We start from the raw sequence: 288,358 nt of genomic DNA, 5'->3' as shown, positions 1-288,358 counted from the left end.
CACCCCTTACCCGCGTGCTGGCTCCACCGCCCCGGCCTCCAGGTTCCCGGCGGCCGCCTCGCGGGGCGCCACCTCCTCGGCCTCGGCGGAAGCCCCGGCCTCGGCCCCGCCGGCCGCCTCCGTCCCCGCAGCCTCCTCTCGCCAGCGCCGTCGCGGCCCCGGCCGGCCCTCGGTCCCCTCCGGGCCGCTCCCGGCCTCCCCGCCGCCCGCGGCCGCCTCGAGCCCCTCTCTCAGCCTGCATGAGGCCGCCGGCGAGCAGAGCACGCGAGCCGCGGCGGAGAGCGCAGGCCCCACCGGAAGCGGCCGAGCGCCAGCCGCGGTGATCAGGGCGCGGGGCCCGGCCGGGGCGGGGACCACATAAGTGATCTGTAATAAAAGGATACCTTAAAATCACTTTGTGTGATAGTTCTTAATTCATACGAGTGTTTAAATGACGCAAAACCCAAGATGTCCAATGAGTTTAGTTAACATCTTAACTTGAAAAAGATAAGCCATTTTAAAGTCAGGATTTAGGAAGGAGGTGTGGGTTGAAGATGAGTCCCACATCACAGTTGTGGACAGTGGCTCAAGTGGATGGAGGGTCCAGTAGGAAAGGGAAAAGATGCTTGAAAATCTTGAAGAGAACTTGTAAATGTAGTTGCTGTAACGTACATTTACTGAGCCCTTGGTTCTCATAGGTACTCTTGTTACCCTTATTTTGCTAGAGAGCTTAACTTTGGCTAGACGGTGTCCAAAGACAAGGGTAGCAGGAAAGATGTTGGTCAAGTCCAGGAAGAGCTGGTCACTGCTGTCCAGGGGACATCTAAGGGTAGGAGTGTGTAGGTCCAGTCTGGGAGGTGTAGAGCACCGATGGGTAACTGCTTTGTAGCTTTCCCGGATGCAGATTCTGAGAGGACACCTGGATGTTATGGGCAAAAGATAAAGTTAAGGAGTTTGGGAGAAAAACTTTTTCTTAGGTGTACATTTGAGACTCTTAGGCCCAAGGTCTTGGGAGTCAAAGGAAGGGTCCCAGGAGCAAGGATAGGGAAATGGATCTCCGCCCCCTCAGGAAAAGGCAGGGAGGGAGGAAAACACGCTGTTTATTGACAATTCTTGTCTTGAGTCTATTTGACTGGGGGAGGCAGATTCAAGTGGATTCCCTGAAGCTCGCACAAAAGAAAACACAAATATTAAATAACTTTTATGGCTTTATAGCTAGTCATTAACAGAATGATTCAAACCTAGGGTCGCCCGGCTTCAAAGTCTCCATGGCTCTTGAGAAAATCTGTAAAAGAGATTTAAGTTTTAGTCAGAGACATAAAAGTTCAGGCCATAGTTGTCAAAGTGTAAAACAGAAATGAGAGCCAAGAAGGCAGCTAGGAAATGGGAAATTTAGGATTTTACATTCAAATGTAAATGAGGAAGTTAGGCTCTGAAGGCAGTGGAGATGTCCGTATGTATTGCTTGAGTGGGCAGATCACGAATGTCATCAATAAGGAGAGAGTTAAGGGTTCAGGAGAACGCATCAGGACAGGTGGCCTGAATCACAATATTTGGACACACACATATATATAAAGCTTTAATCCTAGTCACCCTCACTCCCCTGTCCTGTCTCGTAGCAATAAGTAACATTTTTTTTAATTTATTTATTTATTATGTATGAGAGCATTGTAGCTTGTCTTCAGACACACCAGAAGAGGGCATCAGATCTCATTACAGATGATTGTGAGCCACCATGTAGTTGCTGGGAATTGAACTCAGAACCTCTGGAAGAGCAATCAGTGCTCTTAACCTCTGAGCCACCTCTCCAGCCCAATAAGTAACATTTTAACACTGCTATCTTGCAATTTTGCTATCTCGCTCCCAAAGGGTTAACTTTGTCAGTACACACCATTGTTTATTTTCTTTTTTAAAAAATCATTTCTACATTTTTCTTTTCTTGATGCACGCTATATTTTTATTCTTTCTATTGGTGAGATAGACAGATGGTAGAGTGAGAATCTTTGTATTTACCTGTGAAATTCAGAATGCCAGTGGTACTTAAGATTAATATGTTCTTCCTTATTTTCAGCTCTCAAAATCAGTAGTCCCATCTCATCGTAAGCACCAAGCACAGACCACAAGACCATAAAAATAGTAAAGAGAATCATATTGTTTTGTTTATGCACAAAAAAGGAGCCCCAAGGACTTAGACAGGTAGAATGGGCATTTTTAAGAACACAGTGACAGTCTACCCCCATTCTCTGGGTGACTAGGCTCAAAGTGGCTTGGTACATCATCTTCTTCAAAACTCTGTGTTCAGTGACAAAGTTGGTAGCTTAAAATTTGGCACTGTGGGGATTTTCACAGGATTGAAATTGGCAAATTTCTGCAAAGCAAGACTATACCTAGGGGAGTGAGCAATTTGAGCTTTTAGCCCAGTATAACAAAATGCCATGAAACAGGTAGCTCACAGCGCATCTGTTTTCACAGTTCTGAAGCTGTCAAGTCCCAGAGCAGGGTGTGGGCAAATTACCTGTCTAGTGAGGCTCCTTGTGTTTGTTCCCCAAACTTTTTGTTGTATTCTCACATGGTGGAGGACCGTGACTTGATTATAGTTGGTCTTCCTCCCTCTCTCTAAAACTCTGGGGGTTTGGAGTTTTTTTTAAAGACTAATTTATTATCATATTTATATGAGTACAATGTATCTGTCTTCAGACACAGCAGAAGAAGACATCAGATCCCATTACAGATGGTTGTGAGCCACCATGTGGTTGCTGGGAATTGAACTCAGGACCTCTGGAAGAGCAGTCAGTGCTCTTAACCGCTGAGCCACCTCTCCAGTCCTAAAATTCTGGTTTTACACTTTGGGTTGTTGTTGTTGTTGTTGTTGTTGTTGTTGTTGTTGTTGTTGTTATAGTTTACATTTTTCACTAATAAGAGCTGATGTCAGTAAGTTACAAACAAGCAAATATTTTTGTTTCCTACCGCCAGTTAACAAAAACACATAATGTAGCATCTTCTTTAAGTAAGACTTGATTTTTGCATTTCAACAGGCATGCCATATAACACAAGCAAAATGGCCTTTTGCTACTTTATTCTCTCTTTCACCCTACTGCACAAACACAGTATGTGTTTTTGTTAACTGGAGGTAGGAAACAAAAATATCTGCTTATTTCAACCCCTTAACACCATGTAGAAGAGAAGAAGAAAAAAAAGAGAGAAGAAAGGAAAGAGATCTCTGAATAAAGTCATTGGTGGGAAATGGGACAGCGTTATCATTAGACTACTTCCTATTGACTAGGAGTATCAAGTTCCTTGGGGCAAGTTTGAGCTTCACGGTCAGGATTTTTTTTAAAGACAGACAGAAAGATATTTTCTTAGACAGAATGGGCATTTTAAGAACACACTGACAGTCTGTTGGCCTTCGTACTGGAGGCTTTCCATGAAGATCTCTGGCCTGGCCAGGTACGAGGGTTCAGGCGAAAAGGAAGAGAACTCGAGCAGGGAGGGGCGAGCTGCCTCTGCTGCCTCCGCCCTCTGCTGCCTCCGCTGCCTTTAATCCTTCTGGAGAGGATCCTTATATACAGTTTTGGGGTGGGTCAGGGTCTGACCGGAGGTGCTGCCTATTAGCTTGGCCAGAGAGCTTGGGAATACCTTATCTACACGTGGGAGGCGTGGTCAAGCCTTTAGGTGACTGATGGCCACAGCCTCTCTACAGGGGGATGGGGGGGCTGTAGCTACTTGAGACGGGCCTGGTCTCCTAGGAGTTAAGGTAAAAGCCTACCTCCCTCCTGAAGGTCACCAGAATTTCAAACTCATCTCAACCAGGAACCAGGATACCTTTCACAGTCTGCGGCCCCACAACAGTCTATCCCTGTTCTCTGGGTGACCAACATCAAAATGGTTGGTACAGTACCTTTTACAAAATTCTGTGTTCGGTGACAAAGATGATAGCTTAAAATTTGGCACTGTGGGGGTTTTTTCCAGGATTGAAATGCAAAGTTTTACATGATTGAAACAATCAACAATCAACCCACCCCTCCAGCCCTAGTGTTTATATCCCCAGAATTCAAAAGGTCGTGCCTTGTCACAGCTTGAGGCAAACCGTAGTCAGCTGTCGTGAACAGTCAGAAACAGCCAATAGTCCACATCTGGGATTAAATGAAAACATATTCTTATAACATTTCTGGTTTTCTTTTTCTTTAAAGAAACCAAAATTCCAAAATTGTCACTACAGAGTCCTAACAAAAACCATTATTAGAGGAATATAATAATCACATTTTACATAAACAAATGCTTCAGTAAGAAATGGAAAATTCATTGCCTTTACTTCTTTTTAAGTTTATATAAAATGCCTTTATAATGTTCACAGCTTTTAATCATAGCTTTTAATCAAGTGGAATTTCCTCAAGGAAATTAACAAAAATGTATATAAAGGTTTATCTCAAAGTAGTCATTGTGACCTTACATTGTAAAATTCAATACAATCTAACTATGCTTCCCCTTTTATTGAAAATAGGTTTTTATTATATAATATATCCTGATTATAGATTCACACTCCCCCTCCCCAATCCAGATACATCCCTTTTCTTTCTCTCATTAAAAAACAGATATCTAAGGAAGAATAACAAAATAAAATAGAACAAAGACTAACACATTGGAATAGGACAAAACAAACAAGCAGAAGAAAAAGAATTCAAGAAAAGGCACAAGAGACAGATGCAGAGACCCACTCATTTGCATACTCAGGAATACCCACTGGAATCTGTAATATACATATAATATGTATGTATGATTTGTACATATTACACACACACACACACACAGAGAGAGAGAGAGAGAGAGAGAGGGAGAGAGAGAGAGAGAGAGAGAGAGAGAGAGAGAGAGAGAACCTGTAGGGTACGAAAAGAGAAAAATTAAAAATAAATAAAAATTTTGAGAGATAAATTTAAAAAATAAAAGTCCTGACATGACACTATGAACCTCCACAGGTGCCACTGAATTCACTTCCTGTTGGCCATCTACGGAAGGGGAGGATTGGAGAGTGCAGGGGAAGGGCATGTAGTCTATACTGAAGAGTAGTTTGTTTCCTCAGTGAGACTTCCTTGGAGAAACTAAATTTTCATTTGCAGGTGGCTATCAACGGAGACGGCTTCTGGGTTAGAAACGGGGACATGTGTCCACCTGTTTCAGCTCTAGGACTCCATCCGCTGCAGACCCAGAAGGCCCTGTGCATGATGCCTCAGTCTCTTGAGAGTTCGCATGTCCTCAGTCCTGATGACTTAGAAATCTTTGTTCACTTGGTGTCTGCAACCCACTTGGTTCTTACACTCATTTCACACTTTCTCTGTAAAATTCCCTGAGCCTTGAGGTAAGAGATTTGGGGGAAAACAACCCATTTAGGGCTGAGTATTTTGATGTCTCTGAATACTGTCTGGCTGTTGGTCTCAAATGGAGTATAGATTTATGCAGAGAATTCTCAAAAGAGAAAATCCAAATAGCTGAGAAACAGTTAAAGAAATGTTCAACATCCTTAGCCATCAGAAGAATGCAAATCGAAAATGACATTTCAACTGTCACCTGTCAGAATGACTAAGGTCAATAAAACAAATGACAGCTCATGTTGCAATGATGTGGAGTAAGGGGAATATACATCTATTGCTGGTAGGAGTGCAAACTTGTAAAGCCACTATGGAAATCAGTGTAGGGGTTCATCAGGAAGATAGGAATCAATCTACCCAAAGATCCAGCACCACTCTTGGGCATATACCAAAGTGATGCTTCGTGCTACCACAGAGACACTTGCTCAAGTTCATTGCTGCCCTATTCATAATAGCCAGAAACTGGAAACAAACTCAAATGAGTGTATAAAGCAAATGTGTTTACATTTATGCAATTGAATATTATTTAGCTATTAAAAATGAAAATTTGAAATTTACAGGGAAATTAATGGAACTGAAAAAAGTTATTCTGAGTGAGTAATGCAGACCCAAAAAGACATTACATATAGAGTAAGGGACTGGAGGGACAGATAGAGCTCCTTAGGAAAAGGAAATAAAATAGGTAGCTATGAGGTGTGGTGGGGTGCTGGAAAAGGAGGATCAAGTGGGGAGGGAGGGTGAGAGGAGGACTAAGAAGGGAATGTGGAGACAGTTAAATTAAAGGGCATTGAAATGGTAGTGGGGAAACCTAATACAATAGAAACTTCCTTAAATTTATAATACATGAAGCCGATCTAAATGAAATTGCCAAATAATGAGAGACAGGACCCAAACTGGATATTTCTTTTCATCAAATGAAACTTCCAGTACCTGGGATGGGTTACATCTCATTGAACTGTTGGACAAAGTGGTCCAATGGGAACCCCTAAACAACCCAGGCCATTGCCAAGTCTATTGTCTGCTTTCCACAAATCGGTGTCAAAGCCCCACAACCCAGGGAACACGAGGAAGCCAGTGCCTACACGGAGCCTTCACCCCTACGTGCTAGTGTATCTGGTATAGGAAGGTACTCTGCACACAGCCAGAGGAGAAATGCAAACACCAACTAAGCAACAACCTTTGATCAAAACCCAGTGCACTAGCAGACCCATAACCAAAACTGCTTGGATGACCAAGAACCTGAGATCAGATAGCCCAGGGACCTAGGATAAAACCAAACACTACGTCCATGAAAAAAAAAAAAAAGCTATCGTAAGCATATGAGAACATCAAAAACATACTCATAAGAGACAGAGAGTAGTGAGACATTCCCTTTTAAAAATATTTAGGAAAGATGTCAACTCGTAACGGTAGTTCAACCTGGCTGAAGAATGAACACTGAGAATGATCACATTGGACATGGAGACTTTAAGTTCATCTTGTGGTATGTGCAACTGAACTTATCTTTAGATTGAATGTTGGTAGTCACCATCAATTAGATGATGGAATCAAGTGTTGAGAAATGAAGGACGTCAATTGTAATGATGTGCATTGAACCAAACAAAAAAAAGAGTGGAAATCAGTGAAGAAACAAAAAGCTATTGTTCTACTAAAAGAACACAGCAATAAAATGACTCCTGCTGACGTACTGCTGTGCCATAGATCAATGCTTTGCTCAGCATCATCAGAGATGCTTTCTCCTCACATCCTTTACTTGAAAGAAAGCTGTGTAAATAGTTACCTTCACGTTCATATGCACAGCTCAGCAGCGCTTCTTTATTGGAAAGACCAGCATTCCCACATCACAGAGGCTTGCCACACGTTCCAAAGCAACCTAGTCTTCATAATGAGTTTCACAACAGCCCGAACCAAATGAAAAGAAGCAATCTGAGGAGGAGTACTCATGCTCTCTGCTTCCTGATTGTGGTGACAACGGGACCAGACACCTCCTGCTTCTTTGTGCCCGACACGATAGGTTGTGCTCCCTGAAACACTAACTCAGAATAAACCATCCCTTCCTTTTATCAGGTATTTCACTGCAGCAATGAGACAAGTGACTAAGACAGTGTCTCGGTAATTTGTCCAATCTGGCCTCGAACTTACAATTCTCCAACAGCAGACTCCCAAAGTAGCTGGAATTAATCCTAACCACCAGACTGAGCCCTCATAGGGTTCGGGTGCACAGAGAAAGTGTCATCAATGAAGAAAAGACCACACCAGAATTTTCTGCAATGCAAGAAACTACAAAGGTGGATTTTTTATTATTGTTTGTACTTTTTTAAAAAAAAGTGTATATGAATACACTGTAGCTGTCTTCAGACACACCTGAAGAGGGCATCGGATCCCATTACAGATGGTTGTGAGCCACCATTGTTAGGATTTCCAATTTTGGCCGGTGCCCAGACAGAACACACCCAGACAACAAGGTTCCACGTGGAGAGGTTTAATGAGAGAGGAAGAGGAGAGGAGAGGAAAGGCAGCCGGCCATGGGCACATGGGAAGGGGGAAGGGGGCAAGAACAGAGAAGAACAAAGAGTAAGAGGGGGTAAGAGGGGAGTAAGAGAGGGTAAGAGGAAGAGGAGGGGCAAGCAGCCCCTTATATAGTCAGGCACAGCTGGCTGTTGCTAGGCAACTGTGGGGCAGAGCATACCTGGCTGTTGCCAGGTAGTTGTGAGGGTAGAGCTTAGACGGAATACCAACAACCGTGTGGTTCCTGGAAATTGAACTCAGGACCTCTGAAAGGGTAGTCAGTGCTCTCCACTGCTATCTCTCCAGGCCCAGTAATCCTATCTTTCATATATGCCATTGTGTTAGTTTAAAAGTCAATTTTTCCTTAGCAAACTGATCAGATACCAAAAGAAAGCGTCAATCACACAGGAAGACCCTCAAGAAAATGAGCTGAACTTGTTGTATATTTTAATACGTTCGGCCTATGTTATTTATTTTTCATTTTTTATTTTTGTTTCATATATTTTTGAGAATTTCACACATACATACAATTTACCTCCTCCAAACTTATGACCTCTTTTCATCCTTTTCTTAAGAGCCCAGGGGCTGCAATTCCTGCCGCCCACATATTCATGGAGCCATCCACTGGAGCAGAGTTGACCAACCAGTAGCCATACCCTTAAAGAAACCTGACTCCCCTGGAAGCCGTCAACTGTTGACAGCTCCTCAGTCAGGAGTAGGAGCTCGTGAGCCCCCTCCCATGTCCAGGCTGGACAGCTGACTGGCCTGAAGTTGCACAGGTCCTCTGCAGGCAGCCACACCTCTGTGAGCTCATGAGCACACAGTCTTGCACGTTCAGGAGACACTGCTTTGCTCACCCTTCAGCCTCCACCACACCCCACCCTGGCTCCTTCCACCCTCCCAGTTTAACTTCTATAATCCATTCATTATGTAGTCATTTTCAAAATGTGGGCTAGCAACATAGTGTCACTTGTTGAAATGCAAATGCCTAAGCCTGTTGTAGCCAGAATTCTTAGGATGAGGCCCAATGATCTATTTGAGTACATTTGCTGGTGACTTCGATGAATATTCAAGTTGGACAATCACTATGATAAGGAAACATTTGGGCTTTCACATAAATTTCACAAGAGAACCTTATAATTCCTAGTCCACGACAGCTTCTCACTACTTGGAAAACAAAATATTGTGATGATATTTCTTCATATCTATCTATCTATCTATCTATCTATCTATCTATCTATCTATCTATCATCTATCTATCTTTGTTAATTAAAATGGGTCTCAGTATGTAGAGTTGGCCAGCCAAGAGCCTCACTAATATAGACCAGGCTGGCTCTGAACTCACAGATATCCACCTGCCTCTGCATCCCAAGTGCTGGGATTGAAGTTGGGCACTACCGCATCCTGACTGCGATAGTTCTAAAACAAATCATTGACCCCCTGCAAATATAAATCTCATAAAACAAATACATCTGCCTGATTTTTCTGTAAACAGGCAGACTTTTAAAATGGTTTAGCTGCCTTTTTATACTTGATGTGTAAAACGGAGAGTGGAAAACATTGGTAGGATTTCTCAGAATGAAATCTGATCCTTTTCCTTCTTCTTTTGAACCAGCATCTCAGTAATTTGCCTTTTACTGCTCTGGAGTCCAGGCAGGTCTTGAATTGTCCATCCTTCTATCTCAGCCTCCAGAATCCCTGGGCTCTTAGGCCTGCATCACCAGGTCTGGCTTTCCACTTGTGTATTTTAAACATCTGCATCTACTACTGAGAGGTACACACCAGACACAGAGCGAGGGATTCTGGCAGGATCTATTCTGTAAGCCCCAAGTTCCTGCCCATTTTATGCTAGAGGTAAATGAACAAGCAACGCCTATGAGGCACTGATGGAATGTCAAAGAGCTTCAAGGGCTGGGGGTTAGAGAACTCAAAACTGATGAACCATTTCTAAAGTATACACTGCAAATTTCTACTGCCCTCCCCACTCTAAGATGCTGACCTGGTTTTCTGTAACAGACATTATCAGAAGACAATTTCCATCGCGGCCATTACTAAACACGGCAGCTGGGATCCGTACCCCTACACTCCACTTTCCCTTGGGATACTATTGTTGGACCTCTGATCCAGTCCAAGCAGTTACTTCTATTGCCACATTAGGCCCCATGCCAGCTCACTTATCTGGAGACCAGAAACTCTATCACACTCTCCCGTATATCAGCTTTACCTTCTAATTTACCATTCACATTAGCATGAAAATGTGGTTTATTTCCACTTTTCTTTAAAAATAAGAAAAGGCCACGATAGACAGATGGCTCAGCACTTAAAAAGCACTGAATGCTCTTCATGAAGGCCAGGATTCGGTTCCTAGAGTTCACACGGTGGCTCACAACTGTCTGTAACTCCATTCCGAGGAGATTTGACTCCCTCTTCTAGCCTCCAAAGAGCATTTCATGCTTGCATAACCATGGTCCACAGACATCCGTGCAGAAACGACCACGCTTCTCTTCATCCCTCCTTCCCATGCGCCACACAGCTTTCCAACCACCATAGCCCCAAACAATTTACCCAGATGCATTCTGATCTCCCTGGAACTAAACCCAGGTTCAAGCATCAGTCCTAATCTTCCTACATTAATCAGCCTTGCTTGAAGTAGTATGTTGCTTTGCTGTCTCCTCGAGACATTCTCCTCCTGAGGCTTACAGAAAAATATGTCTTCATTAGGAGTGCAAATATGAATATAGAATCTTTGCTTTTACTGCTTTTGGAAAGTTTGCTAACTTTCGACTTTTCCCATAAATCTGCTTGCAGCAGTCTTTCCAAGGCTTTTTATGATGTGGCACATAGAAAAATGATAATTTTCCAAAAGTCTAAGAATACTACGTAAGACAGAAGGAAAAGGAGCCCCAACCTCACACCAGAACTGGGAGACAAGCCACACACACACACACACACACACACACACACACACACACACACACAGTGGCTCCCTGTTTAGTCTTCAAATGTAAACTGTCTCATCGGCTCTCCTGTCCTCAGTGACAGTGCAGCTATTTAATATCTTGGGAATAGCTCTTTCTGTCCCTGAAGGCTCCACTTTATTCCTGGGTACTCTATAAAGTAATATTAAGCCTCTCGATTCATGTGTTGGCACATCTCTTTTATGCTCCACTTAGCACACTGGTAAACACCATTTTTAAAGCCAGTCAGTTAAATTCCTGCTCCTGGCATCAATGCTTCAGAGGCAATGAGAAGTCATCTCTTAGACGAAATGAACTTTGGACAGCATTTCTTCTCTATCAGTCAAAAGGAGTTAAATATGTGCTACTTAAAAAGAGCCACCTAAGGGCTCTAAGAATCAAGCAAGCAGGGGCTGGAGAGATGGCTCAGTGGTTAAGAGCACTGACAGCTCTTCCCGAGGTCCTGAGTTCAAATCCCAGCAACCACATGGTGGCTCACAACCATCTGAAATGAGATCTGATGCCCTCTTCTGGTGTGTCTGAAGACACACTACAGTGTACTCATAATATATTAATAAATAAATAAAATATTTAGGGATTGGGGATTTAGCTCAGCGGTAGAGCGCTTGCCTAGCAAGCGCAAGGCCCTGGGTTTGGTCCTCAGCTCCGAAAAAAAAAAAAAAAAAAAGAGCCACCTAAAACTTTGTTTCTTTGCACATTCCTTCAAGGGGAGTTCTGGAGTTCTGCTTGACATTTAACCCACTGTGAGCCTTCCTGTTTTAAGCCCACTGCTTCTGGTTGCTATCTCTCATGTTCATGCCCCGTTGTCCCACATTTGAGTCTGCCACACCCACACTCACCTCTACCCCTCCCCCAACCCCACTTTTACCCCACCCCCTCATTTTCCTATCCGGCACTCTCATCCTTTTAAGCAATTCTATTTTTTCCTTTCATTCTCCTTTACCTTCTCGACCCCTTTTTAAAACAGTGCCACAAGAGGGCAGCAGTTTCACACATATGAAAGAGACATGCATTAGTTGTTAAAAAGCAAAAGGATTATACACTAAAAAAAAGTAAAAGGAGACACAATGCTGGGTCGGTAGGAAGGAGGTGGGACTAGGAGGGGTTGAGGGAGGTGAATATGATCAGACCCATCATATGAAATTCTCAAAGAACTAATACAGTTTTAAAAGAGTAGCCCTGATTTTTTTTTTTAAGTTACTGCTGATGGTCTAATGATTTCTATGGAAGAAGGATGGTTTCAATGGGAAAAGTGAGGAATGAGAGCAAGGGGGTAGGAAGATAAACAAAATTCATGTGTTACATGTGTGAAAATGTCAGAATTTTTTATTGAAAAAACATGCAATTGAATTTTTTTTTCTTTTTTTCGGAGCTGGGGACCGAACCCAGGGCCTTGCGCTTGCTAGGCAAGCACTCTACTGTTGAACTAAATCCCCAACCCCACAATTGAATTTTTATACTCAAGTACCAATACTTGTTCATTAGGCAGAAGAATTTTGCAATGATAAAATTATATACATGTATTGCTATACTGTTATCCAATGCATTGATGTGTGCATATATATTTTTAGAGTGCTATCCAAATTTATTCTGCCTTCTACCTTATACTTAACTATTTCAACACTATCAATAGTTTTGATAATAAATTAAGTAATTTTCTAAGTGGGAGAAAAAGACTTAACAAGTCGGCATTTTGCTCTGCATACATTTCATAATTCTGTTAGCAATGATGAGCCCTGAATGGAAAAGAAAACCATGCAGAAGTGTGTGGGATGAGTGGAACTGACCCATTTATGTTTCTTCCAGATATTGGCCAAGAAGAGGGGAGGCCAAACATAGAGCAGCTCCAAACCTTGGTCTAAATCTGAATGTAATTTCCTGAGCCAGGATGGAAGGGGAGTCTTACAATGAAAGCACTGTCAACGGCACCCCGGTAAATCACCAGGCTTTGGAACGCCATGGACTGTGGGAAGTCATTACTATTGCAGTTGTGACTGCGGTGGTCAGCCTGATGACCATTGTCGGCAATGTCTTGGTCATGATCTCCTTCAAAGTCAACAGTCAGCTCAAGACAGTTAACAACTACTACCTGCTCAGCTTGGCCTGTGCAGACCTCATCATTGGCATCTTCTCCATGAACCTCTACACGACCTACATCCTCATGGGACGCTGGGTTCTCGGGAGTCTGGCTTGTGACCTTTGGCTGGCACTCGACTATGTAGCCAGCAATGCTTCTGTCATGAACCTTCTGGTGATTAGTTTTGATCGTTACTTTTCCATCACAAGACCACTGACGTACCGGGCCAAGCGTACCCCAAAGAGGGCTGGCATCATGATTGGCTTAGCATGGCTGGTCTCCTTCATCCTCTGGGCGCCAGCCATCCTCTGCTGGCAGTACTTGGTCGGGAAGCGGACAGTACCACCTGATGAGTGCCAGATCCAGTTCCTCTCTGAACCCACCATCACTTTTGGGACTGCCATTGCTGCCTTCTACATCCCTGTCTCCGTCATGACCATACTCTACTGCCGGATCTACCGGGAGACAGAGAAGCGAACCAAGGACCTGGCTGACCTCCAAGGTTCTGATTCTGTGGCAGAAGCCAAGAAGAGAGAGCCAGCTCAAAGGACCCTGCTCAGATCTTTCTTTAGCTGCCCTAGACCCAGCCTGGCCCAGAGAGAAAGGAATCAGGCCTCCTGGTCATCCTCCCGTAGAAGCACCTCAACAACAGGAAAGACAACCCAGGCCACTGACCTAAGTGCTGACTGGGAAAAGGCTGAGCAGGTTACTACCTGTAGCAGCTACCCCTCTTCAGAGGATGAAGCCAAGCCCACCACTGACCCTGTCTTTCAAATGGTCTACAAGAGTGAGGCCAAGGAAAGCCCGGGGAAGGAATCCAATACCCAAGAGACCAAGGAAACAGTTGTGAACACCCGGACTGAAAACAGTGACTATGACACTCCCAAATACTTTCTGTCTCCAGCTGCTGCTCACAGACTCAAGAGTCAGAAGTGTGTTGCCTATAAGTTCCGATTGGTGGTAAAAGCCGATGGGACCCAGGAGACTAACAATGGCTGTCGAAAGGTGAAAATCATGCCCTGTTCCTTCCCAGTGTCCAAAGACCCTTCAACAAAAGGTCCGGATCCCAACCTCAGTCATCAAATGACCAAACGAAAGAGAATGGTTCTGGTCAAAGAGAGGAAAGCGGCTCAGACCTTGAGTGCCATTCTCCTGGCCTTCATCATCACATGGACCCCTTATAACATCATGGTCCTGGTTTCCACCTTCTGTGACAAGTGTGTCCCCGTCACCCTGTGGCACTTGGGTTACTGGCTGTGCTATGTCAACAGCACCATCAACCCCATCTGCTATGCTCTCTGCAACAGAACTTTCAGGAAAACCTTTAAGCTGCTTCTTCTCTGCCGGTGGAAAAAGAAAAAAGTAGAAGAGAAATTGTATTGGCAAGGAAACAGCAAGCTACCCTGAAACCTTAGCACCTCCCCTGGAAAGAATAATGATCACCGTCTGGTTTGCTTGTTTAAAGAACGTCATCTGCTGTTCTGAGTCCTTGAAGGCTTGTCAAGGTGCAAAATCTTCTGTCAAATGAAGAGTCGTCACACATGCACCTGCCATGTGCGGTGAGTCTTGACCGTTCCCAAGGCCACCTAAGGCCACTAGAGTTTGCCAGTGGATCAGAGAGATGGACTCAGGGCCCTTCTCTGGAAGGACACTTGAGTCACCATGAACAGTGACATCAGGAACTGATCTGTGAAGAACAGTGGAGCCCAGATGGAAATTTTCCCCTGCGGCATTCTGTCACAGGGTGTTGTGCAATGTGTATGTGTCTATATGGAATTGTCTTATATCAGTGAGAATCAGGAGAGTGTAAGCCAGTCTCACCTCCGGATACAAGTGTTGATCAGCTGGCTTCTAAGAATATCACTGTTTGTAACTTAATCAGCATTTATTATGCAGCTATCATGTGTGCTCTGTACTGTGGCGCGTTTTCCTGTTCATACACAGAATGATGCTCTTTCTCTTCCTTTCATTACTATGACAACTCCTGTACCCACTGAAACCATGGTGATTCCCCAAACAATCAGTACCTTGAGTCAGGAAGGATGCTGACATTGGCTCACTTGTACACTTGGTCTCCCAGAGGAGCCTTTATTCTGCTACTAATGATGATGGAGTTTCAATTCACAGTTATTTTCATGCTTACCAATGGGGTAAATATTTCACTAGACAAATATTGTATATCTTTTTGGTGTCCATTTGGAGTCACTTATTAAGTATATAGTATTCTCGGGAGAAACTGGTTATATTATAGCAGTTCTGCCCAGTTAAGAATCCTTTCCAGGACAGTGAATGCTGGTTCATTTATGCTGTTCTCGGGAGGGGGGGGGTTGCTTCCTAATCTCTTTCCAAGACAAGCCAAACATAAAATATGGAAAACAAATAGAATTTTTTCCATGCTTTTAAATTTCTTTAAGAGTCTTTGAAGTCTCCAACCCCCTCATCCAGACTCCTAACTCACACTCAGCCATGCACAGATCACTATTCTGTGTGGGAAGAGTGTGCTACTTTGGCAAACAGGAGGGGGGTGCTTCCTCCTCCTCCTCCTCCTCCTCCTCCTCTTCCTCCTCTTCCTCCTCCATAGATCTTTCATGTTTGAAAAAATAACTTCTTTGCTCAGACCTATCCAAATTTACCCAAAAGTGAGAAGCTCAGGAAAGTACACTCGAAGGTTCAGCGCAGCTGGTTATAGCCTTTAAACACGAAAGCTTCGACCGGAGGTGGGGGCAGTGGTACAATTCTTGTCTCGCATGCATAAAGCACTGGATTTGACCCCCAGCACCAAAGCAAACATGTCCCAAATGCAAGTTTCAGCTTTAAAAACAAAGTGTAAGTTATAGTGATATAAAAACAAAATTACCAACATACATTTGTACACTGGAATTATTTAAAAACCCAGTTTAACTGAACTACGTATTTTTTTATACAAACCAACTGGAAGTGAAGTGGTGCTCAGTGGAGAGTGCTTGCCTAGCATGCTCAAAGCCCCGCACATTTGAGTTCCAGAGACAGAGAGAGGGAGGGAGTGAATTAAGATGCTTCTCTGATGATTCTGAAAATAAATACATGCACAGGGCTATGAAATGATAAGTAAAACTAATGAAAGATCCAGAGTTAAGGCAGGGCAAGGGTATGTGAACAACTGGCAGGTGGAAACTCCTGACAGAGACTTTGTAGTTAAATCTGATGGTACTGATTTGCTACTATGTTAAAAGATTCCCTACACCTCAGCTGGGCGTGTACACAGCTGTCATCCGAGAACTTGCATAGTAGAGACAGCTTTGTCTAGAACAAGTTCCTATTTCAAAGAGAAAAAAAATCTGGATTTCATTTCACTCAGTGGAAGCCAGCTCTCTTTCAACCTCGTTTTCTAAGATGATGAAAAAATTAGCCTGGTTTCCTGGGAATCAGATGTGTACCTGAGTTCTTCCTTCAACTACAGAAGAACAAGGAGGCTTCAGGATAGGGGACTCTTGGGCAGGACAAGGCTAGTCCAGATGGTCCTCTATCCTATCCCTGCAGAGGCCTGATGTTGAGAAGAAACATGTCTGATGCACCTCGCTGTGGAGCCTTTGTGAAGAGCAGGTTGACACCTGCCAAGAACTTAGTAGAAATACTAATTGGCTCAAATCTCCGAGACAGAGGTTCCCAAGCCTACATGATACCAGAAGGGTGTGGCTTCACTCAAAAACCTGCTCTACCAGCTCTAGACATACTTGATTCTTTTCCTTCAAGGCCTTGGCTGCTGGCAGAATTAGAAATCTCTCCACGAAAATGGCGTGCTAACGCTGTACTGGGCATTCAGCATTCACAATAGAGAGGTAAGCCAGTTAATGCAAACGGACCCGGAACTGGAATAGGTAGAGTCTTGTTCCTAGAGACACATGGAACACTCTACTGTCACACAGAACCAACCTTTTCGGTTTAACTTTTGAGAAATTGATCTTTATCATGGACTTTGGAAAGTATCCCGATTTACAGGGCTGCTCATGCCCATTAGCATGGACAAATCGCACCCCCAAACTACTGGAAGAAACAAACGTTTCCTAGAATCAGGGTGTTGAGTGGGTCCTTCCGAATGCATAGATTCACTTGTAAACTATGGGGACTGGGTACATGGGTGGGGCACAAGCTGACTAGATTCTAGGCCTTCTGGGCCCCAACGTCCTGAACCGTCTGTGATAAGCCACTTCTAGCTTTACCTCATTATTTTTCAGATGCTACATGTTGCTAATAATGTAATTTGTTTCTCCTTGGCTGTGCATTTGGTGACAGGTCCCAGAATCTTGGTTTTTGCCATTCATGTTTTGGTAACAAAGCACTTTGTCCATGTTCCTCTGCTTCCGCCCTCTGGTGACGGTCCTCTGAGGAGGATGCTGTCAGTTCTTCATAATTCTGAAATCTGTTCCTAAACCCCTGGGCTAGGGTATACAGCTGTTTACTGTAAATATCCAAATCACAGGAAAGCATACTGTGCTTGTGTTGTTCTGGATTCTAAGGAAATGTACCACACAGCGGTTCCATGAAAAGTGTTAAAACTGGAGAATGTTCTCTGGTTAGCATGACGGACCCATCTGTACCAGGGTTCTCCCCAGCTCTGCATGGCCTCCCTCTTTAAGATAGGGTAAAACTATGGAATACACATCGTGCTACTTTCTGTGATTTGCCATTTCAGTTACCAATGACCAAATTAAAAATAAATAATGATGATAAAAAGTCTATGGCTAAAATTCTTCCTTTCTCCTGTAGCACAAGGATTAGGGACAGACCTAGAAGCACAACTCTTCTCAGAGACTGAGTCAAAGGCAACAGCCCCACTTTGTCATGACTGTAAGTGACTTTAATCTCCATTTCCCTCATGTCAGCTCATCAGTGAGGTTCAGTGTTATGCAAGCTCTCTGCTGATTTAAGGAAATCTAGACGGGTGGGTGACTGTGTTAGGAATGGAGCCAGAGCACATTTTTAAAAGAATGAACTCCTTTGAAGTTAATTCTGAACTTATATAAGCTGAATAAACGCTACAAACAACTCTTTACCCTTCATCTATTTCACCAACTCATTAAAATTTGTCCCATTGACGTGCACTCTCTCAATTTCTTTTTGATATACACGCATTTTCTTTCCCTCGGCTTTCTGAGAATAGGCTGTCTTCATGGGCCTGTTTACCTCAGAGTGTCTCACTGCATTTCTTAAGAACAGGGTTACTTTATGTAACCACTGCACACATATAAAAAGAACTGCCTTGGCTACAGTGTTGCTCTGTAGTCTATAGATTGCACTCAAATTTCAACACTCTGTACAAACTATAAGAATTTCTTTTCCAGTTCAGGATCTAATCTAGAACCAATGGAGCACTCTGACATGCATGGCATGGTTAGAACCCTGTAACCTGGGGGAAGGTCTGAGGTCTCTTGGCCTTTCATTTCCCGGCCCTCTGCATACTAAGCAAGCACTCACTTACCCATCAATGTAAAGATTCAGTCCCACAGTGGTCTTGCACTTTCCCTCCCCTTCGTTTGAGGGGAAGTTCCAATTCTCCAGCCCTAGCTTTCTGAGCACTGGGATAACCATCATTAGCCACCCCGCAGCACGATTTAATTTTTTAAATAAGTAAAATATTAATGTTTGTAAAAACCAAAGCTATAAACAGATTTACTCAGAGAAGTGTCCCTCTACCCAACATTTTTTAAAAATCCCATTCCAGGGCTGGAAAGATGGCTCGGTGGTTAAGAGCACTGACTGCTCTTCCAAAGGATCTGAGTTCAATTCCCAGCAACCACATGGTGACTCACAACCATCTGTAATAGGATCCAGTGCCCTCTTCTAGTGTGTCTGAAGACAGTGACAGTGTACACATATAAATGAAATAAATAAATTAAAAAATCCAATTCCATCATTGCCTAGGTAATAGTCTATGTTTCTTCCCTTTGTTCTTTAACAAAACAAATAAACAATACCCAGATGGCTCAGTGGATAAAGTTGCTTGCCTCCAAACCTGGGACCTGTGTGGTGGAAAGAGAGAGCCAGTTCCTGCAATCTGTCCTCTGATGGCACACAGACAAAATAAAAAGATGTAAAAAGCCATTTTTACATTTAGCCATTTTCTTTCAGTGTTTGCACCAATTTTTAAAAATCATGCATCTAGGGGTTGGGGATTTAGCTCAGTGGTAGAGCGCTTGCCTAGGAAGCACAAGGCCCTGGGTTCGGTCCCCAGCTCCGGAAAAAAAAAAAAAAAAAAAAGAACCAAAAAAAAAAAAATCATGCATCTACTTGTATTTTGATGTCAACAAAATATTCACCACTTTTCTCTAAAGCGCTGACTCTTCAATAGTGATTGCTTCCTAAATACCCACCCATCCCTTGGGCCCTCAATGTACAAAAAGGGCTGTGTGGACTTGGATGTCTCTATGAAGCAATTCTCTATTGGGTACTAGGTTCAAGAGCTCTCCATGAAGCTAAACGCATGGGTCCTAGAGAAACAGACATGGGCTGCGCCCTCCTCAGCAGCTACTGTTACTGAAAGCTATAAAGACACACAGTAGAACAAGTTACTATGGAGACAGTAAATGATAACCAACAAAAGACCAATTCACATGTTCGTGTTAAAGTCAGAGAAGGCACAGTCATTACAATCCTCCAAGGGACTGTGTGCATCTATCTCCCTTAGTGATTCCTGAGCTAATGTGTGGGGGTAGGGAGCACAGCCTTAAATTCATCTGTGATCAGTAATTAGGCAAAGGAAGTCAAAGCAAAAGGAATCTGGTTTTTGCTCATTGTGTCTAACAATCCTCCATTCTTACTTAACATCAGCATGCTTCATGGCAATCTATCTACCAAAAATCCTAATGTCGTTTTTTAAACATGAATCTTAAACAAGTGTCAAACCACTAGATGTCCCCAAGGATGTTCTTACAGAGCACCAATCCCAAGAGTGTCATTTTTCCAGTCCTTGGCAGTGCTTTCAGGATTGTGATTGTCTTGTATAAATGCATGACGTCCTAGGAGAAAGAAGAGGCACCTTTACCTTTAACAGAGAATAATGCAAATGCATTCGCTTATTCCTAATACCACAAGATGGGAACTGGTGCTTATTGTTAGTGGTCCTCAAGTGCCTAAAGATCCCCAGCATCCACTTAAAAGTCAGTCCGCACCCATAATCCTGAACTGAGGAGATGAACACAAAAGTATTTCTAGGCCTTGCTGGCAAGCCAGTCTACCCAAACTGGCAAGCTCTAAATTCAGTGAGAAACCCTGTCTCAAAAAAACAATGATTGAAAAAGAAACTCCATGTCAGTTTCTGACCCAAACATGCACATACATGCACGTACATAGACACACACACGTAAAATTATATTCAGTTTTATTTTATATTCACAGTATTTTATAAGACAATGATTGATATGGCAATACATACTTTCTTAGGAAACAAGTGGAAGATTACCAATAATTCTGCCGGGTGGAGGTGACTGCCAAGTAGCTTAGCATCTACCCTGAAATCATATTGTGTACAAACATATACCTTAAAATTCTTATCATACATTAATTGTATAAAACAATATACTTTGTGATATTTTCATACATAATATATTTTAATTGTATCTACTCCAATAGTCTCTTGTCCCCTTTCTTCTCACCTGTCAATTAGTCCCACTTCTGCCCTTAGTATTTTTTTTAATTTATTTATTTTACTTATATGAGTACACTATAGCTATCTTCAGACACACCAGAAGAGGGGATTGAACCCCATTACATGGTTGTGAGCCACCATGTGGTTGCTGGGAATTGAACTCAGGACCTCTGGAGAGCAGTCAGTGCTCTTAACCACTGAGCCATCTCTCCAGCTCCATATCTTTTTATTTTAATATAGATGCTGTATATAGGAGAAGAGATGAGCATTTTGTCTTTCTGACTCTGGCTTATTTTGCTTAACATGACAATCCCTAGTTTGATCTTCCTGCCTACACATGATTGTGTTCATGTTTGTAGTTGATCCAATGCCATAGTGAATGCATAGTGCATTTTCTTTACCCGTTCATCCATTGATAGACTCCTCCACTGATTCTAAAACAGGGCTGATGTGAATAGTAAATATGGGAGTGCGAGTATCTCTGTTGTGTGCTCTCTTCGATTCCCTCAGGCTTATGCACAGAAGTAGTCGAATCTTATGTTAGTTTTATTCTTAGCCTTTTGAGGAAACTCCACACTGACATGAGGCCTGGATTAATTTCCATCCCCACTAGCAGGGTATAAAGTTTGATTTCCCCTGCACCCACAGCACCATCTAAAAACACGTTTCATTTGAACTCATAGAGCTATTAAGTAGCATTTGGCAGTCCTTGAACAGAAAGTATCTGGCCACTTAGACTCTGCAGAGAAGAAATCATAAGGCCTCAAGTGACATGGAAAGCTCCTACTCCCAACTAAATATAGATCAGAAAGCGACTGCATCTGTCACTTTCTATCTCGGTTAGATGCAACTGGAACAGCTTAGGGGATAAGAGGATTACTGTCCTTGAGAATTCATCTTCCTTTCACTGTGTTCTCAGACTCGAGTCTCCATCCAGGCAGCCTGGTGACTGGTTGCTTATTTGTTCAGTGAATAATTACTGATTTATGCAATGCGCTTGTGGGTGTAGAAGGAAATAGATACTGCCCCCCAACCTTCGGGGATATAGGCAAACAGAATAACAGAACACGAACAGTCCAAAGAAAATCACCCCAGTGGTGACTGAGGACTCAGCTTCTTCCCATATACAAATATTTCCCTTCTCGAAATCTCTTTCCTGCTGTTCCTTGGCACAGAAAGAAAACTATCGAGAGTCTGGGCCTGGATGCCAAGGGTACAAGAAAGGATGCATGGAGAGTGATGGGGTGCATGTGGACTGCCACACTCGCCAAGCTCCCATCAACAGCCTGACAGAAAAAAGCAAGGCAGAATATCTAGCTCAGATTAGCCAGGAGCTCTCTAGGTAGCTGAGGATGACTTTGAACATCTGATCCTCTTGCCCCTGCCCCCACCTGGTAGAGTTACTTGTGCATATCACCACACTGACTTTATGTGATACTGAGGAATGAACACAGGGTTTCCCGCATGCTACATAAACACTCTCCAACTGAGCTACTTCTCCAGCTTGAGAGTAGATGTTTCTTTCCCCACACTTGGTTCCTACCCACATGCCACATGTCAAGACATCACGTTGAAATACTTCTCTATTTAGGACACACCTAACGTTTCTATTTAATAACCCAATTCTTTTGGGAACACCAAAGTCTTCGTGCTCACTAGGGAAGCCAGGAATGTTAAATATGCAGGGTTGTCCTTTCAAGAGAAAAGATGTATAATTTGCTTTCTGACAAGAGGGCTGGGAATGGAGGTGGCTACTAGCCTAGGTAACCCCTGCGCTATCTGTAGGACCGGGCCATATCTAGCTCTCCCGAGCTCCCTCAGGGAGGATCTGAGGTAGCTAAAGTCAGGATGACCTTTGCATTGTTTGTGTGGCCAGGGTTTCCCCAAGCTTCCAACAACCAGGACCAGAAGTAGCTGATAGTTAAGAGAGGACTTTCGTGCTATGTGTATGACTGTAGGGAAGAGCAGCATGTATTCTGAGAAGAGTTTCAGTGTAATCGTGCCTCATTGTGCACACAGGACTGTGTTGTACTAGGAAACTTTCTTTCCAAATTGTACTATACTTAAATATACTTACTATACTTAAATATGCTTAAAATATACTGCCAGGTGTCAGACTCTACGAGTTCGAACCAACACCAGCTACTGAGTCATGTTGAACCAGATTTCTTTCTTGCCTCACAGGACTTGATGACACTTTGCAGAAACCCCGCTCCCTGCAGCTCCTCACAAAGTCAGGTAGCATTACAGAGATGGAGAGTTCCCTGTAGTTGCAGCAAGAATAACTTCGAAAGTAAATGCACACAGTCACACGTGCCTTTTTAGGCAAACAACTTGAAGCAATGAGAACAGAAAAGCCTATCAAGCCAGGAGCTATCTGTCAGGGTAGGCAGGAGGGCTAGCTATCTACCAGGAATGTTCTTCCCAACTTATTCTAAAGAGGATATAAAGAAAAGCTGTCTCTATACTGCTGGCCCCGGCTAAGCCTTGTCAAAGATTGAAAGCTGGGCCTATAGCCATACCACCCTGAATGCCCCCAATCTCATCTGATCTTGGAAGCTGGATAGTACCTGGATGGGAGATTTGAATCTGAGCCAGAAGTAGGCAAGGAATAAGACAGGCTGGAATGGGAAGCCTACGTTTCTAATTAACATTATCTCCAAGTTTTTCTTTTTTTGTATTGTTTATTGTCATTTGGTCACTGGAGCCCCAGACTGTGGCCCAGCATGTTATAGATGTGCTCTACCACACATTGCCTCAGCCCCATCTTGCCTGGTTACTCAGTATGATTAGTTCAAGATTCAAGCACAAGTTGGCCTGAGTGCAGTCTATGTTTAATTCTACTTCTCTGCCTCAAGCATCCTGGTGTTTGATATACATGCCTGACTGGCTCACTCTCTCCATCTAGTCTTAGGGATTGAATCCAGGACCTCTCACACTAGGCCAGCATTCCACCAACTTTTTAGAATGTTTTGAGACAGGGTCTCATTGAGATTTCCAACCTCACCTTGTCTTTACTGTGATCTTTAGCATAGCCTAGGAAGGCCTTGAAGTTGCTGTGATCCTCCTGCCTCAGCCTCTTAGCAGCTAGGATTACTGGCCCACACTACCAGGTCCAACAGGGTGTTCCTTTATGATTTTGCTAAAAAGATAATTTGTCCTCCAGGAGACAAAGTAATTTCAGACTTGCAGTACATTCAGGAGGCATCTGCTAACCTCTAGTCACTGGTCCCTGCTCAGGGAGTGCTTTCTGTTAGCTAGACTTGTTTACTTCTTCTTTAGTGGCTATCCCACTCTATCCCCCGACCCCAACAGGCATACCTTGACTCAGTAGTCATCCATCTTGCCCCTTCTCAGCCTCTCGATCTTACTGTATGTTACTTTTTCCATGCAGGCCCGTTTAAGAACTTTACTAGCACTTGTCTACTTCCTTAAGCATTTATTGAAGGTCATGGTGGCACACATTTGGAATCCTAGCATTTGGAAGCTTGAGCCAGGGTTATCACATATTTGAAGCCAACCTGGGCTATGTAGTAAGGCTAGACTGGGGTTCAAAATAGGACATTGTCTCAAAAATAAGCAAAAAAAGAAAGTAGAGTTTGGAAAGTAATGTTTTCAAATTTCATGTTAAGAAAGCAATACAGGGTTCTTTAGCAAAGGAGGGAATGGAAGTACTCTATTTGTCCAATCCTGTGGTTTAGGAGCGTCTCTGTAATTAAAATAACCTGTAAGAAAAAACTATACAATCTTTTGTGATGTACTGAAGTAAATTTAGCTCTCCAAACTGAAATGTTGTGATATTCTCATGCCGTAACACTGCAAAGAGAACTCTAAGGCTGTAAGGAAGAGAGCTTTGAAAACCTTTTGAGCCATGTCCCTCTAACACTAAGGCTGGTTTCCCATCCTAAGGCCAGAGGCTTTGTTTCTGGCTGGGTCGCTTTGCCACCCCCGTCCTACACAGCCTCACTGAGACAGATGCTGAGTTATTATCCACCTTTGTACTTTATCACACCTCACTGCACACAGCTAACAGACAATGACCGTGAGTGAATCCCAAGGACAGAGACTAGAACTCTGATAGGGTCTATGCTGACTTGCATGTCCACACTCTAAGAACAAGTGTAACAGTCAAATGATAATGGCACCGGGAACACACTATGCCACACAAGAGAAGGTTCACCGTGAGTGCAGGTCTTGGGGTTTTAGTTTTGAAAGTCTTACTCTATATCCCGGGCTGGCCTCAATTTCAAGGCAATCCTCCTGAATCAGTCATTTCAGTGCTAGGACTCCAATTGTGAGCCACCACAGCTGTATTAGGGTGGAAATTTTGAAATGTATGACCACATACTTAAACACCAGTGTACATACTTTTACCAAGCAAATATTTTCAAAAGAGAAGCTCGGATAAAGAACAACAGAAGATAAAATTATCTCTGGATTAAGACCTCTTTAATATACATAATGTATAGTACTTCATATAATTTATTAATGTCATTTTCTATAGGACACTGTAATTAATTCAGTGACATTAATATTGACCTCATACAAAGGATGAAAGCTGGGTTTTCTTGTGTACCAAGTACAAAACATGTGTTAAGAAGTTACATAGACAACAGTTGCACGAGATCAACTTCAGGATGACTCGGTTTACAGTAGTCACTTCACATGGTTTCCATCAAGACTTGGATGCCACCTGGTGTAGCCAAGTTTGTGGGACGACAGCTGTGGGCCTGACTACCTCCTTTTGCCAGCTCCACTTTTGCCTGTTTTACTGCTGCCACTACTTGATTTGCCAGAGGATTTTGAAGAGAAGAGTCTTGTCATAAACTCAGAGACATCAGGCAATTCATGGTTGGAATTCAACATGTTCATTGACTGCTCCATCTCCTGCAGGGAGAAAGCATCATATATGAGCAGTGCTCACCCTGTACAGAATCATCTGCATGTATGAACATAGAAATTAAGTAAGTTCTCTCTCTCTTTTTAATTATGCACATTTTTTTAGATTTTCCAATTTGGAAAAGAACATATAATTTTTTTTAAGATGAATTAATTTATGTATGTGAGTACACTGTCACTGTCTTCAGACACACCAGAAGAGGGCATCAGTTCCCATTACAGATGGTAGTGAGCCACCATGTGGTTGCTAAAAATTGAACTCAGGACCTCTGGAAGAGCAGTCAGTGCTCTTAACAACTGAGCCATTTCTCCAGCCCTGAGTAAGTACTGTCAAGAGAATGTTACTAAGTGAAAATAAAGGATTAAAATATCTGGATTAGGCATATTAAGCATATTAAGGTTATGCATTTCAACTGTGTAACAAGTAAGGCACACAAAGAGGATAATTACAATGTTTTAACTATATAAAAAGACGTTAGCATTTACCAAGATGACCAACTGAACTCATCTTATCCGATGGAAACAGCTAATTGAACACAAGGAAATGTAATAGTGCATTTACACAAACTCTTAGAAGAGTTTGTCATGGGCCTAGGATAAAGTTGAAAACCTCAGCCTCAGCCTCAGCCTCAGCCTCAGCCTCAGCTCCAGAGCTGCAGCTAAATGAACAAGCACCAGAACATGGCCAAATGATAGGATGGGAAGCTGAGGCAGAAAGACTGACAGTTCAAGGCCAGCATGGATAACTTACTGAGATTCTATCTTGAAGCAGATTTAAAAACTGGTTTAAAAACTAGCACTATTCCAATGGCAGAATGCACAAGGCCATGGTTTACTCTCCAGTGTCCATAAGCACGTATAACACACACACACACACACACACACACACACACACACACACACACACACACACCATACACATACGCACATACACACCAGTCTGGAATGCCACTTTAAAAAAGAAAGAGCAAGACTCAAAAGCCCATAGCTGGGCAGTCAGCTTACCCGTCTCATGTCAGGGTCACTTGTGTTGACCACTTTGGGCAGAAGCACAAATATCAATAATGGGAGAACCATCATCATAACCTGCAAGAGAAAAGAATTAGAAACCTTTTCTTTCACTTTAGCTTGTGAAACAAAGCCCGTTTTAATAACCAATCTCAAGATTCAAGTGTGTAGACAGAATAAAATGTAGTTGCCAACACAGTACTGGCAGCTTGGTGCTGTACGACTGCTGTGGAGCGTCTGAGACAGCCATGGCCTTGCTGTGTGTGCCTGGGCTTTCCTGACACCACACTTCCCTGTGCCTTCCATCTTTGTAAAGAGTAGAGTTTTAACACAAGTCACTTCCAAATGAAACTTCCTGCAAGCTGACACTGGGACTGGTGACTCCAGTGGCCAGAGGGGCCACTGTAGAGCCATCTGGGCTGCTTCCAGAGGACCGCACTACTGCTCTTAATTACTTCCTCCAGAGCCTGCAGCACAGTGCAAGGCACATTCTCCCTGAAGATGACCTAGAATCCTTTAGCACTTGACACACTTCTGTGCAATTTCAGAAATGAGAACACTGAGGATGAAAATGGCAGTCTCATTGCTGACGCTTCTCTGCTCAGCTGCCCTCCTGTATTAGCTCTGGTAATAAACTCCAGATGAATAGACTCCAAACTGTACTATTTATGATTTCAGTAATTATCAATACGGAACCTAATCCAAATTTAGAGAATCCTAAGATAATTCAATTTTTAAAAACAGATTTTTAAAAGGCAAATTTGTTCCTAGAGTAAGTATTTATTAGTATTTTATAAGTAGGATCACATAGCAGTTTCAAGATTAATACTAACTAATTAAAGTTCACCAAGGTAACTTCTCTGTTCACTACATGTTTTAAAGCGAAGAAAGAAAGCCCTACTCCGGGGCTGGGGATGTATCTTGTGTTATAGAGTACTTGCCTGAGTTTGAACCTCAGTACCTCTCAAACATATAAGCGTGATAGTGTACCCCTGTAATCCTAGCACTTGGGAAGTAGAGGCAGGAGACTCTGAAGTTCACTGTCATCCTCAGCTACATAGCAAGCTCAAGGCCAGCCTGGGATCCATGGGAACCTTTCTCAAACAACAACAATAAAACATTACATGTCCCACTAACATGAGCTGGTTAATAAATGACAGCACATTTATCAGTGGGCTAATATACGAGTAGAATGGGGAGGTTAACTCCATATACAACTCAATACATACTCTCATTCTATCTAGTATCCCATAAAATCTGATATCTTTCCCAATATTGATGTCAGTTGTGCATTTATTATAAAATACACAGTGGAATTCCCATCCCTTTCATTATCTGTTCCCTTCCCTTTCACAGGAGCTTAAAGTTTCTGAGTGCTAGAAGCGAACCAGCCATTAGTAAAATGTTATATACATACCATTGGGTTCATCAGGAAGTCTGTCCAGCCCCATGATTCCCTCTTAATAAAGTAAGAAGGTGGACCTGAAGATTTCATTTGCAGAGGATACGGTAATCTGACCACTTCTGACGTTTTGATGTAATTCACATATCTTGCTCTGATAAGGAAACAAGAGAAAGTGAATTCTACGGAAAAACGAGATTAGGGGTCGGGCAATAGTTCAAAAGTAGGACCCATGTCCCACATGTGCAAGGTCCTGGGTTGAATCCCAGGCTATTATAAAAGAAAGCATACACACAAACAAAGCAAAGAACTGCTTAGGTCAGCAATGCCTTAGACTTATTTCAGCTTTCAGGCTTAAAATATAAATCTTCTAAAAATTATTTACTTTTATCTTATGGGTGTTCTGCCAGAGATACAGTTAAAAAAAATTCTCAGCTAGAATTGGTAACAAATGCCTTAAATCCCAGCACTCTTGACTACAGTAGAGGCAGAAGCAGCTGGATCTATATGAGTTTGAGGACAGTTGGTCTATACAAAATGGCCAGCAAAATACAAATGAACTACAATAGAACTATCTTTTTAACAATAAGAATATAGGGGTTGGGGATTTGGCTCAGTGGTAGAGCGCTCGCCTAGGAAGCGCAAGGCCCTGGGTTCGGTCCCCGGCTCCGAAAAAAAGAAATTAAAAAAAAAACAAAAAAAAAACAAAAAACAAAAAAAAAAAAACCAATAAGAATATAGTGAGGAAACATGATAAAATTGTTGTTCCATGCCAGTCAGAGCTACATAATAAAACATTGCCTCAAAAAATAAGGAAAATAAAAATCCTTACTTATAAGTCATTCATGCATAGTCAACTTTACCTTTGAAATTGTCTATTTCTCACTCTTCACTTTTTACATTACAAATTCTTTCTGCCTGCCTGCCTGCCTGCCTGTCTGTCTGTCCGTCTGTCTGTCTGTCTCAGTGGTAGTATTGGTACTAGGCTCAAACCACTGAGCTATATCCCCAACATTTATGTATTTCTGCATTGTCCATTTGTTTATCTGTGTTGTAGTTGGGGTAATTTCTTTTACTATGTCTTCCAACTCAATAGACTTCTCTTTAGTTGTTATATATCTGTTAATCTTTCCGACTAACTTTTTTTTTAAAGATTTATTTATTATATATACTGCATTCTGTCTAAAATGTATGCTTGCAGGCCAGAAGAGGGCACCAGATCTCACTATAAATGGTTGTCAGCCACCATGTGGTTGCTGAGAATTGAACTCAGGACCTGTGTGGAAGAACAACCAGCGCTTTTAATCTCTGAGCCATCTCTTCAATCCCCCAAAGACTAACATTTTAATTAAGACAAAGCTACAAATTTTTTTTAAAGATTTATTTATTATATATAAGTACCCTGTAGCTGTCTTCAGACACACCAGAAGAGGGCATCAGATCTCATTACAGATGGCTGTGAGCCACCATGTGGTTGCTGGGATTTGAACTCAGAACCTCTGGAAGAGCAGTCAGTGCTCTTAACCACTAAGCCATCTCTCCAGCCCAAAGCTACAAATTTATATGTAGTAACCTTTACAATAAGAACAAGAGACAGCAAGTCTTCCTTTCTTTTTTTTTTTTTTTCTTTTCTTCTTTTTTTCAGAGCTGGGGACCGAACCCAGGGCCTTGCGCTTGCTAGACAAGTGCTCTACCACTGAGCTAAATCCCCAACCCCAAGTCTTCCTTTCTTTAATCACGTAAAACACACCTTTAAACTATTCTGGCCCATATCTAGTGCCCGTATGTTTAGTACCCACAGGTTTGTCTCAGGATGGCTCAATACTTGCTGTTTTTATTTACTTAGAACTTTTAAAGTAGTTTCAGCAAATAGAAATGCTTTTCTGAATTTAAACAGGTAATAGGGCATCACCTTCTGGGGAAGTTAAACATTTCTATGTGCTACTATTTTCCAGTTATACCAACCAAGGATCATCTCCGATCTTCAGTTGGGCACTCCTAGACTTTGTGAGAAGTTTTAAATTTATACCCCAGGTTACACATTTTTACCTATTTAGCCTATGTTTGTGGACACATAAGTGCCACAGTACACTTGTGGAGGTCAGAGGACAACTCAAGGAATTGGTTCTTCCTTCCATCATGTGGGTCTCAGAGATCAAACCCTGATCAATAGGCTCCATGGCGTGTATGTTTACCCCCTGAGTCATTTCATGGCCCCTCTTTCCATTTTATCAAGATCCTTACTTTGACATAAACTCCACAATTGCATCTGATAATACCTTTACTAAAATTTGTAGTGTATAAAGGAGAAGCTACAGAAACTTCTAGATCAACTTTGTAGCTAATAAGAAGAGGGATTATCAAAAGATCTCAATGTAAAGTTCTAAGCAGGACTGGAGAGATGGCTCAGTGGTTAAGAGCACTGACTGTGCTTCCAGAGGTCCTGAGTTCAATTCTCAGCAACTACATGGTGGCTCACAACCATCTGTAATGGGATCTGATGCTCTCTTCTGGTGTGTCTGAAAACAGCTACGGTGTACTCATATAAATGCAATAAATCTTAAAAAAAAAAAAAAAAAGGAAAAAAGGTCCTGAGTAGTATTTCTAATTCAAAAAGTTAAACAGTTTTCCACATTAAAAGCCATATTTAGATTATAACCTTCATAGTACTTTCCCCCTGCAGTAAGCAATCTTACCTTTACTGTAAACAACTATGGTAGGTGTTATGAACATTCATCTAGAGCGGGATCATTCAACTTCATAGTCTCAGTGCTCGGATTACAAACAAGAGTAGAGTAAATGTTTTAAGAAACAACTGTGGTTTCAGTAAGAGACTCTCAACCTTCACTGTAAATTTCAAAAGTGATACGTAACAACACACTAAGTAAACTAGACTTTGGCAAAAATAAACTGAGTATCCTCACCGCATTTTTCCTTTTGAAGTGATATCGACTCGGACAGGGTCAAACTTGTAAGCTGGAGAAATAACTTCCACTACGTAAGAGCCAGAGGGAATATCATGAACCACAAAGCTCCCATCTGTCCTGGAAAAAGGAAAATCAGGCTTAGTTACTTCTCATCAGCACCTTATTCCCTGTTGGACAGCATTTGCGTATTTCCCCTTAGTTCTCAAACAACATCAGAAGTGGGCAAGATGTGGTGGCTCCCAAATATAGTGCTAGCACTGAGGGGCAGCGGGGGCTTAAGCAGGAGTATCACCATGGGTTGAAGGCCAGCCTGGGCTACAGAGTAAGTTTCAACATAACCTGAACTACTACAGTGGTTACGGCTGTCACAAACAAAACAAACAAACAAACAAACAAACAAACAAACAAAGTGGAAGCAGCGAACCAAACAGAAAGCACAGGTATGGGAACTTGTCCAGTAATCATAAAATTCAGGAGAGTATGGCAAGAGGATCACTGCCAATGAAGGTAGCCTGAACTATGTAGTGAATTCATGGCCAGCTTGGGCTATATGATTTCTGCCCCTCTTCCCAAATAAAGAAAAACGGCAAAAGTAGATCCTACATTTTATGCTCCCAAATTCTAACAGTTTCTAAAATTAGATGAGCCTATGTCAGAGTAATAGATTCCTTCTGCAGGTACAAATGACGGTAACTAAAGAGCAGTTTCTACTCTGAAGCTCTATCTATCTTTACTGAAGAACAATTACCAATGTATATCATTACAAAGTAGGGTACCAATTTTATCATGTTCCCTCAATTTATTCTTATTGTTAAAAAGATAATTCTATTGTAGTTCATTTGTATTTTGTTGGCTTTCTTTTTCACACAAACATGTTTCAATAGTTTAGTCCATTTACTGTAGTTACTTTTTGACTGGTTATATAGAAACGTACAACTTAGTAGTTAAAGCCATCTATCTTTTCTTTATCTCCTCTAATCCTACTAAGTTCTTTTGTTTAAGTCACTGGACCAAAAGCTGGTAATTTCTTCTTGCAAGTCAAAAATAACTTGTCTAGAAAATGAAAAACTGCTACTTGCTACTTCAAAGAAAAAAGAAATTTAAAAATTAAGGTGAAAAGTGCTCCATGTCATTGCAAGTATAGACTAAGGTAAAGCACAATTGAACTATAAACATTAAAATACCTTAGTCCTCAGTTGCACATGCTTACTCTCCAGACCTACTTTCTTTCTTTCTTTTTTTTTTTTTCAGAGCTGGGGACCAAACCCAGGGCCTTGCGCTTGCTAGGCAAGCGCTCTTCCACTGAGCTAAATCCCCAACCAAGACCCACTTTCAAATGTGCCTCTGAGGGTTTTGTTTTGTTTTGTTTTGTTTTGTTTTTTTTGAGGTCCTAGAAGCTTCAGGAGGGTTGCATGTGGTCTGGTGAGAGTTAGAAGACATCTGTCTAGCCAAATCAACCCTGACAATCAATGAGATGACAGATGTCACAGCCATATCACCCTCACATCCTCCAGACCTACTCTACCTTTCTCTGTCTACGGAATCAGAAGAAAATGCCCTTAGAACATTTCCTCCACAGCTTTATCACTGCCTGGCCCAGGCTCAGGGCCTTGGCTACATACAAGCCCCACCCCACTCCACCCTAGCACTTCCAAGTTTCCAGTAGCCTATTCCCCTCCTTGTCCCTCTGGCAGAGGTGGCAGTAGTTTCTTGGTTGGTTTTGCTTTCATGTATTATTGGATAAATACTGTTGAGGCTGTAAGCTCCAGGGTACTGCACAATCTGTTTCTTCATACTAGGAAGAATACGCTGTTTTAACCTTTGATTAAACTCTATGTTTACTATTCTAATGTTAGTGCATATTCTGCTCTTTTGTTTTTGGAGACAAAAATTTTGCTATATAACTCAGGATGGCCTCAGACTCATGATGCTATCACCTCACCCTCGAAAGAGCTGGGACATAAATGTGGACATTACATCCAGTCATCTTCTGCTTCTTGATAGACCCTGACAGAAACAACTTCAAACGTTTTTTTCGAGCAGAGGGGGAAAAAAAGAAAGAAAGAAACTGATGACTATTCAACAAATAGAATCAGAATTACTGAAAGAAAAAGCAAAGTTGGGCATGATAGGAGACATCTGTGAACACAGTGAGGAAGTGAACACAGGAGGACAAGAGTTTGAGGATGATAAGAATCACACAGTAAAACTATACATAAAAAAAAAGTCAAGGACTAAAGAGATGGCTCCACAGTTAACAGCACTGATTGCTCAACAGGTCCTGATTTCAATTCCTAGCAACCACATGGTGGCTCACAACCATCTGTAATGGTATCTGATGCCCTCTTCTGGTGTGTCTGAAGACAGCTACAGTACACTCATATACATAAAATAAATAATTCTAAAAAAAACTTCACAAGTAGTACATAAACTTATAATATAAAAACAAACCAAAACCAAAGCCAAGCCAAAACAACAACAATAAAACCTGGCAACTACCTAACTGTCAGAAGACTGGAAAAGTAAATTGTGGTTTATCGTCATGTTATGATATAAAAAATGGCTTGACCATTTTAACCCATCTCCTCTCATCTCCATTTTTAAAGTCCAAGCTACTTCCCCAGAAACCAAAAGTACAGTCAAACTTGTGTGCTGTTATTCAAAACAGCTATAAGACTTATCCTACTTCCAACAAGACTATCACCATAAAAGTCATATCAATTCTCAACCAGCCCTTCTATATGAATAAGAGAATGTGAAGTAATAAAAATTGTTCATAAATATTAAATGAAAATTATGGTCTTATATGCTTTATTCTTAAAGACAAGTAATATGATTCTAAAAAGAGAAAAAAATTACTATAATACAATGGTTATTTTCTTTCTGTTGCATCTTTTTAAAAGAAAATATCTTGTTTATGTTTTCTTCAGTAAATATTTATTTATTTGTACTTGGGAGTCACTTCAGGACCTCTTGCATACAAGTGCCACCACAAAACTGTATCGCCAGCATTTGCTTCTTTGAGACAGGGTCTCAACTAAGTTGTTCAGAGTGTCCTTTAGCTTACAGTCTTCTGCTTCTGACTCCTCAGTAGCCAAGTTGTTAGGCCTGTGTCACTGTGCAAGGCTAAGCATAGCTAGCAATATAGAATATATTAAATTGTAAAATATCTTCAAAACAAAAATAGGTGTTTTTCAAACTGCTATATACTGCAGAAGTTGAATTTCAATGAAGCCTTATCTTCCCAATCTCAGTGGGAATTTATTATTAATGAAGCATTAGTTAGGATAAAATTTAAACAATACCCTAGTGTTAGAAAACATTAAACTACTGATTGTCAATTTGTCATTTTAATCTGAGGTTGAATATACCACAAGGGAACTTCAACAACCTGCAGAAATATGCAATTTAAACTTAAATGTCCACATTTAAGGTATGTGGTTTTCAGATATCATAAGTTGGTCTATAAAGCCTGCAAAGAAATATTTTCTTTCAGTTCATAGTTTCAACTCCAAATACTGGTGGCAAAATTTAAAACATCATATTCATGCCTAGAAGAGAGAAAACGGACTGCTGACATAGCGTCAAGAAATTCATCCCACCTTCCAATATAAAACACAAACTTAAAAACAAGAAAAGTACAATTATGTGTAAGGAATCTTAAGCAATCCTGGTCTGACTTAAATGACGAGTGAAATATCGCAAATCCCTCGACGAATTCAATCGTAAAAAGAACAATAATCACAATCTCGGGCCCAAAAAAAGCGCTCTTTGATTAGGGACTTCAGGGCCCATTAATTTTAGAAGCAGGACCATTAGCCTTACAGTCTATGTCGTCACTGGGAGCCCTTTGGGCTTTGACAATTCCCACTTGTTTAGCATCTTTCTACACAACACCAAGCTACCAGAAGAGTGACAGGTAGAAAGCAACCAGGTTCCAGAGACATTAGACAAAGTGCAAGGGGGCGGGGGTGGGGGCACTCAGCAGATAAATGGGCCCAAGTATGATCCGCCTCACACTGGGGCTAAAATGGGGCTACAAATAAATGACCCCATATGTTTCGGGCGCCTGGGACCACTGTCCGCCATCCTCGCTGCTGAAGTACCTGACTCCCTCTCAAGGTCTCCCAGCATAGACCGTTAGTGGCCCCGGTGCCTTCAGTTTTTGACAGCTACATTGCGGGTCCTGACAGCTGTCCCAGCTGGATACCCTTCCAGCGTCCGCCCAAATAGCTTTCCTGTTGCCCTCAGGATGCTCACTTAAGGAAGCCGACATGCTCTTCTCCGTCTACCAGCACTCGGGCCGCGGAGATCCAGTCCTGAGGCTTCACCCCTGGAACAACTGCACGTCCCTCGATCTTAAAACGATCTCCCAGGGCGACCCCACTACCTCCCGGGACCTCGGCAGCAGCCCCAGGCACCTCCGAGCTGTGGGCATCTCCTGATAATAATAGAAGCAGGATGAAAAAGAAACCCCACAGAGCACCCGCCATGACAGCAGCTCTGAAGAGTCAGGCCTACGGCCCCGGAAGCCCTACCCTGCCGCAAGGCCGCTCCAGCGGCCACCGCCGTCGCCCGCCGATGTCGTCATCACCACAAGCCGGATCTAGCATCGAGCTTGTCCACGCCCCCGGAGAGAAGTTAGGACAGTTGACTAATCAGGAGATGAGCTGCAGAACCGACGCTCTGAACCACCAGGGCTTAAAAGGTGGCAAGGCTTTTAAGCGAAATGCCAGAACGTCTAAGGTGAAGTAAAGGTGGAAGAGAGTGTATTGCTGTGGCGTCCACAGATGCAGGACTTATCGTGGGCGTAAAGGATAGAGACCGAGAGGGACCAGGATCTGAAGTGTTGAGTGCTGGGTCTGTAGCTAACACCCAGACATCTACTCTATCATTTTCTCAAGGTTCTTGCTAGCTATAACTATTCTCCTTTCTACTACAATCTCTGTAAAAAAAAAAAAAAAAAAAAGGAATGAACGAAGCTCTTGATGTAGAGTGGAAATGCAGAAATGTGGGCTGAAAAGGAGAGTGTGTGTGTGTGTGTGTGTGTGTGTGTGAGAGAGAGAGAGAGAGAGAGAGATCTATGTTTAAGAAGTACGTGAAGAATGTTTATTTTCATTCCTTTTTAATGCTTTGTTTATTTAACATACACAGATTGAAGACTGAGAAAGTAAAGCGCTCACTATAAATGGTCTCTGATGTACCTAATACACAGACAGGGCAAATGACAAGACCAACGGAAAACAGCATCTAGCAACCTTTCAGTTCTTTATTTACCAAGAGTGCCTCAACCCTGCTTTGTTTCTCACTGTTTTCTAGCTGATGGCTAACATTCTTTTCAGAGTTGATGCTTACCTCCCTTAAACACCTCAGTCATTGAGCAGAGGCCTACATACTGTAAAAATTCATCCATCTCTTCTACTAATTCTCTTCTATTTAGTTTCTCTGGTATAGAGTTTTTCTTGCAGCAGGAATTAATACACCTAGCTTTACACATGATTCTAGTGGTCTCTCTCTCTCCATTCCTTGACTCTATGCTCAGAGATAATCTATAAGCAAAAACATAAAATTAAAATATACACATATGGGGCTAGGGAGATGGGTCAGCAGTTAGGAGTACTTGCTACTCTTGGAGGAGTCCTGGGTTCTGTTCCCAGCACCCACACTATGGCTCTGTGACTTCAATTCCAGGTGATCTCATACCTCCACAGGTACTAGGTACATGTGGTTCACATACATACATGTAAGCAACATTCATATAGTTGATACTAAATAAATCTAATATGCAACATAATGTATATTTAGTTGACATTTAATACACAGTATATAAGTAATGCTTATTATGTAAATAAAAGCAGTATGTTATGTTGTGAACTTTTTTAAGACAGGATTTCACACTATAGTCCAGACTGGTCTTGAACTTTATCAGTTCTTCAGCCACTGAAGTGCTGAAAAGATTGACATGAATTGTGAGCCATCACAGTCAACTCAATGTGTAATTTAATTAAAAATGAATGTATTATAATACATATGAATATATAAATATATGCAGTTATAATGCAGCTGTATGTTACGTGTATATACTTGCACACCACCTATCTGATAGAAAATTGCAAATGCAGCTCTTCATCTTGCCCTTTTTACCTAATCTAACTTGAAAGAAAATCTCATTTCTTGGTCTTTGTTTTATAGCCAGGGTCTTATACCATTGCTCTGTCTGGCCTGGAATTCACTATGCAACCCAAGCTAACCTCAAACTGTGGTAGTTTTCCTGTCTCAGCCTCCCTAGTGCTAGAACTACTGCTCTTGACTATAAAATATCCCAATAGTCTACCCTCACACCAATCAGAATGACTAAGATCAAAAACTCAGGTGACAGCAGATGCTGGCAAGGATGCGGAGAAAGAAATACCCTCCTCCGTTGTTGGAGGAATTGCAAGCTGGTACAACCACTCTGGAAATCAGTCTGGAGGTTCCTCAGAAAATTGGAAATAGACCTACCTAAAAACCCAGCTATACCTCTCCTGGGAATATACCCAAAAGATGCTTCAACATTTAACAAGGACACATGCTCCATTATGTTCATAGCAGCCTTATTTATAATAGCCAGAAGCTGGAAAGAACCCAGATGTCCTTCAACAGAGGAATGGATACAGAAAACTTGGTACATCTACACAGTGGAGTACTTCTCAGCCATTAAAAATGATGACTTCATGAAATTCTTAGGTAAATGGATGGAACTTGAAAATAACATCCTGAGTGAGGTAACCCAATCACAAAAATCACACATGATATGCACTCACTGATAAATGGATATTAGCCCCAAAACTTGAAATAACCCAAGATACAATTCATAAACCACATGAAGCTCAAGAAGAAAGAAGACCAAACTAAGGATGCTTCAGACTTTCATAGAAGGGGGGACAAAAATACAGGTGGAAATATGGAGACAAAGTGTGGAGCAGACTGAAGGAAAGGCCATCCATAGACTGCCCCACATAGGGATGCACCCCATATACAGCCACCAAACCCAGACAATATTGCAGATGCCAAGAAGTACATGCTGATAGGAGGCTGATATAGCTGTCTCTTGAGAGGCTCTGCCAGATCCTTACAAATACAGAAGTGGATGCTCACAGCCAACCATTGAACTGAGAATAGGGTCCCCAATGGAGGAGTTAGAGAAAGGACTGAAGTAGCTGAAGAAGTTTGCAACCTCATAAGAACATAATATCAACTAATCAGAGCTCCCAGGGACTAAACCACCATCCCAAGAGAACACAGGAATGAACCTATGGCTCCATCTGCATATGTAGCAGAGGGTGGCCTTGTTGGGCATCAATGGGAGGAAAGGCCCTTGGTTCTGTCAAGGCTCGATACCCTGATGTTGGGGAATGTTAGGGCAGGGAGGTGGAAGGGAGTGGGTGAGTGAGTGAGTGAGTGAGTGGATGGGTGGGTGAGGGAGCACCCTCATAGAAGCAGGGAGTGGTGGGTGGCATAATGGGTTTCTGAAGGGGAAACCAGGAAAGGAGATAACATTTAAAATGTAAATTTAAAAGTGCAATTTAAAAAAAGTCTAAGGACTAGAGAGATGGCTCAGCAGTTAAGAGCACTAATTGCTCTTCCAGAGGCCCTGAGTTCAGATCCCAACAACTACATGGTGGCTCACAACCATCTGTAATGGGATCTGATGCCCTTTTTCAGTGTTTCTGAAGTCAGCTATAGTTACTCATATAAATAAAATAAATCTTTAAAAATTTTAAATCCCAATGGTATATAAATGAGTTTCCTTATTTTAAAAATAAGCCCACCAAGTACCCCAGTATATGGATCTACTGATTCCCTACTGAGACGTTAAAATTGTTCCTAATCTTATTGATTTTGCTGAAGTGAATTTCCTTCATCATGTGATTTCCATGTCCATATCCAGAATTCCCTTTTTTATTCATGATAATGTATTCCAGTATTCCTAATAGGTGCCTAAACCCCAGATAGCCCTATATGGACTCTCCTATATATACTACCTACAAAAAGTTTATAATTTATAAATTAAGCACAGTAAGAGATTAATGATGATTAATAAAATACTGTAATTACAGTAATATACTGCAGTAAAAGTTATTGTAGCAATAGCATATGATTAAAATCCAACAAGTTGGGGAAAGAAGGGGCTATCTTTATGGGTAGTGGAAAGTAGTAATTGACATTTTATCCTCTCTCTCTCTCTCTCTCTCTCTCTCTCTCTCTCTCTCTCTCTCACTTTGTAGACCAGACTGGCCTCAAATTCATAAAGATCCACCTGCTGGGATTAAAGGCATGTGCCAACGTGCTCAGCTTCAGTTTTTTCTTTTTACTGTACCCCTTAAGATATAACTATTATGGACTGAGTAGTGTGTGTCCCTGCAAAGTGAAGCTCTAACTGCCTGTAAAAATGTATCTGGATATAGGACTTCTAATGAAAATAACTAAAGTTAAATACATAAGGTCAAGCCTGATTCCTAATAAGGAGAGAGCAAACCATGGAGACATGCATAATCAGACAAAAAACACCACGCGGAGAAGCGATCTCAGGAGAAACCAACTGTCAGCATCTCCCTCTGGGATTCCCACCTGCTGAAACTGTGAGGCAATCTCTGTTGCTAAACAGGCCAAACTAGGTTGCTGTGAAAGGCCTAGCAGATTAATACACCATCCCTTTGCTGTTCAAGTTGCCTTTAGCAGAGTGGTAATAGCTTAGAGCAAAAAACACCTCAGGCAGTGGTAAGAACAGACTCTGGGAAGACAGCTCTCAATGGGGGGGGGGGGGGGGGGGACAAGGCTACTTAAACCTTAGGGCGTGGGTAGGAGCTTTTAGAGTGAGTGTACATCATTATCCAGTGCCAGAGCACTGGGGATGCCTCATTTACATAAGGAGGAATTCCATATGGAAGTTTGGCTACTGGGCTACAGCTACCCCTGGGGTGTGGGGACAAAGGCTGAACACAGGCCTGGGACAGTTGTTGGGGGAAGGGGGTAGCTGTTCTATTCCTGTCAATTTTAGGATTAGATTTCCAGGGTTTGGACAAACCTCAACCCAACTCTTGCTCTCAGCCAGCTCCCCTGCCCCCAGCCCCAGTCCCACAGCTCCCTGGCCTCACAATCTTTGACCTTTTCTCCCCATCCTTCTCCTAAATGCAACAACCAAGGTCTCTGTTCTCTGCCACACCATAAATGGGCTCTGCATTGTGTTGCAAATTTAGGGGAAAATCCGTGTGTTTGCCAAGAAGACATTGCATCAAAGACAAAAGCTACAAAATGCCAGTTTTAAGCTGCAAAGCACTGCTCACCTTGTTCACTTTTCTGTATAGGAGGAGCTGAGCCCTCAGACAATTTCAGTGTTATTTCAGATCCAACCGGGGCAAACATAAACCTTGAACCACCGTAAAACATGAGACTAGCAGTGCCCGACCCTTAACCACTCCAAAACACAAACTATCACCTCTCTAAAATGGTGAAAATGTAACAAATATAATACAAAAATGTTACAAATAAAAATAACTTCAAAGCAAGTTTTGTTTTTCAAGGTTTTTTTTTGCTTCTTTGCTGATGATACCTTAGAAACCTGTACTGGTTCTGAAAATGAAGAGAGGAACTCGGGAGTTGCTTTTTCTGTAGGAACAAGAGTGGAAGAGACCAGCTGTAAACACCTACTGGGATCTGTTTCCACTTCTACCTTAGTCCTGTGTCTACTGTTACTTACCAAAGCATCTAGTGTTTGGAAGCCTTCAACTATTTAGTGCAGGACTCCACGTTGACTGGAGGAGACAAATCTGAGTACTCATGTCAGGCATGGTAGAAGTCTGTTATCTCTGCTGTTTTCTAAGGAGGATATGGTTTGTATAGATACCCAACTCCAAATTATTCGAGAGGCACTCTGTTGTAACATCCCACTTGGACTTGTTTCTATTATAGAAACCAAGCACAGGAAACTATTTTTAAAAGACCTTATGTTAGACGTTCTTTGCTTGCCCAGACAGACTAACCTTGCTGCTTTACAAGGTTAACCCTTCAAAGATTGCAAAAAACTTTTCTTCTGTCTTCCAGAAAACTGTTTTTAGCCAATGAGCTGCATCAGGACAACCTTTTCTGTTTCCTTTAACAATGCCCCAAAAAATTTAGGGATGGGGAAAATTTACAGTCACTCCTTCCCAAGTTTCCATGTTTTTCCTGTTTAGATCCCAAACCCCAGAGACTTCAAGCAGGCTTACTTTTTTTTTTTTTTTTTTTTTATTAACTTGAGTATTTCTTATTTACATTTCGAATGTTATTCCCTTTCCCGGTTTCCGGGCCAACATCCCCCTAACACCTCCCCCTCCCCTTCTATATGGGTGTTCCCCTCCCCATCCTCCCCCCATTACCGCCCTCCCCACAACAATCACGTTCACTGGGGGTTCAGTCTTGGCAGGACCAAGGGCTTCCCCTTCCACTGGTGCTCTTACTATGCTATTCATTGCTACCTATGAGGTTGGAGGCCAGGGTCAGCCTTTGGGTGGTGGCTTAGTCCCTGGAAGCTCTGGTTGCTTGGCATTGTTGTTCATATAGGGTCTTGAGCCCCTTCAAGCTCTTCCAGTCCTTTCTCTGATTCCTTCAACGGGGGTCCCGTTCTCAGTTCAGTGGTTTGCTGCTGGCATTCGCCTATGTATTTGCTGTATTCTGGCTGTGTCTCTCAGGAGAGATCTACATCCGGTTCCTGTCGGCCTGCACTTCTTTGCTTCATCCATCTTGTCTAATTGAATGGCTGTATATGTATGGGCCACATGTGGGGCAGGCTCTGAATGGATGTTCCTTCTGCCTCTGTTTTAATCTTTGCCTCCCTATTCCCTGCCAAGGGTATTCTTGTTCCCCTTTTAAAGAAGGAGTGAAGCATTTGCATTTTGATCATCCGTTTTGAGTTTCATGTGTTCTGTGCATCTGTGCATGTGTTCTGTTCAAGCATTTGGGCTAATAGTCACTTATCAATGAGTGCATACCATGTGTGTTTTTCTGTGATTGGGTTACCTCACTCAGGATGGTATTTTCCAGTTCTCTCCATTTGCCTATGAATTTCATCAAGTCATTGTTTTTGATAGCTGAGTAATATTCCATTGTGTAGATGTACCACATTTTCTGTATCCATTCCTCTGTTGAAGGACATCTGGGTTCTTTCCAGCTTCTGACTATTATAAATAAGGCTGCTATGAACATAGTGGAGCACGTGTCTTTTTTATATGTTGGGGCATCTTTTGGGTATATGCCCAAGAGAGGTATAGCTGGATCCTCAGGCAGTTCAATGTCCAATTTTCTGAGGAACCTCCAGACTGATTTCCAGAATGGTTGTACCAGTCTGCAATCCCACCAACAATGGAGGAGTGTTCCTCTTTCTCCACATCCTTGCCAGCATTTGCTGTCACCTGAGTTTTTGATCTTAGCCATTCTCACTGGTGTGAGGTGAAATCTCAGGGTTGTTTTGATTTGCATTTCCCTTATGACTAAAGATGTTGAACATTTCTTTAGGTGTTTCTCAGCCATTCGGCATTCCTCAGCTGTGAATTCTTTGTTTAGCTCTGAACCCCATTTTTTAATAGGGTTATTTGTTTCCCTGCAGTCTAACTTCTTGAGTTCTTTGTATATTTTGGATATAAGGCCTCTATCTGTTGTAGGATTGGTAAAGATCTTTTCCCAATCTGTTGGTTGCCATTTTGTCCTAACCACAGTGTCCTTTGCCTTACAGAAGCTTTGCAGTTTTATGAGATCCCATTTGTCGATTCTTGATCTTAGAGCATAAGCCATTGGTGTTTTGTTCAGGAAATTTTCTCCAGTGCCCATGTGTTCAAGGCTCTTCCCCACTTTTTCTTCTATTAGTTTGAGTGTGTCTGGTTTGATGTGGAGGTTCTTGATCCACTTGGACTTAAGCTTTGTACAGGGTGATAAGCATGGATCGATCTGCATTCTTCTACATGTTGACCTCCAGTTGAACCAGCACCATTTGCTGAAAATGCTATCTTTTTTCCATTTGATGGTTTTGGCTCCTTTGTCAAAAATCAAGTGCCCATAGGTGTGTGGGTTCATTTCTGGGTCTTCAATTCTGTTCCATTGGTCTATCTGTCTGTCTCTGTACCAATACCATGCAGTTTTTATCACTATTGCTCTGTAATACTGCTTGAGTTCAGGGATAGTGATTCCCCCTGAAGTCCTTTTATTGTTGAGGATGGTTTTAGCTATCCTGGGTTTTTTGTTATTCCAGATGAATTTGCAAATTGTTCTGTCTAACTCTTTGAAGAATTGGATTGGTATTTTGATGGGGATTACATTGAATCTGTAGATCGCTTTTGGTAAAATGGCCATTTTTTACTATATTAATCCTGCCAATCCATGAGCATGGGAGATCTTTCCATCTTCTGAGGTCTTCTTCAATTTCTTTCTTCAGAGGCTTAAAGTTCTTATTGTACAGATCTTTTACTTGTCAAGCAGGCTTACTTACCTTGGCTATTACTTGGTTATTACTTATACTTGGTTATTACTGATAATGTGAAATTTTGAGGTGATTTGTTCGTCAGCCAGACCTCCTCTTTCCCACCCTCTCTTCTCTCTGGGCCCTCAGCCTCTTCTTGTCATAGCCACACAGGGGAGAAGGGTGGGAGGTGAAATAGAAAAAGAAATGACATCTAGGATTTAGGAATTATTTTGAGTGTTGGATTATGCATTCAGATGTTATTTCTTCCTTTTTGTAAAAGCATTTTTGTATTTCTGATACTTTTGCAACCATTTGTAGTCAATTTTTAAAAAGAAGCTGAATATATATATATATGTATATATGTATATATATCAGAATCTGTTTGTAACTCTTGAAGTTTGAATCAGCCCTTCTCCAAAACCAATTACCCTCCATTGGTGGAGTTATTTGGGGATGGGTTTGGCCATTTCCTTCTGTCTCAGTATTCTGCCTGTTGGTATTTGTGTGGTGTCAGGGTGTATCTCAAGCCACTTTCATGTACTGGCTTTCTAAATAGAAGAAATGTTGGGTTAAAAGGGAAGTCAATGCTTTCTCTTTTAATAGAGTAGCCACTGTAATTCCTAGGAAACTTCAACTAATCCCCACACACTCTGGTATTTATTTGGGGATGACTTTTGCCCTCTTGAGTTTTCAAATCGTATTTACTTCAAGTAGTTAAAGCTAATCTCGTTTAGTCAAATAGACTGTAGCCAATAGCCACTTCTTTTTGTATATTTTTAACGCTTGCTGCCCATCTAGGACTCTAAGTTTAACCTCAAAAGCTATCTCTAGGGGCTGGGGATTTAGCTCAGTGGTAGAGCGCTTACCTAGGAAGCGCGAGGCCCTGGGTTCGGTCCCCAGCTCCGAAAGAAAGAACAAAAAAAAAAAAAAAAAAAAAAAGCTATCTCTAAAGTTCTCTGCAATGAAACGAATTACCTGCCTTTCACATGGGGAAGTCAATATACCTCTATGTCTTGCAGAAATAAATAGTAATGGAAATGTTCCATTTTATTCATTTGACTTGAAGTTCTTATCCTTTCCATCAAATTCTGGGAAAAATAAAAGAAAAACAAATTGAGGAAGTAGGAAATATGGTAAATAACTTACAAACATCTTTTTTTTTTAAAGATTTGATTCATTTATTATATATAAGTACACTGTAGCTGTCTTCAGACACACCAGAAGAGGACATCGGATCTCTTTACAGATGGTTGTGAGCCACCATGTGGTTGCTGGGAATTGAACTCATGACCTCTGGAAGAGTAGTCGGGTGCTCTTAACCGCTGAGCCATCTCTCCAGCCCCAAACATCTTTGATGGTAGGAAATGATAATATCCTATGTCTCCTGGCATATTCCAGATCAAGTGCTTTGTAGATTTTAGAATGTAAATACTAATGTGTTTGAGTACTAGTGGCTGAGAAGAAACATCTAAGATGGAGGAGGTTATGGTACACTAATTATTCTTGTGCTTTAAGCCTGTACTGTTCTAGCAGGCACAGCTTTCCACTGGCTTGGGCTGCACTGTTGGAATGTTCTTGACACCGTGGGGCCCTACTTTAAAGGATTAGCTCAAACAGCAGCCACAGAACATGCCTCGTACAGCACTGTGTTTGAACTGGAGCTTCACACAGGGAGCTTGAGCCTCTGTTTACAAATATGGAAGCCCAATCGTCGTTGTTCCAGCATGTATTAATTTGAGCCTAAACTTTATAAAAACTGTTGTGAAGTACACACTCAATTTACTGTCACGACCATTTGAAGTTCACATTTAGTTGTCTTAAGTGTATTCTTAGTGTTGAGCAAGACTCCTTCCAGACATTTTCATTTTTGGAAACTGAAACTATATCCATTCAAAACAAAACTAAATGAAACACCCTCATTGTCCTCACTTGCCAACCCTCAGATGACCACTTCCTTTCTGTTATCTTTCTGAATTATCATGGCCTCATGTAAGTAGACTTACAGAAGGTGTCTTTTCATGAGTAGTTTACCTCACTTAATACAACAATATCTTAAGGTTCATACATGTTGGAATATGGCTCAGCAGTTAAGAGCACTGATTGCTCTTCCAGAGATCCTGAGTTCAATTCCCAGCAACCACATGGTGGTTCACAACCATCTGTAATGGGATCTGATGCCCTCTTCTGATGTGTCTGAAGACAGCTACAGTGTACTCACATACATTAAATAAATAAATAAATAAATCTTTAAAAAAACCAACAAAAAAGCAAACAAACAAAACTCTGGGTAATGTTCAACTGAATGTATGTGATATGCTTTGTCCATTCTTTCAGGTTGCCTCCATGTTTGCTACTGTGGGTAATGCTGTTATGAAAAGGGGCCCACACACAACCTCGAATTCCTGCAGCACCATTTAGTTTTGCTACCAGTAAGGTAGTGTTGCAGATTGAATACACCATGTTAGGTCTTGTTATTTATGTTTCTTTTCATTTCTCTGGGGTTCCTTGTGTTGATTTGAATAGCAACCATGGAGTTGGGTGTGGGTGACCTTGATCTGCATTTTCTTTTCATCCATTCCCAGATTTTTTTTTTCAGGCTCTTTGTTTTATTTCTTTTGAGCTCGTTGGCCTTTCTGTGAGGAAATGTCTCTTTAACCTCCTTCCTACATTTTTTCACGTACATCTTTCTTCTCTTTCAAAAATCTTAACTGAGAAATATATAAAGTTTGTACATATTAGTAAGGGACCATGAAATGTTTATGCATGTATATATTATATAGTGTTTAAATAAGATTTAAACATATTTATCTCCTCAAAATATTTGTGATTTCTTTGTAGTGAAAAATTTCCGAAGGCTTTTTCTAGGTATTTCTGAGTCTCTTGTTCCTCTCTAGGCATAAATTAATACTCACTGATAATCTTTCCTCTTCCTCCCTTCTCCTCCTCCTCTTTTTGTGTGAGTGACAGACAGACAGACAGAGACAGAATCTCATATTGTAGTGTAGCCCAGGATAGCCCTCAGGCTGACAATGAACTTTGAGCAATCCTATTTCAGCCTCTTGAGTACCAGGACGATATGTGGCACCACTGTAACCGGCTCTTCTCTTTATCCCCACCAGCCTCTTGTAGCCACCACCGCTCTACTCTCAGCTTCTGTGACTCGACCGTCTCAGATTTCACATGAGGAAATCCATGTGATTTCATCTGACTTATTTCACTTAACATAATGAGTTCCATTTCTGTTCATGGAATTGCAAATGCCATAGTGTCATTTCTTTATGGTTGTAAAGTGTTCCATTGTGTATGTATGCCACACTTTATCCATTCATCATTTGATGAATACTTCAACTGTTTCTATTTCTTGGTTATTGTGAATAATGTCCCTCTGACATACTGATTTAATTTCCTTTGGACACATACTCAGTAGCGGCATGGTGCAATAATATCACAGTTCTATTTTTAATTTTCTTAACCCCCCATACTCTTTTCTCCAACAATAAACAGTGGTTCCCTTTCTGCTGTTTTTGACTGACAGCATTGTAAATCTCCTGCCTCAGCCTCCCGAGTTGGAAACATTATAGGCATCCACAATTACTCCCAGGCCTTCTTTGATCTTTTTATTGGAAAAAATGCATATTTATGCATTTGTGCTGTGTGTGTGTGTGTATGTGTGTGTGTGTGTGTGTGTGTGTGTGTGTGTGTGTGTGTGTGTAGATCAGAATACAACTTATAAGAGTTGGTCCCCTCCTTCCAGCATGTAGGGCCCAGGGATTGAACTCAGGTCATCAGGTTTAGCTGTAAGCTCGTTTATGACTAAGCCATTTTGCCAGGCCCTCTTTGATCTTCTTATAATACTGAGTAGGGTGAGGTGACACCTCAGAATATTTTGATTTGTATTTCTCTGATAATTAGTGATGCTCCATATTTTTCATACATTGTAGCAGGGCTTAGCTACTCTTTGGGTTATTTTTCCCCACCTGTTATTACAATTTCACCCTCTATTGCTAGATAAGAAAGAAAGAAGGATAGAGGGGAGAGAGAGCCCTGAATCTAATTTCTTCTTGTCTCTTTTTTGAGCACAACTACTAACAAACTCCAACCACCACCACCACCACCACCACCACCACCACCCACTCCCCAAGCAACCACCAACTCCAACCCCACCTCTTGGTCCCTAGCATTTATACACCCTCTGAAAATTTCCCAGAATCCCAAGTGTCACACAATCGCAGAAAACTATCTGCAGCTGGCAAAACCATGCCTCGGCTAGAGGACAAGGCAAATCATAGCTGCTGTGGACAGTCCGAGGGAGCCCCCCATCCCTACCCCTGGGATTAAAGTAAAAACATATTCTCCAATTATTTCTGTGGTGTTTTTTTTTTAAATCCAGAAATGTCACTTGTCACTACAATAGTTTGGCTGTTTGTATGTCTTTTGGAAAAAAAATGCCCATTTTTTAAAATGTTAGTATTTTATTTTTTAAAATACATTTTAAACTTAAATATATCACTTTCTTCCTTAGAGTCTCTCCTATTTCCCTCCCTTCAACCTCTACCATGTCTCTGCCCTCACACTCAAATTGGTAGCTTCTTTTTCTTTGATTGTTATTGTTACGTGTACATCCTATACGCACACAGAATACACATGTACCTCTCACACACAAATGTATGAATACAGCCTGTTGAACCTGTTGTGTTTGTATGTATATGACTTCAAGGCTGACTAGCATGGCAGGAACATGGAAGCAAGTAGGCAGGTACACTTCCTCCAACAAGGCCATATGCTAACCCTTCTCCAAACAGTGCCACCACGTAGGGACTAAGCATCCAAGTGTAAGAGCCTATAGAGACCGTTCTTATTCAAACCACCACAAAGGCCATTGACGTGTCATTCATGAGTTCTACTAGCTACAGTTTGTCACGGGCCACCCTATGATTTGGAGGGTCCTCTTCCTTAACCAGAAAACCCCATATAAAAAAACCATATTTTATGGCAATATTAGTACAAAGATACATACACTAAAGGCAGACCCATTACTTTATATTCATTTATTTCATTTCTTTCTTACTCAATAAAATGAATGCATTTTCGTGGTCTTCTAAGTGTGTCATGGGCCCTAGGCATGTATTCTACTTAACAATAAGTTAGCTGTGGTTTATTGAGGACTGATTCAGAATTCCACAGGACTGGCAAGTGCACAATGCTTGGCAGGTTGTCGAGCTCCCACAATTAACAAGCAGAAGCAGATAGTTAGAATTCCTCCAGTGTTCAGACAGGGTGCTCTCGAAACACAGTACCAGTGGTGTGCTGTGAATTGCTCATCGTTTTTAATAGCTGTTTTCCTGTTTTTGAATTATAAAATACCGTTGGCATATTTCATCTGCCATTACCATGGGATTTAGCCCAGAAAGTTTAATGATACAATTAAATATATATATTTCCCCATATTACATTTACCATATTTTAAGGCAGATACTACTGAAATTCAGATGTCAACCATTCGTCCCCTTATTAACAAAGCATATACGTGTGTATGGATATATACATACATGTTCCTCCATGGGCTTAATTTTTGGTTGTCAGAGTATGGATATAATAGTTGACAGTCTGAAGAATTCATTTGATTGTTGAAGTTCATTACAGCTGGCAGGAGACTAATTAAATCAGGGATGAAGGAGGCAATAGCAAAGTGCAAAATGCCTTGTCAACTGTTTATGAGGGAGGGAGGGAGGGGGAGAGAGAGAGAGAATGTATGCTGTGCCTTTGGGAAAAACCCTCAGAAAATATATAGTTGAATGCTGACCTCTCATTTTATCCCAGCAACAAGTACATATCAGAAGGGACTTTCTCCTAGGTTTAAGAGATATATAACAAAATTGTATTTCTTTTTCTGCCATTTTTGTCCCCACTATTTGCCCACTATTTGTAAATTCTCCATAATAAATCTGTGTGCCTTGGAATAAGCACAGATGTTATCAGATAATGAGGCATCCTTTCAGCTTGTGGAAACAGCAACAGAAGAAGCCCAGAAGTCATTCAAGGGCTGGAGAGATGGCTCAGTGGTTAAGAGCACTGACTGCTCTTCCAGAGGTCCTGAGTTCAATCCCCAGCAACCACATGGTGGCTCACAACCATCTGTCATGAGATCTGGTGTCCTCTTCCGGTGTTTCTGAAGACAGCTACAGTGTACTCACATAAAGTTAATTAATTAATTAAAAAGAAGAGTCATTGGTTGATTTGAGTGAAAAGTTCAGATGAGGTTGAAGAGGACTCCTATGTGGAGGCACCAGAGAAATTCATTTCACCTTTGTACAAGGGTGACCTTTCTGTTAAAAAGAGTTACAAGTATTTATTGTGTGTGTATTTGTGACCATACATGCATCCATGTACATGCATGCTTACACCATGCTTTATGTGGTGCAGCTTGCAGGAGTTGCTTCTCTACTTCTGTCATGGGTTCTGGGATCCAGACTGGGGTTGTCATGTTCAGTGACAGTTACTTCTCTCCACTGAGCCATCTTGTCGGCCCAAAGAGGACGTTTGTAAGTTAGATAGAAGAACCTGTACCCAAGGAATGACCCTGCTATTTACGAGAAAGAGAATATTTAGGACTTGAGAGGCTATAAAAGAGAATTCAAGTAGTGTATGGCTGAACATTCTGACGTTAATCTTAGGACTTCGTGGTTCTATTTTTTGGAGTGTTAACAGCTGTTGCTTCACCTGCTGCAGATTTATTAATAGTGGTTACAGAAAAAACAACCATCATATTTTCACATGCCAAATGAAAAGGACTAAAAACAAGTGTGAGCTATTATAGACACAATCTTCCAACGTAAAAAGGGACATTAGATGGCAGTCCGGACCGTTACAGTAAGTCATGCCACAGAGTGCTGAACTGACAGCTGTGGCGCTGACAGAAAGATGATTCAGAATTATGAGTTACAATGAACTATTCCCAAACTTCCTGTGAAGCCCCAAGTAAATATGCAGCCCTGAGAATTACCAGTCCTAAAGGAAAACTTCCCATGCACACATAGAAGTGGCTTTCAGACTTAACATGAGGGCCAGAGCCACCCTAGGAGGTTATGCAGCATCAGCTGCCTCCTACACATCCAAAGAGACTGACTCAGTTTGGCTGGGACCTGTCCTCTGCACTTCCCAATCTGTAAGATCCTCCCACCAGTGAGTCTAATGTGCTTCAAGTTTGAGAGCTGGTATCTAGTTCTGGAGAATAATGTTTGCATAATAAGTAATCTAGTAAAAATTGAAACATTCTAGTAAACATTGAACACTATGTAGATGTTGAGCCCTATTTTATATCACTTTTGGGCATTTGTTTTATGTGTATAGGTGCTTTGGCTGCTCACATGTCTGTGCACCACCTTTGTGCTGAGTGCACGGAGAGAACAGAAAACGGTGTTGGATCTTCTGGAAATGTAGTTACAGATGGTTGTGAGCCTCCACATGGGTTCTGGGAATGAATGCAGAGCCTTGGGAAGAGCAGCCAGGGCTTTTAATCACTGAGACATACTCTAAGCCCCAAGCTTTATTTTTAAACACAATGTTTCCAGTGTGGTTGTCAGCCAATAGCAAAGTTCTAGAAGTAGCAATGGTGTTAATTCTGGAGGTAATAACAAATTTATGTCCAGCTAGGACAGCTTAAAACAATGCACTAGGTTAGAGCACACACAGGCTTTGGGGTCAAAAGAGATTTGAAACTGTAGCTGTGCCAATTACTAACAATAGAATGTAGGTTAAGGGGCTTTGCTCTGCTCACCCTCAGTTTCCTCATTTGGGAAAGGGATTAGCCTGCCTATTTATGCCATGGGGGTCATTGTGAACATTAAATGAGATAATGTAAATGAGGCAGCAGGCAGAAAATTATCAATAGGTGGAAATACTATTGCTATTCTGGTGACTTGTCATTATGATTGTTTCAGTGTGACACAAGATTACAAATAGGATTGATTTAATGAGCTTTGATGTGACCATATATTTATTCCAGAGAAGGATAGAACATTTAAATTTTCCATTATGCACACCACCTTCAAATCCTTCATCTATTTTAAAGTAAGTAACCTGTCTGTTAATGTCATTCAGAAATTAACTCCCCTATAATCACACAGGTATTTCATTTCACAGAAAAACAATAATTTCAAGGTCATTCTCTATTAAATAGTGAGGTCAAGCATAGTTGGGCAAATGAGACCCTGTCTCAAGTTTTTAAAAATTCCTTCAGTGGCTTGATATCTATGCCATAATTTAGGAAACATAGTAGCTATAGGGGAACTCAAGGTTTAGTAGACCGATTTTATGTAATTAGCCAAATTCCCCCCTCAAAAACAGAATGTTGGGGCTGTAGACATTGCCCAGTTAGCTGCCACACAGGACCTAAGCTTGACTCCTAGATTCCATGTTATAAGCTGGGTGTGGTCTCATGAGGGCCTTTAACCCAGAACCTAGGCTTAGTCCTGGAAGCTTCTGTACAATCTTATCTAGGCCTGGAATGTTTTCAGCCTGAGATTCACTGCTGAATAAGCTCACCCGTTCTACTTCTTCTGAACTCTGGCTGGCTGGTTCAGTTAAGCTATTCTGGCTCAAAACTCCTCCTCTCCAGGCCCATTGATTCAAACTGGCTTTTCTCAGCTTCTGGCTGAATTGCTCTGCTTGGAAAAACTGCCTGAATTCTGTAAACTGAACTGCACTGACTATATGACCTGAATGGAACTGAACAAACTCAACTGAACTGCACTGAACTGACTCTCCCTCACTACCTTTTTTTTTTTTTTTTTTTTTTGGATTTTTTTTATTTACATTCCAAATGTTATCCTCTTTCCCAGTTTCCCATCCATAAATCCCCTATCCCATCCCCTCTCCCCCTTCTTCTATGAGGGTGTTCTCCCTCCCCAACCACCCACCCCTTCCTACCTCCCCACCCTGACATTCCCATACACTGGGGGTCCAGCCTTGGCAGGACCAATGGCTTCTTCTCCCACTGGTGCCCAACTAGACCATCCTCTGCTACATATGCAGCTGGAGCCAAGGGTCCCTCCATGTGTACTCTTTGGATGGTGGTTTAAACCCTGGAAGCTCTGGTTGGTTGGTATTGTTTTTCTTAAGGAGTTCCAAGCCCCTTCGGCTCCTTCAATCCTTTCTTTACCTCCTCTAATGGGGGCCCAGTTCTCAGTTCAGTGGTTGGCTGTGAGTGTCTGCCTCTGTATTTGTCATGCTCTAGCAGAGCCTCTCAGGAGACAGCTATATCAGGCTCCTGTCAGCATGCACTTCTTGGCATCAGCAATATTGTCTGGGTTTGGTGGCTGTATGTGTATAAGCTAGATCCCCAAGCTCTGAATGACCGACCATTCCTTCAGTTCCCTCACTACTCTTATGTAGACTCTCTTTCTTGACTGTTGTGAGAGTTGTATCCTATTTCTGAGTCATTCTGTAAAATCTTTCTCTGATTCATCACTTTGCCTCTCAACTACACATCATTGTTTGGGATTACAGGTGTGTGCTAAAGGTGTATCTGTAATCCAGCCGGAGAGATTAAGGGCATGTGCTAAGGGCTGAGCCACATGCCACAACTAGAAACAGGTTTTTCCCAGTAAATAACAGTGTGATCAAATATCCTGTAACATCTATGTTCACGGAGATACTCTACCTTAAAGGTCTCTTGTATGTGCACACAGGAGACCCCCTACACACACACACACACACACACACACACACACACACACACACACACACACACACCACATACTAAATGAATAAACAATTTCATGGTAATGACAACATCATGACATCTGACTTAATATGAGACAGAAAAAGCAATACCACTAGTCAGTAATCAGCTTCAGTTAGTTTTTTTTTTACAGCTAGAACCCAACACATTAAGTAAAAATATTTTTTCAGGAAAAGAATTTTTAGGAACTGTTTCCAACAGAGAAACTCAATATTTCTATCCCATGTTCAGACTCTACTTCTCAATGGTCTCAGGGAACAACCTTCTATTTCACATTTCACGGTTTCTTGTGGATAAGAGAAGTGAGTTGAGGACAGAAAATGTCCTTAAGAGTGAAGTCTCTGAACAGAGGTGGACAGTGAGGGTTGCCAAGATCCTGTCCCTTGTCCTGTCCCTCTCTCAATGCTGCTAGTCCATTGGTGAGGATCCTAATGGGCTCCTGTAGGTACCCCAGGTGCTACTGTAATTATCAACACACATTTATGAAATGAAAGGCTAAAGGTATGGTGCTGGGTATCAAAAGTAAACAATTACCTAACATTAATTCTGTAACAAAATATGAAGTCTTACAATTAACCATCCAGGTGTATGGAAGTGAATCTTAGTAGCAATAAAGGACTCGCAAATTCCTCACTGACAGTGTGGCAGAGTCTTATTAAAGGAGATAGTCTCTTAATAGAAAACTGGGTGCTAGTTGGTGACAGAACTAAGAAGTATGGATGGCTGGTAAGAACTGGCAACTGGTTATTACCTGAATGTTTTGGTTTAGTAAAATTACCTAATAGCTTGTTGTCCTGTGGTCCATTTATTCAACAATTTTTATTACTTTTTTTAGTTCTAATGACTGAATACAAGCCTTATACAATCAAGTGTTCCCCCTCTATGTTACACATTGACTCTTTTTTTACTAGTCTCATTAGTATTTCAAGATAGGGTTTCATTGTGTAGGCGAGGTTGTCCTTGAACTTGTGATCAAACTGCCTTAGTAGCTCAGATCACAGGTGTGGAAAAAATGTCCAACTTGAACATTTTGACTTCAGGTTGCATAGACCTAAGAGCTGGGAATAGCCATGTGGCTACTTGTTTCTATTGCTGTGAAGCCATCATAGCCAGGGAAACTTATAGAAGAGTCTGTTTGGGGCTTACAGTTTCAAATGATGAATCCATGACAATCATGAGCAGGGAGCATGTCATGTGCAGGCCGGCATGGGGCTGAAACTGTTGAGAATTTACATCTAGATTTACAAGCAGAAGGCAGAGAAAGCTAACCGGGAATGGTGCAGGCTTCTGAAGCATCAAAGTCCACCCCTGCTGACACATCTCCTAATCTTTTCCAAACAGTTCCACCAACTGGGGGCCTGCATATTCAGGTGTATGAGCCGATGCTGGCTAGTCTTACCCAAACCATGCCACTGCTTACAATTTAATTTAAATATAGCTGCTTACAATGCACCATGGTCAAGGGAGTACACAGAAGAAGCATTCTGCACAAAAATCACAAGAGAAGAATAAATTTATTAAGCTCAAAGACAGAGTATCTGGGGAAGAAGTGGGAGGATGGTTGAAAGAAAAACAGGAGAGGAAGAAGCGTTCTCAACACAGTGAGTTTGAAAGCTGAGAATGAAGTTGCATAGTGGGTCAGGTGGGTTGCCCAAAGAGTTCTTTGATACCCCGTGTGTGTGTTCACACATATGATCTTGAGGGCAGTCCTGAGTCACCCACTTTGCAAGGAACCTTTCAGCTGATCTCAAAGGATGAGTGAGAATATAGTAATTCTTTTAAACTCCTGCCTCAAAGACTGCTTGTGAAATAGGTTCATAAGATTTCATCATCAAAATAGTTATTTTCTCAATTTACTGAAGCCTTATTAAAGCACCAAGAAATTCCAGTTAAGTCACTAGCAGCAGTGAGCAGAGGTCATTAACACTGAACAGATCCTGGGCCAACATTAAGTGAGTTAGCCTCTGATTTCTACCATAGGTGAGAATGTTGTCATTCCTTTTTATCTAAGGTCTAACTCCACAATATAGGAGTTTTATTGACATCAACAATAAAACAACTCCAAAGAGGCAACAGTGATGAAAGAATTAGTAAGCTTATAAAGTATTTGTCTGAATTAATTTTGTGTTTAATGTGTGCTATTTGAAACTGAAAGTCACTAACCCTTATTCTGAAGCAATCAACCCTAACTTCCTTAGAAATCACAGATACACAGCCACATCTCCCAATCACCTTCTTTTTAAGGCACTGATTTTCATTTCTCCTTAAAATGAGTGCACCTATTCATAGAGTTTATAACATGCACACAGCATGGACATCTGACAGGATTTTTTCTTAATTGTATTTTATATTTTTCATAATTTAAAAAATATTTAAGGGGGGACAGAGAATATGTATACATGTATTTGTGAAAGCTAGAAAAGGGCTTTGGGTGTCCTTTAGAACTGTCCACTCAGTCCTTTGAGGTAGGGTCTCTTCCTGACATGGGGGCTTATGTTTTCTTGACTAGACAAGAGCCAGAAATCTCCCAGAATCCTCCTGTCTCTGCCTTCTGGGAGCTGGGGTTACAGGTCTGCACAGAATAGCCAGCTTATGTGGGTTCTGAGATCACAGAATTGTTAACAATAAGACAGTTTATGAAATATGTTCATATATTTTTATTAATTTAGAATTAAAACTTTCTTACACTTCAACTTCTGTGCTGAAATGGAGAAAAAGTGAAACAGTAATAAATTCCAATCAATAGAAAGGTTCTTATCAAGTTGGTGTCACTGCAGGGATGTAAAGTTCGTTCAGCATATGCAAATCTCTAAGTGTAATTTGGCACAGAAGCAGACTTAAGGATAGAAGACACATGATCATCTAAATTTATATAAGTTCAATCTCACTACATAACAAAACCCCAAGTGGGGAAAAATAGAAGTAGAAGGAACACACCCACATGATAAAGGCTATATATGCAAACCTGTAGCAGCACAATTCTAAGTAGGGAAGACAGGAGCGCATTTCTTCTAAAATATGCCATGAGATAAGGATGCCCACTTTTTTTGGTGTTCAGTTTAGTGCTCCAAGTCTTAGCTAGAACAAGAGAAGTTAAAAGGTTATAAATAGGAAAGGACACCAACTTATCCCTACTTTTAGAAAAAATAACCTTGTAGTTAAAACAGTTCCAGGACTCCACTAGACAACCTAGAATAAACACTTTCAGTAAAGTAAGCAGGATACAAAACAGACATAAAGTCAACAGCTTTGTTGTATTCCAATAACAAACTGGCTGAGAAATAAATCCCATTCATGACTACTCCGAAAAACATCCAAATGCTGGTCTAGGGAGATGACTCAGGAGGTAATGCACCTGATGCCCAGGCATGATGAACCGAGTTTAGATGCCACAAACCCACATTAAAGCTGCATGTGGTGGCACAAGCCTGTAATCCCAGTGCTGAAGGCAGAGATAAGTGGGTCCCTAAAGCTCACAGTCCAGCTTTTCCAGCTCAGTCAGCAAGCTCTAGGTTAGGAAAATATGTCCCAAAAACTAAGGTACAAAGTAACAGAGGAAGGCACCCAACATGGCTCTCTGTCTTCTACCCACCGTGGACTTGGGAAACGAACGAGAACAATGCTCAGAGACAAATGTTTAGCTACGCCACGATGAAGCCTATTATTTTGTATTCTGACATTAAAAAGAATTAAAAGATGAGTCCCGAAATATCCACAGATGGTAAGACCATTAGGCTTGAAATGGAGTTGATTTACCTTCAGAGACTAGGCTCCTAAATGACTTTTGGAGGATGACTAAGAAAAGGAAGACTTATTTACTCTTCCTGTATGTCCCACAGAGGAAGCAGCCACCTAGGCAACACCAACTCTCTAGAAACATGTGCCCAACAGCAGACTTCCCAGGGAAATTAGCTTCATGTTAAACATATTATTCAAAAGGGGGAATGTAAGTAATTTGTTAGGGAGAAGGCTAAAATTGTCTCAACTTTATATTCAAATTAGGAGTCTCATTTTCATTGTGTGATTCTTACTATGAAATGCCACGCTTACAAATAAAGGAGGGCTTTCTGTATTACTTTTCTTAGTGAGTTTTCTGTTTAAGCCAGGCAGCAGTGGCGCGTGCCTTTGAGTGGTTCAAGCCTTTGATCTCAGCACTTGGGGAGGCAGAGGCAGGCGAATCTCTCTGAATTTGAGGAAGCCTGGTCTATAGAGAAAATTTCAGGACAGCCAAGGGTACACAGAAAAACCCTGTCTCAAAAACAAAACAAAACAAAACAACAACAAAACCCAATAAAAAATTTAAAACCGTAAGTTTTCTGCTTTAGAGTTAAATTAAAAAGTACCCTCTACGTTATCAAAGGATTTATAAAACATATTATATAAAATGTAATATCTAAATCAAACTTTAACAATATTAATTTAAATAATATATAATTATATATTAATATACTCATAAATTACATATTTTATATGTCCCCAAATCCCATGGGAGAGCAGAAGGTGCTCTTTAACATCTGAGCCATCACTCCAGTCCCATGGGTGTTCTCTGAGACAATGTCTTGCTATCTAGTTGAGTTTGCCTTGAACTTACTGTGTGGACACCACTGGCCCTGACTGCACAGCTTTCCCATACCTCCGCTCTCAAGTAAGTTAAGTGTGTGCCATCATGCCTGGTGAAACTTTAAATAGAAAAAGAACATTTCTGCTATTAAGAAGACTATGAGGTGGAGACAACGTTTGGAGCAGAGACTGAAGGAAACGCCATTCAGAGCCTGCCCCACCTGGGGATCCAGCCCATATACATACAGCCACCAAACCCAGACAATATTGATGAAGCCAAGAAGTGCATGCTGACAGGAGCCTGATATAGCTGTCTCCTGAGAGGCTCTCCAGAGCATGACAAATACAGAGGTGAATCCTAGCAGCCAACCATTGAACTGAGAACAAGGTCCCCATTGGAGGAGTTAGAGAAAGGATTGAAGGAGCTGAAGGGGTTTGCAACCCATAAGAACAACAATACCAACCAACCAGAGCTTCCAGGGACTAAACCACAACACAGAGTACACATGGACTGACCCATGTGGCTCCAGCTGCATGTGTAGCAGAGGATGGCCTTGTTGGGCACCAATAGGAGGAGAAGCCCTTGGTCCTGCCAAGGCTGGATGTCCCAGTGTAGGGGAATGTCAGGGTGGGGAGGTAGGAAGGGGTGGGTGGTTCAGTGGGGGGAAGGGGGTAACATTTGAAATGTAAATAAAAAAATATCTAATTAAAAAAAAAAGAAAACTATGAGGGAAAACCTTCAGTGTCTCGGCTAAATTTGTCCAAATAATATTTAAATAGTATTTTTAATTTTCCTCCCTTATCTGCAATAGTAAAGAACTGTGGCGCTATTGAAGCAGATAAATGGCTGAAGACGTACGTAGCAAGCATGAACATGTAAGATATTTTTAGATTGCCATCAGAACACCTGGGACTTCACAAAAGCTGATCAAAACATTCATGTAAGGTGTAATGTTCTATACAAAAGAAACACACATTGGACATACCCTGAGCAGAAAATTCTTTGACAAATCACAGAATTGACACCCATAAGGGGTCACAGGAATGCCTATTTTATGAACCGTATATCCAAAGGTTATTTTCTTTGTGCATCTGCTGTTGTGGTTTTGGATAAGAATTACATCATAATGGTGAAGCTCAAGGAAGTGGTGTCAGACTGGCTGCCTGCCTTTCTTCTTCCTAGTTGTGGAGCTGTGGGCAAACCAGTTGCTTTTACATCCTTCCATTTCTTCCCACAAACAACTGTAGGACCTACCCACACTCCCCATCCCCGTTCCTGGTGAGGGGGAAGCATTAAGTTTTTGCAATTTTCAACCCATTTTTATCTAAGGTCTTCCTCCTTTAAAGTGAGGTGTGTGTGCTCTTCAGCAGTGTCTTTGATATGCAGTAATACATGTGTACCTTATCGAAAAGCCAAAGAATTAGAAAAATATTAACATACACTACATAACATATAATCGTAACAACTGTTGGGAAATAAAGGGAGAAGAGGTATAGTAAAATTGTGACTTAGGCAAGCTGCTGAAATGATGAAAGGGCTCCTGTGCAAACACAGCTCTGCTGTGCTCCACATAAATAGCTCTCAAAGTGCTGACTGGATCACACTGCAAGTGACTCAGCAAAAATCTGTTAGGAGGGAGAAGGCCAGGTCAAACAAAGGGGTGCCATGTTCCTCTGAATGCAGTGTCAAAGCGAATAATCTACTAGTATTGTCTAAGTCTGGCAATCTTCAAGATCTTGAGTATTCAAAAAGGTTAGGTCAGGCCAAGGTGAAGGCACTAAAGCCTATAGCAGATAAAGGATTTACTTCAGCTCCTGGTCTTCAGGAATACAGAACTTTGAGTGTGACAAAATGTTCTGTCAAGACATATTAAGCAGTTTTATCAAGATCACCATTCTATTGTGGTATTTTATGCAGAGGATGTTGGGTATTCTGAGGACTTGTTATCATAGATTAGAGCTGGTAATTATTTTTTGGACAGTAGAATGAAGCTTGATTCATATCTCAAAATCTATGTAAATAAAACCTACTTCACAGGAAAAATCTTTCTGTGTCTCAATTTGAAGCGTTTAAATCCCAGAACTAAGCCTAGCATCTCCTCCAGTCATTCTTTGTGACTCTGCTTGATGAAGGAACATTTCCTCTAAGTCATTAAAGGGGAAACTCTAGCTGTTGATGCAGCTCAATGTTAAAAGTGTGATCAGTGTGTGAAACCCTGTATTAAACCACCAGCACCCCGAATCAACCAACCCACCCACCCCTCAATTACCTAACTACATAACCAACTCTGATTTGAAAAGTTCCTTAATTTCCTCTGAGATAGTTCAGGGAATTTATTTCTTCTCAGTTAGCCACGCCCCTATAAAGGGAGTGTTTTGGCATATGACTTGTGTTAGAAATGTAATCCGTAGTCATTGTATAACCACCGTAAAGTGCCAATTTTGTTAAGTAAAAATATACTCAGTTTAAAGCATTATAAAGGAGAAGATGGGACATGCTCATTAAAGACTGGCTCAAACAAGATGACGGTCTGGAAATGATGTAATAAAAATGTGGTTGAAGTTCACATCAAGAACCCTTCCTAAGAACTGCTGTTCTACAAATATGCAGGGTAGAAGTAAGGAGCATAAAATAAAAATTGCACAGAAACCACTGGAAACTGCTATCCACAGAGGATAACATAGTGGGTAATGTAGTAATATGTAAATATGGATATATCTAGTTCATATATATTTTTTCTGTGGTTCTGGGACTTGGAGCTTTGCACATTTCGCTAAGTGTTTTACCACTGAGCTACAACCCAATCCTTTTATATAACATTATAAAAATGAACAGGATGAGCATGATGTATCAAACTCACTATTACAATAAATTTTCATAAGGGTTCTGATCATAAAAGGCTCAGGGGATAGGGAGGCTGGAGAGATGGCTCAGCAGTTAAGAGCACTGACTGTACTTCCAGAGGTCCTGAGTTCAATTCCCAGCAACCACATGGAGGCTCATAACCATCTGTAATGGGATCTGATGCCCTCTTCTGGTGTGTCTGAGGACAGCGACAGTGAACTCACATATATAAAATTGATCAATTAATTAATTAGCCAGGTGGTTGTGGCACATACATACTGACTTATACAAGGGCAAACAACTTCCCTCTTCTAGTTTGAAGAAAAAGGTACACTGGGTATGGTGTCAATGACTATAACCTTAGCAGCTGGGAAGCTGGGAAGAAGGGTGGAAACTTTGAGCCTTGGCTGTACAGTGGGATGCTGTCTACAAAACTCTAAACAAAACATCAAACAAAAACAAGAAGAAAAAGCCAACGCTTGTTTTAACGTGGTGCACTACTTTTACATTTGAGTATGAAAACTGCTTAGTTTTGGGTCCTCCGAAGAGTGGGGTTAAAATGTAAAGACTTCCAAAGTACGGTTTTAGAACTATAGTACATTTACAACTTTATTAAGTGGAGAATAACATACAGCAAGGAATTGGTGGTGTATGGATAGCCTCATTGTCAGTTGGTACCTGATAACCTCAGCCACAGGTAAAGGCACGCAGCAGAGAATGTTAATATCCTCTTGTACCAGTCAGCTCAAATTGGGGTGCAAAACTGTCTAAATAGTCCAATAAAAATCTGAGGAAACCTGAAGTATGCCTTTAGAGAATGGAATCAGAATGACTGAAAAATGTTTGTATTCATTCAACTGTAAGAAAGAAAAAAAATCCACTCTTTTTGGATTTTGAGACTGTTCTTGTACTGAACTCAGTTACTGAGTGATGAACCAAACATTTCATTGAAATCACTAGCACCTCTTATACAAGTTGCCTTTAGATGTTCATAAGCTTAGTATTCTAGCCCTCAGACTCGTTAGTCAACATCACACTGTCATGGTCTGAGCAGTCTGCTGTGGCCTTTCTTCTCAGAAGATGGGGCAGCAGATAGTTTAAGAGATAATATCTAACTAGAAACTCAAGCTGCATGTGATACGACAAATGGGGATGCCAGCTGCCGCAGAAGCTCGCAGGAACTATATATTTTATAAATACCCTTTAATTAAAGTATTTGATTTCAAAGATACAGTGCAATTTGTCATATCACACTAGACAACAGCTGCATTAGCACTTAAGAGAAAACACCACATTTCCTGTCAATCAAACACGCAATTTGTAAACTCCCGTATCAGCCTATATTTTCAAAAAATCATTGAGTTCTGGCTCTACCTCCCTATTGCTGAGATTACAAGTGGCATCACCACAGGCAGCTTTCTGGGTGTTTGTGAGCAGAACTTAGGTCCTCATGTTGCATAGCAAGCACTTTATCGAGCTATTAAATATATCAAAAGCCTGACCAACTAGTATGTTTCAATTGCTATACTTGCATGCAGTTGGTCACTCTTAACAAGTGAATTTTATCTTTAAAAAGATTTTCGTAAATGATAAAACAAAAGACATAGAATATTTTTAAAGTATTAAGGTACTAATAAATTTGATATTTTGCTATTTGTTGGCTTTTTAAGTGTTCAGACAGAAGCCCTGAATGTAGAGAGGCCAGAGAGTTGGCTCAGTGGGTAAAGGCACTTGATGTCTGATACTGTCAAGTTTGCGAACCTGAGTTTGATCTTGAGAGCCCATATGAAATGGAAAGGAGAAAGCCAACCAGTTGTTCTCTGACTGTCACATATGCACAATGCATTTGTGCCCATGCACATCATACATATAAAAATAATTTAAAAAACTAAGTCTTTACTAAGAAGTGAAATAAAAAATCATAAATCATCTAGAGCTTTCTTCCTGTTGGTGTTCACTTAAGTACAGTCTCTGAAGTCCAGGCTGGCCTAGAGCACTCAAAGACTAGGATTAGAGACACATGTACCAACGTATGCTAAAAGCCTTGGTGTCATGGTTTGACTGTGCTTGTCCAAGAGAGTGGCACTATTTAGAGGTATAGCCTTGTTGGAGTAGGTGTGTCACTGTAGGTGTGGGCTTAAAGACACTCATCCTAGCTGCCTGGAAGTCTATATTCTGCTGGCAGCCTTCAGATGAAGATGCAGAACTCTCAGCTCTGCCTGCACCATGCCTGCCTGGATGCTGCCATGTTTCTACCTTGATGATGATGGACTGAACCTCTGAACCCGTAAACCAGCCCCAATTAAATGTTGTCTTATAAGACTTGTCTTGGTCAGGTATCATTCACAGCAGTAAAACCCTACCTAAGACACTTGGTCAAGATAACCAGTGACTTTATGAATAATATGCAGAATTGTATTGCTAATTCCTGTAAAATACTTAAATGCATGATTTTAAAAGCAAGCAATATAAAAGATGGTTTCAGAGCTGACAAAGGCTAAGAAATTCTACCTATGCAATAGTGTAAAAAACCTTAATGTTTTGTAAATCAATAGTACAAATCCTATGCCTCTCTTTATTCCCCCATGAAGATACAACAACCTCCTTGGCTGATTGTAGCAAGTATGTAAGCATTGGGTGATATTGAGATGTCTGTTGTTGCTGGTATTATCATCAGGGTCTCAGTATTCATCCTTTGTGGCCTGGAATTTGTTGTGCTACAAGGAGGGGCTCAAAATTCTCAAACTCCTGCCCAAGTTTCCTGAATGTGGGAATTTCAGGCATAAGCTATCATAGCTGTCTATACACACACACACACACACACACACACACACACACACGCACACACACACGCACGCACATACAAACACACACACACACACGCACACACACACGCACGCACATACAAACACACACACACACGCACACACACACGCACACACACACACGCACGCACATACAAGTATACATACATATGCTACCTTTACTGACTTTAGTTCTTGTTAATATCTATTTCTAGCCCAAGGCAATTTTCTTCCATTACAGAATACAATGATTACTTTTAAACTAAGAAGCCAGAAATACATTGGTAGAGTATTTGCCTAGTGTGCAAGAGACCTTGGGTTTAATTCCTAATACCACCAAAAGAACAATATTTAGGCAGGAAAAAAAACCCTTTTCTGTTAAACTCTTTGTAGAAAATACTTTCAGAGTAATGATATCAAGAATTGAGTTTATGTGTCTTAAAAGTCAACTCTTAATTCTACGCTGACGGCAGAGCATAGCAGTACTTCATATTTAAAGAGAATGGGCTGCTACAGAGGCTGTTTCTGAGCTTGAGGAAACACACCAGGGTGAAAACTGAAACTCTGCACCACTTAAACAAGACTTACCTGGGTAGATAGCAAACCTCTGTAATTGCAGCACTCAGCAGGCTGAGGCAGGAGGATCTATAGAGTTCAAGATGAGTCTTGACTACATAACAAGACATTATCTAAAAAGTAAACATTTCTTTTTACATAGAAAGCACATTGTTCCCACGTATTTTCTTTGCGTGTGCACATATGCCAAGGTGCACGTATGTAGTTCAGAGAACTTGTGAGGGTTGGTGCTTTGCTTCCACTGTGGAGATTCCAGGATGGAGCTCTGGTCGTCAGGTGTGGCAGCTGAGCATGCCTTTAGCCACTGAGCCATCCTGTTAGCCCTGCACCATTTCTCTTCATATGACAACTTTCTGACATTATAAAAAAAAATGATGACTAGCAATGGTCAAAAACCAGAATCATGCTATGACTGCTTTCAAAGTAATTCTCTAGCTGGGCATAGCGACACAGACTATAATACCTGGATTTAGGAGGTTAAGGTAAATCCTGTTTTGAGCTACATACATAACAAAATAAAACAAAATAACAAAACCTCAAAGAAACCTCCAATATTTTCTGCCTCTTCGAAAGAAGTTAACAGTAACTTCTCAGAGCACAAATGTTCTAATAACAACATTAATCGCACAGCAGCAAGACCTGCCTATAATGTGAGGTCTTGGGAGACAGGCAGATTTTCTGCTTACACACCACACAGAATTACAGGCTTGCATAACATACCAGAACGTTTTCACCCCTAAACCCTGCAGTTAAAGAAAAAAGCTTTTCAATTACCTTCAAACCATTTTAGTAAGGAAAGTAGGAAACCATAGAAAATATGTAGAGTATAAATTGATTTAGACTAAAAATATGTATTTAGCTAGATGTGGTGGCATATGCTTTAATCCTAGCATTTGGAAGGCTGTCTCAAAATCCTGTCTCAAACAAACAAAATCAGTGCCAACCAAAACCATATATATCTCTAACATCAAATTAAATGGAAACTCAAAGCAATTTCACTAAAATTAGGAACAAGACAAGTCTCTTCACTCTATCTATTCAGGACTTGAAGTTCTATCTAGAGCAGCAAGACAAGCAAAGGAGATCAAGAGGATGCAAACTGAAAAGGAAGAAGTCCAAGTACCACTATTTGCAGATGACACAGCATAAATGATCCCAAACATTTTATCAGGGAACTCCTAGAGCTGATATACATCTTCAACGAAATAGCTTGACATAAGATTAACTGAAAATAAAAACCAGTATCCCTCTTATATACAAATGACAGAACTTGAGAAAAAAACTAGAGAAACAATGCCATTCACGATAGGCACAAACAATATGAAATATCTTGGGGGTAACTCTAACCAACTGTGAAAGACCTTCAAGAACTTCAAGTCTTTGAAGAAAGAAAATAAAGAAGATCTCAGAAGATGGAAAGACCTCTCATGCTCATAGATTGGAAGGATTAACATGGTAAAAATGTCCATCTTACCAAAAGCAATCTATAGATTCAATGCAATCTCTAGCAAAATTCCAACAGTTTTTTACAAATCTTCAAAGAATAATGCTCAATTTCATATGGAAAAATAAAAGGCCCAGAATAGCTAAAACAATCCTGTATAATAAAAGAACTTCTGGAGATATCACCACCCCTGATCGGAAGCTGTACTACAGAGCTGTAGTAATGAAAAACTGCAATGCTATTGGCATAAAACAGACAGGGTGGTCAATGGAACTGAATCAAAGACTCCAAAGAAACCCACACTCCTAATAGACACCTGGTCTTCATAAAGAAATCAGAAATAGGGATAAATGGGGGAATTTATCTTCAATAAATGGTGCTGGCCTAACTGGCTATCACCATATAGAGAAATTTAAATAGATCCATATTTATCACTATGCACAAAACTGAAGTCCAAATGGGTCAAAGACCTCAACATAAAACCAGAAACACCCATCTGATAAAAGAGAAAGTAGGGAATAGTCTTGAATGAACTGGCACAGAAGTCAACTTCCTGAACACAACACTAATAGGTCAGACACTAAGATCAACAATTAAAAAATGGAACTTTGCCAACACCAAACCTAGTCACTATTGCTGATGCCAAAAGTGCTTGCTGACAGGAGCCTGATATGGATGTCTCCCGAGAGGCTCAGCCAGTCTTACTGATACAGATGATGCTTGCAGCTAATCATCTGACTGAGCATAGGGACCCCAATGGAGGAGTTACAGAAAGGACTGAAGAGCTGAAGGGGTTTGCAACCCCATAGGAAGAACAATAATATCAACCTACCAGCCCCCTGCCCCAGAGCTCCCAGGGATTAAACCACCAACCAATGAGTACACATGGAGGGACCTATAGCTCCTGCCACACACGTAGCAGAGAATGGCAACGTCTGGCATCAATAGAAGGAGCCCTTGGTCCTGTGTAGGTATGTTTACCAAGTGTAGGGGAATGCCAAGGTGTTGAGGTGGGAGTGAGTGGGTGGGGAATACATGAAAGACATCATCCACAAAGCTCATGTAGACTTCATCTCAGGAATTCGAGGATGGTTCTATACAAAAATCCATCAATGTAATAAACCATATAAATAAACTAAAGGACAAAAAACCACATGACTATCTAAATAGACACCAAAAAATCTTTTGATAAAATCCAACACCCCTTCATGTTAAAGGTATTAGAGAAACCAGAAATACAGGGCACATACCTAAACATATAGTCTAAGCAAGGTTCAGCAGGCTAATAGTCAACATCAAATTAAATGGAGAGAAACTTAAAGCATTTTCATTAAAATCAGGGAGAAGACAAGGTTGTTCACTCTCCCTATCTACTAAATACAGCACTTGATATTCCAGGCAGAGCAGTAAGACAACTAAAGGAGATCAAGTGGATATGAATTAGAAAGAAAGAAGTCAAAGTATGACTATTTGCAAGCAGGGGGAGGGGTATGGGAGAGGGAGGGACTGGCAAAGGGGATAACATCTGAAATGTAAATGTATAAAATATCCAATAAAAAAACCAGAACTTCATGAAACTGAAAAGCTCCTGTAAAGCAAAGGGAATCAATAGGACAAAAATGGCTGGCTACACAAGGGACAATTCTCACCAACTCCACATCTGACAGAGGGCTAATAGCCAAAATAGATAAAGAACTCAAGGAAGTAGACATCAGCAAACCAAACAGTCCAATTAAAAAATGGGATACAGGGGTTGGGGATTTAGCTCAGTGGTAGAGCGCTTGCCTAGCAAGCACAAGGCCCTGGGTTCGGTCCCCAGCTCCGGAAAAAAAAAAAAAAAAAGGGGGATACAGAGGAGTCTCAAATGGACATGAAACACTTAAAATGTTCAACATCCTCAGCCATTATGGAAATGCAAAATGAAATCACTGATATTCCATCTTACCCTTGTTAGAATAGCTAAGATTAAAAGCAAAAATGACAGTTCAAGGTGGTGAGAATGTAGAAGGGGAACGTTCCTTCATTGCTGGTGGGAGTGTAATTTTACATAGCTGCTTTGGGGACCAATATGGCAGTTTCTCAGAAGACTGGGACTTGACCTACCATTTGACTCAGCTATACTCAAAGGGCACTCTATCCGATCACAAGGACACTTGTTCAACTATGCTCACAGCAACTATATTTGTAAAATCCAGAAACTGGAAACAACCTAGATGTCCCTCAACTGAAGAATAGATAAAGAATATGTCGATGTGTTTACACAGTGGAATATTATTCAGCTGTTAAAAACAAAGACATCATGAAATTTGCAGGAAATAGATGGAACTAGATACCCCGAGGTAACCCAGAACCAGAAAAACATAGTATGTACTCACTTGTAAGTGGATATTAGCTACAGTCAACAGACTCAGATAGGTAATAAGGAGGGTTCAACAGGGGATGCATGACCTCCTTGTGAAGGTGATATATTTTGCAGGTGGAATGGAGGCAGATGGGGACATGAACATGAGGTATTAAGTGAGGGGGTGGAGGGAAGAGAAGACAATTGTGGGGAGCATTTTAGGGGTTAGGTAGAAACCTAGTGCAATGGAAACTTCCAGGAATCAATAATGGTGACCCCAGAGAAGATTCCTAGTATGGCTTCTAGTGGACAGACTGGGACACCAACCCAGCCACAAAACCTTCAATCCACAATTTGTCCTGCCTGCAAGATGTGCTGGGATAAAAATGGTGCAGAAATGGTGGGAGTGGCTGGCCAATGACTAGTCCAACTTGAGACCCATGCTACAAAAGGGAGCCCATACCTGACACTGCCTGGAGGGTTCAAAGGGGTTCAGAGACTGACCTGATAATCAGAGAGCCTGATTAGGTCCTCTGTATATATGTTATGGTTGTACAGCTTGGTGTTTTTGTCAGACTCCTAATAGTGGCAGTGAAGTGTCTCTCTTTTGTTTGTGCTTGGGGCCCCTTTCCTCCTACTGGATTGCCTTGTCCAGCCTTGATATGAGGGACTATGCCTAATCTTATTGTAACCATGTTTGGGTTGATATCTCTGGGAGGTCTGCCCTATCTGAAGGGAAATGGAGAAGGACTGGATCTGGAGAAGAGGGACTAGAGAGAATAGGGAGGGGAACTTAGATATGAGAGGATAAATTTAAAAAATTTGAGGGGATTGTTTTTAGAAATCAGCATTTCTTTACTGATTTTAAAGATGAATATATTTAAAATCATTATGATTCTCAATTACTTTCAGATAAAAATGGAAAACACCCAAGAGATTCTTCAAATTCTGAGAATTTACACATTATTATATGAAAATACCCACTGAATCTTATAAGTAGTCCTCACTTGTATAGATTTTATGTGGAATGCAGAGACCATAAAGCAAAGAAAACAAATGCAACTTTATAAGTCATATGTTTTATTTGCGTAGTTTTATTTTGTTGCAGCACATTCATAACCAAGTCTCCTAAAACAAAGGGGAGAAAATGGGATTATTTTTATTCTGGAACTATTCATTTTCTGCCAATCTGTGAGGAAAAAAACTCTCCAGCATTAGATTACTTTGTATAATTTAGGTCTAAAGAGCCCACAGTTTTGCTAACTGTATAAGAAATAAAAAATGCCAATTACTTGCCAGGCACTAACCACAGAAGCTACACAGACTCTCCTAGGAAAGTGATTAACTGAATGAGTCGGCCAGAGGTGAGGAGAACAAAGCATTTTCAGAAGAAGCACAATATACCCCAAAGTTGAATCTAGTGCTTTCTGAGCTGTAGGGAGATGCTGCGATACGCTAAGTTTGGTAGCATTTGTTTAGATAGGTACCTCAAAAGTTCATATGCTTCAAATTTTGCTCATAGTTAACAGTATTTGGAGATGGGAAATTTGGGGTAGAATAATAAGGATTCAGTGAAGTCATGAGGATTGGCCTCCCCATTATAGCTTCAGTGACCTTCTGAGAACAGGAAGAGAGACCTGGACTATCACAATGTGATGCAGCATGAAACCCCCAAGTAAGCAGATGCTGGCACACTGTGCTTAACCTCTCCAGCCCCCTGAACTGTAAAAAAAGTAACTGTGGAGCTGACAATGTAACTTGGGTATGGAGTACTTGCCTAACAATGCACTGGCCCCGGCTTCGCTCTCCAGCACTGCAAAAAACCATGTGTGCTGAACTTGTCTATAATCCTACCACTTGGGAGGTTGAGGTAGAAAGAGAGAAGTTCTAGGCCAGCGCTGGCCAGATGTCTTAATAGGGAATAACACTGAACTAAATTCAATCCCCAGGACCCACGTGCCCGAAGAGAGCCTATTCCTGAAAGCTTTTCTCTGACTTCCACATTCCCCACTCCCCCAGAATGTAAAACAACAACAACAACAACAACAACAACAACAACAACAACAACAATTTAAGTTCATCCATAGTGACTTGGCAAGTTCATAGACAGTGTGGGAATATACACAAACATTGTCTCGAAAACAAATTACAAGTTATTTAGTCTTAGGTATTTTAAGAGGTACAAGGCACCATACTTTAGTGTCATTATCAGGAATGTCTACCTAAACAATTAATGCAGATGCCAAATGAGATGACAGGAACAGGTGTTTTTGTTATTGTTGTGTTTTTGTTTTGTTTTTTTCAGACAGGGAGCCCAAGCAGGCTAGGCTGCTAAACAGCCACTGAGCCCCAGGGCACTGTCTCCCCTGTCCTTACCACCATGCTCTACTCTTTAACAAGGGTTCTGGGAATTGAACTTAGGTCGCTATGTTTGTAGAGCAAACACTCTACTTACTGAACTATTTCTGTAGACTCTCTGAAGAGACCTTAAACGTGGCATAGTCTGCCTTACAAATTATCCTGGTGCAGCACATATACAGAATGGGTTGTAGAGATGCAGGATCAGTAAAAAGGCTGGAATAAAGTAGCAATCCCTCTGGTTTAATGGAAGGAGAAACTAAGAAATGTAATAAGCAGAGGGAAATTTAGAGGCTGCAACAACAGTACTTGATCAATGATTTAGAAAGAGTTCAAGAGGAAGAAATTTGCATCTTAGCAATAACTGATATTAGGGATATTCAGTAAGACTGCAAATCCAGGACTCATAAGACTTTGAATCTGTATGGGCAGTAGGTAAAGGGAAACAAAATATAAAATAAGGCCAACCCTGGACAGCTAAATCCAGGATGTCTTAAGATATTCCAATGAATGCTTTCAATGGGCAACAGAATATATAGCTTTAAATCCCAAAGCCACATTTAAGAAAACATGCATAATAGTAAACAATATTTTCTTTAAAAAAAAAAGCACGTCTATTTGATCAACCAAAATATAGTTTCTCTTCTACACCCCAAATGAGAACAATAAATGCAGATGACAAAGGAAATGACAGGAACAAATGGTGTTTTTAAGATGTTTTTTCAAGGTGTTTTCAAATGGTTACAATAGGGATCTTAAGAGCATAAGCCAAGAACTTGAACACCAATATCTACAGTAGTTGTCTGAAACCACAAACCTCTGGTAGTTCAACATATTCTGGGACTCAGTTACTTTCTTACCTTGAAAAAAAGAAAACCTCGGGGCTGGGGATTTAGCTCAGTGGTAGAGCGCTTACCTAGGAAGCGCAAGGCCCTGGGTTCGGTCCCCAGCTCTGAAAAAAAAAAAAAAAAAGAACCAAAAAAAAAAAAAAAAAAAAAAAAAAAAAAGAAAACCTCACCTCTTCCTAGAGCTTTGGTGTAAATAAAAATTTATACAATTTGAATGAAAAGACAAGAATCTGAACCAGGTGGCGGCACGAACCTTTACAGTCTCAGCACTCAGTAGACAGACCTGAGTTTGAGGTCAGCCTGTCTATAGGGTGAGCTCCAGGACAGCCAAGCTCCACAGAAAAGTCTGGTCTCAATGAATGAATGAAGGGGGGAGGGAGGAAGAGGGGGAGAGGGAGGGAGGGGTAGGAGAGAGGGAGGGGGAAAAGAAAAAAGGGAAAGGGAAGGAAAAGAATCAGTACTTCAGCAGGTATATTTGGGGGCTGAATCTTTATCTAGACTTTGGAAACTCTTATATAAAAATGGTTCAAAGAATAAAAACTGCAATATCAAAGCAATATTTTTATGACAAATTTTGAAATAAAAGACCACTTTATTGTCGCTTTTACTGCAAACACTACTAAACTGCAGTGATATCTTTTTGCTTTGTGACTAATTTAGTCTTGAAAGGACAATGTAGTGCTTTAATGTTCTAAATGTAGTTGTACTTACTTTTTATTAAAGTTTGGATCTTAAAAGATACTGTTAGCTCAATGGCTTTACCCAGAAAATTATAAATACAGCATTTTAATATACTGACTAAAAAAATATGTTAAATGTAGTATTGGAAAATGTACCCAATGTGCTAGCTGCAATGCAGTATTCATTTCTATTGCTATAGTGTTATTAGTGATTCAGTATGCATATATTACAAATTATAAGCATGTAATGTTTTTAAGGATGAAACTTTTCTATTATTTTCTTTTTGAGTCAGGGTCTTACTTTGTAATCCTGGCTGGTCTGAACTTGCTACATAGATCAGGCTGTCCTAGAACCTACAGAAATCATCTGCCTGGCACCGAAGTGATGGGATTATAGGCATGTACCACCACCATACCAGGCTTAGGAATACTTATTACTGTATACTGTCACAAAATAAAAAGGGGGAAGAGTAGAATATTGTGAAGAATTCTTTTTACAATCTTATGGCTAGAAAAATTAAACACCTGTCAACACACAACACTATTGCCATCTGAAAGAATCCAGAAAATAAGTGTGTACTAGAAGTCATGTAGTAAGTTGTACATGAGTCAGATTTATGGTTCTTCCCCCAACAGACAAAGGCAACTCATTTCATTAAGTAGGAAGAAGACTAGGATGCCTGATGAAATATTAACTTAAAGGCTGATTTTCAGACTCCTTCAGTAATGTAAAAACCAGATACTTAAATATGACTTCTATTATTAGTATCTAATAGCTAAGAATCCATCCAATTGGTATGGCTGATGTTTATATCAACAACTTATAAAATAAGGAAATAATAAATCTGAGAAAACTAGGTATTTAGTGGCTAGAAATGCAGTAATGGAGCCATATAACCATGTCTGAGATTCTTATAAGGTATGTATCAAGCATCAAGAACCATTAGCATTTAATGCAATAGTAGACCTTAGAGTTTAGTTCTAGTATTACAACTCCCCAGATACTTACATCAAATTCCCACATTTCGGGATTTATACATAAACTGAACCAATTACTTTTTAAATTGCTGCCAAAAAGTATTTTAAAAAACTGTCTGCTAGGGCTGGAGAGATGGCTCAGCGGTTAGGAGCACCAACTGCTCTTCCAGAGGTCCTGAGTTCAATTCCCAGCAACCACATGGTGGCTCACAACCATCTGTAATGGGGTCTGGTGTCCGAAGACAATGACAGTGTGCTCATATACATAAAATAAATGAATAAGTCTTAAAAAAAAAAAAAAAGAGGACCAGAGTTTGAAAAAAAAAAAAAAACTGTCTGCTAATACTTGCTTCCTAATGTTAAGGCTTATTCTGACCATGACCACACATTACAAAAATCCCTTTATCTGTAGTGGGTGCAAAGTATTCACTAATGATTTTCTATCACCTAGCTGCCCCTAAATCCGCCAAATTACCAGAGTACAGAAAACTGAAAAGGCACAGAGACCTTGGGCAACTCCAGTATGGTATTCTATTTAGCAGCGCAGTAACAAGCAAACAACTGATACGGTAAATGTCCTACCTGAAGTAGGACAACACAGTGAGTGGCCCTAATATGTTCTTCAGCTTTTTGATAGAGATGACTGTATCCTAAGAAAAGACTTTAATAGTAACAGAAATGTTCAAAAATCCTTAAGGAGCTTAAGGTCACCACCACTCAGTAGCTGAGGTGCACAGGCCCAGAACAGAACTCAAATGTGTGCTGTGAGGTAAGGCTGCTTCCTTCATTGCCCTGAGTGTAAAAATGGAACACGCCATATTACAATGTCAACAGACATATTTAGGCCTAAGAATTATGTTAAAACAATAGTATTGCTTCTTACTATACTTAATTTCTATTGAGACTTCATTTACTTGAACTTTGATTTTTTTTTTTTTAAAGATACTGGTTAGTCAATAATCTGATCCATATTATTTGATATTGTGCAACTAAAAAACTATAAGGTATGTTAGGTCTTATTTTGAATACTTTCTTTTCAAACCTGGAAATCTATACTATCATACAAATCAATCATTTTATTTCTTTTTGAAAAGTAAACTATGCACACCACATTCTTTGTGATCACAAATTGAATTTATTGAGTGGATATTGAAGAAAATATGCAACCAGAAACCATGGAATTTCTTTGTGTATGTGAGAAGTTAATGAATTTAGAAGGATCAGATTCAAATCCTTAGTCTCATTAGCATCACACTCCAACCAAACCGCATTAACCTGCCCAAACGGTTCAATATGACAGTGAAAACTAAAGGACTAAGAAGAAAGAAAGGCTGTAGTTCTCATCTTAAGGTTTCAGGATGATGGAGATTTATGAAATTCCTGCATCCTGAAAACTGACTTCTTACATACCTCACCTCACAATCATAAAACCGCAGTCATCTGGAGTGACTCTTATCTGATGATATAATAATTAATTACTACAACGGATGTTCATCTGTGGTATACATAGATATCTGGAGTAATAGCTATACAAAACAGAATTCAGTGAAAAGTAACACTTTCAACATCTCTACAGCAAGAAAAGATGCTGGGGAGGCTTCTCAGTAGTCACTGTTTGAGTTCTAAAATGTACATTGGATATGAAGAGGAAGTCTTATCTTTTCTGGAAGTTTGCAAGCCTTATTAAAGACGATGAATGGCCAACAGGAGTAGTAGTTAACTGCAATTCCGTCTAAGACAGGTACGATTGTTAAGACATTCCAGAAGTGAGTACACTGATGTTTCAAATAGTCATAGTAAAAAACAAAACACAAAAAAGCTTGCATATAGTTTGCTGGGATTTCATACTAACCATTAGAGGAGGTAGTGACGCGCTGTGTTGGAACATAAAATACAATGTCAGCATTAACTGTAAACAATTCAGAAACATTGTATGGAACTTCTCAGAACACATTTAGATCTCATATAAAATTAGAATTAAAAAAGCAAAAAATAGAAATATTTAGTAAATTTACTCAAAGGAAGTTTAAATGTTACAGAAATGAAAAATATTAGAACTCTATTTACAATAAAAAGTGAATATAAATTAGCCAACTCCCTGGACATTTCCAGTTAAACATTCATACAAATACATATTCACCTTTTTTCTTTATATAAGAATGACACATACATACAAACATAACATGAAGATTCTGGCAAAAAAAAAATCAGAGAGGCTAAAAATTTCACAAGTTTAAAAAAAATGGTGTCGAATATATTTCAATAACATTCTACATGAATGTAAACCCCTGATTTAATTCCATGATTTTATTATGCCAGAGGCATGGTTGCTTTTGATTTTTTTAAAAAAGAGATATTGGTATCATAACACATTGGCTTATCAATAATTAAGGCATTTGTACACAGTATCAGTGTGGACAAAAAGTTTTAATATTACTTACTATGATGTTTTAAATTTTCGAAGTCTTTTCAACAGAAGAAAATAGCTGCACACATTTAAGTGTTTCTTCATAAAACACAATAAAAATCTTAGTGATTGGTCTTTATAGTTCCTGGTAATAAGTCCTGTCTTATTTTTGCATACTATAAATCATATTCTTATGCAGGACTGAGTTAAGACCCAGTAGTTCTAAAACAACGCTACCAAATGGCCACGTAAAATCTGCACACAGCAAAGGCAAACAGTCTTCATAGTGCACTTTCACCTCATTGAAGCTGAAGCTGCTCCTTCTGGATATTTCCACTTCAATGTGAAGTAGATTGTTAGGATTTCATTAGTGGTTTTATTATCTGGCTTTTTAAAAGAAAAAAATGGTTTTACTTCTTCCACAGTTCTCGGTTCTCCAGAGAGACCTACTTTTGGAAATCATGTAATCCAGCGCTGTCTGAATAACCAAACACTCTTGGGAAGATGAAATCTCTCAATGCAGCTGTAATAAATAAGCATCTACGTCCTTAAAGGATGAAAGAAACGTCCCATTAGTTAATAAAGCAAACACACACACACACACACACACACACACACACACACACACACACACAAAACCTGCCTTCTTTTCTGCTTGTTTCTTAATTTGCCCCAGTTTCCTTTGAAAGCTTTAAAAAGAAGAGGTTTTATTCAAAATTTCTCTATGCATTTGTTTATCACAGGTCCTCAAACACAGTGCATGTTCAATAACATTGAGCAAATACTAAGTGAGTGTTCTGGTTTCTGTGCTTAACAACTCTGCCTTGTAGTTAACATGTGCAGAAATTCTATAAGTGCTATATAAACCAAAGCCCAAGGCACAGTTTGAGAATTTCACCTTATTTTTAAAAATAATTATTTTTATTTTATGTGTATGAGTGTTCGTCTGCTCGTATGTGTGTGCACCACAAGTATGCATACTACCAAAGAAGCCAGAGGAGGACACTGACTCTCTTGGAACTGAAGTGATAGAAAGCTTTGAAATGTAATGTGTGTACTAAAGAGAGGCCAGGTCCCCTGTAAGAAGGAGACCTTGAGATGTCCTCTCCAGATCCACTCCCCACTCTAAAATCATCTGCTCTGATTTTTAACCTGGAGAAAAACAAATGGTGTAGTGGAGTAGTCAGGGACTGACTGCTGTGGGAGAGGAAGCCATTGTTTTTAGTGCCACAGCCGCTTACTTATGCCCCAGTGGATAGCTCATAAAACAAAAACAAAAACAAGGCAAGAAGATATAAAAGTAAGCTGGGCAATGGTGACACCTGCCTTTAATCCCAGCACTTGGAAGGCTGAGACAGGCAGATCTTTGTGAGTTCAAGGAACTACAGAGCGAGTTCCTGCACAGCCAAGACTATATAAGAGAAACCTATCTCAAGAAACAAGAATCAAAAAGATACAAAAGTGGAATGGGAACTTGGGAGAGGAAGGGTGACTGAAGGTAGTGGGAGGATAAGATCAGTATGACCAGAGTGCACTATGCACATGAATGTGTCAAAGAAAACATTTATTTTTAATTGTTTATGATGTATAGCTTTCGATGTTTTTTTTTCTTATTCACTTTACATTTTGCTCATTGCTCCCTGAAAACATTTACTTTTAAAGCAACATATTTGAGGGCTGATATAGTAAAAATGTTACTATAGACTTCACATTGAAACTTTAGTTACTTGACAATTTTAATTATCACTATAGTATCTTAAGGCTATGTTTATAAGAAAGCTTTTCCTTTTTTTTTTTCCAAACATTGAATACTTTAATAAGTTTTATTTAACCTATTGTAGTAGCTATTCCTGGTTGTCAACTTGACTATCCTTGATCCTCTAGGAAAATTTTTGCTTCTTGTCCCCACAACTCTAGGTTCTGCTGGCCTAGAAGTTTTGGTTCTAGAGCGGGGAGTGCTCCTACCAGGAGCCACAACAAACATTCCATTGAACTGGAAGCTCAGACTCCCCCCTGGTCATTTCTTAGCCTACAGGCTAAGAAAGGAATAGCAGTGTTAGGAGGGGTGATAAATCTGGATTACCATGGGGAAATTGGATTGCCTCTCCACAATGGAGGTGAGAAGGATTATTTCTGGAGTGAAGGAGATCCCTTAGGCCATCTCTTGGTACTACCATGTCCTATGATTAAAGTCAATGGGAAACTGCAACAGGCTAATCCAAGCAGGATGGCCAAGGATGCAGACCCATTAGGAATGAAGGTATGGGCCACTCCTCCAGGAAAAGAGCCAAGTCCTGCTGAGGTGCTTACAGAGAGTGGAGGAGATACAGAATGTGTAGTAGAGGAAGGGAGTTATAAATACCAGCTAAGGCCACATAACCGGTTGCAGAAATGAGGATTATAAAGTAATATGAATGCTTCTTCTGTTTTATTTTGTTAAGAACACATTTGTCTTTCCCCCGATTTCTTTAACATCAAGTTTTGATACTAAAAGAATGTTCTCAAGGGACATTGAGCCATTGTAAATTTACAAATGCATTTGCGATTGTATGAGGAATAGTTAAAAGACAATTTAAGTTAACCAGTCAGGCAGCACACTCCTCTGATCTCGGCACTTGGGAGTTGAGGCAAGAGAATGGTGATCTTAGCACCAGTATGGGCTTCACAGTAACGTACGGATAGCCCTAACTATACAGACCTGTCTCAGTAACATTAAAAAAAAAAAAAAATGTTAGGCAAACAATGCTTTGAGCTCTACTAAAGTCTTCACAGTAATGTGTTATATATACTTTAAAACTGTAAGCACAAAACAACTTCAGAAAAACAGAACTGTTTATAAGGCTTTAATCCCAGAACTTGGGAGGCAAAGGCAGGCAGATTTCTGTGACTTTGAGGTCAGCCTAGCCTACATAGCAAATTCCAGGCCAGTCAGGGCTCCAGAGTAAAACTGTCTCAGCAAAAACAAAGACAAAGAGGTCAGGTAGGGAGGGGGAAATGGGATGGGGTAGAGGTCAGGGAAATGTGTGTACAATCACATAGTGATGTAGTTAATGCTCAATCTCATGTGTTTCTTTTTACATAGATGTCCAAGAAAACCTCATGAGCCAGTGACGTTAACATTTCCTTAAACCATACAATGTCTTTATTTCCCAGCAAATAACTACTCAGACAGCAAACGCCCAGCAGTAAGGTGGAAATACTTCTTACCACCAATTCTTTCTGCAATCATCAACTATCAATGACCTCTAAAAGTTTAAATATTAAAATCCCAACTAGCAATGTGCCTTTTTCCTGTAAGAGATAAGCGTATCAATATAGATCAATATTAAATTCATGTATCACTCTTAAATTACAAATATAGATTACCTTAGCTATATTACCAGTATATCCTGGAACCAAAGTAAGATGGTTTTCCTGTTCCCATAATCCATTCAACTGTTGCTTTAAAATCTTAATATTTCTGAAGGAAAAAAGAAGAAAGAAAGAAAAACAAGAAAGCCAACAGTAAGATAAAGACTTGGTTTTAATTTATTTGTATCAGTAGAAAACCATATACTAAAATCAAGCAACTTCTTAAAATGGTATATGCCATTCCAGACAGAAATTCATAGATATTTGGTTGTCAAAGTAGATGAGACAGCAAGCAGGCATTTGTACCAAGTGGACAACTTTCTTGGGTATGAAGTGGAAAATTTTGTTGAGTCTACAAAGGTTATGGAATTTAAGAGGGAATTAGGGGAGAGACTGTATTGTTTTCAACACCATCTGGCTTTTTGTTTCTTTGTTCCTTTAAAAAAAAAAATACAGAGTCTTGCTCTGCAGCCTATGCTAGCCTCAAACTTGTATTCTTCCTGACTTGGCCTTCCCAGTGCTGGGATTATAGGCGTGTTCCACCATGCCTGGCTTGAGTTCAGTTCATTTGGGAGACTCCTCACACATTTTCAAGTTTAGGCAATAGTCAAATCATGCCGATTATAACCATGTTCAGAGACCTGTCAGAATACTTCCATTCCTTACTACACCAAGGGCTTTCTTCTACCTTCCTGGTACAGTGCTTGGAGAGGTTACGCCACTGCTGTGCTGTTACCCCTCCTGAGGGAAGGGTCCAGATAGGTATGCTGTCTCACATCAGCACCGAGGATGTTGGGGCTGAAGACACACAGTGAGAGTGTCACAAAACAAAACATAAAATAAAAGGTAAGGTTCTGGCAGCAGAGATAAAAGGAGTTATAAGACTCTGCATGGTTTTTCAAAAACATAAAGTACCTATTTAATATTTCTCTAAAAATGAAGGAAATAAAATTATACAATGATGATCACAGAATAAACTCATTACTTTGTTTAATTAAGATACTTTTCCATAGAAAGTCCAGCACAAATTATCTTTAAAGTTATACTTACCCATCACTTATAATTTCTGATTTAGATGAGAGTTCTGACCACCACCTTTTTATTACTGCTTGAAGCCAGTTTAAGCCAACAATTACATATCTGAAATAAAATATTGTGACAAAATGTAAATGTTTTATAAGCCTATAACAATGACTATATTCCCAAAGTTCCCGCAGATATACGCCAATCACTCCCCTTAAAAAAATATATTTTACTGCTTTCATGATCTATTCAAAAGCCATAGAAACTACATAGCTGTTCTTAGATCCTTTCGGAAACGCCTTGGAAACAGAAATAGGGCTGGAGAAAAGGGCTCAGTGGGTAAATGAATCTGAGCCTAAAGCTGACAAACAGTAAATCTGAATTCACAAGGTGGATGGAGAACCAACTTCTAGAAGGTGCTCTCTTACCCCACTGTCACAATAAATAAAGTGTAGTGAAGGTGTTTTAATTAAAATTACCAAAACAGGTATCATGTATTTCCCAAACGTACAGGAGCTCAGTCTCCTACCATGTACTCACAAAACAGAAAAATCAAGAATGTTGAAAGAGAAAAAGGAAGCTGAGATTTAAATTAGCACTTACTCTTCAAATCTGCTTTGAAGTAAAGACTTTACTAGAGGAAATAAGTCTACACAGCAGCCAAGAGAGATACATTGCTTTTCTTCCTGTAAACTAAAAGTTATAAAATACGAACTGATTAAAATTTGTTTTTCTTTAAAGCTTTTTTTTTTTTCTGGAAAAAAAATTACTGCATTTACCTATTGGTTAGAACAGGAAGGCAATCTACCACAACTCCAAGGTCTTCTATCCTGTGAGTACAAGACAGATACCATTGCTTAGTGTCCTTAGTCATTCACATTATAATCTCCATCCTCCTCTCGAGGCATTTGATATTCAACAAATAACTTCAGCATTTATCATGAGGCAAGTACTGAGGACACAAAGGGGAAACAGAGACAGGGCTTGCTTTCCAGTGCCTGAGTGGGTGTAGGAGGCATAGAAAACGACATGGGGGATGAAGCACATCTTTTTCAAGAAGGTACTCAGTGAGGCATGGAGTAGGCATCACTCAGTAAGGTAGTACTTCAGAGGCTTAAATACGATGAGGAGGGTGATGCTTAAGATTCCCAGAGAGGATTTTTTTCAAATGGCAGGTTTCCCATTTTTAGTTTTACAGATAAGAATAGAATTGTAACCAGAAAAAGCAACAGCTTGTTTAATCTGCAAGTTTTCTGTACCCTCATTACACTTAAACTGGTGATGGATGTGATTTAAACTATAGAGTCTCTATGGACACTAAATACAATGTTTACATCTTAACCAATAAAAACTTCCTCAAAAGACACTTTTCATATCTCATTAAAAAATTACCCATGTTAAACAGAAACAAAAACATCATACTCACCTCACTAAATAAGCTACAAGTTCACTAACACTTCTCTTTCTCCAGAAAGTCAAAGCTACATTCAATCTCAAATTCCTGCTGAATAGAACTTGGGCCATTGTCTCATGGTCCTGAGAAACCTGAAAGGCAATCATCTAATCTGTTAAAAAAAAACCATGAAACATGACACAGACTTTTTTTTTAAAATAAAAATGGTCTGGTAGACACAGCCTTAAACTATGCACAGGTAACTTCTTATACTGTAATTTACAGTTGAATACAGTGAATGATGTGAGCAAATTCTACTTTTTCTCTCCTCCCTCCTTGCTAGTGTTTTTTCAAAATCCCAGTAGTTTATCCAGTAAGTTATTTCTAGGTGAACTTTATGGATATGGAGACAGAGAAAAGGGAAGCACATAGGCTAGTAATTATCAAATGAGCAGCACGAGAGAGAAAGCACAGACTGGGCTGTGGTCCTGTCACAAACATGACAAATGTGCCATCTATAATGCAATCCTGTTATGAAAACTTTAGTTCAAAACTACCTAAGGCAAAAAGTGAATACCCTACTGGCAAAATTATCTGACCTTATTCTCCACAAGCAATTACAGCTACTAAACTGGAATGTGTCTTCCCAAATCATGCTTTAGACAATGACAAATAGGTACATATATAGTAACACACCAAAAGGTCTAAAATTTTATTTTAAAAAAGCTTTCCTTTTTGCCTATACATGAATATATGAATCCATGGGCATTTTCAATGCGACAATACATATGGACTTCACTTAACAAAAAATAGTAACATATTTTTAGTCTTTATATATCACCATTTACTCAGATTATTTCTGATTTTTCTATTAAAACTGTTTGTAAATGCTGTGATGTATGTAAACTCATACATTTGTATAGTTACTTTCCTTAGGGCTAATTTTACAGTTAAAAGACTTAGAAGCAGGTTTGCTGAATCAAGTCCCCACTGGGCAGGTCTAAGAACCCAGTGAAACTGGGTAACAGGTTTCAGTGATCTACTTTTTAAGGTAAAATGTCTCTTTCCCCTCCATTCTATTTCAGATGCTGTCAGAGACGAGGTTCATCTGTACAACTGTCAGTTAGGCAGTCAACACAATTCAAATACACATGCATTCAATGAGTGGTTATCCGCTAATAGAATAACACAAGGGGGAAAAACAAGAAATCAAAACCTAAACAAAGCAACCTAGTAGTACAATAGGAATAAAGTTGAGCTAAAACGGACTTACCTCAGAAAAGAAACCACTATATTTTGATGATGGGTTTTCTGTCTGTGAAGACCCAGAATCACTGGTGTTAATGACAAATGTCCGACTGTCATGGTGTAAATTTTCAGGTAGATGGCCTGCACAAGCCAGTTCATTTTCTTTATTTGCCATGTCACAGCCCCCACTTCTAGGGGACTGCTTAGTTTTGTAACAAGGATTTGGGAATGAATGACGAACTAACTTTCTGTGGTAGAGTACCTTGCGCAGCTTATCTGGGCTTTTCACTGCTTGTCCAACTGTTCTGTAAAAAGAATTTAAGTAAAAAAAAAAAGAAAAGAAAAAGCAAAGAGAATTTTTAAGTGAAAATTTTAATCGGTTACATTTTGCAATTGTAATCCACTAAAATTAGAAGAAAATAATTCAAAAAATTAACTTAATTTGAAGAGGAAAATAAAAGTAATAAACTATCTGGAAGGCAATAAAAATGTGGCAAGTTATACAAAATGAAAACAAAAGGACATAATAGTTTCTATAATTTAAAATAAAACATTAAAGGCTGTGGAAACATAAAAATAGGAAAACTTTTCAGATATCTAAGCTTTTTTCTAAAAAGCTAACACATTTTCTAGTACATGAAAAATTATTCACATTTAGATATTTTACATACATTTTAAGCTGGAACATTTAATTTTGTATGAAAGACTACAACAAACAAACCTTAGAGAACAAGTTTTCAGACGCTTTGGGGATTATTAGTATTTTTACTTTTTGCTTCTTATCACCACAGAGAAGCAGTTCTCTCTCACCACAATGGACTGCCTCATCACAGACCCAAAGGCAACAAGTCAGAGACTAAAGTTCTGAAACCATGAGCCAAAAGAAATGTTTTTCCTCAAACAGGGCCTCTCACCCTGTGGCTAAGGTCAAGCTTTCATTCACAATTCTGCTGTCTCAGCTTCCCAAGTGCTAGGAATCTAGGCACAATGGCCCCCAAAACATTTCCTGCTTATAGAAAGTCACGGTACTAGGAAGCTAAGAAACACACTATCATAGAATATTTTACCAAAAGAAGCATATTTTTCTGAACAAACAGACTACAGAAATAGCTGTTTCCCATTTTTATCAATCTCTAATTCTCACTTTAACAGAAGACACTGTACTCTCACTTCTGTCTCTGTCTGCTGTTATTTAATATTACACTGTTTCTGAACAGCTCATACTGTACACTTGGAAAGGCAGAAATGGACAAGGTGAACAAGGATTTCACACAGTCCCTGCTGGGTTCCAAGGACCAGGTCACAACTTGGATACAAGTGGTTTAGAAAGTTGCATTCAGCGCTCAGTAACTCTAGGAGTGCATGCCATTTTTATGACTTTTTGGCTATGACCCTGAGAAAATCACGTATGTCCTCTGACTGTGAGTGCTCTTGTCACTGTTTAGGATGGCATTTACGTGGGGAACAGAAATGCTGACACATTAGTGCAGAGCCCAGCACAGAGGAACTGTTTGATACATGTTAACTATAATTACAATAAAAAGAGTATTTCCTTGTCTTATGTCTCCATAACTACCTTCAGTATTATGTCTTCTCTAACTATCTTCATTATTTCCCACAGACTTTAAAGATGCTCTTACCTACTTATGTACGCAGCCAACTGTTTTGGAGATATCTTAACCTGAAAACCAAAGCAAACAGTGGTGTCACACTCAGTTTTTAGTAGAGTTATGTAAACTTTATGACTGATGTTAATAATGCATGTAAAACTCAATACGTATTTTTTGGGCCAATGTTTCTTTGTCCTAACCTCATGTTTTCAAACATTAGGTACACTATTGTATTTTGGTATGCTTGGCAAAGCAACATATTTTCTTTCTTTTTTTAAACAATACCAGTCATATACTGAACTTAAAGGGTGCTTATAATTTGTCAGTTCGAGTCTAATGTGGTTTAAAAAACTATTTCATTGTTAATCAATCTTTCAATGAACAAAATGCATCTCTAAGTTCCTTTCAACTAAAACATTTATTTCACAGTTTATATAAACAGTATATTTGCCAAAGCTTTCTTATAGCTTCAGAAATATAATAAGTATAATTATATTAATTCTAGTTCATTAATTCCACTTACTCTAAGACATTAAACAGATCTGATAGTTTAAACTATCAAACTTACCTCCTTCATGTTCTTACTGGTAAAATTAGAGATCCTCTTTCTAGGAAGATCAATACTATTAGAGAAGTTCCGTTTTTTAACATGGTGAGTATCAAATGCCATAATCTCTTAAGTGCCTAAACAAAATAAAAATAATAGAAAATTTAACAAACCAAAGAGTCCAATCTTTCATAGCATGTATATGTACTATATTAACAGCTCTGTGCTGTACAAAGGAGGCTTAACGGTAAAAAAAAAAAATACTTTTTTTTTTGTGTGTGTGTGTGTGTGTGTGTGTGTGTGTGTGTGTACACAAATCTGTAATATACAGATCACTGTTTTCCTGAGACAGTAATTAGTACAGGTTGACTTGAAACGCAATGTTCCAACTTTGCCATTGCCTCCTAAACTCTAGAAATACAAATATAAGTCTTGTTTTAAATACTTCTAAAACCAAAACACAGAAAAAGCACAACATATAGTATCCCAGGAAATACTCTTCAACTTCTCATGAGCTAAAGCTTAGTCTAGAGGCTATTCTGCTGTAGAGTGAGAAACAAGGCAAGACAAAACCACAGACGCTAGATCAAAGGGTCTCTATAATATTAGCCTTATTTTAAAGAAAGGAAGGAAGGGAGGAAGGGAGGAAGGGAGGGAGGAAGGATGGATATCTTCAGTTAAAGACATCAGTCTAGCCAGGCAGTGGTGGTGCATGCTTTTAATCCTAGCACTCAGGAGGCAGGGGCAGGTTCTGAGTTCTGAGTTCTGAGTTCAAGGCCAGCCTGGTCTATAGATCAAGTTCTAGGACAGCCAGTATTATGAACTAAGTACGTACAATTACTTCTGTCATTCTAAAACATCATTAAAATGAGAAAAGAGGTTTTTAAAAACATAATATTACCATTTTGGAGAAAAAGAAGAGATAAGAGCAACAATTTAGAAACTGCAAAGCCAAGTGGTAACTAACTTGGTAGGTCTTTTCAACATAACACACATGAAATTCTGTATTTCAATTTAAACATACATAATAAAATTCTAAATCATCAAATTAACATGAAAAGCAGAATGCCCAAAAGTTTAGAAACTGGCACTGTCAAAGACATCAAGAAGTCAGGAGAAAGGTAACACCCCTCCCCCCCAAAAGAGTCAAATACACTGACTGAATATATACATTTAAAGCAGTTAGGTTGATAAAAATCTCTTCCCCATCCCAGTTAAAGGCCAAAGTCTTTTTTACTGTTTGCTTGCTTTATATGTTTTATTTTGTAGCCTAGACTGGCTTCATATTCCCCAGGCCTCCTGACTATCAGGGTTACAAACACATGCCAGGACTACAATTTTATTCTATGAAAAATGTAAACCCAAGTTTTTACATACTAAATTTCAAATCCCTTTATTAATCCAAGAGGAGCACAAAAGATGTTTCTTTAGGAACTCTGACCAGTCCCACAGTAAATCATACATACATACAAACCTGTGGGCACACACACAAATCCCATTAAAATACTGATACAATGACAGTCAAAGTGGCCACAGAAGTTCCTGAATGTTGTTTACAGTGGTGCTTATCTGTCGAAGCTAACAAAACCATACAGACACACAGACACAGACACAGACACACACACACACACACACACACACACACACACACACACACACACACACACACAAACTGAGTGAGTCACAATGAGTGGTAGCTTATGCCTATAATCCCATATTTGAGAGCAGGAACAGACAAGATCTCTTTAGGTTTAATGCCAATCAGGGGGTATAAAGTGAAACCTTGTCTCAAAAAACAAAACAAAACAAAACAAAACAACAACAACAACAAAAAACCCCAAAAGCAGTAAAACTGTTGTTAGAAATCATAAACAAGCTATATTAAGACCAAAAACCAAACCAAACCAAACCAAAACAACAAAACCCTCAAATAGATGGGAATATAGAAATGGCTCAGAACTTCAGAGCACTGGCAGCTCATCCAATGACCTGGGTTTAATTTCTAGCATCCACATGGTCGCTCACATGGTTTGCAATTCCAGTTACAAGGAATCTGACACCCTCTTCTGGCCTTGGTGGACACTGTATGCCTGTGGTGCACAGACATACATGCAGGCAAAACACCCAAACACAATAAAAACTTAAAAAACAAAATAAAACAAAAAACCAAACAAAACTAAACCTCAACGTAAATTGAAAGACAAATCTGAGGGTATCTTCCAGAACATTCAAGCAAATGATAAAAAGAATCAGAATGTAGGCTTAGAGGAACCAACATTGAAACAAAAGGGAAGTACACAGAAGAATAGAGAGACTAATTAGAAACCAATGAGAAGATTTAAGAAAACTATACAGAATTGGAGAACATAAATTTCTAGATAAAAGGGCTTCACCTGGGTCACCATAATGAATGAAAGCAGACATAGAAGGTACATCACCTTCAAATTCAGAGAATTATGAAAAACTAGAGAAGGTACCATGACTAGGTGTGGTGGCATACATACACTTTTAATCCCAGCACACTGAAAAGCAAAGGCAGGAATCTCTGAGTTGGAGGCCAACTTGGTTTACATAGTTAGTTTCAGGACACAAAGAGACCCTCTCTCAAAACAAACAAAACAAAACCACTCTCCTTCCCCTCAAATTCAGGCAATTTACAACATCCTAGTTAGTCAAATGTGACCATGATAATCATTCACAGTTCAAAACAAATTCCTTTCCAATAGCAAAAATGAAAAACAATAACACAAGATAAATAAGATTCTAACAGGAGAGATGGGAAGGGATTTTCCAATCTGTACTAGAACAGGTTAGAAAGCTTAGAAGAAAAGTATTCACAAAAACAAAATGGCTTTAAAATAAAAACTGGGTTGATGTGGTGGCACATATCTTTAATCACTGCACTCAAGATGCAGAGGTAGACAGATCTCTGAGTTTGAGGCCAGCCTGGTCTACAAAGCAAGTTCTAGGGTTAATAGAGAAATTCTGTCTCAAAAAAACAATAAATACTGGGTACCCATTAAATGAGAGAAAGAGTAAGAGAGAGAGAGAGAGAGAGAGAGACAGAGAGAGAGAGACAGAGAGAGAGACAGAGACAGAGAGACAGAGACAGAGACAGAAAGACAGAGAGACAGAACTGGCAGAAAGAATCAGAAAGAAATGGCATACCTTAAAGCATCAAAACAGAGGATGAAATCTTATGACATCTGTATAGAAATAGGGTTTTGTAAGTGAAATAAACCAGGGACAAAAGGGCAAATAACTTATAATTTCCTATGTGGAATCTACTAAAGTTGACCTTACAGAAGTTGAGAGCAGAAAGATGACCTGGGCAGACCAATAGGCTCTAAGTTGTAGGTAGGTATGAGATACAAAGTTCTGGGATGTACAGCAGAGTGAATGTAGGTAACAATTATGTACTGTGTATCTCAAAAGTCAAGCAGAAGAAATTCTGAACATTTTTACCTTAAGGAAATGGGTAAGTGTTCGAGGAGCTACATACATCCCAATCACACATGTAACACTTTTTAAACTGAAAGACACTAATAATTAGAAAAAAAAACTACACGAAATACTATTTTACACTCACTAGATAGCTATAAAATGAGGACAAAAATAAGTGCTGAGAAAGATATGAAGAACCTAGGGCTTTCAGACATTATATAAGGTAACATGACATGGTCTCCCTCCCTTTGTCAGTATTGGGGATGAACATCCAGGGTGACATGCATGCAAGGCAAGGGCTCTCTCAGTGTGAGCTCAAGCAGTTTCTTAAAATTAAATACAAATCCACTCCTATATATATACTGAAAGGGAAGGAAATGTATTTATACAAAATTTTGTGTGCAAATACTGAGCACAGCTAAGAGATACAAACACTGGAATGTTTAGCACCTGGTCAACAAATACAATGTGGCATATCTATATAGAACACTAGTAAGCAGCAAAAGGAATTAAGTACTCACAACTCAGCATACATAGGAACAGTACAGTAAGTACGAGAGACTGTGACACATCTTGTGAGAGAATTCCATTTATATGAAATAAAATACATAGACAGAAAACCAATTGTTTGTTACTTCTCAAGCTGGAGTAGGAATGAAAGAAACTACACAGGGCACAAAGTTTTTCAGTGACAGAAATGCTCTAAAGATCTATTGCGACCAGAGAATGTTCTATTCTGTCCTTACAATCAGTGAATTGCACATTTAAATGTTTCATGGTGTATACTTTATATCACAATAAGGCTTTATAAAGGGAATTATTAAAATTATAAGACAAAGACTTGTTATAAAGGCTTTGCAAGCTACACATTCTGTTTTACCTATTTCTCATGCATTTAATAATTGCACCTTTCTAGAGCCATAATATAGAGTTGTCCTTCTCCCCGAAAGGCACTTAGGAATGCTACTGAAACTAGTTTCAAGTTCTCTATGGGTTTTTGAAGTTCTATTTGATAAGACACAAAAAGAGAAGAATCTGAAATGACTGAAGACTCATTAAAAAAAAAAAACTCTTAATAAGCAAAGAACAAAATAAGCATAGTCCCAAAAGAATAAAAGCAAAGAAGGGACAGCTATTCTAACATTATGTACAACTTCTAAATATCAGATACAGCAAACATTTTCTTACAATAATACAATGCCTTCGGTCAGTAGCTTGCTTGAGAAAAACAATAGCATAAAAATGAAGCTCTTGGAATGATTTCTCTTTACATAGTAGCTGTCTTCTACCTCAAAGAAAAAAGGGCTCCATTCATATACTCTTATAATGGCTGCCAAACCAAGAGATTAAACAGCTCAAAGTGTTCAGATATTCCCTGCCTTCTTACAACAACAAAAGAGACTCATTATACAGGAATGAAACATGCTGGGACAGTTCAAGATCATGTTAGCTTTCTCTTTACATTCATATACTATATTGACTATTCACATTGACTTTAACTTGGTAATTCAACTAGGCAATTTCTCTACCAAAACAGAACAAGCTGTTGAGAAAGACATGCTTCTCCTTATACAAGAATTCCTTCCACATGTAGTTATCTCCAAGTCATGAGGATAAAAATGGGTTTTAGCCACCACCTTTTTCCTTCTTCCTTCCCTCCTCCCTCTTAACTAATTTTAATTGGATTTTAAAAAAAAATCACTGCCCTATAATAATAAAATACATAAGCAAGAAATAAGTTCAGTAATGCAATGCCTTATCCATTTGATCACCTTGTCGTATAATCCCAGAAGGCAGAAGAGTCCATTTGTACACAGACTCAAAAAACAAAACAAAAACAAAAACAAATCACTTCCAGAGAATGTCCTAAAAAGCACAATTTCTAAAAATTGGTTTTTTAAAGCAGAGAGCATTAGAGGGTGCACTTCGTGGTTCTGTGCTTGCCAAGCGTACACAGGCCCTGAGTCTGAATCTCTACAGCCATAAAACTTAATAATTTTAAAAATAACAACAAAAGCCTATTAAAACAGTATAGAAAACAACGTACTATACTATCCTGGTGTGATGGTTAATCTTGGTTATCAAGTTGACTAGATCTGTAATCAATTAAAACCCAAGCAATTGGACATGCTTTCTCAGAGATTTTCTTGATTGGATCAATGAGTGAAGACTCACCCTAAATGTGGGACATACTTTCAGGTGGCATAAAATGACACAGAAGAAAACTTGCTTTTGCCTGTGTACCTTGACTCTCACTGGCAAGTTCCTCTATCCTGTTTTTGAGACATTCCTTTGCTGGTATTAGAACTTACTTCCTAGGATTCCAAGAGATTGGAGATGGCAGCCTCCGAGACTAGAGCGCCAGATTGGCACTCTTAAGAAATTCAGTCCCGTGGACCACACAATGGCCGGATCTTTTGCCTTTCTTTCTAAAGACATTTGTAGTAGGATTACTTACACCATAGCCTGGAAGGCACTCGAATAAGTCCCGTATATATTCATTCTATCAATGCTGTTCCCTTAGAGAACCCTAGCTAATATTTATTTATTTTATTTTTAAAAGTTCTATTAATCCTCACCCCTAAATGAAACAAGAACAGAAAAAGACAAGTAAGATTACACCAAATCAAAAAGTTTTTGCACAAAAGAAGCATTCATCAGAGAGACAACCTAAAGAATAGGAGAAAATATTTGCAAATTATATAATCTGACGAGGAGCTAATATTCAGAATAATAAGGAACTCCAAAATTGCAATAGCAAAAAGAAAAAGAAAACCAAGCAGCTCAATTAAAAATGGGTCCTGAATCTTTTTGCAGTTTGGACCTAGAATGTCCCCGAAAGTCTTCTGTGTGGAAGGAGATAGGGCCTACTGTGGAGTCAAGAGGAAGTAGGTCACTGGCAGCATACTTATCTCTTAGCCCCTGGTCACTCCCGTCTTCTTTCTTCTTGGTCACAGTGAAATAGACAGCTTTGCTCTCCAAGGCTCTGAAGACCAAAATGTCCTGTCTTGCAACAGGACCACAGCAATGGAGTCAAGTAATCATGACCTACAACCTCTGAAACTGAGCCAAAATAAATTTTTGCCTTTTCAGGAAGGTTTCTCAGGTATTCTGTCACATCAGTGGCAAGCTAACATAACTTAAATAATTCAGTTTGCCATAGATAACTGTACTTCTCTGTGTACTGTAGCACTATTCAAAATAGCCAGGAAATAGAAATAACCTGTTTATTAGTGAATGAATAGATAAAGAAAATGTGGTAAATACAAGCAACAGAATACTACAGAGGATGGAATCTTACAACGTCTGACACCTGTACAGAAACAGAGATTTTTGTAAGTGAAATAAACCAGGGATAAAAGGACAAGTAATTTATAATCTCCTATGTGGAATCTACTGAAGCTGACCTTAGAGAAGTTGAGAGCACAAGGATGACCTGGACAGATCAATAGGCATGAGATACGAAAAAAGCAAATTGCTCTGGGATGTCAGAGTACAGCACAGTGGATGTAGGGAACAATTATGTACTGTGTATCTCTAAAGTCAAGCACAAGAAATTCTGAATATTTTTACCCTAAGGAAACGGATAAGTGTTGGAGGAGATAGATATGTGTAACCTGATCAACAACACAAAATGTATAACTAGGGTAAAATACTCCATGTACTCTATGGATTTTTATGTTAAAAATCTGTTTAAAAGTACACTTAATTAGTTAAAAACCTAAAAAGAATACCAAACTTGATTGGGGATGGAGACATCGCTCTATGGTAGAGTGCTTGCCTAGCATGCTTGAGGCTCCGAGTTCAATCCCAAGCATTGTAAAACAACAAACTAAAGATTTCATTAAAGTTATTGCTGGAGGGACTATGGGCCATCTTCTCAATAACTTACAGGCTTTTCTATTTTCTAAAAGAATGATTTTTTTAAAATGAAAACAGTCCTTTTAACTTTTCCAAAATTAGGACAACATAATCTAATTTTCTTACTTCTGTCCACTTGCTTCATTTTTTTTCTCCTTGATTTCTCCCTTTGAACTGATTCCTCTGTGCCTGCTTTCAAGCATGCTCCAGTTTCTCTATCAGCTCCTATACTCTTTCTGTTCTCCTTTCCTGCCAAGTTTCTACAATGAGTGCTTTTTAGCTTTCAACTGGTCTTTAACCCTTTACAGTTTTGCCTTATTTTGTTCTCTCATGTGAAATCTATCAACGTGACTGTCTGTTGCTTAAAACTATATGGGAGTGAAGAATAGTGACATGACAGTCTGTAATCATAGCAGTCTGGAGTGTGAGCTCAAGGCCAGCCTGGACTACATAGTAAGACTGTCTCAAAAGGCAAAACAAGACAAAACCAAACCAAATAATAACAAAGAATAAAAGAAAGAAACAAAAAAGAAAAAAGAAAAACAAATTACTTTCCCCACTGCAATAAATAAAACAAAAACCCCTACCAGAAGCCTTTTAGCAGTCGTTGTTCATGGAGAGCACTAAGGCCAATGTTAAGGCTACTCTTTCATCACTAGTCAGCAATTTCACCATTTCATGATCCTCCACACACCTCCAACACAACTCTGCTGACCCTTCTCTGAGTCACTTTTCCTTCAACAATGCTTTCCTCTCTACATGAACATTAAGGGTACAGGTTCAGTTACTTTTCTTGATCTAGGCTCTCCTGTAACTTTTTCTATACCCAATTGGCTTCCACATTCACCACTATTTTTTAATCAATACGTCTAAAACAAATCTCTTCAACTGTCAGTTCAATAATAGCATGTCCTATCATACTTGAATTACTAACAACCAATTACTAATAACCCCGACTGGAAATCTGGGGTTATTTTTACTCTTATTTCTTTCCTTTCACCAAGCCACTAAGGCTTCTTGAATCTTCCATCAAAATATGTTCTGATTTCCCTTTTCTACTGTCAGAAAGAATCCCATCACTTCAAGTCTAAAATACTGTAGAAATGGGCTGAAGAGATGATCAGCAGTTAAGAGCACTGACTACTCTTCCAGAGGTCTTGAGTTCAATCCCAGCAACCACATGATGGCTCACAAACCATCTGTAATGAGATCTGATGCCCTCTTCTGATTTGTCTGAAGACAGTTACAGTGAACTCTCATACACGAAATAAATAAATGAGCATTTTTTAAAAAGTACTGTAAGAATAATTAGTTCTTTTTTCCACTACAGATTTTCTCCTAGTCCCTATAAATCATCCTACATACTAACAACTATAGTGTTCATGGAGAAACTACTAATACAGAATTTCTCAGGTTATGTTTTGTACTGGCTAGATTTGTATATCAACTTGACACACAAAGTCCTCACAGAGAAAGGAGCCTCAGTTGAGAAAATGCCTCCATGAGATCCAGCTGTAGGGCATTTTCTCAATTAGTGATCAATGGGGATACTGTGGGTGGAGCCACACCTGGGCTGATAATCCTGGGCTCTATAAAAAGGCAGGCTGAACGAGCCATAAGCAGCACTCCTTCCATGGCCTCTGTATCAGGTTTCTGCTCTGTTTGAGTTCTTGTCCGGATTTCCTTTGGCGATGAACAGCAATGTGGAAGTGTAAGCCAAAGAAACCCTTTCCTCCCTAACTTGCTTATTGATCATGGTGTTTCATCGCAGCAATAAAACCCTGACAAAGACATGTTTAAATTACATACATTTTAAGGATGCCTTACTCTGTTCAAGTTAACCTGGCTATATTGCATGTTAAAGTATTTATTGGAAATCTAGTATACCTAAAAGGTTCTGAGACATTCAATTATGTTATTTAGTTCTGTGATAACCAGTCTTGGGTACCATAGTTTTGGGGCTGATTCATATATGTATACTAAACTATCTAAGCAGAGAACTCCCTCATTATCAGGTATCATACTATCGGGGGTACCTTTCATTTCTTATTATTTTGAAGGGTGAGAAGCCAGGAACAGGGTTGGGAATTTAGCTCAGTGGTAGAGCGCTTGCCTAGCAAGCGCAAGGCCCTTGGTTCAGTCCCCAGCTCCAAAAAAAAGAAAAAAAAAAAAAAAAAAAAAAAAAAAAAAAAAGAGAGAAGCCAGGAACAGTGGATCATAACTATAGTTCCAGGATTTAAGAGGCAGCAGCAGGAAGATCAGGAGTTCAAAGTCATCTTCTACTATATAGAACAAGTGTAAGACCAGCTTGGGCTACAAGCAATAACCCCTCAAAAAAGAGGAAATACAAATGAGGAGCCCCTGCTTTTTTTAAAGGGAGAGGAGGAGAGCTGGGAAGGAAGTGTACCACTTCATCGACGTTAAATAATCTTTTAAGAAACCTGCTGGATGCCAAGCATTGACCTCTCTATGCATACACTTACACATAAATACATACCTTTGTACTTTTTTTTTGTATAGATGAGCGGTGAATTTGCCCTTAAATCAACAGCAAAAATACAAAGAGTTGGGGCTGGATTCTAGGGATTCTCTTTCTACTGTTTATAAACTTAACTAATAAACTATACTGCCTCCTGTAACAGGTGTGAATACATATATAGATTTGGAATAAAGAGATCTTCTAGTTCATAAGTTTGGAGGATCTTCTATTCTGAATCTATTTTCTCAAATGTAAAATATAAATGTTATTATGAAGATCAAAGTGAGATTATATACATTATTGCTATTAACACTCAGCATTTACACAAAACATAAATATGTATGATTTAGTGCTTTAGAAAACAAATTGACCACCACCAGAAAGCTTATGAAGTATGACCATATCTTGTCCTGCCACCTTTGGATTAACTAAATAATTTACTATCCAAACCAAGACACTGATAGAAATGTAAGGAGGTATTATGAAAAAGCATGTCTGGACAACAGGCGCCAACTACGTCTGTCTCATGCAATCTGGATGTATAGGTGTTTGACCTTAGTCAGTTCTAATGTTTACTGTTCTACATCTATTTTTTTTGATAATTTCCTTCTATAAAAATTATCAACTAATCAACTATAAAAGTATAGACACATAGTGAATAACTATAGATATGTACAACATGAATAAACTTCAACTGTTTTATGCTAAGTGAAAGAAACTAAAATGTAAAAGGCTATTTTCATGACATTATAAATAGAAAAAAATATAAATAAATGTAGAAGGAAAAGTATCACTAATACCCCGACACTGCAGGCAGGAAAAAGTTTACTCCAAAGAAATAAGGAAATTTGGGGGCTAGAGAGATGTTACATACTTTAATATAGTAATGATTATGCCACTATATGGATGTGACAAGTCACAGAAATAGTATCTCAGTCACTGCCTTTAAGGAAACTGGGGAATAACACTGTTGTATAGTTTAGCAGTAGAAATTTTGCAAAGATTTTGACTCAATCCCCTGCACAAGGGGAATAGAGGAGACAATCTGTGGCTTTTCACTAGCATGCTTAAGACATTGGCACTGGCTTGATAGAAGTGAGGAAATGGGCTCAGACCCCTTCTCTTGCCTTTAGGAAACCAGTCTACTCGTGAGTCCTGAAAGTTTCTGAAACATTCCTTAAAAAACCTAGAATACACATACATTCTGAATGGAAATTACCAAAGCCAGACCAATTGGTTCTAGGACTCAACTGTGTGGGTTGGCTCTGACTCTGCAGAGCAAGCTGAAGATGCCCTCAGTGCCCTTTGTATGCAATGGCACGTGGGAGTTTAAAAAGCTCCATCAGCAGAGACCTCTGAACTTCCACGCTCTCTCAATTCTCTGGGAACCTTGTTGCTCACTGTGTAGTAGTATGTACACATACTCACTGAGTAAATACTAAAGACTCTCTGAAAACTTAAATCCAGAGCAGCTTAAAGATCAGGTTCAAACGAACCTGGGAATTTCCCAGCTCCCACCTTTAACTATTCATGTAACTTGGGAACCAGCTGTCTTAGTTTTCTCATGAATAAAAGTAAAAATGTTCATGTAATTTGCCTTGACTTACTTCAAAAGAATGAAAAATCTTGTAAATAACAAAACGGGATCTTTGTTTTAATAGAGGAGAAAACTGAAACAAAGAGAAATGGAATCATAGGGGGAAAATTTTTCTTTTTGAGGCAGCATCTCATTATATAGCTCAGGCAGACCTGGAATTTGTTATATAGCTAAGGCTGGCATATAGGTCCTGAGGACTGAATTCAGGTCATCAGGCTTGGAAGCAAGTACTTTTACCCACTGAGGCATCTATCTCTTCAGTTCAAATTTACTTTAAAATTTATTACTGGTGGTGGTATTAAGTGCTTGCATGTGCGTGCTCGCTCTCTCGCTCGCTCTCTCTCTCTCTCTCTCTCTCTCTCTCTCTCACACACACACACACACACACACACACACACACACACGCACACACACACACACACACTCACACACTCATGTGGAAGTCAGAGGACAATTTTGTGAAGACAAGTGCTTGTACCCACTGTGCAATCTCAAAGCAGCACCTCCCCCTCCTCAAATTCTTTTTTTTTTAAAGATTTATTTATTATATACGAATATACTGTAGCTGTCTTCAGACACAGCAGAACATCAGATCTCATTACAGATGGTTGTGAGCCACCACGTGGTTGCTGGAATTTGAACTCAGGACCTCTGGAAGAACAGTCAGCATTCTTAACCACTTGAGCCATCTCTCTAGCCCCCCCTCCTCAAATTCTTGATCTTCCTGCTCCAAGCTCCCAGTTTCTGGAACTACAGGCATATACTATCATGCCTAGCTTAAGGAGAAAATATTTTGAGGGTCAAAGCTGATTTCAAACGTAGCAGGCAATTTGGCAGAAGACTGATATTGAACACTACACAAAGAAACAAAAGGAAAAGATGGGGGCTGGGGAGACAACAATGTCATGAGATCAGGGGAGACTGTCGGGTAGGAGACACAGGACATGGACAAACCGTGAGGACACTAAAGCTGTTTTACAAAAGAAAAGGATAAGGACCTCTAATTACTGTATGCATCCTTCAATACAGGAAGCATACATTAAATATCATTTTCCAAGCTTTTGTAATGGACACATTCTGTTTCTGTCCACGTTTGCCTTTTGTTTAAACAAAATGTTCCTTTTCCAGGACATACTTCCTTTCTTCCTTTCTGCCTTATCACAGCCTCTCTTACTATGAAGACTGAATCTTTCTTCCAAAGCATTTCTTGATTCTGGTCTTGGTGCAAGGTTTCCTATACCATCTCTCAGAACACTGGTTTTATATTGCAGTTTATGCCTTTGGCAAATAACAAATACACGAGGGCTTAGATGTAAGAGATGGCTGAGCACTAGCCGGCTTTAGTCTGTCTCCTCCCACCAAATTAACTTCAAAGCTTTTTAAAACATTTAAAATTTTTCCTAAATTACGTGTCTATGTGCACACAAACGCTACTAGGTATGTAGAGGTCAAAAGGGCAACTTGTGAAAAATTGCCTTCTCTTTTACTATGTAAGAAACATGGGTTGAAGAACAGGGAGAGGGAGAGACAGGAGAGAGGAGAGGTGAGAAGCCATGGCAGGTGATGTTAAGATTCTGCTCTGTGTATTTACAGGTTGTTGTCAATGTTCCTAAGGGATGGATGGTACCGGGCTTTGTATGTTTAAGTGCGCAATTATATCTTATCAATTGGATCTAAGATTATTGTGTTGTGTGTTCTTTTATGTGAGGGTTTGAGTGTAGGAAAGTGTGCGGCTGGGATGTGTTTCTGCCAAGATATCTAGCAGATATCTTGGGGCACCGAGGTGCGGACCTAGCGGGGTAAAAGACAAAAATACTTCTTTTATTTTTATATTTTTACAACAACAAATGGCAAACCAATGTGATGGACAAGAATCCACTAGTAAACCTAAGGGTTGAGAGAAAGTTTTTATTTTCTAAGAGGAGGCCAGCGCCATGTTAAGTCATGTGATATCTTAAGGGCGGGAATTCAAACAAAGAAATGGGGAAGCCACCTGGGCTGGCAGGCTGTAGGTCCCCTGCTGTGTGATAAGTAATGGCAGCTCAGAGAGTTAGAGATTAAAAGCAGCTTTTAAAAGAAAGTTGTTTAGAAAGTCTTTCAGGATACCCACATTCTTTTTAATGTGGGCTCTGCGGGAATTTTGGGTTGAAATCCTAGTTAGACAAGCTGCTTCTTAATTACAAGTATTATTAAAAGGTGATTAAGTTTGTTTTTAGAAAGAAGAGAGTAAAGAGATTACCTGAATCAGTGGGGATTTTCATCCACGGTTCAGAACTTAGATAGGGAACAATTAGTCACTACCTCCAAATAGAGAGTTGTGATGAATATCTGTAACACCAGGGAGAGTGAATGCAGGCATATATTGTAGACGTTATTAAGGTTAAATAAAAATCTGTGGCTCCGGGTAGAGAACTTAACAGATGGATATATTTTGGGCTAAAGTCCTGGTTTGATATGTTGCTTATTGATACTGGAATTGATAGAAGGTATTTGGTTTGTTTTATGAATTACCCCGCTAAAGGCCATATGGCTCGTTGATGCCGGCTAGCGAGGGTTTGTGGTTACTTTTGATATTTACCACAATAGGACGCTCAAATTCTCTTAATGTGGGCTCCACGGGAATTTTGGGTTTATTTCAGCTATCATAGAGTACAAAAGCCTATCAGCTTGCTTCCTTTTTTAAAAAATTGTTTAATTTTCATAATGGGTGTGACTTTGAGTTTTATGGTTATATTATTACTCTGGGAGAGAGTGCAAGATACAAGCTTTTCTGGTTTCAGACTAAGGAACACAGTATTTTGAGAGAAAGATTTTGTCTTTGTGTTTTTAAAAAGTGTTGATTAGGGGGTTGGGGATTTAGCTCAGTGGTAGAGCGCTTGCCTAGGAAGCGCAAGGCCCTGGGTTCGGTCCCCAGCTCCAAAAGAAGAACAAAAAAAAAAAAAAAAAAAAGTGTGATTAGGCTCTGGAAACCTCACAGAGTCATACTGATCAGATTTGATAGAGGTAGACAGCCTGAAAAATTTATTCAGGAGAATCAAACAAAAAGATATCTCGATTCTAAACTTTTGTCTTGAGAATTGTATTTTACAGAGTGTGCCTACTTGGATTCCTGGTCTCAAGGACTTTCAGCTGGGTCCAGTCAGGACACATCGGCTACAGAATTTGCTTCATTCTTCCTACCCCCACCCCCAAAGATATCTCAACACCCATGTACAGCTTAAAGAAGTTATAGAGGAGTCGTCGTCCCAATTCCCTGGACTTTGTGGGGCTAAAAGTAGTTATTCTAAAGTTGTTTTTATGAGGAATTTAGAAAGGGTTGTAATTTAACAGGTAGGAATTAGGTAGATTGAGTTTATAGTCGCAATCTCATTTTTTAACTAAGCTAAAATCATATCTTTGCTTTGATATAAAATTTATTTGTTAAAAGAGTTTAAAAGTACAAGGTTTAGAGCCAGTCCTTCTATTTATATCATTACAAACTTCTGAGTTGATTACAGATGTGAGTTAAGGGCCAAATAGCAAACATATTACTGACTTTGTGAAAGAAATTTCAAGATATTATTAAGATATAAAGACAACAGTCCAGATTGTCTTATATAGATAGATGGTTTTCAAAAACATCAGAAATCCACAAAATTTGAGATTTAAAGTTATTTATCTTTTGTTGAGACATATCTGCTCCTAACAGTTCCCCTTTGGTGGATTTAACGAAGAATGTGAACATCTCTACATCCAGGTGAGGCAATACTTTGTGTCTAGGCAGTCACTGGACAAAACTGCCTGTTTCATCTGCAGACTAATACTGTCCAGAAAAGGACAAATTATGCAAAATAGTTGATTGATAAACTCTGCCAAGACAGGGTGCTCAGCCCTTCAAAATCTGCATTTCAAGAATTTGTCAGTTGTTTTTGGGCCAGAAGGCTGAAGACTTGCGCTCACATGTTGCTAACAGGGGACTGTGCTAGTGGAGATTTGTCTCTACAACCTCTCAGTTCTAGAAGCCGTGTTAGGCTTCCTATGTGTATAGATATTTGGTCATTCTCAGATTTCTGACGGGGTTGAAGACTGATTACAGTCTCATAGCCTATCAGGCTGTTTAACTCTGAAAATACATATTTTATTAGATAGTTATCAGATAGTATACAAGCTAACCAAGATATAATATAGATTTTAAGCCTTTCTTAAGCTGGAATGGATAACTAAATGTTCTGTTTAACTGATATAGTGTTGGACTGGGTGTTAGATATATTTTATGCTCTTAATTACAAAATGATAATAGTTGTGCTCAGCTTATATTTGAGAGAAAAGTTTTTTTTTAATTAGACAAAAAGGGTGAAATGTAGGTTGATGTCACAGGTGAGGGAGGCACAAGATAGAAGGAGGCCTGTCATTGGACGAGAAGGAAGGATGGGCGGGAGAAAAGTTTGAAGGAAGAGGAGGAGACTGGAACAGGGAGAGGGAGAGACAGGAGAGAGGAGAGAGTGAGAAGCCATGGCAGGTGATATTAAGATTCTGCTCTGTGGGGGCTGGGGATTTAGCTCAGTGGTAGAGCGCTTACCTAGGAAGCGCAAGGCCCTGGGTTCGGTCCCCAGCTCCGAAAAAAAGAACCAAAAAAAAAAAAAAAAAAAAAAAAAAAAAAAAAGATTCTGCTCTGTGTATTTACAGGTTGTTATCAATGTTCCTAAGGGATGGATGGTACCGGGCTTTGTATGTTTAAGTGGGCAACTATATCTTATCAATTGGATCTAAAAAAAAAAGAAACAGGGGTTGAATTCAAGCTGTTAGACTTGGCATCCTTACCTACTGAGCCATCACTACACTATAAAGCTTCTGACAGACAGGGATTACATTCATTAACATATACTACCATACTAACTAAAATACAATGTCTTAACTACTACTTAATGTATAAAAATACTATACACAGGCACATGCACATATACACCCATTCAGTAAACAAACATGTAGAATCACAAAACACTGGGATCTTGAGGTTTAATTTTAAATGATAAAAACAGCCACCTTGGCACCTGTAGAGGCCTGCTGGGAACAAAACTTCTAAAAGGCAAATATATCTAGAAGGCGGTGGTGCAAAGCCATTTCTGCTGGCTTTAAGTGAAGTCTCTGGCACCAAAGAGAACACAGAGCTCTTCTTAAAGGGTTAAAGTGCTTATGCCCAAGATGAAGCTGAGCTGTTCTCAGGTAGGAAATGTGTTATAAAGCAAAAACAGTGCCTCCTGGAGGCACTCTTAACCAAACCAAACCAGACTGATTTGGACAGAGGGAGGCTCAAGCCAAATTCCAAAGCAACCTTCAACCTTCCTGCAAAGGCCACTGCACACAAAATCTATGGGATGCTGTAGCCTTCCAGATCTCAACTAATGAAAAGTAAACAAAAGTGGAAAAGATAATATAACTTATATATACTCCACACTTAATTCACTCCCCACTATGTGTCAAAATATGATCAGGTAACATATGTCTTATTTCTGAGAAGAATGACAAGTCAATAGAAATTAATTATACTATACTAACAAGAAAGCCATGGTTTGGGGTTGGGGATTTAGCTCAGTGGTAGAGCGCTTGCCTAGCAAGCACAAGGCCCTGGGTTCGGTCCCCAGCAGAAAGCCATGGTTGGTACCAGTTACGAGAAGGCAGAAGCAGTATATCCTATGGAGCACTGAAGCATTTGGAATCTATCTATCCCAACTAGACCTAATGACAAATGAGACATTTAAAAGTATACTATCGCTCTTTCCTTTCACTGCTGCGTCTGCAGCCCTGAGTGTGCTCAAGCTACAGAAGAGGCTGGCCTCTAGTGTCCTCCGCTGTGATAAAAAGAAATTGCCAGTGCCAACTCCCATCAGCAGATCAGGAAGCAGATCAAAGATGGCCTGATCATCCGGAAGCCTGTGACTGTCCATTCCCGGGCTCGATGCTGGAAGAACACCTTGGCCCGATGGAAGGGCAGGCATATGGGCATAGGGAAGAGGAGGGGTACTGCCAACGTTCGGATGACCGAGAAGGTGACCTGGATGAGGAGGATGAGGATCCTGCACCGGTTTCTCAGGAGATACAGGGAATCTAAGAAGATTGATTGACTGCCATATGTATCACAGCCTGTACCTGAAGGTCAAAGGGAATGTGTTCAAAAACAAGTGGATTCTCATGGAGCACATCCACAAACTGAAGGCAGACAAGGCCCCCAAGAAACTACTGGCTGACCAGGCTGAGCCTCATAGGTCTAAGACCAAGGAAGCACGAAAGCGCAGGGAAGAACGCCTCCAAGCCAAGAAAGAGGAGATCATCAAGACTCTGTCCAAGGAGAAAGAGACCAAGAAAAGAAACGAAGCTTCCCTCATGTTTGCACATAGTGGCCAGGCTGTGGCCTCACGTGGATCAATCGTTAAAATAAAACAAGCCTTTGTCCTTGTCAAAAAAAAAAAAAAAAAAGTATACTATCTTTCCAGAGGGCCGAGCTCAATTTCCAGAACCTACAGCAGGTGGCTCACCACCACCTGTAACTCCAACTCCAGAGATATTGGACACTCCTGCCTTCTGCAATCATGTGCGCATAACCATATAGACATTCATATAATTTAAAATAGTACGGATAAAAATTTTAAATGATATATCAGTAGTTACTTTTCTCAGTACCCTCGGTGGGTGAGGGTGCTGTGACAGTATCTGAGAAAAAGCAAAGTTAATTAAGGTTTACTTTGGCTCACAGCTCAGAAGTATAGTTCATTAGGTTGTGGAAATCATGGTGGCTTGAGAGAGCTGGTCACACTGCAGTGAAAGGTACAAAGAAGGAAGGGAGGAATTGTTGTTCAGCTCCTCTTCTTTTTTGATTCAGTATCAGATCTCATCTCAAAGAATAGTGCCACCCGGGCTGGGGATTTAGCTCAGTGGTAGAGCGCTTGCCTAGCAAACGCAAGGCCCTGGGTTCGGTCCCCAGCTCCGAAAAAAAAAAAAAGAAAAAAAAGAGAACCCAAAAGAATAGTGCCACCCACACTTAGGATGAGTCTTCCTACCTCAGTTAACACAATCAGATACATGCCCAAAGACCTGTCTCCTAAGTGATCCTAGATCAAATTGGTAATCAATATTAACCATTATAAGAAGTAACCACAAAAACCTGAAAATGAAAATATCTGGGGACAGGACTTAGTTCTTACTGCTTTAATTTTCTAATCAGTACCAGTATAATAATAAAGTGTTTAAGCCATTTACCTTCGAATAGACTATACAACACAGTTATTCTGGTTAAGCTTTCTGTTGCAGTTACAAACACCATGAGTGAAAGCAACTGGGAAAAAGAATTTATTTCATCTTCCACTTTACAGTCCATTAAGGGAAGCCAAGACAGGAGCTTGCAGCAGAAACGGCAGAAGACTATTGCTTCCTCCTGGGCCCACACTCAGCTGCCTTTCTTCAACAGCCCTGGCACAGCTGCCTAAGACTGCATTGCCTACAGGCCAATCTGATGGAGACAACTTTTCAACCAAGGAGTTCCCTCTCCCCAGATAACTAGGTTTGTGCTAACTAAAATTAGCCAAAGCAATATTCCAATAATTCTTATAGAACAATACTCATTTGTTCAGTTTGGGAACTGAACCCAGGGCCTTGCATACTACTGACCAATGGTCCCAGGCCCTTTAAAATATTATTATTTAATCTGTCTTTCCTTCCTTCTTTTCTTCCTTCTTTTAACTTCCTTTTGAGGAATGTACCCAATATGCATTCCTCTCACCACAGCCTCCAGAGGACCTGGGATTACAGACCTTTTGGGCTGTGTTCTGTTTTATTAACAGCAACTCCTTTTTAAAACTGTCACATTTACTAAATTCATAACAAAATAAACTTGGCAAATATGCAAGAACTGACAGCTGCCCTACAAAGACTTTTCTACACCAGGCAGGCTCTTCTTAGTAAAGGTAGAAATTACTATCTCCATCTCAAATATGATGCGTGCTAAATAGCATATGCTAGGCAAGTGCCCTTCCACTGACCTATATCCCCTTAAAACATGATTCTGTACTATCACTCTTTTAATCTTCAAAAACTGACATAAATATAAAATTTTAGTTTAATCCAAGGTTGGGTGAGGGGGCTGGCTAAAAGTGCTTGCTGCCAAACCTGACTACAGAAGTGGAAAGAGAACCAACTCCTGCAAGTTTTCCTTTGACCTCCACAGGTATATCATGGTGTGCTCACACGTGGGCACACATGCTAAATGCAAAGAAATTTAGTGTGAAGTTATAATTTTCTTATATTACTAAGCTAAAAAGAAAAGGCAATATAGTTCAGCAGGAAATACAAATACAGACAGATCAGGCAAGTGTAAGCTCAGTAAAGGGAGGTGCAGGTAGCAGGAAATTCCCAAAGTCAGAGTTACTGAATTTAAATTCTATTACAGTCATTTATTAGGTGTATGATCTTACTTAGTTTGCTATTTTCACAGTAGTACTGTAAGGACTAAGTAAAATAAACTACTTTTTCATGAAGGTTCTTATAATAAAAAATGTGAAAGAATATAAAATAACTATAAAAAGCTTGATGAAATGGAGTACAACTTTGATCCAGCACTCAGGAGGCAGAGGCAGGTACATCTCTGTGAGTTTGAGACCAGCCTGTTCTACAGAGTGAGTTCCAGGACAGCCAGAAACCCTGTCTCAAAAACAAACAAACAAACAAAAACCCAAACAAATATAAAACAAAAAAAAATATAAAAAGAAAACTCTGAAGCCATTCTGAGAACTTTTGGTGTTATATAGTGTGTCCCCAACCCCAACTCCCGCCCCTTCTCAGCATCTAGAACTTTCTTACCTCATTGCTGGTTGTAGCTTTAAACTTCCCAACCTTTCTGGTTATGGAATCCCATCATTCAAGTATAGCATCAAGAATAACAGACAAGGGCTGGAGCGATGGCTCAGCGGTTAAGAGCACCCGACTGCTCTTCCAGAGGTCATGAGTTCAATTCCCAGCAACCACATGGTGGCTCACAACCATCTGTAAAGAGATCTGATGCCCTCTTCTGGTGTATCTGAAGACAGCTACAGTGTACTTATATATAATAAATAAATAAATCTTAAAAAAAAAAAAAAAGAATAACAGACAAGCAAGCACTTATAATGCAATATGCGTGATGATATTATGACAATCTATCCAAGAGCTTGGCAAGGAAACTGCCTTTTGGCTTTTTTGTTTGTTTGTTTGTTTTGTGGGGTTTTTTTTGTTGTTGTTGTTGTTCTGTTTTGTTTTGTTTTTCTTTGAGACAAGGCATCTATCTCTATGTAGTCCTGGTAGTTCTAAACTTTCTAGGTAGACTAGGCAGGCTTGGAACTCACAGAGCCCTCCTGCTTCTGCCTCCTGATGATGGGATGAAAGATGTGGATCACCACGCTTACCATGAAAACTGTTAAGTTAAACTATGCAAAACAAAATGGAGCTGGAGACATGGCTTGGTGGTTAAGAGCACTGGCTGTGTTTCTAGAGGACTTGGGTTCAATTCCCAGCTTCCACACGGTAGCTCACAACCATCTGTAACTAGAGTTACAAAGCACAAGAGTCCTACGAGATCCAAAGCCCTCTTCAAAGGCCTCTGTGGCCACCAGCATGCAGGTTGGTGCAGACATATATGCAGACAAAATACCCATACACACAAAATAAATGTTTTTAAATTAGTTTTTTTAAAGAAAAAGAAATAGAAAACAGGCTTAAAGCAACTTCTTAAAAGGTCATCTTTTTAAAACATTTGAATTAAAATGTAATTATACTCTTCCTTTCCTTCACGCTTTCATGAAATACCCTCTTCAAATCCCGGCCTCTTTTGTTGTTGTCACTGTTACATACACACATCTAAATATATTAACACTATGTGCTCTAGTCTGGGAAGTGTTACCTGGATGTATGATTTTAAGGCTAATTACTTAGTACCAAATAACCAATTACAGGGCTCATGGTGGGGCAGGGTGGGGGGCACACAAACTATCTATACTCCCTAACTCTCAGTATTCCTTAGTTGCTTATAAGATCATCTTACAGCTTCTACTGAACAGGGTTTGCCCTGTGGTTCTCAATGAGTATTTCACTAAATTTTTATCAATGTGTAAAGTTTACTTTGTAATTATGAAAGTATTAAAACAGAGCAGATGTGTGCGTCCCAGTTCAGAGAAGCAAAATTTATTCTTAAGAACAAAATGCAGACGGGGTTGGGGATTTAGCTCAGTGGTAGAGCGCTTGCCTAGGAAGCGCAAGGCCCTGGGTTCGGTCCCCAGCTCCGAAAAAAAAAAAAAAAGAAAAAAAAGAACAAAATGCAGACAAATATGCAGCATGAATCAAGGAGAAACAAAGCCTTGTTTAAGCCCAAGACTTAGGAACTGTTTGCTACTGCAAACATAAATTGATGTTCTTAAGAACAGAAGAAAAAAAAAACAACCTCTCCAGAGTTTTATACTAAACCAGACTTTAAAAGACTGCACCATTTCTTAAATTTGACAAATCTTCCTTGGGTATTTTTAGTCACAAGTCAGTGGGAAGTGGGCTGCTCACAGGACAGTACACTCAAAAATGACAAACAGTGGGGTTGGGGATTAGCTCAGTGGTAGAGCACTTGCCTAGCAAGCACAAGGCCCTGGGTTCAGTCCTCAGCTCCAAAAAAAAACAGTGATCAGTCAAGAAAGAGCACTAGGAAAATCCACAGACATTTGGAGATGTTAAATTTTAAGTCCAGAAATATAGTCAACACTAAGCTGTGCCAGGCAATGTTGCTAGTTTTTTGGTCTATCATCCTTTTGGGAGACAAGGTCTCAGGTAGCCCAGACTAGCCCCCAAGTGGCTATGTAGCCAAAGAGGACCTTGAACTAATTTTCCTGCCTCCACCTCTCAAGTGCTAGAGTTTTAGGTGTTACCAAGCCTGGGCTCTTACTAACCCTGAAGTCAGATATAGTCAAGTGGCTCTGATAAATGAGATATTTTTAAAAGGCTTTTTTAAAAAAAGGATTTATTTATTTTATGTATATGAGTGCTCTATCTGCAAATATACCTGTGTGCCAGAAGAGGACATTAGATCCCATTATGGATGGTTGTGAGCCATTATGTGGTGGCTGGGAATTGAACTCAGGATCTCTGGAAGAGCAGCTAGTTCTCTTAACCACTGAGCCATCTCTCCAACACCTCCTCCCCACCAGGCCTCATACCATACCCCAATCTAGCCCGTAACTCACTATTGAGACTAGGCTAGCTTTGGACTTACTCCATCCTGCTTCAGCCTACAGCTAAAGCATATCTCTCTGAGTGTGAAGTCAACCTGGGCTACATAGTAGGTTCCAGGACAGCTAGGGCTTTTATGTGACCTGTAGATTTCAGAAGTCAACTCACCTCAGCACACTTTAAGTTTAAAAAGTTACTTTCTGTGATTTACCATCATTGTTGTACCTCTATTATGATAGCCAGCCAAAGGTCAGAAAATTGGAACTCTACAGACGCACATTCCTGAGCAAGGTCAACACACAGAACAAAGCCCCCAGACAAATATGCAGCATGAGTCAAGGAGAAACAAAGCCTTGTTTAAGCCCAAGACTTAGGAACTGTTTGCTACTGCAAAATAATTTAGTTGCCATACTGATAAGCCATACAGGTAATGTGGGTACAGAATGATTTGGTCAGTTCCTTAAATGAGCCATAAATGGAAGCTCCCAAATAGACATAATTTCTAAGTTTCGAATATGACTGTTAAAAAAATTAAAAATTATTTATATGTAGTTTCAGTAAACAGATAATTCCCTCAATAAATGTCATCCCATAAAGGCTGAGAATTAGTCTGCCAATGTCTCTTCATTTCAAAGCATACTTTCTTGTAGGATGATGTCACAGGTGAGGCAGGTACAGGATAGAAGGAGGCCTGTCATTGGAGGAGAAGGAAGGATGGGCGGGAGAGAAGTTTGAAGGAAGAGGAGACTAGGGGAGAGAGGGGAGACAGGGCAGAGGAGAGGGGGTGAGAAGCCATGGCAGGTGATATTAAGATTCTGCTCTGTGGGGGTTGGGGATTTAGCTCAGTGGTACAGCGCTTGCCTAGCAAGTGCAAGGCCCTGGGTTCGGTCCCCAGCTCTGGGGGAAAAAAAAGATTCTGCTCTGTGTATTTACAGGTTGTTATTAATGTTCTCAAGGGATGGACAGTACTGAGCATTGTATGTTTAAGTGCGCAATTATATCTTACCAATTGGATCTAAGATTATTGTGTTGTGTGTTCTTTTATGTGAGGGTTTGAGTGTAGGAAAGTGTGCGGCTGGAATGTGTTTCTGCCAAGATATCTAGCAGATATCTTGGGGCACCGTGGCACAGAGCTAGCGGGGTAAAAGACAACTACTTTTTTATTTTTATATTTTTACAACAACACTTTCTAGGTGAGAATCATTTCTTTTTCCATATCAGCCATTAGGTAATCATTAGGCCTAGTCTAGGGATCACATAAAAGATATTCTTTTTTAAAAGACAGGGTCTTACTATGTAGCCCTAGCTGTCCTGGGACCTACTCTGTAGCCCAGGTTGACTTCAAATGCAGAGAAATATGCCTACTTCTGCATCCTGAGTACTGGGGTTAAATAACTATTCTTTTTTTAAAAAAAGAATTATTTATTTTATGTGCATGAATACATTGTTGCTGTCTTCAGACACACCAGAAGAGGGCACTGGATCCCATGACAGATGGTGGTGAGCCACCATGTGGTTGTTGGGAATTGAACTCAGGACTTTTGGAAGAGCAGTGCTCTTCTCTTAACCACTGAGACATCCCTCTCAGCTCAAGAAGAACTATTCTTAAATACTATTTATTACTTGAGAATTAGGATGTCTAAAACAAAGGGGCCAGGAATATTAGTTTTCAGTCACTATACTATGAATCCTCCATGGATAAAGTGCCAAATTTTAGTCACTATGTAAGATTTATTTTTACTACAATAGTATATTCAGTTGATGATGATCGTTAAATGGTATAGGGAACAGACAGTGTTCAGATTTTTTTGTGGTGATGAATATTTTTTGTGTGATGGGGATTCAGAGGAGCAGACAGGGAAATGCTTTTACAATAGTTCAGAAAGGTAGCCACAGGAAGAGCAGGGTGCTTTACTACCACTGCATAGCATTTGTATACTGCAGGGCTGTATTCTGGTAGGTCTGTATTCTGATTTCTTTCCAGGCAATTGGAGCACGTATGCACTATTCTTGCAAACCTGTTTTTCTTCACCCATTCCTTCATTTCTTCATTCACTGAATACAACTATCACATGCACATGCTGAGTTAATTACGGCTGTAGGCCTAGGGAAATGTCTGAAGGGAACAAACACAAAGATCCTTGCTCTTATGTTTAGCTACATTTGAAATCCCATCCTAGGGCTGGAGAGGTGGCTCAGCCGTTAAGAGAATTGGCTATTCTTCCAGAGGTCCCAGCAACCACAGGACAGCTCACAATCATTTGTAATGGGATTTGATGCCCTCTTCTGGTATGTCTGAAGACATTGACAGTGTACTCATACACATAAAATAAATGTCTTTAAAAAAGAAATAGGAAAGGACAGTTGGTATTTAAAAATAAAATAAAATTCCATCCTATGATTCACTCCCTAATCCAACTATAAGGTTAGATTTTTTACAAAGGACTTCAGAAGAAATCCTTCTAATCAATTCATACTAACACATGAAAAACTTTCTTTCTTTCCCCTCCAAAAGTCTCTCCTTGAAAACTTCAGTAAAATTCACTGTTTCTCGTAATTGGAAAAACCTTGGAAACTGTATTAGTCAGGGTTCTCTAGAGTTACAGAATGTATGGAATATCTCAATATATTAAGGAGATTTATTGTGATGTCTTACAGTCTATAGTCTAACTAGCCCAACAATGGGCAGTTATGGATGGGAAGTCCAAGAATCTGGTAGTTGCTCAGTCCCACGAAGCTAGTTTATTTTAGCTGGTCTTCTGTAGAAGTAGGTTCCAACAGATGTACTGGCAAGTAAGAGCAAGCAAAGAAGAGTGAATCTTCCTTCTTCCAATGTCCCTAGGTGGGCCTCCAGGAGAAGGTATGGCCCATATTAAAGGTATGTACCATCACACTTGGATCTGGGACTTGAAAGGTGCTGACCTTGAACTCAGAGATCTCCTTGCCTCAGTCTCCAAGGATTAAAGGCATGGATTACCTTGCCTGGGCCTAAGCTTTTCATGGCCACTATGACTCAAGATCTCCATGTCAAGGTCCAGGTCAGAAACTTGTCTTCCAGCCTCAAGATCTGGATCACACATGTGCCCTCCATTTCTGGATTGTAGATCATTCCAGATATAATCAAGTTGACAACTAGGAATAGTCACCATAGAGCAATTTCAGTTTATAGATGAGATCAAGTGATTTGCCGAAGAACACTTCCTTACTAACAGGCTTGGAGCCATGACAAGTAAAAATGCCTACCAACGGGTCCATGAATGGAGTCTTAAGACTAGTGAGAGAGAATCATGCAGGTCACAGCATCTGAGAAACTAGCTCAAGGCAAAGGAATTTCAGGTACCGAATAACACCTAAAGAAAAAAGGAGTCACAGGGGAAAGGTGTCAAACAGGACCTTTCAGAGCAGCCCTTATCCCATCTCCACACTCAAACTGACTTAAAACAAAAATAATAAATTTAACAAAAATATTTCCAAAGAAGATAATTAGAGAGAGAGAGAGAGAGAGAGAAAGCAAGAAACAGCAAGTGCAGTATAACTGAACCTGCTAACAAAAAGTCAAATTAGATGCTATCCAATAACCAACCAGTGTTCTCCTAGCTTAAGGCATGGCTTTAAAAGTCTGCCTTTCTGAAGAAGACATGGCAATAGTTCTGTTAGTAAAAATGCTGCCATACAAGCATGAAGACCTGGGTTTGGTATCCAACACCAACCAAAAGATGCTTTTCTGGAAAGCCCCAGGTCTCAGTTCTATCTCAAAAAAACAAGGGTGGACAGTGTCTCAGGAACATCCAAGGCTGACCTCTGCCCTTCACATACACATCTGGGATGCTTAGGCACAAAGACTGTCATTGGTCTAAGCCAGTCTATCCCACAAAAATGAAGCCTTGTTATAAAACAAACAGAAACAACACAAAACAGAAACGACATGGAAAACAAATAATTTTAAATGGTTTTGTAGATTGGGGAAGTCAAGATTCAAAGGCCATCTCTAGTGAGTGCTTTCTTCCTACAATTATGGGGAAAGGGGACTCTGAATGAGAAAGTGGTAAAGGGGTGAGCAAAAGAGGGTAGAACACAGTTGGAATTCATCAGAATCACCCGTGAAGCAATGACATTAAATGCCTCAGATGCATAGATCGCATGACTTAAATTCCTATTAGGCTACAACCCTTATACTGTCAATGCTACGGTTTGTACGGGAACTGTTCCCTACAGAGTTCTGTATTGAAGCCTTGAGCCCAGCTGGCTGTGCTAATTTGGAAGGTGCTGAAAAGTTCAGGAGGTGGGTTGAAGCTAGAAGCAGCATCACTCCTAGGGTGCCTATCATCTGATACTCCATCTTGTCCTTAGCCCCTTCCTTTGTCGTCCGTTTCTGTCTTCCCCAACTCATTGTCACAATATTTGTCTTACCTCAGACCCAAGCTATGAATTCAGTCAACCTTTAGTTAAAACCTCAAATCCACACACACACACACACACACACACACACACACACACACACACACACACACTTTCTCTTCTTGTTTCTCAGGTATTTGTCACAGATACCAAAAAAACTAACAATTACAATCACAGACTAGTTTTGAAGTGGTCACTTATACAACAGCAATCAAGCAAAATAAATGATAAGAAACCAGCAATACTGACTGGTATGCTTTATGACATTCTGAACGAACCATTTATTTTGAAAGATAATTTCCCATTCCCCTGGGAAAAATGAGGGTGGGAGCTAGAGTCAGTTTGTAAAACTGTGTAATCTGTTCATTAAAAAACAAAAACTCAAGATTAGTCCTTTAAACTCTTTGATTCATGACCAACAGAAAAAAAAAAAAACAAAAAAAAAAACAGGGTGAAACAGAAATCTTGCCATCTGAAATATGAACTTAGTACTGAAAAAAAAAAAGTAAAAACAGGGACACAGGACACATGACTGACTTTAGGAATCTGGGGAAAGATTAAGTTGATAGATAGTAAGCGTCTTCATTAAATCCCAGTAGGAGTGAGGTGTGGTGCATACATTTGACCCCATCACTTGGGAGTCAGAATCAGGTGGATCACTGCATTCTAGCCTAAGCTCATTTACATAGTGAGTTACAGACCAAACATTCTCATTATGTTGTGTACGTGAATACAATTTGCATTCCAGAATGAAAATTATAAGCATACAACTTACTTGACTGTTCCACTGCACTTTTATTGGCTTCTCAAACATCAAACCTTGGAACTGCTGAAGATTTTAATCCTGACTTATTTATTTAGACATGCCCTCACTATGTAGTCCTATGTAGTCCCCAGTCATCAAACAACCTTTTTTCTCTTTTCTTTTTTGTTGGCAATGCTGAGTACTACCTAGTCTAGGTCACTGTGCATGGTAGATAAGCATTCTGCCACATCTCCAGCTATTTCACACACACACACACACACACACACACACACACACACACACACACACACACACGTTCAATTGCTGTGTTCCAGTATGTGTTCGTTCCTTGGAATGTCTTTTCTGATGTAAAGCAAAATTTCCAATTTCAAAGCAACACATATGTACATGCAGTCATATATACAAATACTATGACTGTAAGAGTATTTTTTAACTTTTAATTTCTTTTAAGTTTATTTTATATGTATGAGTAATTTGCCTGTATGTATGTATATGCACTATATGTATGCCTGACACCCACAGAGGTCAGAGGATAGCATTTGATTGCCTAAAACTGGAATTATGGATGGCTGTGAGCCACCACACTGGTACTGGGAACTGAACCCAGGTCCTCTGCAAGAACAAGCAAGCACTCTTCACTGATCAATTATCTCTCCAGTCCCCTAAAGAGTATTTGTTTAAACAATGCAAAAGTGTGTATTTATTTTTAATGTACTTATTTTATTAATTTATGTGTGTGGGCTTTCCTAAATGTGTATCACATACATATATGTGTAGAGACCAGAATAGGGGCTCTGGAAATGGAATTACAGTATATTTAAGTACATTAAGTACAGTTAAGCCATCTGATGTGTATGCTGGAAACTAAACCTGGTTTCTCTGCAAGAACAGCAACTGCTCTTAACTGCTGAGCTGTCTCTCTAGCCCATAATCCCAGTTTTATAAAAAGAAAAGTAATTATCAGCCTTTAAAAAGCTTCAAAAGAAGCCATATGTCAAAACATTAACAGTTGTTCTATTGGGGTAAGTATTTACAAGTGATTTATTTAAACTTTAAAAAATTAATTTTATATTATTTATTAAATATTGTGTGTGCATGCACATGCCAGAGTGCAAATAGAGGTCAAAGGACAGCTTTAGGGTATTGCTTTTTTCCTTCTACCTTGCTGAAAAAGGGCCCCTCTTGTTTTTATCATGCTGCAATAATACAGCAGGTGAGGTGGCCCTCAAGCTTCTGGGGAATTCTGTCTCCCATCTCTCCTAAGCCTCCCATCAGAGTGTTTGACTGAGATTATAGATTTGTGACACTTCATCTACCTCTTGGGGTCTTCTTTGTTCTTTTACTGTGGGTTCCAGAATCAAATTCAGGTCATCAAGCACGTCTGGTCACTGAACCATCCTGTCTGTTGGGCCTTATGACTTTTGCTTATGTTCTGTTTTCTTTTATGTTCACTTTCTATTTCAAATGAACATTTGTTATGTTTACATTTAGATAAAATAATATTGAAGTGATTCTACCTTAATTTTAGCATTCTCAATGTTACTGTCTATCTCCAACCCATCTCTCCTTCGGGACTGGAACAGCCTTCAGGAGGGCTCTAAACCAGCTCCTAATGTCATTATAAAGTTTAGTTGTATTTCTAAAATTTTTCACATTTACCTATAGGATATGTGAGCAGAAGCCAGCCACACAACCAACCAACTCAAAATAGGGTTTCGCAACCACAGCAACACTGACGCTCGGGGTAATTGTTTCTTATGGGGGTCTATCTGATGTAGGATGTTTATTAGTACTTCAGCCTATGGTCAGTAGATTTGGCAGTATCACCCTCTCCTTAAGTTTGACAATATCCTATGGGGGGAGAAAACTTCATCCAGCTGAGAGCCACTGAAACAAATCTGAATCTTTGTGTGCTCAAGAACTCTGTGTGTAACAGATTCCATGACATGTCTCATTTACAACATCCCCCAGTTTTGTTTCATATGATGTTAACCCACACGAACTTTTTAAACAGACCAGGCTTACTGTTCCTAATAGAAGTCATTTTTATTCTGAATTCCTAGTCGTTGAACAGTTTCCTCAGGAACAAGCCCTGCCTCCCCTTCTGTTGGATGTCTTCCATCTGTTAACGCCATAGCAGCTTTACTCAGTTCAGATCACCATAAATCCCTGCACCAGTGAGGAACAGTATATTTTTTTGTAACTAATCTCACACCAAACTAACTTCCCTAAGATTTGTTGCCTGGCACATTTCTTGCATATAGCTGACTGGATCCAGTCCTGTGCCGAAGACTGAGGCAATCAAGACCTCAGTAATCGCTGAATGAAGTTTAAAGGCTTCCCTATAAATAAGTGCTGACTACTTGAGGTGCATTTCTCTGCAAGGTATTAAGTACATGCATTCCAAATACAAAATAGTACCCCGTTTTAAAGAAACATTTCTAGCTGTTCTCTCCAGTCTCTGAAAAATGAACCCATAAACCTTATTTCTATTTATCTTAGAAACAATTTTTGGGTTTTTTTTGGGTTTGTTTTTTTTTGTTTTTTTTTTTTTGTTTGTTTTGTTTTTTTTGTCTCAGACACAAAACCTAAGTGTGGTCAACATGAGCAGTGAACGTGGTTGTGTGTGGATTCATTCATGTGTACACAAAGGTGTACTCACATAAATATCTCTGAAGCTCGAGTAAATGAAACAATACTTTGGACATTAGTTAAGAGGAAGGCAGAGAAGGCAGCAGTGTAGCCTTCGTGAGGCAAATAGCTAAGTAACCTTGCCCAAAGTACTTGACTTCCCTGTGCCTTTCCCGGTCAAAATGATAGTAATACTATCTATTCCAAAGCAGTGCTTTTAAAACAACCCTTAGCACACAGAAAGCAAAATATCACTCGATATGGTTTATTACAAGTCCAGCTACTAGCAAAGTAAAAACCTCCATGCATAAACTTCTGACTCGAAGAAGCTGATTTAAAAGAAAGAAGAAAAATCCTGAATGATTTTGAATAAGTTTCAGATATTAGGTGGACTGGTGTCTCAGAACGCTCATTAAGTACGAAAGTGACAATAATTATAGAATATTCTCCCAGTTACTTTTTTTCCTCCAGATCTGCAAAGAAACTGATATAGATGTTTTCAAGGAACTTTATAAACCAGTACAAAATCAAGTCTTTGTTATCTCCGTACGTAAGCCCAGTTAAGCACCTAGGTACAATTACAGAATAACTTTTCAGAAAGCACAACGAGGTTTTAAAAGTTGCAGTCAAGCGATTCTTACGCGGCTATGTCAGGTTTCTGTCCTGAGAAACAAAAGCCGATCTGTCTGGGAATCAAAAATTCCTCAGAAAATAAGGAAATGCCTCAGCTCGGCCTAGGCAACTCTGGGGAAAGTCTGTCCTCGCACAGCAACCTTCTCACGAATCCCGTCTTTCCCCCGTGGGGTGTAGATGTCGACTCCACCCGAAGATAAATAAATGACAGCAGGTTTGACCCAACGTCTCTCCGGCCAGGACCCCCGAAGCCTGCAGCTCCAACCTCCCAGCTACCGCTCGCCCGGGGGCTCCGCGGGAGACCGGCGGCCCCACCCGCCTGCGCCCCGCCCCGACCCCGCCACCCAGCCGGGGAAAGGCCGATGCCGCGGGGCCTGCAGGTGGGCCCGGCCAGCTGCTTGAGAAGTCTGCTGCATAAGCAGCAGCGAAGGTTCCAACAGGGTCCGGCCGTCACTTACCGGCGCCTCATGGTACCGCAGCGCCTGAGCCCGGCCACTGTGCTGATGAACCGCGCCTGGCAGCTAGGAGCTTCTTTCGGATCCCCAGCCGGGCCCCACTCACAGCCATTCAAACACCGCCGCGCGCGGCCCGCCGGGATAGCTACCCTGTGGGCGGCCCGCCGGGCCCCGCCCAGCTCAGGCTCCGCCCCCTTGGATGGCTGCTGGAGGGGGACCAGGGTGCGTGGTAGTGGCGCCCCCTCGTGACCATAGGTGCGCCCAACGCTTTGCTACAGGAACAGTGGAGTGGCCTGTGGGTTAGAGACAATCTGGTAAAGGGACTTATCTGTAAAAAAGGAAATGAGAAAAATGTATCTGCTTCATAGTGTTACTGGGGATGGCAAATGGGTTAATACATACAAAGTGATTCGGAGAGTATGTGACTCCCAGTAAACACTACATATATTGTCTTGTTTTCTGTTATGCACCACACTTCCAGAATCTCTTTTAACAATTTTTATAAACTTTATTATTTTTTTTAAAAAGCTTGCAACTCCCAGTCCCCCAAAACTCATAGACTGCGGCAAGAATCTTAAGACAAATGTGTATAATATAGGTCCTCTCCTCAGAAAGCAAGTTCAGTTTCCTCGGGGTGGCAACAGGACTGAGATTAGGATTGGTTCTGTCCCTGACATAGTTTTAGTTACTGAGGGCAATTCCCTTGACCAGAGCCTGCTCAGGGTAAGCCACTGGTCAAGGTTAACAAAGATGAGACTAAGTTTGCTTTCTGTAGTTGTTGTCCCCAGTGCAGAAACCAAGCAAGTAGGTCATCTGATAGAACTCTTCCTCATACATCCCGTGGTTCACGTTTTTGGATGCTCCTGTAAGAATTCTTAGACCTTAAGGAAACAACGGCTGCTTAAATTAGGTCCAACAGCATGTTTAAGTACTTCCTATACGCCTAACAGACTTGTCACCAGGTGTTGAAGACAACAGGAAGTGGCTCGGAAAGTCAGAAAGAGTAATAGTCCGAATACACCGGACTGAGTGAAGTCATGAAAGGTATATTCTAAATGCTGTGGACATTTAGAGCTAAGAGACCATTAGTTAAGTATAACGTAATATATCTGTCCTCTGCAATAACAGGGTCCTTGCTTAATTAAAAAAAAGTAATAGTAAAAAAATCGAAGCAGCCAGTTATGGGAATGAGGAATATTTTTGGAATACGTTGTGTGAGCCATGTCTTTCAGAGTTTCTCAGATGATACTGAGCACAAGCAGGCACATGCCTCTGTGTGTAGCCACACCTGTTAGCTCTAGCTGGGTGAGTGAAAGGAAACAGGCAAGAAAGAATACTTCCTGAGCATGACTTCTACCAAGTAGGTGGAGGTGTTTTAAAATAAAAACGTAACACACATGAAGTCACTTTCTCTCAAGGTATTTCTTCATCATCATAAACATGAATTTCTTGACGGCCCACTATGCAATAAAGATCATTGCTGGGCCCTCTGCAGAGGAGAATAAAGAGAGTTAAGACATGTTCCTTACCTCAAGAGAAGCTGGGTGGTGTAGTAGCAAATGACAGAGACCTGAGACTCGAAATCTGATTTATTAACAGAAAAGCTTATCGAAAATAAAGCATCCAGGTGCCTAGACCAGAAAAGATCTTCAGGGTTCTTATTTGTGGAACTTGTTAAAATATAAACTCTCCAATAGGTTCTTTTTCCAGACCCAGATTTTAAGGTTTATACCAGTGATGAGCTGCCAAGGTTTGCCAGTGTTGGGGAATGTTTGTACGCTGTGAATTTCAACACTAATTTCGGTACCTGGAAGTCTGGGGTGCAGTCCAGATTTTGATATTGTCATTATGATGAAGCATTTCCTGAATCCTTATTTTGTAAAACTTTGTTCTCCATCATCTTCTGATTGGTAATGAAGATCGGATCAGCCTATAGTTGGGGAGGAGAGTTAAGGTGAGACTTCCAATCCCAGTGAGAGGGTCCCAGGTGGAGAAGAGAGAGGACTCTCCATTGAGAATAAGGAGACAGGGAGACCAAGATGGCAGGCAACACCACGTGGCTGGGAAGTAGGCCAGGCTGGTGTAGTCAGGCTAGTAATGCCCAGCTTAGTGCTGAAGCTTTTAATACATACACCAGGTCGGGGTTGGGGATTTAGCTCAGTGGTAGAGCGCTTGCCTAGCGAGCGCAAGGCCCTGGGTTCGATCCCCAGCTCCAAAAAAAAAACAAAAACAAAAACAAAAACAAAAACAAAAACAAATAAATACACCAGGTCTTTCTGTCGTTATGTCAGAACAAAGGAGGGCACAATCAAGCCCTGTACTTTTACATCTTGGTTCTTGTATTTTAACATAAAGATTAAAGAAAGATGTTTTGTGGGGCTGGGGATTTAGCTCAGTGGTAGAGCGCTTACCTAGGAAGCGCAAGGCCCTGGGTTCGGTCCCCAGCTCAAAAAAAAAAAAAAAGAAAGATGTTTTGTTATTGCAACTTTTGAAATACATGCAATCTGTACCATTTTGATATTGAGAGCACCAATACTTTTCCTATCAACAAATTGAATATTTCCTTGATACTCAATAAATGGTTACATTGGTATATAGTACTTGTCTTGCACCACAGGGACCTGAGTACAATTCTCAGAATCCATATTTTAAAAGCTAGCTGTGATGCCACATTCTTTTAATCCCCGAAATGAGGAGGTGGAGAAGTTGGATGAATACCACGCCTTCCTGGCCAGCTGGCAAATTACTCAAAACAGAGGGGAGGGAGGGGTCTCTGGTGCTTCGTGACTCTGGCCCTTAAACCCAGCACTATGGGTGGGAAGGGAACTAGAGAGAGGCAGGTAGATCTCTGAGTTCCAGGCTAGCCTGGTCTACAGAGTGAATTCCAGGACTGCCAGAGCTACACAGAAAGACCCTGTCTCAAAAGAGTGAAAACTTAAGTACACACCACCATGTTGTAAGCACCTGGGTTTATCAAGAGGTGGTGGTTGGAGGCATTTGAGGATTCAGCAGAGGCCAAGACTCCCAAGCAAGGCAGTGACAATTTCTTCCTACTGCCAACTGATCTGTCACCAGGGTACAGGATGGCCAAGGGAAGGGCAAGGAGGGCTGTAGGCAAGAACCTTAGTTGTGAAGAGATGGATTGGAGGTTTAGTGAGCAACAGCATCAACTGCCTTGCACGTTAGGTTCATCCACTCGTACTGACCCTAAGAGGACACTGTTTGAAGAGACCTGCCCACAGCAACACGTCGACTATTCCATAAGCAACATTCACTGCTTTGCTTCAAGCACCTCTGGAAAATTTCAGCCAGTTGGCTTTGGCGAGGTCAATCCCCATCTTCCTGTGCAGGCTATGGAAGGAAGTAGCGGCAGCATGAGATAAGGCAGCTCCTGTTTTACTGGACTCATGATTGTTTCAAACACAATACCGATACCTGACTTTGTGCTAGTTATAGCAGGTTTGTTTGTTTCTAGTGGATAGAAGAGGAAAGTGATAGAGAGTCTGGGGAGTCTGTTGGAGGACTTGTTTCTGCTGCATATGCAGCTCTCTTACGTCTTTACAGTTGGGAAGCAGTACATTTTAGAGGTGATATTTGAATCTATCAATAGTTCAAATCCTAAGTGCAAAATCTAATAATCTAAATGTCCATCATTTGGAGATTGGCTAAGTTAGCATACAGCCATGTTTCATAGACTGTGTATCCTTAGAAAACAATGAGCCAGACACAACAGATGGGGAAGACATCCAAAACAGATTAAATAAAAGAGTAAGTAATAGAGTTTAGTATATTTGTATTGACATGATGTGTAAATCAAAGACTCCATTCATAAATTTATTTGTATATATAGGTCGGTTCTCTTTTTACACCATGTGGATCCCAGAGAGTTTTCCTGTTGTCAGGCTTGGTGGCAAGTGACTTTATCCACTGAGCCATCTCTCCATGTGTGTGTTTTAAGGGATGGCTTTATCTTTTTGAAGTACTCGGTGAACTCTGCTTCCTCTTGTATTCATTGTTTGGGCTGACGAAGTAAAATATGAGTGGATTAGATGTACATCCTCATTGTTCTGGAAACTGGGAAGTTCAAGGTCAGTGTGTAAGCTAGTTCTGTCCAGGGGTTATGTTTCTCTTCACGGTTTGCAGAAGGTTGCTTTCTCACCAAATTCTCAAATGGTGGGTAGTGGGAAGAGAGCTATTTTCTGTCTCTTCTCTCTTCTTACAGGGTTACTAATGCTATCATGAGGGCTCCACCTTTATGACTTCATCCAAACTAAATGCCTCCCAAAACCCTATCTCCAAAATACATCACACTAGGGATTAGGATTTCAACATAAGACTTCTGTGAGAGATATAGATATTCAGTGCATTGTAGTTCTTTAAAAATCTAAGGTTGAACTGATTGCTGTTTTAAAAATTAAGACAAAGGAATTTTTTTTCTAAAGGACTTGAATTGGTCATTCAGATTTAGAGACAGTTTAGCCCACTTTCAAGAGGCTTAAGTTGCTCTCTGGAATGAATGGATAGATCCAGAGTAGCCTAACATGGAGAGACCTGTTAGGCCCTCAGTGTTCTATCATTATGACTCATGCTACGGTTGTCATTCTTATCCTTTAATGGGTTCTGTGGGAATGGCAACCCTCCCAGCTTCCTAAGCAAGTACTGGAGGGAAGCGTACTATAATGGGGACTTGTTACAAGTGAATTGCACAACACTCTTTAAATGAAGAAAAGGTAACTGCCAAGAAATGTGGTATGACTAAATCAACATCATTTTAGAACACCACACCACTAACTAATTCATGTTACCCTGGCTGGAGCATCTTATGACACTGAAACAGAAAAGAAAAAAAATAAAATTAGAGTTCATCAAGATATTATGTGAACACCCAACAGTAATTAGCAAGGTATGGTCTTTCCTACCATCTATCTCACCACTAATGTGATTTGAAAACACAGACAAAATAGAGGGTAAACATTTCCTTTTAAGAGCCCCTGTTACTGACACAGTGATGGGGGTATGCATCATAAGAGATGGTCTTTGAGAGATTGTCAAAACAACAAGAAATTTGCAAATTTTATTGACACAACAAAGAGGTTCAGGGACTATTAGAGCACACTGGGCTAACTGGTTGTACAAGAAAGAGTAGCCAAATAGCGAAGTATTATAAAGATGCTGTCAGATGCCAAGACAAAAACAACAACAAAAAAAATGACAAAAAAAAACCTTCGCAACATATTTATAAAACATTTCTCTAGAGTTATCCATTTTTTCTATTGTTGCTACTCTGACTGAATAAAAACTTTCCTTGTTCAGGTCTTAATCCAAATGTGGCTGTTTGGAGAAGAATGGTGTGATGTAGCTTTTCTGTCTCCTAGTAGGAGACAAACAGATACAGAAACAAATACAAAAAAGGCATAGGGGTTGTAGGTCAGGGACAAGGGTAGCCATCTAGGATGTACATATGAATGCGGCTCTCCCTGGGTCTGATCCTCAACCCTGCAAGATGAAGCACACACAAATGTGCAGGTGTCCCATATAAAAGTCAAAGTCTACCAGTTGTGTCTTTTTATCTTTTCTAGGAGTGTATGTGGTTGTAGGCAGAATGGTTTTTTGAAAGTGTCCTTCAATGTACTACAAGCTGGCTTGGAACTCAGCATCCTCTGGCTTCTACTTCCAGAGTACTGGGCTTGCAGGCAGCTTCACCACAATCAGAAGGAAATAGTATTTGTTGATAGCAAGATTACTTGTTGACAGCGAGTGTAATACATTCTAGAACTAGAGGGTACCCTTAGGAATCATCTCTCCTAAGTCTATTTTACAAATGAAATTAAGATCAAGAGGGTCCCCCCTGAGCACTCCGGTAGTTCATGCCCATTCAGGTTTAGAATCCTGATTTCCTAAGCTTATGAAAGACCATGGCTCTGAGGTTGATGATCCTGGACTAGTCTCATAGATAGATGTGTGTTCAGTTCCCAGCACCCTTGTCTGTTAGCTACCAACCAATTGTAACACAAGATCTGACACCTGGCCTCCTCAGACACCTGCACTTACATGCACATATACCATATAGACACACAAGAACATGTACATACATTATTTTAAAATTCTTTAAAAAATATTAGAAAAAAATCCCACACACCAGCTTCCTTTTCCTTACAAAGCACACTCAAAACCCCATTTCTTAAGCCCCTCTCTCTCTCTCTCTCTCTCTCTCTCTCTCTCTCTCTCTCTCTCTGTGATATTCTGATAATCTTTTTCAAAAGAAATAACCAGATCTAGTTACAGTAGTGCAGGGCTATAATTCCAACCCTTGGAAGGCAGAGGCAGGAAGATCAAGAGTTCAAGGCTATCAGTTGGCTAACACATGGTGACTTTGAGGCTGGACTGAGCTATGTGAGACCCTGATTAGAAAACAAAATAAAATACAAACAAAAACAGTGACAAGAAAAATAAGCAAGTGAAGTTTGTGGAGTTGTCCTTCATTTTTCTCCTGAAGCATTCTCATATGCATAGAGCAGTCCCCTACTATATTCTATTGGATGCTAAAGGAGTTGTAAGAGAAACAAAACACAAAACAAACCAGAAAAAAGGCGCTGCATCATGCCACATGTCTTTAATCCTAGGAGATAGAGTCAGGCTAATCTCTGAATTTAAGGGCAGTCAGGGGTACCTAGTGGAACCCTGAATAAATAAGTAGATTAAAAAATAAACAAAAGAGGGTTGGGGATTTAGCTCAGTGGTAGAGCGCTTGCTTAGCAAGCGCAAGGCCCTGGGTTCGGTCCCCAGCTCTGAAAAAAAAGAAAAAGAAAAAAAAATAAACGAAAGATAAAACTAAAAGCAATTCTCTAGTAACTATTTTGACAGTTAAATCTTTCTAACAGGAAATGGATCTCTAGGGGATGGGTGTGGGGCCTGTGATTGCATGGCTTGTTCATTGGCACTGTGTCCAGAATCCTGTGGCTTCATCACTTCTGAAAGCTCTGGAGGCTGGAGAAGGGCTCAATGTCCAGCTCTGGGAAGGCCAGGCTACTGGAGCTGGGGCCAATGGCAGTGCTGTCTGGCCCTGAGTTGTTCCCCCACTGAGAAGCTGATCATCCTTTAAAAATATATATATATTTTAAATTATTCACTTTACATCCCACTTACTGTCACCCCCAGCCCTTTCCCCATTTCCCTTCTCTGATTGGGTAGGCCCCCCTGGGTATCCCCCTCACCCCCCACCTAGCACTTCAAGTCTCTGTGAGGCTAGTCACATCCTCTCCCCGAGGCCAGATAAGGCAGCCCAGCTAGTAGAGCATATCCCATGTATAGGTAACAGCTTTTGGGGAACTGGTCGTTTCAGTGCTCAACCCCTTGGAGTCTGCCAATAACTGTGGTCTTGTGTCCCCTAGTCAGGAAAAGCAGTATGTATACTGGCAGCCACTTTGTAGTTCGATGTGCCAATGTGGCCCATGTCATTTTTTAAATGCTTTAGTGCATTATATTAACAGTACTGAAAACGTCTTAGTGTGAGCATAATATAATACACGGTTATTTCCCAAGTTTGATCTTGGAACCCTCCCTAATCTTTCCTAAGACACAATTTAGCAAGTTACACAGTGAAGATTCTTGGGGTAAAGGAATAAATTTCCTGGCTTACTCCCTGAGGACAAAGTAACTGTGATTTATAGTTTAAGCTATCATATAAGGAGAAAATACTTTAAGTAGAATTATGTGATTCTAATGTTTTTAAAACATGTTCGTTCAAAATTTATTAGCACATGAGTACCCTAAGAATTAGACATTACCTAAAAACTATTACTTAATACAATATTAACATTTATTTTTTGTTTAACATATGTATAATTGTAACCTATTTCTACTGTGGCATATTTAATTACAACTTTTTAAACCAACAGTTTTGCTTTCCATGGCTTAGGTTATTTGCATGTAGTGATCCTAGTTTCAACTGTGTTTCACAAACTTTAAATGGAAAATTCTATATTAATGTTTTAAGTTGCACTGTTCTGAATGGCATGGTAAAATCTCATGCTCTCCACCACTCCGCTACTCTGGATGTAACTCATAACTTTCTCTTCTCTGCACACAGAACTGCAAACTGGAAAACGATGTGGAGGTGGCCATCTTCAATGTGTTTAGATCACCGTTATCTCTAAGAGTCAAAACTCTCAGTTGCCCAAGGAGGCATTTTCAGCCAGATCCTCAACCACTCTTTCACCATAGCCCTTTCCTCTAAACTCCAGCCATAATAAACAACTTGGGAATAATATTAATAAAGGTAAATAAAAGAAATAAAGAAAACTACTGTTTTTGAACTGATAATTTAAAAAGTAGGCATTTAAAATAATAATTCTTTAAAAATGTACATACTCTTTGGTGTAGCAATTCCACTCCTAATTCAATAGGTGCCTTAAATGATTTTCATACTAACACTGAATTACAAAAGGGGTGAGACGGTGGAAACAATTTCCCAATAATAGGCTAAATTACAATATAGACAAGTCATTGGATAGAAGTTTCATTTTCCAGGAATGATAATGAATGACGAATGATAAAAAGAATTAGGTCTAGGTTCCAGGTCCTATTTAATCTCACAACAAAATTAGGCGACTATCGATCTTTTTGCATGAGGCAGGTGGAGCAATGAATTTAACCTAGTTGAGGTGGCACGGTAAGTAGTGAAAGTCCTTAACAGACCAGTTAAATCCTGAACCCACTTGTCTTTCCATTCCTGGCGCCTACCTCGTTGGGTTAGTTTGCGAACAAAATGAAAAAAAAAACATTTAAACAAGAACAACAACAAAACAAATATATAGCTGTGCAACACGTCGACACATAGTACTCAGAGGCTGAATAACTCGCTCAAGGTCACCCAATTCCGGATGACCCCAGAATTAAAACAGGATTTCAATTTCGTGCTCTTCTTGGCTTCCATTCTTGTCATTTCGGACTTTTCCAGCTCCGTGATGCATACCTAAGAGACAAGAGCACAAATGAGAGGTGTATTCGCAGAGAGGTTCCAGAAAGCTAGTCTTCTGGGTCGTTTTGAGGATTTTCTAAATCCAGATACTCTTCCTTCTGACAGAAAGTTTCCGAGGGACGCGTGACGTTAACATTATGCGCCGGAAGTGCACTGCGGCGAAAGCAAGGAAGTCGGACCGCTTGCGATCTCCGCTAGTTCTTAGGAGCCGAACTCAGCGGCAGGAGGGTGACCGCACTTTTAACCAGCGGCTGCTGTCATGACGACCCAGGGGGGCCTGGTGGCCAACCGAGGCCGGCGGTTCAAATGGGCCATTGAGCTGAGTGGACCGGGAGGAGGGAGCAGGTGAGTTTCTTAAGCTCGATGTCTTACCCTTACCCTAGAACGACCCGAGATCCAGGGAACTAGGGCCTCAGGTATAAGTCTCCGACACGAGTGGGTGGCACACACATGTTACCCGAGGAACTCTTGTGCTGTGGAAGTTATTTTTCCCCAAGGATCTTTTAGTTTTTACCAATGAGCTGAAAACTGAAGAATGCACGAGAGGATCTAATTTACATCTGAAGTTCTTTCTGTGGTCGATAGGGCTGAAAACCCGTGCTTGGGAAGTCGTAGTTTTAGTCTCTTGATTTGGTTTGGTTCTTTAGGGGCCGAAGTGACCGGGGCAGTGGACAGGGAGACTCACTCTATCCAGTCGGTTACTTGGACAAGCAAGTGCCTGATACCAGCGTGCAAGAGACCGACCGGATCCTGGTGGAGAAGGTACAGAGGTATTAGATGTAACTGTAGCATTTGGACCAGTCCTGTCTCACCTTACTCTCTGGAGTAGAGGTAAAGCAGCTGGTCACTACCTGAGTGTTTGAGAGCCACAATGCTTAAGATTTATATTACAGTATCTTACATATATGTTCCCTGACATAATTTCAGTGTGTCGGGATATTGTGTTACTTTTACCTTCAAAACATCCCAATCCTGCTATCATTTCTTACTGCCTTCAACTGTTACATCACCAGCAGTAGACTAATAATCGATCAACTGTCCCTCCATCCCTCTATTTAAAATAAAGCATGGTTTCTCAACCTCAGTACTGTTTTCTATTTGGGGGCAAGTACTTCTTTTGCGGGGGAGAATTATGTTGGGTACTTACTGTAAGATGTTTTAGTACTCCTGATCTCTACACATTAGGTACCATTATGTTATTCCATTATTGTGTGAACTAAAGATGTTTCCAGCATTACCAGATGTTTTTCAGGCGGTCTAAAGAGGTACACTTTGATGAGCTTTAGCAGTGTATACCTGTGATGAAACTGCTCGCTTTGAAAGAGACCTATATTCAAGTGTCCCCCTTCTCAATTTCTCAGTATCCCTTCCTGTATAGAGTTCTAATGTGTCTTGTTATGTTCTACCTTGTCCTCCCTGTAGTCTCCAAGCACAGCCATCAAAAATGATCCCTTTAAAAGATGCCAGGTCATCCCTACTCAAAATCAGTCTAAAATTCCATGCTCATTCAGCATTAACACCAAGTCTTTTTAGTATTAGACATAACTCTGCATGTACCAGGGAGTCTGTTCCCTGTAGCATCTGTGGCCTGTCTACCATTTTTACATTTGTTTACTCTAGTCATAATGATTTCCTTGTTGCTATGTAAGGATACCAGATAAATTCCCCTTGCCTGCCTTTTGTGTGTGTTCTCTATTCGTAGAATGCTTTTCCTCTGGATTCCTTCCTAACTGGCTTAGTTCTTCTTTGGGGTCTCTCTAATATTATAGTCAAGACTTTTCCTGTGCTGCTGTTTCATTTGTATGTTATGGACATATCACATGGCTTATGCTAGTTACCATCTTAGTACTCTTGTAGACTAGATTAGCAGGAATTTTACAGCAGAAGTGTGTCCCAAGGGTTTAGAGGGGTCCTTGATATTTTCCTTCCTTTTTATACTTCCCTCCCAGCCTTAATATTGCTGAATAAACAATTTTTATTCCATGGAATGCATAATTTATATACATGGCTATTTTTACATAGATTTATACTTTGTTAGGATTAAGTTTTTCTTTTAGATTTATTTTATACATTGCTGTGTGTTAGATTTATTTTATACACATCAGTGTTTTGTCTGTACATATGTGTATTGTGTATGCCTAGAGCTTTCAGAGGTTAGAAGGAGGTATTGGATCCCCCAGCACTAGAGCTGTGGATCATTGTGAGCCACCATGTAGGTGCTGGGAACCAAGCATTGGTCCCTTGAATAAGCAACAAATACTGTTAAACACAGAGTCCTCTCTCCAGGGCCTTTGCTAGGAGTTTACATTAGATTCATAGGTAACATTCATTTTGTATATATAAATATACATGCAAACACACATTTCTCATGACAGTCTTTTTTTTTTTTTGGTTCTTTTTTTCGGAGCTGGGGACCGAACCCAGGGCCTTGCGCTTCCTAGGTAAGCGCTCTACCACTGAGCTAAATCCCCAGCCCCTCATGACAGTCTTTTAAGGCTTGAGTATTTCTGGAATTTGAATTTTTAGTTTTGTTTCCTTCCAAAGGAGTTTGTGTGAGACTTGTATTTTTAGCTTTAAATGATTAGAATTTGCCAAGGGAAGTGATGATTTGGGCTTAATAATAGATAGAGTCAGCCTTGCTAACTGCCATGGGATTCTTTTTCCTTTTTCTTACGCAATTTAAGTCATGTTTCTAGGAATGTATCCATTTCCTAAATTTTCAAATAGTCAAAGAGTTTAGAATATGGCGAGTGTGATGTCTGCAGGATCTATAAAGCTGCCTCCTTTCCTCTGGACATGGAAGAGTTTTCATGTCTAACTTGTCAGGTTTACCAGAATTGAATTTACAGTCCTGCAAAAAGACAACCTTATCTTTGTAATCGCTTATTTTTTTTTTTTTTCAAAATCCTTTAGTTTGTTCTTTGTCTGACTTTCATGAAATAGACGCTGAGTGTTCTCACACATTCTTAAGATCATGGATTTCTAGCTAGGAATGGTATGGTGGTGCCTATCTACAATCCTATTAGCTTTGGAGGATGTTATAAAAAAGATCTCAAGTTGGAGTTCAACCTGGACATACCAAGATCTTGTCTCAAGTAACAAAAAGATTATAAATTTCTCAAAACTTGCTGGGCAGTGGTGGCACACACCTTTAATCTCGGCACTTAGGAGGTAGAAGCAGGCAGATTTCCGAGTTTGAGCCCAACTTGGTTTACAGAGGGAGTTCTAGGACAGCCAGGGCTACACAGAGGAACCGTTTTGAAAAACAAAAGATCCCCAGAAAGTTTGTGTAGGGAAAGCACAATAGTAGAGGAAGTTGTAGCAGCATGAGGAGGGGGTGGAGGTGGAAAGTCAGTTCAGTCTAGTAGAGATCTGAAGCATCTGTTCACTGGATTTAAGCATCAGTCAGACAATAAATGTGAGACTGAAGGGTGGTGGTCAGAGGTTTAAACTGTGTTTCTTTTAGCGCTGCTGGGACATCGCCCTGGGTCCCCTCAAACAGATTCCCATGAATCTCTTCATCATGTACATGGCAGGCAATACCATCTCCATCTTCCCTACCATGATGGTGTGTATGATGGCCTGGCGACCCATCCAAGCACTTATGGCCATTTCAGCCAGTAAGTATCCATAAAATAATAATCCTTCCATGGGTACAAATTCTTTGGCATATTTTTGGCTAGAGGGTATTTTGGTGGGGTGGTAGTAGTGGTACCATTTATAATCTTATTTTGAGTCTGTATGTATAAATTCAGTGTTTCATATTGGGAAAAAAAACGGTGTTGACAATGTCTGTTAATCCTAACAGCTTTCAAGATGCTGGAGAGTTCAAGTCAGAAGTTTCTTCAAGGTTTGGTCTATCTCATTGGGAACCTGATGGGTTTGGCATTGGCTGTTTACAAGTGCCAGTCCATGGGTCTGTTGCCTACACATGCATCAGATTGGCTGGCCTTTATTGAACCCCCTGAGGTATGATTAAAGTTAAATTTCAGGCAAATAGAATATACAGTGAATAGCTAGTTAGTTCATATGATGGTAGAAAATTAGAGTGGATATCAAGGGCTTATTTTTAAAGTCTTTACATTTTTTATTGCCTCCCCCACCCCCTTTGTGTGTGTGTGTTTTGGAGGTCAGAGAAGTTGTTCCTGCAAGTTAGCTGGCAGAAAAGAAACTATAGCAGAACTTCTGACTGAAAGTCAGAAAGCTTGGCAGCAAGTGCCCTTACTCTGAGCCCTCTCACTGACCCCAGTTTTCATTTCTTAAGTAACAAAGGGTTGCAAGTTACAAGGTCATGTGTGGCAGCATTTGTGATTGAGCAACTGACTGACTGAGAATTTGTCTGCCACTCACCTCTTTCCTGTCTTGTTTTAGAGAATGGAATTCAGTGGAGGAGGACTACTTCTGTGAACCTGAGAAAGAAAGCACCATGCTTATGGACCTCATCTGCATTTTAAGCTGTTGACTCCTGAACATCTTCACTTAAATAATCATGCATGTTGAGAGGAGCCAAAAAGCTTGCATTTTTTCCCATGGTGAAAAGAGAGATTTTACAAGGACAGTATGCAGCATGTTACAGCAGAAAAGAAACTATAGCACAACTTATGACTGAAAATAATGTAGAAAACTTTATTTATGTTCCCAGCACAGAGCAAAACAAACAAAACCAGACTCTATGTAAACAAAAGACTAGCAGCCGCTGAGTAGCAGCATCTCCTTTCAATAAATTAAATGGTTGAGAACAATGCTTTAATGTTTCACAAGTTCCCCTTAAATCTATTTTAATATTTCACTTCTATATCACATAAGCAGACTTTTTTTGGAAGATGTGAGAAGGTACCGCTGAATTCAAATTATACATGATGACAAGAAAAACCAGGGGAAAAGAGCATGTAAATAAGCTTACAGTGTAACTTAATATCCACAGTAAGGAGTGAGGATTGGTGGGAGCCTGGGGCCACAAGAAAAGGAGGAAACAAAAGGTGAAAAGCAGCGACTTTTTCTCTGCCATGAAGAAGCTGGCACCTGTCAAGCAGGCCCTGCAATTCAAACTCCAGCTTTTAAGGTAGCTATGAAAGGCTGAGGGCCAGTTGGGAGAGAATGAATGTTACAGCCTGCCCTGCTAAACTCATAAAAGCTGGGTCTTTAAAGAAGGCAGGAGAAGGTCTTCCTCGTCCCTCTAGAAACATTTGGCCCCTTCCCCTAAGGTGCATTTTCTCTCTCAAGTTTTCAGTATTGCTTTATTTGCAGTGATTAAAAGATAAGACACTTTGCAGACAGACAACATAAGCAACACATAGACATGAAATGTTCTAGACAGAGATGAGTATAAATCTGGCCTAATAACCATTTTTCCATGTAACAGTGATTTTGTCTTGGGGACTGAAGTAATAGCTATATTAATAGCCACTATTCTCTTACCCTTTAAAAGATTCTTACAGAGCTCTAACCACAAACAGCCTTTCTAAAAGTAATCTTATTATTCTCTTCCCATGTTTGTTTGATATGGAAAAAGTATCACTTTGGTCAGGGGTAGATGTGTTAGGCAGTTCCTGGGCAGGCTGGCTTTTATAGAATGGGCAATTAATGCCTTGGAGCCTAGGCGATTACACTCAAGTATGCAATGGAGTGTTGGAAAGAGAACTGTGTACAGTTTCTACCCTCTGCAGGAGGCAAAGGAAAACATTCTAAATCCTGTGCTACCTCGAGGGGGCCTGGGAGGAGGATGAACCAACCATATGATTCAGCTCCCCAAGCCATATTTGAGGGTTTTCTTCTGTCTTGGGCTGAATTCTGGGTTCCTTGTCCTACAGGGTCTGGAGAGTGGCACAATTTACCATCAATGAAAGGAAATTTAAAAGCAGCCATGAATGTAAGTAAGCAAGAAGACAGTCTTTTAAGTAACTATCATGTAAAGGATATGGGGGTTTCACATACTTGAAAATACTGCTCAGCCACAAAGGCTGCCTATGCTGGTAAGCCAAGTGTTTGTGATCAGTAAATTAGGAAAGAAAAAAAAGAAAAGAATCCGAGCTTACAAAAGTATTTCCTTGGCACACTTAGAACTTTTGGAAAACAAAACCAAGACAGCAGATCACTGGCTCAGCAAACCACTTGTTTCAGAGCCAAGTTTCTGGAGTCAAGAGTGAATAATATTGAAATGGGAAAAGCTCAGCTCTGGGCATGGAGGTCAAGTGCCTCAAATCTGTACTATGGCTTTGGTGAAGAGGCCACAGATTGATTTCTTGTGAAAGAAAAGGTGCTTGCGTCAGGCTGATGCAAACCTATCTGCCCATGTGGGCAGATGATTTTGGCACAGTGGAAAGGGTATGGCTTTCACACCCCCAGTTCCACTGCTGGACCCCGCTGAATCCTGGGGCCGTGGAGGTGGTGTCACAGTTGAGTGTCTCTTCCCTACAGGTTTTGTTTGTTAGACCAATGCCTGCTAAGAGTAGAAGAGACCCTTCTGGTTAACTACATAACCACCCATACTTCTTGGATAATAGCTTGTGTGCTTTGTGTTGCATAGCTAACCACTGTGTTTCTATACATTTTACAGGCACTCTTTGGAATCCCCTTAGCTCAGAAAACCTGAAAAAACATTTTTACCTTTCAAAAAACCATTTCTAAAGTAAGACTCGTGTCTGCATTATAACCACAGAATGGGTTTAAAACAAAGACAGCTAAAGTATACAGTGGTGCAGTACAGACAATCAAACACGGGGGGGGGGGGGGCGGGATCTATGTTTTGAGGAGGAAGTAGAGGCTGCAGCTTTGTTTCAGGTTTTGTGTATCAGTATCCTTTGTCTCTATCCTGGCTTGCTGCAGGCTATCTCTGTAATGGTAACTCACTTTTTACTAAGGTGAGACTTAAATGCCTGTTAACTTTCTGGTGCTCACTGACCTGTGTCTTCTGAGACTCGTCCTGAATGTTAGATATGAACTTGTTTTCTGTTGTTAGTTAAGTTTCTAGCATATGTTTTTCTAACTCATTACCTTCTGTGTGCCAAAAGGTTCCCTTTGGCTTAGCTTGCTAATTTTGACTTGCCTTCTCCTGCCATAGAAATAGCTTTTAGGACTTGACCATTCTCTGTTGAGGGAATATTTGCTTCTGCTGGGATGGCAGATCATGTTGCAGCCAAGAGCATAGTTGGGGCTCAGCTCTGCAAGAACAAAGTGGGAGTGGTAGGAAAGAGCTGTCATCTCCATGGGACCATGAGTCTTGGGAAAGGTCGGATCACGCAGAGTCTCCCACAGATGACTATGAGTATATGGTGATGACTTCACTGCCACCACCCCGGACGAGGAGGACTCGCTCTAATCCCTCAGTGAGCACTTCTAGAAATTCCATGTCTTCAGAAGTTGTCAAGGAAATAGGAAGATCAATAGTGCACTTTATGTCCTGGCATCAGTAATCTAAGTTTATTTGATTATAGACCTGCAAACTCAGCATGCTTTTTTAAATTACATACTCCAAATAGGAAAAGACTGAACTTGACTCAACATCCATCTATGTATCCATTCACTCATTCATTCTGCAATGCTACTATGCATTAAATCTAGGGCCTTGTGCTTGCTAGGCAAACACCTTACTATGTGCAACTGCTTCACCCACTCTAATTTTTTAAAATTCTAAGACAGGATCTCACTAAATTGCCCAGGTTGATTTGACTAGCTATGGCACCCAGATAGGCATTTGTGAATTTTCCTGAGATTATAAGCTTGCACCACCAAGCCTGAAATTGGATTCAGTTTTAAACTTATGAAATAATCCTGGAATCTAAGACTCTTTGTATATTTAATACAAAACATTCTTCTTTGTTCCCTTTCTCCAAGTACTTGGATCTGAACCAAGCGTCTCACGTTAGGCAAACATTCTAGCACTGAGCGACAGCCCCAGCCTGCATTTGCTATTTTCTTTTTCTTTTTTTTTTCACAAGCTTCATTCTGTTTTGCTTTTTTTTTAAAAGATTTATTTATTTTATTTATATATTAGTACACTGTAGTCCTCTTCAGACACTTCAGAAGAGAGCATCCCATTACAGAGGGTTGTGAACCACCATGTGGTTTCTGTGGAATGGAACTCAGGACCTCTGGAAGAGCAGAGCGGTGAGTGCTCTTAACCTCGGAGCCATCTCTCCAGCCCTTCACGAGCTTTATTTAACTAAACATTAAACATGAATCAGAAACGCCAAACCCTGTACATATGGTCCAGATTCACCCTTATTTAGAAATCCCGGAGCTGGCAGGGCAAGGCTGGGAATTGAGAGTGAGCAAACGGGAGTCTTCCTCTTTCCCTGAGGGTGTGCTATCAACTCCATTACCTTTCCAAACAGCTGGGTGTGAGTCTAACTAAGGTTTCCTTCAGTCAGACATTTGCCAGGAGCCGGAGCCCTGCCAGGACAGTGAGAGCGATGGTCAGACATTCACACTGAAATCATCACTCACTGATTTCAGGCAGAAAACTTTAGAAAACTCTAAAGAGGCACCGCTCGGCTCAGCACTGAAGCGTGCTAGGGCCCATTTGCTATTTTCTAAATGTGATCTAAAACTGAGTCAACAGTGAGACGGCTCCACTGCTGAAAGCATTTGTACAGCTTGAATTCAGTTCCCTGGAGTACTGAGAGAGTGTGTATGTACACACACACACACACACACACACAAACACACACACACACACACACACACACACACACACACACACACACACACACACTTTTGAGACAGCTTATTGTGTAACACTAGCCAGCCCAAAACTCATTGTGTAGACTAAACTGGCCCTAAAGTCAGTGATCTGCCTGCCTCTGCCTCCCTAATGCTGGGATTAAGGGTATGAGTCACCATGCCTGGTATAAATAAAAAGTTTTAAGTGCCTAGAGAGATGTCTCAATAGTTAAGAGCACTTGATGCTCTTGCAGAGGACCCAGGTATGAGTGCCCAGCATGCATATGGTGGCTCATCGCCATCCGTAACTTAGTTCTAGAAAAATCAAACAAACTCTTCAGACCTCCATGGGCACTACTCACACATCACACATGCAAGCAACACATGAGGAAAAAAAAAAGGCTTGGGGGGATAGGGTGGGGCAGGTAAAGATACTTGAGTTTGACCGACTCGAAGGTTTCCCTCTGACCTCCACATACAGGCTATGGGATGAAGAAAGAACCTGTCTTTTCCTCCCTCCATTAACAAGTCGCAAGTGCTTCTTACCTAACTCCATCTAAAGAAAGCGGCTTTGCAGAGTGAGGATCTTAAAAAGGAGAATGGGTGTGGAGATTCTGTCTCTAGGTTTATCACTGAAAATTACAAGTCATATTGCAAATTTATCAACTTGGTATACTTGGGTTTCAGAGAGAACATAATAACCTGATGCCCCAGCTTCCTGATCGATTAATCTCACAACTTTGGAAGCATCCCTACCTATGACCTTAACATTAAGCTCCTCCTTAGAGAAGGAAATGAGGAACGGACTGACTTTAATTAACTACTACCTAGTTGTCTTGAGAAGGATTTTTTCCCAATTGGCAGCTTCCCTCTTGGAAAGGATACAGTTCTCATCACCTTCAGGGTTTCGGGGTGGTCCTGGCATATTCAACAAAACCAGCTTTGCTTCGTGGGACTTGTTAACTATAACTTCATTGAGCTTCACTGCTGTATGCATCCGTCTCACGTTGGACTGGTCCCTGCGTGTGAAGAAATCATACAGTTAAGGCAAAAAGAAACTAGTTTTAAATACTCTCTATTTTGAGGCCCAGAGCCTTTTCACTTTACTGTGGCTAATGTGATAATTTGTTATATTAACACCTCTAGTTTTCTTATTCTTTAAAGGTGTGTGTATAGGAAGGCAGCTTTTTGGGAGTAGGTTCCCCTTCCACCAGTTTATAAGAGGCAAGTCCTGATGATCAAATTTAGGTACTGAGGCTTGCCAACAAGCACCTTTACCTAACAAGCTATTATCTCACTGGCCTAGTTTTCTCATTCTGTTTGCCTATTTTATAATAATAGACAAATAATATAGAAATGAACTATGTGAGGAGAAAAAGATGGTTAGCTTATATCCAGTGTTTAAAATTGGGAACTAATCTTCAGAAGCAAACAACAATAGCTGATTTAGGTAAGATGAAAACACCCATGCTTTGTGACAGTGTTCAGGTAGTCAAGCGTGAGTGGAAACACTTACGGACGCATATTAAGTAGGTCTTGGAATCCTTCCATTGATTTGACCTTTTGCCCCCGGGATGCCATGTATTTATCCTTGGTCCAAGTCATGTGCACCTTCTCTTGGTAAGTTTCTGTTTCTTCATCCTCGTCAGAGCCAATGCTAGTTAAGCGAAGCATTGAGTTTCGATCTTTCACCAGTTGTGCCTGGAGGAGGGCAAACAGTTATTTTCGCTATTCTTTTTCTCATGCTTAAATGCTTTGAAGACAGCAGGTTGTACTGGAGTAACTGAGAAGGCCTCACAAATAAGGCCAATTCAGCAAGGCCTTACCTCTCTATCTCGTTCTGTTTTGGACAGCCGCATGTGCCGAAGCATCTGGGACCTCTGCTCCATCATCAGGGTGCGCTCATAAGTATAGGCAGATATGTCACTGTCATGCTGCCACACACAGCACACAAAGTAGGCACAAAGAAAAGTTAACCACACATTTTGTTTTTATTTTCTAAAAATTTATTTTTATTTTGTGTGCATTGGTGTTTTGCCTGTATGTATGTCTGTGTGAGGATGTCAGATCCCCTCAAACTCGAGTTACAAACAATTGTGAGCTGTCATGTGGGTGCTGGGAATTGAACCTGGGTTCTCTCGAAGAGTAGCTAATGCTCTTCCCACTGAGCCATCTCTCTAGTCCTCCTCCCCCATATTTATTTTTACACATGACCTAATTCAGAACTGCCACCACAGCAACCTTTCCCTCCTACTTTGTTCAGTCTTCAGTTATAAGGACACATGGTTTGGGGGATTTATACAGAGGCTTTGATTTTTTTTCTATGATCTAATCAATATTAAATGATTAAAACGAAACATACAAAACTAGTGTGACTTTTTTAGCATGAATTAAATATTAATAAACTAAGTAGCTAAAAATTTGGGACCTATGTAGAAGCTGTGTAGTAAATAAAGCAAACAAAAAGCAATCCCAGGAGTAGGAAGATGACCCTATATGTAAAGGCATTTGCTGCCACAATGCCCCAAATTTAGGTCCAAGAGAGTCACATGATAGAAGGAAAAACTGACTCCTGTATATCATCCATCCTCTGACCCATACACATACACACTTAGTCTGTAATAAAAATGTAAAGTTCTAAAAAGAACACAAATAGAAACAATTGCAAACATTCACACGTTCTACTTACTTAGGTCCATTATTTCACCTAGGTCGTTAGGCCTAGGTGATTAAAGCACACATTTATAGCTGAGTAATATCCCAAACTAGATTCTAGGAGGAAAGCTAGGGTTCAAGGAGTGTTAGTCTTGTCTGTTTCAAACTCCACTCCTCACCATCTCCACCACTTCCACTTCGGCCTCGATGCGCAGATGGTACAGGAAGGTGGCCAGGTCCTTCTTCATCTGGATACTGTTGTCTTCTAGTTGGGCTACTGTGAAGATCCGTATGCTGCATTTTCGCCAAACCTGGCACAGCCCAGTGTACATGGGAAAATTAGATGCAACAAGGGAAAAAGTGTTTTCTTAAAAGGAGACATTAATGTCTAGAATGACCTTGCTGTCCTATCAAGTATTTGTTCCTTTCTTCCTGATAAGGCTAACTAAGCAACACGTTAAATATGTTCTGGTTACACTGTATCCTGGCTCGGCCTTCTGGGTGGTGGATTACTGGCACATTTCCCTGTTCCTGGTTTTAAATTCTTAATTTCATTACTGAGGAAAAACTTGCTCATGTAATACTGTGAGATTGGTTTCCGTCCCTGGCTTCTGGCACGTGACTTGCAAAAGGACGACGGAGGGGTCGAGGTGGAGCTGACCACCAATGGTGGGTGATTTTTCAGTTGGGCCTATGTATGAAAGCCTTCACTGAAAACCCTACTAGACTGAACTTCCGGGAAATTTGAGATAACTGGACTCCTAGAGAGCAGGACACGCCAGCAAGGGTGCACAAACTCCTTGCCTCTATGCCCTGCACATCTCCTTATCTGTATCTTTTGTAATGTTTTAAAAATTATAAACAGTAAATGTAACAAACTGTTTCCTCTGGATTTAGTAAGCATGTCCAGTAAATTAACTATCTAGGAAGGGAGGAATGTAAACCCCTAAGTCAGAAGCATGGGTAGAATACTCAGGGCTTGCAGTCAGCATCCCTAAAATGCAGGAAGACAGTGTAAGACTGACCATCAATCTACAATGGATAAAATGCTACTTACAGATAATATGCCAGGATTGACTGAGAGGACAGCAAACTGCTGCCCCCTGCAGAACATCTGCTGGCTTCATATGCGGAGGGGAAGCCTACACATCCTCACTCGGGGTACACTGAGAAGGCTTATTCAAATAGCACGGCAATGATACCATACTAACTGAATAGAGAGCTGGGAATGGTGGCACTCATCCTTAATCCCAGCACTCAGGAAGCAAAGGCAGGTGGATCTCTGTGATCTGTGAGTTCAAAGGCAGCCTGGTCTACAGACACCAGAACTGTACCTGAAACTGATGCATTATTGTATTTTGTTTTTCTGGTTTTTGTTCTTTCCAAACACTGTTATACAGGAATTTTAGTAAGCTTATAGGAATTCACTTAAGATGCATTGGTATAAAATATAACAACAAAATACAATTAAAAAATAAAACCTAAACCCACTCTACTTCTCATAAGGCTGGAGCTGGGATCATGGGACACCAAGAATAAGCCCTGCCTGTTCAGATTTTAAGTCTCACCACTACAGCAGGAGGGAAAGAGCAGTCCAAAATACCTTGTGCTGTTTCAGTAGGAATGGTAATAGCATGAGCATGCCCCCATCATGCACAATCCACCACACATCAATGTTGCCCTCAGAAAATTGTTCCACATTGCTGGGAAAGAAGGAGACATTTTTAGCCACTAACAGGGCTAGATGGGCAGCAGTTGTCACTCGAACTGTGCCTGTGGAGAGAAGAGCAAATTGGGATATGCAGACAATCTCTGGGCTTTGCTTCCCACCATTTTCAGGAAAGAAAGGTAACCCTTATTGACATTTCTTTGAATAATGTGTCCTATTGACATATACATTATAATACTTTACTGAGAAGCAGAAGTCACTGACTGAAGTCTGGGGAGCTACTAATTGAATGGGGAACCATGGTTTAAGTAACTAGAGATGCTTTATACTACATATTTAATGCATGAATTTGTCAGAGTCTGATGAGAAATAATCTTTCTAGTTCCTGTGGAGTCATCAGAATGAAAAATGACAACTGAAAATGACAGTTTGAGACTTGACATAGATAAATACTTTGTGGACATAAATGTACAGATGAGGACAGCAGGTTACCATCATGTTAGTAGTTTCTAGGTGGCTGTCTTAACAGTATGTTTCATGCATGGTCTCTACTTTAGGACAGGGTTAGGGTGACAGATTTAATTTAGTCCCCCTTATGGGCCCTCAGGTTAATACAGGACACTGTACCAATGAAAGTCTTCCAAGCACGAGCATCTTCACTCTGACGCCAGCCATTGGGCCAGCCCATCACCACTGTGTTGTGCTTCATGCCTCCAAGGCCACAGGACTGGATGAGGTGTGAAATGCCCTCTTTCAGCTTGGCAGCCACTACCAGCTGGCAGAACCCTTTTACCTTTTCTGCCTCCATGAGGTGCTTAATGGTCTGAAAAAGATACAAAACTTCAACTGCTTTACCCTGGACCTTTGACTCGTCATTTTGTCTCACTTTCTGTCCTTCCATCTCTCCCCAAATTCTACATAAGACTCTATCTCTACAGAGAACTTCAAGGAGTTAAGTGTGCTCAGTGAAGTGTCATTTTTGTTTTGTTCTGACTTTTCTGTCATCTGTATTTAGATCTGTAGCTGGGCTGGCTGCCCTCATGTAGCTCCTCTCCCTTTTTCCTCTCTGCTGCGTGCTTCCCTTTCAGGTAAAGCGCTGAGCACTAGGATGTCCAAAAAGCGGATACCAGACACGGTAAGTTCACTAGTGTAAATTCCTGTCACCCCAGGCATGTCCTGACTTATCCTTTCAGGAAACCTAATCTGATGATCCTGAAGTTTCACTTTAGAATTTTCTCAGATAAGGTTTCCTTTTCCCCCCTTCTTCTCTCTTCTTATATTTATTGTGACATTTGAATGGTAAGGACACCTGCATTTAAGTTATTAGTGTTGCATTTAGTCAGGATAACTTAGAAATAACATCGTATGCCCATTTCTTCTTACCTTACTCCTTTGTTGGAAAGGTAACTTATGATGTACAAAATAGCTATGATTTTTCCCAAAGACATAGATTAAGTCTGTGGTTATCTAAGGTGATGCTCTTCATTTGTAACCATATGCTTCTTAAAAATTTAATTTTTTGTCACCTGGGTTAATGTTTCTGAAATTTCTAGTTTTTTAAAAAAATGGATTAATTTTAAAAATGAATTGTGTGTGTGTGTGTGTGTGTGTGTGTGTGTGTGTGTGTGTGTGTGTGTGTAGGAGTTGGACTCCCTGGAGCTAGAGTTATAGGTGATTATGAGCTGCCCAATATGGGTGCTTGGAACCTAAGTCAGGTTTTCTCTGTAAGAGCAGTCTGTACTATGAAATAAAATCCACTAATAATTTAGTGACAGCTGACAGTTTCCCCAAACAACAGGATTAGTTCCATCATTGACAACGTTAGAACAAACATCTTTATACAGAACAGCCTGCTCTGCATAGGTAATCAGAAATAGCAAGCTAAGTTCTCTTGATTCCATACAAACGGTAGTCAAAAGAAAGGTCACCTTGGCACTGCTGGTGTAAGATTTAGGAATCTTCTCCACAGTCAAATAAATATCAACATGATTTCTCTTACTTTCGGGTCAACACACTTGGAGTCTAACTAGGAACTGTGTTTATTATATGCACAGGTAATGCTTTAAGTGGGAAGAATAGATATCTATTCTGGCTCCTGTTTGAGGGAGTATGATTGTTCAAAAGTCAGCACTAAGTTGGAGGCCTAGGTCACACAGGAAAAGGTGTAACTTAGAAATGCTGGTCAGCCTGGAGAGCACAAATGCTGGAGGAACACAGACCCAGAGTCAGTGCTCCTCACCTGCTCTGCTGCTAGAGCGTCACCATAGTTCTCCAGGAAGTTCCCCACGATGACAGAGCCCACAATGGTGAGTCCCTTTCCTGCCTTGAGCTGTGAGGCAAAGGTGAGGAGGCGAGGGTGCTTGACGTGTAAGTCTTCATCCAGCTTTAGCAGTACAAGCAGCTGAGGCCTGTGAAGAGGTGAGGGAGAAGGCATGTGGGTGTGGGAACAGATGGCAACTTCATCCTTCCCCTCAGGAGGTCCTTACAAAGCACTGGACTTTGACAGAAGGATGGAATCAGTGCAATGGTAAGGTGAGGGTTCTCGGTTATTTCCAATGTTCTCAGTGTTATCTGAAACTGACCAATATTAATAGAACAACAACAATAAATACTAAGTAAGGCAACAAGGTTAGGGGATAGTTCAAAACTTGCCAGCAGTTCCCCCAGCCACATGCTTTCTTTATCTGGTGATCAAGACAGTGCAGCTGTGTGGTTAACTATGGGCAAACACTACTAATCTCTGCTTTGTGGCTGCTTTACCTCCAGTTTTTAGTGTGAGGAGGGCCTTCCTCTAGGCGGAGCAAAGCGAAGCGGGCTGCACTGAGTGACAGCCCACGGATACCATCGCCCCATTCTTTTTCAGCCCTTGGGAGGAGAAGAAAAAAGAGGGATAGTCAGTTTATAGTGAGTAGAAGTTTGAAAACATAAAACCTAGGTAACAGTAAAATATGTACAAGGTAGAAGACTGAAACTCATGGCTGTGGTTTAACTGTTGTCCCTTACTAGCATGAGGAACCCACTGTGACACTGACCTTCCTACAGCTGCTCCACAATACAGGTTACCAGGGTCACTCACTTTACCTCGTGAGGATCTCCTCAAAAGCAACCATGTGGAACAGCAATTCAGATTAGGAAATTACTTGTAATTGTGATTTTGAAAATAATGGAAAAATAAAGTCAAAGTAATCTGAGTCAGAACATAGTTTATCCCCATTTTTGGAGGTTGTTTGAGGTTTTGGTTATTTCAGGATTATTCAGGATTAAGTGTATTTCAGACTATCCCCTGCTTGAAAAGTTTAGCTAAGCTGTTTACATTTGGGTAATTTTATTAACCACTCAGCCATCCTATCTCCAGCCCAGCATGTTTTTCCCTTTTTGGTGAGGGGAATCTTGGCACGTAGCCCAGGTTGGTTTGTATTTGCAATCTTTCTGCTTCAGCCTCCTGTTACACACTGTGACACCATGCATGGTCAGACAAGCCATTCTTGACTGCCGCTTTCAGCAGTGATGAAGGTAAAATTCAAACTCACCCTTGGTATTCAATGTACTTGTAGATCATGCCAGCTATTACCATAGCTACAATGGCATAATACCAAGAAGAAATGAACATCAGAGCTAGACAGATACTCATTCCCATGAAAGAGAGGGCCCTGGAAGATGAAAATCAAAAATATAAATCAGTAAGTGTCTTAAGCAGCAAGGAAAGATACCAGTTTGAGGGGTGCTTCCTAGACTATGATGGGGATTGTTTATATATATGTTATATATCATATATAGTATACATAACATATAATGCCTGATTATATAAAATATATGATTAATATATTAATACATCAAATTATATTAATATATTAAAATTATATTATAAATTATATCAATATAATACATTAACATGTAACATATTAATATAACATGTTCTAATATATCATGATATAGTATAATACATAAGTGTTAACATTAGTACATATTAATTTCCAGTGAATTACAGATAGAACTTGTGTTAAATATAATGAAAATTGTTATTAGAAAAAAAATCCTCATATGTTTGCTATAGCACTGACTCTGATTTTTCTTTCCTTCTTTCTGGTGCTGTGGCTCAGACCCAATGCCTTGTACAGTAGGCAGGCCATCTGTCACTGAGCCTTCCCACCAACCCATATGGGGTAATAACCCTATGCCTTCCTGTTTCTGGGCAATCATGAACTATGGAGAGGAGTGCTACAGGGCTATCTGCTTCAAGGACAATTAGTGCTTATTTGGAAAAGTGTGGATTGAATACCATCAGGAATCTGAAATGAGATATTAAATATTTTTCTTATAAGTATTCCTAACATTTTTATGAGTATTTAATTCCCCTTAACTGTAGAATCCAGTGATGAAAAGTTGTTAGCTTTTAATAGCAGTTAAAGAGAAACTGGTAGTGGCAGTTTTGAGCAAATAAATTACGTAGATGAAGTATTACTGAAGCCCCTTTGTTTGCAGTATTGCCTTTCTAGCTCTATGATGAATGTTTCTATGAAGTGTAATTAGAAGAATTGTTACTTTGGAGACTAAAATATAACACTAAAAATGTTCACCACAAACTTTTAGCTAATGTTAAAGCTAGAGGGAGGATGAGAGGTGTTACAACCAGTTGTGTGTATATATTTTTGCCACATAAATGTCCCATCATTGGTCATTTTTGGTAAATGAAGCCAGAGGAGGAAGGGAAGTCAGAAAACAAGAGTATACAGCAACAGGCACACACAGGAACATAAAAATGCACATGATCATATGGTCATAGGAAAATGATAAGACAGCTGGGCAGTGGTGGTGCAGGCCTTTAAATCCTAGCACTGGGAGGGCAGAGGCAGGTAGATCTCTGAGTTTGAGGCCAGCCTGATGAACAAAGTGAGTTACAGGACAACTAGGGCAACCAGAGATATCGTGTCTCAAACAAAACAGAACAAACAAATAAAAACACCAAAAACCAGCCAAAACCTAGAACAATCTACCCCCCCCCCAAAAAAAAGAAGAAAAATAAAAAACATAGATGGCTCCTTCAGGACTGGCAACATTTACCACAGTACCACAGCTTTCCACGGAGAGCTTTACTGTGTACCAGCACTGTATTAAAGTGCAGGCATTACTCCCTGTTATGAGCTAGTAAAATATGGTTTCAGGAGGCTATATGCTTTCGTCAGATTACACAACCAGGAAGTAGGGAAAGTGAATAAGGACTTGGGTTACCACCTTCACAGTCACACCCTTAGTTACTGAGTGAGATTCTGATAACAGTGAGAATGAGGAGTGATGAGAAACTAAAGATGCAATCCAGTGCTCAGCTAAGACAAGAGAAAGGTAGATGTGCAAAGGGAAGGTGTACACGGACCGTAAGGCTGAAGCAGCCTGTAAATAAGCACTTTAGGTCTCTGCAGCTGTTATGTTACTCTAAAGAGATACATAATGGTTATGAGAGAGTAGGAAAGACAGGAATTCCAGCAACAATTGTGACTATCAAAATAGTAATGGAATGGCTGGCCAATTTAAGAAATGTATGGAGAGCCCAGAATATCTTAGACTTCTAGAAAGGTGAGGAGGAACATGGAGGCTTACCAGTGATAGTAGCGGAATCGAGGCCTCCAGTGGGGGGTTCGCAGTAATGTTTGCAAGGCACAAGCCAAGTTCACAAAGAGGTAACACATGAGAAAAAACCTGGCGGAATAAAAACAGTAGGCAGAATTATTATAAAATGATAACTGGAGGCCTCTGCACTACTAAACCCTATTTATACAGCACCAACCACTTACAGAAATTTTAAAAGCCTTTTCTCCCAAATCTGTTTATCTTCCAATGTTTTCTCTTTTGGCTGATGAAACCATTTTTTTTTTTTAATTTTTTTGGCTAGATGGTGGTGGCACACGTCTTTAATCCCAGCACTTGGGGAGGCAGAGGCAGGTACATCTCTGAGTTTGAGGCCAGCCTGGTCTACAGAGTGAGTTACAGGACACTCAGGGCTACACTGAGAAACCCTGTCTCAAACACAAAAAAATGTGTATGTGTGTTTTCCTGTATGTAAGTCTCTGTACCATGTGTGTTCTGAGAGCCTGTGGAGGCAGGAAAGGGTGTTGAATACCTTTAGACTGGAATTACAGAAAATTGTGAGTAGCCATGTATACTGGGAATTGAATCCAGAACCTCTCTGGAAGAACAGACAATGCTCTTACCCACTGAGCCATCTCTTGGGCCTGGCACAACTATTCTTTACCAGATGTTCAGGACTTAATCCATATTTCTACCTCCTTATTCATTCTCCCCTACATTTACCTATCAAGAACTGTAACTCTGCCTACTTCAACCTCCCCACACTGCTTTACTTTCTTTTTCCAGTGCCCTCATCTTAGTTCAGGCTTTCACTTCTTTTTTTTTCTTTTCCAACTTCTAGTTCAATACTATTCTTTTCTAGTCCTTCCCCCAAATCCCCCTATACTTTTTTTTTTTTGAGACAGGTTTTCATTTATGCAACTTTGGCTGTCCTAGAACTCACTGTCTAGGTATATAGACCAAGCTGGCCTCAAACTCACAAGATCTGTCTGCCTCTGCTTCCTTGTGCATACGCCGAGTGAAGATTTCTTTACTTTTATATGTAAGGATGTTTTGCCCTTACACATAAGGGTATGTGCAGCAAACTGTGCTTAGTGACTTCAGAGGCCAGAAGAGGGCACTGAATCCCCTGGAACTGCAGATTAAGACACATCCTCCTCTGGTTGGCAAATAACTAGTTATCTTCAAGATTCATGCCACCTCCTACAGAAACTTCCTCTCTTTCTGTGTGCCATGCTTTTGTGGCACCCAGTAGTTACCTTTACCATTCTTCATTCACTGTACTCTATGGGGGACTCATAATTCCTTGAGGGCGTGAACCTTATATATCTTCATATCGCCAGTGTCAGGTAGACAGTCAGTCATTAGTAATGTGCAGGTAAATGAATTGAAGCCAACAGTGAAAGCAATTGCTAATGACTCATAGAGTGAAGGCAGGGGCTAGAGGATGTAGCTCAGTAGAGAACAGGCCTAGTGCATACAGTACCCTGGGTTCAAATGTAAGCATGGAGAGAGAGAGAGAGAGAGAGAGAGAGAGAGAGAGAGAGAGAGAGAGAGAGAGAGACTTGTGAAGTTATACAAGTTACTTGCATATAGGACTCCTCCCTCCATAAAATCAAGTCATTTATAAAACAGTTAGCCTTATATAGAAGTTCTCAGGAATATTCTTTTAAAGATTTATTTTAATTATGTGTGTGTGTTCACATGAGTGCTCCCCAAGGTCAGATGTCAGGTCTCTAGGAACTGGACTTATACGTGGTTGTGAGCTACCTGACGTGGGTGCTAAGAACTGGACTTAGGTCCTCTGGAAGAGCCATGCACACTATTAACCACTGAGCCATCTCTCCAGCCCCATCTCAGGGATATTCTTTTAAGTAAAGTGTGGCCTATGTTTGGTCAACTCTGTCATTACTACTACTTTTAGATGACTGATAGAAATCATGTTATTGATCAGTGAACAACTATATTGAGAATAAAGCAGCTCTTACATGGAAAGAATTGGGGCCACGAGATCCAGGGAGGCGATGAGAATTCCCAGCTCTGCTATGGCAGCAGTTAGAAGTAAGGCCCAGGTAGGTTCCCCATTAGCTTTACTGTGTCCAAAAACCTGTATATATGAGGAAAAACATCAGGCATGGGGGCACCGACACAATGTGCCCATTTCAAATAGCTGAAAAATAACTTCATAGCAAGCATTTTGAGGACCTTGTATTAAGCTTTATATATTTCTACATTTATGATCTCCCAATTCTTAAGCTGAAAACGGTAACATTTTTCATAAGACCCGAGGAAAAAAAGCAGAGGGCACAGCAAACCATCACTCACCCTAAGGAAAGGTATGATGTTGTCCTTGGCAATAGCCTGCAGCAGCCGAGGTGCACCTGTGAGGCTCTGAAGTCCAGCTCCACACGTTGAAAAGAAGGAGCCAATAACAATCACCCATGGGGATGGCCAGGATAAGGTGCCTACAACCAAATTCCCTTTTACAGCATCCCCAAATCTGAGAAAGAAACAGTGGGAAATTTAATTTGAAAACAACTGTAGATTAAAAGTTAGGAAGACATTCACCCAGTGATGTTTTCTTGCTTAATAAGTTTTACAGTCTCAAACCGAGTCAACATGAAGACTAAAAATGTAAAGTTACAGTGTTTCCATAACAGCAGGCATTATGGCACATACCCATCCCCTCAGCTTGCAGGGGGCTAGGGCAAGAGGATTATGAGTTTGGGGACAGGAAGGCTACACTTTTGAGTTCAAGGTCAGTATAGTCTATTCAGCAAGTTCCAGGCCAGCTCAGGATATATAGCCAGACCCTGTCTCAAAAAATAAGTTTCTGGACTAGGGATATATAATACATTGTTGACTTAGCATATTTCTGAGGCCCTGGGTTTAATCTCTATCACCACTGTGGAGGGGAAAATTAATAATATATATTAAGAAAACAAACAGTACAGTTAAAAAAACAAGTGAAGCTTCACTTACAGATTTCTCTGTAATGGCAATTTATCTGCTTTGGGGTAGAAACTGGAAAAGTGCAAAAACCCACAAAGCAGGAGGTCCACAGTCGTTTAAGAACAGTCATCACTTTTTCTTTATTGTGCATGCATGTTTGTGTACCAAGTGTGTACCTGATGCCTGGAGGCTAGAAGAGGATGTCAAAACTCCTGAAACTGGACATGGGCTACCAGGGAGGTGCTAGGAACTGAACTTGGGTCCTCTGAAAAAGTAGTTAAGTACTCTTAAGCACTGAGCCATTTCTTCAGCCTCAACTTGTTAGCATTATGCATGCTTTGTTAGCATTATGCATACTTTGTTAGCATTATGCATACTTTGCATGTTTCTATTTATTTGTAACAGTTGTACATCATCCATTCTACTATTGATTTTTTCATTAATTTATTCTCTTTACATCACAACTGCAGCTCCCCTCTTACAAATATTCTATTATTTGAAATACTGTAATTAAAATCATTATGAATGTATATACAATGAAACATAAGCTATTTTTCCTTGGGGCAGATTCCTAAGAATAACTGCAAAAATTAATATATTAAAACATTTTGAGATTTATATAAAACTTAATAACAGAGGTCTCAGGGTAGCAGCACTTGTTGTGCAATGATGAAAACCTGAGTTCAAATCCTCAGAATCCATATAAAAAGTGGGGTATAGATGTGTGTGCGTCTCTAACTGCAGAATTCTGTCGGGCAGAGACAGGATTGCTGCAGTTTTCTGGATGACAGTCTACCTCTAGGTTCAGTGAGAGGTCCAGTCTCAAGGAAATAAGGTAGAGAGTGATAGAACAGACACCCAACATTGTCCTCATGCCACTGAGCAGATATGTGTGCACATACCTACACACACACACACACACACACACACACACACACACACTCTCTCTCTCTCTCTCTCTGTCTGTCTCTGTCTCTGTCTCTCTCTGTCTCTGTCTCTCTCTCTCTCTCTCTCTCTCTCTCTGTGGTATCTATTCTGGCCTTCAAAGAGTTCAATCAGGGGAATATAATATGAAACGAGTAGTACAGTGTGGTGAGTGTAACACCACAGTAAGTGTAAGTATTGTGGTCAGACAAGAGGAGTAATTCTACTTTGGGGGCAAAGATGGAAAACTATAGGAGAGAAGGCCCTTTGCTTACTCTTCAGGAAGATGAAGTTAGTCTTCCCAGCAGGAACAACCAACTGAAGCAAAGGAAACAACAGAGACAAGGTAAGGAGAAAGAGCACCCCGGTGGCAATAGGTACGAAGGTGATAAAGCTCAAAGGCAGATTATCATGTGATTACAAAGAGGAAAAAAGAAACCTGAAGCTCAATAAATACTGATGGGACCACTGAACAGTGACTGAAAACTGACTTGGATGTTGGATGAAAATGAGGGGAAACATCTAGGGTAGAAAGATATTTACATTCTTTAGTGAGAGGGACTGAAGTGAGGGTATTAACCAAGATGGAAAATGTAAGAATTAGCAGCTTTCAGGGAGAGGTCTGTCTACAGATATCTCACAAAACATATGAGAGAAAAGAAGTAATAAATACCAAGTAGCCTTCATGAAGAAACTTAGTTTCCAGTTTCCATTCAGAATGCCCAGGGCTAGTCAGTAGATGCCTGTCTTGTGGAGCAGACGCTGGAGAGGTGACATCGTTCCTTTCACTCGTTCTACATTTGTACAGCTGCTAGCAGTTCTTGGTGTACAGGGAAGTATTCGGTATTCTGACAACTTCATGGGGTTTTTTTTTTTTGGAGGGGAGCTACTTAGTTGCGTCTTACAAAATATCACTGGTCCTTATTATATACTAGTTATTAATAGCTTGAGGCAGGAGGAATATTTAATCCCAGAAATTTGAGGTTAGTTTGAGGAACATTGCAAAAAGAAAATCACAAAGTATTTTATCTTATTACAGGCTAAATTATATATTTTAATCCTTTTTTCAAACTTTGTTTTTGTACTGCTAAAATCAAACCTAGGGTGTTGTATGTGCTACACAAGCTCAGTTTGGGATGTATATGTATATAGATATCTGTCTGCTGTTTCTATATATGTACACACACACACACACACACACACACACACACACACACACACACACACACACACACACATTATAGCTCAATAACTGACATTTTGTCCTAGTTTCTTGGTATCTGTGTTGACACTAGTGACAAAATGTCATAGAAGACAGACATATGGTTGTTACACTTACTTGTCTCTGAGGACAACTCCTTCGATACATGCACCAAAAAGGACAACATTGCTTAAATCTGTTATGCTGAGAGTCAAGGAAATTATTGTTGTCTTTTGGCTTTATGTAGTAACTATACTATCAGTAAATGAGTTGCTGAATTCATTACTTCTATAAAACGCTTTAATGAGGCTTATGAAGCAGGCCAACTATATGGCAAGTTAAGCAGTAGTAAGAGGTGACACTATGATTAGATAAAAGTACTGATCATCTTTGTTCTATTGCATGATCCCATCACCATGACTCAAACCAAAACTACAAAGAGGATACACACGAAGGATGTGGTCAGGATGGCAAGGATGGTCCCAATGGGGATAGACTTTTGAGCATCTTTCAGATCTCCAGATCTGTTTGACCCAGCCATGATACCTAGAGGGCAAACACCAAGTTAACTTCTTAGTTTTCTGGGCATTCTGATATTCACAATGATACTGAAGATAGGGGTAAACAGAAAACAGAGAATATAATTCTATCTCCTGAGAAAACCCACTATTGTGCTTGATGGCCATCTAAACCAAGTAACCCACTTACCTGTGACAGAAGGAAAGAAGATCCCCACCAGAAGAGTGAAGGAGGTGGTAATATCAGCAAGAACATATTCATGGTTTAAGTTGCCCAAAACGTCAGATGACTTGGCTGATGGCTTTTCAATTATCTCACCTTTTGGTAAATAATTACTCCAAAGGTTTTCTGCAAAGGGTTGAGGGGTAGGGTGAATAAGAAGAAAGAGAATATAAAGATATAAGTAAATATGGAAGTAATACAACCATATGATTTCTTACCAAACAGTATTCAACCAGAAATGCTGCTGCTTGTTGTTATAACTACTGGAGTGGAGACTGACCCAGGAGCCTTTTATTTGCTAGGCAAGCACTATACTCTAGCCCCACCTCCACCTCAACCCTTACTGTTTTAATGAACCATAGTTTCTCTACCATGAACATATGTAAGCACTGTAGCATGAAACATGATATTTCTCTATCTTAAAATAATTTTACAAATATTTTATTAAAATAAATGTAGTAACATAACTTAGTAAAAGTTAAACAGACTAAAATCAAATATCCCATAAAGTTGATTTTTAAATTAGTTCTCAAATTTAAAGCCTTTTTTTTTGTTTTTTTTTGTTTTTTGTTTTTTTTTCGGAGCTGGGGACCGAACCCAGGGCCTTGCGCTTGCTAGGCAAGCACTCTACCACTGAGCTAAATCCCCAATCCCCTTAAAGCCTTTAAAAAAAAAATCAGTATCAAAGCAGTTTTAACCTCTTTGTATGAACTTGCTTCATGGGCAAGAAATTTGTGGACAAAACATTTAAGGTGTATATCACTCAAGAAAAGAATTTCACAAATTTAGCTCTTTAGGAAAACATAGGTGTGTTTGGTGACATTAAAATAGTTCTGTTTTAGCTATCACTGAAGGGAGACCAATTTTTCAAGAGTACATTAGTCAGACACAAAGGCAAGTCCCTGCAGTCATAGCTTGTTAGGAGCATGAGGCAGAAGGACTCCTTAAGCCCAGGAGTTTCAAGTTAGCTTGAGGAATATTGCAAAATGAAAATATTCACAAAATATTTTATCTTATCCTATGCTAGAAAGTCATTTGTCCACCTCTGCTCTCAAAAAAGGGGCAAAATTTGACAGTTGTACTCTGCAAGGAAGTTCTAAATATAATTTCACTAAGAGAAAAACAGAAGTATGCAGGGCATGGTGTTGTACACCTATTATCCCGCCAGTACTCAGGAGGCTGAGGCACAAAGGTTCTGAGTTTACAGTCATCTGTGAACACACAGGGATCACTGCCATGTTCAATAGAAGAGCCTTAGACAGTGGGCTGGGGTGTAGCTCAATGGTAGAGCATGAGATGCTTGTCAGACATATTCCCGGGGTTCAAGCCTTAAGGCTGCAATCATAATCATCACCAGTTAGGGTCTAGGTCACCAGCTCTGGGGAAGCTACTGCCTATATTTGCTAAATGGAATTCTGTGCCTGTCAAACTGCCTTCTCAACAACTATGCTTATGCTTAGCTACTACTGCTGCTATCAGCTTTGGTCAGAAATAGCTTCTTCTACAGTGGGCCGTGGTCTCTGTGGGGGTCAGTAACCAAAGGTCACAGTGGTAAGAAGAATTGACTATCTTATGCTGAGTCATAAAGGTATTTATATCACTCCCTTCGAGGCTCAGGGAGCGTGGAAACGGGGCTGGAAGAATGGAAAATCCAGAGAAAGAGAAGGAGTCATGTAGAATGCTGGCTTTGTGCTGTGGCTCTTGCGTGCTTGAATGCACAGCATTTCTGAATACCTGCACAAGGTCTCCGCGAGATGGGCTCTATCATTATGTCTTTTGAGGAAGGGGAGCTCACAAGACCCCACCCATCCTGAGGCTTTATAACCAACCACCTAATGTGGGAGGGCGAGACATTTTCCTCAGTCTTGTAGCCACTGTAAAGTGCCCATGCTGCTATAAACACACCACCCATGAACCTATAGTCAGTTCCAATGAGATTCAGTGTGTATGCAAATGAGAATAATGAGTATGAGTAAGTATGATTAAAATAACACAATAAGCATGTATAAGATATAATAAACTTATTGTTATGCGTAATTAATACTATAATACAAAGTAAAAAAAATAGGGGGAGGGTGAAGACCTAAGGCGGGAAAGCCTACGTCCCACTACTGTACTTAAAGAAGAAACAACACAAAACAAACCAATCTAGTTAAACTCTCTAACTTACCAGTAATGATGCCACTAGCCAACCCTGGAATGCCCTGGATTGAGGTGACATTATTGTGAACAAAGTACTCATCACAGGTGGCATTAAAAAACTGACTTGAGTTGCAGAAGAATCCCCATAACTTTGATGGTATTGTCATGTTGTTAACTTCCTTGGTCTTAGAGCAAATGTCAAGGTGTCTTGATGACAGGGTGCGGTTGCCCAGCATACAGACCCTAAATCAAAGCAAACAGAGAAGAAGAGAAAGATCAAGAAGGGAAAAAAGAACAGAGAAAACTAAGTTTTAAAGATGAAAAAACAAGGATAAAATGTCATTGCCCAGAGATTTTACTGTCATGGGTAGACAAGGATGACCTAAAATTGAGGTGACCTGTACTTTCTGCCAGTGTAACCCTCACAGATCTCACAATATTTTAACATTTATCTTTTGTAGCTGGAGGCCCTGAGGGTTACAGGGATGCAGTATTCTGCCCAAGACCAAGGTCATACAAATGACAGATATAGGTGATATGATTCAAACACAAGAACTGTACAAAGAAACTATGCTCAATTATCTTCCAAAAATATTTGGCTATTCATTCACTTTCAGGCCCAAAGGAATCCTGGAGAGGTTAGGGAGATGGAGTTCTTGTTATGGAAGCATGAGAACCTGAGCTCAGATCTCCAGCACCCAGGTCAAAGCCTGGTGTGGTCATACGTGCCTGTCATCTCAGCTCTGGAAATTGGGGCAGGGGAGGAGGAGACACAGAAAGGCTGGACTATTTAGCCAGTCCAGCTAAACAGTGCAAAAAATGGTACAATATAGAGAGTGATAAAGGATACCTGAAACCTTGTTTTGGTTTCCACACAGACACACATATGGACTGTCACTGCCCTACCCCCACACCATTACCACCGCCAGCAACAATGAAATCCCAGAGAACTTCTGCTCTTATTTTTAAAATATGTCCAAATACCCATATTTTCATTTGCTTGTTTTCTTTCTAGGCAGAGGCAGAGAGGGGGAGGAGGAAGAGAAAGAAAGAAGGTAGGGAATGAAATGTGAAGAGGCTTGTCACAGCCTCCTGGGACTGCCAGCTCGTCCAAGTCTTCTGATTACTGCTACAGGACAGTCTGACTAGACTTAAAAGCATCTCTCTCCATGGCCCAAGAGAAAACTGTTTTTGACCTTAAACCTAGACCCAGTGGTAAAGAGGAATTATACAAATATTAACTGCAGTTTTATTTTTTTCTACTACCTAGAAACATAAACAAGAATGGAGTAATAGACCTGTAATACAATACTTCTGAGGTACAAAAAAACAAAAAACAAAAAAAAGAAAAAATAAACCACGATTCCAAATCTGCAGAGTGATTTCATACATACACAATTAGCCACGTGGCTTCAACAACTCAACAATCCTAGTTTTGTTTCATGGTTTATCTAAGGTTTTTGGTTTTTTTTTTTAACATATTATGCTGGAATTTAAAAAAACAAAATAGCTTGTATTGGGATTTCTTCTTCAACCAAACAGAAATAGAGAAGCCCCAAAGAGGAACCTGAAGCAAATGGAATTTTCCGAGTTGAGATACAGCTTAAAAAGTTGCATCTAAAACTTTTACAGGGCTGGAGAGATGGCTCAGTGGTTAAGAGCACTGACAGCTCTTCCAGAGGTCCTGAGTTCAAATCTCAGCAACCACATGGTGGCTCACAACCATCTGTAGTGAGATCTGATGCCCTCTTCTGGTGTGTCTGAAGACAGCTACAGTGTACTCATATATAATAAGTAAATCTTTAAAACTTTTATAACTCTGAAAATGATCTTTATTTTATGGCCCTAAGTAAGCAAAATGAAAATTTATGGTGGGATTTATTACTGACATCACATAGAAGAAATACCAAATAGCAATCAGGAAATCACAAAGTCCCATGAAATAGCTGACTTTGGGGAAAGTCATTCATCTTCACTTGATCTGGCTTCTTCATCATGAAAAAAATGTTTTTGTATTTTTTTTTCCTGTAACTTGTTTTAAATCAGCATAATATCAATAACTTTGATTCCCTGCTGATCCACATGAGTTCAAAGGCAACTTCTGTAATAAGATTACATTACAAATACTCAGTGTCAACTGGCCTCTGTGTCACAAATCCTTGAGACAACAGGTGAGTCTGTGAAGGAAGTCTGCACAAATTCATCACTTCACTACTGTACTATGTATGATATGGCACGTCCAGGGGACATACATGCGATAAGACAGCCATTTCCCTTTATACCTGATAACTCTGAGCACTTACGGTACCAAGAATAAAGTAAATAAATAATTTAGGTAACTCTTTAAAAAAAGATTTAGTTTATGTATATGGGTGTTTTTGCCTACTTGAATGTTCTGTACGCCTGAAGCCTGTAAAGGCCTGAAGAGGGCACTAGATCCCTTGGAACTGGAGTTACAGACAGTTGTGAGCCATCATGTGGGTGTTAGGGACCTAGGTCCTCTGAAGATCAGCCACTGCTTTTAACTACAGAGTCCCCTTTCCAGACTGCTACTGTAGAATTCTTTTGAATTGATTTTTATTTTAAAAGCGACTGAACATTATTTGCTGGTAATGACTATGACTGCAAAGTCCTTCATGGATAGTTCACACAAACACAATCATTATTGGGGGGCAAGGAGCAGCATACATAAAGAGGTGTACCTTAAGAATGGATACAGCTGTTAGGTCTACATTTCAGAAGTGAAGAAGAGGGTCAATAGGACAGTATGTCAGGAAGCTTCCTTCTGGGAAATTGGACCAATAGGAAATCACTCCATGAAATTTTGGTGAAAATGTTCACATCACCAGATACCTTCACTGACTATCCAATGACGATTATGTCAAAGAGAGGTACGTACGGGAAGTGTGGTGGAGCAAAGGAAGACTTGATGGCACCAGCATAGATAGCCAAGATCGACACAATTACACAGGCCAGGAAAAGTGAGGCAAACTTATTCACATAGCGTACGCCGATGAACACCACCAAGACCATGAGGACCAGGAAGGCTGTACCATAGACACGCATGTTGTTCAGCATGGCTGCTGACTCCTTGAGTGCATCATCGCTCCGAAAGATGGCAGCTCGGGGGACAATATACACCTGTCAGAAGAAGAGAAGTCGAGAAGATGTGGGGCCATTTCAAAACAATCAAGTAGAGGGGCTGTAATAGTTTGCTTCTTTTGTGAAGGAAAGGACAGCTAAACAAAAAACGATCAAAATATTAATTATTTTTAAAATGGATTTTACTTTTATTATTTTTATGTGTACTGTTGTTTTGCCTGCATGTACAGTTGTGTGAGGCGGGTGTATCCTTTGTACCTGGAGTTACAGACAGTTGTGAGATGCCATCTGGGTGCTAGAAATTGAGCCCTGGTCCTACAAGAGCAGCCAGTGCTGTGAAGCTCTGGGCCTGGGTCCAGAGCTGCTCTCTTCGTTTTAATCTGTATTTTAAGACAGAGTCTGATTACCTGCCCTAGCTGGCCTGGAACTCAAAGATACACATGCCTCTATTTCCCAAGTGCTAGGACTAATGTTATGTACCAGAGCTGGCTGCAAATTAACCAGATCTTTATTTGACTCTAGAATGTCTATAAAAAATGTTGTGTTGTAGATTAATTTTGTTTTCTATTTGCTATTCTGAATATTTACATTTTCAAATAGGGAAAAATGAGTAATTTTATTCAAAAGGCTATAGAAAAGATTTATAATATGAGTAGAAAAATTAAAAACTCCTTCATTGGTATAGTTATCAAAAAGAGGGGTTCGGGATGCAACTCATCCAGTCGAACACTTGCTGCACAAGAATGAGCACCTGCCTTTGACCCCCAGGATGTGTGTGAAGAACGAGGCACGGTGCTATGTGTTTGCCATCTTAGCCCTGGGGAGGAGTAAAGGCAGGACCAGCTCTGCAGCCAAAGACGTTGAGCCCCAGGTCCCAGAGGAAGATCCCACCTCATAAAAAAACTAGATGTCTCTGAGGAACAGCAGGTTGATCGCTGGCCTCTACACACATGTATTCAATGCACTAGAACACACACATACAAACACACAATATAAAAAATAAATTCTATTTTACTTTTTGCACTGACATATATACAAGTCTTTTGTACTAAACATATGAACTCCCTGGTTGAAGTGATAGAGTTGGGGACAATCAGACAGAGGGGAAAGGGCAGGCAGGTGAAGGACACCTCAACCTTTCTGCTCGGTCACGGTAAGAGGACAATCCCATGGAAAAAGGTAAGGTTGGCTGTCATGCCTTACCTGATCTCAGAAACCTTGATATCTAATGACAAAATAAACCCACAGAATTTCTACACTGTAGTCCACAATTACTCCATCACTTACCAGAAAGATTTCAATGGCACCAAGAATATACATGGCTGCTGCAAATGTGGTGCCAAGATAAAAGCAGAGGCCCACAGCCCCGCCAAACTCTGGGCCCAGGGCCCGGGAAATCATGAAGTATGAGCCTCCAGCTACAAGACAAAATAGAATTTGAACAGAATAAAATGAGGGTGTCACTAAAAGAACCATAAACAAGTCATAAGCAATAATCTAAAAATATGCACAAAAAGATGTTTCAGACTTTGGGAAATCGAATGTGACCAAGTAGATTTGCTAGTGGGAATATGGTGTGCCCAAAACTCTACATTTTGTCACTATTAGGGAAAAACTGGAATACTTCCTACAGAAATAAGATAGTTTAATACAACATTTTATAAGCAAAGAGTGTGGTTGAAATTAAAGCATTGTAGTCTAAAAATAATGAGATCTCAAAACCTTAAGCTAGACAGCATTTGTCTCTCTGGCTTCTACAAAGTGTCTGTTACAGTACCCTATGAACAACAGACTAAACATATTAGTTTTCTTTGGAAAAGCATAAACATGGTGATTACTCACTGATAACCTCTGAAATTCAAGGCTGGGCTACTGACCTGGCACCACTCCGTTAGTGGCGATGGCACTCATGGAGATGGCAGTTAACATTGTCTGCAGAAGAGAAGAATGTCACTACTGAGTAGAGTTGACATTCTGTACTACTTTCTCATGTCTGAATGTCAAAGCACTTAGCAAACATTTTACTAATGAAAATATTTTTATGAAGGGTTGCTGTATAACATATTCAAAAGGAACAGCTAGGGAGTTAACATTGTGAAGTAGGCTGAACCTAACTACAATGTCACAAATATGGTAAGAACTATTGGGAGAAAATTAAAACATTATCCAGTAACGGTACACAAAGGGCTTGAAAGAAAGCGTTTCTAGAGGCACAGTGACTAACTAGTAGGCTACTATAGTGTAAATGAGAGGTAAAATCAACAGTGTGCTAGTGGGAATGAGACGGTATGGTTGAATATGAAATAGTTCAGAGAGAACAGATTGGTCATGGTGAATGGCAAAGAAGGAGTCATATATGACCTAGAAGTTTTGAGCTTGAGAAACTGGGAGTGGAGAAGGCAGTGCCCCTTAGTTATTAATGATATAGGTTATGTCTGCTTAACCTGCATGGTTAGTGTAGGGGAGGATGCAATGGCTACTAAAACAACCATGAAAGGACAAAGTGGGCAGAAATGGGACACAGAAGAGTGAGCAGTTTAAATGAAGGAGACTCAGAATAGGTTGGATGTGAGAGAGAAGTCCTGAGAAAAACTGACTGATTTCTGGGAAAGGAATAAAATGAGTTCAAAGTGAGCCAAATCCCATCCAGGCTCACCTCACCCTTCCAAGGCACCGCCAATTTTATTTTCAGTACATTTTGGAATAGTGTATGCATTTTTTAATGTTTTCTGTTACAACATTAATGTTTTCATGCTCAATTATCCATATTTTACATCTGAAGACCTTCATTTTGTTTTGTATTTCCAAAAATCTAGGAAACCATACACTACATAGTAAGTAATGAATAATGGGTGCTTAGTGAAAATTTTTAGATTTTAAGATCAAAATTCTCTCTCCTGTTGGGGTCATGAATCTTTTCACATACTTTCTGTGCTTGTTCCCCAGGAGGTCAAGTGCATATACTCTCGGCAGCTCAACGACATAGGTAAGTTCTAGGAGCCAACGCAAGACTTACACAGCAGCAGCAGATAAGGACAATGGCAAAGGCCTGAAGGACTCCAGCTGTGCCCACTACCCAGGTAAGACGCAGAAAGAGGATCACTCCAAAAATATTTTGTAGACATGGGAGGTAGACACCCATGAAAGTACCCATTTGGGGGCTCTGAAAATAAAAATGTAAGACAAAAGGAAAATTATATAGTTAGCCATAAAAGATGCTTTGATTTACCATAGGAATCTCTTTTCCTTTTTTTTTTTTTTTCCTCCGGAGCTGGGGACCGAACCCAGGGCCCACTGAGCTAAATCCCCAACTCCTACCATAGGAATCTCAAAGTGGAGTCAGGAACTTTAAGCATTAACTTGTCAGATCCAGCACTATACTTCTATTATCTATAGGCATTTGTAATCTGGATAACTTCCCACATGCTTTTAAATACCTAAACAATGGAACATTCAAAAATCTAAAAATGTCTATTCTTTAAAACTGTTAAAATTCTTTTCATTTAAAAACAGAGCGATGACTTGTGGAAACTGTTGAGAATTTAAGTTCAAATTCTTCATAATAGTTGGTAACGAAACAGATGGGGAAAATAAAAGCTTGAAGGCCCTTTGGCCCCTTTGCAAAGAGGCGCCCTAACTGTATGTATTGGCATAATTTTATTGTAAGAAAAAGAGTAGTATTAAAAAAAATCCGGTTTATGCTCTAAGATCAAGAATCAACAAATGGGACCTCATAAAACTGCAAAGCTTTTGTAAGGCAAAGGACACTGTCATTAGGACAAAATGGCAACCAACAAATTGGGAAAAGATCTTTACTAATCCTACATCCGATAGAGGGCTAATATCCAAAATATACAAAGAACTCAAGAAATGAGACTCCGGAGAGCCAAATAACCCAATTAAAAATGGGGTACACAGCTAAACAAAGAATTCTCAGCTGAGAAATATCAAGGCTGAGAAGTAACTAAAGAAATGTCCAACATTCTTAGTCATCAGGGAAATGCAAATCAAAACAACCCTGAGATTTCCACCTCACACCAGTCAGAATGGCTAAGATCAAAAACTCCGGCGACAGCAGATGCTGGCAAGGATGTGGAGAAAGAGGAACACTCCTCCATTGCTGGTGGGACTGCAAACTGGTACAACCACTCTGGAAATCAGTCTGGAGGTTCCTCAGAAAATTGGACATTGCACTACCTGAGGTCCCAGCTATACCTCTCTTGGGCATATACCCAAAAGATGCTCCAACATACAACAAAGACACGTGCTCCACTATGTTCATAGCAGCCTTATTTATAAAAGCCAGAAGCTGGAAAGATCCCAGATGCCCTTCAACAGAGGAATGGATACAGAAAATGTGGTACATCTACACAATGGAATACTACTCAGCTATTAAAAACAATGACTTCATGAAATTCATAGGCAAATGGAATGAACTAGAACCCAATCACAGAAAAACACACAGAAAAACACTCATTGATAAGTGGATATTAGCCCAAAAGCTCAAATTACCCAAGATGCAATCCACAGACCACATGAAGCTCAATCAAGAAGAAGGATGACCAAAATGCGGATGCTTCACTCCTTCTTAAAAGAGGGAATGAAAATATCCATAGGAGGGGATATGGAGGCGAAGTTTAGAGCAGAAACTGAAGGAGCGGCCATTCAGAGCCTGCCCCACATGGGTCCATATACCCTCACCAAAACTAGATAAGATGGATGAAGCTAAGAAGTGCAGGCTGACAGGAACCAGATATAGATCTCTCCTGAGAGACACAGCCAGAACATGTCCAATACAGAGGCAAATGCTAGCAGCAAACCACTGAACTGAGAACAGGACCCCCATTGAAGGAATTAGAGAAAGGATTGAAAGAGTTGAAGGGGCTTGCAACCCCATACTAACAACAATGCCAACCAACCAGAGCTTCCAGGGACTAAACCACTACCCAAAGACTATACATGGACTGACCCATGGCTCCAACTGCATACGTAGCAGAGGATGGCCTTGTTGGGCACCAATGGAAGGAGAAGCCCTTGGTCCTGCCAAGGTTGGTTGGTTAGTGTAAGGGAATGTTGGGGGTGGGTGGTGGTGGCAATAAGGGGGGTGGATGAGGAGGGGAACACCCTTATAGAAGAAGGGGAGGGGGAGGGGATAAGGGGCTTATTGACAGGAAACCAGGAACGGGAATAACATTTGAAATGTAAAATCTAACAATTTCTGGGTATCACTACCATGGTACATGCCTATGATTCTAGCATCTGGGAGGCTGAGGAGGGAACATTCAAAGTCCAAGGCCAGCCTGTCTTATATTTGAGGCATAGTCTCAAAGGATCAAACAAAACAAAACACCCAAAACACCCCAAAACCTTGTGCCCAGCAGACAGCTCGAGTAGCCAGGTACATAGACACTACCCCACTGATGTGCTAACATCTCTTCCTGCAATGCTGTCCTTCACATGGCTAACCACTTGGATGGTTTCTGCTCAAATCCACTACAGCAGAGGGCCTCCTCTGCCCAGCCTATCAGAGAAGCAACTCCTTCCAGCAGGCTCTCGTCAGTCTCATTGTTTTTTAACCCTGCTTAGTTTTGGTCAAGCATTAACTGACACTAAAAACGTTATATACTTTAACAGCTTAAAGAGCGTAGGAACTGGCTTCTCATATGAAGCTAGGATACTGTACATTCTGTCTGGGCCATGATGCCAATGCTCAGAATTGTTCTGGGTACTCAAGTGTTTAATACGCTGTTTCTTAACATGGACGGATGCCCTGGCTATGTCTTCATCGTCTTATACATGGGCTGTCTTGTATCTATCCTGGGTGCTGTGAGGCGTCACCTTGGTAGGCTTCTTTTTCCCTTCGGTGATGTTCTCTGCCTCTTCATGTTCCTTTGCTCCTTGTGTCAGATTTGTATAGTTGGCCATGCGGTTGAGGAGAGAAGACACCTTTGGTCTGGTGTCCATTTCTTCCTACAAAGTCAGAAATAATTTATGAAGGATACTGAAATTCAACAACAAAATAGACTTTCAATCAGTAAACAGAAAAGACCATGCTTAGTTAGGGCAACAAGTTAAGGAAGGACCCAGAGTTCTGGGATTCGTTAAGGTTTTACATACAAATGTGTAATGATGCTTGTGTTCTGATTTGTGGCCTCCTCCTCTGCCTTCCCCGATTCCCTCTGACCCTCTTAGAGACTGTTCTCTTCCTTCCTGAATGAGTCTCTCCTGCTTTCATGTTACCTGTATTCTCTGCCTCCTTAACTTCTCTTCCTTCCTTCTCACAGTCTGCACTCTCTCTCTCCCTCTCTCACACTCACATACTTACATTTACATATACATGGGAAAAACATGTACTATTCAGTATCTGTCTTAGTTTGGCTTATTTTGCTTAACATGATTGATGCTTCCAAACATTTTTTTTTCTGGAAATGTGATGATTTCTTATTCCTAGTAGCTGATGAATTCCATTGTGTAGGTTGGAGAGCCAACTTAAGTCAGTGGGTTAAGAATTCTTGCTACTCTTCCAGAGTCCTGAGTTCAGTTACCAGCACCCACATTGGGAGGCTCACAACCCCACTAACTCCATCTCCAGGGAAATATGATGCCCTCCTCTACTCCCACACACACATACATACAAAGATAATTAAAATATTACCTCAAAGAGTGCCAGATTTTTATCAAAATATTCGTCTCCTTCTTCATAGTTGGAATTATTGAGATAAGCATTTCGAGCTTTCTTATGTCCATCATCTGAAAAGAAAGGAAAACATTGGCTTTTCATGGGTCTAAGACACCAGCAGCAATAACTATGTTGCCTCTGTTAGCAGAAACAACTTCAGATTCAAGTTCAGCTTGAGCGGTAGACCTCAGTTAGCACTACTTGGAGAATGTGGTATTCTGGCTAAAGCCAATTAGGAAACAAACAAACAAACAAACAAACATCAACATGAAGTTCTTTTCTTAATACAGAGACAGAATACCTCCGGAGACAATAGAGGCCCTACCCTGAACTTACCCACAAGTAAACAAGCACACAGCATTTCTTTCTTGGTGTGTTATACTGCTAAAGACATGGACTACTTTACAAATTGTTGATGTTGATAATGGGAGAAAAGGCTATTTCCAAGGCTGTCTGACATTAAAAACTGTGTGTTTTTGATGTTTGTGTATGTATGGGCGTGTGTGTGTGTGTGTGTGTGTGTGTGTGTGTGTGTGTGTGTGTGCATGTGGTGGTGTGTGTGTGTGCGTGTGTGTGTGTGCGTGTGTGTGCGTGCGTGCATGTGGTGGTGGTGGTGGTGTGTGTGTGTGTGTGTGTGTGTGTGTGTGTGTGCGTGTGTGCGTGTAAGAGTGCACAGGAAGTCAGAGGACGACTTGGTAGAGCTGACTCTCTCCTCCCTTTATAAGGTCTGACACAGGCTGTCAGGGTTGCATGCTAAGTGCCTGCTGAGCAATGTTGCTGACCTCCTTCCTGATACTTTATCAATTATAACAGGTAATTTAATCTTTGATGATAGTTTTTAAAAATTCTTTGATAATTTTGCTTCCAACCCAGCTTTGAGACTGCTTCCCTTTCAAACCTCTCTCCTGATAAGGTCCAGTTTGTGTTGCTCAGCTGGTTTTGGGATTAAGGTATGCTCTGGTGCGTAGTCACACTATTAAGGTCATTATCATTAATGACCTGAATCTCTTCTTCCCAGCAATCATTAAATGCTAATAGCTCCTCAGCTGGTGCTGTGATTACATATCCCACTTCATTCCCACTGTGACGAATTCACAAGCTAGAGCTTGTGTACGTCTTGTGCACACTGTAACAGTCACTGAGTTCATATGTACTTCTGTCTGGAAAAGTTTCCTTTAAATCACCTGTGACCTTTGGCTCTTACAATCTTCCTGCCCCACACCCCCTCTGCCAAAACCCCCAGCCTTGAGGTAACATATGAAAGTTCAATTTGGGGCTAAGACACTCTGTAGTCTTTTGTTCTCTGTACACCGAGAAGCTGGAAATCAGTAGTAGGTTTTGAAAGAATCTCACCATGAGGTCCAGACTGGTCTCAAACTCTTGACTATCCTTTCTCAGTCCCCAAAGTACTAGATTATAGGTATATCTCTTCATGGTCAACATCTAGTATATTTTTGTATGAACCCTTCTATGTTGTTTTTATATTGAAGGTACCTAACTAGAATCTAATGAACTAGCTGTAAGCAAACAAAGAATCCAAGATCCAGAGACAGCAAAGTTTGTGTTAAATGAATACTTCCTAATCTTTAGCTTTTTAAATTGTACAAAAGTTACATAATTGCAGTCTGACAGGAGAGAAGAGAAAAATGTGTAAATGTTATTTAAAACTAAGATTTCTATTACTGACAAAAGATACTAATATGAAAATTAAAGAAACTTAAAAGGACAGGATATTACTTTAAATCTGTAAGAGGAGCCTGGCAAAAGGACAACAATCTATGGGAATGAGCTGGTCATTGGAAAGGACGAGACGGACATGAACAAGCCCCTGATGGTTCTGAGAGGAGTACAGAAGAGGAGTACATGACTGACACATGAGACGTTTAACATAATTTTTTAAGAAGTCAATTTTGCCAAGTTTTAAGGAAACCATATATAAAGAAAAATAATAGAAGAATCAGTAACTATGCTGTCTGTTTGTGCTAATTACACTTGAGGATAATTATGTAGCTAAAGACACACATTGCAGCTAATTTATGACACATGAACAGCACATAGAAAACGCCTGCCAGATTGCAAGCCTTAGTAAAAATAACAGAGCTAGGCAATCATCTCAACGGCTGTGAAAACCACTGACAAAGGGCCAAAGTATAACCTGCTACTTGGTAAAGGAAGGTGATCAGGAGCCTGACCAACTCTAAGAGCACTGAGAGCATGACACTGCTCATCCTATGTATTCTTAGCGAGAGAGTGCAGGAGCCTGACCAAGTCTAACAGCACTGAGAGCATGACACTGCTCATCCTATGTATTCTTAGCGAGAGAGTGCGAAGTCAATCTAGTAAGGCTCTCCAGGAATGCAGGAAGTACAGAAGGCAACACAAACATGCATGGTAAGCATACTCAAAGATAAAATCACCACAGTAAGAACGTATGATAATCTAATTTCTTCAGCAAACCACAAGCTAAAAGAGTAAACTTTTACAGATTCAAGCTTTTGATGTGACTGAAATCTAAGGTATGATCTTTGTTAGAACCCTGGCTCAAATAAACGAGAAAAGACATTTCTAGAACAGAGAAATGTTGGGTTAGAGATGACACAAGTGCTCTTCCAGAGGACCTGGGTTCAATTCCCAGCACACACACAGAAGCTCACAATCACCTATACCTACAGTGACAGGGGATCAACCTTTTCTGGCCCATGGGCACCAGATACATGTGTTGTGCATAGGTACATATGTAGGCAAAATGCCCATACACTTAAAATAAAATAATATAAAAAATTAAAAACGGAGATAAATATATGCTTAACTGGTAAAATTTGCAAGTATTACCCTTGGGATTCAGCAGAACTAGGAAACACTGGGGGACTAGGTTAGTGGTTCCTCTGGGGTCTGAAAGCGCTGCATGACCAGTCTCTAGCTCCAGTGAGTATCCTGAGCTTCAGTGCCCAGGGTCCCCTGAGAAACTGCGACTCTGGCTTAAGAGCTCTTTAAGATTAGTGTGGGTGTGGGTTTTCAATTCTGAGGTTTCAGTGGCCACTGCAAGACCTGGAGTCTATACTACTGTAGACTTAAGAGCCTACAGATTTAGCCACAGCCCCCAGATAGTACCCAGACTTCAGTGGGTCTGCTATTTGCTATCCTGGCCCCAATGGATTCCCAGAATTCAGGCAACGATGGAGGTTCTGAGCCCACCTGGCTGTCTGATTCTTCATGTGCTGATCCACCCTTAGTCCTACTGCCACATAGCTAAGGTACATTTCCTTAGTGACTACACTTGACAACACTAAATTTCTCCAGTTCACACAGCTCAGTTTCATACAGACAGTCTTTTGGGAAGAACCACAGAAACACCTCAGAATAAACTCAAAGATGTGGAAGTCAAAACTGAAAGTCAAACATACTCTAAGAGATGCACACAACAGAACAAAGAAACCTAAAGACTACAACACAAGCCATGTTCTGTGACCCATCTCCAACTCCCTAATGAAGGAACCCAAAACCATACAGATAGTTAATGTCTAACAAAAGAATTCAGAATCTTTTTTTTTATTAACTTGAGTATTTCTTATATACATTTCGAGTGTTACTCCCTTTCCCAGTTTCCGGACAAACATCCCCCTCCCCCCTCCCCTTCCTGAGGGGTGTTCCCCTCCCAACCCTCCCCCCATTGCCGCCCTCCCCCCACCAGTCTAGTTCACTGGGGGTTCAGTCTTAGCAGGACCCAGGGCTTCCCCTTCCACTGGTGCTCTTACTAGGATATTCATTGCTACCTATGAGGTCAGAGTCCAGGGTCAGTCCATGTATAGTCTTTAGGTAGTGGCTTAGTCCCTGGAAGCTCTGGTTGCTTGGCATTGTTGTACATATGGGGTCTTGAGCCCCTTCAAGCTCTTCCAGTTCTTTCTCTGATTCCTTCAACGGGGGTTCTATTCTCAGTTCAGTGGTTTGCTGCTGGCATTCGCCTCTGTATTTGCTGTATTCTGGCTGTGTCTCTCAGGAGCAATCTACATCTGGCTCCTGTCGGCCTGCACTTCTTTGCTTCATCCAGCTGTATATGTATGGGCCACATGTGGGGCAGGCTCTGAATGGGTGTTCCTTCTGTGTCTGTTTTAATCTTTGCCTCTCTCTTCCCTGCCAAGGGTATTCTTGTTCCCCTTTTAAAGAAGGAGTGAAGCATTCACATTTTGATCATCCGTCTTGAGTTTCATTTGTTCTAGGCATCTAGGGTAATTCAAGCATTTGGGCTAATAGCCACTTATCAATGAGTGCATACCATGTGTGTTTTTCTGTGATTGGGTTACCTCATTCAGGATGATATTTTCCAGTTCCATCCATTTGCCTATGAATTTCATAAAGTCTTTGTTTTTGATATCTGAATAATATTCCATTGTGTAGATGTACCACATTTTCTGTATCCATTCCTCTGTTGAAGGGCGTCTGGGTTCTTTCCAGGTTCTGTAAATAAGGCTGCGATGAACATAGTGGAGCACGTGTCTTTTTTATATGTTGGGGCATCTTTTGGGTATATGCCCAAGAGAGGTATAGCTGGATCCTCAGGCAGTTCAATGTCCAATTTTCTGAGGAACCTCCAGACTGATTTCCAGAATGGTTGTACCAGTCTGCAATCCCACCAACAATGGAGGAGTGTTCCTCTTTCTCCGCATCCTCGCCAGCATCTGCTGTCACCTGAGTTTTTGATCTTAGCCATTCTGACTGGTGTGAGGTGAAATCTCAGGGTTGTTTTGATTTGCATTTCCCTTATGGCTAAAGATGTTGAACATTTCTTTAGGTGTTTCTCAGCCATTCGGCACTAGATATTTTTAATTCAATATATTTTTGTTTGTTTTATTTTTTAAGATGGAATTTGGCTTTGTAGTTGGGCTGGCTTTGAACTCATTATCCTCCTATCTTATACTCATGAGTCTGGTTTGATAGGTGTGCACCCCCAGGTCTAGTTTAATGCTTTTTTTTTTTAAATTATGTTTTCTCTGTGTAGCCCTTGCTGTCCTGGAACTTGCTTTGTAGACCAGGCTGGCCTCCAACTCAGAGCTGCCTGTCTCTGCCTCCTGAGAACTGGGATTGAAGGTTTACCCTACCACTGCCTGGCTCCTTTACCTGATATTAGTATATGATGTGAAGATTTTCTAATGCCAAATCATTTTTATAATATGTCTTAAGTCTTAGGTAGAAAATATATTTTGTTTCTGAGAACTGTTTCCTTTTTCAACTGATTTGTCTCTGTAGGCCTGAATCTCTTGCAGGCTCTTTGTAAATATTGTCTTATTCTTTGCAAATTTTCCTTGTATGAAGTGACAGGCTTTCGCTGGCTGCTGGTGGCACATGACTTTGATCCCGGTACAATGGAGGCAGAGGCAGGCAGATTGTTGAGTTCTAGGTCTATGGGGGAAATCTAGGATGGCCAAGGTTACCCAGAGAAACCTCATCTTAAAGAAGAAAAAAAGAGAGACATTATGATATTTTCATGCATGTATGTGATATGTGTCCCCCTTCATGTATGTCATGTGTATCTCCTTTATGTATTCAATGTATGTCCCTTTCATGTATGTCATGTGTGTCCCCCTTCATGTATGTCCTCTTCATGCATGTCATATATGTCCCCTTCATGTATGTTACATGTGTTCCCCTTCATGTATGTCATATGTGTCCCCTTGCTGTTTCCTCTGGTCTTCTTTCTCTCTGTAGGTTTTGTTTTTGTTTTTTGAGTCAGGGTCTCTCTATGACTTCCTGACTGTCCTGGAGTTTGTTGTGTAGATCAGATTGGCCTTAAAATCTGCCTGCCTCTGTATCCCAAGCACTGGATTAAAGGCACCATGTCCATCAAGAAAGAAAGAAAGAAGAAAGAAAAAAGAAAAAGGATTTCAGAGATGGAGGACAAGGGCAAGATAACAATACAAATGAACATACATGTATTTTTGTGATGATAGGTCTATGAAAATGTAATTGACAGTAAAAGCATGAAACATTAAGTGAACCCTGGAATCAGGATAACTATTCTAACTTGTGGAAGGTCATTTGGAACTGGACAAATGTCTACATAGGAACATTAATATAGCTACATGATGATTCCATTTGTGACTTTATTACAATAACTTTTTTTTGAGACAGGGTTTCACTATGTAGCCCTCTATCCAAGAACTTACAATGTTGGCCTCAAATTTGCTGATCCATGTGCCTCTGCCTCCTAAGTCCTAGGATTAAAGGTGTGTGTACTACAATCTGGCCCAATAAAGTGATGTTTTAAAGTACAGTAATTTAGTCAGTGTTGGTGTACATCTGGACACATGTGCCACTTGCCATGGATATGGAGCTCAAAGGATAACTTGTGTGTGCTGAGTCTTCCCATCTACCCTGTGAGGCTGTGCACTGAACTCCGGTTATCAGTGTTGGCAGCAAGTACCTTTATCCGAGGCCCTCTTGCCATCCAATGATAATGTCTTAATGGTTTAAAAAACAAAAACAAAAATCAAGCAACAACAACAACAACAACAAAAATCCCATGGTATTTGAACATTTCTTTAAAATATTCTAGATAACTATTAAAGAATAAATTTTATTTTTTAAATCTAGCATTAGGAGCATCCTGTCCAACTCTGCCACTGTAGTTGGCTGGATACCTCATCTTCGGTCCCAGGTGAGTCAACTTATCTGTTAGACAATCGTTTCTGTGCCAGCTTCTATTTGTTTAACTACTTATTTTGGAAAAGAAAATAATGTTCCTGGAGACTTTGCACCATAGAAAGACAATGATGCTTACAAGACCTAGTTATCCTGATCAATCCTGACCCAGGACAATCATGAAAGGTAGAGGCTTTCCAGAGAGGGGACCACAATTCTTGTTTTGGTTATATAGAAAAACATGAAACTAGAAATAATTTTATGGGAAGGCATGGGTCACTTCTCAGCTAGAACACAATGGCTTGGAACCAGTCACAGTACAGGCTTTTGTAGTCTGGGTTACACAGGAATGCCAGATACAATGGAATTTCTGGATATTCCAAGTAAAAATCTTTTTTTGTCATGAACTCAGAACCAAGCATATATTCCAGGACCCTTGAAAGTTATATAAGAATTCTGGGGCTGCAGGGATGCCGCAGCAGTTAGCAGCACCGACTGCTCTTGGGGAGATCTGAGTTCCATTCTCAGGAATCTCATCAAACAGCTCACCCACAATTCTAACTCCAGTTCGAGGGGACTAGATGTCCTCTCCTGACTTCTACCACACCAGGCACAGATGTGAGGTATATAAACTCATACAGGCACCCCTGCCAACCTCCACAACACACACTCATACAGACCTTTGAAAAGAAAGGACCATACTGGACCATAAGAAGGTCATTTTGCTTTAAGATGCCCACTGGCTGTGGCAGTGACCTAACTTCAGCATTTCACCATCACTGCCATGCTTCTTCCCTCTCATTTACAACCCAAACAGCATGGATACCATGAGGAAGCTGTTGTGGATAGTGGCAGCACAGTGAAAAAGAAAACTAACAGAACCTCTTCTGAAAATTTTGTTTCTGCTTTTTGTGACACATTTATGTCATGTAACAACTTTTGTTGTTCCTTTCTATGTGTGCCAAGGCTGAACCCAGGCTTTGAGCACACCTCTACTAACTTACACTCTCTTTTCCCTGTAACCAGAAAAAGTATATACCTAAATCTTGTTTAAAGATCTTTATTGTTTGGTTCAATTTCTACAATGCTGCTCTTGTCAATTACCAGTAACACTGTATTTTGGAACCAAGATAAATTGCAAAAGTAGTTCTTTAGCCTCCTGGCCTTGTCAGCTGATCTTTGCTGTCCTGATCCAGACAGAGATGAAACATTAAGAGTATTTAATTTCCTCTGACATACATCTGTGTTTGAACCACATCTACTAGAACAGAAAACATAGTCTCCAATGATGTAAAAAATTAGTTTAAGTGAATGAAAAGTTGGAAAAATATGAGATTTTCTGAGAAGTATGTTATTTTGAGAAATACGGTGGATATAGGCTTTAACTAGTGAGAAAGAAAAAGCTAAAAAATGTTTTGTTTTGTTTTTTTCTCTTTTACCTTTTTCTGAAGGGGATGTGAATGAGCGCTCACAGGTTGGCTTGTTTGCTTGCTTATTTCTTCAGTGATAAGGACAGAACCTTGGCACTTATGCCTTCTGGGCAACACTGAGCTAAATACTGAAACCCTGCAAGTGATGGTTTTGGTCTATGTTGTTTGGGTTTGCAGTCAGGCATTACGACTGACTACTCAGTTTCTTCCAGCTATAGCCTGCTTTCTTCCTCTTCAAGAAATCCGTGTTATGTGTCCTAGGGTTTCCGAGGGACTGAGTTTTGGTGATGCTCTCAATGTGACTGTGTTCTGTCTACTGTGGTTCCTGTGAACTGGCTGCCAGCTGAGTCTAGAGGCTTAAGCACATCACACTTGTTGTTTTTAGGTGAGAGAAAAATTGCTGCATAACTGCACTGTGATCCTTTACTTTGTCTGGTCATCTTTCTTTTCAAGATATTAACAAGCATTGATAATTAATGCTTGGATCCATTATCTTATGAGGGGTAAAATATGATGTTTTCATTCTGTTAGTCTTCATAGGTCAAATATTTCAAACAAGAGACATCCTTTTAAATCTACTACTTGGTTGTCAAGTGGTACAGTTAAATACAGAACAGATAATCTATTAATCTCCCTCACTCAGCAATCAATGAGTGGGCACGCAAAAGCACTCCAGTTATGGACAATTAGTTTTTAATTTCTATTAAATGTTCCATCTACTTATAGTAAAATGATTATATACTTCTTAAATACTAATACAAGAAGCACATAATTTTATACATACATTTTTTGAGACAGGGTCTATGTAGCTCATGTTCTTCATGCCTCATCTTCCTAAGTACTGGCATGATAGGTGTGACCACCATGTCAGGGACATATATTCATTTTTGATACAAAGCCTGTCATGTATTTTTAGCAAGTTGATTGATAATGGTATCTGTTTACTTTTGAGGCATTGGGGATTGAACCCAGGTCCTTGTGCATGGTAGACAAACATTCTAACATTGATTCAAACCACAGATTGTGGAGATAGTTTTAAAAACTGCTACATGTGGGGTTGGGGATTTAGCTCAGTGGTAGAGCGCTTGCCTAGGAAGCGCAAGGCCCTGGGTTCAGTCCCCAGCTCCGAAAAAAAGAAAAGGGGGGAAAAAGCTACATGTAAGAAGGCCTCCACAAGACCAATCTGGCTAATATTCCAGCATGGAAGAGGAAGATGTCCCAACGCCTTGCTGGACAGTGCTTCAGGGGACCGGAGAGTCCCTTTTCTCTAAATGTGTGGCCTTTGGTAGGTCAACCACACTCCATTGGATGGCTCAATATCCTTGAGTATGTAGGCATAATAAACTAAACTGTGGGCTATAAACTAAACAAAACAAAACAAAAACAAAAAAGCCCCAAAAGCCAGACAGGAACTTTGGGGCAAGTTGGGAAACAGAATGAATCTGGGAGGAGGGGTCGAGGAGAGGAGCAGGGTGAATATAATGAAAATACATTGTATGTATGCATGACATTCTCAAAAAAGTAATAAAAAATATATTATTTAAATAAAAATAGAAATACTGTGTGATTCAGACTTTAAATACTTTGTTTGGGCTGGACAATGCTTTTCTCATCTTGCCACTGAAGTTTGGGTTTCAAGGCTATGAAAGACTCAAATTAATTAACGTGTTTATTTGGTCTCCTATGCTATGAAAGAAGATTGTACAAGACTGGATGGTTTTATCCTTGCATTTTAAGGAACTCTGCCACGACTCACTGATGTTTGCCTGCTTGCTTTCTAAAATTTTTTAAATTGAAAATTACACATATACACACAGAGAAAAGTTCACAAATTGTTAAGTACAGACGTTGACATTATCACAGAATAAGTTTCACCTCCCATACATCACCTCAGCCTGACCCTGAGTTTTGCAAGAGAGTTGATGAGTCAGTGGGAACAGTAAATACATTAAAATAACTGCAGCCTGTTGGCAGGAGCAGCACTTAGCAGGTCTGAAGATGCTGTTTAAATCCCACTTGGCAGGGAACGTCTGAAAGATGTTATTATAAAGAGAATTCAGCAAGCAAGATAGTTGAGCCAGTGTTCCCTGCAGGTGAACCTGTACACAGGAGCTTCTTAGAAAGACCTGGTGGTTCCACTTATGGTGTTGGGGGTTTGGCTTTGGAGGGGCTGGGATTTGTTTATTGTGGTGCTGGGGTTGAGCCCAAGTTAGTACTGTATCACTGAATTACATCCCCAGTCCTGAAAGGTGGGGCAATTGTAAAAAAAAAAAAAGTTACAAAATGCAGTCTTTGTCTACTTCAATGCTGTTTGGTAATTTGTGAACTGTATAGATTCTTACCCTTCCCTACCTCCACTGCACAAATATTCCTGCTAAGAAAAAAAGCAGTCTTGGGCTTTTGAGCTTGGCAATTTCACGATTTAGGGGAAGAAAAAAGATTGAGACAAAGTCTAATGTAGCCCAGGCTTGCCTTGTAATCTTGATCTTCTTGCCTGTGTTTCCCACATGTTGGGATTACAGGAGTGTGCTACCATGAGAGAGACAGACAGAGAGCTAGATGGACAGAAAGAGAATGAGCATGCATGCACGCCCAGTTTCTTCAGTACTCTGGAGCGTTTCCTGTAAGCAAACAAGTCATATCAAGTTCTTTGCCTACTGTGGACTTTCTGATAGCACATGTTTTTCACAGCTGCTACTGCATACTCTAATAACTAAAAGCTCAGCAGTGTACAAACACAGTTATGCATATCACCATACAACATTGATTATTAACATACAATAAATTTCCTATTCTCACCCATAACTAAAGAAGTATAATACAAACTAGAAATGACATTTTACCTGTTAGTAAATATAAAAAGTATAGATTGGTAATATCAGTTTGGGCTGGAGAGCTGGCTCAGCAGGTAAAGGCAGCTGCTGCCAAGCCTGACGATCTGAGTTCAATGTCCACAACACAAATGGTAGAAGGAGAGAACCAATGCCTGAAAGTTGTCCTCTGACCTCCACATACATGCCTTGTCATGCGTGTCATTCCCTACCTTAAATAAGGACATAAATAAATAATAAAACTAACATCAGTTTTGATAACAGAGTGGCAAGCATTCCTTCATACCCAGATTGGTGGGAGTTTATGGTGACTTATCTTGTTGAAAATGTAGAAACCCTCTGAGAAAAATTTGCATACAAATGTACTGACAACTTTGACTGCACAAATGCAAGTACAAAATGCTCATTGCAACATAATTTCTTTTGTTAAAAAATATACAGGTACGGGCATTTTCCTTGCATGTTTGTTCCTGTACCACATGCATACAGTGCTTACACAGGCCAGAAGAAAGACACTGCATTGCCTGGAACTGCAGTAGTAAATGGTGGTAAGCTGCCACATGGGTGCCTGGAATTGAACCTAGGTCCTCAGAAAGAGAAGCCAGTCAAGCAGCTGAGCCATCTCCATGCCCTTCGACACAATTCTTTTTATCAGTGTTCTAGAAATAACCTAAATGCTCACGAGGAGGGGGAAGTGGCTGAGTAAAACTGCAGCGACAACCAAGGCTTACTGCATTCTACGTAAAAAGATTAAGAGATCCCTAGGCACTGATAGGAGATACCATGACGAAACATGACACGACAAAAGGCCATTCAAATGATACAATGCCACTGACATAAAAAGGAAAAGGTAATACATGACATGAACATTTATAAATAACATTTTCCAGAATTCCTAATAAATAGTCAAAATTAAGAACTTGAGGAAGTAGAGTTGAGGCGTCGGGGAGAAGAAACCCTTTGAAGGATTTGCTTTTTTAGTACTGATTTTGTGCTGCTTGGATTCCTCATTGCAGTGTTTGTAGAAATGAGTTCAAGTTGCAAGATATGCTCTGAAATCTACAAGTTCTGAGAGCTTATGAAATTCATGTCAATTACAACTTCCCTATAATAAATAATACCTCAAGGAAATCAACCCATTTCTATAACTTGTCTCATAGGTAAGAAACTGGACTATCAATTTTATGGGTTACTAAAGGCCATGTGTCTATGAAGGCTTTCAGTAATTACATCATCATCATCATCATCATCATCATCATCATCATCATCATCATCATCATCATCATTATATCTTATTTGTTTGTGTGGGTGATGGTGGGTGCATGCACACATGTTGCAGTGTGCTGCGAAGGTGAGAGGAACCCAATAGAGTCAGTTCTCTCCTACTATATGGCTTCCGGGACTCACTCAAACTCAGGTTGTCAGGGAAGTGCTTTATCTGGTGAGCATCTCACAGAAACTGAATAGCTTCCAGCAATTAAAATATGATTCAACACCAATATGATAAAGAGAAAAATATCTGTAAAGTCCATGATATTACATAATATTACAATCTTATTTATTATTGTACATGGTCATAACAGGGTGTGTATGCATGTGTCACAGTGTAAGTGTAGGGGTTAGAGGACACTTTGTGGAGTTGGTTCTCTCCTTCTCATATGCAAGGGTCCTGGAGACCAAACTAGGGTCACCAGGCTTTCGGGGCAAGCACTTTTATTTGATTAGCTATCTCTTGACCCACTTTAATCTAACTTTTACATAATTTTTGTGTATATATGATGTGTTTGTGGGCAAACCTGCCAAAGTACATGTATAGAGGATAATGTCTTCTGTTCAATATTATCCTGGAAAAAGAAGTTCTAAGATTTTTTTTTTAGCTACAGATTGTGTAAAATTTTCTTTTAAAGTACAAATTAAACTGATTTTAATAATTACAAAAGTAGCTTCCTATATCTTATCAAGTTGTAAATAAATAGTCAAAGACTTGAGGGGTGAAGAGCAAAGTGAAAGAATCAAAATAGCAACAGAGGGAAGTAGGCAATTTCTGTGGGGACAAAGAGGGAGGTGACTTTACAGAGACATGTCCCAGAGCAATACTATACCTAACAGCTGGCTGTGCTCCCCTGTGATGGAGTTCTGATTCGGGTCTGAAAAACAAACAATTGAAAAGAATAGAAAAAAAATGAATGACCAAAACAAACATTTAAAACTCAAGCAATGAAAGTCAAACAAGGTAATAAGCAAAAACTTAACAAAAGATTAAAAAAACCAGAATGAACTATTGTAAAACAATGATCACATTCTTCTATACATTAAACATTGAATTACCATATGACCCAACAACTCCACATCTATCCCCCAAAACCCCTGAAAATGGGGACTCAGATATATCTGTAACTAAGTTTCCAGTGGCATTATTCATAAAAGGCAAAAACAGTCCAAGCTGTCCTCCTGCAAATGGAGGAGTGAAGGAAACGTGTTACCCACGTAGGCTGCAGCATTATTCCACAAAAAGAATGAATTCTGACCCACGTTCTGGAAAACAGTATGCTAATGGAAAAAAACAGATAAAGAACACCTACTATATAACTGGATTTATACAGAATATTGATCACAAGCAACGTTACAGACAGAAAAATGAGTGCCTAACGGGACGGGCTGAATGAAGGATGGGTATTGTTGTTACATGAGCAGAGGTGCTGTTTGGATGATGTGACGTTCAGGAAATTTAGGAGTAAGGAAAGGAAGTACTAGAGGTAATAACTGCCAAGAAATGTACACTTAAAAACTGACGAAAGCAGGAATCCTTGCGTCCTGTATATATTACCACAATAAATGCAGATCTGACCAGGCAACAGTAGTTCATAAAGCAGAAATATAACCTTTCAGGACCTGTGACATGAGTTATATTTTCTCTAAGAACTCCAAGGCACAACATGAGCAGAGCATTTATTACTACCAAAATCCTGTAATGTGAACTGAAGATCTAGTGAGTGTGCAGTTTTGATTAAAAACCTGTTTTATCAATAATCTGAAAGTGGTTACAACAAGCCAAATGGCTAATGCACGAGGGACCGACAACCACCACTTAACATCAACCACGTGCTTATTTTAAGGTCTTGAAAAGCATTAGGGCTAAATATGGAAACATCCCTAAGCTCTACTTTGCTAAAAAACAAAAAACAAAAAAACCAAAACAAAACAAAACAACAACAACAAAAACTAAGTCTCCCGAGGATGCTGTGAGGCTTCCTTGCAAGTCTCTGAAGGAATAAAAATAAATTTAAACCATCGGTCTCTGAACAATGAATTTTACTAATTTCTAATTGAAGTTTTATATTTTCTCCAATTATTCTGTCAGCAAGAAGCTATACAAAAGTAGTAGTGTTTTGATTTTTCCTCCTCTTCTTCCTCCTCCTCTTCTTTCTTGGTCAGTGATAAATATTTTATTTTAAATACATTAGTAACATTTTACACAAAATGAAGATAATATTCGCCATGCTGCATATATGTACCATTTTAAAGGAAAGTTCCGAAGGGTAGTGGGTTTGACCTGCACTACTTCAGTGAGCGATAATAAAAAAGAGCTCCAAGGCAGAAGGAATAAAAAGAAGCTTTTAACTGATTTCTTACATTACACTATCCCTGTCAGTATGCAATATCATCAAGAAAGACAATGTAAATACCTTATTTCCACAATTAAAGTTTTAAATGATTGATGGTCATTTATATTTTAGTTGTATTTTCAGACTTTTCTTCCTTGATTTGATTTTGGAAAAGAGAAATTCCAAACTATCTATTCAATGATATTTGGGCCAACACATTAGCAAGTGAGTCTTTAGCTTTTAAAAAAATGCATCGTTTCATTTGAATAAAAGCATGCACAAGGCCTGCACAAACTCAGCCAGACAAAATATCAGTATTGAGAAGGGGAGGTGTACACAAAGTCCCACCCCTAACCAAAAAAGCTATCTGCAACTGACACAAGCTGGAAGAAGGGAAACCAGTTTTCTCCAATGGACTGACACTGGGCGATCAACCGAACTCCCGGGCAGGCCTCATGCTCAGCACAAGTCAGATCCCAGGTTTTTGTGTGTGTGTGTGTGTGTGTGTGTGTGTGTGTGTGTGTGTCTGTGTGTCTGTGTGTCTGTGTGTGTGTCTGTGTGTGTGTCTGTCTGTCTGTCTGTCTGTGCGTGCGCATATGCACGTGCATATGTACATGTTCTTTTGCTTTTGCACTTTTTGTCTTTTGAGGGGTTTTCTTTTGTGCTTGTTTTTGAGGAGGGAGGTAGAAATGACACAGATGGGTAGGGAGGTAGGGAAGCTCTGTGAGGACATGGGAGAGAGAGTAAAGAATAGGATCAAAATATATGAAAAAGTGAAAAACTTTAGAAGTCTAAAAACAGACAAGGATTCAATCTGTCACATACCTTTGGCAGCAGGAAGAAAAGTATTTTTGGATGGGGCTTATTTTTAGATATTTTTATGAGAATCCTTACTACTTTACTATTGCCCATAAAATAATTATTGTCCTGTTGAGAATTTCTTTACCTAATAACACTCATAGTTGAGAACAGAAATATCATGACGTTGGTTCCAGACCACAGTGATAAGTCATATAATTTGTAGTTTTTGATTCCCTAGTGCACATGCAACCTGTATTTATACATGGAAGCACTGTGGTTTCCATGAAGTGTGCAGTCACAATATATTGTTCCCTAAACAATATACATACCTCGATTACAAAATACTCAATCGCTAGAGAATGCTCAAGATTGCCTCAGCCTTTCGTGACTACAGTCTCTTCACTGGTGGAAGATCCTGCCTCAGTGTTGATGGCTGCCATTTAACAGAGTGCATGCTTAAGGCTGGGCGGACAGTGGTGGCAACTTTTAAGTATGAAATCTGTGATGGTTGACCCTTCACACAAAAGTCTCTGGAGCATGTGATGCTGTTTGACAGCATTCCCTTTGTCTTAGGGAAACAAGATCTCACTTAGCAGCCATTTAATTTGCTTATTTTTTTCAAGTTAGTGAATCCCCTCAAACACTGACATTGCTTTCCTTTCCATTCCTTTCGGCAGTGTTTATTAATTGTACAGAACCATGTGTTTTGTTAATGCATTCTCATGTATGTGTCTGGTATTCATTCTCCCATAAGACCAAAGTTCTTCCTTTATCCAGCTCTGGCCCTTTATCTCTTCCCTAGTAATCTACTTTCTACTTTTAAGTCTTAAAAAAAAAAGTGAAATCCCACATATAGGAGAGAACCTAGCCTGTCTTAACCTAGCTTATTCTGCTTACTCTTATAATGCCCGCTTATGTCTATTTTCCTGCAAATAACATAATTCAGTTCTTCACTGTGGCCACATACAAGTCCATTGTGTGTTATATAATCCACGTTTCCTTAGCCTCATTTGCCAACAGGTTATGTAGGCTGATTCTAGAGTGTGGCCACTGTAAAGTGCTACTACAACACAGTGTCTTACTACTGCTCTACCAACAGTGTGGGATATTCTGAAATAGTAATCATTTCAACCATGTTCAAACCACCTTCTCCATGAGTAGGTTTAAGAAACCACTCTTTGCTCACCCATAAGAAGCAATTCCTTATTTGTTAAAGTTCTGTCAAATAGAGAAATTCTCTGACTCTAATTCCAATCCTTGCTCTCTACTATTTCTGTATCTGGCTATTTTCTCACCTAAGTTTCAAACCTCAGCCATGAGTCAGGATCCAACTCCTTCCAGCTCCTCTTAGTGATGATGCGCTAATTCCCCCATGGGCCATAATCGTTCTCAATGTTGAGTCCCTACTGGAAAGGTTTCTACTGACTTTGCTCAGTAGTCTCAGAGAAATCACTGTTTAACAGGTTCCATGCTAAGAAATGTATCTCTTAAGCAGACACAAAAGCCAGAATTATTCTGTGATCTACAGGATACTGTGTTAAACAGGCATGAAAACTATTTTAATCTTGCCCAACTCCATCAGACTTCTTAGGTCATCAGGAACATAATTGGTATGTTTTCCCCCTTTAGAAGTAGGTCAACAATGGCTGAAAAGACTCAGTAAGCTGAGTCGGCAAGTACACTGACATTCGGATTTCAGCTTTAGCTACAGAATATAAGCAGGATACACACAGCTTAACCTTTAAGGGCCAGACGACTTTTGGAGTGGCAAATGACCACTAGTTTCAACTTAGTCTCTGGATACATTAGCCCCAAGAAGGGTGAGGTTGCCCTCTGACACGAGATGTAAAGCTCTCCTCTCTTACAGAAGCCCCAGGTGGCACCTTCCTCCTGTCAAGGGCTGTGCTGTCTACACTGCGTATCTGTCTTGTGTAGCCACTGTCTGCAATCATCTTCACTAGCTCTGCTGTACACGTTGCTTCAGCTTCTACATCAGAAGCTGACCCTTTACTGTGTACTTTTATGATACGGGGACAGCTTCTTTCCTTTGGCAGCTCAAACAACCTCTGCTCACTTCAAGTTTTTCTTCCACGCCATCCTTTTCTCTCTTAGGTAAGGTCAGGGCCTTTCATCTCCCCAGACCAGTAAATCCAACAAAGGTATTTTGTTTTCTTATCATTTATGTCACTGGAACTTTTCATTTTCTTTAAGGACTTTTCTTTCACATATGCCACTTGCCTACCTTTCAAAAAATAAAGTTCCTGTTCTTATGCAGATACGCAGACATAAGTAAAAGAAAATTAATAATTAAGATAACTTTAGTTCAATTATCAGCCCTGAAAAATAAAAATTATAATTTCAGTTTGTAAATGTTAGATAAGAAGTTAACTGAATTAACTGGGCAAACCTTTCTGAAGAGGTGATTATTAAGAAAAGATCTGGTGCAGAGGGGTAGAAAGAAATTGTAGGACAGGGAGAAAAAGTGAAGGATAGGAAAGAAAAGGGTAAGAAGAGGGGGAAAGATAATAACACTAAAGACCCTTTGAAAAAGTCCTATGGAAACCTACTACTGTAGAAGCTTCCTAAAATACTGGTGAACATATTTATGAAAAGAATGAAAATGGAGATACCCTATAACTGAGCAACAAATATAAGTTTAAGTCTCAGGAATGACTGACTTCTTTTAGAACTGCAGCCAGTAAAGTCCTGTATGCAGACTTCCCCAACAAACATTATAGGCTACTGTCACTGCTTTTGGTTAACCCTTCAGAAACTGTAAGTGAAGCAGTATTTGAGTCATAGAATATGGGGAAACCAAGCTGATGGAAGCTTCATCCCTCTAGTTTTCATAGTGCTAGGAAACACTATGCATGCTACCAGAAGAGACCAAAAAAACCCATCAATCATACCCAGAAATGAATCCTGCCACTTACAATAATGACAGGCCTGGCAGGAAACACCCACTGGTACAATAGTGGTGACTCTAAGGCTGCTCCCCAAAATGAAACCTACAGTTGACATCATTACTGGACCAAGAACATGTAGCTAGACAGACCACAGGTCATACAAGCTACTACTATTATTTTGCCAAATGGACACAGTATTAAACCAATTCCTAATGACTTATGATTATACCCATAGATCAATACATTTCTCAACTTTCATCTGAGAAGCTTCTATCTGCAGTAGACTAACAGAGGGTGACTAACTGACCAAGGTATGCAGAATAAGAGACATAATAAAAATAATACAAATAAAATCTTAAAAAAATAAAGGCCTGTATAAAAAGGAAGTAAGCACGACAGTCTTGAAAATGACTGCTTGGCGCAGAAGAATGGATGAAGAAAGGCCTTATCAAATGAGAGTTAGCTTGGGACACTTGGGAATTTGTACTAAACTGGAATAGTAGCAGAGTGGTGAAAAGAGGTCAGGACACAGGTAGGTAGCAGTGACACCCAAGGTCCTGAAGACAAGACAATGATTGTCACTTTTACGTTGAACAAGGTCTAGAGTAACTGGAAGGTTTTAAGTGGCCACACACCATGCCCGGTAAACTGTTCTTAAAAGGCAAGCTGATGGTTGGATTGTAAAGAGAGTAAGAACAGAAATAGGGGGCTGGAGGGATGTCTCAGCTGTTAAGTGGGTTTGTGGCTCTTGCAAAGGACCTGGGTTCAGACCATAGTACCCATAATGGTAGGCTCACAATTGCCTATTGCTCTGATTCCAGGGGATTTGACAGCATCTGGAAAAAAAGAAAAAGAAAAAAGAAAAGAAAGGAAAGAAAAGAATACTGTAGATAGAGGGAATGCTCAGAACAAAGGTTTGAGCTGTCCTGCTTAGTGAATGAGTAAGCCAGGCTATCAGCAGCATAAACAGGGAGCAACAGAACATGGTATGGGAGACGAAAGCAGGTAATAAAGAAAGCATGGGTCCCTGAGGCCTTCTAGGACATGGTCAGGACTTCTGAGTTACACTGAGTATGATAAGAAGCTACTGGAAGGAAGGCTTTAGGTCTGCACAGGATCAAGAACAGACTGCACGATAATTTGGAGGATGGGAAGTACAGTTAGAAAGCTAAGATGATCCCAGAAAAGAAAATGGCACCCTGAATGAGGTCAGAAAGTAGTGAAGATGACAAGTAGCAGTCAGAGTTGGGAATGAGCACCACAGAAGACTGGACAGGGCAAGTAACCTAGCTCAAGAGGTCAGCTTTCAGTCGATTCGAAAGGCAGCTAGGTAAGAGAGTCTATGTGATGACACAGCAGTGCCCTGGATCTCTTTGGTTAGGTCTGAGGTTCCCCTGCAGCTAGTAAATACATTAAGAGTTCACTAATGAGAAGCAATTCAAATGTCCATTGCTGAATGTAGCATATATGTACAGTTAAATATGTGGCCTTTAAAAGGAAGGTAATTTGGACACAAACTACAGGATAGTTGAATACTTGAGAACATGCTAATGGAATAATTCACTCACAAAGGAACAAAGCCAAGTATCATATGACTTGTCTGAAAATCTAAAGTAGTCAAACTCAAAGCCAGGTAGGATGGTTACTAAGGGCTGTTAGGAAAAAAGTAGATATCTGAATGATGACTCATACAATGCAATCATTCTGAATCTCTTTTGTAGACCAATGCTTAATACAACTGAACCGTACATTTTAAACACCATGAGCTAGGCTTGGTAGATTATATTCCTACAATCCTAAATCTGAAGAGTAGAATCTCAAGGTTGAAGAAGTTTAACCATACCAAAACATATGGGACACAATGAAAGCTGTGCTAGGAGGAAAACTCATAGCTCTGAGTGCCTGCAGAAAGAAACAGGAGAGAGCATATGTCACCAGCTTGACAGCACACCTAAAAGCTCTAGAACAAAAAGAAGCAAATATAACCAGGAGGAATAGAAGGCAGGAAATAATCAAACTCAGAGCTGAAATCAACCATGTACAAACAAAAAGAACTATACAAAGAATCAACAGAACCAAAAGTTGGTTCTTTGAGAAAATCAACAAGATAGATAAACCCTTAGCCAGACTAATGAGAGGACCCAGAGAGTGTGTCCAAATTAACAAAATCAGCAATGAAAAGGGAGACATAACAAAAGAATCAGAGGAAATTCAAAAAAATCATCAGATCCTACTACAAAAGCCTATATTCAACAAAACTTGAAAATCTGCAGAAAATGGACAATTTCCTAGACAGATACCAGGTACCAAAGTTAAATCAGGAACAGATAAACCAGTTAAACAACCCTATAACTCCTAAAGAAACAGAAGCAGTCATTAAAAGTCTCCCAACCAAAAAGAGCCCAGGTCCAGACGGGTTTAGTGCAGAATTCTATCAGACCTTCATAGAACACCTCATACCAATATTATCCAAACTATTCCACAAAATTGAAACAGATGGATCACTACCAAATTCCTTCTATGAAGCCACAATTACTCTTATACCTAAACCACACAAAGACCCAACAAAGAAAGAGAACGTCAGACCAATTTCCCTTATGAATATCGACGCAAAAATACTCAATAAAATTCTTGCAAACCGAATCCAAGAGCACATCAAAGCAATCATCCATCATGATCAAATAGGCTTCATTCCAGGCATGCAGGGATGGTTTAACATACGGAAAACCATCAACGTAATCCACTATATAAACAAACTGAAAGATAAAAACCACATGATCATTTCATTAGATGCTGAGAAAACATTTGACAAAATTCAACGCCCCTTCATGATAAATGTCCTGGAAAGAACAGGAATTCAAGGCCCATACCTAAACATAGTAAAAGCCATACACAGCAAACCAGTAGCTAACATTAAACGAAATGGAGAGAAGCAATCCCACTAAAATCAGGGACTAGGCAAGGCTGCCCACACTCTCCCTACTTATTCAATATAGTTCTCGAAGTCCTAGCCAGGGCAATCAGACAACAAAAGGAGATCAGAGGGATACAGATTGGAAAGAAAGAAGTCAAAATATCACTATTTGCAGATGATATGATAGTATATTAAATGATCCCAAAAGTCCCACCAGAGAACTACTAAGCTGATAAACAACTTCAGCAAAGTGGCTGGGTATAAAACTAACTCAAATAAATCAGTAGCCTTCCTCTACACAAAAGAGTAACAAGCCGAGAAAGAAATTAGAGAAACGACACCCTTCATAATAGTCCCAAATAATATAAAATACCTCGGTGTGACTTTAACCAAGCAAGTGAAAGATCTGTATGATAAGAACTTCAAGCTTCTGAAGAAAGAAATTGAAGAAGACCTCAGAAGATAGACAGATCCCCATGCTCATGGACTGGCAGGATTAACATAGTAAAAATAGCCATTTTACCAGTCTACAGATTCAATTCAATCTCCATCAAAATACCAATTCAATTCTTCAGAGAGTCAGACAGAACAATTTGCAAATTCATCTGGAATAACAAAAAACCCAGGATAGCTAAAACTATCCTCAACAATAAAAGGACTTCCGGGGGACTTCCATAAACTCAAGCAGTATTACAGAGCAATAGTGATAAAAACTGCATGGTATTGGTACAGAGACAGACAGATAGACCAGTGGAATAGAATTGAAGATCCAGAAATGAACCCACACACCTACGGTCACTTGATTTTTGACAAAGGAACCAAAACCATCCAATGGAAAAAAGATAGCATTTTCAGCAAATGGTGCTGGTTCAACTGGAGGTCAGCATGTAGAAGAATGCAGATCGATCCATTCTTATCACCCTGTACAAAGCTTAAGTCCAAGTGGATCAAGGACCTCCACATCAAACCAGATACACTCCAACTAATAGAAGAAAAAGTGGGGAAGCATCTCGAACACATGGGCACTGGAGAAAATTTCCTGAACATAACACCAATGGCTTATGTTCTAAGATCAAGAATCGACAAATGGGATCTCATAAAACTGCAAAGCTTCTGTAAGGCAAAGGGCACTGTGGTTAGGACAAAATGGCAACCAACAGATTGGGAAAAGATCTTTACTAATCCTACAACAGATAGAGGCCTTATATCCAAAATATACAAAGAACTCAAGAAGTTAGACTGCAGGGAGACAAATAACCCTATTAAAAATGGGGTTCAGAGCTAAACAAAGAATTCACAGCTGAGGAATGCCGAATGGCTGAGAAACGCCTAAAGAAATGTTCAACATCTTTAGTCATAAGGGAAATGCAAATCAAAACAACCCTGAGATTTCACCTTACACTAGTCAGAATGGCTAAGATCAAAAACTCAGGTGACAGCAGATGCTGGCGAGGATGTGGAGAAAGAGGAACACTCCTCCATTGTTGGTGGGATTGCAGACTGGTACAACCATTCTGGAAATCAGTCTGGAGGGTCCTCAGAAAACTGGACATTGAACTACCTGAGGACCCAGCTATACCTCTCTTGGGCACATACCCAAAAGATGCCCCAACATATAACAAAGACACATGCTCCACTATGTTCATAGCAGCCTTATTTATAATAGCCAGAAGCTGGAAAGAATCCAGATGCCCTTTAAGAGAGGAATGGATACAGAAAATGTGGTACATCTACACAATGGAATATTACTCAGCTATCAAAAGCAATGACTTTATGAAATTCATAGGCAAATGGATGGATCCTACCAAAAAAGCGAAGTTCAGACTAATCTTGCTTGTGATTATAGATACAAAAATACTGAATAAAAATCTTGCAAACCCTCATTGAAAAGTGGCTATTAGCCCAAATGCTTGAATTACCCTAGATGCACAGAACACATGAAACTCAAGAAGGATGACCAAAATGCAAATGCTTTACTCCTTCTTTAAAAGGGGAACAAGAATACCCTTGGCAGGGAATAGGGATGCAAAATTTAGAACAGAGGCAGAAGGAACACCCATTCAGAGCCTGCCCTACATATGGCCCATACATATACAGCCACCAAACTAGATAAGATGGATGAAGCAAAGAAGTGCAGGCCGACAGGAACCAGATATAGATCTGTCCTGAGAGACATAGCCAGGATACAGCAAATACATAGGCGAATGCCATCATTAAACCATTGAACTGAAAATAGGACCCCGTTGAAGGAATTAGTGAAAGGATTGAAAGAGCTTGAAGGGGCTTGAGTCCCCATATGAACGACAATGGCAACCAACCAGAGCTTCCAGGGACAAAGTCACTACCCAAAGACTATACATGGACTGACCCTGGGCTCCAACTGCATATGTAGCAATGAATAGCCTAGTAAGGGCACCAGTGAAAGGGGAACCCCTTGGTCCTGCCAAGGCTGGATCCCCAGTGAACGGGACTTTTGGGGGGAGGGCGGAAATGGGGCAGAAATGGGGAGGATATCACCAGTAGAGAAGGGGACGGGGATGGGTTAGGGGGATGTTGGCCTGGAAACCGGGAGAGGGAATAACATTTGAAATGTAAATAAGAAATACCCAATTTAATAAAGGTGGGGGAAAAAAAAGGTTTGGGCTATACATGATAAGAGTCTATATCCAAAGGCCAAAAATAAATAAATGTAAAAATGAAGATTAGTGTTAACACTATGTCACAATTCAGAAAAGATCCTTTTGCTTTGAGAGATTGTATTTGGTGACAGTGGGGATTGGTGGGGCAGGATTGAGACAGACACTGTGAAGCTCAGGATGAGCTCACAAGCTCCTGCCTCAACCCCCTGAGGTGTGGGATCGCCTTATAATTTTGATCGAGTGTGGTTTTCATTTACAGTATTCACATGTCTAAAACAAAGGTGCAGTTTTGTTATTTTTAATATTTTCTGTGTTCTTTAGTTTTTCCAGCATCCCTGTCTTTCAAGTCACAAGATACTATGAAGCGTGCTCACAACACGCTTCAGAGAGGATGACGCACCATGCAGCTTAAATAGACAGCCATCTAATACAGTTACAAACATTACTAATGCTATTCCAGCATTTCTGGGAAAAAAGCTGAGGAAGCAAACTTAAAAAACTGCCAATGTAAGACCTCAGTTGTCTTGGAGATTTATACCATATGGCTTTAAGGATAGCAACTAGATAAAATGGAGACTGCTAAAACACAGGACTTCTATCAATTGTTATCAGGAAAGATAATAAAATTAAAAGGCTACAGCTTGTAAAAATAATTATTTACAAGGCCGGTGAGATGATCCAGGGGGTTAACATACTTGTTGCTAAGCTTAAAGAGCCAAGTTCCATCCCTGGGACTCACATAAAGGTGGCTGTGCTCTGATCGCTACTGTTACAGCATATACTTGTACATGAACAGTTTAAGTGCATAAACCTATAAATGTCTACTGATCGATTAGTCACTTGGTAGAAACTATACAATTCTGCTGATTGAATTTGCTCTCCTGTCTTCTTACTCAACTCATACCTACTAGGCAGGCATTGCCTATCATTTCCAATTTTGGTTAAAGACAGAAGTGACACAATATATTTATCTTTTTTGTGCTAATCCACTCTTGCACAGATCTGTTTTGCTAACTTGCATAAGTAATTCATATTAGCTTTCAGAGAGATGCTCTACTATCTCTTTAGATCTTACATCAGTTTTGTACAATGTTTAATCAGTCTATTCATTTATGATATAAATATATATGTTGTGATGATTTTGGAATCAAATATAACAAATTTTTGTATAAAAATAACTGCAATGGTACCCACAGCAGTTATTAGAATATGTATATGACAAACACCCAAACGGTTTATCTGTATGATTTCCACAGCACTTATATCCCATGCCATGGCTACTGTTATTATCATTCATTTATAAGAGAGGCAAAGGGAATCCCCAGAATGGTGATATGTGGAAAGACCACCATCATAGTGGGCACATACAAGGGCAGTCCAAACAAGAATACAGGACTGGGAGGTAAAATGCAGGTAAGACTCTAACTCCACCATGCATTATTTAGTTAACCTGGGAAAATGACTAAATATTTCTTAGCTTTAATTTTCTATTTAGGCAATGAAAATAAAAATTTTCTATTAATGTAATAAAATATAAAATTGTGGGAGTTAGAGATAGAAGATACTCATTAAACAAGTATTCTTAAGAGAACTGAACATATTGGGCATCCTGGTACGAGGCTTCAACTTTAGCAATTTGACAGACTGGGATGAAAGGATTGCTTGGGAGCCTGGTATAGCTGTCTTCTGAGAGGCGCTTCTAGAGCAGATGCTTGCAGTCAACCATTGGACTGAGAATGGGGTCCTCAATGGAGGACTTAAGAGAAAGGACTGAAGGAGCTGAGGGTTAGCAATTCCATAGGAAGAACAACAATATCAACTAACCAGACACGCAGAGCTCCCAGGGACTAAACCACCAACCAAAGAGTACACATGGAGTGACTAATGGCTCCAGCCACATATGTAGTAGAGGGTGGCCTTGTCAGACATCAATGGGAGGAGGGGCCCTTGGTACTGTGAAGGCTCAATGTCCCAGTATAGGAGAACGCCAGGGCAGGGAGGCAGGAGGGAGTGGTTGGGTGGGTAAGTGGGTGGATGGGTGGTGGAGCACCCTCAAGGAGGCAGGGCGAGGGGGGATGGGATTGGAGGTTTCCAGAGGGGGAACCAGGAACCAGGAAAGGGGAAAACATTTGAAATGTAAATAAAGAAAATATCCAGTAAAAGAAAAAAATGAGGATTGCTTGATCTCAAGACAGTGGTTCCCTGGGGGCAGAGCAGGAAAGAGAGAAGTGGGGGTAGAGAATATTTATGAATATGAATAGAGAAGAGAAATGTTGGACAAGGTATCATGTGGCTTTAATGACAAACCTGGGAGGCAGAGGCAGGAAGGAGTCGGAGGACAGCCTGTCTATATACATAGCAAGTTCTAGGCCAATCAGGGTTACTACATATTAAGACCTTGTCTCACTTAGACACACCACATACAAAAGAGAATACCTAATATAAGAAGCTTATAAACCAAATATAAGAAATTGAGAACACTGGTAGTAATTTATTTATATGTAGTAACATCCTACACTTGAAAACTGTTTTCATATATTTTCTTTGGTTTTCATGATAACCCTGTGATACCAGTAGGAAATGTATACAGAAGCCAAATCTAAACCTCCAAAACTAGCCTGATGGCAAACATAACAGGAAAGAAACCAAAGAAACAATACTATTCAAATAGCATTTAAAATACCTTGGAATAAATATGACCAAGAAAGTAAAGGATTTGTACAATAAAAATAATAAAGACTGAAAACAGAAACTGAAGAAGATACCAGAAGATGGACACACACCCCAACCACATGCATGGATTGGCAAGATTGAGATTGAATGGCCATCTTACCAAAGGCAATCTACAGATTCAATGTAACCCCCATCAAAAATTCTAATACAGTTCTTAGCAGAAATTGAAAAATCATTCTTAAATTTCATATGGAAATAAAAAAGACCAAGAATAGCCAAAATAACAATGACAAAGTGCTGGAAGTATCAGCATCCCAGATTTCAAGCCGCGCCTACATCCATCCATCCATCCATCCATCCATCCATCCACCCATCCATCCACCCACCCACCCATCCATCCATCCATCCATCCATCCATCCATCCATCCATCCATCCATCCACCCACCCATCCACCCACCCATCCATCCATCCATCCATCCATCCATCCATCCATCCATCCATCCACCCACCCACCCATCCATCCATCCATCCATCCATCCATCCATCCATCCATCCATCCACCCATCCATCCATCCATCCATCCATCCATCCACCCATCCATCCATCCATCCATCCATCCATCCATCCATCCATCCACCCATCCATCCATCCATCCACCCATCCATCCATCCATCCATCCATCCACCCATCCATCCATCCATCCATCCATCCATCCATCCATCCAACCATCCATCCACCCACCCATCCAACCATCCATCCATCCACCCATCCATCCATCCATCCATCCATCCATCCACCCATCCATCCAACCATCCATCCATCCATCCATCCATCCATCCATCCATCCACCCATCCATCCACCCATCCATCCATCCATCCATCCATCCATCCATCCATCCATCCATCCACCCATCCATCCATCCACCCATCCATCCATCCAACCATCCATCCATCCATCCATCCATCCATCCACCCACCCATCCATCCATCCATCCATCCATCCATCCATCCATCCATCCATCCATCCATCCACCCATCCATCCATCCATCCATCCACAGAAGTCAACAACAGACACTGGAGAAGCGAAACATCTTCAACAGATGGTGTTACTCAAACTGGTTTGCTACATATAGAATGAAACCCCTTTTACTTACTCCACACAAAACTCAGTTCCAAAAAGATCACAGACCTCAATATATGATGCAATACACTGAATCTGACAGACAAAAAAGTAGGAAATATGTTTGAACTGATTGGTACAGGAAAGCATTTTCTGAACAAGATCTCAATATTGTAGCCATTAAGACCAACAATTAATAAATGGAAATTCACGAAACTAAAGGGTTATACAGCAAGGAACACCATCATTTGAGTGAAGAGGAAGCCTATAGATTGAGTTAAAAAAAATTGCCAGCTATTCATAGGACAGAGGGTTAGAATGTAGAACATATTTTTAAAAAACAAAAAATAAAAACCTAAAAATTAAAACAAAAAACACAATTAAAAATGGGGCATGATACTAAGCAGGGAGTTCTCCAAAGATGAAATGTAAGTGTCTGGCAAACTCTTTTATTAAAAAAAAAAGTAACGATGATGACAAGTGCTGGTGAGGATATGGTGAAGCAGCTTACTGCTGAGGGAAGTGAAGACTGGGTCACCACCGAGGAGATCAGTGAGGTGGCTCCAACAACGTGGAAACAGAGCCAGCCTTTGGGCACTTCCCCACAGGACTCTCCAGTCTAGGCAGACGCTTGCTCACGCTCCTTCCTGCTCTCTTCAAAGCACCGAGGGAATGATAACAAAAGCGCAGTATATTTATACAGTAAAAAATTATACAGCTGTTAACAAAAATGAAATTATGAAATTCACAGGTAATTAGATGGGGGATGGAAGGAATCATTTTGAGTAAGGTACCTCATGAACAGAAAGACAAATGTCACATCTTCTCTCATTTGTGGATATTAGCTTTGAGTCTTCAGATAATATGTTTCATGTCTTAATTACTAACAGGGAGAAAGGCTTCCAAGAGAGGAGAGAGAATACGCTTGTATATAAAGGGATATACGGGAATCATGAACAAAAAGAGGTAAGTTGGGGGAAGGAGGGACAAAGGAGGAGGAAACTAGGAGGGATTTTTCAAAAGATTCATATTGAAATCGACTACTATCGAAGCTTCTTAGAATATATTTAGATACTTACATGAAAAGAGTTAACCATAAGATGGGGCAATGCTCCTGCCACATACCAGAGGCTAACAAATAAGAGCCCAGTCTTAGGAATAGGCTGCTTCTTTTGGAGTTGCTGGTTATTCAGGTCCCATGGACCTTCAAGCATAACAGGCTATTGCTTGTGCTCTTGATTATCCTCCAATATTTGGTGATAGGACACTATTGCCAAAGACACCAAATATGAGTCATAAAAAATAGAGGTATCAAGCTGATACTGACTTGGAAGCTTCATCCTTAATGGCTAGTTTTCATGGCGCTAGAAATTACTATGCTTGCTACTGGAGGAGAAAAGTAATTACCAATCATTCCCAGAAATAAATCCTGCCAGTTACAATGATGACTGGCCTGGCAAGAAATGCCCACTGGTACAATAGTGGCATAGAACATCATGGAGTAACCAACCACTTTCTGCCTGAAAAGCAAGAACCTGTGGCTAGTCAGACCATAGGTCATAGAAGCTACTACCACTATTCTGCTAAATGGACACAGTATTAAACCAATTTCTGATGACTTATGATTATACCCATTGGCCAATGCATTCTCCAGCCTTCATCTGAAAGCTGCTATGTGTAGTAGACTGTGACTGACAGAGAGACCCACAACTGGCTGAGGCGCTGAGAATAAAGATTGTTATCATGTCCAGCCCTAAATGGAATATATATATACTACACTTTCTTCTCCAGAGTTGGAAAGAATGTAAGAACCTGAGGCTGTAGATGACTTAAAGAAAAAACCCAATATCTTTTGGGCACAAAAAAACAGCTGGACTTATGAACCCACACTGGCTGGACAGGATGCAAATGATCTGTACGAGCCTGACAAACCCCACCATGGAGAGGAGCTGCGCACTCTTAGCAGAGTAGAACTTGGCAATCATTAGCTGTCGAGAGATGATGGGTCAGTTTTCTCTAATATTCTAGTTGAAGGACACACATCCGAGAATATTGGGGCAGCATAAATTGGCTTTAATGGGGAAGCAAAAAGATACAAGGAAGGGAAGAGGCGGTGGGACTGTGAATAGCTAGAGAAGGGTGAATATGTATGAGATTCTCAATAACTAATAAAAATATTTTAAAACAGCCCATTTATAAGTTAATAATAATTATAATAATAAATTTTGACCTGGATTATGACTTTCTCATTACATTATACTGGTTATAAGTATAGGTATAAGTAACTTCATAACAAAGAGATGAAATAACTAAGGGTAAATGTTATCATATAAAGCTTTGATGAAGTCATATTACAGATTGTGTAAGAAGCCACCTAATATGTAGGAGGAACTAGATGGTGCCCACAGATGACGATGTGGTGCCTATTGTTACCACTTCAGACACACTGAGAACTCAGATAAGAGGACTTCACCCCCATCCAAAGAGCTTGCAGAACATGGGAAGAAAAAGCAGCTCACAAGGTCACAGAATCTAATCCAAAGCCAGATAAAGGAAGAGAGAAGTTAGGAAAATGCCAAGTTAGGAAAATACCAAGAACGACTGCAGAGAAGAGAGTGCTTTTGTGCTGTCATCAAGCTAGTGTACCTGTGTTAATACTTTCCACTCCTTCTATAAGGAAGATCCATGAATACTTACTAACTTAAATATGAAGAAACATTTAAAATAGTTATTAAATTCATTTCATATTGGCTATACAGAAAATTTCTACCTGTGGTTTTTAGGTTTCAGGATGTGATTCCACCTTCTCACTGCCATCTTGACATTATTAGATCAATAAACTAAGAGTTGCTTTATCAAATATAATTTTGATATGTTAGACCATCTTTAGAACTTAATCTTTTCTTAGAGTCTACAATTGGCAACAGTATTTAACAAGATTAATAATACTTGTGCTGTATCTATTTTTAATTTATACTGTATTCATAGCACACAGCTGATAGTTCACTTTGTGACAATTCCTTTGTTAAAAGCAGTCGTGAAAGCTGTGACTCAACCTAAGTGAAAATAACACATAAAATGTGAAGATGATTCATAAAGCTGAAATGACTATAAATATAGCCCTAAATGATTGATTCTAGGGGCACTTTCTTACCACCATCTTATGAAATCTGCACTGTGTCATCTGTAGATAGGATTTTTAAAACCCTTAAAAACAATAAGGGTCCCAAAACCAGACAAAAACCAAGCAGGGCACATACATGTCTGGGTAGTTTGAGGGGTTTAGATCATATAATGAAGACCTTGGACACAAAAAGGAAAAGGAAAACAACTGGAAAGTTCCAAGTGAAACTCAAAAATAAAAGCAGAATTTTAGCGAACAATACAAAAATTAGATGAATATTAGATTTACTAGACTGGCAGGTTCATCACATCCACTCTGAATCACTGAAAATCATCCATGCTAACAATGGCATCTCTACAAGGAAGTGGTGGTACATGCCAAAAACAAGCATACGACAACAACAACAAACCCAGCATCCCTATGGCCTTCTCCAGGACAACAGCAAGAGTTGAGATTATTCTGAGATTAGTTAGGGTCTACTGTGTTGCCCAAGCTGGTATTTACTGAATTCCTGAACACAACTGATAGTTCCACCTCTCTCTGCCTAATGGCACAGATTACCTGGCACACATTATTACTAACTCATCACACAGCTGGCAATGGAGGTGTCTTAGGCTTTCTGTTGCTGTGACAGAATACCACGACCAAAAGCAACAAGGGGAGGAAAGAGCTTAGTTCACTGTACACTATGTAGTCCATCATCCTAGGAAGTTGGGACAGGGACTCAAGGCAAGGACCTGGAAGTTGGGACCGATGCAAGGCCATGGAGAGAATGCATATGGCTTGCTCGTCATAGCTTGCTCCATTTGCTTTCTTAAACACACCAGGACTACCTGCCCAGGGGTGGTACTACTAACAGAGGACTGGGCCCTAACACATCAATCACTAATTAAGAAAACTCCCTACAGGTTTGCCTATTGGTCAATCTTAAGGAAGCCTTTTCTCAATTAAGAGCCCCCCCTCCCCACAAATATATTTAGATTTGTTTCAAGTTGACAAAACCAACCAGTGGCATGCCTAAAATCTTAGTTACTTGGGAAGATGCGGTAAGAGGATTAAAGGTTTGAGAACAGTATGGGTTGCATAGTGAGACTTTTTTGGCCTCAGCTTTTAAAAACAGGTTAGAAGAATAAGCACACACATAATCGCTACATGACTATTAAGAAGGGGTGACGGGAGCTGGAGAGATGCCCCAGGGCTTAAGACTGCTTTTCCAGAGAACCTGGGTCCAATTCCCAGCTCCCACTTAGCAGCTCACAGCTGTCTCTAACTCTAGGATCCAACATTCTCTCACAGGTATACAAATAGGCAAAACACCAGTGCACATAAAAATTAAAATCAAATATGTTCTAAAACAGGTGGGAGATGCAGCCAGGTGTGATAGTGTGAGCTTTTAATCCCAGTACTCAGGAGGCTGAGTTCAAGGCCAGCCTGGTCTACATAGTAAGTTTCAGGACAGTTAGGGCTACATAGAGAAACCCTGTCTCAAAAACAACAACAGCAACAGCAACAACAACAACAACAACAACAACAACAAAAAAAAAACAAACCAAAAAACCCAACAACAACAAAAAGGAGGGGGGAGGGGACGAGGTAGGGTATTATATCGGCTACTGTTGCTCTTGTGTGACCAAATACCTGACAAGCAATGTGAAGGTCTGCTTTGGTACAGTTTTAGTTTAGCCCATCCTGGTAGGGAAGGTATGGTGGAGATCACGGAGGAAGTCTCTAGGGCACCTTGCAACTCTTTGGACCAGAAAACAAAGAACTTGTGCAGAAGTGGAACTGGGCTATATTGGACTTATAGGCTTGTCCTGCACCGACCACCTATACTATCCATGCATCTTTTTTTTTTTTCTTTTTTTTCGGAGCTGGGGACCGAACCCAGGGCCTTGCGCTTGCTAGGCAAGCGCTCTACCACTGAGCTAAATCCCCACCCCCCTATCCATGCATCTTAACCAAAGGTTCCACAGGCTTCCAAAATGGCACCACCAGCTTGGGACTAAGTGTTCAACATATAGGCCTGTGCATTTCACTTTCAAATCATAATGCTGTGTCTCAAGGCCATCTCATAAGATATTTAGTTCTAGTTCCAAAGTCCCCATAATACTAACGGTGCCCAAAACGTTTAAAAGTCCAAAGTCTCTCCTGAGACTCTGAGCACAAGGATCATGCATACAAGGATCACTCACTTAAGAGTGTAAGCCTTGTATGCATGACTAGGTTCAATTGCTGATTTATAAAATGAACACACAAAACTATGGTCTTGTCTGAGACTCAAGGCAACTTGTAGCTATGATCTGCTATAAAAATAAAACAAAAAGTTACATGATTCCAACCAATGACTTAAACATTTACACTACAAAAGGAAAAAAAACCCAGGAAACTGACAAAGATTAGATCAAATAAAAATTCAGCAGGCAAGCAACCTGTAACCCCAGCATTCATATCACATGCTAACATCATTTTGGGTAGCATTGCCTCTTTAGCCTTGCACTGGCCACCCATGTGGGTTTTCTTGTGCTAGCTCCACTCTATACACACAGTTTTTCTTGGCATGTGTTCCAAGGCCCTGGCATATCCAACATCCTATAGTTTTTATGGCACCTTAACTTCATTTGTTGACCATTCAGGGCCTTCCTGTAGGGACTTTATAAGACAAAATACATTTAGTTCTAGTTCCAAAGTCCCCATAACACTGTAGTCCTATAGGGAGTACTTATTGCCTGGCCTCATCAACTTTCTAGAAGCCCATGTCTACAAAACCAGCACAAGTGGATGACACAAGTTTGGGGACCTACTGCATTACAGCTGGTCCCCTTTCAGCACTGCTACAGTTGCTTTGGAGAGCCTGCACGGCTAAACCTGGGAAAGCATGTCTTTAGGTGATCCTGGTAGAAAAGGGAACCCCTGTTGTAATGTGGTCTGTTCAGACACTTTCCCCACTCCTTTCAAATACATGTGCATTTTGACTCCCTGAAACCTTTGATGGATAGGGTCTTGCCCCCATTGGTCCGTTTCCTATAACTGTACTAATCTCCTGAACATTATTATAGCTTCTTTGTCTGCACCTACCCCTCCATGACTATAAATGTGTTCACTTCTTTCCTTCCCAAACTACAGTTTTTCACATCTTCTTGCTTCACTTTTTATTTTTAATTCCCTTTGTAATTTTACTACAAGCAGCCAGTAACAACCATGCTCCAGACTCAATATCATCCTGTCTTATCTCCTTCACCAAATTAGCCCATGACTTTTAAATTCAGCCTCACTTAAATTTTCAGGACATACATGACAAAATATAGCCTGATTCTTTGCTAGAATACATCAATGGCCTCTATCCCTATTTCCCAGAGTCCTGTTCCCTTCTGAGACCTCCTGAAATATAATCTTTATTGGCCACATTTTTCTCCCCATTTTGCTCCTTGGAGCCTTATCACAATCACCCCATTAAACTCTGCTTACAGCATTCAAGGGTTTCTCTAGTCCACAGCTCCATACTTTTCCATAATCTTCCTGCTTACCAGCTCAAAAAAAAAAAAAACTATAACCTTATGATCAGGTTTATTAAAGTGACAACTCCACTGTCCAGCATCACTGTGACCAAATACTGAAAACAAAGGTTAATTTCATCTTACATTTTCAGTTCATCATGACCGAGATGACATGGCCAGTTAATGGTGGTGGCCATGTGCAGCTGGGGCCCCTCACATCATGCTGGACCAGGAAACAGAGAGCTCAAGCTAGAAGTAGGACTGGCCTATAACCCTCAAAGGCTCATTCCCAGTGACCCAACTCTATCAACCATAATTTCCACCCACAAGTTCCATAACCTCTTAAAATGATGCCACAAACTAGAAACCAAATGTTCAAATACCAGATCAGGCGGGGGTGGGGGATTTAACTTTTAAACTGTAACAGGAATCACAGGCATTAAACAATACTGTGAACATTTTTGATATTTTAAGTCTTTATTCATCCCATGCCACAGACAGACAATTAAGACAAAAATTCCTGTGCCCACCCTTGTTTTCTTGAGATTGCCAGCACTTGTTAAGCTCTTATGAACTGAAAAAAAGAAAAAAGCAAACTATCTAGGGAAACCAGGCAGCCAGCGAGAGAAAAACCATTTAGAATTAACAGACGATTGGACCAGCTAAATAAAGATGCGGCAGCAGTCTCTAAAAACAGCCTTGAGAGCAGAGTGGTGCGCGCCTGTTTGTACCACAACTGCTGGGACACTGAGACTGCTTAGTGGGTAAAGGCGCCTGTCACCAAGCCTGATGGCCTAGCTCCATTCCAGGACCCACATCGTCAGAGATTAATCTTGCACACTGGACTCTGACCTCAATACACACCTGCACACACTCCCACAAGTTGTACTCTGTACCGCCCACACGCAAATATAAATTTAAAATAACTTAATTGCTTAATCTGTTTCTAAAGTTTTAAATACAGAAATTAAACTAGAAACAATTACTATATATGTGAAGTTAAATTTTTTAGTATGTATGTACCAACACACAGTTTGATTAGTTAACGTACTTTGATTTTCCATGTCCAAAAACTAGAAATGGAGACTGGAGAGGTGACTCAGTGGGTAAGATTGATTGCTGCTCAAGTATGAGGATAAATCCCTAACACTCATGTAAGAAGATATGGGTGGTCATGTAGTCTGGTAACCCAAGTGCCGTAGAAAACAGACACTGGGGGGACTGCTAGCTACGACAGTAGTTCCATGTTCAGTAAGAGGCCTTGTCTTATCAGAAGAAAGTAGAGAATAATGGTGGTCACACCTGATATCCACTGGCCTCTATGTGCACATACACTACAACATGTATTCACATACTTGTGTGTGTGCTATATACATCACACACACTGAATAAAGAAATGGAAATGAAATCTCATTATGCATGACTTTTGAGGCTGGTCTCATATTTCATCTGGTACAATGCCTTGGAGATTCCATTTTTTGTACATTATAAACATTAGCTTCTTTAGTACAAAACAAGATGCAATTCAAACATATGTTATGGTTTCAATGAGAATGGAGGAAAGGAAGTGTGAGAAACTTAACCCTGGACCCACCATTTCTGGGAGGATGGGCACAGGTGTTCAGCTATGAGGGCAATGCCTTTCTGAATGGATTGGTATTATTAATGTGAGAGCAGGCTTGTTCTAACAAGGTGTTTGGTCCACTTCTTTCTTCTCTTGCTCAGGAAGTCCCTCACCTTATACTGACACATTTATCTTGGACTTTCCAGCTTCTAGAACAAGGAACCAATTCATTTCTTTTACAGAGGCTTAAATTTTAAAGGGGGGAGGGAAGGATGAGGAGGAGGAAAGGAGAACTCAGTGTCTGCATCTGTTAGCGGGTAGTACAACAACAGACAAAGCACAGACTTCTGTTGGGGGCCAGGAAGAAGCCTCTCTTCTCTGCTCTCCTTAGATGTACCTTGTTGAATCTCACATCTACCTTCTAGGCTCAGAGATAGGAAGATCTCAGGGCCTGGGATCTCTGTTATGGTCTGTATGTGCTCCGCCCAGGGAGTGGCAGTATTTGGAGTGGCCTTGTTGGAGTGGGTGGGTCACTGTGGGTGTGGGCTATCAGATCCACTTCCTAGGTGCCTGGAAGTTAGTCTTCCATTAGCAGCCTTCAAATGAAAATGTAAAACTCTCACTTCTGCCTGCACCATTCCTGCCTGTATGCTGCCATGCTTCCTGCCTTGATGATAATGGACTGAACCTCTGAACCTGTAAGGCAGCCCCAATTAAATGTTGTCCTTATAAAAACTGCTTTGGTCATGGTGTCTGTTCACAGCAGTAAAACCCTAAGGCACTCTCCTTATTCCCCTACAAAGATCTCAGGGATCTCTACAAGTCATGTCCTTTTTGGATTTTCCATGTTCAATATTATCTTGAGGCACTAAAGGCTCTCATGCAGCCTGAGGAACAAATCAATCCTAAGCTATGTTTTCCTGAAAGAGCCTTGACAGTCTATTGTCTCGCTCATCCACAACAGTTAGGTAGATCCAGGGTACTTCTGCTAAAGAGAAAAGGGTACTAGCTGGAATTAGAAATGAACAGACAGTGGGATAAGCAAATACCCACCTTTGAGTGGCATATAGCCATCCATACTCAGTAGGTTGGGGTAGAAGGATCTCAGGTTCAAGGCCAGCTTGGGTTATAAAACCAACAACCTTTAAACCTTAGAAAATAGTCACATTTCTAGAACATGCTCTGAAACATAACATTCAGTAAAACTGGTACAGCTAATCCCATACATGCTAAAATTTGGACAAATATATTCAAGAAATATATTAACCAGATTTTAAAGCATATTTTTCCTAGGAGGTGTGAATGATTAAACAAAAGCTTAGTGTCCCTACTGAGTTGTCAATCATAGGAGCCCCAGGAGTATCCCCAAACAAGGTTAGCTCCTGCAATTCCCTTTGGCTGCCCAGAACAACGATACCAAAAGACACTATTGCTGAAGACATTATATACGCCTCGGTTGCACAATATAGAGAAATCAAGCTGGAACTAACCTGGCTTCCTCTCTGCTGTCTAGCTTCCACAATCCTAGAAGGCACTATGTAGGGCATCCAGAGAGAAAAACCACAAACAGTATCTGTGGTGGTTTGAATGTGCTTGGCCCAGAGAGTGGCAGTGTTAGGAGGTGTGACCTTGTTGGAGTGGTTGTGGCTTTGTTGAAGGAAGTCTATCACTTTGGGGTGGGCTTTGAGACCCTTTTCTTAGCTGCTTGGAAGCCAGTTTTCTGTTTGCCTTTGGAACAAGATGTAGAATTCTCAGCTTCTCCAATGCCATGCCTGCCTGGACGCTGACATTCTTCTGTCTGATAATAATGGGCTGACCCTCAGAACCTGTAAGCCAGCCCCAATTAAATGTTGTTCTTTATAAGAGTTGCTTTGGTCACAATGTCTCTTCACAGCAATGGAAACCCTAACTAAGACAGCCTCACCACCTGTAAACTCTGTGAACTACAAGGCCAACATGTGAACCAAGATGTGCCTACTTGTACAGGAGTGGCATTACTGCTAAGGTTAGCCAAGTGCTCTCTTAATGATATGGTGGCCTGAGACACAGGAGGGAACTGGTGTCTGGTATTGTACAGCCTGTCAAGAACCTCAAAGAGTAGAGATCATAAGCCTTAGAGGGAACTGAAAATTGTTTACTAGTTAAACTGACAAAGCATCAAACTCTCTGAGTATAAGTAGTGGATGAATGTTCAGCATTAACCAAGACTTTGACACCATTCTCTGTGAGGCTCAGGGAGCTTCATGGAAGTAGGAGTTGAATCTAAGAGCTGGAAGACAGAGAGAAGGGATACAACATGCCATTCTCTGGGAAAGACACAGACACCACAACCTCAAAGTAGCTATGGATGCCTACACTGTGTCTGCAAAAGAACAGGCCTGCTAACATGTATGGATAGAGGAAGGGTGCGCGCGCACACACACACACACACACACACACACACACACACACACACACACACACACACACACGCGCGCGGATAAACTATTTGTTAAATGACAGACACAGGGAGAAAGAGAGTCATTGCCTTCAGTTGTGTATCCACTGGTGACCCCACCAGGCTCTAAGGAATCGTTCCAAGGCAATGCGTACACAGATGGCTCTTGCTAAATTTAGTGGGACACAAAACCAAACCAAAATTCAAGAATCTGGGAAAAGGACTGGGATGGAAGAGAGAGGGTGTCAGAAATGGGAGGAGAATTACAGAGAGTAGGGAGAGTAACCATAATACATGTGTGTGTGTGTGCGTGTGTGTGTGCGTGTGTGTGTGCGTGTGTGTATGCGTGCGTGCGTGTGCGTGCGTGCGTGCGCGTGTGGTTATGTTGGTCAGGTTGGCTTCTAATTCCTGGATTCAATGATCCTTTTGCTTCAGCCTTCTAAGTTGTTGGAACTACTGGCTGGTTCCAATATATCCTTCTAAGTATACACAATTTTTTTGTGAAGTCTACACATCTATAGATTTTCTTGTTTTCAACTACTCCCTTGAATGCTAAGTTCTACCAAAAAAATCTACGAAATAAAGAATATCTTAAGGAAAATTAGAATCAAAGGATACTGACAAGAATGGATAAAAATCAAAATAATTATGCTGTATAACAGAAGATAATACTCTTATTCTATTCATATAAAATTTTCATAAATGCCAACAAGTGAATGAATAGTGACAGAAAAAAATGCTAGCTGTTGCTTGCAATCTAGGGAATTAGGTAAATAAAGTACATTATAAAGGGCACAGGGAAACCTTCGTGGGTAATGAAAATGTTCATTATTTTGATTATGGTGACTGTTTTACAAGTACATGAATGTGTGAAAACTCATTAAATGGTACATTTATATAATTAATTTTATGTCACTTATACCTCAATGAAACTTTAAAAAAACATATTGAGGAAAATAATTCCAACAATTTTTAAAGGTTGATATTTCTAAATACAAAGATCTAAAACAAACAATGAAAACAAACAAACAAACACAGCAAGAGAGAGGAGATACTGACAGGAAATTCACTGTTTCTGTGGTTTGAAATTTCCTGCAATAGAAACTACTTTTCTAAAAACATTAAGACTATCTCTTATCTTCCCACAATTCATAATACAACTGAAGAAATAAAACTATAATTACAAGGTCAAACACAGTGGTGCATTCCTACAGTCCCAGCACCTGGAGGCCTAAGAAGGACCACAAGTTTGAAACTAGTCCTCTGCACATCAATCAATCAAACAAAATATATAGGTTTAATCACAAGCACCTGCAGTTGAGTCAGTGTTGGTATGCCTGAGTGCTGACAGATATTGATAAAAGGAATAAACAAAGTCAGGGACAATCAGTCATGCCATCCCAGAGGAAATGGAGACGGACCAGACCTGGAGATAATGGAGGAGTTCAATGTGGTTCCATGTAATTTCTTATGGTATGTATGCAGAGAATGAAAACAAACTGGAGTAAAAGCAAGGAGTTGGGAGACTTAGACTCTTGCTCCAGAGCTGACATTTCTAACACTAGCATTAGGCTCTTCTTCCACAAAAGGTTCTGCTGCAGTAGGAAGGACACAAGAAGGGAAATGAGGGAACCCATCTTATATACAACAGGGCTTACTGGGTTAAAATAATTTTATCTATGTGTTTATGTGCCATATTCAATTTCTACCACGTGTATGTTATACCTACATGAAACTTTTCCTTTAAACAAGATTTTAAAATTTATTTTATCTAAGTAAAAACCACCTAGTATAATTTCAGCAATACACGGAGGTTTTTCTTGCCTTTTTTTCTTTTCTTTTCTTTTTTAAACAGGTCTCACTCTGTAGCTCAGACTGGCCCTGAACTTATTCTAATGATCCCCCTGCTAGATACTGCAGCACCAGCCAACACGCCCAACTTCTAACACTTTAAAGTAATTCTAAAAGTTAATTATTTCAGGGGTTGGGGATTTAGCTCAGTGGTAGAGCGTTTGCCTAGCAAGCGCAAGGCCCTGGGTTCGGTCTCCAGCTCCGAAAAAAAGAAAAGAAAAAAAAAAGTTAATTATTTCACCTTGTCTACATCCTACCACTAACCCTACCCTTGTTCTTTAAGTCCCCATCTCTTTAAGGTATACTTGGTAAGACAGATATGTCTTCCTATGTACATGACAGGTAGATACTCTGGAACAGTCAGCTTAAGTCAAGCTTCCTGCTTCTTTGGCAGTCTCAGTTATTGGCATAATTTAGAAAAATTCATACCAAATAAAAGAGCAATGCAAGACATACAAAGCTTGAAGAGGAATAAAATTTCACCAAATTATGAGGAACTCATATTTACAAAAGAAATAAAGCCTTGGAATAGGTAACTAAGAGAATGCAGCAGCCTAGTAGTAGACGAGTTTTTAAAGGTGTTTAATATCACTACACGTGTATACATATCTACACATATAAACACCCACATATATGTGGGAGTGGAGAGAAGGGACATGGGAAGGTTTGGAGAGAGAAAAGGGAAGGGAGAAATGATGTAATAGTCTTTTAATTTATACTAAAAATTTAAAGTATGTTTAAGAGAATATGGGTGGGGGTACAGGAATACAGTGCCGGGGAGGAAGGAAGGCTGTGCTATGTACAGTTCTGAGTCTGAGTCTGAGTCTGTACACTTATGTAGCCCAGATTTCTTGGCACCTCACTTTCCTGATCCACCGTGGTTCAGTGGTTGTTGTGGGAATGAAGTCAGTCAATACTGTTAAATGTTAAATGCCTGGGTTAACACTGCCCAGCTACTCACATGGCCTAGCAATGGCAATTGCTATTATTACTACAATGTTAATTTTTGAGACAGCATCTCATTATACAGGCTTTTACCTCAGCCTTCCGAGGACTCGGATTACAGGCATGCACCACCACACCCACATTCAAGTGTGTTTTTATAGAGCTTTTATCTTTACAGTGTTCAATCTTCAATCTGGTATGTCTCTTGTGGGGCAAAGTAGCAGTCAGAACATGAGGTTTGGGATACTAAGCAAGAAATCCTGGGCGTGAGAAATCCTAACACATCAGTGGTTAAGCAGGGCAGAAATAGAGCAGGCCAATGTTCCAGTCTGAGAGCGTTACATGTCAAGTCCACAGTGTTTCAAGATGCAAGGAGCTGGAGGGGAGCACAATGGATTTATAGTCCTTTTACTATTTCCATGTTCTATCTATGTGTGGTGTATATGCATGTTTGTGCTTTGCATGTGTACAAACCTGTATGTAGAGGTCTACGATTCCAAGGTTGCTTAGGCAAATCCAGCACTCACCAAGGCGGTTAGTGTTGCTAGCTAACATACTCTGGGGCTCTCTCTCTACCATCTGAGGCTAGAAAGCCAGGCAGGGTGACATGCCTAGGAGGCACACCAACTCTAGTCCTCACACTTTCAGAGCAAGCATTCCAACCACTAAGCCACCTTCCTAACTCCAAATCTGTACTCTTATTTTTAGGTACAATAAAAATCATGACAAAATAATTGAGAAGATATTTGTGGGACATGTGAAGTCTTTATTACAATTCTGAAATACTGGAGTGTAGTGTAGGAGATAGAAAAACACATCTCACCCAGCCAGTTCCAAAACTTTTAATTCAGATTTTACAACATGCAGATCTGTTTCTGTTTTCACAGGTTCATAACAATCCCATGTAAACAGTTAAAGAAAGGAAGAAAAATAAAGTTAAAAAAAAATTAGTTTGAGATGTGGTCTCCAGGCTGGTCTGGAATTTGCTATTTAGATCAAACTAGCCTTGAATTCAGAGATCCCCTGCTTCTGCCTCTGCTCCTAAGTGCTGGATTAAAGGAATGTACAGAGACAGAGGTCTGGCTGTCACCCAGGCTGGGGATACACATGTATGCCAGCACATCTCACTATAAATCTTCACTCCAAAAAATAATCTATATAGAAAAGTTGTAGTTGTCTAGTTCAACCTATTTTAAGTTTAGTCAATAAGACAACACAGTCAAAAGCCACCATTTAAAGAATATTTGATGGGTAACAAATACAACTAGCATGTAGCTAACAGTTACATCTTATGTGTTATTAAGATTTAATCTTTACTTAACAGAACTCGCACAGTATGCTCTTCTACTAGGTTACCATGGAGCGGCTGCTTGGTAACAACAGAGGGTTTTTTCTCTACTTCCATAGGTCCATTTCTGAAACTTCCCTGAGACCTCTATTTGCTTCCTAATTAATGTCTCCAATCTGCTCTCTGCGTCTAGTGAGGCACACATGGCAGTCTACATTTACCTAATCCATAAGCTGATTTGAGGAGCAAGGAGATTTAGAGCCATTATTTAATGAAAATATTTATATGAACTTAATAGTCAAATCAAGAAATGAATGTATTATACATTTCCAATTAAGAAAATGCAATAAAGACTTAAGGTCTGTAACAGTCCTATAAAATAATTTAATTTTTTCTGTTTGAGAAAGAGTCTCACTGTGTAACCCAGTCAGGCTTCAAACTCATTATCGTCTGTCCTGAGCCTGGGATTATAGGCTTGTACTACTACGCATAGACAAGAAATATGTTTAATAACCCTCCCATCAAATTCAGTGGGCCAAGCACATTAGGACTTAGCAAATGATGCAATGGGGAGCACCGATAACTAGGTACCACCTCCAATACATATTATGGGACCCGCGGCAAGTTCTGGCCTGGTGGGGGAAAGGAGATAAGAAATGGATAGAGCTTTGATAACCAGGCTCCACCTACCTTCTCCCTCACCCCTTCTTTACCACATGCCTTGGGATAGCCCTCAAATTTTGTTTCTCATAAGGGCTTAACTCTCTGCTGATATCTTCAAATTATTCCTATTCTTGGTGATTTCCTCTGGACCTCCCCTGAAGAATCATTTGGATGCCATATTCGGATGGATACCTGTCAACAACGCCCTCCAGGTACCTGAGTATTCTTCCAACATCAGTTATCCAAACCTGTTCCTTTTTCTCAATGAACCACTAATCACAATATAAGAAATAACTATTCCCATTTGTAAGTGTGATGTCAAACATGTATCTACGAGTTATCTATCCCAGGCAGTCCTTGTAGCCACCCTGTAAAGTAGGCATTGGTTTTATTAATGAGGAGAGAAGCTAAACAACTTGCAGAAAGTCACCCAAGTACTAATTATTACAAATTGTCACTATTACTAATTAGGAGTAATTAGTAGGTCTGGGATTCATAGCCAGATCCTGGACTCCAAAGCCATTTTAGTGCCTTTGGTAAAATTTACACCTTTGGAACATTAGGAGGAAGGTCCCACACTTGGCCTGAAGTTTTGTGAATTAAAAGACTGACAGCAGGCCTAGTCACCGATCTGTTTGCTAAGCAGCTTAGGACCCTGAGATACAAATGATCTGATAGAGTCTCTGCCTTAGGCTCTTGACCTCAGTCTGCTGTGGGGACAGAGGGTAAGCAGGTGTAGTAGTGCTCCTTCCGCAGGCATGCTGCCAAGGAAACAGTGCAGGGGGAGGAAGGGAGACGTTACCAAGCTGAGGCTCTGCTTCCCTTCTCAAACTCCAGCACAGTCTACCTCAGACCTTCTAGCACCTCATGCAGCACTAAGTACTATACTTACTTTACTTGTGTATAATTTATGAAAATGTCCTTTTCTCCTTCCAAAAACTAAAAGGAGTTAACTACTGAGCCATCACAAAAACACACACAAAAAAGAAAAAAAAAGTCCTTATATAACCTAACACGTACAATATACTCATACTAATGATAATAAAATACATTTAAAATTATTTTATGTAAAAATTGTTTGGACTAGCCCTAGTTTCATATTTCCACTTTATCTCAAATTATTTTATAGTTCAAATAAGTATATTAGTGACATGTACTGTATATTTTTCTTGCCACACAGATGCAGAAGGAAAAAGAAAGGTTGGGGGTGTTGGTCAGGGTTTGAAGTAATAAAACAAACTAGGTAGTATCTTCATTAGTACATATTCATTGTACAAAATAGTAAGTTTCAACGAGTTTCTTCCTTTCCACTTTTTTCTTCCTTTCCTTTCTTTCATTTGTTCTTTCTTTCTTTTAACTTAGAAGAGCAAGGGGCTAAAACTCACTACATTTCAAGCAAATGTGCCCAGTAAGGGAAAGAAATAAACTTTCAATAACAAGAAAAACAATCCCTCCTTTTCTTCTCACTTAACTTTATGGTAAAGACAATCTAGATACCACATTCCCAGCAGTGGTTCACCAGTCAAGCATTGGTTTATTCAAATGCAAACTCTCTGAAATATTACAGAAAACACTAAATTAAAGATCTGTATTAAATTCAAGTTAGCTTATTTCTGTTCCTTTTTCAAAGCAATTTTATGAAAGAAAATATATTAATCTTAATAGTGTCTTATTAATAAAGCTGGGTTCGATCAAAACTTTTATGGCTTTCTAGGTGGCTGTTAATAGGCTGAATGGTTTTATTACTCTGTTCTAACCCCTCCTACCAAAAAACAAATTTCTTAAAACAATTGAGACTAGTAAAGATCAAATAATCAAAGGCAGAGGAAAAAACAGCACAACTAAATGAGAGATGAGATACATCACTTGCATTTTGTGATGTGGAAGACAGTAGCTCAAACGCTAAAGGAAATGAAAGCATCAGCAAATGAGAAAGGGTGACTTCAAACACACCCGGGCCGGAGAGACTCTACTAGCTCTTCTACCTGAAGCCATCGAAAAGCAGGTTCAAATTCAAAGTAGCAAAGACTAACTTCCACAGTTTACTGCTATTCAGCAGAGCAAATATTACTTAGTGGGCAAAACATTTACATAAACTATCTTCTTTATTGTCTGCTGACAAATTCTCTCACTCCAAGGATGAGAATGAACAAATGGACCACATCTCTCTATGTCAACTCTTCTCTCCATCTCAAGCTAAAGGTCCCTAACACTTAAGATGCTCCCACAGCCGCTTGTCACAAGAACTACAGGGGGACTGTACATTTTCCTTAACTTTGCCACATACAGATGTTGCTGACAATTTACAAATTTTAAAAAAGAGTCAATATGTAACTATACTTAATACCACAGTATTAACTAAGACTTTAATTGCATGTTTAAAAACTCCAAACCACAATTCCTCAGGAAAGTGTAACTGTCAACATTCAGAGGCCACAAGAGAGATAAGCGCGTTCATTAAATAATTTTATTAAACCCGATGCTATGCTGATCACCACAATGACCAACCAATGTACTTTTTCTTTAAGTTATTAGAACATTTGTTACGGATTTACTGTGTACCGGGTAAACTGAGGCAGGTTCACAAGTAAAAAAGTCCACAGAACAAAACTACCGAACCATGCTCCCTTTGTATATATTATTTAAACTTCTAAGATTAAAAGGCTACTTATCTGTTTGGTTCGAAGCTTTTTCTAGATATAATCCAAGGGGTCCGAGCGAAAACTAAATTCTAAAATATGCATAAATGACTTTTACTGTCTTTCTTTGTGCTTGAAAACTCTTTTCATACATTGCTACCGATTCAATTTCACCTGTTGGTAATGGACACAGAAAACTCTTTGTGGGGGAAAAAACAAACCGCTTCGTGGAAAAAAAAAAGGCACGTTATCAGATATACGGGGAGTGAAACAACTGAAAACACTTTTCTCCATTAGCATCCATAAGCAACAGTTCATAGACTGATGGCCACGCTACCACTTCCCTCACAAAAACTAATCTGTGGGTCCCCAAAGCTACAAGCACAGGACTTACCTGGTTCTTCGGGATCCTGAATCCGGGCTTTTACTGCTGCTGAGCTGGGCTCAGGAGAAAGGGAGCCAGCTGCCCCCTCCTCTGGGTCTTCTACCTTGGTCACGGTGAAGTGCGGCATTGTTCTTACAGACCCTTGCTCTCAGCGTTTAAATTTCCTTCCCGTGTGTCCCAGTGTCCCTCCACACTCAGAGCACAGTCAAGGGAGACAGTGGCTGGGAATCGGGAAGTACTAAGCCCACGTGACCACAGCCCCAAGGGAGTGGGACGCTTCAAGACACGCCTTCCGCTGTGTTTATCATTCTCTTAAAAGGCTTAAGCACTCCACCCCTAGCTTATTGTTCTTAACCTGTGGAACCCCAACTGTCTGGGCTGTTTCTCCAGGCGGCAGAAAGCTGAAGGCGGGGCTTAGTTCAGCAAGAGCTGTCCACCCAGTGTCTCCCAATAGTTTCCTTTACTTAATTTATTGCCATCTTTCTGGACTCCATCATCTCAACTTCTTACTCACCATCTCTGTCCTTTTACTTCACACGAGAAAGATAAGGAACAATTTATTTCACAAACTACCCTCTTTAATGAAGACTGGCACTATGTCAACTCAGAAAACAAAAGGTAGGCTGTTGGTTTCCGCTGTTGCTTAAGGTCAAAGCATATGGGAAAACCTTTCAAGAGTCAGTGAAAGGCTTTTCTCTTCCTTCAGGTGAAACATCTATTTAGCCAATATTTAATGATGCATACATAGTTTATAAACAACACAGTTTTAGATGCCTAGATGCATGCAAGGACAATCAAGAAAATAAATTGATTTTATCAAAAGCACAAGTTTAAAAAAGAAAAATATATTTAAAAGTTTTAAAATGGTATGTAAAGGAAGCTTCAACATAACTGTTTTAAAGAGAAAGAACCTAAAGATATGCTTACAGTGTCTGCAGTCCCACAAGCACACATGTAATATACTTCACTCCACAGTAACACTGAATAGCTATATCAAGTGCTCAGCTGATTACCCAGGCAGGGAGCTAGATAAGTAAATTAAGCTTTAGATTACTTTCCATGTTGATGACACAGCAAGACTTTGTCATCAGAAATGTCTTCTATCAGACAAGTATGACAGAGCAAAATGTACTGACTAGGGAGTAAAAGTATGTGACCAGCATTCACTCAAAGCACACCCTCTCCAGAGGACCGAGCGATCCAGTAGTCGGTCCTACTTTGTACTCTGCACTGCACTAGAAACTCTACATCAGTCTCATTAGTTCACTGCACAGACATTTAGATACAAGAGTTGCCTAAAGACATGGTAAATGGTAAGGCAAACTTTAAAATACCTAAAGCCTATGGTAGGCAACATAAACTATATTTAAGTACTCTCTTTTTTCTTTCTTTCTTTTTCTTTTTTTTCTTTTCCTTTTTTTTTCTTTCTTTTTTCTTTTCTTTTTTTCGGAGCTGGGGACCGAACCCAGGGCCTTGTGCTTCCTAGGTAAGCGCTCTACCACTGAGCTAAATCCCCAACCCCATAAACTATATTTAAAAGAAAGTTCACAAATACTTAACTTTCACTTCATGGGTTCTTAATAGTCAGGGCTTGCATTCATTCACCTGGGGAGCTTTTAAAATACTCATGCTTCCGTTCCATCTCAGATATTCCTATACAACTGCTTAGACAATAGAGCGCAACCAACGTTTAAATAGAAGACTGCTATAGAGGTTAAATTTATCACCAGAGAAGTCTGTGCATGTCTCTTTTTAAGAATATTTTCATCTCTCTTCTTCTCTCCCCATAGCTACCCATGAACTCACAGAGATCCACCTGCCTCTGTTTCTCCAGTGCTGGAAAAGAAAGTATGCACCACCTCATCTGGCTTATTTAATATCTATTTCTTTGAAATAAATTGTCATTTGTTTTTGTGTTTTGTTCATATTTATAACTCAGCTACTCCACAGATTTATTTGAAGGAACTTAAAATTATCAATCTGTTCAACATTAATACTTTTGGTACCAGTACATTTTCTACTTGGACCCTGCCTTTCACATTCATTGTATGAAGAGCAGAACTGTGGCTAGTGTTCTGTAGTTGGTGGACAGAAACACTGTTTACAAGCGTGTATAGCTTCTGTGTATAAGCCTAGATTCAAAGGCTGGATAGCAGTTAAGAGAACATTCTTAGGAATTCTTAAGCATTCTTGAGGACTCAAGTTTGAATTCCAGCATCTACACCAGGCAGCTTACAACCGCCTGTAACTCCAGTCCCAAGGAATCCGATGCCTCTGTTCTCATTTATACATACCTGCACGCATGCGAACGCATACGAACATGAACACACACACACTCAATAAACCCTAACAAAAAAAAAAAAAAGACTAAATTTAAATGTTACCCTCTCACCCTCCTCTCCTCTCTAAAAGTCCACCAAACTAAACAAGTAGGAATGTGACAAAGTCCTGTTAATAAACTCTGATAGGAGTAATTTATTTACCAACTCAGTGCTTTGGACCACAGTGGTCAGCAATTTTACAGTTCTCTCCTAGGATGAACTGTAGATAGAAGTGCAAGCCTTAGAACACTGAAGGTGAAGTCATGTAAGACACGAATGATGTGAACAGAAAGTAATTACAGAGGTGAGATATCATACACAGATACTTAAAATGCAATGCACTGTCACAATAAAATTCTAATACAGTCCCAGTGAGACAGCTAAAACTAATAAGACCAAGTGTGTGTCAACAATGTGGAATGAAAGGACCCTCAAACATTGTGGTCCGGCTGCTAATGGGAATAACTGGAAGAGAGTCTGGAATTGCCCTAGAACTCAACAACTTCACTCTCAAGTATTTACTCCTAACAATCAAACTGTGCTCCACGAAATGTTCATATTCCTTGACATCTCTAAAGTGGAAATACCTTAGACATTCATCAGGAAAAAACTAGAGTCAAAGTATATTTACTATTCAAGAATTTAAAAATGAACAATTAATAAATACAACATGAATGTGTTTGCAGTGTTTTAAGGTTTTAAAACAGACCAAACTAGGCTATCGCATGGAAAGTCAGATGAAATCAGTCTAGGTGTTTAACAACAGAAGTGGATAAAGAAAACATGGGCTTAAAAAAAGGAGTGCAACCAGAAATCATCACGTTAAGCAAAATAAGCTGTACTCAGAATGACAGCTATTACTGTAGCTTGTATGTGGAATTCAGAGTTTAGGAAGGACTACTGATGAAGAGGCAGAGTACCAGTGCGTGAGAAGGAAATGAGGCAATGAGAACAGGATCAAAGTGCCTAACACATAAGTGAAAATGTAGAATATAACCTATTTTTGCCAATGGACTTTCTAATTAGTACAATGGCTGGCTCTGAGAAGGTGGAGCAGAGATTAATTGGGCTCCAACAAGGCAAACCTTCCAGAAGTGATGACAATAGAGAGTTTGCTAGGACTGGACTAGGTGTATACATTTGTCAATTTCAGTCAATTCACTTAGAATATCCCTTTGCATTTCACTGCATAAGACGTTTACTTCAAAAGAAAGAGAGCCTTGAACAAATTCTAAGCTTTAAATAATAATACACATTCAAGTTAGTGGGAAAGTGAACTGATATGTCAATTTGTCTTGAAATGCAAGACCTTGGATATAAACTACACAAAGATTTCTTAAACTCAGTAATAAAAAGACAAGACTTATGATTAAAACAAACAACTGACAAAGAACAATAACCAGATGGCTAAGAAACACTTGAAAACATACTTCCCATTAGGGATCATCAGGGAGATACACATGAAAGTGAAAAAAAAGGGGGGAGCACATATAAATACCTTGGGGCAAGTTCTAGAAGCTTTTTATAAATCTAAAACATACTTTTACCATATGACCCAGCAAATCCTTTCAGTATTTTTAACCAAGAATACTAAGAGTACTAAAAAAAAAAAAAAAATCAAGTATGTACATAGAAACTTTCTTTACAATGGCCCAAATAGGAAACAGCCTAGTATATATATAAACCAATAGATTTAGACAACAGACTGTTACTCAACAATGAATAGGAATAATTGGGGGAAGGGGTTTGCAACCCCGTAGGAAGAACAACAATATCAACCAACCAGACCCCACCAGAGCTCCCAGGGATTAAACCACCAACCAAAGAGTACACATGGAGGGACCCATGACCCCAGCCGCATATGTAGCAGAGGATGTCATTGTCTAAGCATCAACAGAAGGAGAAGCCCTTGGTCCTGTGAAGGCTCATTTCCCCAGTATAGGGGAGGGAATGCCAGGGTGTTAGGGTGGGAGTGGGTGGGTGGGAATGGGAGCATCCTCACAGAAGCAGGAGGAGGGAGAGGAGGGAAAGGGGAAAACATTTGAAATGTAAATACATAAAACATCAAAGAAAAATAAAATTTAAAAAAGGAATAATCAAGTAAATTCAACACCATGGTATTAGAGATTATGCATTACAGACAATACAAATGAAACACATTATCAGTGTTGTTGGGAGTGAAGCATTTTGATTCCTACAGCTTTAAAGTGCTTAAAAAATAGAGTAACAAAGAGGAAAGTATAGAAATCACATGGAATAAAGATTATGAGTGTACACTGCATAAGTCCTTCAAGTTTTCTGTATGCTTGAACATTTTCCTAATGAAACCTTAGTAAATACATTAGAAGAAAACTCAGCAGAGACACTGTCCGGTCAAGCTCCTTTTCACACACAGGTTCAAGAGCTGCATAAATGCTTTGCTTGTGCTTCACTTTTAGAGCTGTGGATGTTGACAGAGTTGTGCAGGTTTGAAATACTTACACTGTCACGTTTTAAAAATGTGTGGCATTTAAAATTAATAGGATACTGAGGCAAGGCCAGGGTCTTTATGCAAAGGGGTATTTTTAACATATCCTTCCCACAGTGTTGTCCATATTAGGGCCAAATTAGACACATTTTCTTTGCTAATAGTTTCAGTAAAACATTTATTTGTATCTATCTTTAAATTGTCAGAATAGTCATCCTTCAAAAGAACAAGACTATTTAGGGTAATTATTTTTAAATTATAACTTACTGTGCCACCCCATGCAATTATGTATTTTTAGGCTGAACTTAAAATTCATGATAACCAGTGTTTTGTCTGATTCAAGCTGTTTATTAAAAAAAATAAAAATAAAGATGAGTTAAATAAAATGAAAAGACTGGACAAGTCAGTAGAAAATTTTCACAAAAATTATTAAATTGTAAGATAATTTAATTATTCTATCCAATCACAAAAATATTCAGATTTTGATCAAATCTTATGTATTTTTATCTTAGTTTTCAGAAACTGACAGATATTATATATGAATATCCTAAAGCCAAATGATCTTTAATTTTTGTTTGTCTGGTTTTTGTTTTTTTTTGAGACAGGATCCCACTGTGTAGCTCTGACTGTTCTGAACTTAACTCTGTAGCTCAGGCTAGCCTCAAACTTAGAGATCCTCCTGTCTCTGCCTCCCAAGTGCTGGGATTAAAGGTGAGCCACCATGCCCAGCCTAGAGGCATATGATCTGATTGCTGAATTTTTTTTCTTCATTTTGAGACTGGGTCTTGATAGTAGCGCCTAAGCTGGTCTGGACATTATGATCCTCCTGCCTCAGCCTCCTTAGTACAGAAATAAGAGGCACCATGCCCACCTTGAAATAGTTTTAAGTTTCTTCTAGCATGAATTTGAAAGTTGGGTACATGATATATAAGAAAACTATTAGTGAGCAGAAAGCAAAACCCCTGATATTTAACTGCTCAATGTATCTTAAGACATGAACTATGACAAGTGCCATTTTGTGCACTCTTGAGAACATCCCATAGATAGATTAAACATATTGTAGTATATTTAAATTTAAATAGAACTCACTTTTAAATCAAATATAAAATTAAATTTGATCAAAGCTCAGGTATATTATCTTTAAACACTGGACACGGAAGCAGGAGAGATGGCTCAGCTGTTCAGAGCACTGGCTGTTCTTCCAGAGAACCTGGAGTTTTGATTCCTAACACCAACAAGGAAACTCATATCTGTGACTCCAGTCCAAGGGAATCCACTGCCCTCTTCTGACCTCCACAGGCATCAAGTACACACACAGCACACAGGCATACATACAGGCAAAATAGCAATACATACACAATAAAAATAAAAACATTTTAAAAACAGAACATAGATACAGCAGACTAGATATCACTCACGCTGTGAAGTTTTCACATGTATACACCTGTTCACAGAATTCTCTCATTAACTTACACACGTAAGACCACACACCACACAGGGATAAGGGTTTATGAAAGTATTGTGCTCACTGGGAATCCTTAGTGAAGAACAATGAATCCTGGCCTTGAAACATTCAAACCACCTGAGCCTCTCCTAAACTCCTGAAGTTTTTAGGCAGCATTCAAAGTACTTTCCCTGCTGATAAGAGCTAAATAAGAACCGGAGGTGGAACCTTCAAACCAAGTCCAATCCATAGTTCTACCTACAATATTTACTTCAGACAGCGTTTTAACAAATAGCAAAGGCAGCAACAAGTACTGGAGCAGTTCCAACAGATGACTGTTTTTACAATACTCATGCTAGGCTTTCCGACTGTTTTCTGAAACAGGGTCTTACTGTGTAGTCCGAGCCAGTCTGGAGCTCACTATATAGACTAAGCTAGCCTGGACTCACAAAGATCTATCTGCTGCTGCTTTTCTGGTGCTGGGATTAAAGGCCTGCACAACCACAACTTTAAGTAGATATTTTTACTAAATCATGGCAACCATTAGTCAGCACTCAAATAAATTAAAAATTACACTTTCATTTAGGTCAACACTTTTATAAATGTATAGAACATATTTTGATAATATTTCTTCCTTACACTCTTTTGTGCCTCTCACTCCCACGGAATTCTTTCTTTCCAGTAAGTCCACCCCCCTTCTATTTATTTTTTAAGTGACCCACTCAAGTTAATTAGTGTTGCTTGCAGGAGCATGATATGTGTTATTTAGTTGGGACACAGGCTACCTACCAGTGGTTACACCGCAGAAGAAAAACGACCCTTCACTCATTTCTCCAGCAGCTGTTACCTACCAATAACTCCTCAGGTAAGCATGGGCCCTCCCTCTATCATTTCTTTAAAATGTCTGAATTGAAGAATTTATAAAGTGTAGAACTCCCAAATGTTAACTTACTTTGTAAAGAAACATGTATTACACGAGAGAATTCATTCTCTCTCTCTCTCTCTCTCTCTCTCTCTCTCTCTCTCTCTCTCTCTCTCTGTGTGTGTGTGTGTGTGTGTGTGTGTGTGTGTGTGTGTGTGTGTGGTGGGTATGTTCATATGTGTATGTGTAAGTCAGAAAATGAAATCAAGTGCTCTCTTTTATGTCTTTCTGCCTTATTCTCTTGAGATAAAGTCTTTCACTGAACTTGAAGTTCACTGAATCTGGAAGAGCAGACTGGCCAGTGAGCCCCAGATCTACCTGTTGCCATCTCCCAATGCTGGGATTACAGACACATACACCCTTTATGTGGGTGATGAGATTTGAACTCAGATCCCCATGCTTATACACCAAGCACTCTCATACACAGAGTCGTTTTCCCAGCCCTAGAGCAGTGATTCCTAGGTAAAAACAGTTACATGAAAGAAAAACTTATTCCAGATTCCTACTTACAACCAATGGTAGAGAAAACTACTCAATCCCCTCATTGAGTGTGGTGTCATTTGGAGGGTCAGGCACAAGTCTGAAAGATGATTAACTGCTGTTTTAGAATAGTGTTTTGCAAACTATTTCTGGTGAAGTCTTCTATTCAATGAGACATGGTCTCATACAGTCCAGCCTGGTCCAGCCTGGCCTGGCCTCAAACTCACTATGGAATGAAGACTGGCCTTAAAGCCCTGATCATCCTGCCTCCACCCTCTGAGGAGTGTGCAACCAGGCCAAGCAGAATTTTTTAAATATCCAGTTCATTACATGCTAATAATCTTGTGAATAACAAGGTGAATTAATGAAAAAATGAAATTTAAGATACACCAAATAAATTCCAAGTTTTTAAATCATGAAATTCAGCAGATATAAGATTGCTCTACTAAGGTTGAGGATTTAGCTCAGTGGTAGAGTGCTTGCCTAGCAAGTGCAAGGCCCTGGGTTCGGTCCTCAGCTCCAAAAAAAAAAAAAAAAAAAAAAGAAAAAAAAAAGAGAGAGAGAGAGAGAAAGATTGCTCTATTAAGCTACTATGCAAGCTTCTAAGATGTCAATTTCTTACCTTACTTCCTCAGATAAGCAATATGACCCCACTGTCTGCATGCTACACTCTGAAGGCTGTTTACAGAATGTTGTAAACATCTTACAGAAGATAATGAGCACTTCAAATTTAGAGTTACTGCTATTGCTGGAGTCTGCTAAGTATACTCTCATTCTCTAGTAAAAGACATGCCTACACCTCCCCTATTTATCATATTCAGCAAACCTTTTTTATCTATTTGCTACTGAGAGATTGAATAATAGTTTAAAATGTCAAATTAATGAGCTGGGAAGATGGCTCAATGGTTAAAAGCACTTGCTCTTACAGAACTGAATTCAACTCCAGCATCCATATGGTGGCACACACTTTCTTTAACTCCAGTCCAGGGGATCCAGTGCCTCTTCTGATCTCTGAAGGCCCCAGGTATGCAAGTAGTGCTCATACACACGTGCAGGCGAAACACTCATACACATAAAATTAAATATCTAAAAAATTTTCCATTTAAATGACTTAAAATTCTATGTTTTATCTCATGTAGCATACAAGTACAGAAAGGGTGAATTATTTTTGTGAATACCAGGTTAACAAGGATAGCAATGACATACTATTTAAAACTATGAAAACAGATTTTGATGAAATGGTTGTAGTGGTAAATAAATTTTAGGGCTGAAAGCCTTAAAGATAAAGGATGAAAGACATTCCTTCCTGGTAGATTCATACTGTTGTAGAGAACAAAAGGCTGAGTGCTCTGCTTGAGGCCTCAAACTCTCAAAGAATCATGCATTTACTCTATACTATCAGAGTGCCCAGGAGGTACCAGAAATGGGAATAAAACAATACAAGACACTGTCCCCAGCCCTGTACAAGTGTGTAGTCATGTTAGCCGATGAACTAGCCAACCATGAGTACAATCCACAAGCAAACAAAGAACCAGGAGAGCATAACATCCTACCGATTTGCTCAGATCCGTTACTTCTTCAGAAGCCCAAAGCTCTGAGTGTTCACTGGAGGGATGTAATAGGATGTGACGGCTAGCTAACTTCGGAGCAACCTCAGCCATTTTTGGCAGCAGTGTCCAAACACTAAATGAGGTATTACTGAATGCCTCTGGAAGTTAAGTGCTTGGCTCTTAAAGTTGTCTCTTAAGAGTTTAACATAATGGGCACCAGTGGGAGGAGAAACCCTTGGTCCTGCCAAGATGGGAACCCCAGTGCAGGGGGAATGTCTGGGACAGGGGTTCGGTAAGGGAGGTGGATGGGGGAACACCTGTATGGGGGAGGGAGAGGGGGAAGGAATAGGGGGCTTATGGACAGGAAACTGGGAAAGGGAAAATTTGAAATGTAAGTAAAGAAATATATCTAATAAAAATATTTTAAAAAAGAAAAAAAAAAGAGTTTAACATAAGAGCAGTTAAGAGCACTAGCTGCTCTTCCAGAGGTCCTGAGTTCAATTCCCAGCAACCACATGGTGGCTCACAACTATCTATATATAATATGATCTGATGTCTTCTTTGGCATGCAGGTGCACATACATGAAATAAATAAATCATAGAAACAAAAGTTTAGTCCATGTTGTAACCTCCTGTACAGGGCTGTTGTATAGGTTGATGCCGTTACGCAGGAGAAGGTAGGCACATGATATAACAAGGCCTATCTATTGGATGAGAAGGAAGGGAGGCAGGAACAAAGTTTTAGAAGGAAAAGGAGAGGCAACATCGAGGCAGATGTAAACAATCCTCGCCATGCATCTCTACATAGACACAGGTTGTTATGCATATTTCTTAAGGGATGGATTTCTATAGGTCAATTTATCTTATGTGAGTGGGCAGTTTATATCCTTATGAATTGGTTGTGAGTTTATTGTGTGGATGTATTGTGGATTGAGAATTTAACATATAAATCTGATTGCTGAGTTACAGTCTATTGAGTTATGATTTCACCGGGTAGTTGGGAGTTTATTCTTTAACTACCAGGGGGAGTGTGGGCAGAGTTCATAGCAGGGAGTCAAGACAGACCAGTCTACCAGGTAGTTGGAACCAGAGAGTCTGAAGCTAGTAGAAAGCCGCTGGGAGAGATACTAACCAGAGATAAATTATAGATAGGTCCATATGGCCCTCCAGTGCCAGAACTGACTCTAGGGACCAGTTGGGCAAGGTGCCATGTTGGAACGGCTCATGGACCACCTGGGTCTGAAAGTACTTGGGGGCACCGTGGAGCCACTGAGATAAAGATATCCCACAGTGCCATGTGGACCTACAGGTGCCAGCACTAGTGCAGGATAAAAGGTTCTGCCTTTTTAAATATTTACTGCCACACTGCTGCCTCCTTGGTATAAGGTCACCGAGCCTAGGTGTAAGTGGGCTCTAAGAATCACCAACCAAGAAGCAGCACTGGCAGCTAAGAATACAAACAACAGCTCAGCTCCTCGTGCGGTTTAATATCCCATCTACACAGTTCATTTTTCTATTATTAAATGATTGGCAGGTTAAAATGAATTTTTACTGATGAAAAGTCTAGAGAATATAAACACAACACTATGCAACATATTGTCAAAACTATAAACATAGTTTTAAAACATAAGGAAAAAAGTCCTTGTTAACAAAATAATCGATTAACTGAGCAATAGTTGTTCTGTGCTGCCAGCTGCTGACCCCAGGGCCTTGCATGTGCCGTGTTAGTAGTCTACCACTGAATAGCTTCCCCAGTTCAGGACCCTCGCTGTTAATTTAATTTCTACTTCAAAGAAAATATGATTTCATGAATCAACTGTTGTTTCTGCTCCTCTCCAAAAGTACATTTATGAAGAGAATGGGTGAATGCCTAGTATCCAGGAACTCAGGAGGTTGAAGGGGGAGGATCCACATTCAAGGCCAACTGGGCTAAAGAGCAGCAAGACTGCCTCAAAACAAAACAAAACAAAACAAAAAACAAAATTAAAAAATGAATAAAGAAGCCAAGCAGTGGTGTTGCATGCCTTTACTTTTAGCCCTCAGGAGGTGGGGCAGGCCGGACTCTGCCTGGTCTATAGAGCGGGTTCTGGGACAGTCAAGGCTACACACACACACACACACACACACACACACACACACACACACACACACACAAAATCTTAAAAAACAAAAAAATGAATAAAATAAATAAATAAAGATAAGAAAAAGTTCATCACGACTTGGCTCAAAATAAGAGTATTCAGCAATTTACTGACAGACTACTGTAAAGTGTGCAGTGACTCAGCAGCTCTACACTGCACTGGACATGAGCACATCGTTTGTGCATGTAACAACGAAGTATGCAGTGTTAGGCTGAATCTCCTTTAAGAAACATCATGGACTCTAGCAATCCAGAGAACGTGTAACTGTAGTCCCTTCTGTTTGTAGTTTTCCTCTGAATGTCAGGGTATTTCTTGCATGCATATGCTATATTACTATATAATTAAAATTTAATAAACATTCTGGCAGGTCAACTTAGGTAAGACAAAATTATTACTACTGGAATCACATGGTACCTCTGGGTTCAATCACTCCTTTTCAGCGATTACTATAAATTTGACCAGTTTCTTATCTGATGCCTCAGATCTTTTCTTATATTTTTGGTTGTGAGCCTAAGCCTTTAACGGCTGAGCCATCTCTCCAGCACCAGATCTTTTCTTAGACAAGAAAAAGTTTATCTTAGCATAGGAAGACAAAACAAAACAAACCAAAACCCATGGTGAAAAATATCAAAACTTTTTCTAATTTTGATTTAACCTTATCTATACAGAAGAACATGAATCCTAGCTCCTATCTGTGCTTCGTCCCTTAAATGGAATAGAACACACTGCTAACCTAAGGGGGAAAAAGTCAACCATAAGTCTTTTGTATGCGACTTAGGATGTAACTAGCCATTTTTCATATTTTCATAGTGAGAATAAGCATTATTTATATGTTTAAGGTAATAAAGGCAAATATTCTCAAAGCAAGACAAATTCCAACTATATTTAGTTTCTCTTCTGGCATGCAGGTACACATGCAGATCACTCACATACATAAAATAAATAAATCTTAGGAAAAAAACCGTTTAGAGCAGGAGAGATGGCTCAGGGGTTAAGAGCACTGACTGCTCTTCTAGAGATCCTGAATTCCCAACCAGCACATGGTGGCTCATAACCATCTGTAAGGGAATCCAAAGGCCTCTTCTGGTGTGTCTGAAGACAGTGAGTGTGCACTCATATATATAAGATAAATGAATATATAATCTTTTAAAAGTTTAATCTGTGTTGAAACTTCCTGTGCAGACAACTGTATTCACTCCTTAGGTGAAAACGTTTTTGTGTATGCACATAAACAAAGGGTTTTACTTAACAGTGTTTTCTTTTTTCTTTAACCAGCAATATGTAAAATGAAGAGCTTTTCATCAAAGTGAAGGCAAACCTAACTGGTAAGATGGAAGACACTCAAGTGCCATTTAGCTAAAAGTCTGCAATGTACGAAATGATTCAGAAAGCAAACATATATGCTATCAACTGGCTTCTGCACATGGACTTCTCAAGGTCACCAGAGACATACCAAGGACTATCAAATGCAGCAATAAGCAGCAAACCAAAAGCTGCCACTGATTAACTGGGTGAGGAACCAGGAGCGAGAATGCAGCTAGCTCCTGACCAAGAAGAGATCTGATATACAAACAACTAAAATTAGGAATGAAAAGTAAACATAAGAGGTCAGTGAGGTAACGAAGGTCAAAGGGCATCGTCTCAAAGCCTAACTTTCCGGGTTCAGTCTCTAGGACCTACATGCTGGAAGAGAATCACCTCCCCAAACTTGTCTTCAACCTCTACATGTGCCTCAGGGTACATACTTATACCCACAAAAATAAAATACTAAAAGAAAAACTAAACTAAATATAAAAAACAAAACAAAAACCCCAAATACCCGCCACTTAATGACTTAATATTGCTTTTTTTCTAGTTTTGAGCTTTTTAATTTTAAAAACCACACATCTTAAAATATGTTTTTAATTGGGGTATTTACAGGTGGGCAGGACTGTGTTTGCATGCGAATGAATCCCAGTGCCCTCTGGAGCTGGAGATGCAGGCTGCTGTGAGAGCTGGGCTCTCACTCCACTGAGGTCTTCTGCAAGGGCACTATGCTGAGCCCGCGCTCCAGCTCTAAACCCTGCACCTCTGAAAACGTCAATCTCGTCCGTTACTCTATGGAAAAATTTCAACACTTTACATTTTGCATAGTTCTCAGATTTATTACATATTTGGTGTGGGGGCTAATTCATGTGCATATGCTGGTTAGAAGACAGATAATAAATAACTTTTTAGGAATTAGTTTTCTCCTTCCATCAATTCATGTGGGTCCTGAGACTGAACTCAGGTCATGAGTTTTGGTGACAGGTGTCTTTACCCACTGAATCATCTTACCGGTCTGTGAGATTAATTTATTTATTCTGACTTGATTATGAAATCTTGTAAATTAAGTTTCACTACTGACTTAGGAGCTTAAAAATTGGAATAACAGGGGCTGGGGATTTAGCTCAGTGGTAGAGTGCTTACCTAGGAAGCGCAAGGCCCTGGGTTCGGTCCCCAGCTCCGAAAAAAAGAACAAAAAAAAAAAAATTGGAATAACAGCTCAGAGAGAGAGTAAAGAACCTACTGGTAAATAGGGGGACCTAGACAGCCTATCCTAATTAGTAAGCACCAAATATCACTGAGAAACCCTACCTCAAAAGCAAGATGGGTGGCTCCAGACATGATACCCAAGATTCTGGCCTCCACACAGACAGGCATGCTCATGTTTGTGATGCACATGCATGGACACACACAAACACACACATGCTTGTGCATCCCACTTCAAAAATAAAATATGCACTTGGGTAGTAGAGGTAGGATGTTAATGAATTTGAGACGAACTGAAGCTATAAGAGTTGCCCAGACCAACCTTCAGTACATTATTGTATATAACAAAATTTAAATATATGGCTGGAGACTTCTCAGCGGCAGAACATGGTAGGCCATGTAACTAATTAGCAAGGGGACAGACTCTTAACTACTCATACATGTTCACGTGTGGTCACACATACGCACACTCATATACAGACACTCAAGGGTAGCAGGAATAAAATGTTCTGAAAACAAGAAATGTTAACATAGGACAAAGGTATACTTTAGAAGTAAGAAAATACTTACTAACCAATCATTGAACTATTGTTCAGGAAAAATAACACATGTATGTGCCTACATGTGTTATATGTTATGTGGTTTTGCTTTCACATGTAATTAAGGATTCTAGCCAGGTGGTGGTGGCACACACCATTAATAACAGCACTTAAGAGGCAGAGGCAGGCCAATCTCTGAGTTTGAGACTATCTTGGTCTACAGAGTGACTTAAAGGGCAGTCAGATCTACACAGAAAAATCCTGTTTCAAAAAACAAACAAAAATACAAACCAAAACAAAGATTCTACACAACACACTTAAAGCACTAATCAGAGTGTTAATAGAAATACTTTGCTTTCCTACTCATCTGTAAAACTTATAAAACTCAATTAAAATAATATTTTGCTTAACATTTAACAAATGCTTTTATAATTCCAACAATGAACATTTCAATTTTTCTATCTACTGTAAAGAGATATGTACTATTCAAAAACCAATGCCAGGGGTTGGGGATTTAGCTCAGTGGTAGAGTGCTTGCCTAGCAAGCCTAAGGCCCTGGGTTCAGTCCTCAGTTCTGGAAAAAAAAAAAAAAAAAAACAACAAAAAAACTAATGCCAAAAACTACTGTGCATGTAAGTTGGTTTATTCTCAGTTAACACGCCTGTCAGGTGTAGACTGTGCATAAGTGCATCAGGCCAAGAGCAAGGGTAGTGAAGACTGAATGCCAGCTTGCTCTTCTCCTGTGAAGCCATGTGCCATTATGGTTCAGGGCATAAAGGCAGCACCTTGTTAGAATCTGTGCAAAGTTCTTGGTAGTCCAGAAATGTTTATTAGTCACCAGGAGCAAAAGGGAAACCATTCATGAGTCAAAAGCATAGAGGGTAATATTGTCCTGACAGATCATTACAAGTTACCTTAAATAGCAACATTGTAATGTCCTGATAGGTCATTACAGGCTGCCTGAAATAGCACTCCCCTTATTAAAGCAAAAAGCATGACTTTTGTAAGGCCCCAGACCTCCAGGACTATCCTCCTCTCTTTACCCTTTTCCATTAGTAAATATCATATGAGATCAGGAAATATCATATGAGAAAAGAATCTATTTTCAATTGAAGAAAAAGATCATGAGACTCCAAAGCCATTAGCATGCCAATGAGAGGAAAAGCATGTGGGCTCAGAGAGGAAAGACTTAGTGAGGGATGGAAGAGAACAACACTATGATAGGACATTAGAAGGTGACATGATCACTGTAGCAATTACTCACTGGATATGGTACTTATCCATATCCAGGGAGCTCCAGGACTGCCTCTGTAACAGAAGATACTGCCTACAAAGCCAGCTCCTCAAATTTCAACCTTTCTTGGGGGAGTGGGAGAAAGTAGCCCTGGGTCAAGCCAAAGGCCTGTGAGTGTGCAGCGAATTCTCATAAGGTGTAACCCATGCGCTGTTTGTTCTGAAAAGGGCCAATGATGCCTAGACAGGTCTTGAACTTGTGATCTTGTCTCTGACTCTTGAGTGTACAATTCATCCTTTCAAAAGTTTTTCTTATAATAAAAGCTGAGAAAAATAATAAAATGGCTCCTCATGTACTTAATAAATTCTATTTTCCAGCTCTTTTTTTTTCTTTCATGAGTATGTGCATGTGTGCATGTGTGAAACCCAGAACATTTCATCTCACTTGTAAATACTCCAACAGGTTATCTTTACCTGAGGGCTTCTCATAACAATATCACATGCAGCTCTAAGAAAATTAATAATTCCTTAATGTTTTTAAATACCATGTATTTCAATTTCTCTCAATTATTGTGACTTGCACTTGTTTTTGAGGCAGTGTCTCACTATGCTGTGTAGGTTGGAGGCCGGTTTGTAGGTAAACTGACCCCTCTATCTTATTGTCAAGTACTGGGACTACAGATGTATACTATCTACCCAGTTCCAATTTTCTCCCAAGTGTCTTTTTATAGTTGTTCTGGGCACTATAGGAGCCAAACCAAACCTACACACTGCATTTGATTGACAGGGCTTTTTTTATTCTATAAATCACTCTCCTTCTACCCTGTGCTATTCATGTTTCGAAAAATCTACTCATTAAACACAATTTCCCATATTCTGAACTTGGTTGATTGCTTTTGTGATAAAGAGTAGTATATTATCAGGCTTTAAAATGAGCTGTACCAAGTGTAATTGTTTCTTCTGTCAATTCATCAATTATAGTCCACACATCCCACTTCTATGGCCTGATCTTAGAATTCTACTAGCTTTAGGAACCAAGGTACCTAAGAGGGTGTTTCATAAACAAAGGAGAAGGCAGAATGCTATAAATTTTAATGTTGATATGGAGTATGAAGAGGAGGAGGAAAACAATTATAGCCTTAACCCACACCCTTTGGGAAAGGACGGGAGATGGAGCAGTCCTAAAGTGCTTGCCAAACATGGACAATGAGGAGTGGAGCTTGGACTCCCCAGTGCACATGTAAAAAGTTGGTGCAGCACTGTGTGCCTATCATATCAACACTGTGGAGGGAGAGACAGGCTGATCCTTGGGCTTGCTGGCTACCCAGTTGGCCTCCCGAACAGATAAACTCCAGGTTGAGTGAGAGACCCTGTTTTAAAAAGCAAAGTGTAGAGTGACTGAGGAAGACAATACTAGCCTCCACGCACCCGACCAGGCTGACACTTGCATAGACACACACAGACACACACAAATGTTTTGGATATGTGATACCAACATGTCTTTTTTCTTCCTTACATAATGTTACAAAACTAATAAGCAAAGTAAAATATGAGAGGTAGTCAATAATCATTAATAGTATATCTAAGAAAAGGGTGTATGCAACGAAGTTCATTTGTTTTGGCTTTGGGGAAACAGAAGATGTTTATTTGAAAAAAATATTTTTTTTAATGCTTGGTGAGGCTGAGAATGGAGGTACACTCTGTTAACACTAGCACTCAGGAGGAAGAGGCAGACAATTCTGTGAGTTCAAGTCCAATACAGCCTTCATAACAAGTTCTAGTCCAGCTAGAACTATATAGTGGGACCTTGTAGGACTAAACAAACACCCACACCCTCGGATCCCGGCCCGCAGCAGCTCTCTGCTCCCAGACCCCGTGGGAAAGAGACCTCACCGCCTGGACAGGTGGGCACTCCTGAGGCTGCAGAGCGGAAGAGACCACCAACACTGCCCACCCCTGCCCACATCCCTGGCCAAAGAGGAAACTGTATAAGGCCTCTGGGCTCCCGTGGGGGAGGGCCCAGGAGTGGCAGGACCCCTGCCTGAGACACCAACGGAACCTGAAGGAAACAGACAGGACTAAACAAACAAGCAAACAAACAAATGCTCGGCATTTTAAAACCACCATCTTACGAAAAGGACTTGGGATTGGATGAGACCTACATATACAATATCACAGAACTGGGAAAGCAACTAGGTCGGGTAATTTCCACAGGAAATGTGGTGATTCCAAATGTAAAAAGTGTTCTATAACATCCTCTAATTTTTTTTTAAAAAGCTAGATGTGCCCTAAGCACTTGAGGCATGTTGGATCACCTTTCAAATGATATCAAAGTGCTTTCCATGTATGTAGCACTAGTCATTCTTCCCTTTGAGCTGTGGACAGCACTAGTTTCATAGCTGAATCAGCTGGAGAGGTTTTCTTTTTTAATATTAATGTAAATAAATCAGTCTCTAAAAATGGCACTAGGACAGAAATATTTAAAGCAATTCTCTCATCATACTCGCATGCACACATACACTCCTTCTCTGCTTCATCTCCCTTCCACTGTGTTTAATGTGTGTTCGTGTGCACGCGTGTGTGCCTGGTCTCTAACTCAGAGATCCACTACTCTCTGCCTCCCAAGTGCTGGGATTAATGGAGTGTGCCTTCACCTCTGGCCCTTCACCATATCTTTTAAAATTTTGTTGAATTACTGTTGGATATGTCTGGAAGTCCTTTGACTCACTACTGAGCACAAAACAGATGTGATACCACACATTTTACTAGGCGCTAAAACTATCCCGTCCTCAAGAACTTTATAGTCTGGTTGGGAAAGAATACGTAAATAAGCACCACAAAGTGATGTAGATATTGAAGTTACAGTCTAAGTAGGCATATAAAGATGTAAGTCCTTATCATGTCAACTGGAATACAGGACTCAATAAAAAGGTATCAGTACTCCTTGAAGGGACTTACGCAGATTGTAGTTTTTAACAATTCAAATGTAGTGTGATGAATTAAAGATTAAAACTATAATTTGGAAGTAATTTGGTGCAGGCTAGGGATGTAGTTCGGTTGACAGAGTGCCCGGCCAGCATGCAAGAGGCCTTGAGTTCCATCCACAGCATCACATAAAACTGGGTGTGGTTGAGAAGACCTTCAATCCCAACACTTGGGAGGTAGAGGCAGGTTCAAACTCATCCTTGATCACAGAAAATTCAAGGTCAGCCTGGGCTATTTGAGATCCTGTCACAAAAATAAATAAATAGATATGGTAGAAAAGGAAGTTATGATCTTTTATTTCATATTTCACCTTTGACACAGTGTATATAACCCAGTGTAAGGTTTATTGAGCAATGGAAAGCATTAGACCAGGAACTAACACATAGCTACTGCCATAAGAGAAACACGACCAGCTAAAGATTAGTAAATTCTGGAACTATGAGCTTTACCAAGTCTATCTTTCTCAAGACATTGAAAACAAACAAATTTGAGGAACTAAAACTATTCTGGCTTCCGGAACACTTAAGGTCAGGAGGAACAATATTTCCTGAGACCGGAAATGGTAAATCAGCCTTGCTTTAACAAGTCAGTGGTTAAGACCGTGTTTTCAAACTTGTGTAGAATAGAATTTTCAAAAGTCTTTAAGATTCTTAAGGGAAAAACTTAAAAACAAAACAAAATCAATCAATCAAACAAACAAAAAACCCCACAAAGATTTTGCTGGTCCAAATGTGGCATAAAACTAAGTGCAGTTCTCAAACGTTTGAGTCTGGAAAAAGTAACTTTTCTCTTTGTATCACCTCTTCCCACTAAATCAAATGAAAACTTCAGTCAGTCTGGTCAGTTCAAGGTCAAGTCTGGAAAGTGTCCAATATGAACAGAAATGGCTTCTATAAGTCCTGACTACAAAAACCCAATATACAATATACAAAATAGTTATTTAAAGTTCAGCAGGGAAATTATGTGGGAATCAGGCACTTGAAGGCCCTCTTGCAAGCTCCATTTGTTCAAAAGAATAACATCTCCTTGAGTGAATTCAGTTACTTTACATACTCTATAAAACCATATATTTCAAAAAATAATTTTATGACACCCAACTAAGTCTTCAAAAAGAAACCACTAAGACACAAGAAGTAACAACCTGGCTTAAATGCTGACTTAAGAGTCAAAGCCCAGAGCTCTCTAGAGAGCACACAGCCAACCCATTAAAATTTTAGTTTAGGATTTTTTTGTGATGTAAGCGATTTAATTTTGTTATTTATCTTTAACTAAAAATAGTCATTTTGGTTATAAGGCAAAAATGAGGAAATCAAAATATACATTTCCTTGACCTCTTGCCAGCTACCTTCCCACGCCAAAAGACTACTGCAGTGGCCTACTAACTGTCGCTATTATTCCCACACTCCTAAGCATCACAGGAATGCGGGCCTTAATTCCAGGTGATAATTATAAAACAGAATAGTTATCCAGCATGGACACCCCAGGCGTTGAAACATCCTGTTCTCTGAGTTTCTACTTACCCTCGGTAACATCCTGGGGGTTAGAAGTCCGGTCACTGGAAGGATCTAGGGCAACAGTTGCCAGAGAAGTGGTGGCCCCAGACAGTTCACTCATAGGCTCACTACGGCTTGTTTCTGGCACACTTTCTCGGGAGCTAAATCTTACTCGAGAACTAGATCGAGAGCTGAGGTCCGGACTGGTGTCTGATAAACCTGGAATGTCATCAATCTTTGTTGGTGTCACCATGAACCGAACTGAAGACATCTTGGTGGTGGTTTCTGGAGGATGCATTTTTTTTTCCTTTCCTTTTTGACAAAGAAAAAAGGAAAAGCTTACAAAAACTCTTCCTCCTACACTAGCTACCTTTGATTGCAAAAATAGAAAGAAAAAAAAAAACCTCAATTACCTTGATTTATATCCCACAAAGGCCCAATTAAGAATCCTTCTACTTAGAATTCAAGTCAACTGTTTTATAAAGTGCCCCACCAGTAACTGAAAAAAATAATTTTTGAGAAACAAAATGAGAACAAAACGATGCTAATCCTGTGTAACTTGGTTCCTTCAGAATCCTAGCTATCTCCCCTGGTCCAGGGCTGAGGGCTCCGTGCCATGATCTCACAGCAGCTGGTGACGCCTCCCTCTGCTCAACCCCCAGGGTCCGGATGAGGTAGTTAGTCCTTTATCTGCCGAGTGTCCCACGGTTCTAGCTGAGGACAGAGCATGCAGGCCCACCCTTATCAGGCGTGTATAGCGTGGATCAGATTGCGCAAAGGTGTGCACCAGCCACCTGTTGTGTATCAGGTGAATACCCCACAGGTCTGGTTGGGAGGAGGTGTGTGTTGAGCCACCCGATGTTTTTGAGGTCGATAATCCACTTGGGTCTGGTGGGAGAGATGCGCATGCATAACGGGAAAATACCCCCACACTACAGGATGGAGAAAGAGGAGAGCAACGAGAGGATGCCGAGGCAGAGTGGATTCCTGCCTCCCAGAGGTCTCGTCCTGGCAAAGGAGCTGTTGGCGGCGGCTAGCGGATCAGGGCAGCTCCCACAGCAGGGTCGTGGCAGGTCGTCTCGAGTCCCTCGAACCCACGACCGCTCGCCGTGCTTGCCCTGAGTGTGACAGGACGCGCGTTCCTCCCGGGGCCGGGGCGGGTAGCCTCTCGCCGGCTTTTCTTGGGTCTCGGCCGAGAAGACGGCCCGGCAGGCTGGTCCGGGCTAAGGAGGAGGAGGTCGCAGGTGCGGGAGCCCGCGCCAGCTGATGCGGGTGCGCGCGCAGCTGTTGTTTACTAGCCGCTAACCGTTTCGGAGCCGCAGAGCACAGAAGGCCCCCTCCCCGGCAGACGCCCGAGGCCGTTACGTGACCTCGCCGCCCCCCGCCACGGGCGCGGCGGGCTCTGCCCGCGCCGCCGCAGCCCTCCCCTTCCCGCCCCGCTCGTTCCTCATTCGAGGTTAACCGTCCGGAGTAGTCTGGCCAGCTAGAGGGCGGCGCCGTCCCGCGGGCGGGCAACAGCAGCCCCGCCCGGAGTATGCAGCGCCGAGACAGAGGACAGCGCGGCTGCGCGAACCGGCGACTCTCACGTAGAGCACGACGGGAACTGTAGTCCGTTCCACGGCCTGAACGCGTGTGGCAAACTGCTTTTTCTCTTGATAACCTGTGCTGCTTGTACTCAGCATGCTGCTTAGAGGCAGTCAATGTACATTCACTCCGGAACCGCAAGGATCATCTCTAATAAAAATTTCCCTGAAAAATTTAACATTATGGCACCCAAACCTCCCATTACTGTATTTATTTACCTTAGATGTGACCTCTGTAAAATTTCAGTTGTCTTCTCTAAAACGCCTGTATTTTCATCTTCATCGTGGGCTACTTTCCCCCTTCTTGTTCCTATCCTTCTGAAATTGCAAACTAGGCTTAAATTTCCATTAAAGAGAACTATACAGACATGGAGAGGACATTGGGGTATCTGCACCGCACCATTCCCAGGGCTTGACCTACTTTACCAACCCTAGAATGTTTAGCGTTTAATTCGTCAAGGTGTTTAATAACTTTCAGTTCAATCACGTTTTGTAAACTTTCTGAAAGTTTGATCAAAATGCAGGAGCTCCCTGGAGCCTTTCCTGAGTACTTAGTTCCTCCTAGGTGCAAACTGTTAAATCGGCATACCTGATAATGGATCAGGAGACTAGAGTGACCCTCAGTGGTTAAAAGCATTTACTGCTTTGAAGGAAACCCTATTTTGGTTCCCAGTTCTCACATGCGACTCTTAACTGACTGCAACTCCAGGTCTAGGCGATCTGACCCCTCCGGGCTTAAAAACGTATAAAAGATTTATAGAAGAAGGAGGAGGAGGAAGAGGAGGAGGAGGAGGAAAGGAGGAAAGGAGGAAAGGAGGAAAAAGGAGGAAAAAGGAGGAAAGGAGGAAAAAGGAGGAAAAAGGAGGAAAAGGAGGAAAAAGGAGGAAAAAGGAGGAAAAAGGAGGAAAAAGAGGAGGGAAAAGGAGGAAAAGGAGGAGGGAAGGAGGGAAGGGAGGAAAGGAGGAAAGGAGAGAAGGAGAGAAGGAGAGAAGGAGAGAAGGAGGAGGAGGAGGAGGAGGAGGAGGAGGAGAAGAAGAAGAAGAAGAAGAAGAAGAAGAAGAAGAAGAAGAAGAAGAAGAAGAAGAAGAAGAAGAAGAAGAGGAGGAGGAAGAAGAGGAGGAAGAAATAAAATTGGGGCTGGAGACACGTCTCAGTGGTTAAGTTTCCAGAGGTCCTGATTGAAATCCCAGCAACCACATGGTGGCTCACAACCATTTGAAATGAGATCTGATGCCCTCTTCTGGTGTGTCTGAAGACAGCTACAGTGTACTTTAATAGCCTGGGAATAAAAGAAAACCTGTTCAAACATTAAGACTGTATTCAGGGCTGGAGAGATGGCTCAGTGGTTAAGAGTACTGACTGTTCTTCCAGAGGTCCTGAGTTCAAGTCCCAGCAACCACACGATGGCTCACAACCATCTGTAACAGGATCCGATGCCCTGTTCTGACTGCTACAGTGTACTTACATATAATAAGTAAATCTTTAAAAAAGAAAAACGAAAAGGCTGTATTCAATCTTTGAGATATTTGACATATCCAAGGCCCTAGATTCTATTCTCATCGGTGAGGGTGGAGGGCAGGGTTAAAAAACAGGTTGGTTGGGCTGGAGAGATGGCTCAGCGGTTAAGAGCACTGACTGCTCTTCCAGAGGCCTTGAGTTCAAATCTCAGCAACCACATGGTGGCTCACAACCATCGGTAATGAGATCTGATGCCCCTTCTGGTGTGTCTGAAGACAGCTACAGTGTACTTATATATAAAAAAATAAATAAATCTTAAAAAAAAAAAAAAACTGGTTGGTTGGTTGTTTTTTTACACTCTTATTTTTTTAGAGTGTACACATATACATGAATACATATTTGTGGGTCCCAGGAACTGAACCTAGGTTTGCAGGCTTGTGGCCTAAGCACCTTTGCTGGCCAAAATACTTCTTTTGCTCTTTAGAGACAAAGTGAGATAGGAGTCTCCAGATGTCTTCGAACTCTATATAGCAGAGGATGACTTTCAATTCCTGACCTGCCTTCACTTCCCAAGTGCTGGATTACAGGGTCACTAAACCCAGCCTTCTGCATGGCTTTGTGCATGTTAGAAAGGCACTCGACCTACTATGTTATGTGCAACTTCAGCTCCCTTTCGGTTTTCTGATATAAGGACTAACTACATAGCCCAGGCTGGCCTGGAACTCACAGGGTTCCTATTAACTCAGTCTCTCTATGCTGGGATTAGACATGAGCCATCATGTGCAGCTTGGATTTTTTACATAGCCTTTAATCTCTTGATTAAAACTTCCAATTGTACTTGAAGAAAAGAAATCCAACTCCTCAGGAATCTACTTTCTAAGGCAGTCTTGCTGGTTATTCAAACTAAACAGACTTTACAAAGACAGTTTGCACAATTTTTATTCTCTGACACATGCCTGTCTTTTTACACGTACTTATATATACTACCTAGCTCACCCTTACAGCTCTTCTTGCCTCCACACACTGATAATCAAGCTCCCTAAAGCCATGTGTCAGATGAGATTATCCAGGGGATCTTCTAAGTCCTTGCTAGATTCCTGACAGTTCGCTTTTCTCCATACTGACTATTAATACTTCTAGGTTGAAATCTTTTTATTTTGGTCTGCACAGCTGGTGTCCTATAATAATGCTAACAACGCTAATATTTTATTTATTTTTGCATGCAAAGGACAGAACTGTATCCAATACTGAAAAAAACATGAAGACACACCTCCTACCAGATGTCCTTGACTTAGTTAAGAAACTTCCATGGGCTGGCACACACCTTTAAGGTAGTGCTCAAAGGCAGAGGCAGTTAGACCTGAGACCCAGGGCAGTCAGCTCTACAGAGACTCTGTCTAAAAAGAAAAAGAAAGAGAAAACTCCCAGGGTTGGGCACACTTGTTATCCCAGAACTCAAAAGGTAGTGGTAGGGCTGGAGACAGGGGTGCTCTCCTAAAGAACCAGTCTGTGTTCTATCCCCAGCAGCCACATAAAGGCTGGCTGTCACTCACTGTCTAACTCTAGTCACCAGGGATCTGACTCCCTCTTCTGGCCTTAGTGGTTACCAGGACACATATGCTTAGATATACGTCGGTAAAATACTAATACACACATACATTTTTTATCTTTGAAGAATTCGGAATATATTTTAAAGGGGACACGATTAGACAGTAGAGTATTTTTCCAGTGAATGCTGACCTTTGTAGGAGTCTTTCACAGTCTTTCTTCCTCAACAACCTATCATTGATAGCCCAGCTCTACTGCTACAATGAGGATTTACAAGTGGCCTTGTACCAGCAGCGGTACTATCCTTTCCCCCATCTTTTCTTCCAAAAACACACAAAACGAACTTTCAAGTCATTGTATCTTTAATAACCGGGCAGTAAATCAAAACATGGAAAAAAAGTCGTTCCTTTTACGGGCGATGCCCATCACCACAGACTTTAGTGAGTGAGAGGGGATTCTAAACAGCATGGGAAGGCTTCCAGGCTCACGGAATGAAGTGTTTGGTTGCTGATAATCGGCCGGGGGACGAGTAACACAAGAGATTAACAAGCCCTCAGAGGACAGGTCGCGGTTGCTGGGTCATGAGCACCTTGAAGCGTTTCTTGATGGTGATTCGGTGTCTTGAGTATTTGTCATCTGGGGAGAACCGAGCAGGATGGGCAGAGCAAGTCTGTTGTCCCATGGGGTCAAATTTCTGCTCAAGGAAAAAAAAAAGAGATCTCAGTATATGTGTGGTGTGATAGGAAGGAGACAAGAAACCTGAGTCCAGAAGACACGATGGTCAGACAAGAAACCACTGCCTCTATCTACCACGTTTTGGCTCCGACATGGCTCCACTCACTGGGCTGCGAAGGACGATTCCAACCGCTCCTCTCACCTAAATTTCTCGTCCTTATGATATACAGCTGTTTCCTCTCCTTACCTTTAGAGTATAGACGCGATCGCCCTGCTCGTTGAGGTAATACTGGAGAAACATGACTGTCCCTCAACAGAAAACACACCAATACGTTTACCGCCAGCCGCGTTCGCCCAAAGTGCGCCGCTTCAGTCTTGTGCGCCAACATCCTTCCAGTCTGGACGGAAGTCTCTCCAAGGCATGCTGGGAAATGTAGTCCACTTCTATCATATTCAGGTGACCAGAAGGGGGCATAGTAGAGAAAGTCTTGCTTGGCCTTGGGATCCTACTAGCAGCAACCATGCAAAGTTATTAAGATCCATGGAATCGCCCACTGTGTGCCAGGCATTGCCAGGGATTAGGGAGTAGGGATGAATGTGGGTTAAATGTTGATGCATCATTCATTGTTGATAGCAGTCCTATCTTTAATTTCAAATTGCGTACCCAGTTCAGAGGCACTAGTTTTCTGGTTCCTGGAGAAACAACGGCTCCAAGATTCTCAACACCCTATATCCTAAAGAAGTTAAGATTTTTTTTTTTGACCCTTACATCCGGTTTCCCGCCCTATTTCAAAGTATTGGCGGCAAAGAGTGCATGATGGGTATTCGATATTATGCAAAGTGAAAAGAACGTAAAGGTTTTCTTATGAACTGGTGGATTTTGTTTTAGAGGTCGAACCAAGATTCAAACTCGGAACCCAACCACAAATTCAGCTCTTTCTTTTATGGTGAGTAGCGGATAATAGCAAAATAAGGTGCCCGGTCTCGGAGTATTTCCAGTTTTTAAAAGACTAAAAAGTCTCATAAGGGTCTAGTTTAAAGAATTAAAAACTAAAACCAAGATATCGCAAAATGATCATCGCAGCACTATTGATAGGGGCAGAAATATAGTAGCATACTAAATTTGTAGCCAGAAAAACCGTAAAGTTGTTTTTTTTTTTTTTTAAGTAATGAATATAGACGGTTTGCCTGCAGTTGCATGAGATTCATTAAAAAAAAACAAAAAAAAAAAAAAAAAAAACAAAACAGGGAGCTTAACTGGTGCTCCCAGAAGTCTGGAGGCTGAAGGACCCTTAACATCCAAGAGGTCCAAGAGACCCTGTCTTAAACCGAGAAACAAACAAAATGGTGTGTGTGTGTGTGTGTGTGTGTGTGTGTGTGTGTGTGTGTGTGTGTGTGTGTGTGTGTTTGAGTGTGTGTGTGTGTGTGCGGTCGATATTTTGCAGGGGGTGGGAATGTACAACAAACAGTTAATATTGGTATCTTTTGCATAGCCTGGGTTTTTGTTTAGGTTTTGATGTTATTGTTGTCGACTGTTCTCTCTCTCTCTCTCTCTCTCTCTCTCTCTCTCTCTCTCTCTCTCTCTCTCTCTCTCTCTCTCTCACACACACACACACACACTGAATTTTAGTTGTTTTCACCTTCCCATCTGCCTTTCTAAACCTCTTTGGACTCCCCCCTCAAAACTTTTCTTAGTCTGACTTTTGAGTCATGCTAATGTATTAATTTAAAATTTAAAAAGTAATTTAACAAGAAAACTTTATGGTAATCTTAAGGCAGGGGTTGTGCAAGAGACTAAGGTCAGAGAGTCTTAGCTTTCAGCCTAGGCTATATAGCCAGACTGTCTCAAAAATCCAAAAGGAATTGAAGAAGTGGCTCAGTGCTTAAGGATGCTTGACTCTCTTGCAGAGGACCCATTTTAGGTGCCAGCACCCACATGGCAACTCCTAACTGGTTCCAACTCCAGTTCTAGAAGCTCTGACTCCCTCTTCTGGCTTCTGCAGGTTCCAGGCATTAACCCAGCTGCACAGTCATAAATTCAGGCAAACATTCATACACATAAAACAAAACTACATAAACCCTTTAGAAACTATTAAAGATTATTTATTTTTCTTTTTTAAAGGTGAAGGTCTTTAATACCAGTTCTGAGGAGGTCGAGGTGGCCAGATCTTTGTTGAGTTCCTAGCCAGCTAGGGCTGAAGAGTGAGATCCTGTCTCAAAAATAATCAATTAATTAAAATCTTTTTTAATGTAGTAAGTTTTTTCAGCAAGTGGAAAAAAGGCCGTGGCTCCAATGGATTTCAGAACTCTTGTGGCTGGACTGTTTGGGTATTACAGAGAGATTTTTTTTTTCAGAGAGTCCCACTTTGTAGCCCAGACTTTTCTCAAACTCTTACTTCCCAAGTCCTAGGATTACAAGTGTCTGTCGGCTTCTCAGGAAGGTGGCGCTCACCCCACAGCAGTTGAACATTCTGGATCATCTGAGATACTTCAATGTCAAGCATTTAGTTTATAGTTTTTAATCTTCAAGTATACAAACTGTGCACTCTGAATTTGGCTCAGAAAATAGAGTCATCAGCGAAGCAAGCCGAAGGTCCACACCATTCAGTTATTAATGGTAATCCAGTTTCAGAACTGGAGAAAGGGCAGGGCTCGGGATTAGATTGTATCGTTGAAGAATAGAAGAGTAAGAAGCCAACAGTGAAAACTGCAGTGTAATGCTGGGAATCTGAGAGACGATGGACAAACTGTCCTAAAAGAGGACACCCAGCAATCATGCTATCAAATTCACTGAGGGATTTTCTAATTTTTGCTTACTTACTAAAACCCATCGAGTAAAATCTCCCCATTTTCACTACATAATATCCTTTCCCCTCCCCCACTACAGAATGCCTGAGTCCAAGATTCTAATTCTGTTTTGACCCAGTCTTTAGCTTACCTTCCTTGGATATCATCTGTTGGAGCTAGGTCATTGCCTGGATCCTGGACCCAACTGTTTCATCCTGGAGCCATCCAGACCGCCACTGTTGGTGTACCTAAACCCTGGGTTATGGCATCAGATGGATGTAAGACGAGGGGTGCTGGAGTGCGGGGTATCTGCGGTGTCACCTAGGGACAAGTCATAGGTCAACCTATAGGGATTTGAGGAATTAAACCCCACACAGGCATTAGGGAGCCCAGAGAAATAGATCTTTACCATCAAGAATGGGGTAGAGCATCCTTGGAAATGAACCAAAATCTGTCAGAAGTACACACTGAATATTGGGACTGGGAACCAATTACCAGTTTGATTCCCAGGAAGAGGGACCGCTTTAACATGCTTGGGGTGGAAACAGAGGTTTATGTTTTAGTATAAGTGGTGTTGCCATGGTTTCAAGGGAAGAGCCATAATCCGTGTCTTTTGACCTGCTCTAGGACTTCACCATGGGAAGAAGGCAGGGCCAACTCTCTTGATCACTCCAGGAAGGGTGGAGCAGTGGGATTGGGCCAGGCCGATTAATTAGCCTTTCTCAGAAAGCTAAAACTCAGTGGGGTTATTCATTTATGAGCCCGTGAACAGGGCTAGAAATTTTGTAAAAGTTTTTGTTCCCAGAGCGTGATGACTCCTCCTAGCCCCAAGGGTGCTACTTGTCAGTTCAAGCACCAGGCTTTTTTTCTCTTTGTTTTTTCTTTCATTGTAATTTATTATGCATCTGTCTGGAAGTTGGGAAGTCTAGGTTAAGTTTCCATCTAATTAGTGTTCTGGAGAGGGTCTTCCATAGACTTCCGTTTCTGAGCACGTGTGTTCTCTCTGTCTCAGCATTCTGTGAGCCAAATCTGCAGCATCCATTTTACTTTTTAGTTTGAGGCAAGGTCTCGCTAAGTTTCTCAGTCTGCCTTTGGACTCCCTCTGTAACCTAGGCTGACTTTGAACTTGTGATCGTCATCCAGAGTGGTTGTATTTATAGACCTGCATTTTTTTTAGAGGAAAGTTTTTTTTTTAAGATTTATTTTTTAATTTCATGTATGCGGCTACACTGTCGCTGTCTTCAGACACACCAGAAGAAGGCATTGGATGCCCATTACAGATGGTTGTGAGCCACCATGTGGTTGCTGGGAACTGAACTCAGGAACTCTGGAAGAGCAGTCAGTGCTCTTAACCTCTGAGCCATCTCTCCAGCCCCCTGCATTTATTTTTTTAAGTAACTGTATTAATTATTTTGTTTGTTTAGAGGTAGTCTTTCTTGCTTTTCAGATAGAGGAGATAGGCCATCTCAGCGACAGACAGTGAGATGCTTGGTTTTCCTACCTATTGTGGAGCTCAGACCTTAGGAATAGTTTCACTGTGTTCAGAACTTGCTGGTATTAGTCCGATTCTATTTCATATCTCCTTTATGGTTAGTAAGTGGAAGCTGAGTGGTACTGGTTTGTCAGTGGCATACTTTTTTTCTTTTTTTTTAAGAAAAAAGGAGGAAGTATTGAATGAAATTAGGCCAGTTTGTCTCTGTTTTTATCATTAAAAGTCATGCGGGACACGGGCAGGCCTTTTTAATGAAGGGTGCTTATCATCCCCCTCTGCCTGACCAGTGTCCACATAGCTGGTCCCTAGCAGGAGCTAGGTTTCTTTCTTCCTTAGCTCCAGCCCAGCGCTTCTTTGTGATCCCTAAACTTTTACTATTAAGAAGCAGGTCCACAGAAAGTCTGTGCTGCCAAATTTCAACTCATCCATGGTTGAAACTGAAAGTACTGGAAATCTCCCTCCCTCCAAGGTTCTTCTGTCTCTCCACAGTGACATTTCGGGGAACCAAGAATCTAGGCTGACCTTTTTCTGTCCTGGAAATTGTGCTTCTGTGGCTAGTGACAGGAGCCATAGAGCGGTTGGGATCAGGTGGCTTCCCTGTCCTGTGGAGTAGGTAGAGTTAGTAGAGATCCATGCATTTCGAGTGGGACTGTTTTTGGAGAAATGAGCTTCATGAGTCCTGGGGTCATTGAGCCTGTTCATAAACTGCATCTTCTGTTATTTGAGGAGATTATTAGGAGAAAGCGGTACAGGAAAAGGAGGAGAGGGATGGGCCAGTGTTTGTGAAACCACCTCCTTCTCGGGGGTCTCATGAGTGCTTCTCAAGAGCCAGGAATTTCGCCTGCACTCGGCATGCTTGCAGACTGCTTTTCCTATTTCTCATCTTCTTGATCTGCCTATGGAACTGGCAGGGAAGGTCTTCGGGAGTGTTATGAGAGACGCTCTTACAGGCAGGGATGGTGTCTCTTTGAAAGGGAGCAACTTCTCTAGCCTACTAGCTCAGGGGTAAAGGACTACTTGAGAGGCAATTGCAAATATACCCATCCATGTCCCTTCCTTCACATGTTGAGTCATTGCTCTAACCCCCTAGGGACTTAAAGGAAGTCAAATGGCCTAACTTCTTCCTACTCCCTTCTCTTCTTTGTCTCAACAGCCTCTCCATTACCAGGACCAGATATGGCCATGAAACCTGGTACTGGCCTGTCCCCTTTCAGTACACTTCCCTTTGCCCCACCTCCTCCCATTCCACCAGACCAATCCCTCTGGGAGCCATCACCACAGCCCCCTATACCGCCTGTCTTCTCTCCAGGCAATCCTCTGCTCCTTTCTGCTTTCCCCAGCCCATTGTTGGTGACAGGAGAAGGAGGCCCTGGCCCCAGTGTGGCTGGAACTGGCCAGGTCATTGTCAAAGTCAAGACAGATGTGGGGCCAGCTGAGTCCTCTCAAACTCAGAACCTTATAGTTACTCAGACGGCCCTAAACTGGATTCACTCAGGTGCTCCCTGTGGGAGCCAGGAGGGGCCTCCTCCTCGATATGTGACAGCCTCTAATGTGAAGACCATCCTGCCTGCCGTGGCTGTTGGAGTGAGCCAGGAGGGCCCTGCAGGACTTCCCCTGCAGGTACTACCACCAGCTGCCCAGCTGGCTCCCATTGTGCCCCTGGAAAAGCCCTGGCCAGGAACACAAGCAACAACCATGGAAGGAGGTCCTGTGGCTGTTCGGAAGCCCTCTCAAGGTGATCTTGCCTATGCTTCCAAGGGCGTTTATGAGAACTATCGTCGCTGGCAGCGCTACAAAGTCTTGGCCCGGACTCACCTATCCCAGAGTCCTGATGCAGAAGCTCTTTCCTGCTTTCTTATGTAAGTGGGGGTGGGGGTGGGATATCCAAGGTTGACTTTTTTTTTCCTAGGGCTTTTAGAGAGAACTCTAGGGTAGATGCAGTAGTTTTGGCTCCTCCAGAATTTTTTTTTTAAAGATTTATTTATTTATTTTATGTGAGTACACTGTCACTCCCTTCAGACACACCAGAAGAGGGCGTCAGATCCCATTAGAGATGGTTGTGAGCCAGCATGTGGTTGCTAGGAATTGAACTCAGAATTGTTGAAGGCAGTTGTGAGAGTGAGAAGACACTGTTCAGAGAATGAAAAACAGTGCTACGTTCTTCCCGGCTTATAAGAAGTGTTCAGGTACCGTTTCTCAAAGAATGCCTACAACTTTGTGAAGTCAGGCAAGCATTTTATGGTAATCCTGAGAAGAATGAGAGACTTCCTGTCATAAAACAGGAAGCAGAAATTGGCATGTAGGTCCCTGACTCCAAAAGTCAGGGCCCTGCCTGCCTGCCCTCTGACACTGAGATGAGGTGGGCTGGGCCCTGACTCGTTCCTGTGGGAATGAGGAAGATGGCATTGGGTCGGGCAAAGACCTTAGTGTGTGTGAACTCTGTCTGCTCAGGAGTCAAGGAGAAACGGGGAGAGGGGAGGCACAGCTGGCTCCATATATACTAGGTGTGTGATCCAGAGCAGGACATTTAACACCTTTGCCCTGAGGCTCCTCATCACAAAAGGGGGTAATTATACCTATCTCCAAGGGTTGATCAGAAGATTAATGGTGCTTGGCAAAGTGCCTGGCATAGAAAATGAATCATTCAAATGGTCATTCTTTTATTAATACTATAAAAAGGCAACCTGAAAGAGGAAGGGAGCCCACAAAAGGCCAAAGTATCCCTCCTTTAGGTTATGTGCATGTTTAGCCACGATGCCTGGAGTTACAGGCTGTGTTTTTTTGTTTACATATTAGTTATTAGTCCTCTTGGAAATTTTCTCTACTTTCCAAGCAGACTGGGTAGCTCTCAGCTGAGACACCCCATCCCCATACCTCTCCAGACTTTGAAAACAAATGCATCCTCCCTTCCGGTGGCTGGGAGAACTTCTTTGTTCCTAAAGTCCTCCATAAACACCACCTTACTGAGTTCCTGGTTTCTTGAGATGGTTCTTGAGTTCTCTTTGAAGACCTGGTGACACAATTTTTAAATCTGGAACCAGTATGAGCTCTCGTGGTTTGCATACGGCTCATCCCCTTTTGTTTCTGGCCAACTCCTCCTCTGCACAATTCCATGCCGTGGACAGGATCTTCTGCTGGGCATGATCAAGACTTACAGCAGCCATCCGGGAAGCTGATTCAATGCTCAGTTCTGGGATCCTGGCTTCTAAATCCCATGGTTATAGCAAGCTTTCCTGGGTGGTTCGGATACTCAGTAATGTTTAAGGACTTAAAGAGAAGCCAGGCAGGCTAAAATGAAGTCCTTGCTTTAGTCTGCACACTCGATTTCCACTGGAGCTTTCCAGAAGTAATGGTCCAATATCCTATTTGAAAATTCATGATGGTGGGGTTGGGGATTTAGCTCAGTGGTAGAGCGCTTGCCTAGCGAACGCAAGGCCCAGGGTTCGGTCCCCAGCTCCAGGAAAAAAAAAAAAAAAGAAAGAAAAAGAAAATCCATGATGGCATTCTGGGGAGATTTGCACCTCTCAGTGGGAAGGGCGGCAAGAGTGAGGGGAGGCTCTGGAGATCTTATTAAAATGGGACATCCTAGATTTGGTGAGAGACGGGGCTATGGACTGAGGTGGGGGCATCAGAACAGGTGCAGGGCACACTTTTACAATGTGTCTGACCTAATGGGGGTTTTAGCCCAGTGCTTCGTTCCCTGGCCCGGCTGAAGCCTACTATGACCTTGGAGGAGGGACTGCCGAGGGCTCTGCAGGAATGGGAGCGTACCAGCAACTTTGACCGGATGATCTTTTATGAGATGGCAGAGAAGTGAGTTTGATGAACCCTCATTCACCCTGCAGGGGTTGGGGAGTGGTCGAATGTAGGGGTAGCAGAGACAGGCAGGTGTATGTGTGTGTATGTTGGGGGAGGGAGGAGGGTAATCGTAGCTTCAGCAAGATGGTTCAGCGGGTACCACAAGCCTGTACCTGGGTTTGATCTTCAGGATTCACATGGAGGAAGAAGGGGCTCCTAGAAGCTGTTCTCTGAGGTCTACACATGCACATTGTACGCATCCGTGTGTACACATACATACGTACATACAGACATACAAATAAGTGGAATAAACTTTGAAGTAGAATAGTGTAACAGGAGGAGGGCTGTAGGCCAGATGAGGGTCTCCTGGACCCATCTTGCTTCTACCACCTAAGCTGTCTGTTCTTGAAAGCTCCCCTGCCTCCAGGTCTTGGATCTATATATGGCTTTCATATTGAAGGTGTTAGCATAGGTTTGAACCCAGGGCCTCTAAAAACCCCTCACTGAGAGAACCTTACCATGAAGGCTTTTTGGCTCACTGGACAGCAAGTGGCTAATGATCTGGAACTTGACAAGCACTTTTCCTTTCATGGTTTGTTTTGCTTTTGTTTTTAAAAATAGCACAGAAAACTCGTTTTCCCCCATTTCCAGGGAGGGACCAACTCTGGAAGAGGTTGGCCAGAAGAAACAGGGTACTGGATACCCAGAGTGGTCTCCTGACTCTTCATTCCCCATTTCTACAGCACAGCCATGTCCAAACACAGGAAATTTGGCTGGCTGTGATGTTGTGGGTCATCACGCATGGCCCTAAGGCTGTTGTGGGAGTATCATTGGAGGCCAGGAGTTCAAAGCCAGCCTGGCAACATAGTGAGAATCCTTATCACAGTAACTGAGGAAAGAAGCATTTCCTCCAAATGTATCTTTTTTTTTTCTCCCCCTGAATCTGAACCCTCAGCTTCCTAGGTTTACCCTTGAGGACCTGTTCTAGCCTTTGCACTCTGGTGGGCTCTGCTTCAGAAATTCTGCCATCATTTTCAGTTGTAGAAAGGGACAGATGAGGCCATCAGGAGCAACCCTTTAGAGTGTACCTCTAGGTTACACGGGCCAGTTACATGAAGTAGTAATTAATTAGTCAGGGCACTGGGTGAGGTTGATATGGCACAGAAGAGGGTATGCTGTACATCACCAGTTTCTTTAGTTAGCTTCCTGAGTAACCACCGAAGGTGAAGAGACAATAGAATAGCATTTTCCAGAACTGTCATTAGGCTACAACCTACCCGTGAGCAGCTTCCCCTGGCCGTCCCAACTTCAACAGGATTTAGCCAAAATGAGGGTGCATGGTTTCCTGGCCATGTGCGGATGCTGCCTGGTGTCTGTGTTACTGATGGGATGGATTCTCCTTCTCACCACAGTCTGTATGCTTTTTATTTAAATGCTAATAATTTTATGTGCACTGGTATTTTGCCTGCGTGTATGTCTGTGTGACAGATTTTAGAGTTACAGACAACTGGGAGCTGCCATGGGGGGTGCAGGGATTTGAAGCACTGAGCCATCTCTCTAGCCCTGCCCGTTCCTTCTTTTATTTATTTTTTATTTTTTTATTTTTTATTTTTTTCTTTATTAACTTGAGTATTTCTTATTTACATTTCGATTGTTATTCCCCTTCCTGGTTTCCGGGCCAACATCCTCCTAACCCCTCCCCCTCCCCTTCCATATGGGTGTTCCCCTCCCCATCCTCCCCCCAGTACCGCCCTCCCCCCAACAATCATGTTCACTGGGGGTTCAGTCTTAGCACTGCCTGTTCCTTCTTTACCCTCTGCAGGTTCATGGAGTTTGAGGCTGAGGAGGAAACACAGATACAGAATGCACAGTTGATGAATGGCTCCCCGGGTCTGTCCCCTATAGCTCCTTTGAAACTTGATCCTCCAGGGCCCATGGTCCCTGAGTCTTGCCAGCAGCCAGGTAAGGCTACTCACAAAGCAGATGAGGATTAGGAAAGGCCCTATTTTTGCTGCGGTCTTTCCTGGAAGTGGCACTGCATAAGCCAAACAATGCCCCACAGGGAACTGGGGTCTTGGCTCCTTTTGTTTGGATTAGCCACGACCTTGGCCACGTACACTAACTACTCTCTCACCTAGGTGGTGCATGAGCCCTATGTTTTATCAGCCTAAGACATGGGGTTGATCAGGTGGTTTCTTGGAATGTCAAAGTGTGTGGATTTAGCCTTTAGAAAGATTTCTAACAGTGTTCTTTCTCATACCCTCCAACTTTTATGTTTTCTCCCCCAAAAGCTTGATCCTATTCTGGAACCATTTCCTGAACCCAAATTTCTTCTCTTCCAAGTATCACTGGGAAGTAGATACCAAAGCATCTTTCCCACTCTCTATCCCTGCCCTCAGTGTACATTCCAAAGAAGGCAGCCTCTAAGACACGGGCTCCCCGTCGGCGGCAACGCAAACCCCAAAGGCCTCCAGTTCCTGAGGCACCCAAAGAGATCCCACCTGAAGCCGTGCAAGAATATATTGACATCATGGACGGGTTGATGGGGAACAATGTGGACACTGGGAAGACAGAGGAGGAAGAGGGGCAGCAGGAAGATGCAGGGATGTATCCCGATCCAAGTCTTCTGAGCTACATTGATGAACTATGTTCTCAGGAGGTCTTTGTCTCCAAGGTGAGCTAGGTCTACATGGCTAATTTCTAATAAATATTTAGGGACTCAGCACTAGGGGGCATCAGCTCTCTGGGGTTCTGCATATGGCAGAAGCCTCCATTCTACAATCTGGAAATAGGTATACATGTGGCTGATGGTAAGGACCACCACCAATTTCTATAGCACACACCAGGGTGAAAGTGGAAGCATGGGTCTCATAGCTTTGTCTCTAGAGCAACTGGGTTTACAAAGTACTTCTCAGTGAGATTTACACCACTCTCTGTTCCCCAGGTGGAGGCGGTCATTCACCCTCAATTTCTGGCAGATCTGCTGTCCCCAGAAGAGCAGAGAGATCCTTTGGCTTTAATTGAGGAGCTAGAGCAAGAAGAAGGACTTACTCTTGCCCAGGTAAAGTTGGGAGGCAGAGAACGCCGGGCAAAGGAGCTTGGCTGATTTTGTATAACCCTTTGGTATCCTCAGAGTGTTTTTAGAGGATTTAGGGTTGGGCTCTGGGTCATATGAGGGCACAGAAATCAGCATTTGAATAACACAAGGACAATCTTCACACAGTGCACGGAAGTGTTATGCCTTCAGTCTAGAACAAGTAGGTAGGGGATTATGTGAACAGTTTACAGATGAGGAGAGGCTCACAGCAGAGGCAGGAAGCTCTAAAACAGAAAGAGCTACAGTATCTATCTTTGATACCCTCACTTAAAACACTTGCTTTTCTCCCCACACTATCTACCATCTCCTATCACCCACTCAGCCACCTCTTCTAACCATGTATAGAACTGGCATTTGTCCATTCCCTTCCAGCTGGTCCAAAAACGACTCCTGGCCCTGGAGGAGGAAGACGCACAGGCGCCTCCGAGTTGCAGCGGAGCTCAGTCAGACTCGAGTCCTTCTGTTTCTGATGAGGATGAAGATGGGGGTCAAAGGCGTCGACCCTCGCCTGGGCTTCAGGGGGCTGCGGGTATTGTTCGCATTGGAAAATCTGCTTCTCCAGGCAAGCAGGCAAGGGAAATGCATGGTGGGCAGGAACAAACACTAGGTGGTCCAAGGGGGGTTCACAAGGATGGAAATAGTCTGCCATCCCCTAGCAGCTGGGACCTGCAGCTAGAGCACACAGCTTCCCAGGGAATGCAAGTACCCTTGGGTATGGAGAGAAAAGGCTCTGGGAAGGCTATAAAACAGCTACCTGCAACTCAGGATGGCCACCCAGGAGGTACAGGGTCATCTGGGCACTACCCAGTAGCAGACAGGAATCCAGAGGTTATACCTTTTTGTTGGCAAGAGGATCTCCAACACGTGAGAGCCTCCAATTTGGATGTTGGACATATAGAGCCAGTTCCTCTGCAGGGACTTGGGTTAGAAAAACAGGCTTTGGTGTTGCAGATAGGACAGCAGATTGGGGGAGCTGGGATGCTTACTAAAGGAAGAGAACAACCTTCAGTGGTTCCCCAGAAGGGCTCTTCAAGAGCCATGTGGGGAGATGACAGAGGTCCTGATGTGGTTCAGAGTTACGGTCAGAACCATTCCCCTGGAGCAGCTGGCAACCTAGACGTGGTTTCTCTCACCCCAGGACTGTGGCTGAGCAGTGACATGGAGGCTGTAGGCTTAGAGTTTCCCTTACAAATCGAAAATGTTACAGAAAGCATCCGGGATGAAGCATTTAAAAGGGAGGACCAGGCCCCAGGTTCTAGAAACAGTGCCTCTCCAGGTACTAGGAAAAACAAAGTGCCCAAGGATGTGGGAAAGAGCATGATTCCCTGTGGAGGCACAGATAAAACAACTGTCCCAGAAATGAGAAAGTCCTGCAGCTTGCCGGGACCTTTGATGGCCAGTGGTCCAGGTTTGAGGTCCAAAGAAAAGCAAGAGCGGAGCCCTGAAGCCACACAGAATCCCAGTGACCTGTGGGCTGAGGCTTGCTCCCCACTGCTGCAAACACCTGACCCTTCCACACTGGGGTCCTCCAAAGACACCCTGGTACCCACGTGCCAAGGCACTCTTCTCATTGTTGGGACCCAGGATGCCTCCTCTTTCCCCGAGGCTAGCCAAAAGGCAGACAGCAGGGGTAATCTACTTTTTCCTCTGTTGGAAAACATAGAACAGGTCAAATTACTAGATGTTAGAAATGACAGTGGCCCCCAACCAGGGGTCTGCAAGGACTCCTGCTCATCAAATTTTAATTCTTTTAACCCCCAAGGAGAGTGCAGGGAAGACACTGTTTCCTCCAAACCCACTGACCTTGTTCCTTTACAAGGCAACCGGGAGTCTTATACACATGAGACAACCAAATCGACATCTGGCCAGGGCCAGGGCAGAACTTCCCCAAGGTGGGGAACCAGGGAGGCTTTGGTTCTGAGAGAAATCCCTGTTAGAGAAACATGCACCTCAGCCGATACAGCCAAAGGAAGTGAGACAGAGAAGGAGGAAGATGAAGAACTCTCCAACTTCTCCTACCTTTTGGCTTCAAAACTTAACCTCTCTTCAGGAGGGCTTCCCCTTAGTACTCGTCATGCCCCTAGAGGTCAGGGAATCGTGAGAACATCCCGCCATTCTGCTGAAGTAGATGACCTCGGCCAGCCTTCACCCCCTCCCAAGTCTGGGAAGCAAGCTCTAGTTGGGAGTCCAGCTCCTGTTGTAGAGAGACCAGGGCAAGGAGCTCAGCTTAATTCTGGGCAGAAACCCCTTGCTCTGGGAGTGGCACAGCTCCCACAGCCTCGTAATAAAAGGCGGCGTGACGGTTTTGTCACCAGCAAAAGGAAGAAACGACGTCGTAGCCAGTAGGAAGCAAAGGGCCACCCTGCTCCATCTAGCAGCACCCAAAGGTGGGTGTCCCAGAGTCTGTTTTACTGCTGCTGCTCCCCCAGTGGAAAAGCAACCTCAGCCCAGTGCTGCTTTTGTTGTTGTGCTAGAAGTTGGAAAGCCTGGGGCAGGTCAGCCTGGCTATGAAGGCAAAGTTTGGCTTTGGGAAGCTAAATGGAAAAATAAAGATTGTTTTTTGTTGGAAAAGGCTATGTGCTTTTCTGAGTGGGCATCCTGGCTGTGACATACAGCAAAGCATGGTAGCGAAGGTAGTAGGTTGTGTGGACCCACTGACCATGCTGCTAGCCTTCTCTTGGTTCCCTGTAGTATTTAGCCAAGAACCACTTTCATGACCAGACAGATAGGTTCCAAAGCAGGAGTCCCATAAGGTTCACTCCCTCTTCCCAAGACTGAACCTGACATTGACAGCCTATCGTCTGCCTCCTTTAAGTCTACGGGGGCATTGGGGGAATTCTTTCTGTAGGTCAGATTTCCTACATCTAATTTATGTATTTGTGTCAAGACATGTAGCACCTTGGGTGCTAGGACAGTAAGGTCTCGAGCGATGGGGGTGGGGACCTTTGCTTCCTTTATGGGCTGGACAGGAAGGACTTTCATATTCCTCAGCTCGTGCTACTGTAGGGGAAGCACCGTGTGGTTGATGTGACCTGGAGGAAGCTCACTTCCTGACACAGGTCTCTGCCCTGAGTATGGGCGATGGAATAAACTCTCAGTGGGACTGTTAAATATGGAATGGTAGGAAGCTATATTTTCATCTTTAATGAGGCCAGAACGAGAGGGAACGGGCTGAAAAAGAGGCTCATGAAGAAGTCAATTAAGATGTGCATATTTAGTAGGTGGTAACAGGAGGGGCAGATACAAAAATCACTGTATGACTTCCACAGAGTTAACATCCCAGGTCCATTTGTGAATGAGAGAATTCAGGTATGGCCAAGACCAATCTTTAGAGTTTTTTTGGAAATTCCAATGGAAATCTGGCAACCAACCATTCATCTCTTTCCTTCACAACTAATGATTCCACCCTCGGGACCAAGCTTCAGGCTTTTTTTTTTAAATAGATATATATTTATATTTATATATAAAATAGTCTTTTACAAAAGACCCCACCAAACGGAAAATGAAAATAAACTTAAAAAAAAAAAATGACCAAAAGAATCAAACAGGAGCAGAGGTGGGGTTGAGGCATAGGGTAGGCCTCTGGTGCTGTCCTGAGAGCAGGGCTGGGTTTGAGCTGAGGAAAGAGTGGGAGGCTGAGGCGCTCAGTCACCCTTCTGCTTGGGGGCCTGCACGGTCCCGTTGGCCAGGGCAGTGGGGCTGGATGAGGCATTTGGTATCTGGGAGGTGCTTCGAGGCTTGTGTGGGGGGCGTAGGTAGGCGCTGAAAAGCTTGCTGTACAGAGGGTCATGGAGAGAGAAGTTCTGGAATTGACCTGGACGGGAAGAGTAGGAAACGGAAAAATTACACCACCTGAGAATGAGGGGAGGGGGCACCCCGCCCTTCTCTTTCCTCAGAACCTAGCCCCTCTAGTCTGTTCTCCAGTACAGCTTGACATCCCTTTCCTCACCTGCCCAGTCCCCACCCGCCTTGCCTCCTCTCAGAGGTTCTGATCCCTGACATTGGCCGATAGCCCTGTCTCGGCCAGCTCAGTGCTCAGATCGTATCCTGGTGCTGATGGTGCCCCCAGTGCCTGCACAGAAGGCGGTGACTCACAGAGGGAGAGGCCCTGGCTGCATCCAGACCGGCACAGCTCGGCATGCAAAGTCATGGCAGCAGGGCGTGGTGAACCCAGCAACAGGTGCAGGATGGTGCTGAAGCCATCTTTGTACAGCAGACGGTCAGGTTCTTCTGCCTGCTCTTCAGCAAAGAGCTGAGGGGGTGGGAAGACAGAGACGGAGACAGAGAGATACCCCTCAGGTTCTCTCCTTCAGACAGGGCCTCACATTACCCAGGAAGCCGACCTGATGCGCTCCTCTATTTCCAAGAGTGCTGCATGTAAACCTTCTTGGATTTCTAGTACCTGCTCTTTCAGGGCAAGTGGAAAACACCTTGTTTCTGCCTTCTCCTTCCCAGGTAGGCGTGGGTGGGAGATTTTGGACACGGGCAGTTTTAAGTAATGTGGCACTGGGGAGGGCCCTGAGCTTGTTTTATTAAGAGCTAACTGGAGCAGTATGACACACTGCCCTCCTGGGATGGAGCTGTGGGGTGACGCATCTCAGCAGCTCTCCCACGGTCCCTCAAAGGTACCTCAAAGGCCAGGCGAGTCAGCTCCTCCAGGCTCCTGCCCCCATCCAGGGCTGCTAGTGCCAGGGCCACATTCCGAAAGTCCACCAAACCCTTGGCATCCTGGAGGGTGAAAAATCAGAGCAATGTGGGGACAGGACATCGTCCTCCTGCACTCTGAGCTCAGGCTTCTGTTCAGTAGGCTTAGAAATGATGCCTGTGACCATTCTGCTCAGCACTGACCAGCACACTCCCCAGGACTCCTCTGACTTCTCAGACCATACACTCCTTCCACTATCACTTACTGCCATAAGCCATGTGGTGACCAAGCCATGGGGTGACCAAGCCCTCCCACAGAGCTCTAGGAATGTCAGGGGACCCTCCATTCTGATACACCACAAGGGAGCAATCCTGGTTTCCAACCCAGACAAACTGGTTTTCCTTTGACTCAGCCCATGTGGGAGAACTGGTCCAGACTGGGGGCCACTGGCCTAACTTTTATTTTTTTAATATTAAAAATCTAAGCAGGATAGATGCCATGTCTATAGGGGACAAGATGGGGATGGTCTTCCTCAATTGAAGAAATCCACACCGCTCAAAACTTAAAAATTTTAATTACTTTAAAACTTTTAGAAGGGTCTAACTGTATCATCTAGGCTGGCCTTAAACTTATGATCCTTTCTTTGCCTTGTTCCCCTGAATGTTGAGACCCATAGCCTGTGTCTTATTAGCACAGAAAGGGCCCTGTGAATGGTATAAAGAGTACCTGTCTAGTATAAAAAGCCAAGTATATTCCTAATACAGACAAAACAATAACTAGAGTTATAATTTGATAGGATACTTAGGTCTATTTCTGGAAATAGTTCGCTAAAAATAATCATTAGGACGTTTGCATATGCTTGGCCCAGGAGTGGCACTATTAGAAGGTGTAGCCTTGTTGGAGGAAGTGTGTCACTGTGGGGGTGGGCTTGGAGACCCTCCTCCTAGTTGCCTGAGGATGCTCAGTCTGTTCCTGGCTTCCTTTGGTGAAGACGTAGAACTCAGCTCCTCCTGCACCATGCCTGCCTGGATGCTGCCATGTTCCTGCCTTGATGATAATGGGACTGAATCTCTGAACCTGTAAGCCAGCCCCAGTTAAGTGTTGTCCTTTATAAGACTTGCATTGGTCACGGTGTCTGTTCACAGCAGTAAAACCCTAACGAAGACAGACACCATCCCTGAATCTTGAGCTCCTTGGCTTGGATGGCAAGCCGTCCGTTTTGCCCTGGGTTCTAGCTCATTACCTGCTGGAAGTAGCGGAAGGCACCAGCCACTGTCTGGGGATCCGAGAGCTGGAGCTGCTGGGCAAATGCCTCTTGGCTGATCATTCGACTCCGGCCTGGCTCTGCCCCCATGTCCACAAAGCCAGGGGACAGCCTACAACGGAAGCGTTGACAGCAGGGTTGAGTCACTTTCTTTCTGGATATGCACAACCCCAGCACCAGGTTCTCAGCATGCCCAGGCTCAGCTGCTGTCCCCTGAACCCTGTCCTGAGGACTGAATGCAGCACTGCCCTCACCTTCAAGGTAACTTACCCGGCCTTCTGTAGCACCTTTCCCAGCTCCCAGAGCTGCGGTTCCAGCGCTACCTTCAGCTGGCCCACCACGATCACAGGTAAGCTCCCTACGAACTCACACTCAGTAGCCGGAATGCCCAGGGCCCTTGAGGACAAAGGAGGACGGCGATCAGGAGGTGGCAGGAGACGTTAGACTCTGCTAGACTGGCATAGGCAGCTCCCTTTATCTTCTTCTCTCCTCAGTCTCGGCTGTCTCTCAGTCCTGCCCCGCTATCCCTTACCTTTGCCTCAAAGCCTCCTGCACCTCCTTGTGGTTCCTCTGCTCAGCAGAACTGCTCCAGGAAATACTTCGTGGAATAGCAGGAAATAACTTTTAATACTCACTGTGCCATGACTCGCTGGACGTTGTTGGCATAAAGGGTGGGGTCCTTACTCTCCTCTGGGCTGGGCTGATAGACGGGGAGGAACTGAAACACAGACGCAGCTCTCGTTGGGGCCTGAAAGCACGCACGGTTACTACTCTTCCCATTCCACTGAGGAGGGAGTTCATACCTCTACATCCACGATGCTGCAGGGCTGAGAGGCTGTGAGCCAGAGGACTTTGAGTCTAAGAGAGGAGAGATGGGTGTTTATCACTGTTCAACTATGAGCTGCCTCCCATAGCTAAACAAGGCAGTGGGACGTCCTCTCAGTGATACGAAAAATGGGACCCCTAGCTCTAGTTAGTTAGGAGGCTGTGAGAAGGACCAGGAAGGTGATAGGCAGGTCAAAAACTGCAGGAAACACACCAGGGAGGAAGAGCGGCAGGCAAGGAGAAGTCTGGGTACTGAGGCAAAGAGAAGACGTATTCCTAGTGGTATGGGTTCTCTAGAAGGGACCACAGAGTTGAGAACCACCTCCAACTCCCCAACCCCCTCCAAACCCACAAACAAGAAGCAGAGGACAGTAAATACGGAACTGTAATTACAGCAGGAGTGTCTTAGGTGGGAGGCTTAGAAACAGTGCCAAGTAATACGGAGAGGTCAGAGGGCAATCTCCTCCAGAGTTCTCTAACTCTCATGGTAGGTCATTTTATCTCTTTTAGGAACTGCACCAGAAATGCTCTGGTGGACCTGAACCCCCAACCCTTAACCCCCTAACACTAGAACTCACACTCCAGGGACACCCCACCCCCCGGCCCCCCACCCTTACCCCTCTCTAACACTAGAACTCACATGCCAGGGCCCCCCCTGACCCCCCACCCTTACCCCTCTAACACTAGAACTCACATGCCAGGGCCCCCCCTGACCCCCCACCCTTACCCCTCTAACACTAGCACTCACACGCCAGGGCCCCTCCACGCCCAGCTGGTGGTGTCCTATGGGAAAAGCAGAAGGAGGGGCGGAATGTTACTCCTCTTTCTGGAAACCGGCCAATCTCCTTTAGCAGACTCCAACCTCACCTCACCCTTCACCCCAGATGCAGTGTCCACTCATGGCCACTTAAGAGGGATTCATGCTCCCCGCTGCCACCCTCTCCTCCCACCGAGACTCACCAGACTGTTGGGGTATCGGATGAGGACAGGCTGCACGGGCACCCCAGCGATGAAGGCTCCTAAATCCCGTTTCCACCCGCATCCCCCAAGGCAGAAGTTAGTACACGGAGGCATGGGGGTCTGAGACAAACCCCAAATGCCATGTGGCTTTGCCCTAAGAATTTCCTCTCTGACTCACCTTGTCAGGGAGGTAGGAGGCTCCCTGTCACTGTTACCCTCCCCTCTACTGTGTGAGTTACCCACCCCCCCACCCCAAAGCTGGAGCTGCTCCTCCCCCGCGGCCTCACCGCCCACTATCCTTTTACTCACCTGGTTTGAACTTCAGCAGAGCCTTCTTGTTGGAACAGGTGCCTTCAGGAAAAAATAGTACCTGGGTGAAAAACAAAACAAAAACAAAAAACCCAAAGCACAGAGTGAAGTGGGGAGGAAAGAGCAACCTTTCGGCATGGGAGGCAGAGCTTCCAAAGATCTTTACCCACCTGAGGCCACTTGCCTCCCGAGGTCGCCCGCCTTCTGACCTCCTCAACCACTCTGCGACGAGAGGCTGGGTCATGCCGGGATACTAGGATGGCTTGATTAAATCGAAGAAGGGCTGGGCCGGGGAAGGTTAAAAGGAGGAGTCACTTGGTTCTGACCCCCTGAGGCACTGACATCTGGCAGCTTCAATTTCCTCAACAGTGTTAGATATTTCGACAATCCATTTATTGCTATAATCTATTCATTGAAGGCTGTCTTTCTAGCACCTTGTCTCTGGCCCCCAGCCCTGAGAGTCTTGAGATCAGTTGACAGAGTGAATGGTGTTCATTTACATTCTTCTGCCAACACACAGGTACCCTGTCCTGACTTTTCTCTCTACACTGGAAGCCAGTGTTTCCGTTTCTGACTTTTTGGGCCCTGGGGTTGCCATCCCTCCCCTATACCTTCTTGAATTCTCTCACCTCCGATGACAGGCACAGAAAGATTCTCAGCTCGGGATACAACCTTGGGCAGGTCACAGGGTAGCAGAACAATTGGGTCAAAGAAAGTTGAGTGGGGGGCAGCAACCAGGACAGGGGCTTCAAGACGAGAGGCCCTTTGACCCCGAACACGGATCCGAAGGAAGCCAAGCAGGAAAAATAGCAGGCGGCTCAGACCAAGAACGCCGTTGTGGCATACAGTCCTGCCGGGGTGAGGCTGGGAGTCAGTGGAGGAGGGGATCTGATTCTTAATCCACCCTGGCCCCAGGAAGCCCGGGAAAGCAGGATACCCCTCTTTCCCCCTCAATACACGTTGGCCATAGAGTTGAAGTAGTCTGGACATGTCACTTAGAAATGCCCTAAAGACCACATCTAGGCTTGGCTGATAGCTCATGTAACGATTCCAGACCCTGGTGTGTGTGTGTGTGTGTGTGTGTGTGTGTGTGTGTGTGTGTGTGTGTGTTGGGGTTGGGGGGGAGGTTGGGGGTGTGGTGGAGTGGAGCATCTAACGGGTGAGAAATGGTCTCAGCAGTTGGGTCCCACTTACTTCCTCCATCCTGTAATTGGTTCCTGAAGCTGCTCCTCAGTGAGACCTGCTACTTGGAGCCATGCGAAGGGCCAGAGGAGAAAGAGGACAATAAAAGCTAGAAGTACTCGGATTGGGGCCAGCAGTACCCCCAGGAGGCAGAACTGCAGAAGGGCAGGAGAAAATGTCCCTTAGGGCTGGGAAAGGCTTGCTCATTCCACAGCAACCATCTCCTCCAAGGGCTGACCCAGGGGCAAACAGCTAACACCTTGTAGGTGACAGGGTAGAGGCACAGGAATCCCAGTGGGATGAAGATGCTCATGAGGCTGAGAGGACAAAGGATCAATACCACTAGGTGCCTTGTTCTCTCACCTTCGGGTGACCCCCTCCCCCTACAAAGGTTACGGTCCTAAATGCATCTAGTATTTGGAATGGATGCTAAGGTTTAAAGAGTGGGGAGGTGGTGGGTCACGCATTTAATTCCAGCACTCAGGAGGTAGAAACTGGTGGATCTCTGCGAGTTCCAGGCCAGTCTGGTCTATAGAACAAGTTCTAGGACAGCCAGGGTTACACAGAGAAACCTTATGCCCCCCCCCCCCCAACCCCTATCCCAGAAAAGGAAAAAAGAAAAGAGGATTTAATGAGAAAATGCAGGGAAGGTGTCCAGCCCTGTGTTTGATGTAGGTTAGAGACAGTTCTTCCCCCAACATCCCATCCCATTCCATAAATAGCTCCTATGTCAAACAAACCCGGTGCAAGGCTTTCAACACTTTGGGCCCAAGGAGCAGATGGCTGGAAACACAGAGATCCACTTTTCAAGCCTCAGGTCAATCAGTCCCTAGCCTAGTACTGCAGAACTGCAATCCTTAGGTAACATTCAGTCCTATTCCGCAAGGTAAGGGTTGCCAAGTGCCACGGTGACTCCAGAGGCTTCCTTAGGATTGAGCAGGTAAATAAACCTAGCCTCCGGGGGCCGGCCTCACGGGAGGTGATCACAACAGAAACCTTGGACACTTCCTCCCCACACCTCCTGGCTACCCTAGGGTGGTGCGTCCCTCTACTTCCTGTAGCTAACCCCACTCCCAGCCTCCCAGCCCCCACCAGTAGGTGCTGCAGTGAGGGGGGATGGTGGCGGAAAGAGGAGGTGTTGGAAGGGCACAAGGACGCAGTCTCTGGGTCCAAACCGTTTAAGTCGAAGCCCCGGATCGCTGAGCACGCCCCTGCCCCCACCCTGGGCTTTCCGTAGCCTCCAGCTCCAACCTAGCCCGTCAACCTTCGTAGGATGTAATCCGCATTCCCCAGTGTCCTCCATCTCTCCTATCCTTGGGTCCCCTTCACTCCTCCCTCCTCTCCTACTCGTTTCTTCCTCACTTGAGAGTCTATAGCCTAAGCTCGAGTCCTCACCAAAGCTCCTCGCCTACCCACCCCCAGCCGCCCCCACGTGCGCGCCCCCTAACTCCCTCCCCACAAGCTTCTCATCCGCCTCCTCTGGCATCCCTTTGCCCATCTCAGCCACTGCTCCTAACCACCCAGTCTCCCCATCCCAACCGGTCTTCCACACGTCCCCTGCCCACACCTTACCTTAACCCTCTGGAGGCCGGAGAGGTGTAACTCATGCACGAACGGGTTTGGAGAGGCAGAGGACCCAGAGGTGGGATCGAGGGGGGCCCAGGCCCCAGAACTTCCCTGGCTCATGGTGGGAGAAGGTAGAGCGAGGGCCGCGGCCCCCCGCTCCCGGCCCGGGCCCCGCTCCCGGTCCGGCTCTGCAGAGCAGCACCACTCGTGCGGCAGTGGCAGCGGCAGCGCTCTGGTCCCAGCCCCGCCTGGTGCCGGCCGAGGGGCGGAGAGCGGCGGCGCCGCCCGGGCCGCTCGCGTTGTCAGGGCGCCGGCCGCGGGGCGGGGCTTGCGGCTCTCCGGCGTCCCCGCTCAGTCGCGTTCTCCGCGGCCCCTCGCGCCATTCGGAGTGCGGCGCCCCGAGGACCTGGCTGCCCCTTTCCGAGGGTCTCAGGCTGGGAGCAGGACAGAGAAGTGGGCGCGCAAGCGAGCGCCCTGGTCACCTTCCGGATGCTGCGGCCACCCTGCGAGCGCAGACTGGGTGGAGCCCCGTGTCAAGACAGGTTGCGGAGGCCCGCAGCTGCGGAAGGAGGCTGGGCACCTCTGTTCCCGCCGCTCCTCGGCCCCAATTTCCCCGTCTCCCGGACGGACCACCGCTTTCCTTCCCGGTCGGCGTGCCGCCATAGTGGAGCCCGCGCCCTCTCGCGGCCGTACTGCGCGTCGCAGCTCTCGGCGTCCGCGCGTGCCGGGCTGCGTGGGCCACCGTCACCCGCGCGCGCTCGCATCCCTCGAGGCTTAGCTGGTGTACGCCCCCCAGTTCGGCAAAACCCGGCTGGGGAGAGGTAGTAATCTCAGCTTCTCTATTGATCTTCCTGTTGAATATGGAGGTCACATAAGTTCCAGTCACCTGCAAACCCCTAATGCCCTAAAAACAAAACAAAACAAAACAAAACACTGTACAGCAGCCTAACTGATGGAACACAGGGGAATTGAGTGGACTTTGAAACCCATATCTACTAACACTATCAATTATATAGTGCATAGGGAAGGAGGTAAAAGCCTTTGTTTATGAAAATAAGCTGTGTTCAGTTCACCTTGTCTTCCCTCTGCCTGCTAAAAGGTAAATGAATAGATGATGAAGCAAGAAAACAAGGGGAAAGAAGTCAGAACTAAGGATGTTAGGTCCCCAAATAATGCCTTCCTGAGTTCTGCGTTTACTCGGGATGTTTTTGGAGACCAGGATGAGAGTGACAAGGGCTCACAAGTTCAGAAAATCTCTCTCTCTCTCTCTCTCTCTCTCTCTCTCTCTCTCTCTCTCTCTCTCTGTGTGTGTGTGTGTGTGTGTGTGTGTAGGTCGTAGGACAACTCGGATGTTCTCTCTTTCTACTTTTTGGGTCTCAAGATTCAAACTCAGGTCATCAGATTTGGTAACAGTGGCAAACAACTTTATGGGATGGGTCATCCTACAAACCTGATTTGGGAATTTTAAGAAATATAGTTCAGGAGATAGGAGTGGGAGAAAGAGGACATCGAAAGGGGCATCAGGACGGAGGCAGAGTCTCGTCTGTCTAGATTCTGCTTCAGTCCCCTGTAACTTTATCTCTGACACCATTGACACCACAAGAGAAGGATGCAAGCTGGCAGTGTCAGGGAAAGAAAAGTAATGCATCCTAGTTAAGATTTATACCTGAAAGTTGTGTGTGGCTCCCCTCCCCCTCGGTGTATTATAGTCAGCATCCCCAGGTGATGGTTACTTGGTTAGAATTTTGGAACTGTGTCTCTTTGTGGTAAAGTCCCTGACAGAAGCGGTTTAAGAGTGGAAGGGTTGTGACTCACAGGGAGAGTTGAGCCCATCCTGTCAGGGAAGGCAGGGAGCAGGAGTGTGAGACAGCGGGTCACACTGAAGCGGAGAGGAGGGAATGCTAGTGCTCAGCTCATTTTAATCCCCTTTTATCCTTTTATTTATGGGTCCTAGCCTATGGAATGTTGCCATCTACATTCTGGGTGTGTCTTAGTGAACCTTTCTTCAGTTAAACCTTTCTGGAAACACCCTTACAGCTGTGCTCAGCGTAAGTCTCTATGATGATCTCTAAATCCCATCAAATTGACTTTGAGGACTAAGCAACACCAGCCAAGGCTGATCACAGTAATACTTATAAGGAGAGGGAGGAGACGGGGGAGGAGAGAGAGAGAGAGAGAGAGAGAGAGAGAGAGAGAGAGAGAGAGAGAGAACGAACCAGAGCATAGCCAGACGCCCTAGTCTTCAAACCAGAAAGCTGATCTTGCCACATATCAAATCTTGGTCTTATACTACCTAGGCTCTGGGATTGGCCTCCTTCCTAGTCTGTTACACTCTGTTGCAGCAGTCCATGAAGATCCAAACATTTTTTTCCCTGAATAAGAGACAGAGAAAGAGAGAGATATCTTGTGTCTGTGTAAAGTCCAAGCTGGCCTTGAACTCTGAATTTAAGACCTCAGATTTCAGGTACATGTCATCACATCTGGCTGAAAATAGTCTTTTAAAAAGTTAATCTTAGAGAAGATTCTATTCTCTCTCACTTAAAAGAAGTCAGGTTTTATATAACACGCATTTTTCAAAGTAGTTCCACTATTTTTATTGCTGTTAATTGTTGGGGTCTGGAACTTGCCACATGAACCAGACACCGATCTCAGTCAAATGGGCTGGCTTATTGAATGCACACCACAAGACTGGTGGGTCGGGGCTGCAGACCAGACTCGGGGGCTGACTGTGGCCTCAAACATGTCTCAGAGCCAGTTTATACAGGCAGAAACCACAATGAGCTCATGTGCAGGGTCAGGAAGTGCTGCCCGGTGGTTAGCTCTGACTCAGCTGCTTTACCTAGCTCCACAGAACAGCTCTAACCAAAGTGGAGCTTTGGTTGTAGAATTTCTTAAGATTAAAAAAAAATTCAAAACAACCGGGTATGTGCTCAGCTTGACCCTGTTTTGAATCAAGTGATTTTTCTGTCAGTAACTGTCTCAGTAACATTATGAAATGACTGGCAGGCATGGAACAAAATGGCTGCAGCTATGGTGGGGGGGCAGGCTTCAACATTAAGTTTTAAAAAAGATTTCTTTTCTTTCTTTCTTTCACACTGTAGCTGTCTTCAGACACACCAGAAGAGGACATCGGATCCCATTACAGATGGTTGTGAGCCACCATGTGGTTGTTGGGATTTGAACTCAGGACCTCTGGACGAGCAGTCAGTGCTCTTAACCACTGAGCCACCTCTCCAGCCCCCTCCCCCCTCTTTTTTTAAAGATAGGGTTTCTCTGTCATGGAATTTACTCTGTAGACCAGACTGGCCTCAAACTCAGAGATCCACCTGCCTCTGCCTCTGCCTCCCAAATGCTGGGATTAAAGGCATGCGCCACCACCATCCAGCCTAGTTCCACTATTTTTATAATCACATCTCTCGAGCTAAGGCCCTTCACAAGTGCATAAACATCATTAGATTTTTATAGCCTTAGTACTTATTTTTATTGTTGGACTTTTATAAATTTTTTATTCTATGTGAATTTGTTTTTTCCCTGCATATATATGTATGTACCATATGCGTGCCTGGTGCCTGAGGAGGTTAGAAGAGGCATCAGATTACCCAGAACTGGATTTATAGGTGGTTGTGAATCACCATGTGGGTGCTGGTAACTGAACCTGGGTCCTGTCCAAGAACACCAAGGGTTTTTAATCCTTGATCCATCCCTCCAGCCCTCTGCACTTAATCTTTTAAACATAAACTAGCCAGTTCAGGAAGCTTTTTTAAACTTGGAATCCCCTTCATAGAGCACTTACATTAATATACAAAGTACTCTGAAAATTCAGCATACTACATGCAGTTAACTTTCAGTGATGCAGAGTTTGGCTGTGTCCATTAACAAACAAACAAACCACAAAACAACAAAAACAAAAAATCAGAAGTCACTTCTCATGGTCACTCCCAGGCAGAGGTTTCTGACAAGATTTCTAGTGCTGGGCATTATTCCCCACCACAGTGGGCTGCAAATCCCACCGCAATGCAGTCAGTTGCTCCTCACACAGCCATGCAGCTATTGCCTCAGTGAATGTATCTTGCCTGCCAAATCAACGTTGTTGTGCGTGGGGTCTGTGACTGAAACCATGGAAGCCTTTCCTTCCCCCAGCAGCCCATTTCACACACTCTAGCACTATGAACACTGCCAGCAGGTAGGCAGTTTCCAGCTCAGTTTTACTATGATTCAAGTGTGTGGTGTCTTCCATAATAGGTCTTATGACTCCTGGGAAATAGCATTTATTATTCACCATGTGTGGTGCCTCTATTCCAAGTCTTGCCTTCTTTTTAAAAAATTTTTTTTAAAGATTTTATTTATTTTATGTATATGAGTACATTGTAACTGTCTTCACACACACCAGAAGAGGGCATCAGATCCCATTACAGGTGGTTGTGAGCCACCATGTGGTTGCTGGGAGTTGAACTCAGGACCTCTGAAGAGTAGTGAATGCTCTTAAATTAACCTCTGAGCCATTTCTCTAGCCCTTTAAAAATTTTTTTTGAGGTTGTATTTCTCTAGGCAGCCTTGGCTGTCCTGGCACTAATTCTGTAGACCAGACTGACCTTGAATTCACAAAGATCCATCTGCCTCTGCCTCCCTAGTGCTCGCACCACTACCAGCTCAAACCCTTTTCCTTTTCTTTTTTGAAAAAGAAGTGCCAAATATATATTGACATATCATAAATATATCTGAAACACACAGTACACACAACTTACGTGGCTATTATATGTTAGGAAAATGAAATCTTACACTGGATATGTCTTTAATTTTTTTTTATATAACAGGTATATATAGTAGTGGGCAGAGATTAGACTTTATTCATCAATGACTCATGTTTTAACCATTGGTGATGCTGTCTTAGTTAGGGTCTTATTGCTGTGAACAGACACCACGACCAAGGCAACTCTTATAAAGGACAACATTTAATTGGGGCTGGCTTACAGGTTCAGAGGTTCAGTCCATTATCATCAAGGTGGGGGCATGGTAGCATCCAGGCAGGCATGGTGCAGGCAGGGCTGAGAGTTCTAAATCTTCATCTGAAGGCTGCTAGTGCAAGACTGACTTCCAGGCAGCTAGGACAAAGGTCTTAAAGCCTTTCTATATGACTTCTTTCATACATCCTTACGATTTGGTTAGTCTTCCCTTTGCTCCCTTGTAGGTGTGTGTCTTGCACTGTGTAAAGTTTACCCTTGTATTATTTCAAATGCTGATTTCTCTGTCCCACTATCTGGTTTCAGTGAGTACGGGCATTGTGATGCTTATGTTAAGAATCTCCTCTCTTAACTCCATATAAACAATGATCACCATTTATTCTCTGCCTTGTCAATAAATGCTGGAAAAGCCAACTGTTGGACAATAGAGAGAACAGGGTTGGGGATTCACGAGGAGAAAAGATTCTGGGAGAGGGCGAGGTGGGAGAGAGTCAGCTAGGAGGAGGGAGAAAGGAGATGTCATGAGAATTCAGCTGGAGTGTGGAAGGACACAAACACTAGTATTTTGGGGATTTTGGCTGGGACGTAACAAGATTAGGTTAGAGGATTAGAATAGATTTATAATGCCTAGATACTGAGCTTTTAAGTTGTGACTAAGTCTCAGTCTCTCTGTGTTGTTGTTGGAGGACTAGCTAGGGTAAGGAGAGACAGCCACCGTATTAGTTTTACTGTGCATATTTATAACAGTGTATCTTGTTATGTGAGAACCCTGTCAGAAATAGCAGGCCAGCTCTCTATGGGCTCACAGCTGGACTGAAACCTTCCATTCCGCCCACGACTGCCTGGGGTAAGGACAGATGAGGAAATGGCCTAAACAGGGAACTACCCTGCCTAGGGTGAGGACAGAGAGGTAAGTGACTTGGAGAAAAGACAATGCCAGGAAATACCACAAATTCCACAAGGTAGGCAGAACAACCTTCCCATTCTAGTTGACCAATAATTTTAAATGTTGCTCAGGTTAACCAATCGTAGTCGTCCAACTCAGGTGACCGCTGAATTCCCCACCAAAATGTTTATAAATAGTGTGTGCTTTGTGAACTCAGGGTCTCCTCTTGCCTGCGTGCTGGAGGACCCCAACATACATTGGAACAATAAACCTCTTGCGAATTGCAGCAATTCTGGTCTCTGTGGCCTTATTGAGTGGGGGGGTCTTCCGACGGACTCTTACAGTTACACTCCATCTTTTGCCCCCCCCCCCCCCCCGTCCCCATTCCTGTTTAATCGCTCCGAAAGTTCAGGGAGAAGGAGAGAAAGACAAACAGGAGAATGGGTGATTTGAGGGAGCACAGGCCTTTATTTTGGGGGACCCACCCCAAAGAGTGGGAGTCTCTCTAAGAATCAGAGTCTGCTGCCAACTATAAGCTGGCCCACAGTTGGCCGTCGTTAGGAGTGACCAGTTAGTAGGTTAAAGAATATTAGGTGACTGATGCTCATCTTTCCTGATTTGCTGTTACTTGGGGTCCACACAGCAGAGCAGTAAAGAATTCAGACAAATAAGTTGGTTTACTTCTGGAAACCCAGTTTTGGTTACTGGAGTTCACACAGCTCAACCGCAGTGGGGGGAGTTTACCAAATGGCATGTCCCTGGCAAATGTTTCCCGTACCTTGTAGTTCTACCCCTTTACTTTGTTCTCTTGGCCGTTTACCTCATGGCGCCTTCCTTGCTTTCCAGTCTATAGGTTTATATGAAAAATTGTTACTACTGTGACCTCTTTGTTACTTTGCATGAAATACCTTATCAAGCAATGTCTAGAGACTTATTTCAAGTAGCTATTACAACATTAAAAAAATCTGAATGAAGAAAATGTTTTTTTTAAATGCAGAGATAAATAAAGCTGAAGTGTGTGTGTGTGTGTGTGTGTGTGTGTGTGTGTGTGTGTGTGTGTGTATCTACCTACCTATGCATTTTTTGGGGTTGTTTGCTTGCTTGCTTGTTTGAGACAGGGTTTCCTCTGTGTGTAGCCCTGATCTGGAACTCACTAGTAGTCCAGGCTGGCCTCAAACTCACAGAGATCCACTTGTACCACCACCACCACCTCCACCACCACTGCTGCCCAGTGCATCTTTAGCGTTATATGTGATATTTTAAAATAAAAGAATCTATTAAAACAAAACCAACCAGAAGAGAGGTGGTTTTAGCTCAGTGTTAGAACACTTGCCTAGCATGTTGGGAGAAGGAAGGGAAAGATAAGGAGGAAGAGGAAGCAAACAGAATTACTGAACATGGTGTCTATTTCTATTTCTGGGATGAAACATCACGACCAAAAGAAACTTGGGGCGGAAATAATTTATTTCAACTTACAGTTTCACATCACATCCGATCACTGAGGGAAGCCAGGCAGGAACTCAGGGAGGCAGAAACTGAAGCAGAGACCACAGAGGGCAGCTGCTCACAGACTTACTCAAGCTATTTTTTTTTTATAGCACCCAGGGCCACTGCCCACAAGATCTGGACCATTCTACATGAGTTTATCAATTGAGAAAATGTACCACAGGTTTATCCATAGGCCAATCTGGTGCCAACATGTTCTCTCTTGAGAACCTTACCAAATGAACCTATCTTGTGTCGAGTTGACATAAAACTGTAGCACACAGGGACTAATGTAATGAAATTTTTAGTAGAGGAGAAAGATTGGGCCCAAATGTTAATACAAGAAGGAAGAGTGGACATTTATAACCAAGAAGTAGTGAAGGGGACAGTGGATAAGACATTACTGAGAGGAAGCATCAGGCTAAAAGGAGTTCTGGCTAAAGAACTGATTGTGCTGGATACTTTTATGTCAACTTGACACAAGCTAAAGTCATCTGAGAGGAGGGAACCTCAATTAAGAAAATGCCTCCATAAGATCAGGTTGCAGGCAAGCCTGCAGGGAATTTTCTTAGTTAGTGGTATTTCTGGGAGAGCCTAGCCTGTCATGGATGATGCCATTTTTTTTGGGTTGGTGGTCCTGGGTCTATAAGCAAGCAGGCCTAGCAAGCCAGTAAGCAGCACCCCTGTATGGCTTCTGCCTCTCGGTTTCTGCCCTATTTGAATTCCTGTCCTGACTTCTTTTAATGATGAACCATGGTAGGGAAGTATAAGCCAAATAAACCTTTCCCTCCCCGACTTGCTTTTAGTCATGGTGTTTCATCACAGCAATAGTAATCCTAACAAAGACACTGATTTTTGCTGAAGGCAGGCCATGGTGGAGGCCAATGAATGTGATCAGATATCAAGGTTGGGAGAGTGTTGCCTTTCCATAAATAGTGAAGGCCCGCAACCTGCGTGTAACTAATTGCAAGGCTGCAGCCATTAGTAACAATTAGTAGTAATTAGGGGCTCCGTACTGCCTAGGAAAGGAAGAGATAAACCAAAGACAGTAAATAGGATTAGCTCCTCTTTCTTGGCCCAAAGACGCTAGCCTCATAAAAAAAACGATACCCTCTTATTGTCACAGTTTCCGCAGGACAGAAGTGTAGTCATGCTTAGTTAGGTCCTCTGTTCAGGTTGAGTCAAACTGTTAGCCAAACCACCGTCTATTCTCATCCTCTGAAGTTGCCGCACTTGCACTGTGTCTCAAATTCTCTTCTGTGCTGTGTTCTGTGTATATCATCTGTATTCTTTTTAAAAATGTATTTAATGTATGAGTGCTTCATCTGTGTATACACCTGTATGCCAGAAGAAGGCATCAGAACTCATTATAGATGCTGGTGAGCCACCATGTGGTTGTTGGGTATTGAACTCAGGACCTGTGGAAGAGCAACCACTGCTCTTATCCTATGAGCCATCTCTCTACCTTTTTCTACCATGTCTACCCTTCTGTCCTGCAGAAACTGTATAATTGTTATGAGGCTAGTGGCTTTGGGCCAGGAAAGAGGAGCCAATCTGTATTCTTTCTGTGGAGATCACAAGGATCCCAGAGCTGAGGATCCCAGGAACATTAACACCAAGTCCTAGTTTCTGTCTGAACGCATCAGGAAGAAGTTAGATAAAGGTACAACACACGAGGAGATAGGAATCACAGTGTTATCAAAGGGTGTGCTCATTGCATTCTGAGTCAGTGCAATTTAGAGTTCAAGATGAATTCTGTTCTCACGGCATGGTGAAAGATATTTATTTCTCTTGAGTGAAAATAAGAATGTTCTCTTGTTCTTTTTAAAAGAACCTCTGACGTTCCTGATTACTTGAGTTATACAAAATGCCTAAAACATAACAAAGAGAGCAATTAAGTTGGTCATGATGACTCATAATGAACTTTCCCAAAGAGAGTCATTTAGATGTGATCCAGCCCAGTGAGTACAAGTTTATAAACACACTGGAGGAATTGCAGGTGAGGAAAGCTCATGGTCAAAGACAGCAAAAAGCTGGTGTGAACTAGTACATGTGTGGCCAGGCTGTTGGGAGAACTGCAGGGGACTAAGGCTGGAGAGGTACTTTTTGCCTTAGCCAGGGTTTGTATTCCTGCACAAAACATCATGAGCAAGAAGCAAGTTGGGGAGGAAAGGGTTTGTTTATTCAGCTTACACTTCCACATTGCTGTTCATCACCAAAAGAAGTCAGGACAGGAACTCGCACAGGGCAGGAATTTAGGGGCAGGAGCTCATGCAGAGGCCATGGAGGGGTGCTGCTTACTGGCTTGCTTCCCCTGGCTTGCTCAGATTGCTTTCTTATAGAACCCAGGACTACCAGCCCAGGGATGGCACCACCCACAATGGGCTGGCCCCTCCCTCCTTGATCACTAATTGAGAAAATGCCTTACAGCTGGATCTTATGGAGGTATTTCCTCAAGGGAAGTTCCTTTTTCTGTGATAACTCCAGCTCATGTCAAATTGACAGACAGAACCAGCCAGTGCATTTGCATAGCTCTAGAAACGTTCCAAAAATATTTTTGTATTTATTCCTATAGATGAAGAAGATGAATGAAGATTAGAGACACAGCATATTCAGTCTGTAGGATATTAGGATCTGCCAAATTAGGAAGAAATTGCCTCTGAAGTTCGGGGCAGGGGAGCATCACATTGATCCAGGAAGGGGTTTCTTAATAGGGGGACTAAGACTTGAGAATGTGGGGATGAAAGGAAAGAAAGCACATTCAGGAAATATTTCTCATACCTAACGAGAGGGCTTTGGGAATGGCTTAGATTTACCCGTTTGAGAGAATAGAGGAGGGGATACATTCAAAAGTTGCCAAGCGTTTAAAATAGGGATTCCTTTTGCAGGCAGAAAACTTTCAAGCTGGGCAAATGGCTCATGCCTGTATGCTGGGCTCCTTCAGATGGAGAGGGTCCTTTGAGCCCAGGACTTGGAGACAAGGGTGTAGAACATAGCACGAGTCTCCTGTTTGGTGATACACACCTATAATCCCAGCTCTCTGAGACACAGGCAGAGCATTATTGAAAGTTTGAGATCGGGGTTGGGGATTTAGCTCAGTGGTAGAGCGCTTGCCTAGCAAGCGCAAGGCCCTGGGTTCGGTCCCCAGCTCCAAAAAAAAAAAAAAAAAAAAAGAAAGTTTGAGATCGACCTGGGCTAAGTAGCAAGTTATAGATCAGCTGGGACTACACAGTGAGACCCAAATAAAACAAAATATACCCCCCAGGCCCCAAGGTGGTTTGTATTGTCCTTGTAGGCTGTGTTTGTATGCTTGGTCCCCAGTTGGTGGAACTCTTTGGGAAGAGTTAGGAGGTGTGGCCTTATTGAAGGGGGTGTGTCACTGGAGGCAGGCCATTCCCAGTGTGACTATCTGTCTCCTACTTATGGATCCAGATGCCAGCTCTCAGCTGTTTCTGCTGCCCTGTCTTTGCCTTACTATCCTTAGTAGCTACTGGGGGTGGGGTGGGGGTGGGGATGGGGTAGGGAGATGAGAATCTCTAGGATTCCCAGAGACCAGTAATAGGGAAGGTTCCTAGAAGTCAGTGTGGGTGATCTTAGCTGAGATGCCCAACATGGACATGGACCCTGAAGAGCCCACCTCCCATAGCTAGGCAGTATTCCCAGTGGAGAGATAAAGACACCAACCTACCCACAAAGTTTTTGACTCAAAATTTGTCCTGTCTAAAAGAAATGAGCAGGGATGGAACAGAGACCGAAGTAAAGGCCAACCAATAACTGGTCCAACTCGAAACCCATCCCATGGGCAAGCACCAATCCCTGACATTATTAATGATACTCTGTTATGCTGGCACAGGAGTCTAGCATAACTGTGCTGTAGGAGGCTCTGCTCAGCAGTGGACTGAAATGGATGCAGATAGCCATAGTCAAACATTGCGTGGAGGTCGGGGATCCTTATGGAAGAGTTAGGGGAAGGAATGAAGGCCCTGAAGTGGATGGGAACTCACAGGAAGACCAACAGAGTCAACAACTAGACCCCTGGGAGCTTTCAGAGTCTGAGCCACCAACCAAAGCACAAACATGAGCTGGAGTGAGGCCCCGGAACATAGGTAGCAGCTCAGTCTTCCTGGCTGCCTTGTCTGGGTTCAGTGGGAGAGGATGTGCCTAATCTGGCAGAGATTTGATTTGTCAGTGTTAACCAGGGGGGCCTCGCCCTCTCAGAGGAGAAGGTCAGAGGGGGTTGGGGGGGACTCTGTGAAGGAGGGACTGGGAGGGGAAGCAGCATTTGGGATATAAATGAATGAATGAATGAATGAATTAAAAAAAAGAGCTCTCTTCAGTTGCTTCTTGTCTGGACTAGGGAGAGGTTGTCACAAAGGCTTCAATGTCTCTCATTCTTAACAGTGAGTCTAAAGTCATGGATACCACTGCAAAATAAGCTTTCTTGCAGGTTACAGACAGCAGCATCATGGATCATGGACTTTTTCATGACCTTATTGTGTCTGTGGTCCAAGCTGTCTCCAGAAACCGTGTGGATGTTGTTTTGTAACAGCACAAACAATTAAAAGGAGAAAGGGAGGGGGAGGGAGGGAAGGAGGGAGGGAGGGAGAGGTAGGGAGGGATCGAGGGAGAGAGGAGAGAGAGAGAGAGAGAGAGAGAGAGAGAGAGAGAGAGAGAGAGAGAGAGAGAATACTTTAGTACTGGGTTGAATAAATTCAGTGCAAGCTCCCCCACTTCTTTGGTTGATGGTGGCTGGGGAGGGAAGAGGGGACCAGGAAAAGATGTATGTATGTATGTATGTATGAAAATATAAATCCCCCGCTTTTGTTTTGTTTACTAACAAAAGTTAATGACAAAATATAATCTCAAACTCAGGGATGAAGGAAACTATTTTGAAGAAGTCTATGTGCATGGTAGTGGTAGTTATTTATTTAGTTAGTAAATTTAGTTCAAAATATATAATGTATACCATTCTAGAAATAAACACAAGGACAAGATAGCTAGTCCCTGTGATTTGGAGTTTGAATTGTAGCCTCCTCATCCAATATCACTTTTAATATATTTATGTTGAACTACTTTTTTGAAGTCTCAGTAATGGAAAATACTCACTTAACCATTTTGATTCTCTTTAGGGGAATAAACTGGTTGGATTTCTCCTTGTAGTTTTAATTATAGCACACTTTTTTCTGTCTTCATTCTAGGTCTCTAAGTGTGTACTTGGAGGACTTTGAGTTTGGAGAAAAAAAATCTGTTAAATTTTATTCTTGACACCCTCAAGAATATTTAACAAGGCCTTGGAATACAAGTTGAAATTTTAAAGAAGGAACCTCTGTACGAGAGAGAGAGAGAGAGAGAGAGAGAGAGAGAGAGAGAGAGAGAGAGAGAGAGAGAGAAAGAGAGAGAGAGAATGGTCCCCCACTTCTTTGGTTGGTGGTGGCTGGGGAGGGAAGAGGGGACCAGGAAAAGAAGAAAAGAAGGAGGGCAAACATAAGTATGATGACCTGTATGTATGAAAATACATGAGAGCTGGAGAGGGGAGGGAATCCCATCTCTGTGGCTCTAAGTGTGTAGTGTCTGGATATAACTGTTTCATCAATGTCTTCTGGTGTTTGAGAAGCTCAGATTAAGCAGCAACGACAGTAACTTGTAAATTCTTAAACATCCCTTGTTCCTCCATGAATCACCTGAAACCAGAGGCCAGGAATAATGGTCACTGTTCACTTTCCCTGACTGCTGAGTTTGTAGTGAACTTTGTAAAATCCTAGAACAGGAAAGGACATGGGGTGTTTCCTATTTAAGAAGTGCCACCGTCGTCTTTCGGTGTTCTCTGGATGTGCGCTAATACTTCCTGTGAATAAGCTGTGGATTTGTGTGGCTACAGTGAAGGATGTAAGCAGCCTGGGGTTTGGCACTACAACCGTGTTAATGGGGGTGCTGTTCAGTAGCTCCTTTGCTTGAAGCAGGCACCCGCCCATCCTCCCTCACACCCCTGTCTAATTTCAGCTGCCTCTGAAGCCATTCCCTCCCACGACTTCTTTGTCCTAGGGTTTCTGTTTTCTGGTGGTTGAAGAGCGCTCTGCTTCATATCCCTTTATTTCAGAAACTGTTCTTTGTGCTTTGGTGAAAGATCCAAGAACAAACAACAGGGTCCAGGGACGAGCTAGCTGGGTCTGTGTATGGCCAGGAGAGTTCGGGTTGGCAGTGTAGGATGTGGAGGAGGCAATGCAGAGACCTGTTTGGTCATTAATCACGTTCATCCGACTGAGCATGGAACCTGGCATCAAGTAATTGCTTCGTAATATTTTTGATTAAAAAGTTTTAGTCTTTATGTGGCTGGAGAGACGGCTCTGTGGTTAAGTGTTTACTGCCATTGCAGAGAACCTGAGTTCAATTCCCAACACCCATGTTGGACTGTTCATCAGTATCATAAGTTCAACTTCAGAGGAATCTGATGCCTCTGACTTCTGCAGTACCAACACTCGTGTGCATGTACACCAACAAATAGACACACACACACACACACACACTCTCTCTCTCTCTCTCTCTCTCTTTAAAATAGTAATTCTTATTTTTCACACACACACACTCTCTCTCTCTCTCTCTTTAAAATAGTAATTCTTATTTTTCTATTACATTCATTTATTTATTCTCTGCGTGTACCAATGACATGCGTATATAGGCCAGAGGTCAGCTCGTGAGAGCTCATTCTCTTCTCCCACATTGAACTCAGATCTTCAATCTTGGCAGCAATTGGCTTTAACCACTGACCCATCACTTTCAAATGTAACTTTTTACAAAAGTTCAAAGTAAAATTTAACATACCAAAAACCTCTGTGTAGCCTCAGGGCTACATCTTTCACACCACAGTACCACAAAGCCAGGAAGCCAGCCTTGTTGGATTTTGTGTATGGTTCTTTGTTATTGTAGCACATGTGTGGACTTGGGAGCCCTCTGTGTTGAACTTGGGTCCTCCGCAATAGCCGTGGACACTCTTAATTACCGAGCCAACTTTCCAGTACCTTAATAATAAAATCTTTTTTAATAAAAACATTGTGGAGTTGATTCTGCATTAATAATGTTAGTTTGTAGAACAATCGTTTTGTTTTTTTAAAATCTGCCTCTTAAGTTATTTCTTTGCCCTTATTCATATTTTTTCCAGTCCCAACCCAGCCAGGATGCAGGGTTATCTATGTTTTCAAAGATCTCTTTGTGCTTCCTCTCTGTGGTCACAGCTGTCTTCCCCTCCTACGACACCTAATCCTGGCAGCCACTAGCTGGGTTAGTGTGCTTTCCCTCACGGAGTTCACATCAACTACAGCTATGTCTCTTCATCGCTTTTCATTTAATGGAATGCTCTCCAGAGCTTTGTGCTTCAGCACTGCGTTTCTTTGTTTCTTTTTAAATTACTATTTAGTATTCCATAAAATAGATTTGCCACAGCTTATTCAACCACGCACAGGTTAATGGACATGCCGATTGTTGCCAGGTTTTGGAGATTATAAAGCCAGGGTACTTGTATACAGGCTTTTGTATAGAGGTAAAATTTCACTTCTCTAGTCTTTGTACCCAGGGAAATAATTGGTGGCTTTTGTGGTCTTTATTTCTTTTTCTGTTACTTTGAGACAGGCCCTGTATGTGTAATACAGATCAAATTCAAATTTCCTATCAGATCAGGCTGGCCCTGAACTTATGACCCTCCTGTCTCAGTCTCCCAAGTAATTGGGATTGGTATGTTTAGTTTTATAAGAAACTGTCCCACTGTGGTCAATCTTGTATGTTACCACCTGCAACTATCCAGTTGTTCCCTCTCTTTGGCAGCATTTGGTAAGGATTTCTGTATTGTTGACGAATCAATCAATTAATTAATTTATGTGTATGGGCATGTGCATCTGTGCATGTGGAGATCAGAGGTGGACCTCGAGATGTCTACATCCATCTCAGCTTTTGAGAAAGGGTCTGTTTACGGTACCTGCATCACACCATTTGTTACCTAGGCTTGCTTGTCAGTGAACTCTGCGGCTCTGCCTGTACCTGCGGTTAAAGACGTGGGCCACCAACCATGGTTTTATGTGACTGATGGGGATCTGAACTGAGCTTCCTTATGCTTGTGAAGCAGACATTTTACTCACAGAGCCATGTCCCAGCCGTTCATATGATAACTGCTGTAACAGGCTGTTGTTGTTGTCGTTGTCGTTGTTATTGCTTTGTGATCTTATTTTCATGTCTCTAGTGGCTAGTGATAGTGATACCTTTCATTGGTTTTTAAAAATTTTCACCCAATTTCTTCCTTTTGAATAGTGAAATCGACTGAGATCACAGTTCACTTCTCATGCTTAGCTCTAATTAGCATCCTCTTCATTTTCCTCCCTCCAGCAAAGTATGATGACCTACCTGTATGTATGAACATATGAGAGCTGGAGAGGGAAGGGAATCCCATCTCTGTGGCTCTAAGTGTGTAGTATTCTGGATATAACTGTTTCGTCAATGTCTTCTGGTGCCAGAAGGAGAAGGACAGGGAAAGGGAGAAACTCTCTCATCCCCAGCGCTTGTCCTTTCGTGTAGGAGATATGGACACCCTTGTGCTCATAGATAAGCGCTTGGGAAAACAGGAGTGTTAAACACACAGGGCTGTTTCTTCAAAGGGAGAGTTGTAGAACCTGTTTTATGCCTAGAAGGCTGGGAATGGAGCCGGTTACTAGCCTGGTGACCTTTGCACTCTCTGTATGACTGAAACCACACCAGATCCTCCTCAAGACCCTTAAGAAGTCGCATGTTATCAATCTATAGAACCTATCTTTATGGAAGATGTCACATGTACTTTACAAAGACTTTTTGATGTAGTCAAACTGTGCACCTTGGATTGAGTTAATTATCATCAGACTCCCCTCCCCCATAATTGTGCTGTACTTAAATATCTTAAAATAAACTTCCCAGCATCAAACTCTTGGTGTTGAACCAACACTGGCTACTGAGTCATGTTGAACCAGACTTCTTTCTTCCCTCACTTGCATGACGCTCTGTTGGTGGTGGCTGCAGAGACCATCCCCACACTTTCTGAGGCTCTTCCTCTTTATATCTCTCTGTCTTTTCTGAAACCCTCTCATCCCCAGATCTCTGTCCTTTCTGATTACTCATCCTTACACACAGAAGGTGCTATCGCTCAGGATGATCTGGGTCTCATCAAGATAACTGATAGCATCAGATGTTGGGGCTTCAGTGACAAAGCCTGGACAAGATTTCAAGTTCTTTTCCTGCAGCTAATAGGGTCAGTTCAGCTTCCTGGAATTATGAAGATAAGAAATCCAAGGCATTCTGTTTCCTAACTTGCTGGTTTTTTTGGTGGAGAAGTAGGTACATCATCCATTCATATAATTTTCATATTTTTCCTCTTTATTAACATTTTTCAATCGTGAGTTTTGGTTTTTGTTGTTGGAGGTTTTTGTTTGTTTGTTTGTTTTGTTGTTGTTGTTCTGAGTTGTTTGTTTTTGAGATAGGGTCTCAGTTTAGTCTGTTTTCAAACTAACTGTGTAACTAAGGCCACAAGCTTTTTTTTTTTCAATTTTCAATATTATTTTTTTGTTGGATAATTTTTTTTATTTTCTTTTTTTCGGAGCTGGGGACTGAACCCAGGGCCTTGAGCTTGCTAGGCAAGCACTCTACCACTGAGCTAAATCCCCAACCCCTTGGATAATTTTTTAATTACATTTCAAATGTTGTTCCCTTTCCCAGTTTCCTGTCCATAAGTCCCCTATCCCATCCCCCTCCTCCTGCTTCTGTAAGGGTGTTCCCCCTCCTCAAATACTCCCTCTTCCCGCCTCCATGCCCTGACATTCCCCTACACTAGGGTTGTCCAGCCTTGGCAGGAGCAAGGGCTTTTCCTCCCATTGGTGCCCAACAAAGCCATCCTCTGCTACATATGCAGCTGGAGCCATAGGTCTGTCCATGTGTACTCTTTGGGTAGTGGTTTAGTCCCTGGGAGCTCTGGTTGGTTGGTATTGTTGTTCTTATGGGGTTGCAAGCCCCTTCTGCTCCTTCAATCCTTTCACTAACTCCTCCAATGGGTACCCCATTCTCAGTTCAATGGTTTGCTGCTAGCATCTGTATTTGTCACACTCTGGCTGAGCCTCTCAGAAGTCAGCTATATCAGGCTCCTGTCAGCATGTACTTCTTGGCTTTATTAATATTGCCTAGTTTTGGTGGCTGTATATATATGGGCTGTATCCCCAGGTGGGGCAGGTTCCGAATGGCTATTCCTTCAGTTTCTGCTCCAAACTTTGTCTCCATATCCCCTCCTATAATTACTTTTGTTCCTCCTCTTAAGAAGGACTGAAGCATCTGCACTTTGGTCGTCCTCCTTCTTGAGCTTAATGTGGTCTGTGGATTGCATCTTGGATAATTTGAGCTTTAGGGCTAATATCCACTTATCAATGAGTGCATACCATGTGTGTTTTTCTGTGATTAGGTTACCTCCCTCAGGATGACATTTTCCAGTTCCATCCATTTGCCTATGAATTTCATAAAGTCATTGTTTTTGATAGCTGAGTAATATTCCATTGCGTAGATGTACCACATTTTCTGTATCCATTCCTCTGTTGAAGGGCATCTGGGTTCTTTCCAGCTTCTGGCTATTATAAGGCTTCTATGAACATAGTGGAGCACGTGTCCTTGTTATATGTTGGGGCATCTTTTGGGTATATGCCCAAGAGAGGTATAGCTGGGTCCTCAGGTAGTGCAATGTCCAATTTTCTGAGGAACCTCCAGACTGATTTTCAGAATGGTTGTACCAGTCTGCAATCCCACCAACAATGGAGGAGTGTTCCTCTTCCACCACATCCTCGCCAGCATCTGCTGTCATCTGAGTTTTTGATCTTAGCCATTCTCACTGGTGTGAGGTGGAATCTCAGGGTTGTTTTGATTTGCATTTCCCTGATGACTAAGGATGTTGAACATTTCTTTAGGTACTTCTCAGCCATTTGATATTCCTCAGCTGAGAATTCCTTTTTTTAAAAAAACGATTTATTTATTTCTATGAGTGCACTGTCACTTTCTTCAGACACACCAGAAGAGGGCATTGGATCCCATTACAGATGGTTGTGAGCCACCATGCAGTTGCTGGGAATTGAACTCAGGACCTCTGGAAGAGCAGTCAGTTCTCTTAAGCACTGAGCCATCTCTCCAGCCCCTCAGCTGAGAATTCTTTGTTTAGCCCTGTATCCCATCTTTTAAATAGGGCTATTTGGTTCTTTGGGGTCTAACTTTTGAGTTTTTTGTATATGTTGGTTATTAGTCCTCTGTTGGATTTGGTTTGGATAGACATCAGAAAGATGGAGAGAGGAGAGGGCAAACTTTTCAGCGCACTGGAAATCTCAGAAGCCCCTTCTTTAGTTTTCCTCTTGAGTCTTAGAGCCTCAAATCCTCTGTACAGAATGGGGCTCCCACTCAGTAGTGATTGCTCTGACCCTTTGCGTCTCTTTCCCCCAGCCTTTCCTTGAGAAGCTTCATCCCAGAGCTGACCCCTCTTGGCTCCTCTCTGCGCCTCCATGCCTGCTGAGTGACAGTTCACTTTTGGCTGAGTTCTGCAGACTCCCTTTCTCATCTCCCCAGGTTGAGAACATGGAGAAGAGTCTGATCTCTACCCCACCCTTCCAGGGAAACCCTCATTGCTCTGCCCACACTTACAACTTTTGTGCTCCCCCAGGGCATGGCCATCTGGAGGTGCTTCTCTGAGGTTTTTCTCATTTTCTGCCAACTCTTGGGTCTCAGTGTTCCAGGCGTCAGTGCCCAGGTGTCTCTATTCATGCCCCCCAAGACTCTGCCCTACTGTTTTCTGTGCCAGATTGAAGAATGACCTGATCATCCAAACAATGCCCAGTGAAGAACTGCACAGATCCATCTTGGAATCTTGCTGTGAGGCTGTAAAGAAGAGATAGGACTCTGTGGCCATGCCTAATGGTGCAGAAAAGCTGGTCTGTCCAGGAACAGCAGGACACAGGACAGTCCCTCAGCAGTCAGTACCATTTCCCCATCAGCAGGTGCAGTAGGGAAATTGACTTTCAAGGTAGGAGTTACATCTCCTATCTTGTTAGTAGCCATGGCCAGTCTAAGAGTTGGATATTTGGGCAGAGTACAGACAAATCATGGTTTGCTTTGCTCATTGAAAAGTTCATACTGCAGGGCTCTGACCTTTTTATACCTTCTCAAGAGTTCTCAGAATTTCAAACGTAAACTATCTTTAGCTGGCAGTATCATGCCCCTACCAGAGCACGAGACAAATTATAGTCAGCTGCTGCGGATAATCTGAAGCAGCCCCACACCCACACCTGGGATAAAAACAAAAGCGTATTCACATAACATAACTGGATTAAAAAACAAAAAAAAATCCCACTAGAAGGATCTGTCATTCTTCCCCCATGACATTCCCTTCCTGGGGATGAATATTCATCCCCTATAATTGTGGGCTGGAGTGAGTGAACTACCACATCAGATGGGTAAGTTTGGAAGGAGAAAACAGGCATTTTCAGGCACTCAGGTAGCATGGGTTCTTGCCTGTGTTTCTAGGCACTGAGCTGTTTGGGACTGGACTCCAAATTGAAGTTTGCGAAGACCCAGCACTGCCTGGTGAGTCTTAGTTGAGCATCTGTGTTGAAAGCTTATTCTGCTTTCTCACCTCTGAATAGCATCCTTGCATCCCAAGGTTGTCAGCACCGGGTGTGCTTTGTTTATTGCCTCTGTGGTCATTGTCTAGACGGAAGGAGAGTGTGTGAGTCCAGAGAATCTCAGCACCTTCAGTGCTCTTTATAGAAAATGTTTGACGGGGCTTATTTCAAGTTTTTAGGGACCTTGTGGACCGGTCATTCACAAGAGCTACAGTAGGTGGCAGTAACACTCTGTTGCTATTAAACCCACAGTTGTACTAAGGAATAATAAGGGAAATGTCTCCTGGAACCCACCCAGATCTACCCCATGAAGCAACTAGCCTTCTTTCTATGATCTTGCAGAAATTTCTACTTTTTAGGTCATTCTGTACATGTTGGTCTGCACTGGAGTGGGGAGAATCTGCAGTACTGAACCAAAGGCACCGGGAGGAGTTCCGTGGAGACAAGGAAGCAACTATATGGTGTTTACCGGGCAGATGCTAATAATGTGGAGTTATTATCCTTCATTTTCAGACAACGTGTCCAGACTGAAGGTGTTTATGGAGGAACTCAAATTCAAACTAAGTAGAGGTTTCTCAAGCACATGATTCAGAAAATTGCCCAAATGAGCACTAATTTTTCTAAAAAGAGAGAATGAAGGGATGTAAGCAGATGTCACTCCTTCACCCTATCAAGAGAGATGTGGTAGTGCACTTAAGTGTTACAAGTGTTGTTGCTAGGGGGAGGGGAGAGGGGAGAGCAGAAAAGGGAGAAGGGATAACCAGGAAAGGGGATAACATTTGAAATGTAAATACATAAATATCCAATTAAAAAAAAAGTGTTGGGACTGAAAACCCGAAACAACTGAAGCAGTTGTGAGAGTCCAGCAAAGCAGGATCCTTATTTGAATTAAGCAGCAAAAGCTGATCAGTCAGGGACCGCAGCACTCCTCAGAAGCTGACTGAGTCCCGAAGCTTTTATCCTAGTAACTGTTTAAGCAGGAAAATCCTAAGGCCCATAAGCATCGATGCAAAGGTACGGCTACAATTTCATCAACCAGAATCATCCATTCTTGTCCTGGTTAAGAACAATCATTGTATTTGAGGGACAAAAAAAAAAAAAAAAAAAAAAAAAAAAAAAAAAAGGAATGAGAGAAGAGTCCCCAGCTCCCTCAGAATCTGGGAACTTGAACTTACTTTCATCTTATGATCAGAGTGGAGTCTGAAAAAAAATTGGCAATGCCATGGATAAATCTCATTTGCTTGACCCCAGCAGAAGGACTGCCATATAACTACAGACTTCAGTTGTGTAACTCTTAGACCCCAAGCCAGTGGTCAAGCGGTAGATGGTACCTTATCACAAGAAGAGATAGAGCAGATTGATTGTCTAGCATTTAGGACAGGAGGGGAATGATGCAGATGATGAAAAGAGACCATCTGTGCTTGGAAATTCTCTCCTGATTGCTTAGTTATGTTCTCATGACAGCAGCAGCAGCAGCACTACCACCATGACCAACCACCACCACCACCACCACCACCACCACCATCACCAACAACAACAACAACCACCACCACTGTCATCAATGGCACCACCACTACCACCACCACCACCACCACCATCACCATCATCACTACCATCACCATCACTGCCACAACCATCATCACCATCACCACCATCACTACCACCACCACCATCACCACCATCACCACCATCACTACCACTACCACCACCAAGAACACCACTACCACCACCACCACTACCACCACCACCACTAGCACCACCACCACTAGCACCACCACCACCACCATCATCACCACCACCACCACCATCATCATCACCACTTCCACCACCACCACCACCACCACCATCACCATCATCACTACCATCACCATCACTGCCACAACCATCATCACCATCACCACCATCACTACCACCACCACCATCACCACCATCACTACCATCACCATCACTGCCACCACCAAGAACACCACTACCACCACCACCACTACCACCACCACCACTAGCACCACCACCACTAGCACCACCACCACCACCATCATCACCACCACCACCACCACCATCATCATCACCACTTCCACCACCACCACCACCACCATCATCACCACCATGATCACCATCACCATCCCCACCATCACCACTAGCACCACCAACCACCATCACTACCACTTCTACCACCACCAGTAAAACCACCATCATCATAATCACTACCACCACCACCACCACCACCACCATTATCACCATCATCACCATCACCATCATCATCACCATCATCACCACTTCCACCACCACTACCACAACTACCACCACCACGATCACCATCACCATCACCACCACCACCAACCACCACCATCACCATCAAACATCACCAACATTATTATTGAAACATTATCATTAGCATCATTAAATAGCATTATGCTAATTGTCTGGCACTACCACTTATCAGCCTGTGTTTTGAACAGTATTGCTAGGTGGCACCAAGACATCCAGGTTCAAATCTACTGTACATACTAGTAATGTGACTTGGAACAGTTATTGAACTTAGTGGTTTCAATTCCCATCACTACATGGGGATGGTTGCATCATTTAAAAATGGGGTATTTAATGTTCATGAACTGGTCTATGTGGTTTACAGCAAGTACTAAGTGAGAACAGTAATTAAAATGAAGAAGCAAGTCACACAGAACATGTATAACTTGCTCAAGGTCATGAAAGTAAAGATAAGGTTAGGGCTTAAACCCAGGCAGGTTATATATACAGTTCATATTCCTAGCCACCAATCAGGTCTCGCTAGACAGCTGAGATGCAAGTTTTAGTAGTGAAGTGAGAAGGCATGATAATAGGAGGAAACAGCCCACTCATTTATTTATTTATATTTATTTGTTCATTCCTTTATTCTTTCAGTTTCTGATTTCAGTTGCTCTTCTCTATAACTCAGTCTTACTACGCTAACTGTCCTAATTTAGTGCAGAGGTGGAATTCTGTTCATCATCTCTGCAGTCAGTCATTTCATTGATATTATTGAAATTATTCCACTTCATTTCAAAACCAAGAATTATATTTTTGCACAGGACTCATCATGCGATGAACATGATAAAGTGAATGTGACTCCCCCCCTTTTTTATTAGTTCCTGAAGAATCTTCTGAAAGTCCAAATACTAACATTTCTCCATGTTGTTCTTTTCTTGTTTTGAGGCAAAGTCTTGCTATGCAACCCAGGGTAGTCTTGAGTTTACCATTCCTACTCAGCCTCCTGAGTGCTGGGACTAGAGGTGTGCTTCGATAGCTGTTTTGTTTTCTATTCAATGGTAGGACTGTCACATACTTTTGTTCCACAAGAGGAAATTGCTCTAGAACCTACAGTGATTGTCTAGTTAAGCATTTACTCTGCTTGCTTATTTTAAAGACAAGGTATAGTATGTACTGTGAAAGGGCATTGAGCACGGGTTGGGGATTTAGCTCAGTGGTAGAGCGCTTGCCTAGCAAGCACAAGGCCCTGGGTTTGTTCCCCAGCTCCAAAAAAAAAAAAAAAAAAAAAAAAAAAAAAAAAAAAAAAAAAAAAAAAACACAAAAGGGCATAGAACTCAACCTCTACCACTTTTCCTTCTCTTCCCCACTTTCCTCCTCCTCTTTTTTCCAGACAAAAGACTTACTATGTAGTCCTGGCTGGCCCAAAACTCACTCTGTAGCTTCAAACTCATAGAGATCTGCCTATCTCTGCCTCCTGAGTGAAGGAATAGAAGGCATGGGACACCACACTAGTGAAATCTTGTTTTAATTAAGATACCTTGAAACAAACAGGAAGTTTAATATACCTAGGAGCCCAGTGGTCTGGGACCCTCATACCATATTAGCTCTAGTCATAGACTGAGAAAAGGTAGCCCAATGATTAGACATGCTGTTGATTTTGAGGCAAAGAAGTCTTGGGGATTTTCTTTCATAGACCTTTACTTTCTGTGAGTCTGAGGTCACCATGAGTCCATTATGATTTGCAACTGTGTCTCCTTCAATGTTGGCTATTCTAAGCAAGCATTTTGAGCATTCTTTCCTAAGGAGGTCCTGTTTGCTCTCCAACATAGCAGGATTTGCTTTGTACTTCACTACCCACTAAAAGAAAAAAAATAAGGTGATTGTATAACATTATTTCTTAGGTAAAATAGTGCTCTCAACAGAAAGTATGTTGTTGTTTACATTCCCAACTGTTAACAGGTTTCCCTTCTAGAGTAGAAGTTCATGTGGTAATTAGTGTTCAGAGTAATTTTCAAAATACAGTTAAATGCTGACATTTCCTTGACACATTCATTAAAATATGAAAACAATGAACAGTCTTATAACCCCTCATGTCAGTGGCAGGGACTTGGGCTTGGCACACCAGTGACTGAGCTGCAAGCCAGAGATGTATGCACTGAGTCACATGGTCCCTGGCTTCCTGATACTGTATGAGTGCTCAGTCGGTCCTGTGCCTGGATCATGATGGAGTCTTTTTTTTTTTCATTTTATTTTTCTTGGATATTTTATGAATTTACATTTCAAATGTTATCCCCTTTCCCCCTCTCCCATACCCCCTCCTTCTATGAGGATGCTCCCACTCCCACCTACCCTCAACGCCCTGGCATTACTCTACATTGGGGAAACGAGTCTTCTCAGGACCAAGGGTTTTTCTCCATATTGATGCTAGATAGTGCCATCCTCTGCTACATATGTGGCTGGAGTCATGGGTCTTTCCATGTGCACTCATTGGTTAGTGGTTTAGTCCCTGGGAGCTCTGGTGGGGTCTGGTTGGTTGATATTGTTCTTCTTCCTATGGGGTTGCAAACCTTTTTAGTTCCTTCAGTCTTTTCTCTAACTCCTCCAATGGGATCCCCTTGTTTAGTCCAATGGTGAGCTGTAACCTTCCTCATCCGTAGGCTCTGGCAGAGTCTCTCAGGAGACACCTGTATCTGGCTCCTGTCAGTAAGTACTTCTTGGCATCAGCAATAGTGACTGGGTTTGGTGGCTGCATATGGAATGGATCTCCAGGTGGGGCAGTCTCTGGATGACCTTTTCTTCAGTATGGTGGAGTATTTCTTGAATTAGAAAATGCTCCTGGGACCAAAAGTTCATTGTTTTCTGGCAATAGTACCAGAATACCTATAGCAAACACATCTTAACTCAAGAAATATGCCACCTAGAGATGATGACCCAGACCTGCCCAGAAGCTTCGGTCCCGAGACTCCTGACCAAAACCAACAGGATGACTTTTGGGCAGAGTCCTGCCAACATTGCTTACTTGGTGTGCATTCTGGAGGAATCTGTTGTGGACCAGTAAGATCAGACCATCACCACCTTCACATGGAAGAACCACCATGCCCAACTGATGGCAGTGGAGGAACCGGTATGTCTACTGTGTGAACTCTCATAACAGAGGAAAGATGAAATCCATCAGGAAGCTTGGGTCTCCAGCTCATTTGGCGTCTCCATAGCTGTCTAGGAATTTGGTGCTCTATTCAAAAGGAATGAGACCAAGACAAAGAAGGGCTTTGAGTACTTCTTGGCTGAGCTACAAGGTGGCAACCATTCCAAAACACTTGTTGAGACAGCTGAAGAGGCCAAAGAGAAAACAAAGGAGACAGCAGGGCAGCTTCATAGAAGGCCAAGGGCCTAGCTAACAAGGCGGCCACCAGGGAGGAGAGGGGGAAGGAGGAGGAGGAGGAGGAGGAGAAGGAGGAGGAGGAGAAGGAGGAGGAGGAGCTTGTGTAGCCAGCTAACCAGTGCTACTCTACTTATATTCTCCCCCTTCTCCCCACTGTACTTGATCTTTAAACATCAACCTCCAGCCCTCTATGCTGTCTGGGAGGTAGGTCAGCATCTACAGTTCACCAGGCTCAGTGTCCACGCTGAACCCACCCTGCTTGCTATTCCATTGGGCAGCTGATGCCAGGGTAGAGATATGTAGTGACTTTCCCAAGGTCACAAGCAGTGCATAGGTGAAGTAATAAACGATAGTCAGTATGCTCCACAAGGGTAGGCCCCTTTATTTTCTGATATGTCCCAAGTACTTTGAACAATATTGAACACATGAGAAGGACTCATAAATGCCTGATTTGATTGCACCTCCAATAAAATGCTGAACACCTTTTATATATGTATCTTTTGATTTTCTTCCTTCCTTCCTTCCTTCCTTCCTTCCTTTCTTAATTTTTCTCTTTCTTTCTTTTCTTATCTTTTCCTTCCCTCCTTCTCCCTTCCTTTCCTTTTTTTTTTGTTTCTTGAGACATGGTTTCCTTGTGTTGCCTTAGCTGTCCTAGAACTAGCTCAGTAGACCACAATGGCCTTGAACTCACAGAGATCTGCTTGCCTCTGCCTCTTGAGTACTGGGCACCACAACCTGGCAAATTGCCTTGCTAAATACTTTCATTTTGCCTTTGTGTAACACCTAGAACTCAGAGATTCACCAGCCTCTGCCTCCTGAGTGCTGGGACCAAAGTTGTGCATCACCACAGCCCAGCTAGTTTTCAAATAGTATATTTTGATTATGTTTTTCCCCTCTCCTACCTTCTCTTAGAACCCATACACCCAACTACCCACTTAACTTTATGTTCTCTCTTTCTTTCAAGAAAATGTGATAAAAAATCAAAACAAGCAAGCAAAAGATCAATAAGACAAAAGGGGGGCGCATCATACAGAAATGAAATTAAAGTCCACAAAACAAAACGCAGAGCTGACTTTGTGTTTGGGCACTACTCCTGTGCATGAGACTGCCCTAGAGTGTTATTGATGTACCCAGTGGAACTCCATTGGAGAAAACCTATTTTCTCTTTGAGTATCAGTTGCAAATGACTTCTTCGTTAGGGGCAGGCCCCATGTCTGTTTGCTCTTGTCAGTGGTGGGCTCCTATCTGGCTCGAAACTGTGCAGGTCTTGTGTGTACTCCCGGTCTCTGTGAGTTCACATGTGGGCCATTCCAGTTGTGTCTGGGAGACACTGTTTCCTTGGAGTTATCCATCACCTCTGGCTCTCCCAGCCTTTCAATCCTCTCTTCTGCACAGATCCCTAAGGCCTGAGGTTAGAGGTTTGGTGAAGAAATACCATTTAAGAATGAGTGCTTCTTATTTGCAGATGATATGATAGTATATTTAAGTGATCCCAAAAGTTCCACCAGAGAACTACTAAAGCTGATAAACAACTTCAGCAAAGTGGCTGGGTATAAAATTAACTCAAATAAATCAGTTGCCTTCCTCTATACAAAAGAGAAACAAGCCGAGAAAGAAATTAGGGAAACGACACCCTTCATAATAGACCCAAATAATATAAAGTACCTCGGTGTGACTTTAACCAAGCAAGTAAAAGATCTGTACAATAAGAACTTCAAGACAATGAAGAAGGAAATTGAAGAAGACCTCAGAAGATGGAAAGATCTCCCATGCTCATGGATTGGCAGGATTAATATAGTAAAAATGGCCATTTTACCAAAAGCAATCTACAGATTCAATGCAATCCCCATCAAAATACCAATCCAATTCTTCAAAGAGTTAGACAGAACAATTTGCAAATTCATCTGGAATAACAAAAAACCCAGGATAGCTAAAGCTATCCTCAACAAGAAAAGGACTTCAGGGGGAATCACAATCCCTGAACTCAAGCAGTATTACAGAGCAATAGTGATAAAAACTGCATGGTATTGGTACAGAGACAGACAGATAGACCAATGGAATAGAATTGAAGACCCAGAAATGAACCCACACACCTATGGTCACTTGATTTTTGACAAAGGAGCCAAAACCATCCAATGGAAAAAAGATAGCATTTTCATCAAATGGTGCTGGTTCAACTGGAGGTCAACATGTAGAAGAATGCAGATCGATCCATCCTTATCACCCTGCACAAAGCTTAAGTCCAAGTAGATCAAGGACCTGCACATCAAACCAGACACACTCAAACGAATAGAAGAAAAACTAGGGAAGCATCTGGAACACATGGGCACTGGAAAAAATTTCCTAAACAAAACACCAATGGCTTATGCTCTAAGATCAAGAATCGACAAATGGGATCTCATAAAACTGCAAAGCTTCTGTAAGGCAAAGGACACTGTGGTTAGGACAAAACGGCAACCAACAGATTGGGAAAAGATCTTTACCAATCCTACAACAGATAGAGGCCTTATATCCAAAATATACAAAGAACTCAAGAAGTTAGACCGCAGGGAAACAAATAACCCTATTAAAAAATGGGGTTCAGAGCTAAACAAAGAATTCACAGCTGAGGAATGCCGAATGGCTGAGAAACACCTAAAAATGTTCAACATCTTTAGTCATAAGGGAAATGCAAATCAAAACAACCCTGAGATTTCACCTCACACCAGTGAGAATGGCTAAGATCAAAAACTCAGGGGACAACAGATGCTGGCGAGGATGTGGAGAAAGAGGAACACTCCTCAATTGTTGGTGGGATTGCAAACTGGTACAACCATTATGGAAATCAGTCTGGAGGATCCTCAGAAAATTGGACATTGAACTGCCTGAGGATCCAGCTATACCTCTCTTGGGCATATACCCAAAAGATGCCCCAACATATAAAAAAGACACGTGCTCCACTATGTTCATTGCAGCCTTATTTATAATAGCCAGAAGTTGGAAAGAACCGAGATGCCCTTCAACAGAGGAATGGATACAGAAAATGTGGTACATCTACACAATGGAATATTACTCAGCTATCAAAAACAATGACTTTATGAAATTCGTAGGCAAATGGTTGGAACTGGAAAACATCATCCTGAGTGAGCTAACCCAATCACAGAAAGACATACATGGTATGCACTCATTGATAAGTGGCTATTAGCCCAAATGCTTGAATTACCCTAGATGCCTAGAACAAATGAAACTCAAGACGGATGATCAAAATGTGAATGCTTCACTCCTTCTTTAAAAGGGGAACAAGAGGGGTTGGGGATTTAGCTCAGTGGTAGAACACTTGCCTCGGAAGCGCAAGGCCCTGGGTTCGATCCCCAGCTCCGAAAAAAAGAACCAAAAAAAAAAAAAATAAAAGGGGAACAAGAATACCCTTGGCAGGGAAGAGAGAGGCAAAGATTAAAACAGAGACTGAAGGAACACCCATTCAGAGCCTGCCCCACATGTGGCCCATACATATACAGCCACCCAATTAGACAAGATGGATGAAGCAAAGAAGCGCAGGCTGACAGGAACCGGATGTAGATCTCTCCTGAGAGATACAGCCAGAATACAGCAAATGCAGAGGTGAATGCCAGCAGCAAACCACTGAACTGAGAATAGGTCCCCCGTTGAAGGAATCAGAGAAAGAACTGGAAGAGCTTGAAGGGGCTCGAGACCCCATATGTACAACAATGCCAAGCAACCAGAGCTTCCAGGGACTAAGCCACTACCTAAAGACTATACATGGAGTGACCCTGGACTCTGACCTCATAGGTAGCAATGAATATCCTAGTAAGAGCACCAGTGGAAGGGGAAGCCCTGGGTCCTGCTAAGACTGAACCCCCAGTGAACTAGACTGGTGGGGGGAGGGTGGCAATGGGGGGAGGGTTGGGAGGGGAACACCCATAAGGAAGGGGAGGGGGGAGGGGGATGTTTGCCCGGATACCGGGAAAGGGAATAACACTTGAAATGTATATAAGAAATACTCAAGTTAATAAAAAAAATGTAAAAAAAAAAGTATAAGTGCTTCTAAGTCTCTCACTCATTGTACATTGTCTAGTTGTGGAACTCTGTGCTAGTTTCCATCTGCTGCAATAAGAGGATTCTCTCATGAGAGTTGAGGGAGGGACTGAGCAGTAAATCATAAGGGATCATTTTATTGCTGTGTTCCTTTCACAGAATAATAGTGTTAGGTTTTCCCCAGGATGATGACCTATATAGTTCCAAGTTGATCACCATGTTAGCAGTGTCAGGCATGGGTTCCAACTAACAGAATGGGCCTTAAATCCAATAAAAATAAGTGGTTGGTCTTAGGGTTTCCATTGCTGTGAAGAGATACCATGACCAAGGCAACTCTTTTTTTAAATTATTATTTAGAAATAATTTATTTTTATTTATTTTTATTTTTTATTGGATATTTTTTATTTGTATTTCAAATGTTATCCAGAAACATGCTATCTCCCCCTGCTTCTATGATGGTGCTCCCCTACTCACCCACCCACTCCCTCCTACCTCCCCAACCTGACATTCCCCTACACTGGGGCACTGAGCCTTGACAGGACCAAAGGCCTCTCCTTCCATTGATGCCCAACAAGGTCATCCTCTGCTACATATGCTGGAACGATAGGTCCATCCTTGTATACTCTTGGGATGGTGGTTTAGTCCCTGGGAGCTCTGGGGGTGGTCTGGTTGGTTGATATTGTTGTTCTTCTTATGGGGTTGCAAACTTCTTCAGGTCCTTCAGTCCTTTCTCCAACTCCCTCCACTGGGGACCCTATTCTCAGTTCAATGGTTGACGGTGAGCATCTGGCCTCTGTATTTGTCAGGCTCTGGCAGAGCCTCTCAGGAGACAGTTATATCAGGATCTTGTCAACAGGCACTTCTTGGCATCTGGGTTTGGTGTCTGTATCTGGGATGGATTCCTAGGTGGGGCAATCTCTGGATGGTCTTTCCTTCAATCTCTGTTCCACACTTTGTCTCCGTATTTCCTCCTGTGAGTATTTTTGTTCCCACTTCTAAGAAGGACTGAAGCATTCACACTTTGATCTTCCTTCTTCTTGAGCTTCTTGTGGTTTGTGAATTGTAGCTTGGGTATTCCAAGCTTTTGGGCTAATATCCACTTCTCAGTGAGTACATACCATGTGTGTTCTTTTGTGATTGTGTTACCTCACTCAGGATGATATTTTCTAGTTCCATCTATTTGTCTAAGAATTTCATGAAGTCATTGCTTTAATAGCTGAGTAGTACTCCATTGTATAATATACTGCATTTTCTGTATCCATTCCTCTATTGAAAAACATCTGAGTTGTTTTTAGCTTCTGGCTATTATTTATAAACAAGGCTGCTATGAATATAGTGGAGCATGTGTCCTTTCTATATGTTGGAATATCTTTTGAGTATATGCCCATGAATGGTATAGCTGGGTCCTCAGGTAGTACTATATCCGATTGTCTGAGGAACCTCCAGACTAATTTCCAGAGTGGTTATACCAGCTTGCAATCCCATCAACAATGGAGGAGTGTTTCTCTTTCTCCACATCCTTGCCAGCATCTGCTGTCACCTGAATTTTGATCTTAGTCATTCTGACTGGTGTGAGGTGAAATCTCAGGGCTGTTTTGATTTGCATTTCTCTGATGACTAATGATGTTGAACATTTCTTTAGGTGATTCTCAGCCATTCAGTGTTCCACAGGTGAGAATTCTCTTTAGGTCTGTAGCCCATTTTTAATAGGGTTATTTGATTCTCTGGAGTCTAACTTCTTAAATTCTTTGTATATATTGGATATTAGCCCTCTATCATGTGGGATTGGTAAAGATCTTTTCCAAATCTGTTGGTTTGCCATTTTGTCCTAATGACAATGTCCTTTGCCTTACAGAAGCTTTGCAATTTTATGAGATCCCATTTGTCAATTGTTGATCTTAGAGCATAAGCCATTGGTGTTCTGTTCAGGAAAATTTGCCCTGTGCCCATGTGTTTGAGGCTCTTCCCCAGTTTTTCTTCTATTAGTTTGAGTGTATCTGGTTTTATGCGGAGGTCCTTGATCCACTTGAACTTGAGCTTTGTACAAGGCAATAAGAATGGATCAATTTGCATTCTTCTACATGCTGACTACCAGTTGAACCAGCACCATTTGCTGAAAATGCTGTCTTTTTCCATTGGATGGTTTTAGCTCCTTTGTCAAAGACCAAGTGATCATAGGTGTGTGGGTTCATTTCTGGGTATTCAATTCTATTCCATTGATCTACCTGCCTGCCTCTGTACAGTATCATACAGTTTTTATCACTACTGCTCTAATACAGCTGGAGATCAGGGATGGTTATTCCCCCAGAAGTTCTTTTATTGTTGAGAATAGTTTTTGCTATCATTTTTGTTGTTGTTGTTGTTATTCCAAATGAATTTGCAAATTGCTCTAACTGTGTGAAGAATTGAGTTGGAATTTTGATGGGGATTGCATTGCGTCTGTAGATCGCTTTCGGCAAGATGGTTAAAGGCAACTCTTATAAAGGACAAAATTAATTGGGGCTGGCTTACAGTTTCAGAGGTTATCATCATTATCTTCATTATCATCAAGACTGGAGCATGGCAGTGTCCAGGGAGATGTGGGGCTGGAGAAGCAGAAAGTTCTACATCTTGATCCAAAGGCAAACAGGAGGCTAGGCGGAGGGTTTAAAAGCCCATCCTTGCAGTGACACCCTTCCTCTAGTAAGGCTACACCTACTTCCACAGGGCCATACCTTGTAATAGTGTCACTCCCTAGGTCAAATGTATTCAGACCACCACATTCCACTCTCTGCCCCTCCACAGGCTTGTTCAAACACACCAGTCATTGGGGGGGGGTGCATACCTGGGCATAGCATAATGCAAAATGTATTTAGTTCAACTTCAAAAGTCTTATAGGCTATAGCAGTCTCAACAATGTCATAGCATTTGTGCCATTGTCACACCACCATTTCTTGCAGCAGGGCTCTGTTGTGGGTCATAGGGCTTGTAGCTGTGTGATATTGACGATTACCTTTCTCCTTCAGTAGAGTATAGAATACCTTCACCTTTTTCCTTCAGTGGAGTATAGAGTACCTTCCAGTACCATGAATGTTTGTCAATGGGGTAAAGCATCTAGTGAAAGCAGCTTGACTATTTTGTGTTCCATGACATATATAACTGATGTCTTTAGCAATAGAGGCTTATCATTCATTGGTTTGTGGAGAGCACCTAGTAGCATTGAAAATAGCCTCAGATGTTTGGAGGCAGTTTGTGGGACCCTTTGACCAATGATTTAACAGGATGCAACTCATTTCTGATGCTGGAGGTTTTACTTGATGGCATAAAATGTCTTGTTGGGGAATTCTCTTTCCTATTACATGGTGGCTCCATTTAGATTTCATATACATACATACACATATATATGATAAACATATATTTTAAATATATAAAAATACAAAAATATATATTTTCACATATAAAATATATTTCATATACTTATTTTAGGAATCTTCTACAGTAATAGGTTTCCATACGTTTTTTTCTTTTCTTTAAATTTCTGAAACCAACATTTAATTTAACATTTAATACCTAAACCAGAAATATAAAAAAAGCAAACACATATATTTGGTATAATTTTTCTTAATAATAGTTTTTATACATACATATATTTCTGTACTTGTGTGTGTGTCTGAGTGTAAAATAGCTGCAAACATTAAACAAACCAGGCAACCCCTAGCAGCTTCCAACTGTTTTATGAAACAAACTGTTATTTAAATAACTTTTAGCCCCTTGGAATAATGTCTACTCTCTCTTGCAATTCTTTTTTAAAATACAGTTTGTATCTTCTTAGGGAAGAAATGGGAAGAAAAAAACCTTTTTTTATGTTTATAATTAGAGACATAAAACCTCACTGCTAATTTCAGCTTAACTTAGCATCTGAATTTTGGAGGTCCTTCTTTGTTACCCAAAAATAATTATCTTTCAATCATAATCATGCTTGATTCTTGTGAGTTTAAATACAAACTGATGTGTTTGTAAAATCAGACTAGGAGGTAAAATGAGTTCATGTGATCCAGGTTCTTGGTTTTATCAGGTAAGAGGAAGCAGCATTGTCTTCAAGCATACTCAAGACAGGCCTGCTGAGGTTCAAGCCCATCTGCTTTGATGATTTAAATATACAGAGGAACAAAATGGTTCCAGAGGGTAGGTGATGAAACCATAAAGATATTATGGATCAAACTAGCAGACTCCTCATAAGTTACAGTCTCATTCACACACACACACACACACACACACACACACACACACACACACGAATGTTCCTGCCTAGTAATTTCTGTTCCCCCAGAATAACACAATCCACACTATGCACAGTGTCAGTTGAGTACACCTGAGCCTCTGTAACATGCTGCTGCTGCTGGACGGTTCTGAGGAGACACCAGAGGGGATATTGTATTACAGAGTCTATTCAGTATCACTGATGAGAAAGTCCTTTCAGAGGCCCAAGAGATTCACAGAGCAAATTTCAGCTACAGTTGAGGCTGCAGAGTACTTATGATGAGAATTTATACTATAATATAGTAAAAGTACTGCATAAAGTAGTACAAATAAAAAGGAATGGTCACCATTTTCACCTTAATGTGGACATTCCGACTATTTCTATCCCTCCCTTCCATCCAATTAATTTATAATCTGTAAGTGATTACTTAGTGCCAATTGACACTGGGACAGTAACACTTTATTATTGCTTTGACTGTTAATTCCAGT

The 288,358-nt window shown here is 41.4% G+C and overlaps 9 protein-coding genes and 2 pseudogenes across 17 annotated transcripts in view; 5 read left to right on the top strand and 6 right to left on the bottom strand.

Moving 5' to 3' along the window:
- Positions 1 to 310, bottom strand: part of Aven (apoptosis and caspase activation inhibitor) — a 132,615-nt gene extending 132,305 nt beyond the window's left edge. Inside the window, exon 1 of one of the 2 annotated variants that reach the window (XM_006234707.5) lies at positions 11 to 310. In XM_006234707.5, coding sequence (XP_006234769.1) covers positions 11 to 241 — 231 coding nt within the window. In that variant the 5' untranslated portion in view covers positions 242 to 310. The remainder of the gene's footprint in view (positions 1 to 10) is intronic. The other variant, NM_001399518.1, reaches the window with a different exon arrangement.
- The window catches only part of Chrm5 (cholinergic receptor, muscarinic 5), a 52,402-nt gene extending 37,926 nt beyond the window's left edge, over positions 1 to 14,476 (top strand). The window contains exon 2 of the mRNA NM_017362.5: positions 12,635 to 14,476. Coding sequence (NP_059058.1) covers positions 12,717 to 14,312 — 1,596 coding nt within the window. The 5' untranslated portion in view covers positions 12,635 to 12,716 and the 3' untranslated portion in view covers positions 14,313 to 14,476. The remainder of the gene's footprint in view (positions 1 to 12,634) is intronic.
- A 10,480-nt stretch (positions 14,477 to 24,956) lies between these two features.
- Emc7 (ER membrane protein complex subunit 7) lies at positions 24,957 to 39,088 on the bottom strand. Of its 2 annotated transcripts, none has more exons than NM_001399270.1 (5): positions 35,026 to 35,293; positions 30,763 to 30,882; positions 27,854 to 27,992; positions 26,434 to 26,514; positions 24,957 to 25,416 (listed from the first exon to the last, which is right to left on the bottom strand). In NM_001399270.1, exons 1-5 carry the CDS (start codon positions 35,256 to 35,258, stop codon positions 25,264 to 25,266), a joined length of 726 nt encoding a protein of 241 aa, NP_001386199.1. In that variant the 5' UTR covers positions 35,259 to 35,293; the 3' UTR covers positions 24,957 to 25,263. The 2 variants fall into 2 exon arrangements, with proteins under 2 accessions (NP_001386199.1, XP_017447059.1); XM_017591570.3 differs by lacking the exon at positions 35,026 to 35,293 and adding an exon at positions 35,304 to 39,088 and having other exon boundaries at positions 24,962 to 25,416.
- Positions 39,089 to 73,525: 34,437 nt separating this feature from the next.
- Katnbl1 (katanin regulatory subunit B1 like 1) lies at positions 73,526 to 115,637 on the bottom strand. Of its 2 annotated transcripts, NM_001109645.2 has the most exons (10): positions 115,474 to 115,568; positions 84,014 to 84,129; positions 83,476 to 83,516; positions 81,861 to 82,140; positions 80,621 to 80,739; positions 79,974 to 80,024; positions 79,798 to 79,887; positions 79,222 to 79,311; positions 78,187 to 78,280; positions 73,526 to 75,367 (listed from the first exon to the last, which is right to left on the bottom strand). In NM_001109645.2, the coding sequence occupies exons 2-10, from the start codon at positions 84,113 to 84,115 to the stop codon at positions 75,335 to 75,337; spliced, it is 900 nt and encodes a 299-aa protein (NP_001103115.1). In that variant the 5' UTR covers positions 84,116 to 84,129; positions 115,474 to 115,568; the 3' UTR covers positions 73,526 to 75,334. The 2 variants fall into 2 exon arrangements, with proteins under 2 accessions (NP_001103115.1, XP_063140665.1); XM_063284595.1 differs by lacking the exon at positions 73,526 to 75,367 and having other exon boundaries at positions 75,756 to 78,280; positions 115,474 to 115,637.
- LOC102551197 (60S ribosomal protein L19-like) lies at positions 101,092 to 115,719 on the top strand (annotated as a pseudogene).
- Positions 115,720 to 120,534: 4,815 nt separating this feature from the next.
- Emc4 (ER membrane protein complex subunit 4) lies at positions 120,535 to 129,605 on the top strand. 2 transcript variants are annotated; one of them, NM_001106495.1, is made up of 5 exons: positions 124,587 to 124,795; positions 125,098 to 125,212; positions 127,917 to 128,070; positions 128,259 to 128,419; positions 128,822 to 129,605. In NM_001106495.1, the coding sequence occupies exons 1-5, from the start codon at positions 124,710 to 124,712 to the stop codon at positions 128,855 to 128,857; spliced, it is 552 nt and encodes a 183-aa protein (NP_001099965.1). In that variant the 5' UTR covers positions 124,587 to 124,709; the 3' UTR covers positions 128,858 to 129,605. The 2 variants fall into 2 exon arrangements, with proteins under 2 accessions (XP_063139385.1, NP_001099965.1); XM_063283315.1 differs by lacking the exon at positions 128,822 to 129,605 and having other exon boundaries at positions 120,535 to 124,795; positions 125,098 to 125,220; positions 127,987 to 128,070; positions 128,259 to 128,409.
- Positions 129,050 to 228,184, bottom strand: Slc12a6 (solute carrier family 12, member 6). Of its 4 annotated transcripts, XM_063284594.1 has the most exons (26): positions 227,206 to 228,184; positions 226,820 to 227,104; positions 173,759 to 173,803; positions 160,736 to 160,830; positions 159,919 to 160,050; positions 157,097 to 157,243; positions 155,958 to 156,012; positions 155,368 to 155,498; positions 153,878 to 154,119; positions 151,007 to 151,221; positions 148,804 to 148,962; positions 148,543 to 148,641; positions 148,234 to 148,291; positions 145,344 to 145,518; positions 145,007 to 145,125; positions 143,031 to 143,129; positions 140,966 to 141,085; positions 140,196 to 140,300; positions 139,675 to 139,843; positions 138,063 to 138,258; positions 137,370 to 137,539; positions 135,946 to 136,077; positions 134,938 to 135,045; positions 134,628 to 134,812; positions 133,997 to 134,130; positions 129,050 to 131,800 (listed from the first exon to the last, which is right to left on the bottom strand). In XM_063284594.1, the coding sequence occupies exons 2-26, from the start codon at positions 227,088 to 227,090 to the stop codon at positions 131,709 to 131,711; spliced, it is 3,453 nt and encodes a 1,150-aa protein (XP_063140664.1). In that variant the 5' UTR covers positions 227,091 to 227,104; positions 227,206 to 228,184; the 3' UTR covers positions 129,050 to 131,708. The 4 variants fall into 4 exon arrangements, with proteins under 4 accessions (XP_063140664.1, XP_006234773.1, XP_006234772.1 ...); XM_006234711.5 differs by lacking the exons at positions 226,820 to 227,104; positions 227,206 to 228,184 and adding an exon at positions 206,716 to 223,732; NM_001109630.1 differs by lacking the exon at positions 227,206 to 228,184 and having other exon boundaries at positions 129,058 to 131,800; positions 226,820 to 227,093.
- Positions 228,185 to 231,364: 3,180 nt separating this feature from the next.
- Nop10 (NOP10 ribonucleoprotein) lies at positions 231,365 to 232,450 on the bottom strand. The gene is made up of 2 exons (NM_001126100.1): positions 232,304 to 232,450; positions 231,365 to 232,075 (listed from the first exon to the last, which is right to left on the bottom strand). The coding sequence occupies exons 1-2, from the start codon at positions 232,355 to 232,357 to the stop codon at positions 231,935 to 231,937; spliced, it is 195 nt and encodes a 64-aa protein (NP_001119572.1). The 5' UTR covers positions 232,358 to 232,450; the 3' UTR covers positions 231,365 to 231,934.
- Positions 232,451 to 234,995: 2,545 nt separating this feature from the next.
- On the top strand, positions 234,996 to 245,797 carry Nutm1 (NUT midline carcinoma, family member 1). Its single transcript, NM_001108957.1, has 7 exons — positions 234,996 to 235,121; positions 237,489 to 238,194; positions 240,020 to 240,148; positions 241,956 to 242,095; positions 242,533 to 242,807; positions 243,078 to 243,194; positions 243,603 to 245,797. Exons 1-7 carry the CDS (start codon positions 235,106 to 235,108, stop codon positions 245,574 to 245,576), a joined length of 3,357 nt encoding a protein of 1,118 aa, NP_001102427.1. The 5' UTR covers positions 234,996 to 235,105; the 3' UTR covers positions 245,577 to 245,797.
- A 632-nt stretch (positions 245,798 to 246,429) lies between these two features.
- On the bottom strand, positions 246,430 to 254,577 carry Lpcat4 (lysophosphatidylcholine acyltransferase 4). Of its 2 annotated transcripts, NM_001106494.1 has the most exons (14): positions 253,988 to 254,577; positions 252,428 to 252,570; positions 251,863 to 252,083; positions 251,404 to 251,516; positions 251,234 to 251,294; positions 250,925 to 250,983; positions 250,713 to 250,747; positions 249,943 to 249,997; positions 249,775 to 249,857; positions 249,410 to 249,535; positions 249,119 to 249,251; positions 247,860 to 247,958; positions 247,326 to 247,482; positions 246,432 to 247,044 (listed from the first exon to the last, which is right to left on the bottom strand). In NM_001106494.1, the coding sequence occupies exons 1-14, from the start codon at positions 254,099 to 254,101 to the stop codon at positions 246,875 to 246,877; spliced, it is 1,569 nt and encodes a 522-aa protein (NP_001099964.1). In that variant the 5' UTR covers positions 254,102 to 254,577; the 3' UTR covers positions 246,432 to 246,874. The 2 variants fall into 2 exon arrangements, with proteins under 2 accessions (XP_063139384.1, NP_001099964.1); XM_063283314.1 differs by lacking the exons at positions 252,428 to 252,570; positions 253,988 to 254,577 and having other exon boundaries at positions 246,430 to 247,044; positions 250,925 to 251,001; positions 251,235 to 251,275; positions 251,863 to 252,003.
- Positions 254,578 to 274,972: 20,395 nt separating this feature from the next.
- Prelid1-ps1 (PRELI domain containing 1, pseudogene 1) lies at positions 274,973 to 279,645 on the top strand (annotated as a pseudogene).
- The last annotated feature ends 8,713 nt before the right edge of the window (positions 279,646 to 288,358 follow it).

The sequence above is a fragment of the Rattus norvegicus genome, chromosome 3 (genome assembly GCF_036323735.1).
Source record: "Rattus norvegicus strain BN/NHsdMcwi chromosome 3, GRCr8, whole genome shotgun sequence".
Taxonomy (NCBI): Eukaryota; Metazoa; Chordata; class Mammalia; order Rodentia; family Muridae; genus Rattus; species Rattus norvegicus.
This window is presented reverse-complemented; position numbering and strand designations above follow the sequence as displayed.

Bases quoted from the DNA above. Each gene is read 5' to 3' on its own strand.
- Emc7 (NM_001399270.1), bottom strand. From the start codon at position 35,258: ATGGCGGGTGCTCTGTGGGGTTTCTTTTTCATCCTGCTTCTATTATTA. The intron at 30,883-35,025 runs GTGAGCATCCTG...TCCTTTTTCCAG, and splicing joins GAGCATGTCGGCTTCCTTAA to GACAGATGGGAGCTTTGTGG. The intron at 27,993-30,762 runs GTGAGGATACTC...TTTCCTTATCAG, and splicing joins ACTTCAAAAGGAAAAATGCG to AGCAAGATATGTGAATTACA.
- Lpcat4 (NM_001106494.1), bottom strand. From the start codon at position 254,101: ATGAGCCAGGGAAGTTCTGGGGCCTGGGCCCCCCTCGATCCCACCTCT. The intron at 249,252-249,409 runs GTAAGTTACCTT...CTTCCGTTGTAG, and splicing joins AAGGTGCTACAGAAGGCCGG to GCTGTCCCCTGGCTTTGTGG. The intron at 247,483-247,859 runs GTACCTTTGAGG...CCACCCCCTCAG, and splicing joins TGACTCGCCTGGCCTTTGAG to CTCTTTGCTGAAGAGCAGGC.
- Slc12a6 (XM_063284594.1), bottom strand. From the start codon at position 227,090: ATGCATCCTCCAGAAACCACCACCAAGATGTCTTCAGTTCGGTTCATG. The intron at 155,499-155,957 runs GTCAGTAGCCCA...TTTGTCTTGTAG, and splicing joins CACTAACGGAGTGGTGCCAG to CTGGAGGCTCATACTTCATG. The intron at 141,086-143,030 runs GTAAGCCTCCAT...TTCATCTTCCAG, and splicing joins CGATTCCGCTACTATCACTG to GGCCCTCTCTTTCATGGGAA.
- Nutm1 (NM_001108957.1), top strand. The intron at 242,096-242,532 runs GTAAGGCTACTC...CCCTGCCCTCAG, and splicing joins TGAGTCTTGCCAGCAGCCAG to TGTACATTCCAAAGAAGGCA. The intron at 242,808-243,077 runs GTGAGCTAGGTC...TCTGTTCCCCAG, and splicing joins AGGAGGTCTTTGTCTCCAAG to GTGGAGGCGGTCATTCACCC.
- Katnbl1 (XM_063284595.1), bottom strand. From the start codon at position 84,115: ATGGCATTTGATACTCACCATGTTAAAAAACGGAACTTCTCTAATAGT. The intron at 80,740-81,860 runs GTAAGTCCGTTT...ATTGCCTTTCAG, and splicing joins ATAGTGGTTTCTTTTCTGAG to GTTTCTCAGGACCATGAGAC. The intron at 78,281-79,221 runs GTAAGTATAACT...TTTTTCCTTCAG, and splicing joins TCAGAAATTATAAGTGATGG to AAATATTAAGATTTTAAAGC.
- Nop10 (NM_001126100.1), bottom strand. From the start codon at position 232,357: ATGTTTCTCCAGTATTACCTCAACGAGCAGGGCGATCGCGTCTATACT. The intron at 232,076-232,303 runs GTAAGGAGAGGA...TTCCTTGAGCAG, and splicing joins ATCGCGTCTATACTCTAAAG to AAATTTGACCCCATGGGACA.
- Emc4 (NM_001106495.1), top strand. From the start codon at position 124,710: ATGACGACCCAGGGGGGCCTGGTGGCCAACCGAGGCCGGCGGTTCAAA. The intron at 125,213-127,916 runs GTACAGAGGTAT...TGTTTCTTTTAG, and splicing joins ACCGGATCCTGGTGGAGAAG to CGCTGCTGGGACATCGCCCT. The intron at 128,420-128,821 runs GTATGATTAAAG...GTCTTGTTTTAG, and splicing joins CCTTTATTGAACCCCCTGAG to AGAATGGAATTCAGTGGAGG.